The sequence below is a fragment of the Parasteatoda tepidariorum genome, chromosome 6 (genome assembly GCF_982258835.1).
Source record: "Parasteatoda tepidariorum strain Cologne lab strain chromosome 6, Ptep-v5.0, whole genome shotgun sequence".
NCBI classification, from domain to species: domain Eukaryota; kingdom Metazoa; phylum Arthropoda; class Arachnida; order Araneae; family Theridiidae; genus Parasteatoda; species Parasteatoda tepidariorum.
This window is the reverse complement of record NC_141760.1, coordinates 60,048,206-60,254,987: the sequence shown is the minus strand read 5'-3', so window position 1 is coordinate 60,254,987 and position 206,782 is coordinate 60,048,206. Positions and strand designations below refer to the sequence as shown.

Here is a 206,782-nt window from a genome sequence, read left to right as displayed (position 1 = left end):
AATGCGCTACCTGAATTTCACGCATTGGAATAATTTTGTGATTACTCGCACAGGATTTGAAATTTTGATGTCTCAATATCATTTCATTCGATTAATGAGAAAGAACAGCACTTTTTGGAACAAACGATCTTTTAAGTGTTTGCGATTTTGGAATTTATTCTTGCATTATCAATTTATTAAGGAATTATTTCTTTTGATTTTCGAAAGTTTATAAGAAGTTGCATTGCTCTAACAGGTCTACGTTATTGCCCGTGAACAAGACTTTAGGTGAGAAGAGAAAGGATGGTGTTATTGGTTAAAAAGAAATAAGCGTCTTGTTAACGAGATTTTGTGCAAGTTACAAAATGAAAGTTTAGATTACAGAGATGAGATTCTTCCGCGGATTTCCGCTTTCTTTCAGATTTTTTCCGCTGAAATTTCTTTTTTGCACAAGTTAAAATGTTTTATGAGGAATTTAATTTTCCGCGTAACGAAATTATTGAAGTTGTCATTCCTCCCTCTGAAGTTTCTCTAAAAATCAATTCCTTGGGATAAAACTGGTTGACCTTTATACAGGGATGAGATTTTTTCCCCTTTTGTCTCTCGAATTTCAGCCTTTTTATCAAAATCTCCGATTCTCTAGAAGTTTCGTTTTTTAAATAAATATCCCGCTTTTTTGTGAAAATTCAGTCGTTGAAGTAAAATAATTATATTTATTTACGATTTTCAAAGAAAAACAGAAAATTCGAACTACGTCCTAGCTGCTAACCTTTCCGCATTTTTACTTATATTAGCTATTTTCTCCGATTTTACGCACAGAAAATAAGATTTTCCGTATTTTTTATCCGTCGGCGGGATAGCTCGTATTTTCGTAATTCAGACGTTGCTGCTTCTTGTATTCTGGAGTGAAAGCAAACAAAAAAAGTAGAGGTGGATTTGCGGTGAAAATATTTATTTGCTCATTCAATTAATCTTGTTAATTTTTATTTATTAAGTCTAAGCAAAAAACAATACAAACAAGCCTTTTAGAAATCCCAAGTCCAGACTCTGCAAATATTTAGATTTTTATTCACGCGATTTTAATATCATACTTACCTGATTTAAAAGTTGAGCATTACAATTCTTATTTACGCTTTTTAAATATCGTACATTATGACTCGTATTTACGCGATTTAAAAATCCAATATCGTGTTTTGATCAAACATCGATTTTCGTATTTACCCGATTTAAAATTTGAACTTTGCGATTCGTACTCAGGCGATTTAAATATTGTACATTGCGATTCTTATTTACGAGATTTAAAAAACCAACATCGCGATTTGTATTTACGATCTTTTAAAACCCTATGTAGCTACGCGAGCTTAAAATCCAATGTCGTGATTCGTTTTTGCGGTTGCAATATCAAAAGTTACGCATCATGATTCGTATTTTAGCATTTTTTAAATTCGATGTAGAGTTTCATATTCACGTGATTTAAAAGCCTCATATCGGGATTTATAATCACATGGTTTACAAGTTTAAAAATCGCACATTATTGTCAAATTTTCGTATATATATTCTAGGATTTCCTTTATGTTTGCAAAGTGAATAAAAAATGAGAAGACACAATTAAAAATACAAATTTCTTTATTTACACAACTGTAAAAAAACATCATTAAAGTTTCTATTTGTAGTATAAACCAGTTTTGAAGTTTAACATTTGAAAGATGAAATATAATACACTGATAACTTCACTGTACTCTATTGAAACAGTTAAAGAAAACAAATTTTAAGTGTAAACACATTTTTGGCGATCATGATTAAATTTATTAAAAGCTGTAAAAATAATTAATTGCATGCTTATAAGCACAAATTAGTTGCTTAACAATATAAAAATACAAATCTTCAACATCACATTAAGTGGGAAAGATACATTAACTCTAATTGTAATAAATATAAATAAACAAATTCGTAAATTGTTGACATGCTCATTTAGTTTATGATAAAAGGAACTTTAACAATATTTCACGAGTTCAGGGCAGTTTTAATCTAATGATTCGAAAACTTCTTGCTACTTAAACCTCTAAAGTCCCATAATTTGGATGAACTACCAGAATAGGATCATTTTCATCTTGTTCTCCATCACTTGTGAGGCCTGATTTTGTGAGAGGAATGATAACTTGATCCTTCAAAAATAAAGAAGTAATTAGTAAACACTTGTGTTCTTATACTAATGGCCTGATTCAAAAGAAATTGAAGAAAATAATTTATAAAGAAAATGCAGTAGAGGAACAATTTTTTTACCTGTTTTCTTTTTTTTTTAATAGGTGTTAGTCTATCATTTATCTATCTTCAATTTTTTCTCCCCAGAAGCAGAGATTCTGATATCTACTCACTTTTTTTTAACAGCAATTTTTTTGAAGGCAAGGTATTTTTCCAATAAAATATAATAATATGAAATACTGAGAATTGTAATCTTTAATAATAATGAGAGATAATAATTAAGAAAAATTTTTCTTTTTTTTTTTTCCTTCTTGACTTAGCTATTATCTTTTAAATTTTTTTTTATCTTTTATAATTTTTTAAGGATAACTAATAGAGTTTTCCACTAATTATCATAATTTCTCAATAAGTGTGGATAGCAAGCTGAATTTTTTCCCTTTAAAAAATAAGGTTATATTGAAAATCTGGATTTTTGGAGTTAAGTATTCAGAATTTGTCACATTAGGTGCATTCCGGATAGTCAAGCTTTTACTTTAATTCTTGGTATCAGTAGTAAGATCATTCATTATTATTATTTCTTTTATTATTTTGACGATTAAATACTACACTAATATTTCATACAAAACGCTGAAAGTACCAACACAACATCTAAAATACAGTGGTACCTCGAGATAAGAGTTATTTGAGATACGAGCTGTCGAGCGAGCGAAGTTTTGTTTTGAGATACGAGTGACATTTGAGATACGAGGAACGGCCAGGCAAGTCCTTCTCATCCTCGACAATGCTCCTGCTCACCCACCGAACCTCGAACATGACATCCTCGAAGAGTTCAAGTTTATAAAGGTTCTCTATCTACCACCACTCCTATCCTGCAGCCCATGGATCAGCAGGTGATTTCTAATTTTAAAAAGCTGTACACTAAGCACCTGTTCAGGCGCTGCTTTGAGGTGACAGAAAACAGAAACCTCAAACTTCGAGAGTACTGGGAGGACAACTTTAACATCGTGATATGCCTCAGAATTATTGATCAGGCCTGGCTGAGCGTTGCAACGAGGACCTTGACCTCTGCATGGAAGAAGCTGTGGCCAGAGTGAGTCTGTAGCCGAAAATTGTGCTGTGACCTGAGTCCATAGCTTCGAAGGATTCGAACCCAAAGTGCCAGTGGAGGAGGATATTGGGTCTCTGGGAAAATCCATGGACCTGGTGATGGGTGAGAGAGACGTGAACGAGCTCATCGAGGAGTACTCTCAGGAACTGACGACAGAGGAATTACAAGAGTTACCGTCGCAGCAGCATTCGGGGGTTCTGCAAGAAATTGGTTTCGAGGAAGAGCCAGAAGTGGAGGAGGTTATCTCTACAAGTGAGATAAAAGTGTTCTTGGGAATGTGGGCAAGAATTTCACAGTTCGTGCAAGGAAACACCCCGAAAAAGTTGCATCTGGTCGTGCATCGGAACTATTTCATGACACTCGCCTAACTCATTTCTGCAGCATTCTGAGAAGGAGGAAGAAACAAACCTCCTTGGACAGTTTTTTTTAATCCAGCTAAAAAAGCAAAGACCGGTGAAGAGAAAAACAGTGACTAAAATTAAGCATACAGTAGCATTTAAGATGTGTGCAACTTGCATTTAAGTGATCAAAATACAAATATGTATGCACACTTTATAAAACCAGTTTTTTTTTTTTGCTTTACATTTTCTTTTATTATGTTTTATACAATATTTGTCATTTATAAATACATTTTTCTTATTTAAAAACACGTAGCAAAAACAATTGGGGGTAGCATTTTTGGGGCTGGAACGGATTAATGGCATTTCAATTAATTTCAATGGGGAAAATTGCTTTGAGATACGAGCAAATTGACATACGAGCAAGGTTACGGAACGAATTAAATTCGTATCTCGAGGTATCACTGTATGACTAGAAGTCTGGAATTCCTGTCCCCGTGTTTTCACGCCACCATTGGATGCTACTCTAGAGACTATTACGAGGTGTCAGATCGACAGCCATCACAAGGCACCATGGACTACTATTACTAGGTAATTCCACCATTGATGAATGTCATATTTGCATACAACTCAGTCAAAGAAAATAGGATCAGTTTTAATAATTTTTGTGAAAATAACTGTTGGTGGCATTTTTATTTACAAATTAATTAAAAAAAAAAAACTGGCTGTTTCGAACATTAACATATTAAGTTACACCAGTAACACCTACTTTTTAATTTTTAAATTTCTTTTTTTCAAACTTCAGAAATTTACTAAAAATTGAGGCAAATGTAAATTAACATTTTACAAAAATCATTTTAACAAAAATTATTAGAACTGCTTGAATTTTTTTAACTAAGTTATATTTAGTTATAAAGTAAGTTAGTTTATAGTTGCAGACTTTCAAAGTCTGCAAATATAAACTTCCTAAATGGTTGAATTGCTTCTGTATTGGTATAATAAATTTATAAATCGACTTCTTATATATTTTTTTTTAATTCTTAAATATCCGGAAAAGTTTATACATTTCTCCCCACTCAATTAAATTTTTTATATTAAAAAATTTGATGGAAAATCAATTAACTATGCAAGGAAAAAAATAAAAACATAACAACTTAAGACTAATTGAGGTTAAATATTGCTATAGTAAACACTGCTAATACGAAAATGTTAGTGAAAAAGTTGATAAATACAAATTATGGTTTAACAATTTCAAAAAACATATAGCGTAAAATTATCCAGAGGAGAAACAGAATACATAAGTTACATTAGAAACTTACATGATGAATCAATCTGTCGATTACTTTTTCAACAAGCAGTTTCTTTTGTATCAACTCATTCTCAGTTTCAATATCATTTTCAATTTCTTTTAAATACCAGTTGACCAACTGGCTTTTCCTCATTCCTTCAAAATCAGTGTCTAAAGTAAAAAGAGGCAATTAAATACTGCACACACTTTTGCACATCACACAGGAACTAAAATAATGCATTAAAATATGTAAATTTAAATTAACCTCTTGGCTATGATTTACCCAAAGGTGCGGCAGAATGACAGGTATGATGTACCCTAATACCCCATTTCCATTCGCAATTTAAGAAAACTTAAACCTGTTAGAGGAAATACGGTATAATGTATGTGGTATAATGGTTAAATCCACAACTTTTATGATATTGCAACATCTATAAAAATAACATGTCATTCAAAGTGCTAGTTTATAACAATTTAAACAAAGAAAGCATAAGAGCAATTTTCTGTATTTTAAGAAAGAACATTGTCCTGTTACATAAGAAAAGCACTTATTATATTTATTAAGGTTGGAATGAAACCAAATGTTAGGTATGGCTTTCATGCCTGTTAAACAAAATTTAAAAAAAAAATAATTTTTTTTTGTTTTGTTTAAATACTTATTTTTTGTCTTGGTATAGTTAGTTAAAATTTTTGTTGTTTTGTTTATCTTCTCTGATTTTGTAATTTTCACAGCTTCTTTTTAAGCTGGTACAATTTTATTAAAAATCATTGTACTTGCAGAAATGATTTATTTATATTACAGATTATAAATGATTTTTAATGATTTATTTCTCAACTAAAAAATAACAATTATAATAAATTTATATAATTAGATCTTAGTTTAGAGTAAGAACCAAAAAGTTAAACAGTAATTTTGATAAAGGAAATGCAGTACAGCTATGGATTTCTGTAAAACACTATAATTCAAAATAATATTAAAATGCAATATGGCACACACCTAATCGATTTTATACAGTACACATTTAGTCGTAGCAAAAAGTAAGGTTTACAGTAAAAGTACATATTTAATTATAAAGATAAAAAATATGAAATTGTACTTCAAATTTAATTATTGAACAAATAAATTTTGTATGTCTCTAAATTGAAGAAAAAAAAAAAAAAAAAAAAAAAAAAAAAAGAGAGAGAGAGAAAAAAGGGCTCAACAGAATCGATGTTTTTTTTTTTTTTTTTTTTAAATGTAATAAGTGTAGAAAAGCATTGAAAACATTTTTTTTAAGAATGCTAGGAAATTATCAACAAAAATAATAAATATATAAAATATACTTTTCCACATTTTTAGAAACTTTGCTTAATTTTCTGGCCAAATCTAAAACTAAGGATAAAATTACTAATAGGACTAATCAACTAAAAAAAAAAAAAAGATATTAGAGAGAAATTTTATGGAAAAATTAAAATTGGTGTAACTAGATGGTCATAAGGTTTTAATAAAAGAAAAGGGGCCAAAAAAAAAAAAAAAAAAAAAACAATGTTTAAAAACAAGAACACAAAAATAATTCTAGGTTAATTAATGATTTCTTTAAACGACAAAGCAAATAAAAGAGTTCAGAAAAACATAAATTTTACCTATTAGACAAGAAAATTCAAAATAAAAAACTATAGGGATAAAAACTTCAAAAACCAATGCTCGTAAGTACCTTTGCTCTAACAGCATTCAGAAAAATTATAATTTTCAAGACAAGCACAATATAGTTTATGTAGTAAATAAATTTAGAATGTAAAGCTATACATGGCAGGGCGATCTTCAAACAAAATCAGATATAATCAATGGAGATATAAATTAAAAACTTAAATAATGCAAAATAAATTAGAGAACTATAAAGGCAAAGCTATTGTATACAACATAGTGGGCACATTTTGACTCATGGCTACTGTAGATTTTGTCTACTGACATGGGTGATGTTTTTTTTCTTCATTGCTTTGTTTCTTTGAATGTAATTCAAAACAAATTATCAAAAATTAGGTTGTCATCTACTTAAAGATTAAATTCTGTAGCTGGAAGTTACCTTGCGTGCCAACAGATCCACAAATTATTATATGCAGAGTTTTCTTTATTTTTCTATTAGGCAGAATTTTTTCAAAAATTAGAAACTGTAATTTCTATAGTAATAATTATTTCTAAGCTGGAAAAAAAGTGAGTTTGAATAACAATAGAAACATGTATTGCCCAATGTCTTTTTAAAGTATTTACATAGTTTAATAACATTATCTTTTATTTATTTCCTATGAAAAACACTATGAATTAATTGAAATGCACTAAGTACTAATGATTTTAAAGTAACAACATTACATTATAGCTTTAGAGAATCATATTTTAAAATACAAACAACATTCCTCCTGTGGATTGGAGAGTTTCACCCCTTAGCATTATACAAATAAAGATGCCTAAGTTAATAATTATGGTAAAAATTTTATTAATAAATAATTTATAGTACTCACCATCACATTTACTTTCTTCTTTTTGAAGACACGTTATTAATACATTAGAGAGAGATTTATATTCTTCAAAACTCAATGTCAGTTTTTGAGGTCTCTCTCTTTCAGATGGAGGATCTTCTGAACTTGGCACTGTAAAGTGTTTTAAGATTAGAAATAGAACACTTAAAACAAGTTCTGCAAGATTTATTCTATTCAAAATAGAGTTTACTCAGGTGGGCCCAGCCTAGACAGATTTTTTTCAGATTGGGCCCACTTGACAAAACTTACCTTTATATAAAAAAAAAAAATTTATCTTCATACCAACCAATTTTTATAAAATGAAATAACAATAAAATTTATGAAATTTTAAAAGCTAGAGATAAGTAATGCCTATTATGGCTTCACAATGTTCATTCGTTAATGATTATTAATCCAATTTAATGAGTTCTACATGTTCATTAAAATCACAAATTATAAACTCGGAATGAGTAGAAAACAAATGTTTAAAATTTATTATCCTTTTTCATTATTTCCAAAAGCAAAGAGTATGATAAAGGTTAGCCTAATTTTTTAAAAATTTGCAAGACACAAAGAATTTATACACTGAAAAATACAAATGAATATGCCATGCGTTACAAAAAGGATAAATGCACTTCATTTCATGAATGTATACAGAGCTTCTGGAAATTCCATTAACTTTAAACTAAATTATATGTTTATTTATAATATAAAACTGCAAACATATTTAAGTTTTACATTTCACAAAGAGTAATTTCAGTAACTTCATCATTATGCGATTTATATTTAGAATGAAAAAAAAATAACTAAAAAAGTTATTCAAAAAGCTATTTCTTTTAATAATACTTTTAGTAATAATCAAGTAATTTTTTTTCAAAATGTATTATATCTTATGTTTATATTTAGTATATAAAGAATCTGTATGTAGACTAACTTAAACTTTACAAAATCTCTCTTATCTTCAGGAGAAATTGGGTTTTTAGAAGAAAAAACCTTAGTGGGATGGGTTTTTTTCTCAAAAACACAGGTCTTTGTAAACCCTGATTCAGAAGCACACATGCACTTTTAAATTTAAATTGATGGATTTTTAAATTATTACTATAACTTACAGTTATTTTCAGGAGTTTCACCTGTTTCTTCATCAACATCCATTGCATCTGCTTCATCTTCTTGCAAATTAATATCAGGCTGTTCCACACGTATTATAGATTTATTCAAAAGGCGGAATGCTTCTTTTACATGCTTGGCATATACCTATATAAAATAAATGAAAAATTTAAAAACAAAAAAATCAGGATTTTTTTGGGTACAGTTTATATACATATACCAGACTACTATCAAGAAAGGGAAACGAATAAAAAATTTTTGTTTTGAACAAAAAAAAAGTATTTAAATTTACAACTTTTTGAACAATTTTTAATTTAAAAAAAAGAAGCTTTTGTTAAGTTTATAAACAAAGCCTGGATTTTTTCAACATGTTAAATTTCTACCATGTAGAAAAATTCCTGTGGCCTTCAGAATGACCTGCACAATATTTTTTTAATGCAATTTTTAACAGTCAATTATTGAATGTTAATTTTTTTTTCTGTAAAATTTTCCACACACCTTTGTAATTTCAAGTTACGAAATGTTACAATTTTTGTGCAGCAAAAGAAAACGTAACTTTGAGATGAACACCCGAAATGCAGACAGATAATAGAAATCTTTTTAGAGAATAATAGAGAACTTTTTAAATCAAATCATTCTAAAACCACAGTTTTAATTATTCAGCAATAATAATGCAGTAAATATGCCACACACACCATTTTCGCACAAAAATAATTTGGTTCATGATCTCTTAGTTTACTGTTTAATTAGGTGATTACTGTATTGTTAATTGGGAATAATAATTATTTAAATCAGATGAAAAAGACAAATCAATAACTTTGAAATTACTAAACTTCACCCAACAATACTTGTTACCACATTACCTGAAGAAAAAAAATTTATCGCTTTAAAAATTTGAAATATAATCAATGTTAAAAGCTCATACCTCTTCACTGCAATGCATTTTTGCCATAGCTTCAGATAGACGAACCAAACTTTCCAACTGACGAACTGTTATACGCCAAGAAGATCTGGTTACACCAGCTGCATCTCTCAAACGTAAATTCTGATAATGCTCAACTAGACATTTTTGCGCTTCTTCCGTTATCTGTTAATTATAAAAGTTTCAAGTATAGGAACATGTGAAAAAAGAAAACAATAAAACCTTTTTGCAAAGCTTAATCAAATAAAAAATATATTTAAAAAAAAAATGGAATACGAAGTTAAGGTCGCTTTTTCATTACACCAGCAAAATGCTTTCCCCTTCACTGATACGATAGTATTTATTTTGGCTCTGACAAAGAGATATTGTTTATAGAAACGGCATGTCGGATGAGCACTAACGTACCCCATGAAGTTGTGCCGATTTTTTCCCCTTGCGCATTGGCTTTTACTCTTTTTCTTATATTTTACTAAGAAATCAGTGCCAGTTAAAATTAACATATATATTTTTTTGAATCTATAATTCCAGCCTTAAAATAAATAATTTAATTACAAATGATAAAATTATTTTATTATCCAAGAAAAATGTGCTTTAAAATTTTGACAAGTTCAAAATTGTTGCAAAAATTTGTTATTGCAAAACAAAAAATAGTATTTAAATGCTTTTCTATTTATAAAGTATGACAGAAAGAGTACCAAAGGTAAAACTTTTTTATTTACCATATTCACAATTATTCTAATTTTATAAAGATAGATGGAACCTACCAGTTATTGTTTTCATTAAAAAACTATACATTGAATAGTTTGATTTAAAAATTCATAAAGAAAATAATTTTATTTTCTTTCATTTTCTTGAATTCTCCATACAAGGTTTTAAAAATAATTCTGTTTTAAATATTAAATTTAATATATTTATTGATATAATTTATTATTTGATATATTTCTTGATTAAGATACATTTTTTGATAAGATGCTATTCTAATATAAAGAGGGACAATACAGTTTTCAGTGTGAAATTTTATTTTAAACACAGCTACATTTAAAGTTTTAAACAGTTGAATATTTTAAGAAATACACTTTTGACTGTTACAAATACATACATAAGGGTGTGTGTGTGTGGAGATTAATTATTAATTTTTAGCCAATTTCACTGATATTCAAGTTTCAGTACTTTTAAATGATCTACAATATAAGCTGCACAAAAGTTTGAAAAAATTGCAAAAATATGAAACAAGAGTAAATTAATACCAGTATTCTACTACTGTTTAATGGCATCTTTATGAGAATCTTACTAACGAAACAGGCTCTTTTAAAAAATACTTCTTTAAAAGCTAAACCTAAAAATTGTATACACTTAAAATAATTCATTTACCATGACATTTCATTCTTTTTATGGGAAGTTTATTTTTAGGCCCATAAAATCAATTTATACTTCTAATTCAAATTAATTCTCAGTTGTCTATAAAATATCTCAATGATATATGGAACTTAAAATCAAATTTTTTTGTAAAGCTTTGATGTTTTATTTAAAAATTTATAATGATTTAAAAAATTTTTCACAAAAAAGAGACATTAAGATGTTATATAGAAATTTATCAATAGTGCTTTTTTTAAGGGTGTACGTGTAAGTCCAATAAGATGCAAGTGTTAGCTTTAATTGCTCAGTGATATTGCCTACTACTTCGTGAAACATCACAGTTGTCAGAAGAAAGGAAGGTATAGAACCTAGATGGGCCTGTTTTTTCTTTTTCTTTTGAAATTTATGGCTTTATTACATGTCAGTAATGATTCAACATTTGTTTAAAACATACACAACTTTAAAGCAAAATATTAATACCTAATTAAGAGCGTAACAATGAAAGAACTATACGTAAAAATAAATAAATAAAAAAAAAAAAAAAAAAAAACTATTTTAAACTGTTTAAATAAAAAAATTTCTTATTACAACATAGATATATCTGTGACGTAATTTACACTTAACACAATAAGTTACCAAACTTAAAAACAGCAAACTGGCTATAAAAAATAAATAATAATAATTAAAATAAATACAACAGACTACTAACCTTTGGCTTAAATTTACGAGCAAATGTAATATACTTAGATATTTCATCTAATGTGTAAACTCTATCAATTGATTCTTCTGATTTCTGGTGTAATTCGACGATTCTTCTGGCAATAGCATAATCAGTTACCTTAAAAAAAATAATATCAAGACCATCCAATTAATTTAACAACTAACAAAGAAATTAAATCGATTCTTAATAGAATCAAAATACTCACACTAACAAGGGTTACAACACAATTTATTATCTTTAAAACAGCAAAGTACACCAAGATTAAACAAATTAGCCTGCTTTGCTGCAAAAAACTAAACAAACATAACATTAAATTTAGGCTGTGTTTCAGCAGGAAATGAATCTTAGCTACAAGAGCCTATTGAAGAAAAGGGGGGGGGGGGAATAAAAAAACATTCAAACCTCAGTTGTCTTTTCTAGCATAAAGCCAAATGATAAATGGAAACTAATACTGTTCTAACACACAGAAGATGATTTGATGTGATAACTGATTGCTGTTTGAAAGTGGTGTTTACTCTCGGCGTTACAAGTAATAAAATTACTTATACCTCAGATTCAACATACACATTCTCACCAAATCAAAAATAAAGTTTTTTTTTATTTAAATTATCCACAAAACTACTAGAAATTTCCTTAAGCAAAATATTTGATAATTCTATTAATAGAGCAGTTAAAATTTGCTTTAAAATTTTTTTAAAAATTCAGTCTGTTACAATTAATAAATGAATACTAACCTCACTACATTCATCAACTAAAATAAAAAACAAATCAAATCTGGACATAATAGGAGCAGTCAGCGCTATGTTTTGCTTCAAGGACTTAGCACGATCATAGCGTCCTCCAATAGGATTAGCAGCAGCCAAAATTGATGTTCGCGCATTTAATGTGGCCTGAAAAAAAAAAAAAAGACAGATAAGAAAATTTACAGGTAAATATTAAAATTGTGTTATGTATAATAATTTAATTACATACCTTAACACCAGCTTTTGTTATTGAAATAGTTTGCTGTTCCATAGCTTCATGAATAGCAACTTGATCTCTTAATTCCATTTTGTCAAATTCATCAATACAGCATACACCCTAAGAAAAATTATTTATTTATTAATTTAAATTCTATTAAATTCCTCCACAGGTTTTTTAAAGCAAGCACTGTAAAATAAAAATTCAAGAAATTAAATAAAAGGAGGCATTCTTTTGGGATTGATTTTCTTTGTGAGACTTAGTTTTGTAACATTCCAACAGGAATTATTTCATTGTTTATAAACATAGCTACATTAAAAGTGCCCGCTCTCTTTCTACATAAGTTCGTAGAAACTAAGCCCGACTTCTAACGAAATGCTGAATGACCTTTTGTCTTGTTAACATTTAAATAAAAAAACACCTTAATTGTGCGAAAATGTCATAAAATAGAAAATATTTCCTGACGATTACATATACTATTTACAAATAAAGAAGATTTAACAATTCTCCCTCAATTCAGCTCAGTTATTTTACAACTTATCTTTTCAGTTACAGATAAAATAGTTCATAAATATCGATATTAAATCAGGCTCGTGTCGCGTTCCTAACACCGCCATTAGATTTGGTGAGCTCAAGTGGTGCTAAGAGGGATGGCCAATTGCCAACTTTGTAGCTCTTTGTATATTCCACATGGTTTAAGTGTATGTTCCTTCTTCATAATAACCTTATGCAGTTGTGAGATTGTGCTCAGCAAAGAAGACTTACAAAAAAATCTTTTTAAAAAATATTATTGGTGCATTTTGTTCAAAGTTTTGCCAAACAAACATTAAATTAAGCTGTTATTTACAGTGGAATGTGGTGTCTTTACCATAAACAAGGCAACAATCTATGCTTTAACTATTTCTAAATGGCACCAAAAGAGATTTCATAGTATTTATGTACCATAAAAAATTGCCTAGAATAATGCATAAGTGTTTTAAATTATTTCTGGTACTAAAATTTTAAAATTATTTCCTCGTTAAATCTGAGAATAAAATTGCCCACTAAAAGAGTATATTCTAATAAATTTATAACACTGTACAAAACAAAATTTTGCTTCTTAAATGAGACCTCGTGATAAGTCAGTACTACTGTTTTTATATCAAAAAAGAAAGAAAAAAATTATTTTTGCACCTGTATACATAAATACATTTTAAACAAGATAAATTTTTATTTTTTCCTAGCTGATTTTTAGTATCTGAAAAAATTAGATAAATTAGTTTTTCTAATTTTTTCAGAGCATTCCAATTTTTTAAATTTTCATTAACAATTGCATCCACTGAAGGTTGTAAAAACAGCAGTTTCAATTCTTTTGCAATAATATTCAAATCATGAAAAGGAACTTTAATATTACACGTTACAGATTTAGCATAACCTAATGAAAGATATTGCTATCACACTTTAATAGAAACTTCCAAGGAAAACTAAAAAATAGTTTTAGCTAAACATAACATAACATTTAGATAAACTAACATTATCGGCTAACATCAATGCTCCTGCTTCTATCACAAATTCTCCAGATTCTTCATCTTTTGCCACAGCAGCAGTTAAACCAGCTGCACTGGATGCTTTTCCACTTGTGTAAACAGCCCGAGGGGAGAATTCTGACACTTGCCTATAATAATATGAATTTTATAAGAATTTTCTTTCATTTTAAACACTTCCTCATTCAAAATATATAAATAAGAGAAATCTTTCTTAGCTATCAAATCAATGATATTTAAGACACATTACAAGTGTCTTATGATATTTAAGACACATTACTTTCATTTTAAACACTTCCTCATTCAAAATATATAAATAAGAGAAATCTTTCTTAGCTATCAAATCAATGATATTTAAGACACATTACAAGTGAAAAATTAAATAATTTATATAAATTTTAAATCACTTAAAACAGTAAGTTCAACAAATAATTACATCAGTATCAAAAAATTACTGATATTAGTATAGTACAAATCAGTACAGTTTCATTAAAGGGGGCGGTAAATAACTCGCCAAATTGCGGCAAGCGAATTCGAGATCACAAAGGCAACCCTTCCCTTCTCTTTCTTGACGCAATACTACTGTACTAGGTGGCAATATTGCTATTGAAGTAACACTGCTCGGCAACCTGACAGGCCTGAATTTCTTTTTATTTTTTGCCTTTATGGATTCCACTATTTGAGAATTGCTGAAGAACAAAAAGTCTGTGATTTAGTAGGCCTTATAAAAAGTAAACTCTTGAACTCGAAAGACCATGAGATTAAATTGAGTTTTAAGTTTTTGAGCTGATAGCCTGACAACTGATCATTTATTCAACAAAGAATTAATTTAATCTTTTTTTAACATTATTCCAGGCAACTGCAAACAAAAGCTTGAAATACTGTGTTCTTTCTGAGATTAGGTAGAGGGAAAAATTCTTTGACAATTCCTGGTTTTGGGGAAAAAATTGGTTCTCCCAGTAATGTTTTAAACCTGTGATTACGAATCGTGCAAAATATATTTCATTTTTCTAACATTACATTTACTGAAGTTTTTTCCTACATCTTTTTTACAATACCTATAACAATATAATACCTACTTCTTGCCCGAAATTTTTTCTGTAGTTCTTTTTGCATTGCATCTCAAACCAAGCTCGCTTCTCAAGAACATTGGATACTTTTGTTAGCCTAGTTTCATATGAATGATACTTTTTTTAAAAAAAAATTAAAATTCTAAAAATATGCAACATATACATCATGTGGAACTGCTGCGTGTAAATATATGAATGATTTTTGAAAATTATAATTTGATACAAATAATTTATAGTTTTCCTATATATTCAATTAAAAATTTCAGTGCTAAAAGAAACAACTGTTTGTAGTCTATTACTCCAACATAAAATTCATTCCTGATAAAATGTATAAAACAAAAGAAAAAGGTAAACAAATGATAGAAAAGCTTAGTTAATTAATCTCTGCCAAAACCTCGTTAATAGTTAATCTCAGCTGACATTTTTTCTACATCAATTATAAAACACTATTAAAACTATATCTGATATTTTTTTCTTTCTTTATTAGAACTTTATCGTAAGTTTTCTGTTGTCCATGCGTGAAAAGAATATTCATTTGCAAATTTTTAAATATATATATTAAAGCGCTAATACTCATGACTGCATATCTGCTTGATGTATCATATTTTCATTGCCAATGCGAAAAAGAAATTTCATAGGATAAGTGGAAATAAACCTACATATGCATCAGTGTTTCATATAATATAGATATAAGTAAACGAAATATCTTAGATAAGAACAGGAAAAAATTAAATTTTTTTAATATATAGTTTATTATATGAATCACATCAGAAATGAAGAGACAATGATATATCTTATTTGGAAATTAAGAACTAATATTAATGTATAATAAAATTTTGACTTCTCTCGTTTTTTTGGGGGACAAAATGTAACTTTCTGACCCTGCTGCATATTCAGCTACTCCTGCTTTGGATAGAAAAGAGCATACTCACTTAAGAAACTGGCTTTTTGCAGTGCTAGGGTCACCAACAATGCAAATATTAACATCTCCTCGAAGTGAAGTTCCTTCCGCTGTTGTTTTTGGAACACCACCAAACATCATCAAAAGTATTCCACTTTTAACTTCATCATTACCTATCAAAATTACATAATACTGAATACTCATCTTACACAGAAAGTGAGTTGACAACTTATAATCACCATATAGTAAGAATAAACATCTAAATTTAAAACAGTGAGTTTTCAAAGGAAAAACAATTCTAGCTTTTAAATTATAAACTAAATAAATACAGCTACATTAAGCTTTAAAATAAAAATTTTTTTACATTATACTAGGGACCTCTTTTTGACAGTGGGTCGCAAACATTAAAAAAAGTCAACGTTTGGGCCAACATAAGACTTGTAAAATTGTAATTTTAAAAACGTAAGATGTATATAGATCCTAATTGAAAGTAACATGCAAAATCTTAGTCATAATCATGTGTAAAATTGGTAAGAAATCACTTTTCCCTGCAAGCACTGTATTCGTGGGCAAAAATAAAATTTGAAAAATGAAAAAGTCACAGCTTGCACTAAAATAATAGGTAAATAAAATAATTATTCAGTAAAAGAATGAAAATAACACAGTAGTATAATTCTTTTTTTTTTATCCAAAAAGACCTTAAATACTTTTTTTATAAATAATTAAAATAGTTCTAGGCCCAAGCCATTATTTTTAAGGGTCATTTTTGGTCTAATGCCATTGATTGTACATCCCTGGGATATTAGAACCCATCACTTAAAAAGAAGATGAATCAACACACCATGAATTGTAGGGAAAAGACTTTTAATTAAATTTTGATAAAGATTCTTATCAAGGCTCATATCATATATCTTTTGCCACTCTTGACCAGTCAGCTCCTTTTGCAGAAGCTCGGTAGATTTCATAGGTTCAGATGCAAGCATTTCCACAGCACTAATCTATAAAAAAAATTTAAACAAATATTAATTTGATATCTTAGAGTGTTAATAAAAATGTTTTTTTAAAGTAAAAACAATAGATTATAAATTTTTGGCTTAAATTTATGAGCAAATGCAATAAGCTTTGATGTTGCACCTTCATACTTTAGCGTTTCAGTTGATGCCCAAATGCCCTGAACTTTTCATGGAAGATAGTGATTGATATATTTGGGTATTAATGATATCGTTAAAATTTTTTTTTTATATATTAAAGATAAACACTTGCTAAAAAATTTAATAACAATTGTTTAAATAATCACGCCTTTTAATTTAGCATAAATCAAGCCTACCTTTTAATTAAGAAAGAGGAATTCAATTGTTTGTTTAATAATCATTTCGAGACAGAGAAAAACTTATCAGTTAATTTTATGGCAAATTATTCATTTCTAACCTATTTAAAAAAATGAAATCGTATAAAATTTTGGCTAACAACAGTAAGGGAAAATTGCAGATATTTCTTAAGCACTCCAAAAATCACAGCCATAGTTCAAAACAGTTATAATTAGTGTATGGACACTAGGCTCAAAATTTTCGTAACTTAAGTATTATACAGTTTGACCTAGATTAATTTATAAAAAAGTAAATATATAGCGCATGAAAAACAAAGTAAGAGAAATAAATATATAGTATCGCAAAGAGACAAAGATTGTTAATAACTCTCTCCGGAAGTTCAGTCATTATTCCACAAGATCTGAAAATGGAGTGCTAAATGATATTGCTATTTTTTTCTTTCTAGAAGATGAGTACTTTTAGGGGAAAACTAAGTTTCTTTTAAATCACAACTGCACAATTTAACACTAAAAATATTTGAAAATAAATAAATAAAAGAGTGACACTCTTTTTGCAATGCACTTATGTGTGCTACGAAAAGAAAAAATTATCTAAGAGTGTAAATACCTTTAACTCAGTTGGTATAACAGTAGCTGCCAAAAATGCAGTTTTATAAGACAATTCTCGAACACCCAATGCTTTCAAACCACGGACACCTTCAGTTTCAAACCCTTCTCTGCCTTTATGGCGTGCACTGGATTCTGTTCTTACACCTATAAAAAATATATATCTTTAGGTTAAGGATATAACATGAATTTAATGTATGTGTCATAATTTATACCTAGGCATATCTGGGAACAATTACAATAACTGTAAGAGAATATGAAAGCAAATTATTGCAGCAATGTTGCTATACGTGAAGTTCAAATGTTTAACTGAAAGCAATGTAAAATACTTCGAGAATTTAAAAATTTCCTAACTTTAAGGATTTTAACATAGATCCGGAATAGAGCAGTAAAGTAAATATATGAGTATATATAATAATCTAAATTTTTTAAAGAACTAATATATATCTATACAGACCTGGCATAGAAAGCTGGCTAACATCAGGAACTACAATTAAAGTTCCAATAAAATCAACCCTGTCACCAGGTTGGGCCATTTCAACAGCCTCTGCTCTAAGAATGATCTCCACGCTGCAAGTAAATTTTAAGTGTGAATATTGAATAAATAATAAACTTAAGAAATAAAATTTTACTCTAGGAATAAAAAGCTACCATTTCTTTATCAGATAACTGTCATTACGTTTTATATTGCTAGAACAGCGCACATGCTTTTTTTTTTTTAACAAATAGATTCTGTTAAATCATAGTTACTAATAAAGTAAAAAAATAATCCAATGTAATACACAATATAGACATTTTAAAATATGTAAATCAAATAAAAATATTTTACAAATCAAATGAAAATCAAAATGAGATATTATCTAAATTTAATTTAGACTATCAATTGTGTCATCTCAATTATGGACGTATTAATCTGTTACTAGTATAGTACATATTAATTTGTTATTAGTATAGTACAGACTGATTGATTTGTTAAAATTAGAATAAGTAACCCTTATACTATACTTGAAACAAATATGACTTAGCCTTATTTCAACAAATGAGTTACCGTAAACCGGGGCGAGTCTACCCATTTTTTAAGTTTGTCAACTTTCAAGTGCTCAAACTTTTGTAAATATTAAAGAAAAAAGGCTTTTAATAGGTGTTTCGGAATCGCTATTTATCACTCTTTAAAGCTGTGAAATCGATTTTAGAAAGTATAAACAGTTACGCTGGTACCGTATATTTTTATAGAACTGCTGACGAATCTCTCGTATGGGGCGAGTCTACCCATTCTACTAAAATGAATGTTAACATTGTAAATAATCAAATTTTACTATTAAATTGTTATTTTAGTTACTATATAGGACAGAGGTCGCCACAGTGGTCTATATAGACCCCCAGGGGTCTATTTAACAAAAGCGGGGGTCGATCTGAGACAGGGGGCGAATGGGGGTCGATCCGAATCGGAAGGGTCGAAAAAAAAAAACAGTTCTCAATACGCAAATCACACATACCTAATTAAGTATGTAAAATTTGTGATTTTTTTTTATAATTGACTCAATATCAGCTTCTTCATAAAACATAAATTATTAAACGTATATTTATTGGGGTGAAACAAGTATTTACGTACCCCCCGCGCAGTGGCACGAACTCAGCGCAGTTTATAAGTCATATGCATATGCGCTTGTCTAAATGTCACGTGTGACGAGCATTGACGTTACAAATGCAAATATATTATACGCAGTTTCAGCTATCTTTGCAAACTGTGGTGAATATTTGCAGTGTCATTATTAAAACTTTTATAGTTTTGGATAATTAGTTATTGTTTCGATAAAACCATTCGTTTAGTTTAGATATCAATTTTAATTATCACTGCACAAAAAAGTGGGTAAGCATTAATAATATGGATTATAGTCCATTCCACCTTAAGTTGGCACTGGAGAGAAAGGTAGGTAGACCGGATTACATGGAAACTGGGTTACTCTTTAAGTCAGTACGGGGATGAGGTAGCAACAAAGGGAGAGAAAGTGGCCAGTATTGGCGTTTAAGAAAGCAAAACGCCGATTTTTTTTTTAAACCAAGAATCGTACTAAAATTTTGTACAGAATACGGAAAAGAGCACGATTTTTTAAAGCATTTCTCATAATTATTGTTTTAAGATACTAGTTGTAAGCTGATTTCCTAATTAGTATTTAAAAAGCAGATTTTCTTATTATGATTTTTTAACTAAACGTAACTAATTTTAAACAGAAAAAAATATATATATTTAAAAATATTCTTTTTTGCTGAAATCTAAGTAAATAAAAAAATCAATGCATAGATGCGCAAAAATACTTTGTTTTAAATATTTATTTTTATATTCTTATTTATTGTAGATTAATGTACATTAATTTATCCCACATTGGTGATTTGTTGGGGAAGGAAAAGTCAGCATAGGCAGGAAATCATTGATCATGAAAAATATCATACCTATGTTTTTTTAATATTTACTGTTCTTTTTTTTTTATAAATTAAAAAAATTTTTTCAGAAGAGTTTTTTTTTTACAATAAAATTATTTTTTTCTTCTGAAATATATTTGCTTCTAAGAGACAAAAGAACTTACCTGAAAAAAATATTTAGTATTATCCATTTGGGGGGGTGTACTGTTTGTTCGCCCCCCCCCCCATGTTTTCAGCTGCCATATCCCACCCTCTTAGACTCAACAGGAACTCTTTGAATAACATGATAACCACCTATTCTGGTGGTTATCATGTTATTCATTTAATATTTTAACAGTTGACAGTTCCTTCTACAAACTCTTTGTGTGGTAGCCCTGAATTGAATTCAATCCACAATTTCTCATCAGGCGAAATTCTACTTGGATGGGTAGGCGCATTTCTTTAAAAGAAAATACATATTTTGAAATATCAGAACTTTCCTTTACTTTTCAGGACCTTTGCAGGTGAAAGGAGGCTTAAGAGAAAAATCCGTATAATTTGTTATTTAAGTACAGTAGAATTAGTTAGTCTCGAAATATTTTGTCAGATACTGAAATATCTTAATACTTTCTACATAAAAGAAAGGATTTCTCAGCTTTTTGAGCTTTGTATTTCAAAAATAATTATTAAAATATTGATTAGTTTAAATTAACCTTTCGATGTTTAAAAAAAATTAATGATTCAAATTTTGCGTCTTTTTTGAAATTATTTCAATTCCTATACATTTTATTAGTTTATAACTAACGGATTAACACTTCTATTACGGAAATTGTATTTCAGATAATATTTAAAAGTCCCTCTGATTGAACAAACTAAAAATCTTAAATTTTTACATTATTTAAGTTCCTATAAAAAGCGAATTGTACTTCAGAACTAAACATGGCGCAAAAGACGCAAAATTTGAATCTTTACAGAGATCGAATAAAGCGAAAACAATTTTTTCTTTTGCCGTAAAAAAATAATAATAAAATCACATGTTGAATTAGCTACACAGCAAATATGCTCAACTGTCATCAGTTTAATAATATTCACCTGTCTATTGGGGCAATTGGGGTGTTTTTTTCCCATTTATTCTGAGGGGAAAGAATTTTTCATTAAATATTGTACAGATGAGGTTAATATTTAGAAAATTAAATAATCAAATACAAAAAAAAAAAAAACGAAATAAGAACTGCACAAGAGATAGGACACTTAAGCAAAGCCAAGGCGAATGGAAAAGCTGACTGACCAGTGTAGAAACATAGCCAATTCCTTGTCCTTGAAAACTAATTCAGAGCCAAACTAAAACACCTCCTTCTTCTTTGTACATTCGCTTTACTGAGAAGGTATTTATAAGTTAAATACATTTAAACGTGAAAAACTTCTAATGAATGTTTCAAGATATACTTTTCTTACTATGCAACATTTATTTATATTTGTACGCGCATTTAAACTGCAATTAATTCCAAAATAGCGAAGAACTACTTTTCAAAGGCGGAGCATTACATTTCCTACCTTTCTCTCCAGTGCCAACTTAAGGTGGAATGGACTATAGTACAGCCCGCGACAAAACTATAGCACACTTTGTATTTTTTTACGAGAATTACAAAATTGACCAATTTTGACGAAAACTAAAATTGACCAATTTTGAACCCAATATAGCGAACCTTGCAAAAAAACCCAGGCACACCTATCTCATTGATCAAGAAGCAGTAAATCTTTAGTTACTTTACTTAGTATATCTACTTATATGCATAGTTACTTACTATTTCATAATAAGGTATTTAAATTTCAATGTTAATATATTTTTCATAAAACTATTGTTACACAATCTACTATTACTTTAATAAATGTTTAAAATCATAAAATAAATGTACAAACACAGTATCTAATAGAGTTTTATTTTAATTAACAGAAAATTACTCTTGTGGGGGTCGATGGAGATTTCGAAAAATTATATAGGGGTCGATGATCAAAAAAGTTTGGCGACCCCTGATATAGGATATTTATGAAGTAAAATTCATAACTTTATTATATATTCCATTTTTTTATTCATAAAATAACACAAATTGAGTATTTGATCGATTATCACATTTTGAACACAGTTTTGTTTTTATAATCATTAACATTATAAAATTACATTTTTTTCTGATTATTGTTGATAAAAATAAATTAAAATTAATATAAATTTACAATTAAATAATTAATAAATAATAATAATTAAAGATTATTAACAAAATCATGGCATTTTTTTTTAACATTTAAATCCATTTGTTTTGAGAATATAATTTCGAACCATCTGTAATAATAAATAATAACTTATTTAACTTGCATTAAATAAAAAAAGTTAATTTTATAATATAAAAATTAAAAAATAGGTAAAATAAACATATTTTATATTTACATTTATATTAAACCTATAAATTTTCTTATTAATGATAAATTTATCAATGCAGAATTAAAATAATATACTCAAATTCATTTAAAATGACTTAATTTTAATATAAACAAAGTTTTAATTATATTATTATGCTTTATTAAAACTAAATACGAATGGGTAGACTCGCCTCACGAATTCTGGCTTTTTGTTTACAACAGCAAAACTTACATTCTTTTTGTTTTTTTTTTCATATAAAATTAATGTGATCTTAGTCTTAGATAAGTTTATCACTTAACCAAAGTGAAAATAGTAATAATAATAATATACTTACGGAGCACCAACTAAAAGTTTGCTGATTTTCAATACAAATCTCTCAATAGACGTTTGAACAGGTCGGTTAAAAAGACACCAAATAAATAAAAACGGATCAAACTACTACAGCACCATCTTCCTTAGAATCTGAACTAAGTCCTACGTCGGTAAAATTTTTTTTTATTTGCAATTTAAAATAGTGAAAATTAAATAAAACTAAAATGGGTAGACTCGCCCCGGTTTACGGTATTCCACTAGTCTTTGAAACTCTGAGTCCTCCGTCCTTTTTTTTTATTACTAAAAGTGGGTAATAGTAATCTGGTAGTAGTAGTAGTAACCTATTTAAAAACGTGAAATTTTTTTAAATCCCCAGAACCAGCTTTGGTGTATTTAATGAGCTATAGCTTGTAAGTGAAATCGCTGCAAATTAATATTAGTCTAGTAGAAAGGCAATATTAAAAGGTGCATATTAACAATGGGCAATATTATTACCCAGAACCACTAGAAAGAACTCAGTAAGTTCAAAACTGTTGCAGTAAAAAAAAAGAGTTAAAAAATTTTAACTTTATAATATAATAATGTGTCAACATTTAAGTGAAATAAAAGTTTATTTGAAATATTGATTGGAAAAATAAGAATCTGCCTGGTGAAATTTAAGAAAACCGGACGTTTGAATTGGCACAATTAAAGCAGACAAAACTATTAATGCTTTCCCAAGTTTCTGAAAATTATTAATCAAATATTATTTCTTACAAAATTTGTTGTTGTTGTAGTTCATTTATGTCGCACTAGAGCTGCACAATGGGCTATTGGTGACGGTCTGGGAAACATCCCTGAGGATGATCCGAAGACATGCCATCACAATTTTGATCCTTTGCAGAGGGGATGACACCCCTGCTTTGGTAGCCCGACAAACTGCACGCGAAGTCGAGCACTTTACGGTAGAACAGTTTACCGAGAACCAATACCGCATACCCTCGGTCCCTACACAAGCTGATCCAAGTGGTCACCCACCCGCAGCCAGTGATGCTTGACTTCGGTGGTCTACTGGAACCGTGTCTTAACGATCAGTCCACTGCGGGACCTTACAAAATTTAAAAATACTGTTATATCTTTTTTTTTTCTTAAAGAACTACTTTATATATTTAAAAACAAAATTTAATAGATGAAGAATTTTGAACTAATATAGAAACTATTAATGGAGAATCTGGAGTTAAGCAAGTGTTTATTATCTTTACGTCGATGAAATTCAAAGCCCGCTTCACTGGCTCTGTGTTATAAGTCATATAATAATAATAAAAAATTCTTCTGCATTAAAAGAAAAATAATAAAAAACAAGTAAATAAATAAAAAAAACACATTTATCTACCTTCTAGGAATACTGCCTCTCGGAAGCTCAGCTTGAGTTTCTTGAATTCGTACTCTCTGAAAATCTACAAATCTAGATTTACTGACGTCCAATTGAAAACGTGACCTGTTATTGCAAGCAACATTTCTACAAATAGTAGGCTGTAAGAGGTATTAAATATTAATATAAAATTTAGAATAAAGAAATTAACAAAGGGCTATAAATATCATTATACATACCAACGTATATCTAAATTGCTGCTCAACATCTTTAATGACTGTCTGACAATCCAAGCAAGTAAAAGTTCCACTGACCAATTCTGGATGAACAGGATGTGTTCGAACAACTTGACCACTAATGCGTAACAATGTTCCAATTTTAGAAGCTGTGAGTTCACGAATTCTAAATAGAGAAGGAAATTTTTTAACAAGACCATATAGCATAATATGACTTAACAAATGATTTTGTTTGTATGGTCGAACTTTGATTGATCATTTCAGAATTTTTCAACAAGTATCGCCTTATTTTAACAGTCCTGTCACAAATGCTATTCTTCTATAAGGTTACAAATACCGGTTTAGATTAATATTAAAACTAGCAGACTCTTGAGCCTATCATTCTAAAATCTCATTTATTATTATTTTTTTCAAAATTATCAGATACCGGACTTTTCCCTTCATATTTTATTTTTGAAGCTACTACCAGCTACTGATGAAAAAGAAAGTGAGAATATGTTATAATTCTGTGAAAAAGCATCTAACATCACGATTGAAAGATGTTTGCTGAAAATGTTGAATGAAACTTGTTGATCGAAGTTAAGAAATTTTTTTTTTTAGAATTGCAATTAAAGACCAGTGGAAGGAGCCACAATTAGTACCAACATTTGCAGCGAGTCCTCAAAACCTCAAAAAAAAAGAAGCTTTCTTAATTTGAACAGATCTACTACAGTAGGGAATCGATTATCCAGAACGATCGGGAACATCGCTATTCTGGATAACTGATTTTTCCGGATTTCTGAATCGCTACAAAAAGCCGTTTTTTTTTTGTTAAACCCAACTAAAAAAAAATATTTGGAAATAATCTTAAAAAGAAAAAAAATTGATGAAGTAATACACTAATGATTATTTCCAAAATGATGTTAAGGTAAACATCTTTCAGAAAAGAAAGAAAAAGCCTAAAATCTTATGCGGAGAATTTTTTTTTTTTTTTTTTTAAAAAAATGGCTGGAAAATTTATTGAATTTCGTTCCGGTTTTTTGGTTTTCTGATTTCCGGATAACTGGTTCTGTACTGTACTTCATTTCTTTTCAAGCCATTATTAATTTTTGTTAAAATTTAAATTTCTCATTTTCCTGTATCTATCATTCATAATGAATGATTCCATGAGGAATGATTGATCGAGGTTCTGCTGTATTAGTAATCAAAGAAAAACATAAAAAAGTATAATTACTTGTGTCTGGTAGGGATATCACAAAATCCGATGTACAACTCTTTATCATTATCTTCAAAAGCAGTTTTTTCATGCATGAAAACTTTAGTAGCACGGCATAAATAAGGATATACGCTAACGAAGAAAAAAAAATATTAATAAATGTATAGATACAAAAGTTCCTAATGTTACAACCATCAAGAAATCACAAGGTCAAGGAAAGCAGTATTTCCTCAAAATCTGTCAGTACAATGTTTTAAATTTATGTTGCTAAAAAGAGGAGCTTGAATTATTAAAACTTGGTGAATTTACTAACTTAATTTACTTACCAGTTTTATAACATTATCTTGACTAATGTGAATTTATTGTTTAATTCAATATTTGATATTCTTTCACGACAAATAATAAAGAAAACTTTAAATTACTAAGTTTCTAATAAATAAAAAAAAGTTGAAGAGTAAAACATCACTGAATCAACAGTAGATTGAAAAGTTTTCAGATTTTGTTGGGAGTGGAAGAGCTAAAGTTTAAAATACTATAGATTACATTTTTGATAATTGTTTCAGGCCAATTATTTATTGTTTTACAAGAATTAGGTTCAGCTGCTTTTATCTTTTTTTTGCATCTAGTAAAAGCATTTCTTTTTTGAGTCTTTCTACTTTTAGTTTTTCTAACTGCACCAAAATTTTATTTGCATAAGCTCTCTGTTCGCATTGTGGTAGTCATATTTCCAACAAATCTTATACCTTTTTTTTTAAATATCTCTTTTAATTTAGTATTATTGTAGACACTGCCTGCAAATCCTTCTATTTCCTCCAATACTCGTGTTAAAGTAAAATCCAGCATTCTTTTAGTTTCATCCACTGAACTATCCACCAAATACGATTTGAAGCACTCCTCAGGCTTCTGTTACACATTTTATCACTATCGATTTTAGATCCGTGGATGATCAAGATGATGCCTAGTACAGCAAAACCATAGTTTAATATGAAACAGATTATTTCACAAGAATATTAAAAAGCTTCCTTAAAGCTGCAACTCCTGCGCGACAATAGCAATTAAATTAATTGCTGTCGCACGAATTTCCATTTGCATTTAAGTCTCCTTCACAGGTTACATATATATATAAATAGCAAAATCATGGACATGAACCCCCCTAATTCACAGTAATATGTTGGGTAAAGGCAGAAAAAGTCTATAACTAAACATTTAAAAAGTTTAATAAAAAAAGTACAGCAATTACTAAGCATCAAAAACTGAGAGTTGTTTATAGGCAGGATTTCCGGAAGTAGAAACCATAGTATAAAACTGAATTTAAATTATATATAAAAACCATTAATGTTAAAGTTCACGGCCAAATAAATATTCCTTTATCGTCGCTCTGTTGGTATGCTGCAGATATTGAGACGTTCGTCTATTAGAGTATTTTTTTTTAGGAAAATGTTTCCTTGTACAGAAACTGAATCAAATAGAAATCCACATTATTATGCTTCTTAATCATTCTGACGTGAAACCTCCTTGTTTTATAGTACAATTTATACAACGAAATTAAAATTTTTTGGATATTTTTGTCAAAACTTCAAAATTTTAACAATAGAAACCACATTCATCATGAGTGCTGAAATAAAATTTCAGTGGTAGATGGATTATGGGTTAGATTCCTTTTTCTAACCGTGAGAAGTTTTTCTCTCCATATAATATATAAATGTGGGTTACTTCCATCAAAAAGTCCTCGACAAAGACAAATCTCTGAATACATGATCCAGGAGTTCCCTTGTCTTCTGGATTGGGCTCAAAATTACAAGGATATGAAGTCGTACATTGGTAGTCGTAAGCTGAAAATTATGTTGGCTGTTCAAGGAGGATTATTAAATAAAATAATCACAACAGGTCATAATGCACAAATAATCCCACAGAAACAAAACAAAAGAAAGTAATTCTAGATTTATTAGCCTTAGTCAGATTTTAAGACAGTTTACAATACTTTTTGAAAGGATCTTGATGTGTTATGTCAAAAACCAGTTCTTGAGATCAAAACTCTAACCTTGGATAAAAATATCATAATCATATTTATAACTCATTGACATTATTGCTCTCCTGGCAAGCAAAATTGAATAAAAAGTTTTATTAAGAAAAGATTATTTTAAAACTTACCGGTGATATTCTGTTTGAATTGTGGTAGCTAGATCTTGATTATATCTGTTTACATCTTCAAAACTCACATGCAAAGTATTCCTTTCTGGCCGAGAAAGATCCTTTATATATTCCAAATATTTTGGCAAACCTTCATCATTCATATACCTGAAATTTGAAGAAAATAAAATATCTATAAGGGAAAGAAACTGATAACTTTCTATAACATAAAAATTAAATATGTAATAATTTATATATTCAGATTCAGAATACCTTCAAAAAATAGAAAAAATTTAAAAACTTTGTTACCATTTATAGGAAAAGTTTAGACCTTACACAAAAAGCACTGCATTTTAGGGAACATAATTATTAGCAGATAAAATGAATTAAAAAACTTCGCATTTATTAAGAATTTATTTTGATATAATTTCGTTTCACAATATAAATTTTTCTGTATGAAGATGCATAAAATTTTCTTTAATTTTCATAATTATCAAGGGAAAACTTGAAAGACTTATATAAAATATCATAACTAATACAAGTAGTATTATAAAAAAGGGCAAAACATACTCAGATAAAAAATCCAAGAATAATTTTTGAACTTGTTCCCCAACAGCATCTTTTTTCCGCTGAAAATTAGTTTGTGTATTCGTAACGTCCATTTTTCACAGCAAAATAGTTTGGCTAGATTTATTTTTAATTTGACAGAAAACTTATCAAAACAAAGCTACGCGATAATAATAAATACACTTCGCGCTTTCGGTTCCCGCGTTTTAAGAAAGATGACGATTAAATATCAATATTCTCTAACCACAATCTAAAACATTTTAAATAAAAATAAGTTCCAAAATTATTAATAGACTTCAGTTTAAGGACCAAACATAATATTCTTATTTTTTTCCGAAAATTATAAGTGTAAAAAGAATTTTTATCAGTTTAAGTTTTAACTACGGAAAAAATGATTCTCAAAATGGCAACGAACCCACCTTTCTTGTTGAACAAGTGAGCATCGTTTCTTTTAAAACGCTTTCGCAAGACCGTGTCTTGAAAAAGTCAAACAGGCGACATGGAAAAGAGAATTGAATTAGAAAAGCGTGGTCGTTCTCCGGCACAGGCAAGTGAAAAAAAATTTTTTGGCAAACTGTTGCACTTATTTTTTTGCAAAAAAATCTTTTTTTTATGTTCCTTGATTGCCAGTCGAAAGTTAATTTAGTTTCCGAAATAAATCCGATACATTTTTCTTATGGTAAATCAATGGCGAAGTCCTATGCTCCTTTACTCACGTATGCTAAAAAAAGTTGTTCCATACATGTTTCGGCGATTCAACTTTTCATTTGATTAAACTTGTGTCTTGTGTTATTCTTGAAATTAATAATAATATTTTTAACATACATTTATCTGAAGTTAATAAATTTTACTTTGAGTTAAATCGTATTGGTAGTTTTTCATATGTGTCGTTAACTTCATTATTTGTTTTGCACCTCAGTTGGGGTCTGACTTGTTATCTCTTAAAAGATTTTAAAATTTAAGATTAGTTAAGCTATTATGAAGTAACTTAAAGGTTCGTAAGATTTTTATTGATTAAGTCATTCTAATTAATTAATTTTTGTTTTTACTTTTTATTGGTAATAAATAATGTTTTCCTTAATTTTTTTTATTTTTATGGCGGGAGGAGCAACTTGAAAAGTTGGAATATATCTTCTATATAATATGGATTTGATTCGTTTTATATCATTTAAAAGTATCTTAATTTTGTTTTCGTGATCAATTAAATTAAAATTAAAATTAAGTTCTTATATTTTACACTTCAATTATGCGTGTATTATTTAAATTGGCTATTTTTAGGATTCCATCTTCCACATAAGTACATTTTCAACTTTTTAAAAATTTTGCTCTAAGTGACTAAATTCATGATCATAAAAATATTTAAGTATATTTATTATTATAGTGATTTAGATGTTAATAGATATTTATATTGCTCATTTAAAAAAAAAAAAAATAAATAGTGAATTCTAATCTTGGACCTTCATGCATTCAAATTTTAATTATATGACTTTTTATTACTGTGAATCAAATTTGATTTATGGGCTCATTCTTATCAAATACACAAACTTAAGAGATAAAGAGTGAAACAGTTTCAATGCTTATATAACACTTAAGTGGCAAAAATATATGTTACAAATTTATGTTTCTATTCTAAAACTATATGAAATTGTGATCATCATTGAAAGGATAAGGTAGTAATTTGAGTAATTATGCTGGTGTAAACTTGAATAGATTTTAAAAAGTCATTTTCAAACCTTTATTATTTGGGAAATATTTGACCAATGAGATAAAATTTGTAATTAGTATAAATATGAATTCACCATATGTCGTAGTAAGTGGTCACAATTTTATTTGCAGGTTGAATACCAAATTCCTTGATCGTTAAAATCATTATCATTAAATCGCCACAATTGAAATTCTTAATTTTTTTTTTGTACTGATGGAGAACAAGTTTAATAGAAAATTAATCAAAAGGGTTTGCATTGACTGATCATCGAATGAAGGAATAAAATTCGTTAATGCCTGGTGTAATAGACAATTTTGTGCTATGTGGCTTAGCCGCATGGAACTACGCAGTTGATTAATTTTTGTGTGTTTGTTTTTAATAGTACAGTAGAGCTCCGATTATCTGAACCCCCCGTGGCAGAAACACAGCGACATTGTCGCAGAAAGCGACTGAGTTCTTGCAGAAAGATTTTTTTTATTTGGGAAATAAAATTTTTCGGTTTGCTACAAACAAAAGTTCTCAAAATAAATTCTGCAGAAACAGAAGTTGTTTTACCAACAAAAAAAAAAACATTTTCTTCAGAAACAAAAAATTTCTGCAGAAGCAATAATGGTTCTGCAAAATTTTTTTCTTACAGAATTGTTTTAAATATTTTTTTTTTCTAGCGTACCGCGGAAGGAGAAAGCGCTCGTAATTCTCCGTTAATCTCCAACACAAACAGTTACTGGATAAAAAGGGGAGAATTTTTTTCCCCTTTATTAAGCTATTTTTGGAAATTTGCCAACTTCGGCCTCTATCGCTGGCGCAGTAATTTGCTTTGTGTTTTTTTTTTTTTTTGAGAACAGAGCATTTTATATTTTTTGCACTTATGTGGAAAATTTCATGCGTAAAAAGATTCTTTTTTTAAAAAAATCATGTCTAGCGAAAAGGTTATTTGTTGCAATTGTGAAGCCTCAATAGTTAAAACAAATTTGAAAACTGATTTATCAAGACGGCATTCCGAAAAAGAAATAAGATGGAAGTCGACAACATCTAAAAATGCCTATATGCTTTGAATTAAATTGTCAATAAAAAAAAAAAAAAAAAAAAAAAAAACCCCAATCTGACGATAAATGAAATAAAGCCTGAAAGATATCTCACTATCTACGATTTTTTAGCATGCGAATGAAACCCAGATTGGTGAAAAATATTTACTGGTCACTTTCAAGCAGGATTCCATACGCATGCGAAAAAAATCGCATCCAATGAATATGGCTCTAATACCGATGTTTCAGTACTGATAAAGACTATTTCGTTTCGAGATGTTGAATAGACTTGAGCATATTGAGTCGGAAACTGCTTCTGCATACTTTGTGTGGAATCAGTGCTATATATTTACACAATACAGTGCGAAATCACAAGCGCTGTGTATTTTTTTCGTTCTGAACTTAATCTGATCACGAAAAAAGTTTTATTTACCTCCTTTTTTTAAAGAGAAAAATCTTTCAATAAGTCAGTACAATATTAATCGAATCTAAATAATTAGATAAAATTAATTAGATGTAGAAAAAATTGAAGCAAACATTGCTTTAATTTTTCTGCTTTTAGAATTCGGTTATAGTCAATACTATTTTATTATTTTGATTACTCAACTTCAATATTAATTTTTTCACCTGATTTGTTTCTGTACCTGATATAACTACTATAGTGAAACATTAAATCATACTATTTTAAACTGATACTTCAAATTCAGTTATCTTGTTTTATAAATTTAATCTTTTTGTCCATTCTTAGCTATTTCTATAAGTTCTATCTTATTACAGGTTCTGGGTAATCTTTATTTATGCTCTAGTAAGCATTTTTGTCTGCAGATCTATACATTTATAACTTTTCGTTATTATCGAAGATTATGCAAATTTATACTTAAACAATTTAAACTTATTAAGAAATGTAAACTTATATTATGAAATTAAGAAAAAAACTACACAGTTTTATTCTATGCATGTAGACTTATTTTATAAACACGAATTTCATCTATTATTATAAATTCATTACACATACATTTATAACGATAAAAATATCTTGCAGAAAGATATTGGTTCTAATTAGGTTTGTCGCAGAAAGTCAGAAAAAATTCTGCCACAGGGATCTGAACTATGTCTGAATTCGTTATTTTTTTTTTTAAAGTTTAGAATACTTTTTAACCTATAGACAATTTTTCTAAATTAAGAAGAATAAATAATATCCCCTATATCTGAAGATCATATTTAATTTACAACCTTTTTAGCAGTTTTCTTATAGTAGCCATACATACATGTATTGTGATACAGTTAAACCTACATACCCCTTTAGCTCTTTACAACTGAAAATTATCTTCCAAGAATGCGAGCTTCATTTTGATAGTCTACAATGGTTGGAATGTAGAAGGAGTTTAAGAATAGATAAGTGCTGAAGTTCAATAATTGGGGAATGGGTAGTTGTTACTTATGGTTAATGATTAGTGAATACAGTACTTGGAATCTTAACAGGAAAACAAACGAAACTGAAGTTTCTGAACCAGTGGATCTTTCCGATGAAAATTTTGTATGAAAAATTGCAACTCCACAGAGGAAGAAATAGGTAATCAGTTTCAAGATAGTGGACCTTCTCATATAGAAGCATGCAATTCATTAGATTTTGCAATGAATTGGCTAGAACGTAAAAATGATGTTGATCTAGTTCAATTGATTTATTTAAAGAGAATAACGGGGGAAAACGCATTTTCTTTAAAACAAATTTCTGCTGGATTTCTTTTGCTATGGAAAATAATGAAAAATGTGGTAAATCAGTAATTGACAAAAAAAAAATTATAAAAAAGGAAAATATGATAAAAATAATTCAAAATGAAAAAAAGTTTTAGAAGAAATTATTTAAAAATTGAAGAAAAAAAACATTTAAACACGGGAGAGCTATTTTAGATGATACTGCCAGTCGTAAGCCTACAAAAGGTGCGAAGGGAAGTTGGTGCTTAAATAATAATCATTTACACTTGATTTTAAACTTTCCAATTATCCGAACTATGTTCGGTCCCGAGCAGTTCGGATAATCGGCTTGATTTAATAGTATTTGACTGCATCCAAATCCGGTTAGACAAGTTTCTTCCACAGTCCCAGAAAGAAAATGGGTTTCTCCTTGCACGAGTGAATAAAATAGAAAAAAAAATTTTTTAAAAATGAAATATCAAATGTTAGAATAGTTTCTTAAACCGTTATGCAGTTTGTAATTTATGTCTAGTATTTTCTATCGATTCCTTTTTTTTTTCTGTCTTCTCATTTACTACATCATCTTTAAGTAAGTAAGTAATGAATCTTGAAAAACTTTAAATTTTTAGTGCTAACTAACTTTAATTCTTTTTTTTTTCTTCCTCATTCTACATTTCTAACATTTAACTCTTTGCTTGTTTTGACCATTGTTAAAAACTCAAATTTTGGCATGAAAAAAGTATTATATTACTATAAAATATATGTAAAATTGCAATTTATCCAGTCCATTAATTTTTTTTAGTCATTGAAAATAAAAATGCAAAAACAATAATCTTATAAAGAAACTGTTCTACAATCATTTTATTCAATATATAAAATCAATTTTCCTTTATTTCCATAAACCGCTCTTGTACTTCACTTTTCAGTTTTGTATGAGTGGGCCCAAAATTCAGAACTATTCTTTTGACTGATTTTAAGTTGCATAGAATCGGGCAGGGAGGGCGAACCAATGGCACGCGTGCCATTTATGGCACGCGACACTATATTTTGGGCTCGCCACCGATCACAATTGTTATTGCACTATGAATTGTTATTACACGGATGTTATTACGCTATGGAGCATATGTAACAATTAAATTAAAATTCACAAAAAACAAACAAAATAATAAACAATCATTAATGAAAAAATTAACAGTTAATGCTAAAAAAACAATAACCATAAAAAACAAGCTAACTATAAATAACAAGCAAAAAAGAAATCAACAGTCCTGCTTAAACTAATATCTTACAACCCAATATAAGTTAATTGTCATCTAATCTGCAACAACGTAAGTCACACTGATGTTGCTTTAAGTTGAATTACGCCTTTAACTGAGACATTGCAAAATGTATTTTTTTTCAATGTAAATAATGAGTTTTGAGTTGATAGTATTTAGTATTACTATTTTCCCAATAATCATGAAGTCAAAATTATTTGACGGCACGTCTGTGACTTCCTTAAACAATTTTTTGGAAAAAATGGCACGTTGGTGTATTAAGATTCGCCACCCCTGGAATAGGGTGTAGACATATGAGTCAAGATTTATAGAAAATATTCATGTACAGTGTGCCAAAAGAAAAAGTGCTCTAAATAACTTTTGATCTAATGATCAGATCTTCAGATTCTAGAACTTAATTTAAATGGTTCGAGAGTGTGGCCACAAGTTAGTGCAATTAGGGGGTGCTACCTAATTAGTGCAGACATTAATTTAAATTACGAAATCAGACAAAAAAAACAACAACATACTTTTACTTAATAAATGCATCTTTTTTTAAAGGAATCAGGTTTTTAACCCGCAAAATATAGGAGGTAGCTGCAATCTGAAAGATTTGATCCCAAAAGTTTGGACAGAGTACTCCAAAGTTTGGACCCCTTAAAATTAATTTTACTTTTTGCTTATTTCACTATGTTTCGAAAACTTTTTAAGTGAATTGAAAAAGTTTTGGCCCACAATTATAAAATTTGTCTCTCCAAAGATAATACAAAAAGTAACTTTTAGAAAATGTTTAGGTATTTTGTTTAATAATGGTCTTAAGAAAATTTGAATTGTTAGGTATACAAATTTATTCATCATTTTAAAGAATATAACTTAACATGGCAAAATTCAAAATTTGAGAAAAATCAGTAAAATAGTTCCCGAGGAATCTAATTCTTAATATCTTGCATACATTTTTTAATTTCAAACTTATGTGTAGCACGTAAGCTGAATTGTAAGTTTTGCATCTATGTACTGACAGTAAAGTTGTTCATCAACTACAATTGTTTTCTTCTTTTTTTTTTTTTTTTTTTTTTTTTTTGAAGTGATTTTATAATTTTTAGATAATTAATTTTAAGCATATTTTGTTCTTTCTTTTTTTTCCATCATTTATTCATTTGATTTCAGCATTTTAATCTGTTTATTATTATTTTAGCTTCGTATCACTTATTAAATACTAATCTCGCATGATGTATCAAAACTCTATTCGTAGCCCAGAAAATGTCACTAGTAAAATCTGTTATTTTATTTACCCAATGTTGGCAGGTATGCTATTGAACCACTCAATTTTGATGGTGTGAACCCTAGTCATAAATCACTGGCTCACTAACTATTTGTGTTTTTATTTTCTATAATTAAGGAGATTAAATGATTGGATAAATTGTAATTTTACATTATAATTATTTAATATTTATAATAAATTGATCTTCTGTACCGAAATTTGGGGGATTTGATAGTAATGTCAAATGATGAAAGAATATAATTGATTGATCATTTGTAATTTTATATATATTTTTATTTATAATTGCTGCATATTTATAATAGCTAACAATTATTTTTTATTCTGAAACTATTTCAATAAGTGGGCAGTTTAAACCAGATAAAACTGTCAATTGTCAGAAATTGGCAACCTGAGCTGGCATCTTTAGTGGGACTACCAAAAGTATAGTTCTATGTGTTTAAATTATTCATGTAAAAAAGTATGAAGTTTTTTGATAACAAGTTGCCTGTTTTTGTTTCAGATTAAAGAATTGAATCTTGATAATTGTCGGAGTACTCAAATAGTTGGTTTAACAGATGAATTTGTTAATTTGGAAATTTTAAGCCTCATCAATGTTGGTCTTGTTAGTCTTAAAGGTTTTCCAAAGTTGCCAAATTTAAAAAAAGTATGTATAAGCAGCCAAAGCTTCCTTTTTTTCTATTTTTGAAAAAAAATTTTGCTGAATTTGTATAATGTTCTTTAATAAATGTTCAAAGTTTTGTTTAATGCAAATTTAAGATGTTATCCAACATTTCTCAAAGATTGCATTTCATTTCAATGTAACAGTTGATTAATTCAGGGATGAGATTTTTCCGCTTTTTAGCGGATTTCCGCTTTTTCACTTTTATCTCTTGAATTTCAGCTATTTTTTTTAATCAAAAATTCAGATTTTTGTAAAAATTTCACTTTTTTTTCATAAGTATTCCGCTTTTTCAGAAAATTCATCGATTTTCAAAGAGAAACGGAAAATTCAAACTACATAGCTACCAATCCTTTCTCATTTTTACTTATTTTACCTATTTTCTCCCCTTCTACTCTCAGCAGATAAGATTTTCCGAATTTTTTACCCGCCCTCCAGACAGATCCGATTTTTGTAGTTCAAACGAAACTGCTTCTGACAAGCCTTTTAGAGGTCCCAAGCCTGGAATCTGCTAATATCTAGATTCTTATTCACACGATTTTAATATCAAACATAGCTTTTCATATTTGCGTGTTGCGATTCTTATTCACGCGATTTGAATATTGTACGTTGCGATTCTCATTTACGAGATTTAAAAGTCCGATAGTGTGATTCGTATTTACAACGTAAGTAGCGATTCGTATTCACGCAAGTTCAAAATTCAATGTCTTGCTTTGCTCATGCGGTTTATAATATCGTGATTTTAAAATAAGGCATTGGGCATTCTAGAAACTATACATCATGATTCGTATTTACGCGATCTAAAAATTATCAATCGTGATTTGTATTTACATGTTTAAAAAATTCTATATCCCAGTTTGTATTTTCACATTTTCAAAATCGTATATCTAGTTTCATATTCATGTGATTTCAAAATCCATAATTGTTATTCATATTCACGCAATTTTAAGATCAACTATCACGATTCTTGTAAGATGTAATTTTTTAAAAATTAATTACTATAAAGGTGACTGTTCTTCTAACGACGATTATTAGTATATGTAAGTGTTACAACATCAGAGAAACTGGAAGGGAATATATTGAAAACTTACATTCTGTGCTTGCAAAGAAGAAAAAATAGAATTTGTCTTAAGATGTTTGAAGATGGACTAACGACTAAATATAGCAAACATAAAAGATATAGCAGACAAAAGCAATCACTTAAAAAGGGATTTAATTAAATTTTTTTTTGGGGGGGGGAAGAGTTAATTAACTCATCATCAAAATTTTATTTATAATTGCTGTTATTTATGCTATAAAATACAAAATTCTTCTCAAATAAAAAACAATTATCTAATCAGTTGCTGATTGTCATGTAATTTTTCAAACTAAAATAGCAATTTTAGTATGTTAAGGAGTTACTATATATTTCTACTTCACTGCTATTGATATGTTTCAAAGGGCTCTAGTTGGATTAGACTATAATATGAACATAATGATTCGGTCCATTGTTAAAGTTTTTTTTTCTAATATAGTTTAAAAAGTAATATTACTGATATATTTGCTATAAATCATATAATAGTATTTATTAAAATAAATGAAATATTAATGTATATTCTCAGTAGTTTTAATTTGCTAAACCAGGTAGTTTTTCAAGTAATAATTATCTCTTATGTGAACTGAGGAAAAATATAATTTCCAGCTTTATTTTCTCATATGGTAATTTTTATTTTCACTAAATGTTAAGTATCAATGTAATCATTTATATAATAATAGAATAGTACACAATTGTATGTCAACACATTATTTATTACCTTAAACTGTTTGGAATTTATTAAAGGGTTGCGCCTGAGTAAAATTTACTATCGTGGAAATTCAGCTTTTTTGCCTTTTGGCTAATCTCATCCCTGTTAATTAAAAAAAAAAAAAATTGCCATATTCAAATAAATGGGATATGTTTTTTTTCAAGCACTGGTTTAAAAAAAGATCTTGTGTTTGAGTTTTCTGTCAAAAGTACACTTTTTTTTTTTTTTAATAAGTAAAAAGAGCAACATTTACTAATTTTTTAAAAATAAAAACTACTGAAGATTGATTGGTGTAATATTAATAAAATTCTATGAAATTATTTTACTTAAGTGCATTGAAAGAATTTGGAAAAAGAAGTGTTAACATGTTGAATTTTTATAACAAAGAATTAATTATTTAATTACAAAATTTTACTATTAAAATGAACTGTTTTAAGTATAAAAAAAATGATTCAAAGTTGTGATTTTTTAAAATAATTTTTTCATAAATGGAGTTCAAAACGAAAGAATGCTAAGTAGGAGAACTCGTACTAATAATAATCTACAAGAAACTTAGTTAAATCCTGGTGTGTAAAACGTATAATGAAATAATGCACAGCGATCGCAAAATGGCAGAAGTTTCACTAAAATAATTTCAAGAAGCATTAAATTTTGCCAAAATAATGTACAGCGATTTGCAGAGTGATAGAACTCTTGCTGAAAATAATCTTCAAGAAAATATCCAGGGGGGGAGTGCAAAAAGAAAAATACATAGTGCGACATCTGTTTTTGTTCTCTTTTTTGCCATTTAACTCCTTTTTTTTGGTCACTTTTTTCTTTGTAGCCTGGCTTAATCGACATCTACGTAGCCAGGCTTAATCCGCGGCCTTTTCATAGCCAGGCTTAATCCGCGGCCTCTTCGTAGCCAGGCTTAATCCACGTCCTCTTCGTAGCCAGGCTTAATCCACGTCCTCTTCGTGGCCAGGCTTAATCCACGCCCTCTTCGTGGCCAGGCTTAATCCACGCCCTCTTTGTGGCCAGGCTTAATCCACGCCCTCTTTGTGGCCAGGCTTAATCCACGCCCTCTTTGTGGCCAGGCTTAATCCACGCCCTCTTTGTGGCCAGGCTTAATCCACGCCCTCTTTGTGGCCAGGCTTAATCCACGCCCTCTTTGTGGCCAGGCTTAATCCACGCCCTCTTTGTGGCCAGGCTTAATCCACGCCCTCTTTGTGGCCAGGCTTAATCCACGCCCTCTTTGTGGCCAGGCTTAATCCACGTCCTCTTTGTGGCCAGGCTTAATCCACGTCCTCTTTGCTAGACTTATCAGCCTCCTCTTCATAGCTAGACATATCGGCATCTTCTTCGTACCTAGACTTATCAGCATCCTGTGTGTTATCAGCATTAGCTTAGGCAAAGGTCCTCCTTGTTTGCTAAATCAAGAATATCTTATATCTAAGGCTTAAGTCGGAGTTTTGATGCTTCTCGAAAAGCTAAAGCTGCTATGTGACAGTATATGTGTTAAATCAATATTCATTAATATATTGCTACTCCTACTTACTGCAGTTGATCTACGTAAAAGGAGAAGATCTTCTTCAGATTGTCTTAATTATCGAAAAGAAAGTGGATCATAATATCATTATTAATTGGATTAAAGTTTTATGCTTTGTCGTGTAACTTTTATATTTCTTTATGTATACAAAGTATATATTTTTATTAATCCACTGAGTAATGAAGCTAATACAAAATTAAGAACTGTTCTCTTCGAAAATTTTAAGATTTTGTTGGAAAAGTTTTATTCAGTTCCTAAATATTCTTAATTTGTTGGTGCCCTTTCAGACTATCTTTGCAACAAGGATGCATATTTTTTATTAAAAAAATTATGCCTTTGACGTAAGGAACAACTTAAAAAAATCACTTTTCATTTGTTTGAATTTGCTTTTCAAATATTGCAGTAAATATTACTTTAGATAAATTACTAAAAAGACCCTTAGAATTGAAAAAGTTCAAAGTTGCATGCCAAACAAATGAGAAAAACAAGTTCATCTGGTCAAAGAAGAAATTTTACTTAAAATAATTCAATGATTATGAAAACAATTGTTATGATTTCTCCATCATTGCCTAGTTAATAAGATCCTAGTCATCTATAATTTAGGGCAAAATGTTTTTTATTTATTATTATTTTTTTCTCAAAGGAAGCCATGATTTACAAAAAGTAGTTCATAACTTTATTTGTATTTACTGATTAATTCTTCAAACTTTTGTAAATAGTTTTTTAAATGAACTCATCTAGCTAGTGGCAATCTTATGTAGGTAGATATTTCTGATTAGTTAGAAACTTTATTCAGGGCATTATTAAAATTATAAGCATTTATAAGGCATATAAATTTTTTAGTTTCTTTAAGTCTTAATAATTTAATGTGTTTGTTGAAAAGTTGTTATTAAATGCTATGTTTTTTATTATGTATATAGACTCTTATTAAGTAACCTTTTTTTTAGTTGGAGCTAAGTGATAACAGGATCTCTGGGTGCTTAAATTTGCTGCATGGAAGTCCGAAACTAACACATCTTAACCTCAGTGGAAATAAAATAAAAGACATTGAAACACTAAATCCATTGGTAAGTTATTGAAATACCTTAAGTCTTCTAGTGTCCCTTCGGATTAGTTGCACTTTTCTATTGTAAATAATTGTCAGAATTTGATATTTTGTCCAATTGGCTAGCTGTCAGATCAGACTACCTATTATCTGATCATGCCTTTGTAAGTTAGAAACTTTTTTTTTTTTTTCCAGTTTTTTTATGATCCCAAAAAAAGTCTGTGCATGTTGTTGAGCTTAGTGTGGGTGGTGGATGAAAAATTTAAACTTGAAGTGTTGTGGGCTGGACATGCGCCAGTAGGTATTGTTGGATCAATGCTAGTATGAATTCACCATCAGTGGCTCATTAGTGTAGCCGTAATGTAGCTTTCACTGAAAAATTAAAATTCATGAATAATTTTTAATCTTAATTTACTGTAATTTATTAATAAACTATTGTTATTTGTACTGTTTTTCAAAATTTTAGCTCTACTTCATTATGGTTTTTCAAACATAAATTATTATTTATTGACTCTTGCATTCTTATTTAAGATTTTGGATCTTATTCAAAATTTACTTAGCTAAATGTATGATTAGGTTGCCATCAAAAGAGTAGGATAGAAAACATTTTGAGATATTCAGACAATAATTGCGCAAGACTACCATCAAAAGAGAAGGGTAGAAAACATTTTGAGATATTAAGAATATAATTGCACAAGACCAGTATATAATGATTAAAGAAAAAACATTAAAAAGATTGTAGGAAATAGTTGCATAAGACAATCAAAACCAATTTACAACATTCTCTTTTTCCGAAAATTTTTTGAAATATTCATTTTTTGTGAGGCAAAAGTTAGAAAAAGTATAAAAGCGTTTTTCAAATGCAGGCAAACGAGACATTTTTGTTCTAAAACCAGTTCTATAATAGCATTTTTCAGTCTAAGGACATTTGAACATCAGATTGAGCAATGAAGGGCATGATCAAATGTTTACACAGGTTGACTATTTTGATAATTTTTATGTACTAAACATCATCAGTGTTATAGGCACTAAATACTTTTTTAAGTCAACTTAGTTATTAATTTGGATAAAATTAAATACTTTTAAATATTAGAATTATTTCAAAGTTGAACAATGCTAAACTTATTCTTTTAAAAAAAACTCATCAAAAGATTTTTTAAAAATATTTTCCCCCCATTTACATAATATAATAAAAGTTTATTTTTAAGCTTAAATTCATTGAATAAATAAAAAGAAAGAAAAATATTAAATATTTTGTTGAGTATTATAAGTGCAAATTCCTAAGAAATTTTATAGAGGTTACCTTAATTTAATGATTTTCTAAAAGAATTTAATGATTTTCTTAATTTAGTTTTTATTTAAATAAAACTAATAGTGCTTTTTAATTTCATGGTTAAACTGCATGTCTTGTAAGCATGTTTAAAATTAAAATTTTTTTAAAGGCTAATTCCGGCGCAGACAAAAGTCTTTTGAGACAACTTGATATCTAAGTGTTATAGAACTAATACATATGCGAGGCTGAAAATTGATGGCATTGTGTTTGTGACAGAGGTATTAAAAAAAAATAACGAAAATTGCAGAAGGATGGGATTGGTGTAGCCATTTTTTTAAAAAATACTTTCATAGAATGTAATTTTTTAAATGCTTTTATATTTAGCATAGTTCGCATTAAGAATAAAAAAGGGCCAGGTTTTTCCTCACAGAAAATGCTCACTCACTTATTATCATTTAAATTTATCAATGTGTAATGTAATAACAGAGTTTGATCTTCAATTTTTAAATACCTTCTAAACTATTTTTTGTATATTTCACAAAGTAATTCTCACTTATCAAAATAACTGAAGCATTTAAAAGATAAATGTAGGTAAGCTAAAAGACAATCTCTGTATATAAACTTCAAAAAATATGAACTTAAAAGAAAAAAAAGGATTAACTGATGAACAAGTTATAAGCGTTTCTTATATTTTAAACAGAAAATTATAAGAAAAGCATTCAGAAGTGCATTTTAAGTTAAAGGTATATACTTAAAAAAAAAAAATAATGGTAAAATTTAGTCATTAATATACCCCTCTCCCAAATAAAAAATGTGATATCTCTGGGGCCGAATATTATATGAATTTTAACTATATAGCTAGACAACATAAGAAAAGTCTTACTAAAATGAAGGAATGAAATTAAAAAATTAAAAAAGTTAAATGATTATCAATTGCTAAATAAATCAGAAATAAACTTTTTATTACAAGAGGTGGTTAAGAAAATCACCTTTTCCTGCAAAAAATAAAAAGGCAACATTTTTAAGGGAGGGGGGCTTATTTTTACAAAAATGTAAAAGCTGGAACATTTATAGGGATCTGCGATTTTAAAAATGCTTAGGGAGAACACTGTATTTAGTAGTATCCCATGTAATTATATATATATATTTTTTTTTCTTTTTAGCAAGAATTCAAAAACTTAAAGAATCTTGACCTATTTAATTGTGAAGTCACAAGTGTGGAAAACTACAGAGATGAAGTATTTGGTCTCATCAGCAGTTTAAAGTACCTGGATGGGTATGATCGAGAAGATAAAGAAGCTGAAGACTCTGAAAATGACGATGATGATGGTACTTTTTTGTTAATTTTATTTTATTAACCTTATCCAATTGTTTTTAATGGTTCATTATTCTCTTGTAGTAATTGTTTAAAATTAATTGTACGACGTTACCTGATCTTATGACATTAAAAAGTACCTAAAGGCCAAACAAATTAAATTTGAAATGTGTATTTGTAATTAAGAGACAAGGATTAGCTATTTATTCTAGTAGCTCTGTGACACTCGAAACTGAAATTTTGTCATGTTAACTTTCTATCCAAAAAAACTTCTCAAAAGACATTTTATTAACAACATTTGGTAAATTCAAACAAAATACCATGTTTGGGCAATGTAATTAGTTGAAAAACAGTTCACTACCAATGTATTAATTTAGAAAAAACTCAAAAGCGAGGCCTGCTTATTGCTTTTGTAATAAAACAAGAGTTAACTAAGTTAGCTTGTCAGTATTTTCTTCGGGGTTGGAGTTTTTGCCGGCAAAAAGGGGTTTTCGCCAGGACAGTGGCAAAAACCAAATCATCTAAATTGCTGATTAAATATTATTGCAAAATACTTGAAACAAATTTAAATCAATCATAAGGAATAATAATTTTGATACATTACATGAAAAAATTATTTTTAACATATTAATAATTAATATGAAGGCAATAATTTTTAAAACATTGAAAGTTTTTGTCCTCTTTTCATTTTAGAATCCTTAAATAAATGTTTTTTTACAAATAGTAAATAAATATTATTATTTGTACAATAATTAACTACACATCTTGATAGATTTTTTATGCTTTAAATTATAGTTATATTAATTTAAAATAAGTTCATTTCACTGGAAAAAAGAGAATAATCGCAAATTTTCCAATCACTAATGTTTTAAACTACTAAAATGATATATCATTACATTATGATTTAATTATGGAATAATAATTTTGTAATTATTTATATTTATAGTATATATTTCAATTTTAGGAATAATTTTGTACCAAAAATGTGTTTTTGTCCTCTCATCTTGGAAAATATAGGTTTTTGCCACTTTTTGCCGATTTGCTTGGCAAAAACCAGGACGGTTTTTACCGGTATTTACCCTGGTTTTTTCCACCTGCGGCAAAATCTTGCCAGCCCTGATTTTCTTTAACAAAATTGATATCCTATTGAGGTAATGAACATTTGTAACATAACAAGAGTTGTTCTTTTTCCGGCTAAGAGAAACTTTACTTTAAACTTGATACATCATTGTATTTAAACCAATTTTTCCCAAATACGCTCCTAGAGGCAGGGCTGAAAAAACTTTTTTAATTAATTTTTTTGGTTTAATTGTTTTCGGTGTATAACAAAGTATTATTAGTATACACATTTATTACATAGTATATAAGTTTATTGCTAAGTCCATAACAGCAAACAGTGTTAATATTGGAATTTATATCTAAATTGTTTACAAACATATTAAATTATCAAACCACTTTATTTCATTTTTGAGAAGTGAAAAATGTTTCTCTATTTTATTTAAATTCCATCCTACAGATATTTTAAAATATAGTTTAGTGATAACTAAAAGACAGATGTTTGGTCCTAACTGTGAAACTGTTTCGGTTCCAAAAAAGCTAGTTGAAGTTTATAGACATTTAATGAGTAAAACAGAACCATGAGAGACTATAACGAACTTTTAACTACAAGTGGCATTTAGTTTTGTTTTTACTTTGCTGTTATATCATTAATATGTGATATTGAGATTTAAAATATTGCTGTAATCAAAAAAATTTTTCTTCAAAATATATTTCCCTAAAATTAAAATTTCAAAAATGTATTAAAAAATTTTGCTCAACTTGTTAGCATGTAATCACGATTATTTGCTTAAAATTTATTAAATAATTTGTGAAGAATATATAAAAATGTGTGAAATTATAATAACTGTAGTAATAACAGGGAGGGGGAAAAAAAAGCTTGGAGAACAAGCTCCTTTTTTTGTCATTTGTGAAAAAACCCCACTTGAAATTGGGTTCTTTTAGGGTTTTTTTTTTTTTTTTTTTTTTTTTTTTTTTGTATGTGGATAGGTAAACAGCCTTGCATAGAGGGCTTGTATCTTGATTTTTTTTTTCCTGTTACAAAAGTATGAGGTTTCTCTGTAGGCAATGAAGATGATGATGAAGAAAATGATATTCATGAAGATGGAGACAGTGATGATGAAGATGAGGAGGATGGTGAAGGTAAGTTAATCTGTTTATGGTTAGTTTGCTCTAATTATATCAAAATCGTTTGTCATCATAAATGTTGATCGCTATTTTCAGGCAGAATTTTAAGAGGTTTCTTCCAAATAAAATCTTAATCCTGAAGTAAATTGTATCTAAATCTTATCAAAAATCTTATTTCATTTTATTTTTTATCGGAACTCATTAATTTTATTTGCATACATCATCTAATTTCTTAACAGATTTTTTTACTAATCGTTAAACTAACTTTTTATGTGTATCTTTAAATGGAGAGATTTTTATTAAATAATGGTCCAATTTTCGTAAAAAAAAAAAAGAACTCTGACACTTGAAAGTCGCGGGTTCTAAATACCTAATATTTTTCCTTGAAATTTAGTTTTCAAAATTTAAATAACAATCTGGAAATTGCGCTATTTTCTATTTTTGTGAGTCTTTCTTTATTCTATGTTCTTGCTATTGTTTAAAATGTCATAATAAATTATTAATAGATGAACAAGATGATGATGATGACGTGAATGTTGATGAAGATGAAGAGGATGAATTAGAGGATGAGGATGGAGATGAAGAAGTAATTTTATAAATTCTTTTTTTATTTGTTTAATACTGTAATCAGTCTTAACCTCCAAATGGTTGCTATCATTCTATATTTTGCAAGTTTAATTTTTATGCTTGTACTATGCAATTTTTATGATTTAGTAAATTGTTTAGCCTAAAACCATTCTGCTTTATTAATTAGGTACAAAGATGCAAACTTTGCAATTTTGAAAAATTATTTGTTATCTAAAGGGAGAGAGATAAAAGTTTATAAATATAGATAGATTAAAATACGAGGGTTGTAAATTAAATAGTAGCAACTTAACCTTGAAACTCACAGAAGGGAGGGCATGCGCAAATAGGATATGGGACCGGTGAGGTGGCGCTGTTGTCTATGTGTATAGCAGGGTTCGTTGATTTAAATCAAATGATTTTTTTAAAAAAATCCTTGATTTAAATCAACAAATTTTTTTTATCTATATATATTGATTTCAAAAGTTAAAAAGCAGTGTTTTAAATTTTTGATACTTTTATTATTTTCTTCTCTTAGTATTAAAATTTAATTTAAATAAATTGCTGCATTAATTAATTTTAGTTAACAAAATTACTTTCTTGGTGTGTGTTAAATTCCAACACATTTGAAATTACAATTTTAAAAATCGTTTGATTCTTGAGATTGAAAGTATAGATTAAAGTAAACATTTAATGCTGTCTTAATATAGATTTGCATAGCTGTAGAAAGTAATTAATAAACATGAATTTTTTTCAAAAAATAATACAGATAATGTTAATTAAAATTCTACCTTTTGAATGAAAAAGCATGAATTAAAATCTACATCATATTTTATTGGTGGAAAATGTATATTTCTTAAGCTTGAGGTTGTATTAAAAAGATATTACCCTAATATGCCAAAAACAGAGGGGGGGGAAAAAGGGCTGATGAATTCAGATGTTTTTTTCCTTCCTAATATAGTGTCATTCTTCTCTTTCAAACTCTTTCGATATCTATTTGATGCAGTAGGGTTATTAACTGGTATTTTTTTTTTCATAATATGTTTGCAGTATCTTTGACATTATCTGATGTTCTATAAAGAAATTTTGTGAAAAAAAATTCCAATGAGTACATAGATTTTCTAATTTTTTTTTTTAGCTCAACTCATCTATTTTCATATAGAATTAAAAATGAATATTTTAATATAAAAATATATAGATTAAATGCTTATTTATTTTTTGATGAATGGCTACATTTATAAACACAGTCTGCTACATTTATTTTGTAATTTTAAAAATCAAGAGAAAAAAAATGAAATCACAATTTTAAATTAAAGTTATGGTTTGCTAACTGAAACTTTGCTTTAATAGTTAAAGCACAGGAGTCTGTCCAAGCCGGTACCTTTACAAATTCAACTTTAGGAAAAATTATAGAATAGTCACACAAAATACTTTTTCTTAAAATTTTATTTTTTTGTCTCGTAAGAAACAATAAATCCATATTTTTACTATATTTGTATTGATCTTTTAATATATATTTTAATTTTCACAAAATAGGTACCTCTCAGAAAAACCAAAACAGACCCCTGAAATATTCTTTAAATTCTCTATTTCATCTAGTCTTTTAAATTTTAATCATGCATTTTTTTCAAAATGGTTGCTATGCATTCAAAGCCATGTATTATAATGCAAAATTATTTTAGTTAGAGCTTCTAAAGTCAGGGTTCCCACGGTCCTTGAGAGTCCTTGAAAGTCCTTGAATTTTTTTTTGCTAAATTTAGGTCCTTGAAAGTGCTTGAAAAACGTCTTAGGTCCTTGAAAAACTTGATAGGTCCTTGAATTTGTCCAATACTGCCAGCGGCCCTTTTTATAAAACACCCGCGGATCTATCTCGTTCTTTCTGTTTTGTTCCCGAGCTCTCTCACGTGGTTTTTAACGCCACCGTTTCTAACCGGGCCTAGCGTCTTGGTGTCTGCCAAGCGCGCGCACCACAGTAGACAATCAATGCGTTCGGGGCGAGACTCCACTTCATCTTCTGTCGCATATGCTTAGATCTTCTTTTTTCTTATCGAAACTGGAATACTCTCGAATTTTGTAACAATATGTACCTTGTAGTTTTCAATAAATTTGCCGTTTTACCATCCGCACTTGTCCTTACGTTTGCGTCATTTCAAAACTTTATTGTAAAGCGTATTCGCAAAGGCACGGCTTCGTATTTGTGTTATGTAGTTTAGACTAGTTATGCCTGGGAAGTGCTATTTTAATCCCCAATGGATGGATAATCAAGCTTATAAAGAATGGATTTTATCGATGCCCGAAAAGAAGTTCAGAGCAAGTGCCGATTATGCATGAAGGAGATCGATATCGCAAAAATGGAAGAATCTGCTCTGAAATCACACATGAAAGAAAGGTAAAACAAAAAAGCAGTCTCATGCCCTGAGTTCTCTTTTTCCAAAGACATCAACATCTAATTCATCTGGTGTAAATACTCCTTCAACATCGTGTGCCCCATGTGAAACAGAAACTTTAGTGCCCGAGGTAACATTGTCTTCTTATCTAGTCAAAAGGAATGTACTTGATGCTGAAATTCTCTGGAATCTGAAGTGCATCACTAGTAATTATTCATGTAACTCCTGTGAAAGGATTAGTAAATTGTTCTCCAAAATGTTTGCTGATAGCTGTATAGCGAGACAATTTTTTTGTAGTGCCACAAGGTGAGCCTATTTGGGCTCCTTTGGATCGGCACTATACTTCAAAGGGATTCTTATAAATGAGCTGAAGAATGTTGATTGCTACACTGTACTCTTTGATGAGACGTTAAATCAGTCTCTACAATCTAAGCAGATGGACATTATGGTAAGGAATTGATAATAAAGTTTGCACTAAGTATCTTACCTCCCAATTTATGGATCATGGAACTGCAGAAAATATTTTGTCCTCTTTTTACAAATGCATGGATGATGGTTAAAAGCTCTCTAAAATACTTCAATTATCCATGGATGGACCCTATGTCAATTGGAAATTCTATTAGAAGCTTCAGTGTGAATTAAAAGAGAAATATTCCCACCAGGTCATATTCATTGGCAGTTGTGGATTACACATAATGAATAATGCTTTTAAACATGGTGAAAATGGGATATATTCCTTCTAATTTTTATTTTCAGAGAGAATTGTTGCTGCATAACATTTAGAGAAGGTTGTGTAAATTATGGATAAATAATTTCAGAAACGATGTTTAATAGAGGAGAGGAGGGGGTTATGGAATAGTCATGGAGTATGGAATACCTAAGATTTAGCTCTGTCTTTCATGCAGCCTTCACATGGAAATACACAGGATTAAAGGATTTCACCATTAACATCTCATTACCATTAGTTATAGATTGTGCTGAAAATGATTTTGTGAATTAATATGTAAAACCAGTAGGGTTGTTTTTAAAAAAATAAATTTTAGTCCATAATACATATACTCTCTTCTCTCTATATAGGCAAAGCATTTAGGCATTATATTTGAAATTAATTATTGCCACAACAGGCATTGTTGCTTCTAGTAAAATAGAAGAGAATAATTTTTAAAATTGGTCTTAGATTAAGGTCCTTGAAAATTTTGTTGATCCTTGAAAAGTCCTGGAAAGTCCTTGAATTTCAATCTCATCATAGAGTGGGAACCCTGAAAGTATTGTTACAATATAGTTTTAATATTAAGTTAATTTGATTAAACATTTTTAATTTTTTTTAATCATAAATTAAAGTCCATACAGTGTATTTGAATTAAAATCAAAAAAATCTGATTCTTTTGATTTTTTTTCCAAAAAAATCATGAACCCTGGTGTATAGTGCACAACAGTCAATCTGACGAGAAGGGTAGTTGTTGTGTGGCGTTAAAGTGAAGAGTTTCGTTTCCATCACTCTAAAGCATGTTTTCAAAAGGTGATCAGCGGTCGCGGCTTAAAATTAAGGTTGTCCGTGGCAAAAATACAATAGAATGCTCTCAAGGATTACTGGAAGCCTGTGGAGCAAATCCTTTACCGTATATGACAGTAGCACGATGGGTTCAAGCATCTCGTCTTTTTTTGTCATGAAGCATTTTGAAAACATGCTTTAGACCTCACTTTAACTTCACATAACAACTACCCTTCTAAGCAGATCGACTGTTTTTTGCACTCTCCATACCGTCAACAGCGCCACCTCACTGCTCCCATATCCTATTTGAGCATGCCCGTCCTTCTCTGAGTTTCAAGGTTAAGTTGCCACTATTACAACCCTCGTAGTATGGTCTGCTTGAGCCGAAGTCACCCATCCGGTGGTGCCAATTAGTTAGTTGAGGGCAGTTTGTTTGTGCTTGAAAGTTAAAAGGTTAAATTTATCTCTCCTGTTTTTCTATGAAGAAATTTTGCTTGACTGTATAGTTTTTGTACAATATGCTCAACTAGCTTAACTGTTAAAGTGTAGGTATTTTTCCCCTTTTGTCTCTTTGTGTGAAGGGATTTTTTGCACCTTTCTTTCAATTCTATAAATATTTTCATAAACAAATAATTTTATATATATTATAATTGTTGAAAATATTTGTTTATATATTGTAATATTTTTAACAAGAAATAATCTATTACAATTGTAATGTTCTGGATTTTAAACAGACAGACATAATTTTATTAAGAAAATTGTTCTGAAATTAATATATTTGAAATTAGCATTGAATGTCACATAAACAATCTATTGAGTTTTCGATTTCGTAGTATTAATGTTACGCTAAGCTTTGTAGGTAGGGTGTTATATATTTATAGTCAAATGAGAATGGCCATTGATTTAAAGAAAGGGCTGATTTTGATTATGGGTGATACCTCCCCTCCTTCATTGTGACTTATCATTTAATATTATTTAAAATATTTTTATTTTATTTTAGGAGGATAGTGAAGGTAATGAATTTAATGCAGAAGATGAAGAAGAGGATATGAGTAAGTTAAATTTCTAATCAATGTGTCGAATTTTTTGCATGGTTGTAAAAAAATGGTTAGTTTTCATGGTTGTTCCTTATTATTTTTTTTTAAAAAAAATATTAATAATTTTGCAAGTCATTTATAAATTTTACATTCAAGTACCGTATGCAAAATATACTGGAATTTACAGTTAGTAAAAGTTGTACTCTCAATTTAGAAACAGATATCTGTGTTAAAAATTGAAATGGCTATTTCTTGAAATTTAAAATTACTAAATCTTTTAACACAGTGTCCCCCCCCCCCAATTGAACCATAGCTTTTATTTTCATGAAGTTCACCTCAAACAATGTGCTTGAAAAGAATATGCAATTCATTCTCAATTCTCTCTCATTAGGAAGGCATCCTCTAATGATACTTTTATTTCTTAAATAGTAAATGTTTCTCAAGTTAAACATTGGGCTATCATATTTTAGAACAATTATTACAAATTGAGAAATTTGACAAATTGAATAAACAGACATAGTATTTAATCTTCTTGTAGATAAGTAAATTATTTATTAAAATTAATTTTGAAACATATATTATCTTTTGGAGCTGTTTTGTGAAATTCTGGGTGTACCCCCAGAATTCAATGTTTTCTGTACCATCCTTCTTGGTCTATAAAGTAGGAGCAGATCATGTGATTTTTTTCCTAGGACTTCCGCAAATTAATTATTTTAAGAAAAGCTGATAATCTGGTAAAATTTTCAGAGTTTACATTTTGAAACTTTCGCCACATCACGTTAACGAGACTTTTTCATACCTGTGATTCTTCCACTAATCAATCGAAATCCTCTCATTTAAATATATTGATTTGTGGATTTTGCCATTATTACCATTTGAAATTGTGCCGGAATCCGCTATTATCTTGAGCTATCGGGGATGAGATTTTTCTGCTTTTTAGCAGATTTCCGCTTTTTTTCACCTTTGTCTCTCGAATTTCAGCCAGTAATATTAAATTTTCCCTGATTGTAACAAATTTTCTGCAAGTAACCTTTGCGTATATTATACATATTTAGTTTTGATAATGTAGGTCCTTGATTTCAAACAAATTGAAAGTTATTTATTTGAATAAAAATATTTCTAAATGCTCTTATAATTTTTTAGATGCCGGTAAAGGTCAGAAACGGAAAAGAGATGGTGATGATGGAGATGAAGATTGAAAAAAAAAAAAGAACTTTCCAACATTGCTTCATCTGTTCATCCTAACATATAGAGTGATAAAATGTACAGCATACTTTATATCATTCATCTTTTATGTTTTACCATTTTCAAAATATGTATCTAAAGGGTAAAACATAAAAGCAAATGCCTGAGACCAAATGAAAGAAATGGGTTTCATTCATTGTTACTCATTTTGGAGTTGTGCCTCTTAGTCTAAACCCACAAGCCTTGTCAGGATCCTTTTTGCTATCAATTCAGAGACATTCTTAAAGTTGAACTATAATTTTATAAGCATATTTCTTTTTCTTTACTACTGCATTTGTAATATATCATATTGTTTTTGTGTGATCCATTTGAAATTATAAAATAGTATAATCATGTCTAACAAGTGCTATTTATTTACCTATCTCTCAAATTTAGTAATGTAACCCTTAAACTTTATTTATTCTGAGAGCAAACTATGCATTTTTATGCTATGTATGATTGTTCTTTTCATTTTAAATAAACATTATTTTTGAAAAAAAAATTTAATTGTAAAAATTAAAGAAGCATTATAGACGGTTCCTGGTTTGGTTTATGGTTTATTAAAGAACAGTTGTCATCGCTTTTAAATTCATTGCTTACTTATATCACTTGTCATTTCATCTCAGAATAACAGGCACTCTCAGAGAAGCTTGTATATCACTATTGTTAATAAAAGATTTTTTTATATAAGAACTGTTTGTTAATGACTACTATTGATTTGTTTCACATTATCATTCTTTGTTTAAATCATACTTATTTTTATTGTATAGTTAGCCGTACACATAAATGTATTCTGCATGATAAAAAATATATACAAATTAAGATTTGTTCAACTGCTTGGTTGAACAGTATCACCATCCTTAACTGATTTGTACTAAGTATGACTTTTCAAAGACTTTTAGGGCAAAAATAATTGCATTAAAACTTAGATATGTTGGGTTTGTAATTGTCCTGATGGCAATATTCTGTGTTTTTAACAGTTTATCTCGCTCATAATTTTAACTTTTGTTGTGAGTGCATTTCTACAAAATGTATAAAAGCAAGTAATAATTCGAATCATATCAAACTGGGACCTCTATTCCAAGAATTAATTATTCCTTGAATAAGTAATGTGAAGTAATCGGTTCAGTTTTGGAAAAGAGTTGCATTGTCCCCTTTCACAAATTAACCTAAGGGATTAATGTTAAGAAATTATAATGCAAATATTTGATCTCAAGCTGAATTTGCTATCTCTCTCATGTTCGTTTTATTAAATATTTTAACTATCCTAAGTTCTGTTTATATTTATCTGGTTGCACTGCTTTTGGTTAAATTGCTATCTGTCACAAATTATAGATCAAAGGTAAAGTGAAATTCTCTAGTGAAATATTTCTAGAGAGGATAACCCAATAGAGATAAAAGAAGGTCTTACATGTATAAGACCTGTATTATGTGCTGCCATGTGGATTTTCGATTATTTCGATTTTGTGTGTCTCTCAAATCATACTTAAAATGGTTATATAGCAAGTTGTATCTGATCTTCAACCTGTGATGTCTTGTGACTTTAAAATACTGTTTATCTCAGTGTAAAATTTGCCCCTTTTATTTCTTATTATGAGATAGCAAATTTCTGTATGTCGTGTGCGTAAGTCTACTGCTGAAAAAACCTAATTTGGAAATTCCTTAAGTTAAAAAAATAAAATTAGACTAATAAATTTTCTTGTGGGACTCTGCAAATAAGAATGAAATAGAATTCATTGCAGAGTGGGAAAACTTAAGACTACTCTGATGACTTTTTTTATTTTATTTTTTTACACTAAATCAAATGAAATGAATAGTACCAATTGTTTATTAATAAAAAGTACATTTCTGTCAATATCTCAATGGTATCTGATGCTGCTATATGATATAGGTAAGTGAGCTTTATGTGTTTTTTGTGCAGAATCTAACGCAATCAATAGACTAAATAGTTTTAAGTTAAAAAAACTTTTATGTGTGAAAAAAAGTTTAGTTTTGTGTTTGCACCTATTTCCCTCACATTGCTATTTAGAGCAATTAATTGATAGAATGAATGATTTTAAAGTTGTACTGTTTCTAAGAGTTAATTGTATAGGTCAGGGATGGCGAACCAATGGCACGCGACAATATTTTGGGCACTGCACTGATCATAATTGTTAACACTATGAATCGTTATTCCACAAATGTTATTACGCTATGAGGCATATGTAACAATTAAATTTAAATTCACAAAAAACAAACAAAATAATAAACAATTATTAATAAAAAAATTAATACTGAAAAACAATTAATACCCGTAAAAAACAAGCTAACAATAAATAACTAGCGAAAAAAATCAACAGTCCTGCTTAAACTAACATCTTACAACTTAATATAAGTTATTGGTCATCTAATCTGCAACAACAGAAGTCACACTGATATTACTTTAAGTTGAATCACGGGTATAACTGAGACATTGCAAAATGTATTTTTTTTTTCAATGTAAATAAAGAGTTTTGAGTTGATAGTATTTAGTATTATTATTTTCCCAATAATCACAAAATCAAAATTATTTGACCGCACGTCTATGACCTCATTAAGCAATTTTTTAGAGAAACTGGCACGTTGGCGTATAAAGGTTCGCCACCCCTGGTATAGGTCAACAAAATTTTCATTCACTTTTTTTAAACTAGTAGTACTAGACTTGATTTTTTTATTAAATATAAGAAATAAGAGTGAAAAAAAATCCCTCATATGTCTACAAAACAATGACATGCATAAGTAGGTAAGTAAAAAAATGTATTTTTTAAACAAACTTTTTTTTGAAAAATTTAACTATTTATTCCATTTATTTTGTTTTGTTCTTATTTGATTCAGCGTAAAAAAATCGTTAGGAAACAACAATACCTCACTTGCTTAAATAGCTATGTTAGATTTGCAAATATGTGCTGGTGCAAACTGAACTTTTTAAATGTGAAAACTTTTTAACGAGTCCTATCAACTTTAATTTTGTTTCATTTGATTCTGGTTTTAAAAAAATCATGAACTCGAAAACTTTAAAAATTGAAAATCTTTTTATTTTTAAATCTGCCCTCGGAGCGTGATAAGAATTCAAGTCTTAAACTGAAATTTTTTTTAAAAAAGGCTAAAATCATTTTAAATTTGATGTCCCATATTTTGTATTTGTGTTTATCCTTGTTTTTTACTTTAACTTTTTTCTTCCATATCACAGCAATCTGAGTTGATCTGTTACACTATGGTAAAATTGTAAAATCTTTATGTAGAGTTCCCAGAAAATAAGCATTTTTCAATAGCAGGGTGTTTCCTGGAGAAAATTTTTTTAATTTAAAGGTTACGTAAAAAAGAAAGTATTTAATTTAGGAAATTTATCTGAAGATTTAAATAAATCATGTAAACAAATGATACAGTTACAGGTCTTTATTTGAAAAAATTACAGTTTAATTTTGCAAAACTGCATTAAATGTAGTTATGTAAAAATTTATTTAAAATAATCTTCAATGAGTTTTGTTGCAAATCGTAGATAGCAAACAATTCACACACGCACACAGAATTAAACTTGCATATCAATGTAACTGGAAAATAATAGAATATTTCATTACAGTGGAATGTTCTTGTACATTTGCAATTCCTCATTATCACTGGGTGGTCCAGTCATCGGATCTTTTCTTTCATGTGGATCATTTTTAACCCCACAATACCATTAGGGCAATTCCAGCTTAGTGAAGCAGCTACTCCACTTTTTTCTGATCTCTACCACAAAAAAATTCTTTTTTCTGTTATAGTAGGAATCATCAAAATATAGGTTCTTTCCAAATGTTTGGAAATAATTATTCTTTAAACTTGCAATACCTATGATTCTCACTGTTTCCTATCTCCTTTTATTTTTCAACCCTTTTTTATCTTTGTGAACTTTTTAATTTTCCTCAGTTTCAACATGTATAAAAGTTTTTCGTCATGAGGCTAAGGCTATACTATGTCTATGTGATTTACGCTCTTTTCATCTGTCTAGCTTTGTTCATAAATCGAAATTTTTTTTCACTTTAATAACAAGCATTGAATGTTTTTATTTCAATATTTATTTCTTGTTTCTTTGCCTTACATTTAAAAAAAATTTTTATTACGTCCCTTATTAACAGTCGAGATTCCTTTTCAAAGAGATAGGGGCCAACAGAATTGTCTCTTAAATAGAGGATGGCTCTTATTTAGAAAACATCCCTTACAGGAGTACTACTATGCTAAAATTCATAAATTGCATTTGATAGGTTAACAAGTTTTAAAAACTTGTTATGTCCAATATTACAATGCATGTTGAATAAAGAAGTGCAAATATTTTTCTAAGTAACAAAAAAAAAAAAAAAAAAACTTTATTTGGTTTTAGTTAGCTGCTATGACGAAATTAATCTGTTAAACCAACAGGAATAACTTTTTGCTATCATTTTTATGCACTAGAAAATTGCCCATTTTAGGTTACTCATAAATTTTTGTTGTTGTCTTTTTTAGCTAATTAGATGCGCTGTAGCAGGGATTCACTGAATTCAAATGCTTCATAGGTTTTTCATAATTATATTTTTGTTGTCTTTACCTCAAATTTACAGAGTTAATTTTGTTATAATTTAAAAACATTGAAAAAATTATTTATGTTTCGGATTCTACAATTTTTTAAACTAAAAGGAAAAATGCTTATCCTAATAAATACTTTACATTTGGATTCAAACTGGTAGAAAATGTTTGAACAATTATAAATATAGTAAAAGCTTTTAAATGACAACGTTTATAGCCCATCACCAAATAAAATCCATCATATTCCATTAGTTTATTTAATTTCTTTTCTTAGGAAAACAACCTATTGGCACACATTAAACTATAATCTTCTTTGTTATGTTTGGACACTGAGGTAGGTTCTTGTTTATAGAAACGAAACTATAATAACTATTTCTGTACTTAATTCACATTGGTCTTTGCTTCACTCTTTGTTATAAATTAAGCTCTTGTTAATTTTTTCTTCATAAAAATGAATGTAATATTTAAGAAAGTTAAATTTAAAAAGAGTGATTATCCCTAGAGAAACGCTAACCGCAATTCTTATAGAGTTCTTGAACTGCAGACTAAAATTTAAAAAATAATTGAAATTAGACGAAATTTAACTGAAAAGACATATAAATTTGACTTTGTGAATTACGGAATTAATAAAATTTTATTTTTTAGGATCTGGTTTTCTTTTACCTTCCTATAAACTTACAGAAATTCGAGCTCTTTTATAATCTAGTCTAATGGGGAAAAAATTCCCTAAATGTTATTTCATTTTTTTAAATATTTTTTCCCCAATTTTTATTCTACAAATGAAAGGTTGAAAGCACTCGAGCTAGATCAAGTGGACTAATTTATAAGGGGCTTATCTACTCAAAACTTTAAAAGAAACAGCCAATCATATTCATTCATGTCGATATATTGAAGACTGTTGCCAACATACTACCAAAAACTTTAAGATGAGTGAAAAGTATGTGCTATATGATAAGCCAAAAAATTTTTGGTTGAAATTGATGTTTTAAGATTTTTAAAATTTTAAGAATTTTTCGTTACGTGCTATTTTATTTATTTATTTGCCAAAATTAAGTTTTATTATTTTCTTATGAGAAAATTTTGCTAGAAAGCAAATAATAACAAAAAACAAATAGTCCGCCATATTATTTGTTGTGATTGATCTCTGGCAGTATGTGATGGACTAAAAATTTGTTTGTTTATATATAGTTGATGTGTCATATAGGATATTTTTGTGGAATATTTTATGTTAATTTTGCATGATCCATCAAGGCAAAAAACTTAATTGAGCTGTGTAAGTGTGATGAACCTAATTATCTAATATTTTTGATAATTAAAAGATTTCTTCAGGACGTAGGCTTAACACTGGTGTATATCTTTTCATGTCTTTTTAAATAAGTTTTTATTAAATAAATATACTCAACGTATTGTATTTGAAGCAGAATATCTTTAAAGTAAAATAGTTTATCACAATTATTGATTGATTAGACAAAGGTTCGATGGATCTTTTAGGAATGTATATTTTGAATTTTATGTAAACAATAACGTTGTTGAATGAGTGTTCTGATGTTTACATTTTGAGACTTTAAATAATGGCTTAAATCTTGAATATGTACTTTTTTTAAAATAGCATAATTTGGCAGAACATTTACTGATATGTGACGTAATCAGAGGATTTTTTCCCTTTTAATATGGTTTTGATTTGTTTGAACATTTCGGGACTAGGCGGACAATTATTAAGACGTTTTATAAAACTAACCACTAAAGCTGTATTATTTTAATGGATGAACGTTTATTTTGAATTTTATTTATATATGTTTGTTTTCGATTTTTTTATGGACTTTCGGTTACATATAATTTTTTCCTCTATTATGATTATAAGAATAAGTGATCAATGAGTTGACAATTAAACATTATAAAAGCAGATTCAAATAGATCAATCGTAGAATTTGTTTTAATCCTGAAATCTTAATGTTTTTACACATATTTATAAAGTAGAAGAAGGTAATCCTATAAGATATGTTATTATTTTTGGTTGTTAAAGCCATCTTAAAAATTAAGAACAGGGCCCTGAGAGTGTGAGCTCAGGAAAAAAAAAATCCAATAAGGCCCATACTTAAGTAGGTTTTTTTTAAAAATATAACTTAAGAATGATAAAAAAGGAGTTATGAATACTGAAAATTATTGATATAAAAGGAATGAGTACTAATAAAAATCATACTTTTTAACTGCCCAATAAAAATCATATGAAGCTGTATAATGATTTTATTTGCGTGTTAGCTTTTTAAAACAAATTTTATGTTTACATATTTTCTATCATACTGTGTGTGGAGAAAAAAAATTATTTCAATATCTTTAAGCTATAATATGTACAGACTTAGGTAAAGTGAAAAGTTTTCTGTGAACACAAAATCTCAATTTAAAATCTTCCTGCTCACATGAATTTATTCTTGTAAATAGTTTTTACCCTTTCATTGCCATCTAATAAAATTAGTTTGGTAATCAGAGATTTTTTAAAAATTTTAATAGAACTCAATAGTGCTTCATATAACAGTAATGAATAAGGTAAACCAAAAAAGCTAAAAATAGAAATCCAAAAACACTCTTTAAATAATTGAAGGAAATACCTACTTGAAATCTGAGAATGAAAAAGGCGTTTGTAGGAAGCAATTATCCACAGAATGTTATGAAAGTTTTTATGAAAATATCGATGCAAGAAGTGCTTTATTTATTTATTTTAATTGTATGAATATGAATCTTTATGTGTGATTTTTAAATCCCGTGAATATGAATCTCCATATTTAATATTAAAAGTGCTTGAATACGAAACTCAATATTTGATTTTAAAATCTATTGAATGCGAATCTCAATGTTTGATTTTAAAGTCGTGTTAATACGAATCTCGATGTTAATTTTAAAATCGCATGAATATGAATATCTATATTTGACTTTAATATAACATTTATACGAATCTCTGTGTTTGATTTTAAAATCATGTGAATGCTAAGTCAGATGTATCATTTTTAAGTCGCTTGAACACAAATCTTAATAGCAACTTTTAAATCTAGTGAATACGATATTTGATATATTGCATAAATAGAGATCACAATGTCTGATTTAACATCATGCTAATTTAATTTTAAATCTTGTTCGCATTGGTAAGAAAAAGTGTTAAAATTGGTCTCTTTTTTTTTGTGTGTGTATTAAAAAAAGACAAACTTTCTTTAAATAGGCAGATTTTTTTTTCTTTTTTAGTTAATAGTGAAACATTTCCGCAAATATTTTTCTAGTATATTATAGAGGTATGACTGTGTATTTGCCCAGGTTCTCTCCTCCCAAGAAAAATAAGAAATTTATCTCTCTTCACAAGGAATGTTTTAGCCATGCTGGCAGCCAAAAGGCTCCTTTGCAACGAAAAAAGTTACAACTTCATTAATATTTAAAAAAATCTAAAACTTTTTTTTAATTTCTATTGCTAGGAACATTAAAAATATTATTCCAAAATACAAAGTTAATAATTTTTTTTATTTAATTGGTGAACATTATTGTACAGTAGGGAACCGATTATCCGGAACGGTCGGGACCATCTCTATTCCGGATAACTGATTTTTCTGGTTTTCTGAATCGCTACAAAAAGCCGTTTTTTTATTGTTAAACCCAACTAAAAAAATTAATAAAAAATTTGGAAATAATCTCAAAAATAAGAAAAAACGATGAAGTAATACACTAATTATTATTTCCAAAATGATGGTAAGGTAAACATCTTTAAAAAAAGAAAGAAAAATCGTAAAATCTTATGAGGAAAAAAAAACTTTTTAAAAAAAGTGGCGAGAAAATTTATCGAATTTCGTTCTGGTGTTTTGGTTTTCTGATTTCCGGATAACGGGTTCTGTACTGTATATTAACAAAACTGATTGTAAATTTTGAGATTATTATTCCATACTACTAATAACTTAATGCCTAACTGGTAGAGTATAAGTTATATACCTTGTTCAGGCATATAGTTTTAACCAGATGATTAATTGTTTTTACCTTTTTGAGAATTCGGTCATTCTATTAAAAGAAAACTCTATTAATAATTTTACATTATTAAATATTTATGATTATGAATTCAGGGGACATGTTTATTTCTTATTCTCAACAAATGCAATCGCAAATCTTTTCAGATGGAGTTTTGTAGTTTTACAATTACTGATTCACATCATGTGATTTTACAAAAGATTGTTTCCAGTCATACAGTAATCATATCATAGAATTTTTAAATTATGTATTAAAGAATTGCCCACTAAAATTATTATTTTTTTGCAAAAATGTTAATTGGCACATTCATTGTGTTTTCGTTTCAAGAGAATTGAAACTCTACTTTAAAATTAATTGATTATGAATATTTTAAACTCTTTTAAAAATTTTAATAAATATTAATGTGAAGGAATTTGATTCTGGTTATTTTTTTGAATACATTAGTAATGTAAAATTTTTCTATGTATTGATTTGAAGCTTGTAAGCTGTTCAGTGTTGATAAAAACTTTTATTGGAAACTCTTAAAACCTTAATTAATTTGTTAAAAAAGCATAAAAGAAACTATATTAAAAACATAAATTAAGCTTTAGGTACATTTAATTTTACTTTTTAAATTTTTTAATTTTAAATTTTATTATTTATTTTTTTCCAATGAATTTTAAAATTATTATATAAGTAATAAATAAGTGAGGAAGTCTTAAAATTGAAGTAATAATGTCATTGAATTATAATTTATATTTCTAATAAAATTAATATTTAAATTTTTCATTCACTTTAAATGTGCTTTTAAAACTTAATAAAAATTTACTTGTAGCTTACTTTGCTTTATGTTATTCTCTTCTTTCACTGTTATCATAGGTTTTTAACAATATAAATCTATTTTTAACAGTGATAAGTCAACCTTTATTGTATAATAACTGAAATTTCATTTGATAGAATATTAATGTTCATCAATTAATATTTTTATATTGATTTGATTTACTAATTATATCTATTTGCCATTGTAGAAAAATAATTAATTCTTTTTATATAGATATGAAAATGGTATTAATTTTCAATGTTTTTTTCTACTTTTAGAAATCTACAATTTCTTCACGTTTCTTTTTTGTTTAAGTCTGTAGAGAATGAAATCCAAGTAAAATGCTGTGAAAATTTATGAAATGGAGGTAATATGTTGTTAAAATATAGTTAACTAAATGTCTAATCTATTTTGTTAGTGCTTGTTTCTAATGTAGTTTGAATTTAAATATTGTACTATTTGTCTAAATCTAAAAGGAAACTATCCAAAGCCTTTCTTTCAACTGTCTAAAGCTAATATATACTATAGATTTAATGCTGTGAGCTTGAAAAATTAGCATTATTAAGTTAATAATATTCATTAAACCATTTTTAAAATGGGGATCATGTTATTAAGAATATATTTTATAGAAAACAATTAATGGAATTCAAATTAGTTTCAAGTTAGTCTTTAGTTGGTTTCATAGGCTATTTTCAAAATTGTAGGTTTCAAGCACTTGAATACATTTTTGGACTGCAAATTGCTCTTGTCATACCCACAATTCAGATGGCGAATATTTGTTAACTGTTGTGTTGTAGTTTTGGACTTTATGTTTAGGGGAAACATATATATATTATATAAAACACTAATGTTTGAATTTGTTGGTAGATATATTGTTCTCAAATTGATGAGATTTCTTTTTTCACATTTGTGAAAAACTGGCAAATGACTGAAATGTTAAGTAAGTAAGCAGTCATAAGCATGAAATGGAAAGAAATCTAATAAGCCTTTCAAATGTAATGTATTTGTGCTTGATATTTCTTGTTATGCAAGTTGATCTATGAGAGGCTTTATCATTAAACAACGCGACTGTAGTCAAATCAACTAACGACTTGATGGAGCGATTACGTCAATGTCGGATAGTTCAGTAGATAGCTCAGTTTATTTCCCTGATATGGTTTGCTTGAGCCAGAAAAAAAAAATTATTGCTGATCTTTGTGAATAGTGATTTTTTAAAACAAAATCATTATTAAAAGCTTGCTTGATAATTTTGTGGATGTAGTAGAAATTATAATGATTTTCTTAAAGATTTTTCAAAACAAACTATAATAGTGATCCCACCAATGTTTATAAATTTCAAATAAATGTTAATGTTGTAAATAAAGAGGTTTGCTTGTGATGATATCCATTGTAGTTTATAAGTGGAAAAACTTATAAACAATAGATTTTTTGTAACATGTTATGTATTATTACAATAATTTTAGATTTATCAAAAATTTAGGACAAATGTTTATCTATTGTGGATAATACAATATTAAGTGTAATTGTATAATTTATTTTTTTTTGAAGACCATATTAGCAGAAAGTTTAGGGGAAAAAAAACAAATGTATAAAACAAGTTAAGAATGAAAAACGTCCATGTATTAATTTTAACAGGCACCAGTTTCCTTAGTGAAATACGGACAAAGAGTAAAAGCATATGCAAAAGGGGAAAAATACTTGTATTATTTCATGGGATGCAGAGATGATCATCTGGCATGTCGTTTCCATAATTGATGTTGCTATATCGAAGCTGACATAAATGCTATTGTGTTGTTGAGTGGAAACGCTGGCTTTTTTCTGCAAAGTATCTTTCTAGTCCCGGTATCTCAGATTACAATCGGGTGCATTTTGTCGCATTGTGTCGTATAATTTAAAATCTGCCATGTGTCCAATAAGCGAATCAAACAAGCTCAAAATGTAAATCAATCCTAAAAGTAGGGATCCCTAGTAGGTAAATATTATATTGACAATGCATATTGGGTTTTTTTCATGCATGTTTAATAAATGTTTCAATACTTCATGCGTGCTGTTTTTACATAAAATCTGAATGCTGGTTTTAAACATATTTTTCATAGTACCTAAATGTTAATGTTTTTCTCACTTTGCTTTAATATTCAGAAACTGCAGTCTTTAATTGAATTATATTTGCTTATTTTATGTAGATAATGCTAATGTTCTTAAAGTAAGGCAGGAAACTTCAATTCTAAAGGTACTAGCCAGACTAAACTTTAGGAGAGACTATTTTCTCAAAAAATATGAATTATTTTTAAAATGTAAACAGATGTAGTATAAGGAACTTAATGGTTCCTTATACTACATCTGTTACATTCAAAATTATAAAATGGGAATCATAACCTTAAATCATAGATTGAAAAATGGAAACATTTTTTTCGTAGTAATTATAGTATTAACTTAAAATAAGGTTGCCATTGAGTCTAAATGGTTTTAATATAATTGAAAGTCATAAAAATAAAAAAATCGATCAGAATACAGTTCCCATACTTAAAACATTTTATGTTTGCATACAACTGTCATTGGGCACATAAAATACCACCTATCAATTGCAGCCCTCCTGTTAAAAGTCCCTAAATTCTGTTACTCTATTGTAGTGGTTACCAACTGGCAGACCGCGGGCCACATCCGGCCGCGAACTAAAATATATTTCTTGTCATTTTTGCCGACATTTTTCGTAAAAAAATCTATATGAGTTTAAAATACTTTTCTTCGTTAAAAAAACCCCTAATTTCTTCATTTCTGTGGTATTTAACAAACCAATAGTGCAAAAAATTTTTTTTTTCTCAAGTAAAAATCTACTTATTTTAATTTGTAATTCAATACTTTTGTTTTATACAACTTTATAAAAATCTGACATTAATATTTAATGTTTCTGCCAAACATAAAAGAGTCCTATATAAAATTTTGATAAAGTTGCGGCCCGCCATATGACTGGTGTTTTAATTGCATCCCCCAGCCTCATATAAGTTGGAAACCCCTGCTCTATAGTAATTCTCTGTTTTTCTACAGTCTTAACTCTGTTGCCCTTTCATAAAGCCTTATTGCATTCATATTTCTTATTTCTCTTGTACATATTTTTGAATGTCTTTAACATATTTTCTGATCCCAAATTTAATTGATTATCTAAATGAGAAACTTACTTTTCATTATTCATAATATACATTTAAATTTAATTAATGTTTTAATTTTTTTTTTTAATAATTTGAGCTTTTTATCTTCTGAAATATTAAATTATTTAAAAATTTTTTAGTTCTCAACTGAAAGTTTTTAACTGACATTTTTTCTATTAATTAGATAGTGAAATTTCACAAATTGATTAATGTTTGTGGTCATGAATTTTTATTTTCTCTGAATTCAATGACATTCTGCTGTCATTTTAAATGATGTGCCAACATTCCAATTTGTATTAAGGCAGTTTACTAGTCACACAGAGTAATATCATTATAAACAAAGCACAGTGTGTCGTTTGTGGATAATATGTCCTGGGGTGAAATGATATAATCCAGCATGGTAATTACAAATCTAACAACACAATTGATATTACTTTGTTTATATATTTATGTTATAATATTTGCTTGTTATTATATTTATGTTTATATATTTAGTTTGTTTATATATTTATATTTATATATCATGTTATTACAATTCTTGCATCCTGATCTGTATTGTAAAAACTTAAAAATCACATATTATAATTTCTTATTAATTTGTTCATCAGAATTCATATTTTTGCTGCTTACAAATCATATATTTCAATTACAAAAATGAGGCATATCGCCCATTAAAATAAAACTATAATTGGAATAAAATGTCTATGAACTTTTTATGTGATTGAACAATCACACATATAGTATTGAATGTTTTTATTTAAATTTTGTAGCAATGTGCTTATCAAAATAGTTTAAATGTATTGTTTCTAATTGTTATTTACTCATAATATATTTATTGTGTTTCCTTCTTTTACTAGCTTTCTTTAACAGCAGGCAAATCGTGAGCCTGTCTTAAGATTTGACTCATGATGTTTGAAGGGAAACATATCCATTTCTCGCCTGTGAATAAAAAGCCTCTGTGTTCTTATAGTGCCAAGCTTTGCAAACAAAAGCGTATCAATGGCTATGCGTTTTGCATACGTCATATTTTGGAGGATAAATCTGCTCCTTTCAAACAGTGTGCCCATGTTGCCCGCTACAATAAACAAAAATGTACCAATCCTATTCCTTCCAATGAGAATAGAGAGTAAGTAATCTGTTTACAAATTTCAGTAATTTGTTTGATTAAATTTAGTGTCATTGTTTAACTTTATTCATTGGCGTTGCTTGCATAAAAGTGAAAAATGAAATTAAGCAAAAAAGTTAAAGTTTTTAATTTTTATATTTAGTCTAGTGTTTAAAAGAGTTAATTTTCAATTTTAAGAAAAGTTCTAATTGCATGTAATGTAAGTACATGGTTTTAGTTATAAATTTTTTAATGATAAACCTTCTTAAATTGAACAACTTGTTTGTAAAATTATTTCATTTCATTTTTATTGTACACCACATAAATGTAATTTGGACATTCTCATATTTTTATGAGATAATAATATGAATACAATATCTCATATTTTTAAGAATACAATTTTGTTACAAAATATCACATGAGATGGAGTGATTTTTCTAAGACACATTATTAATAGTTTCCTGAGTACTCATTTTAAAGAAAGGATCAAACATTAGCATTTTATTAAATCACCTTTTTATTGACATATTTCAACTGACTAATGTGTGGTAAATTTAACATATTTTAAGAGGATTTATTAAGATTAAAAATTAAAAAATGAATATATATATATATATGTCAGGGATGAGATTTTTCCGCTTTTTAGCGGATTTCCGCTTTTTTCACTTTTATCTCTTGAATTTCAGCTTTTTTATCAGAAATTCAGATTTTCTAAAAATTTCACTTTTTTTTATAGGTATTCTGCTTTTTCAGAAAATTCACCGATTTTCAAAGAGAAACAGAAAATTCGAACTACATACCTACCAATCCTTTCTCATTTTTACTTATTTTAGCTATTTTCTCCCCTTTTACACGCAGCAGATAAGATTTACCGAATTTTTTACCCGCCCTCCAGATAAATCCGATTTTCGTAGTTCAAACGACGCTGCTTCTTACAAACCTTTTAAATGTCCCAAGCCTGGAATCTGCTAATATCTCGATTCTTATTCATACGATTTTAATATCAAACATAGCTTTTCATATTTGCGTGTTGCGATTCTTATTCACGCGATTTGAATATTGTACATTGCGATTCTTATTTACGAGATTTAAGAATCCGATATTGTGATTCATATTTACGCCTTTTTAAAAACCTATGTAGCGATTCGTATTCACTCAAGTTTAAAATTCAATGTCTTGATTTGCTCATGCGGTTTATAATATCAACCATTGATTTTCGTATCTATACGTGATTTTAAAATAAGGCATTGGGATTCGCATTCACGCACTCTAAAAATTATGAATCATAATTCTTATTTATGCAATCTAAAAATTACGCATCATGATTCGTATTTAGGCTATCTAAAAATTATGAATCGTGATTTGTATTTACGCGTTTTAAAAATTCTATATCCCAGTTTTTATTTTCTCATTTTTAAAATCGTATATCTTGTTTCATATTCATGTGATTTCAAAATCCATAATTGTTATTCATATTCACGCAATTTTAAGATCAACTATCACGATTCTTGTAAGATGTAATTTTTTAAAAATTAATTACTATAAAGGTGACTGTTCTTCTAACGACGATTATTAGTATATGTAAGTGTTACAACATCAGAGAAACTGGAAGGGAATATATTCAAAACTTACATTCTGTGCTTGCAAAGAAGAAAAAATAGGATTTGTCACAAGATGTTTGAAGATGGACTAACGACTGATTATAACAAACATAAAAGATATAGCAAACAAAAGCAATCACTTAAAAAGGGATTTAATTTATTTATTATATTTTTTTTTTTAAAAGAGTAATTAACTCATCATCAAAATTTTATTTATAATTGCTGTTATTTATGCTGTAAAATGCAAAATTCTTATCAAATGAAAAACAATTATCTAATCAGTTGTTGATTGTCATGTAATTTTTCAAACTGAAATAGCAATTTTTGTATGTTAAGGAGTTACAATATATTTCTACTTCACTGTTATTGATATGTTTCAGAGGGCTCTACTTAGATTAGACTATGATATGAACATAATGATTCGGTCCATTGTTAAAGTTTTTGTTTTCAATATAATTTAAAAAGTAATATTACTGATATATTTACTATAAATCACATAACAGTATTTATTAAAAGAAATGAAATATTAATGTATATTCTCAGTAGTTTTAATTTGCTAAACCAGGTAGTTTTTCAAGTAATAATTGTCTCTTATGTGAACTGAGGGAAAATATAATTTCCAGCTTTATTTTTTCAATTGGTGATTTTTATTTTCACTAAATGTTAAGTATCAATGGAATCATTTATATAATAATAGATTAGTACACAATTGTATGTCAACACATTATTTATTATCTTAAACTGCCTGGAATTTATTATTAAAGGGTTGCACTTGCGTAAAATTTACTATCGTGGAAATTCAGCCTTTTTGCCTTTTGGCTAATCTCATCCCTGATATATATATATATATATATATATATATATATATATATATATATATATATATATATATATATATATATATATATATATATAAATTTTTCTAATTTAATTTAAATAAAAATTTCAAATATTCTGTTTTATAAAAAAGAATTTCAGACCAAAATTAAAATTAATTAATGATTTTTTAAAAAAAAATGTATTCCAAATCAAAAGATAAAATCTAAATTTTTCAGTTTAAAAAATTGAAGATTTACCACTAAAGTATATAAATAGGTTTTTGGTGTATAATATTAAATAAACAAAGAAAAGTAAGAAGGAAATTTAATTTGAGAATTCTCATAAGCAAGTCTAATGAGACTTTAAAAATTCTCATGAGGAGTCTTCACCATTTGACAATGAAGGCAAATCCCCTTTGGTTTTATTATTATTTTATATTGAATAAACTGAAACTTTGAAGGATCATATCTTCACCAATAGACCGCTATTACTATAGATTTGAACTCCATTCTTTGTTTTTGACCATGCGCTTTAATTTAAACTTGGTTTTATTTCAGTCAAAATTTTTCAGATATTTATTTCCCTTGTTAGACAAAAATATGCAGTATTTGTTTTTAATTATCTTTTTAGTTTAATGAACAAAATTTATTATTATTCATTAAACTAATTTAGTTTTATAATCATTGTGCTTCAAAATAATATGCTTTTTTTTATTTAGAGTGGTAGAAAATAGCTTCATTAACCATTTTCAAAGTCTATATTCCTACTATGTAAAAAGAAGTGTTGTTGAATATATTGAGTTGTTGTTGAAGTGTTGAAATATATTGAGAAAGTGATCTTTTCTTCTGCAGGTTTTGCAACAGTCATATGCAAGTTGCTGGGATGCTGCCAAAAAAAGAACGTAAAATTAAAAAAGAAAAAGAAGTACAACCTGAAGGAAAGTTGAAATTTTCTGAACGTTTAAAAATTTTACTAACTAAAGAAAATGGTGAGACATGTAATGATGATACTTTTAATTCTGATGATCCATATGCCTTTCCTGATACATTTTCTGAAAGCGAAAATTGTGTTATTGGATATTCAGCTACACCCATTCTCAGAAATGCTTGGAATTCATCACAAAAAATTTCCTCTGATGTGTCACCATTAGAGTCGAAATTAAAGACTGAGCAAACATTAATTAAAATCCCTCCTTCCATAGACAATGCAATAAAGAGCACTTCACCTACTTTATCCAAAACAATGAATAGGTTGCAAGCAAAAATTGCCCAAAATAAGCTATTAGATAAACAGAAAAAAACTCAAGATGCTAGTCAGTGTTTAATGTCTTTAATTAATCCACAATTAACGTCTATGGGAAACAATAAAAGTAGTCCCTCATCCCCAATAGATATAGGCAGTATTAATTCTGAATCTAGTGAATCAGATCCTAAAATGATTCCTGTTCTTCCAAAGAATAATTTAATAATTAAAATAGAACACTCAGAAGATCAAGCAAGATCTGAAGACTCTTTAATATCTAATTATATCCCTTCTCCGAATCCACCTTCAAATATTCAAGTTGATTCGAGATTATCTTCTGGTGTCACATCTTGTGAATCTTCTGAAAAATACTTTTGTGACCCTGAGAAGTCATCTACAACACATAGTGATACAAGTTCTAGAGGGGTTTCAGAGATTCATCAGGCTAAATTGCAAAAGACCAATGTAAAGATTCCAGTTGCACTTCGAAAATTGCAAAGGTTACTTAAAGATAGAAAGAAGAACAATAAATATGTATTTCCTAGAAGTAAGTAAAATATAATTTATTAATTTAATAATAAAATTATTATTGATCCATATTCCAGTTGCACTTCGAAAGTTGCAAAGGTTACTTAAAGATAGAAAGAAGAACAATAAATATGTATTTCTGAGAAGTAAGTAAAAGATCAATGCTTTTTTTAATTTATTGTTGCGTTTTTGTCTACTTCGTTAAGTCATGAAAAATTCTTGGAATTAGTCGTGGAAAATCATGAAAAGTCATGAATTTAAAAATCTAAAATGAAGCAGATACCTTGTCTTCAATTCTTTGTCAGCAATGTTATTTCTTACAGCGGCTATGATTGATTGGCATGTTATTTGCAAATTTTGTTCATAAATTCCTTGAAACTAGTTATGCTTGTCACTCATACAAAAAGAGGTGGCTCAATACAAAAGTAATGGACCAATTCAATGCACCATAATTATTGTGATGTTTTGAATATGTTCACAAAATATTTTTGCGTATATCTTCACTAATATTTTTAAATTAATTACTATGAAACACTGATATTTTCAATCCGAAACATCTGAATTGTGTATAAATTCTTTTTAACAAATGTAGCTAAAATTACTATTTTTTCTCCATTTTTCTTGTAGAGAAGTGGAAAAAAAAAAGAAATTAGAATTACTATTTTTAAAAACAGATTAAAAAGGTAATCAGCAATAGAGAATCTCAAAAGTTTGTAATAAATAATATTGCACTCATATTTTTCCATGGTACAATATTTTCACTTCTTAAAATATCTCATGTAAATTATAGTGCTCAAAATTTTTAAAGTAAAATAAAAAGCTAGATTTCAGGAATTGCACTTTTAATTCTGTATTAATTTTGTAATTAGGAAAATATTTGCCATCTCTGCCATATGATATATTTTTCCTAGATAGTGGCTACTCTTAATATCCAGGCAGAATTTTTTTTTTGTGCCACCGTTTGAAAATGGATTAATTGTTTTGATTAAATATCATGATAATTTTATTTGATTTTGCATTTTTATATTTATAAACATTAGTAAATAAGTATTACCTTTATGCTACCTACATTTTGTGTGCGCATTATATTTTGTATGCTACCTATATTCTTACATGTACATAAAAATTATGTTTCCAACTTTTCAGTTAATATTCTGAATATTCTTAATATTTTTTACATTAGACTGTTTTGTATGTATCATTTATTGTTTTTTTCGTTCTAATGTTTGTTTTCAAAAAATATCTGTATTTTAGGTTTTGATTCTTCAGGAAGTGAAAGCAGTGATAGTGAAGATGATATAAATTTTTATAGTCAATTATCAAAGTTTTATCTCTCTGATGGGCGAAATTTAGGGTATTTATTAATTTATTTATATTTTTTCATTGTAGTAATTTTGCATGATATTATTATCTGAAAGTGATTTTTTGACAAATGTAAAGACAGTATGCTTATTCACCATATTTTTTAAATTGATTGTGTACCAACAAACAATTCAATCAGTTGTTAGGTATCCATGATGGTTCAAAAAGAAAATTTTAAAAATAAAAAATTAACCATTAAACTGATATCCTAATAAAATATAAGCTTAAAATATATAAAGAAACTGATTGAGTTAGGGGAAAAGAGAGCTATATTTTTTGTGTAAATATATGATTACTTGTTTAAGTTTAAAAGGCTTTTCTATCATGGTATGTAACGTTTTTAAAAAGTGCTTAAAGGTGCTTATTTTCATTTTTTAAAAGCCTTTAAAGGTGTTTTTTTATTGGTTTATTGAAAAGTGCTTAAATTTCCCTTTTCCAAAATGAAATAATTTTTCTTAACCATATCGATTTTCACTTAGAATTATTCAAAAAGTGTGACTTCCACATTGTTCTATTCAATGTATTCACAATTCATTCAACCACAATCCATTCAGACGTACCGTGGGTCTGTAATATTTTAAAGTGCCAATAATTTTACATGTTTAAAGAAATACTATCGGGTTTGTGTTTGTGTATTTTGAGCTGGATTCGGTGGGAAGGATTCTTCCACTTTCATGCATTTGTTGCATTTTTCAAGATATTCTCAATTTCAGGCTTCATTTTCCACTCTTTGTAATCAAACCGAAAAATCACTTTGAATTTTCACTGATCTCAGGGAACAACTAAACATTGCCAATTTTTTTTCTCCCTAAGAGCAAAAGAAATTTTTATTTCTCTTGTTAATTTCATCGTTGGTGAATCGCTATCCTCTTCGTCACTAGTAACTTAATTGCCTTCTCGCGCTTTTTCACTTTAGATCTATGAAAAATCATGGAATTACTGAGCCACATTCTTGTGCGACTATAAAATAACATAATAAACATTCTTGCACAATTCATGTTCAAAACATTTTATATTTGAGTCTCATCTGAAAAATCTCGTCCCAAATGGTCATGGTAAGTTTTTTCATTAGAAAAAGAGGTAATATTGGTTAGCTGGGCACAAGAGAAAATTGCCAAAAAAAAAAAAAAAAAAAAAAAATTAGATCTCTGCTAACTTTTATTAATTTTTTAAAATGCATAAAAATTAAGTAGAATGAAGAGAAATTTTGAATTTCATTGCTCCCAGCTTATTAAAAAGTACCGAAAAAAGTTCCTACCAGTCTTGCTGATAACCAAATATATTAGCTCATACTGTAAAAACTCTATTTCTACAAAACTTATTTGTCAAACTCATTCATCAATGTATTTTGAATGTAAAGTAAGGGATATAATAGATTCTACCTTCCAAAAAAAGAGAAAAAAAAGGCCAATATAATTTTTAAACATCTTCTATTAAATTATTCAAAGTTTAACTAACCCTTGCCACCCAGGAGATGAGGTAGGGTTAAATCAGCAGCAACCCTCGCATGATACATTATTTAACTTTTATTTACATCATTTAACTTAGCATTTTTTGCATAACTAATTTGATTTACATCTGTTACTGTCTTGTAATTTTATTTACATTCAGAATATCTGTTGGATTTTTAATGTACTAATAAAAGTTTTCGTGTCTTTTTAGTTTTCCTAATGGTGCAGTACCTCGTTCAATTCAGCAAGCACATTTGAAATCAGAACTTTCTAGAAGCTATCATCAACTTTGTCAGTTACGTACTTTGCACAAGCAACAGGAGAAGCGGCAACGGGAAATTATTCACCCTTTAGTCGAGGCTGCCCGAGCTTATCCAAATCAAGCAACTGAAATTTTATTCAATCATTCAACGTTTCCTCAAGTGACAACTCAAGCTAAAATGTAAGTTTTCTGTTTAAACTGTTCAATTACATGGAAATGCATATTTATTTAATCTATTGTTTAAGGGTTTATCACATGCATGCTATACATTAACCCTGTGGCAAAATTTTTTCAGCTTTCTGCTACAAACGTCTCTAGCACTAATATCTTTCTGCAAGATACTTTTAATAATAACAAATATGTATGTTACTAGCTTAAAGTGACAAAAGCGTTGTGTTTACAAAAAAAAGTTCTCTTTGGATAAATTTATATATATTTTTTTAATAGAATAAGTAATATTTTTTTATACTAATATTATGGGTGATATTCTTTGAAGGGGAAGAACACTAATTTTTCGCATTTTGTAAATCATCATCACATTTTGAAAAAAACAAAAATTGCGAAATTCGTTGCAACAACTACTGAAAAGAAAAGATTGACAAGGAAATCACTCTCTTTAAAAAGGGGTTACTCAAATGCGTGTTTTGTTTCGAGATCCAGTTGTTGTAATAAACATCGTATTAAAAAAATTAGATTTTAAAATCCTTGTGAAAATCAAAATCAATAATTGTAGAAAGTACAATCAAAACACTATGATATTATTTGCGTAAATTTTGATTTGCTTCCGAAAGTGATTATTTAAATGTGCAATTCAAATTTTATATGCAGAAATAATATCATCTGAGAAATAACCAGAATTCTAAAAACCCTGTGGAAATCAGTAGCGCTAGCAATAACTGGCCTAAAAAATTTTAAATTGTAATTAAATTTAAATTTTTTAATTTGTATAAATGTATCTGTCCATACTGATAATCAATATAAGTCAAATCGAATACCTCTATCATTTTATTTATTTGTGACTACCCATATTCTTAAATGGGAGGTGAAAAAACTGATTGAAATTCTAGAATGAGTTAGGATAAAAAAAAATTTCCAGGAACTCTTGAATGAAGCTCATTCTTTATTTTGTCTTCGTCCTGCATTAATCATTTATTTTTGTACTTTAAAATATCACCATTTTGATGTTACCCAAGTGTGAAACTTTATGATAAGTTAATTTTGCCATTTTTGGAGACAATAGCAGATGTGAATAGATAATTAATTGGAAAAAAAATGTAGAATGATGCTGTGAATTTATATGGAAATTGGGAGAATGACAAATATATTTATCTGCATTATTTAATGAGTACTACTTTTTATATGTTTTAATTAATTTGATCGAGCCACAACGAGAAGATGTCACATTCGGGCATACATTTATACCAAAAGAAATTTCCATATTTTTATGGAGAAAGAAAACTCTCTGCTTGTGTCTCTTATTATAAATATGTTTTTTTGGCTAATAGCTTCTCAAAGTTCGAATAACGTATAATTTTTGCTTGAGTAAGATTACCCAGTTAAATCGCAATTTTGTATTATAATTAATTTTTGTTAAAAAAAAATATTTTTGAATTGAAGTTATGTTTAATTAAATTAATAACAGTAATTGGCTAAAGAAAAAAAAAGTATAAAAAAATTTGCATAATGAAAGAAAAACCATATTTTTGTTGATTTTATATAAATTGGTTATTTATAATCAAATATAATATCAAACTATAATTAATTTAATAATATTTTTTTAAAATAAATTAGTTTAGAAAAATAATCATAAAAATTTCATAAGACTTAGTTTTGAATGTGTTTTGAAGCCAGAAAATGTGTTTAATGTGAAGAGGAAAATTTAAACTGAATTCTGAAAACAGTGATTTTTTTTCTAGCTAACTGCTATTCTGCTTTTTTTTCTTCCCCTTTTTTTGACCTTTTGATAGATAATTGAATCTTTCATTGCTTTCTTTAATGATAATATGCTTTTTCATTAAGTTTTTAAAAGTTAAATTATATTGATAGGGAAGTTCTTAGTAATTTGGTGTATCCCTGTTTCCCTTCCCTAAATCTGGACATAAATACAGTTATTAATTAATAAATAATTTTTGTTACTCTCAAATTTGATGTGTTTTTTATATTTTAAATCATATTTCTCTAATTTTTCTGTTTTTATTTTTTATTGTAGGAATAAGTCATCTATTGTTGAGAAGAAAACTTGTTGTTACAAGAAGGATGATATTTCATGCACAAATGATGCTCTTCCTTATACGTGGCACTGTAAAAGGCGTATCCTTTTTTCATTATTTTGTTTAGTGTTGGTTTTTATTAAAGGTAATCCTTTCACCACTTCTTTTGCTTATTTTGAGTACAAGTATAACTATGATATTGTTGTAGAGGCAAATTTTTATCTATTATTAATAATTAATTTTGAAAAAAAAAAAACATGCTTTATTTATCTTTCAATAATATTTGCTTGGTTAACAGTTTGCAAGGTATTGAAGAACTAGTTATACCATTCTTGACTTTTATAATTTTATTAATCAAATTAAATATGATAGTTTTTTTATCCTTTTCTTTTGTCAGATTACACCAAGCTGCAAAACCTTGCATGATTAAATCTGTGCAAAAATAAGATAGAATTTTAAAAAAGTTTTCAGTTGCATTCGTAACATTGTTAAATTTATTTTTCATACATTGTGATTAGTACTGTAGTAACAATATCAGACATATCTCTCTATTATTGATAATTTAAAGCAACCCATTTACTATTCTTTTTCAATAACACTTGTTAGTTTTCAACTTCACTGAGAAGCAAAGATAATTCTTACAACTGATGACCTAACTGTTTTAAATATCTAAAGTTAAAAGTCTTCTGTCTTTAAATTATAAATCAAAAATGTCTTTTTTTCGGGGTTACAAATAAAGAATGTCTGTTCATTCTCTTTTAAATGCTATAAATCTGCATATTTTTTTTAAAATCAATTCTTGTTATAAATAATTTTAATTTAAATGGTTTATTTTCTTAATCAAATGAAGATATTATGTATAATGTTGATCAACTCTTATTTGAACATTGTACAGCCAAGTTTTCAGATAATACTCAATGTTGTGTACCGGTGTTTGATATATGCCATGAACTTCCTTTGTGTTTTGAGCATGCGAAAAAGAGAGTGAGTACAAATTGTTCTTGAATGCTTTAAAATGCAAAATTAGTATTGTTACTTTATTTAACAATTTTATCAACTCTCTTTACTATAAAGATTTGATATCAGTTAGACAAATTAGATTGTTACTCAGTTACTACTTTAAACTCAGTTACTTTTGTTACTTTTTAGTTAGTTACTTTGACCTCTCTTTTAAAAAAAGGAATTAGTTTCTATAAATATAAATGTTACTATCTTAAAAGAAATGTATAAAATCTATCATTTATAGGCATTTAGAATTATGCATTGCAGTGCAGAATATGGAATTATGCAAGGAAAAAAAATCCTTTATAACAACTGAAGTTATTATTTTTGATGGCACAATTACAATTAAACTGAGTAGTAAAAAATGATTATTTTAAAAAAGCGCTTACAATTACATTAAAGTAACTCTTAAAAATGTTTCCTATAAGAAACTAAAAGAATATATCTTCGATGAAAATATGCTGCCCTGAAATGTAAGATGAATGAATTGAATTTAAATAATGAATAGGACTAGATTGAGAAAATAGGTCTTATTCATTAAGCAGTTTTTGTTCATTATTCATAAATAAATAAAATTTTTGGCAGAAGTTAGTTTTAAAACAAGATTGAGAATTTTTCAATTGGTTTTAAGTAACTTCAAGAATTTTCAACATGACTCTATAGTCTGCCTTAATGGTTTATATCATTAGCAATTAGTTTTTATCAACTCATATTCGAAAATATGAGAATTGTTATTATTGTATGACATCTTATTTCAAATTTATTGTACTAAATTGTTTTATCTAATTGTTTTAAAAATACTTACCTTATAAAAAAATTTTATAATTATTTTTGAAATAATTATCTGGATTTTGCTGGGAATTAAGTGTGAAATCTGATAAGTCTGAAATTTCAATTCTTTCATAGAGGAACTGTTTTTTACTGTTTTAAATTTCTTTTTATAGATGTCCATTTTGAATAAGTACTGTATTTTTTTTTAGGATAACTATAATAAAATGGCGTTAGAACCAAAAGCTAAGAAAGCTCGCAAGAAACCAAAGCCATCAGCATTAACTAGGCCTCCTAAAAGAGGAAAAAAGAAGAAAAAACCTGTTCTTGTCCGTCCTGCTTCACCATCTTTACCCCCTCCTCCACCATTGCCTCCACCTCCTCCATCTTTACCTCCATTATCTCCAGTACCTGTTAAAACTGAAAATGGTAATAATTTCATTGATTATTGTTTTTCATAGAATTTTACACCTCATTAATTATTTAAACAACATGGATACTTCTAAAATATTATTGAAAAAGATAATCAATTAAACCAAATAACAATATTTTAAAATATGTTTACTTGATAAAATATGTTACTGCAACAATGAATTTTTTCCAACTTTCATTATTTTAGTTATTAACTAGGCTTTTTAAAATCATAATTTTTTTTAGTTGAATAAGAAATCAATTCTTTAGATGCATTTGCGAGGCAGTTTCTTGTGACTGCCAACTTATGTTTGATATTCCAACAAGGTTTCCTTAGGTTTTTACCCTGAATAGTACAATTCTTTATACTACAGTGATATTCCATTATTTGTTTTAATATTACAGTACAGAACCCGTCTTCCAGAAATCGGAAAACCAAAAAACCGGAATGAAATTCGATACATTTTTCTGCCATTTTTTAAAAAAAGATTCTTTTTCCTCATAAGATTTTAGGATTTTTCTTTCTTTTTTGAAAGATGTTTACCTTACCATCATTTTGGAAATAATCATTAGTGTATTGCTTCATCGTTTTTTCTTTTTAAGATTATTTCCAAATATTTTTTTTTTAAAGTTGGGTTTAACAATGAAGAAAACGGCTTTTTGTAGTGATTCAGAAAACTGGAAAAATCAGGTATCTGGAATAGCGATGGTCCCGATCATTCTGGATAATCGGTTCCTTACTGTACTAGCAAAATTCTCCGTCACTATAAAAAAAATTTCTATTTTGGGAAACATCAGCCATAATTTCTGATAAGACGTCTGATAATTAGAGAGCTGTAAGTCATTAATATTCAAAACCTAACTTCATATTTTTGGAATAAGTTTCCTGTTTTTTGTCCAATTTTAGAACCTCTGACCTTTTTCCTACTAAGGGCATGAATTAGCAAACCTGCGCGAACTTTACATTCGTCTTACAACACTTAATTTTCCAAATTAAAGATTTTTTAATTTCTTCTTTAATAACTTTTAAAAAATTTTTGCTGGAAATGTTAATTTTGTTTTATAATATGTTTTTTTTTCCTTCCAGGTTTGCCGAACTTAAATACATTTGATAATAAAACGAATAAACCTATTGAAACAACCATCACTGTTTCTAATTCAAATAAAGAGTTGAATACAGATTTAAGTCCTGAATTGGAAAGCGACTTGGAAGACTTTTCTCCTGGTAATTAAATTTATTTTTGTTCACATTTTATTTGCTGTGTTTATTAATTTCTTGCTTTTTGACCAATGCTGTAAAAAAAATATTTTTTCTTCTTTTTTTGCTTCAGGTGCTATTGAAAAGACTTTGGAATTACCATTAGACACTGCTGAATTGGCTAATCAAGCAACTAAATTATTAGAAGAACATGATTTTACTGAAGTTCTAAATAAAATTCCTGATGACGCTTTCAATGATCTTTTTGTTGGTAATGTATAATTAGAATTTACATTTAGTTTAAATTTTTTATAATAATCAGATGCAACAGTGTACATACATTGTAGAGAGAGTAAAATATGGAATTCAAATTTTGTTACCTCTGTCTAAGAAGGGATATGTCTGAAATATGGAGTCCATCTAAAACAGAAAAATTTTACAGTCCCTTAAAGCACATATTATTTAACTTGATACTAAATTGCTTAGACTAAAATCTGTTTAATATAGAAATAGAAAGATACTTGAGATAACAACTTGATACTTGAGATACAGCGTAATGATATGATTGGCTGAGAGTGAAAGCTTGTTGAAAAGAAATTAAACTAATTTTTTCCTGTGGACAATAGAAAGTACCTACAAGTTACATTTCACTAAGCGAATCTATTCAATTATCATATTCCAAAATGAACGTTTTATTATTTATTTTGTTTCATAAAGCATTAGTTTTTTTTTATTGAAAAGTTGCCTCCAATAGGAAAATTTTGTAACCAAACAAAAAATAAAATAAAATTATCAATTAAGTATCAAATAAATTGAATTGATCAATAAAATAATAATACAGTACAGAACCCGTTATCCGGAAAACCAAAAAACCGGAACAAAATTCGATAAATTTTCCCGCCATTTAAAAAAAAAAATTTTTTTTTTCCTCATAAGATTTTAGGATTTTACTTTCTTTTTTGAAAGATGTTTACCTTACCATCATTTTGGAAATAATCATTAGTGTGTTACTTCTTCGTTTTTTCTTATTTTTGAGATTATTTCCAAATAATAATTTTTTTAGTTGGGTTTAACAATAAAAAAACGGCTTTTTGAAGCGATTCAGAAAACCGGAAAAATCAGTTATCTGGAATAGCGATGGTCCCGATCATTCCGGATAATCGGTTCCCTACTGTATAATATAAATTATAAGATACTGATCAATAAAATTATGAAACAAATGTTTCATTATGAAAACATCTTGACCCTGTGACTGAGCAAGATTTAAAACATTATATATGTATGTTATATATGGTGTAAAATTATGTTTCTTTAAGTCACTTTAAAGAGGTAATTGTGCTTCACATCGTTTGTTTGATCCTACGATAAGAGAGAAGTGCCTTCGCTTCTTTGCGATAGCTCTTGCATTTTCTTCATTGTGCTGCCTTTCGAGGAGAATTATTAAAGCAGAAAGATTCTAAGCAATGAATATGGTGTGTGTTATTGTGTACAGATAAAGAATGCCAATAGTTTCTACTTACAAAGATTAGTCTTTCCATTTATTTAAAATATTTTTTATTAAAGAAGCATTTCGTTTTATGAAATAAATTTCCAACTGTTTTAATCAGTAAAAAATATGTTTCCACTATCTCTATTCCATAAAAAACCCTTTTCTACCCACCTTAAGTTAATTTAACACATCACGATTTGTATTTACACGATTTAAAGATCACACATTGTGATCCATATTCTTGAACAAAATGGACACATCAAATTTTTTAGCATATAAAAGGATTATTCACAAACCCTATAAACAGACCCAATATTATAATATTCTTCTTTTGAAAAGCAAAAATTATGGTATTATTAGCTTATATTTTAAAACTTCTTGAAAGACATGATTGTTATATTTTTTCACTAAATCAGAACCTTATTTTCACACATTATTTTCAACTATTCTCAACAGGCAAAAAACTCTATTTTATGCTAATTTTGGATTCAGAAAAATATGAGTAAATTTTTATTAAAATTCGGTTTTACTTTCACAAAATTGGGATTAATTATGATAATTATTACTGGATTATTCACAGTTTCTCAAAAACAGGCCTTTTACAAAAAGTTAGGATCTGTCACTGAAATCGCAACATTAGTTTAAGTTACAGGATTATTTTAAATTTCTAAGCCTTACTACCTATAAGTCTTATAATTGAAATTAGCAATATAGGTTTATTATCATTTTACAGTCTTGTATAAGTTGGATAATGTGAAAAGTATTACGTTTGCTTTAGATTTGGTAGTCGATAAGTCATTAGATGATACTGAAAACATGATATGATACTTTGCAAAACAGGCTTCTCTATACTAGTTGTGTAAAAAAAATTTTTTTTTTACTCTTAGATACTAGAAATGGAGAGTATATCCCTAGTCGTGAAGAAACTGAAGAATTAGAAAGAGCACTTGCGGCTGTTTCCAAAGACGTCCATTTAGCTAGAGAATCATTAGCAAAATTGTCTTCATCTAATGGGCCAGACCTTGAAGAACTTGAACGTGCCATTGAAATTCACGGTGGTTTATTGGGTGCTGAAAATTTGACAAGTGCAATTGATGAAAATTCTTTCGTTGATTTAACTAATAACCATATTGATAATTTGAATGTTATTTCTAGTAGCTTCTCCACAAGTGATTTAAATTCTCTAACACAAGCTTTATCTGTTATTAATGCTGAAAGTCTGGATCATAATAATATTCCTATGGCATCAGAAGCATCTATTCTCTCTAACTCCATTAATGTTCCATTAATAAATTCAGATTTGTCCCAACCACACATGCTCAATGGCCAAACCGATTTACTGTCCGGATTGCAATCGATTCAGCTGGATCCATCATTTACATCCAATCTCTCTTCTTCTAGCCTGAACTTTGCTAATGCAAATTCTCACCAAGGAACAGCTGAGGGAAAACTATTTTCTAATGGATCTTTACTCTCTACGTTGTATTATAACCTTGCATCTTCCAACACCCCTTCTTCTACAGCCCAAACCTATGCTGTGCCCCCCGTTGCTGGAAATAATAATACCGAAGAAGCCAATTTTATACCTAGTACGGGTGGTGTAAATAACCATAACCAGTGGTTGCTCAATTCACCAGATGTTCTTGCTCTTTCCCAATTAACATACCCCAATAGTTTCCTTTTGACATCTCAAGGAGGAGGTACATCTTATGCCAATACTTTTGTTGGAAAGTATCCCCTCCAAGACTTGAACACTGATATAAATCTTGGGTCCACTGATTCTTCAATGTTGCCTACTACAATTTGCAATCCTGAAAATGTGATATGTGGCACAAACGAGCAGCCAGTACACAACTTAAGTATTTCTAATAGACCTGCATCATCCTTGCAGCAACCTAGATCTGTAAAAGTGATAGTTCAGGAAGGAGCTTCCTAGCAGTTACTCATGCTTAATGTTCAGAAATTCGACCGTACCATTATAGACATGCATTTAGAAATGTATTGGCACATTTTGCTGCCCCTGACGCCTAAAAGCAGGATGGCTTTTGAGCTAATTGTTGGCAGTTTATTTTGGACGGGTATGTGTACCTTAATAATAGTATCATGCTCAACTCAGAATGTGTTTTTTAATGTGTAAGTAAAAGCTCTCATGTAATTGTGTGTGATTGTATTTAGAGTGTATAATAGCTTTTAAATTACAATTTTTCAAAACTATGCATACTCTTTAATCCACATTTTATTAAGATAAGTGTATTTCAGAATTGATCATCAAATACTTTATTTTGAATTAAATTATCTTTATTTTAAAATAAATTAAATCTTCATCATCAAAAATCTACTGTCAAACTATTTTCATATATTTATTTTTAATGTTAACACGGTTGGCTAAATGCATGATATATAAATTTTATTATTATTAGTTTAATCTTTATATGCACTTTAAAATCCTAAAAAAAAAGTTTTTTTCTATAGAAAATGTTTGATGTAAGAAAGGCACTTAATATATCCTAGCATAATAAACCAAATCTATCTGATTTAGGTGCTCCTTTACAGTATTCTGTTTAAAAAACAAATTTTATTAATGATCTGAAATTGGTGTTCAGATAGTTTGTATAGTTACAATAACGTAATAAATTATTGTATAAAAATTTATCAGATTCATTTATATAATTCAAATTAATTATAGTTTTTATATTTGGTATTTATGTTTGTGACATTGTTTTTCCTGTCTAGTATGTTATTAAATTTTGTTAACTTTATTTTATGTTATTAATTTATTGAATTTGTAAATATTTGTTTAATGTTCACTTATTGTTTTGTGATCTTTTTTTAAAGCTAGTGATAATGTTTGAACAAACAAATGTTACTTTTGATTTCTTCAAATCATGAAATTAAGTAATGGATGTGCTGTGATATAATTGTAGGTGTGAAATTTTTTTTTTCCTTTTTTGTCTCATCAATTTGTATTTGTTTATACTTTAAAGCGTATTTTTCTTAAAGTGTTTTGATTTTTTAAACAATTATTTTGAAATAATATTTGTATCCTCATAAGTTTGTTTTCTAATTAATAATAACTACTTGCAAAATTGCAATATCTTAGTTTTTTAATCTTATATTTCTTATACCTTTACACTTCTGTGCTTCCCTTATAACCAAACAATATCTTAATGATCTTATTTCTAGTGCAATGTTCTAGCCATCTGTACCAAGTTAGTTGTGTACAAAATTTCTTTTGTAATACATAATTTGTTTTAATTAGTTTAATTACTTTTACTGATGAGTAATTTTTTTTATATAAAATTAATAAATGCTATTTGTACTCTTTTTAAGAACTGTTTTTCATATCAAACTTAAAATAATTTGCTTTAGCCCTATATCAAAATTTATCAATAAACACAATGGAAGAATTCATTACTTTGATTGCATTACAATGTTCCCTTTTTTTTTGTACAAAATAAATAAATATTGTTAACATAAATTTATTTAGATTTCATACTGTACCCATATTCAAACAAATCTGTTTTGCTGTACAAGAAAATATACTCTAAATTTCAAAACTTAGTATCTGGAAAGTAATATGTTTCATATTTGTCTAAGGAATAAAAATAAAAATTTGCGTTTACTAAAATTTCAATAAAATTTTTCTGAGATATTTCAAACTTTTCTTTTTATAAAAATTCATAAAAACTTAATTTAAAAGAGGGCAAAGTGACAGGAAGGAATTTAGGAAAGGATATTCAATTGATGCATTTTAATTAAGTCAAGAGAAGGATTTATTCTATCACTAATTTACTTCATTTTATAAAGAGCATTCTGAAAAAATATAATTTACTTAAAAATACATTGATATGAAGAAAAAAATCCTGAAAATAGCCATTCACGCTTAGCAGTCAACAAAAAAAGTTAAAAAATTACGACCTAAATTTAATTAGCAATTGGTCATTTTCCCCATCTTTTTTTCCTTTCTTTTCTCCCCTTTCTTTTCTTTTGAAGATTGTTTAAGAATAAAAATACATGAATGAAGATCTCTGATTCTATAAAGTCTGTATGTACTAATAAAGTTCTTTAAAGTCAGCAACTTTCACTAAATTTTGTCACATATTTATATTATTTTAATTGTTTGATTATTTTTTTATAGGCGTGTAATATTTTGATTATGAATTTTTTTTTTAAAAAAAAAACGTTATTTATTCCAAACAAAAAAGAAGTTTGTAAAAAGTGACTATTAAATGTACAGGACCTGTGCACAGGATATTGGCCACAGACTCACTCAATTTGAGAAAAAAACTGGCTTCTATCTACTATTAACTAAAAATTTAAATTTTCAGGTATATCTTTTATTAGCTATATTTTGTCTATAGAGTAGTATTTTTTTTTCCTCGTTAGAAGTAGTTTTAAACAAAAGTTTGTATTATTTCGCTATTAGTTTAATTTTCACAAATATTAAAATTCTATATTATTTCCCCCTTCTGTTTGAAATGATTAAAGATATGAAGGTAGTACTGTAAGAATAATATACTGCATTTTAACATATATATTCAATGCTAAGAACTGTTCTGGATGACCTATTTTTTTACTTTTAATACCAATATTAAATCTATTTCAGTCATTTTATGTTAATTATTAAAAATGCCGAATTTGTCTTTTCAATTGAAAATATTTAAAATGGAGTATGATGTTAATGAACTTTAAATATGAAAGTTATTTTTCCACACACGATAGAATTCTACAATAATTACATATTGTATCTTAATAGATTACAAAGAGAAATATCATAAAAAAAATTAATTCATGCAATTTTTCAAACTTAAATATTACATATTGTATTTTAAAATTCTATCTCCATTTTTCAGAAACTTACTTGAAAAAAAAAAAAAAGAGTTTCTCAGATCATTTTTTGCATTATAAGGAGAATCTTTTTTATAAGTAATATCTTTTTAATCTGATAGGAAAACAAAGTTAATAAAATTTACTAATTGTCAAGATTTTGAAAATTGAGTATCGATTGCAGTTTTATTTAAAAAAAAATTTATGAAATTTTTTTTAATCGAATCAATAATTTTTTTTAACTAAAAACTAAATAGATACATTGAAATATATTCCAAAATAATAGAAAAAATGCATTTTATGGTGAGAAATTCTACAGCAATGTGTTGAGTGTGCACTTTAAATACCTTTTACTATAAGACCTTTTTCTAGAGCTGTGGAGTCAGTAAGTAAAATGTTCAACACTGAAGAAGGATACCGTTCCAAGACTCTAATTTATGCTCAGTAAAAAATATTCACTGAGTTTTGGGTAAATATTATTATTATTACAAAGTAAATAATAATTTCAAAATATATTTAGTCAAAGCTTGTTACATCAACCGAATTTCGTCATTCAAATAAAAATGGGTAATATTATATGAGGTTGTCATATTGGGATCATTGTAATAATACATGAATCTTTTCTTATAGCTAATAACTGTTGTTTAAAGTTTCGTAAAACTGTGCTATATTTTAAAAATTATTTTAAAAAAACTAAACTAATTAATTATTGCGCTTCAATTTAAATCAAACATGTTTTGAGCAGCAATTTTTGTTAAATAACGTACGACAAGAGAACCTGCTAAGTCTAAACAAAACCAAAATATTAACAAATCACTTAAGGAAACAAGCATTTCTCATACATCGAAAATCAAATTTTTAGACTTGAAAAATATGATTCATAAATTTATTTTCTCTTTCGGTATAAAGCAAAATTAATAGTCTTCACAGGGCCGCTTAATATAATGAATAGATATTAAAAAATTGTTCGTCATCTTCACTTATTTGTCATAAACGCTCTCCATGTTCATTTTATTTTATTTTTTTAAATATGTATGGATTTATTATGCATATTTTGTAATATTCTGGAAATTACTTCATTTCTTTTTTGTTTCTTAAAATTTTTATTTTAGAAATGTAGTATGCTTCAAAAGAAATGCCTTATATTATTAATAATATCAACAGTTTTTTTTTTTTTTGATTGCTTAAAGTATGCAATTTTAAAAAAGTGGCTACTATTACCTATTAATGTTATGACTAGCAAGTAACAAAATTTCCTAATATTGCCCCACACCTTTCAGAATGAAATTTATAAAGATTGGAAGTGCTTCCTCTTAGACTAAGGAATGTATGCTGAAAAATTTTCACTCATCCTTTATTCAAAATATTTCCTGTTTGATGTCCAGTAACATAACAGTAAAAAAAAAAAAAAAAAAAAAAGAGAGTAGTTTAAATTATTTTTGAGAAACTTTCGCTATCAAGTGATTAATTTTTAATGATACTATCTTTTGAAGCACAAAAGTGCTTAACACGTGTTTTTGAAATTATATTCTCAAAAATAAAAACTTTCCATTACTATATTGGATTGAACTGCTTAGTTCGGATGTTCTAATGAGCTTTAAAGTAACATTTTATCTATGGAATATTTAATAGGATTTTATCTTTTAGTTATTATAATGAAAAGGTAATTTTTATCGGGATTATTACAAAAGAGCATATACGTTTTTTTTTTTAAATATACAATTAGAATTAAAAGTAATTTATTTAAAATTACATTTTATATTACAACGTAATTTATTTTGTGGCAAATTATAATTGCAATAATATTTTTTTTCTTCACAAAATTATAAATATTTGTCCTAATAATTATCTCCAGTTCAAAGACTTTTTTTATTTATACTTGTAACTAACCGGAGTCAAGCTCATTCTTTTGTCTCCATAACCCTACTTTTAATGTGTAGTGCAACTATTCTTGCCCTATGCAGTTTTAAAAATATTCAAGCTACTTGTATTCCTTACTCTTCCTTGTGATAAAGAAAGTAATTTATCAAATACCTATATTTGTATTGTAAAATAAATTCTTATATGTCATGAATGTTGTTTTAGTTATTCCTTTTTCATTTAAAGAAAATAAAACATATCATGTGCACATTAAATTGTTTTATGTAATGTAAAATTTTTAAAACTAGGAACTGCTTTCTATTTAATGGTAATACAAACTATTACTAGAAGGCTTTTATGTGTAGTTTTCTAAATATAGCTTTCTATCGTAATGTTACTTCTTTTGAAGTAATTTTAGGAAATTCTTAGTATGAAGAATGAATTACAATTTCAAAGTTAGAGGAATGAAATTTATTTAATAAAATGTTTTGTATCTATAAAAACAGAGTTGATGGTTTTAACCCAATTAATTAAAAATATTTTAAATTACGAATAAAAATTAGAAATTGATTTAAACGAATTTTGTCTTGATATATTTCTTTCAGTTATAGATTTCTTTCCTGAATTCAAAAAAGGGTATGAAAAAGTATGTTTTTTTTCCTTTCATTGTAGTTTTTAAGTTGTAAATATATTTGATTAAATTCATTTTGTTTTAATGTCTAAGACAAAGAAATATTTAAAAAAAAGTGTTATTGTATTGACAGTTGAAAATAAATACAAATCTTTTTTTAATAAAAATTATTCTTTTTATTTATTTATTTTTTGCACCTCAAAATTATTAATTAAAATATAATTTAAGTCATTGATAGTTTCAAGATTACTTTAATTATCTCAAGATGTAGAGTTTCCTAATTATGGCCTTCTATTATAATATCACTTGCTTAAAGTAATTTCATAAAAATTTTAGATCAAAGAATAAATTGCTCTCATTTTCTAAGCTTAAGGAGTGAAGTTTATTTAATGATGTTTAGTATCTATAAAAACAGATTTGATGATTTTATTCAAATTATTAAAAACAATTTAAATTGTGAATGAAAATTAGAAATTGAAAAGAAAAAAAAAGTTTTTGTCTTAATATTTCTTTAACCAATATGTTTTTTTTTCTTCCAAATTTTAAAAAGGGGTACAGAAAATGAAGTTTTTTTTCATTTTAATTTTCAAATTGTAAGCACATTTAATTAAAATTGGGCTGTTGAATGTATAAAACAGGATTTATTTGGAAAAAATTACATATGTATAGACAGAAGTGATTACAATTTTTTAAAAAATTTTTTTTAATTAAAAATATGCTTTGAAATTATCATGTCATATTTGTTATTATTGACACAAATATAATTTAAATTATTGATTGTCTTAAGCTTTCTTTAATTTGCTCAAGACAAAACCTTGAATAGTACTTTTTTTTAATTTTAAATTATAATTACAGTTTTCTTTACATTCAATAATTAAAAAAAAAATAGGTGAAATGTATAGTTTAATTATTGTTGCACTAAATAAAATAAGTTGTACAAAATTAAAAGCTAAAATACAGAAAATGTTCCCTATAATGGTAATTTTTTTAAATTAAGATTTTTTTTGTTGTTCCAATGAATTTTTAATTTTATAATATATAAATCATAATTGTTCATAAGATTTTTTTTCTTCGTTTTTAAAATGTATCATTTATAAAATCAGTTAATCTATAACATCATTAAAGAAATATTTCTTGTGCGTTCCAAAAATTTATCAGCTAGTGACTTTCCTATATCAAAAAATTAGTTTTTGCTGTGTTATAGAAAGCAGTGAGTTTAATGTGAGTTCACAGTTAATAAAATATTTCTAAAAACTAGCAACCTATAATATTTATATACATTTTTTTCAAGAAATGTTCAGAAAGAAGCAAAAACTTTCAATGTTTTAAATGATAATTATTTATTGTAACATTAAAAGAAAATATAAACACTGAAAACTTCCATGTTTCACCAAATCTTGTGCCAGCTCTTTAAACAACAATTATTGCTGTGAATGTATATTTGTATGCAATACAGGGGATTTTTCACAATTCAGAGGAGAAAAAGTTTTTTTTTTTTTTTTTTGAAGCACATTTGTAAAAATAGCATAACTTCATTCCTCATAATTTTTAAAATTTTCTTTATTCTTTTTTCTCTTTCAATCACTGTGTAATAGAATAGTGACAATTTTTTTGATAAATAGTAGCGTCTATTACTATTGTGAAATTGTATGGCTGGACTTGCTTTTATGATTTATTTGAGATTTCAATTTAACTTATTCACTCATACCTTTGTTTGGTCTTAAAATAATTAATTTTCCCTACAAAGCTGACATGTATGTGCTCTTTTTTAACCTTATATGCTACATTGCCCATAATTAGTTGTCTTACCTCTTATAGTGTATTTTTAACAAAATTTCTCTATTACTAGATCAATAATTGATTAAAAAATTGAAAGAATTTTATTTTCTAATTAAAATTGTATAATCATATTTTTATTGCTTCCATTTTTTTTTCTGAGTGTTTTGTAAACTTTTTAAAACTCTTATTATTAACAACTTTGTAGTGTAACCAAATTTAATGTTTAGTAAGCAATACTTTTATTCTTATTTAGATTTTGAAATTAAAGGTTTAAAGTAATTTTTTGTAGGAGTTAAAAAGTACATTTTGGGATGAAAATAAATTTTGTAATGTAATTTTGTCTACTGAAATTCTTTGGCATTTATATTCAACTGTATATCTTTATATATGTGTAAATGTTACATCAAGTGAGCTTTTAATACCATCACATTTTCAGTACATAATACATGGTGCTTCAGTATTTAGAAAAAGCAATATCATAGGTACGATGTTGATAAATATACGTGTTTCTCAATAATATAGAATTTTTGATTTGGCGTCCATTTTTTTTGCTTTTTTTTTCACTAAATAAAAATTTAATTTGTGTTTTATCTTACTTGGATATATTGATAGTAATGAAAGTAATTATTCTTTTAGTAGTTAATATGGATATAATTTGTTTACAAAATATGTGAAGTTTATTATTTAGTAATTTAGAAGTAATAACGTAAAGTTGAAATATAAAATCGCTGTTCTGTATAGTGACAAGTCATATTGCTAATAAGAAGTTCAGTGTGTGCAATTTTAATAAAAACAAAAAATACAAAAAAATATTTTAATAAATTTTTTTATTTAAATTTTTTTTATTACTTGCATTAATAAATGTTTTATAGTAGTTTCAATAATATATTTAATAAATTTCTTTTGTAAACATTGTGACTTTAAATATTTCAATTCAGACTTGTTATGATTTTCAGTGAATTGTTTAAAGAAATTTGTTTTACTTTTGTGAAATTAATAAAATACAATTTTCCAAAAACCATTGCTTTATTTTTTGAAAACTTTTAGTTGCTGTTCAAACTTTAGTGAGAAAATATTGTACATTATAAAAGTTATTTAAGGAAAATGTGTATTATATCAATAAATAACTTTTCATAATAAAATATGTTTATATGTGTTTAAGTAATGATTTCAATTGTGTAATTTATTTTTTACAAATATGCCTTTATACACAGTATGATCTTTTCAAGGAAAAAATTGTGATTCAATGATTGCTAAAACATTGTATTTAAAACGGCTTCTGATCATAAAAGATTTATTATTAAAATAAGGAGATAATAAGAATAAAATAAGATAGTTAAATAAAATTGGTAGGGTGTGAGACTCATGTTCGTAAGAATGGGAGTTCGAATCTAGCAGGCTGACGAATCACCATGTATTAAATGATGACTGGTGCACGTTAAATCTGTCAGGCTCACCAAGTTCCCATAACAAATCAAAACCTCTGGGGGTACTGAATTGGAAATTGTTTGTTCTCTGGTTCAGGTCAAAATTACGATACATGGATTAATGAATGAATCCTCCTTTTAAAATGGGCTGTGACGTGTGTATTGTTGAAGTTGTATTCTTGGCCTTAGATGGCACTACTGGAAAATAAGAAATGCACCTCTACCGCTATTCGCTTGGTTTCCCAAGCAGGGTTGCTGGCATGGCAAGTAGGCAATGGAAACAACAACAGATATAGTAGTTTTGTTAAAATATTTCAGCCATGTTACAGTATAATTGCTTAAAGCATAAGTGGCAAAAATGTATAAAAATAGGATATTTTGACTAATGGCTCTAAGTTGTGTTTTAACTTATAATGTAATTAAGAAAATTCAAATTCTTAACCCTTTGATGTAGAATTTTTATTAAACATATTTTTCATACTTTTTCAATATTTAGCTTTAATTTAGGTCAAAAAGAATAAAAAATATTATTCTCTTTACTTATAATTAAAGCGTCAGAAAAAAATAAATAAAAGAGACACCGGTGCCCCACCTGCGTCTAAGGGTTGAACCTTATGTCGAACAAAGAATTAGCTACAGCTGTTACATAATATTATGATTTTACAGTCTATAGTTTACACAACAAAACAACAATTATGATACTTAGATCCATAGGTACATAAAATTTGGATAAACGTGTCAGGCTTGTGCATACTACCTATTTTACAACAATTTCGTGCTTTATGTTTAGTTTCATTTCTGTGCTAATTTAGTGGTTTCCTAATTCTTCCTCTAAGTCAAAATATCTAGCCATTAGAAGTGTTATTTATAGGAGGGAAAGAGGTCACCTCCCCTCAGCTTCAGAAATTTAAAAAAGATTACTCACTTCCTCCTTTTTTTTAAAAAAAAACTATTTTACACATTCTTACAGTACATCCTCTTTTCTAACTTATTTATCTGTTTTGTGGGAAATTTTAAACGGTCCCTCTGCTAGATTTCTCATTATTGAAGTCATCCAGGGAACAAAATATTAATGGTGTAAGGGTACACTTATTGAAAGTTTTAAGGTTAATTTTCATTTCAATAATTACAATTAAAATATATATTTGTTTTGTGTATTTTAAAAATATTATGTATTTAAAATATCCATAGATGCCTCTAAGATTTTTCTCAATTTCTCCTAATTTAGTTAATTTATTTTCTTCCTATTTTTTGTATGTTTTTCTAAATTATACAAAATTAGCTAAGTTTTTGAAATAAAAAATCCTTAATATTACTTTTTTGCTAAATTTATTGTTCTCTTGTGGAATTAGATAAGTATCTTTGCTAAATAAATCTCATTTTAATCGCTTAGAAGCTTTCCTTTTTAAATATTCTAAAACGTTCAGTTTTGTTTTATTTAAAACTCTCTATATTTAAACCATCTAAAATAAATTAAAAATATATTATAAAAATATGAATTCGTAAATAAAAATTATTTTATTTTCAAATTCATTTAATGTCCATTATAAATGAATAAAAAAATAAAATATTTCAATCAATGTTAGGGTAATTAAATTTTTATTGAAAATAAAAACACCTCAATTTCATAGTTTCAAAAATACCGTTAAAAATTATTGTAATTAACATAAAATTTATAACATTTTGTGAATTCCTTTGGATTTTTTTTATTTTGAAAGCTATGATAATCATAATGAACTGTGATGGTCCATACACTGAGCATGGCAGGCCTATAACCACAGACCAGATTGGTGATGAGACCTCTGTGTTAAGTACTGAGAAATTAAAATTCCATGTGAAAGCACAAAATTTTATTCGACGACCACAAAACTTTTATGAAATTTCTACCAAAAATGCTATCACTGATCTGTGTAGTGTCATGACGATGCTATTAAATTAGACTCAAAATAAAATATAGCTGTGTAATATACTTTTCTTATGTATAGTTCTGTTTTACCATAGCTCAGTTTATTTTAACGGAGGATTTGCAATTAAAATTTTAAGCATTGAAAAAAAAATTTTCTTCAAATTTTTGATTAGCCATTTTAAAAAGTTTATTTTGAGTGAAAAACTAGAAAAATTTAAGTTTTTAACACATAATATGGGTGTGATTTTTAAATTTTTTGAATTTTCTTATATTTTTCTCAAGATCTCTCAACTGCAAATTCTGACAATTTTATTTGATTAAATAGTATTATAACTGAAAATGAGAAGGAAACCATTGCAATATAAGAGAAAGATCTTAAGAAGCATTTTTGGAAGAATAAAATGTGGTGTAACTCAAATTGATAAAAAGGTCAAATGCGGAACTTAATAGATTATTTAAAGATTTCAACATAATAAAGTATAATGCTTTTCAAAGGACATTTGACGAGAATGAATGATACTCAAAGCAAACCCCAAAATAAAAGATCCCTTTGACTAAACTAATTGAAAAAGAGGAAAACCAAGACTTAGGTTTTCTGGCTGCTTAAAAAATGACTTTAAAAGTAATGAATCAAAAATCCTTGCCTAGGACAGTTTGGAATAAAACTTTGTGAAAGGCCAGGACCCATCACGCCAGTGAGGAAGAAATTAAATAGTAACAACACTGAAAAGTTAGCTTACATTTTCTTCCCTTCAGATTAACTGTTTCAAAAACATCTAGTACAGTAGGGAACCGATTATTCGGGACCATCGCTATTCCGGATAACTGATTTTTCCGGTTTTCTGAATCGCTACAAAAAGCCGTTCTTTTACTGTTAAGCCCAACTATAAAAAGATAAATATTTGGAAATAATCTTAAAAAGAAGAAAAAATTATGAAGTAATACACTAATAATTATTTCTATAATGATGGTAGGGTAAACATCTTTCAAAAAAGAAAGAAAAATCCTAAATCTTAAGAGGAAAAAAAAAAAATTTAAAAATTGCGGGAAAATTTATCCAATTTCGTTCCGGTTTTTTGGTTTCCGGATAATGGGTTCTGTACTGTACTACAAAATGCATTGCAATTTATCCAATTGTGTCAAGGATTTCCATGAGTGCAGAGGCATCTGTGGAAATAATAAATTTTAGAGAACTAATATAAAAAGATAATATTCTGGAAATGTTCTTGAGTATTGGGATTGACATTCTTCTTTAACAGAATAATTTCTATTGAAATTCTAATAAAATATATTGCAGTTATATATACTTCATGCAAGAGAGATTTTCCAAACTTTAAAATTGCAGTTTAGAACAATTAATAAGGGTTGATCAGACTATTTTGCACAAGAGTCGTCTGAAAACAAAGAATGTTGTTTTTACTAATGTCTGAATGAAAAGTTGATTAACATTTCTTCGCACATAACTATTTAACTAATTGAATTTTTACAAAAATAAAAAAAATAACATTTGCTTAAATTGCTTTGCTGATAACTATACTACCTGAGGTTATTGATAATTTAGATTTGTTGAAATGATATTTTAATAAATATAAAACGGGTATAAACATATCCATTAGACAAGAAGATGTAGACTATTGATAGTAAATAAAGGTTTATTCATACATAAATTATTAATAAAAATTATACATCACAAAAATATCACCAGGTAATGAGTCAGAAAAATCGTCATTAGAAGAGGTTAGAATCTAAAACATATTTATAAATCAAAGAAATAAAAGTTAATAATTAATTAAGTAGAATTAAATTGAAAACCAAGTCATGAGTATAAAAACAAAATTATTTATATTAAAAGAGAAAATAGAATAAAAATGCATTTATTTTTTATAACATCAAATTTTATGCACTTATTTAAAATTCAAATTTTTAATTAATAATATTTAATAAATATTGATCATATTTCATATCACATAAATATTATTTTATTCAGACAAAATAATGAAATCATATAGCAGTATGAATGGTTAAGTCTTAAGCTAAAGACAATTAGTGATAACCAGGTTAACCAGTACCTAATGTTTTTATACACAGTAAATGCAGAATTCTTATTCCTAAATTTTTTGGCATGCCACATAATTGCCAATTTTACAATATTTTTCAGTTGCATTTATAACTATTTTTTACATATTTTGTTTCTTTTAAATTATTTAGACTGATCTGGAGTAAAAAAGAATTCAAAACTGCCATACAGAATTAATTAAATAGTCTGAATAGATAACATTCAAAAGATAGCAACTGATTCATTTTTTTTTATTGATTGATTAAAATTTTTCTTTCAGAAATCAAGATCAAAATTTTCAGTTTTGGAAACATTTTATAATATTGAATAAAAATTAGAATGATATGTAATTAATAAAACTTTCTAGAACAATGGTGCTGTTCACACATTGCTTCGCTAATATAATAATGGCTAAGACACATCGGATGTTTGCTCTAATTTAAGGCATTATGTTATCATTTACTATGAGTTAACCATTCATTCTCAAGATTCTCTCAGTAATTTAGAGGCAGATACAAGAGTATTATTGAGGATTTTTTATAATATATATATGAATAGGTTATGAAAATTAGTTTTAATAAAAAAAAATTTTTTTGCATTGTTTGCATCAATCACAAATTAAATAATATATTGGAAAAATTTGAAGCAAAAATAATAAGAACTTAAAAATAGTTGTTTTATAAAACTTGCCCACATACAAAGAAAATATTAGAGATTCATCACAAACAAACATTACATTTAAATGCATAACAGTTACAAATTCAAAACCATAATGAAATTAATTTCATTTACTTCTTTAATAATGATGTGTTCAATAACCACTATAAATGGATTTTTCTTGCATTATGTTTATGTCAATAAATTTATGTTGGTTTTTAACATTTATTAACAGTTAAAGGTTATAGAAGTACAACGAGCACTTCCTACCTGCAAGACGAGAGTGTGTGTAAACATGGTTTTGTTAAAGGAAATATAAATTTCTTATAACAAAGTACAATACATTAAAAATGAAGCATATGACACAAAATTAATAAACAAAAGTATGTAGTTCACAGTCTCTTTAAACCACACACCTCAGCAGATTATAAAGTATACTTATTTACTTACAGTTTCATTTTTTATGATTGTTTTGTGGTATATCTATATACATAAAAATATCAGACTAAAACAAAAAAGTAAATTACACATTAATATAGTGTTATTTTAAAAAAACTGTCTATTTATTTTTTAAATGCAAATATAAGGGGCCATTCATAAATGATGTCGCACTTTTTTCAATATTTTTGACCCTCTCCTGCATTTTGAAGTAATATAAAAATATTCGATCTCCTGGTTTCAAATGTTCTTATTTTTATTGTTCAATGGTTTCAAATGTTCTTATTATTATATATACTGTCATACTTCTTTTTACAGTCTCCTTCCCCTTTGTCACAATTTCACAAAGCCCTCTCCTCCAAGTGTAACATCATTTTTGGATGTTCCCTCAATGCAATTGATAGTTCTGTTGCAACATTATTTTTATAACGCAGGTTATTTTTCTATTATTTGGGAGGAAATTGACTACTTCAGAGCTAAAAAGTAATAACCCATACCTTAAAAAATAGGTCACTTCAAAAATATGGGCTATCGCTTTTTACTCAAAAGTGGGGGGGGGGGAATTAAGCTTGAAAATAAGTAAAGAAACCTTGCAATACATTTTCTACCATAAAACTTCAATGAAACACAAATTTTATATTTTAGAATGATTCTTACATACTTAACTGGATGAACCAGTTTTTATACAATAGATTATAATCAGTTGCGAATTAGATCATGAATTCGAGAGATTCAAACTGTAAGCAGTACATAATTAAGTAGCATCAGTGGCACATAAATTCTTTATATTGTCTTGCTAAAAACAAAATTGGATAAACGGAACTGAAATAGAAAAAAAAAAAATCACACAGAGACAATTATAGACTATCACAAGAATGAGCAACTTATATTAAACATTATCAACCTCAAACAAATATATAAACAGCAATGAAAGAATACACTAAATCAAAATAACAGAGTTTTTACAATTTGTTCCTTAAAATTAAAACAGAATCTTTGTACTGCATATTAGAAAATCTATACATAACATATTTATCTTACTAACAGAATAAATAAACAACTATTCCAGTGGAATGTGCATACGATTAGACTAAATAAAAATATTTCGTTTTTGAATATCTTGAAGAAATTTTAAAATAAAATTACATTTTTGTGTTAAAGCACACAAGATTAGAAAACACCACCATAAAACAGTAAAAGACAAACATAAAAGGTATAAGAAGCAAATAAGTAATAAATTTTTTTTTGACATATCACATAACCATTTTCTTGATTATTTTCTTAATATTGAAAGTAAACTTTAATGAATAAAATAAACTATGCATTCTTAAAGTTTAATGTTATTATTTATTATTTTTTGTCGTTGCTGAAATATATCATTTAAATGGGTTTAACACTATCAGTTAAGTTCTGGTTTATCTTTTTTAACTGTAAGTTAGCTGAAACTAAAATTTAATTCTGTGCTGAATGACACAAGAACCAGTTTCTGTGCTCAAAATAATGAAATCAACAAAAAGTGTTTTCAGTTAAAGGAAGATCAATTAATATCAATGATTTAAGCATTTATTTAATTCACGAAAATAAAGTTCCAAAGGGAACAAAAAAGTGAATTAACACACAGTTAATAAGAGAAAAAATTAATTTTAGTGATGTATAGCATGGGAAATTTTGCCTAAATTTACACTTAAACGAAGGCTGAAGCTTTTGCTTTAAAAATGAAATTAACTGACATTTTGAAAACTAATCAACATTATGGTATTTAACGAAATTATAATTATTTTTCTTGTAACAAAATAATAAACAAGTATTTTAAAATAATACAAAAAATGAATACAGAGCAAAACATGCTATGTCAAACACGTACCTTATATTTGATTAAGAAAATTTCTATTATTTTATAAAAATTTAAAAAAAATCACAATTATTTTTGTTATTTGCTCCTTAAAAATATAGTAAATTTTTATTCTTTTAGTAAAAAATTGCTTTAGATTTATAAATATACTTTATTTATTTTATCAGTCAATTAAAAATACACAGTATAAAGAGTAATTTGTTTCAATAAGATAAAGAAAGTAATCTAAATAAAAAATTATAATGTTTGAAAATGCATACCAATAGTAATTAGTCATAATTATATTTTTGTAATCACATGAGTTTAAAAAATTATTAAAACAAATTTATTAATAAATAATAATTATTTACGATAAAGAAAGCAATTATCTTTGTTCTTCCTTTAGTAGAAATTACAATTACAAATGATTCTTTTTTACATCATTGCACATCTATATATTTTAATGCTCATTTGTAGTTCAATAAAAATGCCAATAAATTATAAGAAAGCATAGTTATTTTATAAAAGAACAGAAAAATTACATTTATTTACTAAAACTTCATCTTTCCACAAAGAATAACCATTTGTGAAAATTTATTCTTTCAACAAAAACTTACATTCCTGAAGTAAATGCATGCATGTCTATAAATAAATATTTCTCAACTACATAATTAAAAAAAAAAAAATCCTGACAAGCCTTTTCAGCTATTAAACTTTTAAATCAACTGAATTTTTTACTTTTAAAAAAAAGAGGCAATATTATAAGCACAGTAATTAGGATGAATTTTGCTCTTCATATTCTTCCATTTGGCAATGAATTGCAGTATCTACAACCTCTAAGCTAGCCCAATCTAATTCTTTAATCAAACATAGAACAGCTGACAAAATGTTTGCTGCCTAAAGTAAACAAGAAAATACATATAATCATAAATAAGAGAAATGCTTAAAAATTAGATTATTTTTAAGTAAAAAAAATGTTTACAAAAAGAAATGTCCATAATCATTTGAAAATTTCAATAAGTATTTATGCATCAGGATTGCTGCAAAAAGCAGTCACTTTAAAATCAATTAAATTAAATTTATTAATAAAGTCTATTACCATTATTTGTTATAATTTTTCAATTTATTTATTTTTAATAAAGTTATATTAAAAATTGTTTGTCCAAGGTTTTTTGTTGCATCCTGTAGTATTTAGCTGCTACTGCAATACAATAGGCTGTATTAATTTGAAACAAGATAACTAGTAAAGGGAAAAAAAGGTAATAAATTGAATGAAATACTTATTTCAGTGTCATGAAAGCTCAAAAAATATTGTTTTGAGAAAACATATTGAAAGCTTTAATTTAATGCACAAATCAGGTTTTAGACAAATTTTTACAATTATATTATCTTAATTATCACAAATTATCTCACAATTATTTAAAAATAATCTCAAATTATTTTTTAATTTAATACATGAAACAGCAATTAATATCTAGGACTGCACTGATTACTCCAAGATTTATTGCATAAATTACATACTGCTACAAAGTAACCTTTATAATCCAAATGCATTTTGTATCAGCTGCATGTGTTTTAAAAACAACTAAGTAAGTTTTTGGAATATTCTCGAATTATGACATCGATGATTTCTTAATGTTATCTAATATTTTCAAACCATGTCCTTAAAGTAAATTTCCCAGTTTTGTGACAAAGAAAAAGCCTGTCAGTGCTAAGTCTGGTCAGTGTATTAGTGCAAAGTTTCAAAGAATAACCATAAGAATTGCAAAATTTTAGTACATTTTATTTAAATTAACACATAGAACAGATATACAAATTTATGTTTTGAACTGTATTCGGTTTTAAATTGGCTATGACTATAACTACTTTAAAGTAGGGTAAACTAAATTCATAACATAATTTAATTTTAAATAAAAATAGTTAATACAAAGAAATTATAACAAATAAATGTATTCATTTTTTTTCCAGTTAGAGCATCACCTTCAATGGCTCATTAAATTGTTCTTCGGAATTTACCCCATAGTATGAGACAAAAAAGGATGTTTGAAGATGTGGTTTTTTGGTAAGGGAATTTGGAATTTCTTGTCAAATGTGGCTGAAGTAACAAGAAATGATACTGGACACAAAACTTTAATTTTTTAACCAACTTCAGAAAAAATAGTTTTTATAGCTTATAAAAAATAGCAGAAATAAACAAATTTTACAATAATAATAACATTTTACAATTTATAAACACTGTAAAATTGATTAAAAGGGGGGATTTTTATTGAAAAACAAGTGTGGGCTCGCTATGTTTTCTTGCATATCCCCTTCACTATATTTCCGAATGTGATGGATAATTCATACCCACCTCAAAAACTGAAAAATTTGCTAAAGAAAAAGAAGCAAAATTTGAGATTGTTGAAGACATCAAGAAAACCACACTATCCAAATACAAGATTAATCCGAATAAAAACTTAAAAAGTTGCATCAATAACTTTCATAATGGAGTATAGAAGTGCATTAAGGCAGTTGGAGGTTATTTTGAAAAATATTAAATGGATATGAAATTTACACACTATTTTACAGAGTTATTTGAACCATTCTGAAAATTAATAGCCTTACGTTTATTTAAATACAGTAAATGAAAAACAATTGAGTGAAATCACATTTTCTTACAAAATAGATAGAAATAACAAAGAAGGATCCCAAACCAAAATTAAAAGATAAAGAAAAGTAACCTTTACCAATACTACAACAAAAACAAATATATTTTATTCATCTTAAATATACAACACTTTAAAAGAAAAGTATTATTTTAAAGACAAACTAATAAATAAAATATGTTCCATAAACCCCATAAAACAATTTGTATATCAGGTTAAATTAATTTTTATACCATAAGTCTAAATAGATAAATGTAAGTAAAAATACAATTAAAATATTATCAGAACAGTCAAAATAAGATAATCAGATTTGGAAAAGATTAAAATATTGTATGGAAAAAAAATTTAAAGTCTATTTTTTTAAAATCAAAAGCACGTGAATCATGTATCCCTAAATTTTAGTTTTGGGCTTTAAGAAGATACGTTAAAAATAATAAACTAAAACAGGCAACTTTAAATGCGAAATTTAAAATAAAATTAAGGTCTGAGCAAAACATTTTTTGTGATGAGATCTGCTCAGGTAAAAACAATAAAACAAAATTATTTTATTAATATATTTTATATTTTTCTTCCTATTAAGACAAAACAATTCCCATATTATCAAGTTCTATATACAATGAAGACTTGATATAATAGTTAAAAGAAGTTAAGTGAAGAGGATAACTTAGTGATAAAAGAAATAAAATATTTTTATTTTAATTAAAATTTGAAGTAGTTTTAAATCAAATACTTTTTTTGAGATTTAAGTATCAACCATTAAGTTAAAATAAAAACAACAATATAAAAGTTATAACAACCATAACAGACAGTTTTGATACTAACAAAAAAAGAAAAGCAATTAATTTCCTTTTTGTGTCTAGAGAGAGTATTGTTATGAGAGGCAATTTGTAATGGTGAACACCATAAAAAATTAAGAATGTTTTCTTTAAAATTTGGACTTTTGTGTGGGTAATATTTATTTAGGCAAATGAGAACAACATATTTCAATAAATCAAATTTTTAAACAGCCTGTTTACATTTTAGATATAAAATATTGTGAACTTAAGCTGGTGCAAATTGTAAAATTTTAGATCTTAAAAATGCTTAGGCAATATCAGAAAATACTCACTCTGCTTTTTCCACCTTTAGGCAACATGCGGATTTGTGTTGGTCTCTCACATCGCTGCATAGGCAAACGCTGGACATAAGGAGGTGGGAATCCACATTTAGGAGAAAAATGTTCTCTTGAAGATGATCCTGATGGTGTATCTGGAGTCGGATCCATATCATTGTAATCTCTGTCAAAACTTTCTTGGAAATGGCCACTAGGTTGTGCATTAGAATTAACTGGGCTATTTTCGGCAGAATATGAGTTGTTTTGCATCAGTCTTTCATCTCTCTCCTGGTAAGAAAATTCTTGAGGATATTTTTCTTGATATGATGCTTGAGAAGAATGGTTAACAAATTCAGACTGCTTGACATTATTCCTCACAATTTGAAAGGACTCCGTTCCACTATAAAAATTGAAGAACATTTTATTTTGTTAACAAGTACTTACTTAACAACAGCTTTACTTACTTATTTACTTAACAACACACAGCTTTTAAATGCATGTAAATAGGCAAATCTTTAAAAAAAAAATTTAAGTTGTCATATTGTGTGATTATCAGTTATTCAACTACACTTGACTCAGAAACAAACAGATCTTTAGGATCTTGGACATCAAAATTTCCGAGTCCTTATTTACTAATGCAATATCCTATTTAGTATGATACAAATTTCTCAGTATTGTTTCAAATAGAAACCACTTTTTAAATAGGCACTGAAAAGTGAATATTTTATGATTAAGAAAAAAAAGTAATTAATAACTGATTTAGAAATAATTCAACAAAAAGTTAAAACAGAAATGTCTACCTTAATTGTCCCTAAAATATTAATATCAGATTCTTCATAGATATGACACGATATTTTCTTCGATATTTATTAATTCTTTATCCTGTTTAGATTACTTAGAATAATTATTTTTTTTCCACAAAAGGTATCATAAAAAAGTAACACTGTAAATTTAACAATATATGATTTACTCACTTGCAAAAGAATTTCAAAATGAGGAAATAACGATATGAAATAGTTCTAAATATTTAAAAATTATAAAATTTTAAGTTATTTAAAATGAAGTTGCCCTGCAAATGAGTATTTAAATATTACAACAGGACACAGAGAAAAAAAGAGAAAGGAAGTTTCAGAGACATATGCATAGTATGGGCACCCACATGCTTAGCTATGCTCCAAGCTGAAGAAAAATTAAAGGATAAAAAATCATTTGTAATATTAAACAAAGGATAAATTTTCTACCTCTTTATCCATCTATTAATATGCGTGTTTAAAATGTTCCATCTATTGATAGACAAAATGATGAATTTCAAAACATGAAAAGAGTTGTATAACTCTTTTCATGTTTAGAAAGTTCTCTCATTGTTATAGAACTCTTTTCATTGTTATAGAAGTTAAAAATTTTAATTAGAAATGAGTGATACATGGAATTATTTTAATTCTCTCGTTCCGCGATTAATAATTTTGATAACTGCAACTAATCTGTTGTCAAATTATTTTTTTTGTTTCAAGATGGAGAATAACTTATCCCAAAGGACATGATTTAAATATTTTTTTTCTCATCCCTTCTACAATTTCTTGCATATTTTATATGCAATTTCTTGTATATTTTCTGTGCTATAGCGTGTAAGCAGAACTGCTGATTGTAATATTTTCATAATTATTATAGAAATCACAAACATTTTTATTAAGACTGTAAGCTGTTATTGTACTATAACAATTAAAACAATACATGCAGAACCTGAACATATTATTTTAGCTACAACTGTCATTTTTCTCAATGAATAAATATCTATTTGCTTGGGCAGAAGACACGTGAAAAAATGATTTTGATAAAAAAAATTATATATAATAGTAATAAAAACTATTTTAATTAGTTTTTTAGGATCTCTTCTATTTTTAACTTATTATAAATACATTCCTACACCATACTTATAAACTATAACTTCCAATAGTTAATTCAAAACTAATATATTAAAGCAACTTTAATGATATTTTGGCAGCATTATTGGTTTATAAGTATTACAATATACAATTGGTGTGTTTGTAAATAAAACTAAATGCACCTTGTGTTTCTTTTCTGGAATAAAGCCATACCTATCAACCAGTTTGTTAAGTTTTGATGAACTTTACGTTAGGCCTATTTTAATGAAAAATTTAATTTGCCAATAAATGATTGTTCAATGACACGTAAATACATTCTTCTTAATATGGTAATACAAAGCAAATTTTTTAACTTTTATATACTAACCACCCTAATTGGGAAAACGAATTACCTTGAAAAGTACATAACTGAACAATCACAAACAAGCCATAAATAATTTTAAACAAATTAATAGATTTGTTGTGTTATTATAGGCATTAGATATTTCTTAAAATTTAAATTTTTTTAATAAGAATGATCAAATATGAACATAAATTTCATTAAATATAAATTCAATGAAAGTCATATTCATAATTCATCAATCATAATTCCGTTTTAAATAAATAAATAAATTTTTATTCAGTTTTATAAAGAGCAAATGCAAATATTCTTCCCCCCCTCAAATGTAACAACTAACTTTTTATTTCGGTGCAAGTGTAATCGGAATCTATTTCTAACCTTTCTTTCTTCAACCATATTAAACATTAGCATATACATTATTAGGTTTATTTTTAACAAACTTTTTGACCATAAATCTTCAGTCATATGATTTAAATATTAACATTACATATCATGTTGTTGGATGAACTTTCAGTTCTTTTCTGATAATGTGCCCATAATGGATCACAAAGTGTAGATTGAATATAAGGGGGATTCAGAGAGGACAAAGGGGGATTTATCTCCAATGGCCTGTCCTTATAAATATCATCCATCTCAATTTATTATTAGTTTAAAATGTTATTTGGATAAAATTTTCTTTTTATTTTACAATCAAGCTCTACTATGGAATAAAACTTTTATTATGGTCCTGTTTTCCTCGTCTACAATTTATTCTATTCTCAATATATATAGCATACAACTTTTATGTTAAGTATTATCCTCCTGTTCTATATGAAACTGTGTAATCTAAGAGTATCATCTTCCATTAATTTAATTTCTGCCATAATCAATCAAATCCATCTACTTGAATTATTCACTCACTCAAACTAAAAAATTATACTTATAAGATCCTGTAATGTTGACAATAGTGTTTTTTAAAATATTTCAACCTAAGCAGAATTTTTTTAAAAATATAAAATTTAAAAAAAAATTAATAACTGTGTGCTAAAATATAAATTTATAGCCTATAAGAAATAGCAAATGCATCTTTTATTTGATTTAATTAAATAACTTTGATAATTATGAACAAAACGAAAATATATACAAAAATAAAAAGTTAAAATCTATATAACTCTAGAAATTAATAATCCGAACCTACATCAACATTAAACAACGATACATTGCAAGATAAAATTATTTTATTATTCATGTATTTTTTTGAGTTATTTCCTTAATGGAAAAAAAAAGCTGTTATATCTGAAGCGCAAGAAATTAAGATCAAATTTGTAGTTAAAAATTTTTAATTTTGATTGCTATCAAATACCAAAATATAACTTTAAGGTGGAAAGAAATAATAGAAATCACACATAGTTGATTGGTTTAAAATATATTTGCTCAGATAAATAATAATAAATTCTAATAATTTAAATATAAATAGTATAAGTATTCTAAAAAATACAAGTATACAAAATGAACGTACTTATTGGAAACAGGAGAAAAAGCAGTATTTTCAACAGAGAAGCTTTCCGTGTGAGTTACTTGTGAAATTTCTTCAAAGCTGGAAGAATTTTGAATAGGAATTTGTTGCTGAATAACAGGACTTGTCACATATTGTTCATCTTCACTTTCATCCCTAGGAAGAAACATCTCAAGAGGGGAACCATGTTTCTCAGCTGATTCTTTTTCATCAGGACGAATTGCTGCAAATAAATAGAATGCTCCATTAAATACTTAATGTGAAATGCAGAAAAACACTTTTTAGTTTATAAAGTTTATCACTTACGCATATTGTCAAGTTTCTGTAGTTGTGGCAAGGCTCGAATTACAGTTAGTCTATAGTCAGAACATTCCGCACATGGATTATCAGCAAGCCATAAATTTCTTAATTTTGGTAAATCTCTCAGATGTCGAATCTCACTTAATTCAGCTATGTTATTCTTTCGTATATACAGTTCTTGCAAATTATCGCAGTGTGAAAAATCTTCCAAACTTGATATAGAGTTAACACTGAAAAACATGTTAATCAAATAACTTAATAGAAATTACCATATTTTCAGGATTGTTAGCCAGCTCTGGTAAATATCATTTTTCATCACTTACAGGGTTGCAAAATTGTTTTGCTCTGTGGAAATCGTTTTTTTAGTGGTAGAAAAATTTAAATAGATTCTTGGGTTAGCAAATTTCCTTTAAGTTTTGTTGTACACCAGTACACTTAAATAATTCATATGTTTATCTAACATGAAACTTTATTTAAATTAATTTTTAGTCAGCCTTTTAAAGTATTGGTGAAATTAAAAACAACTAAGAATGTTTTAGTTTTTAATTTGCTACCACCTAATAAAAACCTTTATCGAAAGCAGAACAGTTGGCAACCCTGCACTTAAACTAACAAATTTCCTGTATCAACAAGCACTGAATATAAGTGTAGAATAGAAGTACATATAAGAATATTTTTCACCAGCAAATATCGCCATGTCAGTAAAGGGATTCAAATCATTTAAGAACCTGTATTTTTAAAATACTTTTGGTATTTTTTAGAAGAAAGAGGTAATTAATTATAGAGTATAATAGGAACATAAAATAGGAGACATAAAAAAGCATTTGTAAAAATTTTAAATGAATTATTTTTTAAATATTTCCAAATGGCATTTTAGTTTTCACTTGCTTCTTTCAGTTACGTGTTTTTTAACTAAGTATTATCGGCAGTGTGGTTCCATCATGGCCATTTTATAACCACTGCTTTGAGTTCCAGTCTTTCAGAGAAATCCTCCATTAAAGAGTTATCATTACATTTGAAATGTTTTCTAGAGTTAATCTGTTTCTTCTGTTCATCTAATAAGTGTTCTTCTGTGTTGCTGACAAATAGAATTCTTTAGGATAAAGTCTCTCAGAACTTATGGTGAGAGTTCTCAAAATATTCTTTGCTTTCTGAATAGTCTTAAGAATATGATTTTTAATGCTTCCAAAAACATTTTCCATATTTAATTCCTACAGCAATTGATGTCTGTCCAATATTTGAAAATGTCAAAAAACTGCAGAGGCAATCGATCTTCCGCTTCTCTTCAGGAAACAAAAAACATATTTTATTTTCCAGTATTTTGGTTCCAAACATTTTATGAAAAAGTAATCAATTATGATCAGACTTGTTACCTTCCATTTTAATAAAAATCACTAAAACTGGTTTACTAGAGAAAGTTGAAGCTTCATCAAATTTTTAAATCCTTCTATGTAACTTTACCAAATATTTCATTTCATTCGTAGAATACAGACCAATCTCCATATTCAGATCGTTTTTTATTTGAAGCTTAATTTCATCTTCAATGTCTGAGAATGGACAACATTTTGTAAAAACTGTTCATTGACAGCTTTGAAAAGCAGATTAGTTTTTGACTGTTTAAAGTTATTTCGAGATAAGTTGTGATATCTCGAAAGAAAGTGTTCATTAATTTTTTTCCTTAAAGAAGCTTGCTAGTTCTTTTTTACTAATGGTTCTTCTTAGCAATTTTTCCATTCTTTAGAAACATGAAGAATACCTTTGGTTTAAGTAATATCAAATTTATGTCAGTAATCACATGCCAATTTATCTTAATGACTATTTATCCCTCCTATATTTCAGAAAAATATTGTAACTATTCTTGCATCTACCATTCATGAAGATTAACTTCATTTTGCTGGTTAACACTTAATGTCTCTTATGTATTATTGTGGCTATCTGTTTTAGAATTTTTAATAAAATAGTTTACTAAACTTAGTTGTCATTTCATTTTTAATTAAATCAAAAATGATTACAAGAGTTAATGTTGAAATATGTAGAATGCTCCAAAATAGTAAAAATCCACAATACACTGAAACTTGTTTCTGCAAACTTGATATCAAATAATATAATAAATAAAGCTAATAACATAAGTCGGCCTGTGAATAAACTTGATCTTCAAAATAGATAATTTAAACATACTCTTCAGCTACATGCTTTCAATTAAAGAGATATACTCCCAACTGAAAGTGAGAAGTTAACTACACCTTCCCCATGGTAAAACGACTAACCCCTCGACCTCTTCATCCCTAATAAAATTATTTATTAACTCTAATTAACTACATTAACCACTATGACCAATAGAATGACTGTAAAGAGTCATTCCTTTTTACTAATCCCTACGACTTTGATTTGTATTTTTCTTCTCTGCTTTCTTTGACTGCCATCAGCAAAGTAAGATGGGAAGGAGGAAACTGAGAGTCTTCATTGGAAGTTTTCTGATTCAGGAAAAGAATGAAGGGAAGAGCTTTCATTGCACTATCTTTCTCTTATATTACTAGGCAAATGTGTTTTTCTTCTGTGTTGCTGACTTTCAAGTGCCATGGAAGAGCTAAACATAAAATGCTTAACTTCCAAGGGAGAAAAAGCACTATCATATGAGCTGGTAGATATGATCTCCCACAGAAACTGAATGTTTTAGATCATTGAATTTTAAAAACCTGTAGCGGTACTTTAGAAATTTTAAAAACCAGTATGCGCATTCTGGCTGAATCTCATCGCTGGTGGATGTTGATTAAAGACATTTTTATTACTTTTATCTTCACCAGCAAATGCATCAGCATAAGGTTGGGAAGATATAAACAAAAAGTGACTTTGATCGTTTAAGAGAAATATGTAATTTTTTAAAAACTTAGAAATAATGCTCAGAAAAAAACTGTTACACCTAAAAGTAATAGTTTTTGATCTCTAAAGTAAAAGTAAATAATTGAATAGTTGGGCGATTTTGTAGAAAGTTGAACATAAAGGGTAATATTTTTTCTTTCAAATAAAATTGACATATTCAATATTATTACTGAGTTAAAGCTACAGAGAAAGCTAAAATGGAAGAATTTTAATATTTCTATAAAATTTATTTGGAATTTGATCACCAAAATAGACAATATACGGATAACGCCTTCAACACGGGGCTGATTGGTGGGCGAATACCTAAAATCAACGGTATTCATCAACTGGAGTGGTCTGCAGTGTCCCCTGACCTTGATCCCATGAAAAATGTATGGAACACACTCCGACGCTCAAAGACCAGATCTAACGACTATCAATAAGCTCAAGGAAGCCTTGTTGCAAGAATGGGTGTGGTTGCAGCATGGATTGATAAGAACTCTCGTAATCAGTATAAAAAGTAGATAAACGAATTTTATAGCTGTTAGAGGAAATAATACACCCTATTAGACATGTTTCCACTTAACTGAGAAGATGTCGGTCAGCTGCTGTGCTGGACAAGTGACCTGTTACCTTATTTAAGGTACAGGTTGTGCTCTTTTTAGCTTTCCCGTATATTTGTCTTATATCAGATAATATTTTGGCAAGGTTTGGTTTTATTGATTTTGTAAGTTTTTTTTATTGCAAAAAAAATTTTTTTTAAGTAAGTAACACCAGTGTAGATTAATCTATATCTATGAATACTACTAAATGATACTTATGATGCATAGAACTACTGCAAGGATATTTAAAAATAAAACATAGATAAATTTAAATATTTTTCTATTTATATAAGATAATTTATTTACCTTAAAGACAAAACTTCTACATTTGGAAGTTTTTTCACAATGCTGACATCAGTCAGCTCACTGCCCCTGTAATGGAAATAAAATGTTTCAGCGAATAAAATATATTTTATCTCTAAAGGACTTCTTTTAATGAGAGACTTCTAATACAACAAATGCATTAAGATGGGAATATGCCCTTTTTTATAAACAAAAACAAACAAAAAAATACACAAACCATGCATTTAATTTTCTAACACTCCTAAGATCCTGAGCCCTAGTTCTTGCAAGCACCGTGTGTTCAGTAAGCTTAGTCATTGTCTTCAAAGTAACTCTCAGTTGAGAACACTGATTTTAATCACTGAATGAAAAATCTGAAATTAAGAATTAAAGATTGAACATTTCAAATAATTTTAGAAATCAAAACACACAATTTTAAAATATAATTGACCATCTTTAGTCAAATTGAAAATCGATATAAAAATATTTGAATTATCCAAAATTCATTAAATCATAACGTTTAGTCGATTTTAAAGTTTTACATTTTCATGCATCAAGGACATAATAAAATTGTTATAAAGATTGAATTGTGACAAATTAAACAGTGGTACTTTTAAAAATAATAAAGTGGATGTATTTCCCCTAATTTGAGAACAAAGATTTTTTAAAATCCATAGTTGACTAAGTAGATGCTCATCATTACAACTCAGTTAAAATCACTATAAAAATATACATTAAATAACTATCATAGTTATTTCAAGTGGAATTAAAAAAATATTCTTGTATCTTTTCAAAACTATTTTAAATTAGTAAAATCATCATTAATAACAGTAATCAATCATTTACCACTTTAATTATACATGAAACAAAACAGACAATTTACTAAATTTAAGCATCATAAAAAGTTTGTTATGTAAGACTTTTGCACTGAATTCGAGCAGCACAGATTAGTTTTTTAACAAGATTAATTTAGAATATTTATAGCTCTAAAATTACGAAGAAAACAAGACTTTTTCATGAATAATGCGTTGCACCATATGACAATCTAGAAAAATTAATAACTCAATTGTTTCATTTTTATGCTTATTAACTAGTAAAATCACCTTTAATAAAGCATAAATAATTTGATTTCATGCAAAAATCATTTCAATTAAATCAAGTTCTATCATAATATTTCGTTGCAGAAATCTAGCTATATATTTGTATTGCCTATTTGTTTGGTTTTTGTTTTGTTACAGACGTGGTTACAAACAAACTCTATCATGTAAGGAATTTTTGAAAAAAAAAAAACATTGAATATTATTTTTTCTTTCTGATGGTTGTCATGTCTAGGTTTGAAATAAATTTAACTGGAAAATAATTTTCAAAAAGATTAAATTTTTATATATTGTATTAATTTTTATAGGCTAATCTGGCAACAGTTTTTATTTTTTCTTTGAATCGAGAATCTAATCTAAATAAACTCATACAATCGGTTTATAATTCTAATATACCACTGAAATAAATATTAAGAACGAAAACTGATTGACTACGTTGTTTAAGGTTGTATAACAGAACCTTAGATTTTCATTATTTTCGTTGCTATAGTAACAAGATATAAATAAATTTGTTGTGGTATTCACAAATTCTAGTCTAAAGCGACTTTAGATAAATTTACTTTTGAATTATTGGTTTGGAGAAGTATTGTTTTCCAAATTTGCTTCTTTCATGTAAATTTTCAAATTATCATTTTATTGAATGCTTGCCTTTGTAAAATGTTACTAATTAACATTAACTTTTAACACAATTAGATATCAACAGTTATTTGTATGATATTTTTTATTCTGAGAATTCTTTCGTTACATAATGGTAAGTTACTGTGAATTAATTTTATACATTGAATTTGAGACTCATCATATTTTTATTTTAAAATTTACTTATTACTTTAAAGTTTTGTTTTTACAATTTCTTGTTCATCTGCTAAAATATTATGTGTTTTTATGTAATTTTTATTTCCCGTATTTAAACTAATCTTGTAATATTTAGGAGGCATACAGCTGTAATTACTAATATTTTTGGATAGGAAATTTATCAGTATTGAGAAAATTAGTAATTTGTTTCAAGGGGCCTTAAGATTGCTAAACTGATATTGACGCTGGTGTTCCTTAATTAATCCTTGTAATAGGTACTTTTAATATTAGGGTAATATGTCCTTAATATTCTACTATAGGCACTGGGAGAATAGTTTATTAGGCCTCACCTCCGAAAACAGATTAGTATTTTAAGAAATCACATATTTTTCTTCACCTAATGTATTAATTATTTTATAAATTTCCAATAAACTTTTGATGTTGAAGTTTTTCATTTTACACTCCATGAAGTTTTTCTATATATTGTTCATTTTTTATCAATCAAGCCACTATATTTTCTCATAGAAACAACTGGTAAATTATCCAATAAAGAATAGTTTTTCAAGTAACTTTGAAAATATGAAAGTTACAGTTTTTGTATTTCAAGTAAAATGAATTTTGATTCAGGGTCTGTAAAACCTGTGTTTGGCCTTAAATCTGACTTATAAATCATGCACCTGAAAACTTTCTCTTTTTGATTATTTTACAATAAATGTTGAAGTTGCTATTTAGTATCATGTCCAATAATTTAAGCTACATTTAGATAACTTAAAACCATTTTCTTTCACTTTTCAAGATACGGAAACCAACAAGTTCTATTGTGAGAAAATTTTCTGAATAAATTTAGTGCTGAGATAAAAAAAAGATAAATTCTATGTTCTGATTTCGTGTATCGCCAGAAGTAGATTAGATACCAATAAAATTTTTATTTATGCTGTTTTTAGGTGGAAAAAAAACCCTAATATAATGGGAAATATTTGTGAATTATGCTTAACATTATCTTTTTTATATTAAATAGATGTGTATAATTTCTTTCCATCCTTTCTTTGCAGAATCGGAACAAAACTGACCAAAAAACCCAAAACTTAAGAAGAGAATCTCGTTCAGATAAAACTAAAGCTGTTTCTAAAATTGAAAAGGAAAAATCACAAACTATTTCCAAAAAGAATATTGCTGATGAAAAGTATCGTAGTGGAAGCTTAAGCAGACCACTGGCTGGTCCTTCAAGGGAATCTCCTAGAAAATCTCAGAGTGTTGACAGAAAACCACTGAATAAGACTAACATTACTACCACAAATTCAAAAACAAATAATGCATCAAAAGTAAATGTGACACCGATAAAAAAGACTTTATTGGTAAAATCTACGAGTTCATCCTCTAAGAAATCCAGTAATGCTGACAAGAAAGAAAGCCAAAAGACACATATTAGTAGCAAGAACGTTTCTACTAGTGGACAAAAGTCGAAAACTGCAGAGCGTCGTACAAATGCTCAAATAGCTAAAAGTTTTGTTCAAAGTTCTTCTGTCAAGTCAAAAAAGAACTTAGATTCTCAAAAACAAGCTTCTAAAACACCCAAAAGTGAAAATTCTGTAAATAATGAAAAAAATATTATTTTAGAGAGACCAAGAACAAGTACCATTAAAAAACACTCTGCAATGCCGTCTGAGGACTTAAATGAAGAAAAAAAGAGTAAGTTAGATAAAAGTTTTTTCTTATTTTTCGAGAATAGAATGGAAACATGTCAGTCGAAATACTTAATTAATAATTAAAAAAAAGTTTATGCAGTAAAAATGATATTATATGCATTGAAAAAAAAATTTTGAGACCTAATATATTTGTTTAAGGATAATTCCTTATTGATTGCACCAACTATAATTTTTAGTTTTAGTTTCTCGCAAAACACTGCCTAGAAGTCGCCAAAACTTGGCAATTATTTTTCTGTTCATACGAATATAGAAATCTCTTCATTTGTTTTCGTAACTTAAATTATGCCTTTAAAAATGTTTTTGTTACTGATTTAAATAAATTTGAATATGTGTACTATAATATTCTCCTATACAAAATACGAGTAATTTTCAATTTGCCTATACTAGTACTAAAATTTAGGTAATTCCATTTGTAATACGGATGTAACGAATAATGATTTGACCGAATACTGAATATTCGGCCGAAAAACCAGCCAAATACCGAATATTTGGCCTCTGAATAGCAATATTTTTAAAAAAAAGGAATCATTAATAAATATTATTCTTTTATATATAAATAAGTTAAGTCATTATTGAAAAATAATCGAAACTTGGCTGTATGATGGGTAAGGGAAATTTTCTTTTATAAAAATGTTTAACAAAAAAATAAATAAGTAAAATAACTTATAGCTTAGGCATATCAGTTATAATAATGCAATTATTTACTTTGAAATTGTTTTTAAAAGAAAAAAGAGAACAAATTTTTATTCATTGTTGACTACTATCAATACTAGTATAGTTGAAGTGTGTAAGTGGAGTCCCGTGTGTATCTTAAGTTTAATTGAAGCTATTAGTTTTTAGCAGTTTTAAAAGTGATGAATATTCAATGCAATGTAGTAAACAATGTTTTTACATTTTGTAAAATCTTTAAAACCATTATAAATATTATTTTAAATCTAATATGTATTATTTTACATTTTCTAAATTTGATTTTTTTTACTTTATAGTGGACAAACTAAGAAAGAATTCATTATCAAGGAGTAAAGTAAGCAATATTTATATTGTAATAAGCACTGATAATTCTGTCTTATTATATCAGAAATTTTCTAAAAAAACATTTTTGTCGAAAAGACAAAATAAACTTTTAAAAACCTAATCTAAACCTTCAAATAAAACATTTTTTATTAGTTTTTCTAAGTGTATGGAGAATATTATTGGATAAATTTTTATCGTATTATTTGAATTTCTTGTGCTGTCAACAGAATTTTAAAATAATTAATTAACAAAAATGTTATCTTAAATAGTTATAGCTATACAAGCACATTATTAAGAACTTCTAACATCACTTATCACATCTTTCTAACATCACTTATTGAAAAAGCATTTATTTTTAAAAATTGTTAGTAAATTAATCAAATCTTTTTATCAAAATATATAAGAATTGAAAAATTAAAATAAATATAAACTTATTAAGTACCAATTGAACAATTAAAAATTATATAAAAAATTATTATTAAAAATTAATAATTAAAAACAATATCAAAAATAACTAAAGAAATATGAAAATGAACAGTTTGTTTGTAATGTTTTATTTCATTTATTTATTATTTTTTTATTAAGGTGATTGAAATATAGTTTAGCATTCCATATCGCCATCATTTATGTTTTCATATTCCACTTTTCAATCACAAATTTTAAATCAGTGGCTCTTTTAATGTATGAATTAAGTAATTTTTTATTAATTATCTTGATTTGTGTGTATTAATTGTATTTTTATTAATTATCTTGATTTGTAAATCAATGTTAGAATTTTTTTGTCACTTCTTATAATTTTTTAGGTATGGTATTTTTTTTTATATGAAAATAATATAATTTGTTTATAATTATTACTTGATTGCTTGTTATTCTATGTTATATACAAATGTGTAACTGTATTTTGTTTCATTTTTGCTTTTCATTTTAATTATTTAACTAAATCATGCTTCTTTTTCACTGTAATCTTCATCTCTATTGTTTCTGTATATTCTTAAACTTTGTACAAGATAGTAAATTCAACTCCTATTTATTGTCCTTGTCATTAATTTATTAATGGTTGGATAAATTTAAAGTCAACTAAACAATAAGATTATTTAAAACTAAATGATGACCTGTTTCTGTGGGGAGTATATAATAATTTAGGACCCGTCATAGAACCACATCAGCTTCTTAGGTGTCTATTACTTTTAAAATTGGACAAACCTATATTACAGCATTGGGTCATGTGACTTGGAAATTTTTTTTCTTTGAAACTTTTTGTCTCAATAATTTTTAACACTTGTCATATTTTGAAATTTAATTAACTTAATTTTTAGACTAGTCTTGATACTGAGTCTGGTGATGAAAGGGGATCTTATGAAGATGACTTTGAAGTAAGTACTGCTTCTCCATATTTCAAGTGATTCAATAATTAAAATATATGTCCTCTTATTTGTTATGTAATGTAAACATGGACATTTTCATGTCGGAACCTATTTGCACCAGCAACAAATGTCAAGACGCTGAAAAGATTTCGAAGTTTAAAAAAATTTTTTTTAAAAAAATTGCGAGAGCTTTTTTGAGGGTGACTACAAATAATACCTTTTGAATTGGTCCCTTTTTGTGATGTTCACTGCCTAGAAGTCGCTAAAACTTGGAGATTATTTCGAAGTAGGTACCAATATAAAACCGGTCTCATGTAAGCAAAGTTTGATGTTGCCAAAATTTTATTTCTTATGCTGTTTAAAGTAAAGTAAGTTGTAAGTAAGTAAGTTAAACTTAAGTAGTCTAAAGAACAATTAAACTGAAAATAATGCTATTGCAAAATGGAAACTACTAGATCCTCAAGGATGAATTTTTTGGGGAGAGGGAGAATATTTCAGTATCATGATCAACTAAATTGCCAAGCTCCGTGGCCACTTGGATCAGTCTGTGTAGGGACCGAGGGTGTGCGGTATTGGTCCTCGTTAAACTGTGGTACCGTAAAGTGCTCGACTTCGCGTGCAGGTCGTCGGGCTACCGAAGCGGGGGTGCCATCCCCTTCGCAGAGGATCAAAATTGTGATGGCATGTCTTCGGATCATCCTCCGGGATGTTTCCCAGACCGTCGCCAATAGCCCATTGTGCAGCTCTAGTGCGACGTAAATTAACAACCAACCAAGGTGCCAAATAGATTTGAAGCTTGCAATTTTTTTAAAAAAAAAAAGCGTGTAGATGTTATTATACCTTCCAAGTTGGTCCCTTTCTGTGATTTCTTTTTTGGTTTCTTGTGTCCCGCTGCCCGTAAGTTGCTAAGACATGGTGATTATTTTGCCACATATCACGATACAGAAATCTTCCCTTTTTGTTTTGAGTGTACAGTAAAAAAAATAATAAAAAATTAAATATAGTTTCATGCATGTGTTTATATTTTCTGAGCAAAAGTGTATTTAGAATTTTAATAGTGTTGTAGAAATTTATGTAATGAAGTCCTTCATTTTAGCTATTTTTTAAAGTTGGTGTTTTTTTCTATAATACTACTATATATACAGCAATATTAAGTTAATTCAATCTCTTTTTAAATTTCATTGCCTCAAGAAGTTTAAGTACTTTAAATATTTATTACTTTCTGCATTGGTGTGTGACAATTTACCTTGATGTTTTTACCATGTTTAATTGAACTTTTGTTTCTTTTTTACCAACTTACCAACATAGTTTCTTTTCTTGACAAATGTACTTTGAAACATATGAACGTATACATTACTGCAAATCACATTTTCAATTCACAATTGCAGCCTGTATACTAATTTTTGTAATCAAATAGTATGAATACTCAATCTGATTCTGAAATAATATAATCTATATATTTTGAAATTCTACTACAAGTACTATAAACTAAAATAAATAATACTGTAAAACTGAAATAAATAATTTAAAAATAGTTTTTATTTTTAAAAAGTAAAACGGAAAACTTGTAACTTTCTGGTACTATATTAAATTTATTTTTTAACAATTAAGCTATGCATTCAATCATTATTTTTAAACAATTGTATTAGTTATCGATCATTAGTTTCTTTCATGTCCATTTTCTTCTCTTTTGTACAGTTTCTTCCAGTATTCTAGTAGAAATGGATTTCTTTCAGACAACAATACAAGTGTTCTGGAAGAAATAGATTTCTTTCAGATAACAATACAAGTGTTCTGGAAGAAATAGATTTCTTTCTGACAACAATACAAAGATTTTTTGATACAAAGTTATAAGCTGTCATCAAAGAGAAAAATGTAATATTTCCAAAAGTGTGCCAATACTGCCAGTAGAAGCTATTATTTGAATTGTGAGTGAGCTGATGATGCTTTTACCCAGCAGATAACTCTGAAATATAAAGATTACTTTTATATTGAATTATAATAATTTCCATCTAATTTTGTGCTTTATTGAAATAAGCATAGAAAAATTAAGTGTACTCTTTAAGTTGTAAGAAAGTTTTTGAAAGTTCCTATCCCCTTTTATTTTTCTCATAATGCAGGATATTACTGGTAACCTATAAACTAGAACTCCACCATACAATAATTGCTATTGTGTTAAAATGGCTATAAGAAAATTTATTATCTATAAAGTACTTTATTCTAAATGACTTAATTTTTCATAATTCCAAAATTAAAGGTTTTGCATTTTAATTTTAATTTAGTGATCAACAATTTTTTCTTGCCATGTAACTCAATAATCGGAGGGCTATAAATGAAAAGAGAAATATAATTAAATGCCTTTTCTCTTTATTCATTTTTCAAAATAAATTAATAAAATAATATAGAAAATGAAAAAAAAATAAAAACCATCACACCATCTGTTAAATCCTAGCCCTATGTTCAGTACTCAATGGCCCTGTAAAGAATGCTACATGATCATTGTTGTTCTTCTGAGCAATATTTTTTGAATAATACTTTTACTCCACTAGACAATATCTTTCAAAATTTAAAATACTAGGTTGTTACATCTGATTAGAATGATAGGAATGGTGCGCTATATTTTAGATTTTTCTTACTATGTTAAGGATGTACAATTATGAAACCAGAATTTTCTGACTAGTGATTTAATGTTACCAGTCTTTCAGGTTTTTATAAAGGAATAGAAATAATTTGAATAATAAATTCTAAGAGAAATTTTAAGCTATGAAATAAGCACCTGAAACAGTATGACAGCAGATTTATGGTATATATTTGGTTTCTGCTTAAAAAGGTAAAATAATTCAATCTGTAATAATTGCATTAGTTAAAAATTTTTTGTCAAAATCTGTAAAAATTCTAAAACATTGTTATTAAGAGCTTCTATTGTGTATTATTTCTTTCTGAAAAACAGTCAAGTCTTTTCACTATCTGTTTTTTAAATATTTTGGATTATAGAATGTTTCCTTATCAATATGTGTCTGTATATATTTTTACTTTAGGATTATAATTCTGATTTTGAAGAAGATAGTAGTGCAGAATCTGTTGGTGCTGAATCTGTATCCGATACAGAGAGTAGTTATGATAGTGAGGAGGAACAGGAAGAGAACATTGAAGATAATGGAGTTCATAATATTCAGTTGCTGACAAACTTAGAGGAACCCAAAGTTCTTTTGCAGAATAATTCTATCAAGGAATCTGTTGGCAAAACAAAAAATGTAAGTATAATTTATTCTTTTTATAAATTAAATTTGTTTTTTCGTTTCTTTTAAAGAAGTGTAGTATTTGTAAATTAATTTAGCTGTTAATATTTTTTCAGCAAGATTCTATTTTTATTTTTTACCTACTAGAAAACTCTTAAGTTATATATGACTTGTGAAACAGTATATTTTCCATTTTCCGATTAGTCTAGATAATTTAGCTAATTTAAACTACTTTTCAAAACTGAAAACATAAAACAAAAAATTATATAAAATGAATTCTTTGGGATTTTTTATAATAAATCTTCCTTTTATCAGTTTAGAGATTTATATTACATAAATTACAGTATTTTTTTATATGTTAAATGGGAACTTTGATAAAGTGCTATTTTAAATAAAATTTTTAAAAAAAAATGGAATATTCTATTATTTCTTAAAAGGACTTTTTAATTTAAGTTCCATAATTAGTTCTTTTTAATAAATCGAGTAGTTATTCTATAAAAACTTACAATATTTATTGTCATAGTCATTCTATTTATAAATATAAAGTTTTTTATTTATAAGTTTTTTTAAAATATTATTTTGGTTGTAGAAATCACAAAATCAAATTATCTGCTATATAACAGTTTTGCCTATGTTATCACATACATTTTTTTTACTTATCACCCCCAGAGTGTTGTTTACTACTCAGTTTCTTAACATTAAGTATTATAAAAGAATTAATAAAAGTTTGTTTACTTAGTGTGTTTGAATTTTTTTCAGGTGGAAAAATCATACCTGAGGATGAGTGATCGCACTTCACTGTACCCTGACAAAGAATCCAATAAGCCCATTGATCGAAAAAGTGTAAAATCATCTCGCTCATTCATCAATTTTGCTTCGGCTTTAGAAAAAGAAAATACCAACTTAAATGATCAGCATAAGTAAAAGAAATGTTCATTTTGTAATCTTTTGTTTTACTTAGTCTTTAATTTTTTGGTTTTCAGCCCTTTTGAGATTTAGTAGTTATGATTACTGACAAATATTGTGTTAGTAGTATTAAATTTTTTCTCTTTAAGTAAGAATTTTGAATGTGGTGCATTTAAAAACTATTTTATAAATCTGGGAAACTTTTGTTCGTTATACATTCCAGAAATTAATCAAGCACTTCTTATGAAAACCAGCATTTTATAGTGCCTCTTATTATTTATATATGTATATATGTAAATGCCTTGGTTACCATTAATAAAGTCAATCAAGACATTTAATGATTATGCTTATTCTTTAATAATAATATGAGTCACACAGACTCTTAAACAATTAAGGTCGAACCACACAGGTTCCAGTTTCACACAGAAACGTATTTCAATTAACTAGTATTATAGTCACTTAGAGTCTTAACCACTAAGGTTACCAGTTTCACTTAGAAACAATATCAACTAACTCTCTTCATTTACATCAAGAAAGTTCTATGCCTTTCGTTCAGACGAGCGACATCTGGTGGGATAACATAGAGGTTGTTGTCTCTCTTATTACATTTATGTATTACAAAAACTCATCTTTTCAATAAGGCTTTTTTTTATACTTCATTTAGGCTTTTAAATTCAATTGAACAAATTAATTATTTTTATATTGATCAATTATTCAGAAATATTTATAACCATTGCAACTTCTGTTTCAACTATAGTCCTAAAAAATGATTTCCAGTCCAATAAAGTTTGTAGTAAAAAAATTTGAAAAAGTAATAAATAATCTATATTTTCTCACATTAGTCAAGCAATGTGTCACACTTGTTTTTTTTTATATTTTTTCTTTTATTATTTTTTTTCTTTATGTGTGATCTGAAATATGTAAAAACCTTTGACTCATTTCAAAGTCTGTAAAATATAATAATAAACAAGATATGTATTTAATTTTTATGTTATGTGTACAGCTTTTAATATTCTATTGAAAGACAGTTTTTTCATATGTTGCTTTGTTTATATGTTTCATGTATTTATGTTTATATGTTGCCTCATATTTCTTGTGTTGGCATTTCTTAATTTTCTATTTTCATGTATGCTTTATCGTTTTTTTTTTTTGGCTGCAATTAACAATTAAACTTTGTTTCTGAAATATTTTAAGTAACATATCTTAACTAGCTTATATTTTTAGAAATTTCTGTGTCAAGCTTGTTCAAATAATTATTAATCACCTTGTATTTCATTTATCAACAAAATGTACCATAAAATATTTTTTAGTTTGTTGAGCTTTAAAAAATAAACTAAATAAACAAAAATTTCTAAATTATTTGCCTTCATAGTCTTTTGTTTTCACTGTTATACATTTGTGTTAATGTTTGCCGACGTAGAGTTTTTATATTGATAGAAATAACCTACCTAACACAAGTTTATATTAAGAAAACAGATGTTTAGAACTTGAATTTCACTAGAATAAATTGTTATAGTGTAATACTTTAAAATAGTTTAGATAACAATTTCTATATTTATAATTTTTTAATATTTTGAATTGTGAATTTGTATTCCTGTTTCAGTGATAGAGAAGAAATGGAGAATGCTGCTCTGGCTCCTTCATCTTACAATGTTCCATTCACTATTAATACTCTACATTTTAACAGGAACAGTAATGCAAAGCAGGTAAATTCTAACACTTTATGATTTCTCATTTTAGTGTGGCACAGATGAAATTTGGAATATTAAAAATATTTTATTATTAAATTAATATTATGTAATGCTTTTAAATAATGTTAATGAAGTTCAATGTTATTTGTGTATAGCTCTTCTGTTTAGAGGAGAAGTCATGTTTTATGAAAACGTTGAATTTGGTACTCAATTATTTCATAATTGCCATTTTGCATTTAAACTAAATGTATAAGTTGTTGAAGTTATTATCATTCATATAAGATTCTGCTGTTGCCTGTTGATATTAATAGTGAACACCTCACTTTAAAAATTAACTTTCAATTTTTTTTATTGTGTCAACATGAACATTATTACTTAAATAATTTTAACAAGTGAATTTAAATTGTCAAAAAAATTATTTTTTATTAAATACAAGTTATATTCCTAAAAAATAAATTTGATTTAAATTTCAGTAATTTATTTAATGGCATTGTCTTTTTTAATGATTTACTAATGCAAATATTAAATTCTTATCCATTTATTGGTTTATTAGGTGTATGTTCAAACTGACCCTGGAGAAACAGATGAAACACAAACTGATGAAGTAGAAACACTTAATAAATGGACTCAAAATCCTTTAAATGGAACTAGAGGACATGGTGGTAAGTTGTAACTAATTTCTCATTATATCAGTAGTTTTAATTTTTGATGTATCGATAATAACTCCATAAATGTACTAATGTTTGACAGTATCCCATATACATGTTAGTTATTGATGCCTGATATTCTTTAGGTGATAGAATCTTACCCATGGAAGATAAAAGTATGAATTGGAAATTGCTTTTTAATCCTCATTCAGTTAAGCTGAATAGTTTCTTACAGAGAAGTAGCCATGTAAAATCTTTAATTAATTTTCTTTTATATATACATTTTTAAAGATATTGTATTTTGAGACTTATAATTAAGATTTTTTGCTTTTAATTATTTTGAGTCATTAATAATTATAAATATCTGCAACAGTTTACTGTACTAGCCTAGAATTTTGTTAAATATGGTGCAAAATGTAATACAAAATATCATGATATATTTGAAATAGTTTCTCATTTTTAGACGAGTGGTTTGAAAGTATAATTTGTGTCAAATGCATAACTTAATTAATAAACTTAAAACTTTTATGCCACTTGACCTATATACTTATTTATATTATTGTATTCTAAAGCAGTTTTTCCTTTAATAAATCAATAAAATTTTAACTCTGTGGGATTTAAGAATTTAGAATAGGCATCATAGACAATATTTGTTAAAGATAACACTTACTTAATACATTACTGCTGTTATTTCATTTTTATGTTCTGTATTTTTGGCCTTTCCTTCTAAATGCAACTTTTTTTATAATTGAAATGTTTATAAATGCAAAATAATGCTTTTTACTTTCAAACCTTTATGACCTAAAAACAATTCTTTGAAAATACAATTGTAAGAAATTGAAATCCTAAAACAAATTTAGAGCAGAATGACACACAAAGTATATGGGGCATGTGAAATTGATGAATAAGATGACTTTTTATTATAAAACATTTTTGTTCTGAATTCATTAATATGATGACTGTAATATATGAAATATTAACAATGTGCTGTTACACTAATTGTAGATTATATTAACTTTGCTCGATGAAGAATTTTCTAACAACCAGAAATCTATGACAAAGAAAAGACAGAATTTTTTCCAAAGTGAAGGATACTACTTGTTATCACCTTTGGATTTTTTAAAAGGTACTATTTCTTATATTTCATTATTTTTCTTTTAATTTCATAAAAGCTTTTACTGTTTAAGTTAATAATTTCTTATGTTATCTATCAAAAATACTAAAATTCTAGAATATTCGTTTTGTTTTCAAATTATTGGCTTTTTCTGAAGCACATAGATTATTATATTTTATCCATTGCTATACATCTTTATTTTCAAATTTTCTTTATAAATACCAATTATTATTATTACATTTGTTTTTTTTTTATCTTCCAAATTGTATTAAAAAATACATAAAAATTTTCTAGTTTTACTTTATAAGTTTTTTTTTTTGTCACATAGATATGATACAAGTAGAACCTGTAGTTTCAGGTTTTAATTTTAAACATTTATTATTATTATTACATTTGCTGTTTTTTTTTGGATTGTTATTAATAGACTTTTTTTCGTTCTTTAAATTTGTTTAATAAAAAATAAGAGGACAAATGTTTTATAAGTCCTAAAACTGAACGTGTGTTAATTGCTGCAGAAAAATTGTAATGTGTTATAAATACAAACATAAAGACTCATTACAATATTTTTTATTTAAATGCAGTAACTTTTTTTTATAATTCTATACTTGTCTATTGTAAAATATCTACTTTTTCAAAATTAAGTTATTCATTTGTAGTGTTCTCAAATACATTCCATTTCACTAGAGATTATTCTTTATTTCTTATGACACACAAAATATCTTCTTTCTCACCACCAGTGACTAGATGCCACTACAATGTCAGGCAAACTACCATTTCATTTTGCTTTTCAATGCTCCAAAATTGCAAAAACAAAACATTATCTAGAGCAAGTTTTCCGAATTTAATCCATTACTAAGCTAGCAACTATATTTTATGAACTGTCATAAAATTGAGTGAAACACTACTGAACATAATGCTGCTCAAACATTTTGTTTTAAACTATTCACGCACAATTCATAATTTTTCAGTAGTATTTTGTATGTTAATTTTCATGGAATTGAATAGAAAACTACTAAAAAAATGCTGCTTTGTTTTCCATTTGAATATTAAAAATTTTGAACGTTATGATAATTATCAAATTTTTAAATATATATATATATTCTTTCCAATGTATTTACTAGAATATTTGCTGAGTTTATATTATTAATTTATTAATAAAATTTTTTAGAAAATTAACACTTCTCTTCTGAACATACCTAAAAACTTTTTTATGTTCAATAAGTAGAAAAAAGTCTTTATCATGTAGATTTTTTTTTTGCTATTCATTCATATACTAATCAAATCATTTCATATATCAACCAAATGTTTGATAGGCACTGCCATTGATAAAATTTAAATAAAAATTGTACTTAAAAGTAAGATATAAAGAAAAAATATTCTTCCACAAAGAGGCTATGCTTTTTTATAACAGTGTGTAAAAAGGTATTTCATGCCCAGAAAATTCTTTTTATGCATCTGAACAATTGTTAATCCTTAAGAAGAAAATAATTGCATATTAATTGACTTACAAGATTTTATCACTTGTCAGAAATTGTCAATTATAGTTTGAATTTAATTTTATTGAACTTTTAAAAAATTACTTTCATTCATCATTCATAGGTGAATAATATTTTTAAGAATTTAAATAAATTATATTGGCTTACAACATTTTTCTTTTGCTCTTCAGTTTAATTCCAAAAAGGTTTTGTCTTAATTCTTCTATGCCATCCTAAGATTTAGAAATTTTATACTTTTTAAATGATACATTTGCCTCTATGACCAATATTATTTTGTAAATGACATCAACCCAGGCTATATAAATTTCCGATTTTGGTGAATAGAAGAAATAGTTTTTTTTTAAATTATGTCACAAAATTAATATTTATATTCAGAAACACTATTGTGTGTTATTTTTACTTACTAACTTAAACTCTTCACATTGTTTGGCAAAAAGGCATCCAGCTTACCCCTCTTCTGTCTCTAAAAATTGTATCTTCTGATCCCGTCACTGTTAGTCTTTAAATATTTAGTAACCTATTTCTACAAAATCATCTTCGCTTCCCCATTCTCATTCTGCTATCATGAGCCCAGGAAAGAGAAAGAGCTGTTATATTTTTTCTCAATATTTTTAAGACGTGATTAGTTGTCACTTAAGCTCTCTTTAGTGGATCTTCCTTACTGATTTTATTAGACAAAAATATCTTAAACATGGTTTTAAAACACTCGTTTTAAGACAGTTCTAGCTTATCATCAGTATTTGATCTGCTTAATTCTGTTTTTGAAGGCTCCATTGCCATATGAAATGATGCTTTTTGCTAATAATGCATTATTTTTATAGCTGTTGCGAGTTTTCAATAGTTACTCATGATTGTTAGGTCAAGTTTAGCCTATCTGTAGCCATCGCTCTCTATGCTTATTTTGAAATAAGCGCAAAATGTAAATGTGCTGAAAAGCCGCACTTTTGTGAAAATGAACGGCTTTTGTGGTCTAATTTTTTAATATTTTAAAACTTACTCCAATGCTGTATTATCTGGACTCATGAAAATTTGCACAAATTAAGAATAAGGCAGAGATTTTGATAATTCTCATCTAAGTGGAAAAATGTCACCAAATTGATAATTTTTAAAATCGGGTGACTAATATCTAGAATTGGCTAAAATAATTACGTATGAAAGTTTTAATATCAGAGAACAAAAAACCTCATACAAAAGGGATCAACATTAACATATTTCTATTTTAAGTGCATTATTTTTAGTGATATCTAAAAATTACTGTTTCGTAAATTTGAAGTATTAGGATTAAAATTTATTTGCTTTATAGATACATCAATAGTTAACATGCATGCTTCTTCCTCATCTTTTCCTTATGTATTCACCATACATGGGAATATGATTAAGGTATGTACTATGCATTCTTTTTCTTTATTATAAACAGAGATATTAAATTTGAGTTTCAGTTTTAATTTTTCTTTTAGTTACCATTATCAACCAATACTGAGGAAGAAAAGGGTATAATTTGCATTTGGAATGTCTTCAACAGTAAGAAACCTGAACAGAAAGTATCTATGCTCATAACTGAATGTTATTGTTAACAAATTATATCAATTTTTTGTTTTAGCCTTTACTGATTTAATTTTATTATTTTCTATTTTATAGTATTTTGATGGCAAACAGTCAGCCAATTTGTGGTACTTTTGGACCTGGTACAAGTGATATTGTTATTGCAGGAATGGTAATTTTTTTGTAGTATTATAGAAATCAGCAAAAGTTATGAAAATTGTTCATAATTTTCAAACATAATTCTTTTGCTAAAAATTCTATTGTATTAAAATTAGCAATTGTGAGGGTGAAAATTTATTTTTTAAATAAATCATAAAATGATGTTTTATAAGTTTTGAAGTATAGTAATGTGTTAATCAAGTATAAGTTTTATAAGTTAATGTGTTAATCAAGTATAAGTTTTATAAGTTAATGTGTTAATCAAGTTAATGTGTGATTTATATTTTGTGAATCTTTTTTCCCCACCTATTAAAATATTGAATTTGATTAATATTATTGAATTTTAAAGCTTGAATATTAACAAAATAATCATTACAGCATATAACACGTAAATATTACAAATAAAATATATCTCTTAAAAAAAAGACGCATTTTTAGTTTTACCTAATGTAATGCCATATCGTTCAATGCACAGTTAATAATTCAATTTCATCATCCAGTGTTCAACTCTCTGAGCATTAACACTGGCTTATTCGAACTTTCAGATCTGGGCTTTCTTGCATCTTACACCGAGTATTCTCTGTATCATTCAATGAGAACAGTGCGTTAATCAGAAATTTGAGTACACTTTTGTCCCAAGGTGTGGAGTGTTTAGAAAATAAAGTAAATTATGGATTAGAAATTGTTTAATAAAATATTGAATTATTTAAAATAAGTCATGATTGTGTGTATTACATTTTATCTGTAAAAAAATATTCATTTCCAGATACAAGTTCGCTGTATCTCAAAGCTAAATGTTGCCAATTACTCATTTTTTTTAAATCTCTTACTTTTTTCTTAAAAATAAGATTACTTTACCTTTTTTGAACCTAAAAAATGTCAGAGAGGAATTTAACCTTACCCAAAGAGAAACAATTTATTGCCCAGATTCTTCAAAACTTTGCACAATCTACTCAAACAGTCAGAGTAAGTTGAGTCTGTGTGAAAGAAAAGGATAATACATGTGTGGGATGCATGATTTTGTCTTGTCCATAGTATTTGCATTATCAGTGAGCTATTGCATTCCAATTAGGAAATGAATGCATACAATGCTGATGTGTACATGCAAAATAATCTAATTTATTTCAAACTCATTAAGTTTTGGATTAACCCTTAAAATGTAAAAAGGAGCAATTTACTTCTATATTATAGGAGAAATTAAGAAATTTAATGCCAAAAATAAAATTATCATTAATGACAGGGCTAGAAATCAAACCATGAGGAAGTTGTGATGAAGTAAAGTATTTCTACCCCACCCCCCACACTTGCAATTACGTTTTTGACAATAAGAAAAAAAAATTATCAATAGATAAAATCCTCTGTCCTAATCCTATATTAATAAAATCCTATTTTATAATTTCAAATAAATTTTTGATTTTCCTTTTCTCAATGTTTTTTTTCCTTCTTGTTCATAAACTTTTGTTTACAGACTATCATTCATGAACATTAAAAGCTTTTATTGAAAACTAGTTTGAAAAATCTTTTCTTTGGATACATAATTTAATTTTATTCATTTCATCAGTTTTAAGACAGCAAAATACTTAATATAGTTTTATTGAAGGTAGATGGTGCTGTTATGCTTTGGGATTTAACTAACTTCAGCTTAAATGAATCTGTCGAAGAGTCTGGCGAAATATTTCCCCTACTGTCTCCTACTTATAATACAGGTTTGATTTTTAATATAATTTTATAAAAACGTAGCTGAGGTATTATGTTATCCTTATTGTTTTTTTTAAGTATTATTAAAATCGGTAATGAATAGGACTTTCAAATAATTTTGATTTTCACATATCCTTTTTTTTTTTCAGTTATGATTTCATCTAAAACATAAATAATTTATGTGAAGTCCATAAAACTACTTCATCTTCAAGATTTATAGTATATATATGTGTGTGTGTGTGTGCATGAACATTTTTTTTTAATTTCTTTATTTTTTTCAAAGTGTCTATACGTTTAAATAAGCATTTCATTATCTTATGGAATTTTTTTATGAAATAATTCTTTACTTTATGCCATTTTCAAGAAATGACTTGTTTACTTCATTTGAAAATGACTTGATTTCAAAAAATGCTGCCTCTAAAAAAGACATATGATTATGGATGGGGGCAATCGAGATTTAAAAAAAATACTTATTTAAAAGAAATATATTTTTAAACTAACTGGTACAGATAAAGCATAAATTTGAGAAGCTTTAGCCTGCAATATAAATTTAAGTGGCACAGTATTGTGCCAATTAAAAGCTTAGTAGCTTATTCTAGTCTGCAGTCCCTGTAATCAGTGCCGTAACTTCACCCCTCGGGGCCCTGGGGCAAAAATTTTTGGCGGAGGCCCTTTCAAAAACTTTCAGTACTCTAATCTAATCGTCATTTTCGCTATTTATGTATTATGTTCGCGAATATGTTTATGAAAACAAGTTATTTGTTCGTATATAAATTGGATAACAAAACATTGTAAGTTTTCCACATGGCAAAATAAAAAATTTCAGCGAAATTGATTAATCCTGAGAAATTAAATTTTAAAGAAGTCGTACTTATAAAACTCAATTTCTCAAGAACTAATCAACCAATTTCGCTCAAATTTTGTATTTTCCATGTGGAATTAGATACTTTAAAATGATACAAAAAAAAAATGCCTTACGATTCAAAAGTTTTCAGACTATTATTGTCCCGTAGTGGACTGATCGTTAAGACTCGGCTCCCAGCAGATCACCGAAGTCAAGCATCACTGGCTGCTGTCAGTGTGCGGGTGTGTGACCACTTGGATCAGTCTGCGTAGGGACCGAGGGTGTGCGGTATTGGTCCTCGTTAAACTGTTCTACCATAAAGTGCTCGACTTCGCGTGCAGGTCGCCGGGCTACCGAACCGGGGGTGCCATCCTCTCTGCAGAGGATCAAACCTCAAGGGATGTTTCCCAGACCGTCGTCAATAGTCTATTGTGTAGCACTAGTGCGACGTAAATGATCAACAACATCAGACTATTATTAAATAATAAATATTTACAAAAAGTTATTGTTTGTATGGAATTATCTTCAGATAAAAGAATTTTATAATAGTGTGCAAAAATTTTTCAATTCCCTTAACATTTGGGGGTCCAAACTTTGGATAGCCCACCCGACCCAACTATTGGGACCATATTTCCCAGATTACAGCTACCTCCTATATTACGGGGGTTAGAAAATCGAATCTGTTGAACAAAAGTTATATTTATTTAGGGAAAGTATGTTTTTGTGTCTGATTGCGTAACTTAAAAAAAAATATCGTGCACGAATTATTTTGCATATTTGAAGTCACACCCTCGAATTATTAAGATGGAGGCCTAGAACGTGAAGATCCGATCATTAAATCAAAAGTTATTCAGGGTGGTACGTTTTTTGTTCACTGCACATAAATGTTACCAATTTACGGCATCTCACCGAGAAAATATGACAAGGGGGGGGGGGAAAGCTATTCATGTTGTCTCCTCTTGTCTCGCATGTCCACAGTAGCTTCCTTTTCCTCTAAATATAATGCTAATCATAAAATACCAATTTTATAAACCTGTTGAATCCGGTTACTATACCGTTAGAAAGGTCTTTTCAAGACAAAACCATTATAATAATAAAAATTATTTTTTAGTTTCAAATCTAAAAGTTTTGATCGCGTTATGGAAACTGAAGGAATTATAGACTTTTTTTTCTATCGGCACATATATCCACATTTTAAAAATTCCTAATTGAAAAAATATACAGAAATTCTTTCTCTATATACATCGATTAACAAAAAACAAAGTTGCTTTACTCCAATATGGACAGGTCCCTAGAAAATATAGCTATATTTTGAAAAGAATTCGTTCTTGAATATTTGGCCTATGTATTCATGACGTCTTGTAATCATATCGATGGTTCAAAACTAAAGCGACACTTCTGCACTCACTTCTCATTCAAATAACATGAGAAGATAGTGCAGAAGTGTCGTTTTAGTTTTGAACCAACGATATGTGGCAAAATTGTGACGAAGGGCAATATATATATTTTTTTTAATGAAAGAAAAATGAGAAAAAGTCAAAGCATATTTGCTAATTAAAAAAAAAATTCTTTTTAATGGTTTCTCATGGCAATGAATCTTAATTGCTACGGATTTCTAAGCTGATGTTCATAGCTTTTTTATTAAATTAAATGCGTTTTTTTTATTAAATTAAATATGATTTTTTTTAGATAAAATAAAGATTGCATTTCATTTTTTAATGAAAACAAAGTTGTTGAAAACCCTAAAAATTCGAAGTTCCAATTTAAAAAATTTTAAGGTCTTAATAATTTAAAAAATATAAAATAAGAACAAAATTCATGCACACAATAAACAGTAAAATTATCAATTAAAGTACTATGCAAATTAAATTTTATATACGAACATAAAGAAAAGCAATTTTTATGTTACCATTCTTATAAAAGAATTCTAACAGTATATAAATATAAAATTTAAATGTATTAAATGAGTTAATGCAAACATTTACTTACCTCCTTATAAATAAATTTACATTTGGTTTTCTTGTTTTCCAAAGAAATTTTTTATTAAGAATGGGAATTATTGATATCACGATTTATGTTTGAAAAAATGAAGTTGCAAATAATTTTAAAAACTCTTAATTAAAGTTAAATTTCAATTTCAAAAATTGAACAAAACAAAAGGTAACAGAATTTATAGCTGAATTAAAAATGGTTAATTTAAATGACGCAATTAAATGAGTTCAAAACTGGAATTTAACTGCAACGTTTTACGTTTGTCTCAGAAAAAATCTCTTGACAAAATGACCTAAGTAAATGTTAACAAGAGTCATCCCCTTGGATCCCTTAAAAGCTTACATCTGCTTTCCTAGAACATCTAGATAATTGCTAGTTTCAGACAACTTAAGGGACATATAGATGGTACTGTAAATATATGACATTTTATAAAAGCACAAAAGAGCCCAGGGTCATAAAAATGATTTAGGCAATTTAAAGAAGGAAAAGGTCATTTTCCCATGGGGTAAAAGGAGATGGCTATTTTTTGAGGAGTCAGATTACTGTGGGTCAACTCTGTGGGGGATATGAAGGTTTTAACACCTTCATACCACCCACAGTCAAAAGATGCTTTCAAATATATCTATTAGTCTCAGTGTAGAATGCATTTTTCAGGATGCAAAACAGTGGTGCTTAATTTAGTTTTCTAAACACTTGTTATGTTTTTTTATGATGTGCTCTTCTTCTCTTTTCGTGTTTTTGTTTTAAATTTTTTTAACAAATTAAAAGTTGTAATATGTAGTAAAAAATTGAAACAAAACCGAAGCATTTTTCTTGGGGGGGGGGATTTCTATTTCAATTTGAAAAATAGCTATTAAATTGGGAAAAAAGTAGTTTCTTTTTCTGAAATTCTCAATTCTGTTTTACTTTATTGTTGCGAATTTCAAATTTTCAGAAGGGGAGGCTAAAGTTTTCGATTTGGAAAATAGCTTTAAAGTCGAAAATAAGAGTTAAATATAAATTTTACTCGACTTTATTCTTGCGAAAGTCTGATATTCAGAAGGGGTGAAGTATATTCTTCACCCCCTCACTTTAAGAAGAAAATAAAATTTTCTTTTTTAAAAATAGCTTCAAAGTTTTTTATTTTTTTTATTTTTAAAAAACAATTTTACTGGACTTTATTATTTCAAATGTCTAAATTTCTGAAGATACTAAAAACATTTTTGCCCCCCTTACTTTATATCAGAAGAAATTAAAGTTTTCTATCCCCTTACTATAATTTAAGAGGAAAATGAAGTTTTCTATTTGGAAAATATCGTCGAAGTTATGAAGCAAAACAATTTTTTTCCTCTAAAATTTTCAACTTTACTTGATTTTATTCTATTAATGTCTAAATTTCAGAAGATGAGAAGCAAATTTTTCACCCCCTCACTTTTATTTCAGAAGAAAATATAGCTTTCTATTTGGAAAATAGATTCAAAGATGACATTTTTTTTTAGTTATCAATTCTTATTACTTTTGAGCACTTTGAAATTTCAGAAGGGGCGAAACACTATCTTCGCCCCCTCATTACTATTTCGGAAGTAAATAGAGTAAAAATTGGAAATAAAATACTTTTTCTACTTTTACTTTACTTTTCCAAAAGTCAAAAAACATATTAATCGCCCATAACAGAATAACTTGATGTATATCTTCAAAGCTGAAAAAGAATAGCTTTTTTCCCCCTCTAAAATTACCTACTTTACTAGACTTCGTCTTGGCGAATAACTAAATATCAAAAGAGGCAAGGCACATAAATGTTAGAGGAATATAAAGTTTTCTATTTCAAAAATAGCTTCAAAATTGAAATTTTTCTTTCTTTTTAAATTACTGATTTTACTTGACTTTATTTTTGTGAGTGTCTAAATTTCAGGAGGGGCGAAACGCATCGTTTGCCCCGTCATCTAAATTTTAGAGGGGCCCTCTGCCTCCCCCTGGTTGGCACGCTACTGGGTCTGACGCAATCAACTACATGCAGCTGTGGCCTTTCCCCTTCTCTGCAAAGCCTGTTTGTTCTTTTAAGAAAGGGAAATATTTTGTGAAAAGGTGTTTTACCGTTTTTTACCCTTCCCTTTATGTTATAGTGGGTACGCAATTACAAAAAAGACAATTTTCATCAACTCTATCTTAACACAATTTCTTTCCTACACATATATAATTAGAGTGCTTTATTTTGAAAAAAAAAAAGTCTCTTCATATGGGGCCCCCTTGACCGTCGGGGCCCCGGGGCGGTGCCCCGGCTGCCCCGGCGTAGTTGCGGCCCTGCCTGTAATGTATTTTAATAAAAAATTTAATACTAAATTGCTTTTTATATCCATCTAATTTAACAGTAAAAAGCAGTGAAAACACTGTCCTGCTGCACTTTCAAATAATAATTGTTATGGCAGTTTCACTTTATTATCTTTTTGAATTATCACTGTATGTTTCTTAAAGATTTCAAAATGTTTTTGAGAAATCCTATTCAATAGATTTTTAGATACATTTTTATAATGATTACTTACCCTCTCAATAATTAGAATGACCTTATAAAATTTAAGTCAAGCTAAAAGAATGAAAAAGCATTGTCACAGTGTGGCCACTCAAATCAGGTTTCAAATTTCCCTGATTTTTCAGGTTTTCCAGGTGAAAATCTTAAAATTTCCAGGTTAACATGTTTTTTTTCCTCATAAAGTATAGGATGGGTACAAGAAAAATGTCAATATTACAAATTATTTTATTTAAAATGTAATTTTTTTATTGTTATCTAATCATCTTTGGATCAGGAAATAGAGTGCTAGCCAATGAGTGCCTCCCAATGAGGTGACCTGGTTTGAATCCCAGCGATGGCTGGTTGAAACGAATTCCACACACGGCTCGCAATGATGACATTGCTGATGTAAAATATCCTCAGTGGCAGACGGATCATTGATTGGAGTCCTCTTGCCTCCAGGCTGACCGTGGGAAGTTTTCATTGCAGGGCTGCCATTGGCGACTAAAAAGGCCACTAAAGCGACTATTTTCAAGCAATAGCAACTAGGGCGACTATTTTAGTAGAAATATGAGTAAAAACAACTAATTTGCAATGAGTTGCGTAAAATTGGCGACTTTTTTAAGCCAATTAGCAACTAAAATTAAGAATAACTTATTGAATTTCCCTCTTCTCCCACTTTTTTCCCCCCTCGCATTTTCATTTTATCCAAACTTTATTCTTCCTTACTGATATCAAAAGCAAGACAGATATGTTTAACCAATCAGACTAATGGATTTGGAATTCACACTGCGTGAATGCTCCTCCTGCTCATGTAATATCTCTGAGGATTACGTTTTTTTCCCCTCTTTTAATTTGAACGAAGTAGCAAAATAAAAAAAAAATTGTCTTTAATTATACAAAATGGGTAGTTAATTTTTTTAGAGCTATTTACAATAGAAAAAAGGTAATGGTGATATTCGTTTTGTCGAATTGTGATCGTAAATTTTTTGATAAACTTTAAATTTGGAAATGCTTCAGTTAGGAGAAATAAACAAAATAAAAACTTGATAGATGAATTAAATTGCAATATTTTTTTCTTGTTCAAATGTCTAAACTAAGCAGCTGCAAATTAGAGCAGAGAAAGGAAATTCGAGTTTCAAATTCACCTGTTCTGTATCAGATAAAAATAAAACTCCCTGTTTTTATGCGTAGTGTGACAGAATAAGGGTCCACAAGTAATTACAATTTTGGATCGGTTTGTTTTGATGTTCGGTTCGATTTGGAATGTTGAAGTTTGCAGGGACCGCAGACGTCATATTTTCCTTACTTTTTCCATTATTTCTGCACTCTTCCTTTCCCCCCCCCTGTTATATCCTTTTTTTTAAAAATCCTCTCATTTCTGCTATTCCTCTTTTAAAATGCATAGTGACAGCCAACAAAACGAAATAATGACTCAAGGTCAAGTATTGCAACTGCACTTGTTTTTCAATTCATTCATTTTGAATGGGGATGTGAGGAGCAGAACACGGTAGAACATGAATTCTTATTAGTACGTCAGCTTCTGTGTCTGCTTGCCAATTCATGTTTAACTCATGAAGCCAATTCATGAAGCTGCTGAAAAATTATGAGTAACAGAGAGAGAACATGAAATTGAATCGGTTAGAATTGATAAACTTGTTCATAAAAGGAAAACAATCTTAATTGATATCTATACTAAAACTAAACTCAGTGGCGCGACTGCCATAGAGGGCCAAGGCCTACTGTGCCCATCTCAGTTTTCTTGACCTTGGGCTCTGGGGTGCAGAAGCAGATGTTCCGGTTAGGTGGTCAGCCGAACGCAAAACTCCCAGTGTTTAGTTCCCAAGCATGCTTGGTACTCATTTATGGACCCTCATCTATACTAAAAGCCCCAAGAAAATGTTTAAAAAATAATAAATTTCACATTTTATACAACATTGTGTGTGTTTTTTCCCACTTTATTTTCAATCATAAAACTCTTAATTTTAATTTATTTGTACCTATATAATAATTTTCCTTTCATATTATTGTTGAAAATTATTTAAGTACTTTTAGAATGCTGATTTTGTTTATTACATACTAAATTTTTATTTTATAGTAAGGTTAAAAAAATTCATATATGAAAGTAAAGGTCATTTCTACTTCATTTTTTATAATGCCTAAACTTTTAGTCTCTAGCTTTTTTTTCAATATTTTTTTTAATTACAACTATTGTTTCTTATATGATATCTGAAGCCTTATGCCTCATAAAGAATAAAACTAAAAATAGATATTTTTAAAATGTTCAAAAGGTTTTCTACAGCAATTCCTTCAGCATTCCTCTATCTATATATTGTTGGTAAATTCACAAATAAATGTACATTTTTTATGAAATATGAGTATCTAACTGCATATTATTTGAATTTTATACTTTTATAGCACAAATAATTAAAGTTATGTTAGAGGAGGATATGATGTTGGCACCTATTTTATATATCTTAGAGACTATTTAGGAGACTTTTTTTCATATATGATGCAACTAAAGCTACTATTTTTCTTGTTTTCATCCAATGGCAGCCCCGTCATTGTTTTCCTCTCCATGTAACACAAATGCGAGTTAGTTCTATCGAACAAATCCTCCATAAAGGAAATTTTCTCCTAATACTGGATCTAGGAGTTCCCTCTTCTTCTGGATTAGGTTTAAAACCACAAGGCCACTGAGTTGAACATTAGTAGTCATAAAATCAAAAATTGGGACAGCTGTTCAAGGACGGTGAAATATATCATCGTGAAAAAATAAGTAGACTAAATTTATTTTAATAACTTTAGCAAGATTTTGTTTTTTATTTTTTGAATTTTTAATGTTTTAGTGCAACATTAAATTTTAAAAAATTAAGATAGATGTGGTGAAAATAATATGTTTAGCTTATGGAATGTATTTTTTTATTGAATAAAAATAGTACAGTGTGTTTCTTAAGTGATTTTTGCACATAGTGTACCAAATAGAAAATACAGGAAGACCAAAAAAGCTTTGGATAAGTATTAATATATTTTCATTGAGAAGGAAATAATTCCAGGCCATTATACATCAATAATCTTTGTATTTATTTACATTTCAATATAAAGCCATTTTATACTGTATTTTATCTAAACAATGTTCTTTATAAAATTCATTGATCACATTTTCTTAAAACCAATATCTAAATTCAAATGTTTTAATAATGTTGTTTGTTTTGAATTAGCATTATTATTTTGAGAGACATTCAGTATTCAAAAATAAATGTTGTAAAAGAAAAATTGTCAAATTTCTTGTTGCATTCTCTAACGAGAAAAACAAATCAATATTTAAGCGTTATATATTGTGATGTTAATAGGTAAGCCTAATGATATGTCAAATTATCTATGTGTGAAATGATATAATGCAAAACCTTACATATTAATGTTTGTATTATAAAAATCTACAGTAATGCACAATTCCAAGTTGTCTATTACTTTAATTAGAATGTTAAAAAAATATTAAGATTTTCCTTATCACATTTTCATAAAATTTTAGATATTGAGGTTTGATTCTATTTTATCTGCACTCGCAACTAAAAAATGGATGCTTTTCATCGTTATGTAATTTCTTTCAATTTTAAAAAGACTTTTTAACAGTTGAAAAAATTTAAAATTTAATCATTGCTTTCAAATTGTTATATATTGTATTATGATATTAAGCTTTTTTTTCTTTGTATAGCTTTAATATTAGGTCCCGAAAATCACAAAAGCTGTATTGTTGGAATTCAAGCAGTATTCAAGTAATTTGCTTTAATATATATTATATAAATACAGTCCATTAATTAAATTACTTAAGTAATACATAACTTAAACATTTGAAATATTTATTAGAGTTTCTTTTTAGTCAAACAGAAGTGAATTGGAAATCCTCTAGTTCTGTAAAAACAAGTAAGTTTATAACACTATTGCTCTTTTATTTTTCATGAATTCAACAATTTACTAAAATGAACTTTATTATTTTTGATCATATGCCTAAAATTTAGTTCCATTTTCCTATAATGGAAGTGTTGATTAGGCATTTTTTTAAAAAATAAAATTGTTCTTAAACTTTTTAATGTTAAATTAATCTTCCTGTGTAAAATTAATTATAATTTCTTTTATATTTTTTCTGTCCTTTACTTTCACTAAAGAGTAGACAATTTTTTCAAAAGTTTTCTTCACTACCTATCATTTGTTACAATACTAGATGCAATTATGAGTGTATAGGTTTGTTAATTACTTAAATTTTATTGGGCAGCATTGCTCAGGGCAAGTTTTTTTTTGTGAAGAATAGTACCTGCAATTAGAAAACTCAACACTTATTTACTATAGAATGCGACGTTTAGAATTTATTAATATTTCAATGCACCATTGAGAAAATGATTAAATTCACATTTTCATGGTTTTCTTTTCTTTTCTTCATTATTGCTTACGCTGAAAGAGGTACAATAATTTACAAACTTTTTTCAAATGTTTTTAAGTGCAAATGAACTGAATTAAGTGCACTGAAAAATCAAAAGTTTTTTCAGTGCAAATGCTTTTTAATTTAGAGGCAATGCTACTTTTTTATGACATATTAATTCAGAAAATTTTTTCTACAATATTCTCAGAAAGCGTTTGCATTTTCTCAATCAATTTTGTTTTAATATCTTTTATGAATTCAATTATTAATTAACAGAAAACTATATTTATGTTCATGAATTACAGGTTATGCTAAAAATTTTCATGTGCTTACTCTAGAAGATATGGGTATCATTAATGTTTGGGTAGTAATCGAAGTTCTTAAACCTGATATATCTGGGACTGAAACTGATCTTGGATTGGCACCTGGAGGTAAATACAGGCTTGTTAGAAGCTCTAGTATAGATCTACACGATCTTCCATCCTTGTAAGTATATGTTTTAGTATCCTTTCATATTATTCAATGATTAGGTTGTGTTTATAAAAAAATAAAAGTCTATAGATGGAAAATAAAAGTATCTTAGACTTTGCTCAAAGATTTTACACCTCAACGGTTATTGTAAGCAGGTTTATACAGTAATTTTCTAAGAGAAAACATTTTTTGTCTGATCTATAATTATAGTCTGTATTAGAAGGTATTCATTTTAATTTAACATAAAGTGTACTAAGTTTTATATTTAAATTCCTTTATGGAAATGTGTGTCCTTTTTAAAACGGAAAACAAAATACAGGGTGACAAGAAATGACTTGGACAGAAATTAAAACCAAAGATTTATATAGCAAAACTTGCCTATGCTTTCTTTTATAAATAGGTAGATTATCTAAATAACATCTTCTGATATGAATCTGCTCCAACCCACAGAGCTGAAGACACTAAAAATGGAAGAATGTGTATTTTCTTGTTTGTTTGTTTTTTTTACAGCAGAAGAAAATTCATTTACCTGACAGAATTTTTTCGTATGGTTCATTTTGGAGACTAGGTTTCTTAATCAACTTCTTAAGTCTTTGGCATCCGTAAAAATAATCTTTGTCAAGTAATGAGATGAGATATCAATAGATGCGTTGCAACCCATATTGGAAAACTTTTAGAGACATTTTTAATTCTATATTAGGTCCAAAGTTGATAATTTTGAAAATTTACAATAATGTCACAAAAAGTAATCTTTGCGTGTTCATTTGAAAATTTGGTGGTGATATTTTAATAAAGCATTAAAATTATAGCTGTAATTTTAATACTTTTTAAAACATTACTATTAAAATTATTAAACATCCCTTGTTATCTTGAAAGACGCCCGGTGGCTGAGTGGTAGTGCTTTGCTCTCCCATGCCACAGGTCCTGGGTTTGATCCTCAGACCGGGCACGGTTGACTCAGCCTTTCATCCCTTCAGAGGGTCCATAAATGAGTACCAAGCATGCTTGGAAACTAAACACTGGGGGTTCCGCGTTTGGCTGATCACCTGACCGGAACATATTTTCCTGCACCCCAGTGCCCCCAAGGTCAAGAAAACTGAGATGGGCACAGTATGCCTTGGCCCCTTCTATGGGCTGTCGCGCCACTACCTTGAAATAAATTTAAAAAATTCTAGTAATTTTTTAGTTGCTGGAAATTTTTCAAAAATTATTCTAATTAAATAATGAATATTCTGCCAATAAAATATTCAAAAAATTATTGATTTTTAAGATATGTTTGTTTTGTTATTGCTGATATGTTTTATAGTTTTAATAATAAAAATACGTTATGCATCTTTTAAAAAATTTAATTAATGTATTAATTTTTAAGTTGAAGTTTTATTATCTTTAAATTATTATTATCAAATGCTCCATATCTATGCTGAAATTTACTGAGTACCGTGTGATTTCTTTGAAAAAACATGTTTATTACCAATGCAGTTCACACAACTTCATATTTTGCCAACTTCTAATCAATCGTTTCTTTTTATTTTCAATCACTTATTAGTAAAAAATGTTTGCTTGTATTAAATTTTTTTATCCATAAAGTTGAAATTTGAAAAAACATTTTTATCTATGATATATCTAAGAACAATGATTTATTTAATGTGAAATTGTCAACATTTTAGCTTGTACACTTCGCACAAGAGTTACATACACTTTTCTTTTATAATTGATTTGACAATATTTTCTTTCAAATAAAATATATGCTGAATATTAAATCTGCAAATGAGATTTTTTAGTTTTTGTAAACTCAAAGCAATTGCAATATTATATTCTCTCTACATGCTGATTGAATTATTTTAAGTTTACTTCTAATTATCTTCAATCTGTCATATATATACTATTTATATTATACTTTGTTAATTTTTTTTTATTAACATTTCTGGATTTTTAGACAAATGGAACACAAAATAAGTATGAGGACTTTTGATTTCCGACTCATACCTCAAGATTCAAGTCGAATGCTTGTCATAACTGATGTGGTAAATATTAAAGTTTTCCTTTGTTGCTTTAACAGCAGGGCTAAAGAGAATAGAAGGGCTAGTTCACTCCGCTCTTAGAGCTGAAGCTACGATTTCCCTCCTCATGACGTCACTGTGTCCACAGATCTCGGAGATCGCAAGCAAAGATATTATGATAACTTTGCATCTTTCTCTTTGTAAAAATAAGTTAAACTTTTTCTGGTTATTAGCCTTCAAACTTTACGTAATTAACACATTATTTCCGTTCATAAACATAGTTCAAAAAAAACTTTCTTGGTTATTATATTAAAAAAAAATACCATTTTAAACTTATAAAAATGTTTTGCTAGTTGGTGAAAATGACACGATAAATACTTTATTTTAAAAAGTTCAGTTTTAACTTTAACTATTAAGAAAAATGAAGGCATATATCGACACTTTTTTAATCTACATATTCTTTTATAACGATAAGTTACGTAAAATTTAGAATCCCTGATTTTAAAATATGTCGTTAATAGCAATTTGTTCATACTTTATCATTAGGAAACATCAACCTTAAACGCCAATTACTGAAGCAAAATAATAATTTAGGTTCATAATGACATTAGAAATTTTACAATTGTTTATAGACATTTAAATTTACGATGATATAATTTATAGATATTTAAATTGAAGAGAATATAATTTAAAAAAAAAAATCATAAATATTTAGAATAACTACATTAAAAAATATGTTATGAAATTAGGAGAATTTCAACTATATACTATATATTTTATTTATACTTTTTATTTACATTTTAATTTTCTTTGACTTTATCCATCTTTTAATTCTTTTCACCTGTTATGAAGTAACGAGGCGGTTTCTATTTAGATAATGAATTTTTATAAAAGTTCTTTACGACAGAATAAGCGTATTGCAGTTTTATATTAACTGTGTCATTTCGGAATCCATTCTTTACATAGTTGTTCACTTACTTTAGGGAACACGCGAAAAATTATACTTTTTCCTTTTGTTTTTGTATCAGAATTTTTGCAAGTTGCAATCGCGCAAACTGGCATTTCGATAATAGTTTTAAATTCTTGTAAATTCACTGCAAAAACTGAGGAAAGTCATTATAGAAAATAACAAATGTCTTAGAATATCTCGCAAAAAGAAATGATCCAATATTAGTTACAGCTAGTAAGGCCAAACGCTCCGTTTCTGAAGTAAAAGTGCGAGCTTTGCGCCAAAGTGACGTCACTAGAGTAACGTCGGAGGATCGGCGCGGCGAGAGATACTTCAAAGGAGTGAACCAGCCCTTCTATTCTCTTTAGCCCTGTTTAACAGAGTCTTTTTTTGTTCTTCTAGTACTTCATTTTCTAGAATTTAGTCCTCTTTTTATTAAAAGTTTAATTATGAGAAATATTAAAGAAAACACAAAAGAAATTTGTCTAAATATTTATATATTTTTATGTTATATTTATATATAAATATTTGGTCAATTCTTTAATACTTCTTATTTTTATGAAAAAAATAATAACAAAATAATTCAGTCATCAAACGTTTTCCACATTTCCTTTAAGTTTTAACATTTCTATTATTGTATATCAGGAAGAGTAAAGATTTTATTTATGATTTAAAACTTATTTTTTATAAAACCACTGTTACACATTATAAAGAAGAATTTTTAATTTACTATTTCTTAAAACTTTTAAATTTATAAATACAGCCTTATAACTTATAATTTTTAATAACTTTTTCTGTTTATTTAACTAATAACAGTTTCAAAACAATTATTAATTGTTATTAAAGAGTTTGCTTTATTTCAGGGATTAGTATTGCATGTAACTCGCCATAGTGGAACTGTTGAGCCTCGATTTTATTCAAATGAGTTAGGTAAACATGTACATTTCCTGAAAAAATTATTCAATAGAATTTTAAAGTATTAACTTCTCTGCTAAATGTGTGCTTTTTTTGTTTCTTGATTTGTAGATTTCACATATGAAGTTCGCTGCATTGATTGTTCACCACATAACAAAGATTTATTTCTTGTAAGTAATATGTTAAAATTTATTACAATCTTTTTTTATTTTATTATTAATAATTATTTATTATTGCAGAAACAAAAAATTAAGAAGTATTAAACCCAACAAGAAATGCTAGATGAAATGATTTAAAAAAATTTAACTGCTATACTTGACTGTTTCATTGAGGTTTCTAAGACCAGTTATTTTTTAATAAAAATGTGGTGAGGAAGAATAAATACAAAATATACAAACAAAGTTATAAAAAAATTTCCTATTTATTAAAAAAAAGCTAAATCTTAAAATTTACTTTTTTTCACTTTATGGTTAAAGGATAAACATTAAAAAAGTTTTGAAGAACACTCAATGCATCTTGTGCTATTATCTAATTCAGTTTATATATATATATTATAATATTATATTATATATATATTATTAATATAATATAAATATATATATATATATTAGCAATTGGGTAGACAGTTAAAGTAAAATTTTAATATTTGAAGGTAATTTTTTATGTTTATTAATGATCTTACTTTTCATTATAATGAATGAAAAACAAATATGGTTTTTACATTGTAAGAAAATTTTTTCTGCATGTTAACATTTAATTGTGAATAAAAATAAATGTATGATTTTTTTCCCTAAGAAATATTTATAGCTTAATCTGTGTGTAATGGCAAATTATCTATTAATATAGGTTGGGTGCAATGATGGCAGCATCAAGTTATATAACTTGAAAATAGGTTTGTAAGATTTCATTTTAACTTCATTATCATTTTTAACAATACCTTTAAAATTTTATTTTTAATAATTTCTGTTTTGTGCTTCCACTTCTTTAAAGAATTTTGTGATATTTTTTTAAAAATTTCTTGATCAAAGTTTGCAATAATTTATAGATAATTAATATTCAAAACTAGAAGAAAGAAACTTGCATGAATAACATGAATGGATCCAAAAAAAATGATAAATAAGTAGAATAATCACAAGGGTAATAAAAAAAATTATTTATAGTTTACAAAAAATAGAATACAGGAAAAATAGAATACTTGCTGAATACTTTTGGACGCCAGGCATTTATTGGAGTTAAGGACCAATTTGTTCAACCTACCTCAATCGAAATCATATCCTAGCCTGTTGAGTCAATTTTTACAGAACTACCTGTGGAAAAACTTGTTCCAAATAAACTTTCATTTGATACTCTAAACAGGAAAAAGTCACTGAATGCCAAATATGGGCGGTATGAGAGGCTGAAGACTCACCACTTGAGGTTTAGCAGCATTGCTCGAACTTCACACGCATGGAACCTGGCATACAAGAGGGTAACATTCACACTCATTGTGTCAGGGTGCTTCTCTTTTACCAGCTCCGACGTATGTTTTGAGTAACACTCCCTATTCTCACAACTCTTACTAGATAACTAGAACCATTTGTCTTCACTCTGGGGAAATATAGCTTTCACCATTAATTATTTTTAAATGCTATTGCTTGTAGGTTTTTTTTTTATTTTTTGAATTCATCCTCATATTGAATAAATATTTTCAATTTCGTATTTAGATTTGTCATAGAAAGTTGTGTATCGAAGTTCATAGCTTACGATGTGGATTTTTTGTTGCAAAATCTTTTAGATGCCAAAATATAACACCTATTTAAATTAGAAAATTTCGTATATGCATAGGTATATTATTTTTTTAACCTCAGAAAAAAAAATTAGTAACTTCTACTTTTTCAATTTGTTTCTTAAAATTAAATATTTCACTCATGTTCAAAGAACTATGCTAAAGGGGAGGGTATAAATTTAATCATCACTCAATATCTCTAAATTTTACTAGTATAAATTTACTATATAATTATTTTTTTTTTAGTTATTACTAATTTTTTTCAAATATGTTCATTGGCAACATAGTAAAAATCATATATCAAACGTCTATGATCACTTTTAAAATCTTACATGTTAAATTCCGTCTATTTCCTTCTAAAAATATGCCTGTTATGAAAATATATAACAATTAGGAAAATATTTTAAATGTTAAATCTGTTTTAAATAATTGTTTGATGCTTTTTTTTTCTTTAATTAATAGTTCGACCCTTAATGGAATTCCTATGCAGTGAAAAAGGAGAATCTGTCAATCTCCTACAATGGTCCACCGTACAGCCTACAGTATTTTATATTCTTAGTTCTTTTTCCTTTATACATTTTTGGGATTTGATGCAAGATTCTTTACACCCAGTTCAAAGTTATCACTTTCAGGATAGCAAGTAAATAATATATATTTTTTTCTAGCTTTTTATAATGAGCTATAACTTTTATTTAAAAGCATGGCACCATTTGGGGGAAATGGTGGGTATATGTCCCCCTAAATAATTAGAAATCTTTAAAAGCCCCCCCCCCCGTCCAATATTTCAGACAAAAATAAAATTTTTGTGAATGATCATCAATTTATATTCCTTAAAGTTAAAAACAAGAAAAAGATAAAATAATTAATGTTTTTACAGGTATTTAGCACATTTAAGAACTTTTTTTTTCTTATGTGTGAAATTTAGAAACTATTACGACTCTGTAGTTTAATTTCGTCTCCTGAAAAATTGGCCCTCTGTGTAATGCTCATGTTCAAAAGTAAAGAAATTTTTAAATATTTTTCATAAAGGATTTGCTCGCCTTTAGAATGTATTAACTCAGAAGGGGTAAATTAAACAGAAAAAAGAACCATCTCTACATATTTGGAAAAAGTATTTATGAAAGAGAATATGAATATATATTTTTAAAAGAAAGTGTAAACCCTTCCTTCTCGCTCTCCGCAAAGTAATGAGATGCAGTTGCACCCTCTATTTCTTGTGCCACCATGATATTTCCTGGCTGGAGTGTTCAAAACTAATGAGCCAACAAGATTAAAACAATCTATTTCTTATGCCCAAAATCATGTTAATTTCTCTACCTTTACACTAAATAGCAGTACCAGATTATTTGTAATATGTTAGTTTACTTTAAACAAAATGTCAGTACTCGTCAAGCATTTATATTTGTGATATATTTTTAATAATCTTAACTCAGTTACTTAGTTAGGCTCTTTGTGAATATATGTGGTTTGCATTCTGTGCATTTTTTGATATTTGATAGCATTATGGAGTTAGAGTCAAAAGGTGAATTCATTAAAATTTAATTTTTATTTCAAGCTAAAAATTTACTCAAAAATAAAAAAATGAATACATAGATTTTACATGCACTTAGTTCAGCATAGTTTTCTTGAATAAAAAAATAGGCACTTCTATAACCGTTTTCTTCAAAATTCTACAATCATTAAGATTAAGTGTTTAAGTTTATGTATGAATCCCCCCCCCCCCCCTCAAAATGCAATCTTTTTCTCAAAATTAATTGCCACGCTTTTAAAATCTTTTGCGTGTATTTTTGTTTCAACATGAAACATTTTCCAGTGCTGTCATAGAGATAATAGGGCTATTTGTTTGTTTTTTTTAATAATAGCTTCCAGTTTTTGTAATGCTGTAATTTATATCACAATTAGAAATTACCTATTCTTACTTGCCTAATATAATTTTAAAATGGTACTATATTTATATAATTATTTCTGTGTCTACAGTAAAGAAAATTGCTTAAACATTTTTTGAATATTATAATTTATTTTTAGAGTTACTTGGTTTGTTTTACAAGCAGTAGAGAAAAAATCTACAGATTCTGCGACTGAAAAAATTTCAAACTTAGTAAGTTTAATTTAAGTATTTACTTTTCAGTCTTAGTTGTATTAGTGATTGTTAGATTTTTTTTTTGTGAAAAAGCAACCTTGAGTTTGTTTAAAACCTAATCTATAAAGGATTTATAAAGTGTAAAAACAATAGTGGTGAAAAAAAAGAGGGATTAACTAAAAACTACAGAGCTTGGCAGCAAAGCACTTTGAGATGGCTAGTAATAGAAAAAAAAATTCCAATATTATTATTATTTTAACTAAATTTTGATTAAAACGCTGACGAAATGTAAATTTAAACAGAAAATTAATATTTGGCCATCCAAACTATAATCATTTCAAGTGCGTAGAGTAGGATGGAACATGAGAAATTTTATTGACATGAGGGAAATATTTTTTTTACTGAATCTTTCATGGCTTCCTCTAAAAAGGTACCAAAAAAAGGTAAAAGATTGTATAAAACTAATATTTAGAAAGATTCAGCTCAATAAAATAATATTTAGACCCCATCTAAGCTTAAAAAAAAGTTGAGAAAGAAAACTTAATTTTCCTCAAAAAATTTAAATGCAGGTGCCATTTAGTAGTGGTTGTAGAAACACAAATTTGGACTCACTTTATTGATAATGTATCTGACTTTAAATTTATAACTTCTTAGTAAAATGAATGAAGCAAAAAATACAATGGTTTTTCTATAATCCTCATTGTGAAATCAAGTTTTTAGAGAGTGGCGAAAAAAAAATATTTTGTTAACTACTCTATAATGGCAAACAAGATAGGTACTAATGATTTTGATACTTTACTGGTAAAAAATATATGAGATTGACGAATATAGAAATGAATAAATATTTTAAATAAAGAAAGAAATACATTCATAAATAAAGAAATGAATAATGAATTTTAAAGTTGAACATTGATTGTTTTAAAATATTAAAAAAAATAATAATACAGTGAAACCTCCAAGAAAGACCACCTCATTGTAGCGACATCCTCTTTTTACGACCACTTTTGGAAAGCACACAGATTTCGACCATAGACTTATTGTTTTTGACCATCAAAACCCCTTCCAGCGATCGGACAAACCTCCAAACCAAATACAGAAAATATCAAATAAGGTAATAATAATCTTGTCTCAGTCAGAATGCACTAAAGATAATGCTATTAAAATACATATTTTAGAACTGGAAGTTAAATTAGAAAAAAAGTTATTTTAGAAAAAACTGAGCATCTCAAACAAACAAACCTCTTCTCATTTTTTAAAGTTAACTAATTTTTATGATATAAAATTAAATGCAAACTTAAACAAAAAACATAATTTTTTATTTTAAATTTGCAGTTCTATCATGCATAATTGGTAAATTTATTTTCACACATAATTATATCAGTAAAGGTTATTTTTATTGACGCTTAATTTTTTTCATCAATTCGGTTTTTATGATGTGAACACAGGGGACATTTCGCATCAGAAAAATGAGAAGGAGTAAAATTAAAATTGCTAGCAAAAAATCATGTACCTTCAATATTTTAAAGTCAATGAAGATAACCCTTAAGAACGACCAACCTCGACCCTTAAGAACGACTATTTTACTGTGGAACTGAAGGAGTTCGCTCCCGAGAGGTTTCACTGTACTATGATCCAATATCTATTTTAATTTATTACACATTTACATTAGCCTAATTTAGATGAGTGAAAGAAATTTTATTATTTATTTATTTTTTATTATTTAAATTGTTTATTTATTTTTCATAATTGATAAATTCCTTGCTTTATACAAAAAATTTCTCACTTTAAATGAAAAAAATAAAGTATGCATATTTAAAAAAAAAATAATAATAAAAAAATTAAATTGTTTCAGTTACAAGTGTAATTTAAAACCAGAAAGTATACACTATTTTGTTTGTGACCCATCAAATAATGGTTAGCAATCAATCATCAGCAAATTGCCATTTGAGGAAAAAGTTTGCATAGTTCATTCTAAATTAAGTGCCCATATAAATTGGAAACAAAGGGGTGCAGGAAGGCTCACAATTCAAAAAATTTTAATTTGAGGGGAAAGAGAAAACAAAGATACTTACTATGGAGTATAGATGTGAAGTAAAGTGAGAGTGAAACTTACTGAAAGTTATACATTACATAATTAAACAACAACACCCAATCACAAAAATAACACTCTTCAAATACACATATTTTGAGACATTTTCTTCTCTATGTAATAAGCCAGTTATTTACATTCAATGGGAAATAACTGTATATGGGAGAAATTCAACTTTCTCATATGCTAGAAGGGTTAAAATTTTTGCTTACTAATTATGCTAATTAATTTTTCCTGTTTGACATAAGTTTTAATTTTACTGATGTATATGCAGTTTTAACATTACGTTTTATTGTAAATTTTCCATCTGACACAGAGTGCTTATTTATTTATGTGTATTTTTTTAATTAAAATTTTGAATAAACACTATGTTTCAGTTTAAAAGCTTTACTTATTTAATACACCTATGAATACATTTCTTTATCAAATGTCTTCAAAACAAATGTATTACTTTTTTTTATAAACATTTCTTATAAATATTTTCTGATTACTGATATATGGACTTTATTTTAGCTTATAGCGAAAGAAAATGGAGAAGTTGAAGTGCATCCTCTTCAACATCAAATATCTGAAGACAACTATAAGAAACAGCTTTATTTTATGCAAAATTTGTAGCCTATATATTTATACCAGATTATATTTTTAATAACCACATTGAATAAAATTGTCTAAATCACTATGAGACATTTTTATTTGCCTAAAAGTGCAACCCTCTAAAAATCATAAGATTGGAAATTTTTATGAAACTGTTTAATAACCTTAAGCAGCAAAAAGTAAAACATAGATTAATAATTACAAAAACTTTTATTGAATTGAATTGGTATAGGTATGAATTGAGGCACAAATAAGGAAAAAAACTTATTACAAATAAAAATTAGTCACTGAACCTATAAGCAATTTGTACCATATCAAATATATGTCTAAATCAGAGCTTGAAATTTCAGTTTTAAAGGTACAAAGTTTTGCTAACCACTATTTTCACTAAAAATATGAACAATTTTTAAAATGTTACAAATGTAGTATGAAGTATGTAGTTTATCGTATATACAAATATAAATGTAGTATGTAGTTTAATGACCAAAACCATAAAAGGGTGTAAAAAAGTAATAATTATTTAAATTAAGGTATCCGTAATGTTTCAATGATTCCAATATCATCCACATTATTAAAATAAGATAAATATTAGAAATGTTCTCATACTTATAACATTTTATGTTTGCATACCATTTACCGGGGTCAAAATGTGTTAGATGGATTCATTTATAGAAAGTCTGAATAATCCTTCTAACAGTTAGTAGCTTCATTTGATACCAAAACTCAACTTTATACATGAAAAAATTTACTCTCCAGCCCTAAATATTAGGTTGAAATTTCGCACCCTGGATTAAGTGGTGTTTTTATTTTTAATGTAGTGATTTCTTACATTGTTAATTTCCTTTTTACAATTTTATCCACAAGATGATCATATAAACAATTACATAAAAATATTAAATATTCAGGAATGTCTAATTTATTTTTCCATATTGCTTAGCCATTTAGTCTTTATTTACCTATTTTAGTTATTATCATTAAGTTCAATTATATGTGAACAAATTTTGGATCAAATAAGGAAGATGTGCACCCTAAAATCCCTTTTTTGAGGATTGAAACATATTAATGCCTTGAACTGCCACAACCCTTAGTTCGTGGTTTCAAATTTTCATTATTTATTGAATTATTAACTGGACTTAAAAATGACAAAATTTGTAAAGGTATTAAAAATGTTGATTATTTAGTTTCAATAATTTCTAAACAAAAATACAGTGAGTTTGCAGTAAGTATTTACATACAAAAAAAAGAATAATAATAATCCTGTATGATTAAATTGCTATTTGAATTTAAATGAGAGAGATAATTCTAAAGTTTTGAAACAAATGAGATTTGCTGAAAGTGATTAAAGATAGGATGACCTACATATAAATGACTAAAGTTCCCAGAACTCTAAGACAATGAATGCTGCAGGTAAGATGATCAGATGAAAATCAAATCTGTGTAAAAATATCATTAATTTTAACCATTATGATTCAAATATGAAAAATTGGAGACAAACCCTATAACAGAGAAAGAGTTGAATGTGGAGAGATAGTCCTTTAGTCTCTAGAAAAAATCACTGGACTAAATTTCATCAATTAAAATCTTTTTCCAATGTCTTTCTGTTTTTAAATTAATTTTTTCCTTAAAAATGTAGCAAATATTTAATATTTTAAGTTAAAAATAAAAAACAGATGACATCTTAATGAGTACATTGTTATTTTTCATAATTGTAAGAAAAAATTCAAGCCATGAAAAAATGGAATTGATTGAACTTCAAAATTTGCATTTTGAAACGAAATCTGATCCAAAAAATATTTAACACTTTTAAATACACTTATAGTTTTCTCTCCTTAAATTTTTTTTTTAAATTGGTTTTACTTTTCCCTTTTAACTTTGTTTTAAATAGGTACTTGTCTAATGACTTTCATTTTTTTACAAACTTGTTCTTAATTTGTGTAATTTACCATTAACATGTTAAACTTTTGCATACATTATTTTCATTTTTGAAAAATATCAGTTTGGTATTTTTCTGTTTTAAATGAATTTTAACATTTAAAACAATTTAATTTTATACAAATATATTGCTAAGTAGATTGATGAAAAGGAATTAATTAAAAGAATTAAGATAATAAAAAATTACAATTATTTAAAAGAATTTAATTTTATAAAAATGTTTTGCTAAGTTGACAAATAAAAAGATTGGGTCTGAAACATTGATAATTTATGCTAAAATTAAGATGAAATTGCTGTCAACATGTGTAGGTACTTGGGTATGCGGCCCTTTATTGAAAAAAGGGCTGTGCATACCTGCTATATGAATTACAATAAAAATAATTTTTTACTTTTATAAAATATTTTAATTCACTTTTCAAATAATAACCTTTAATTAAACTTTGAATGTATTATTGTAATAAAGTGAATAATTTTCTCGTATTATAAAGATGAATTTCATTTAAATATGGTAGGTTGTTGAGTGCATACAATGTTTAGTACTTTTCTAAATTACGCCTTTCCATCGTAATTATTAATTAAAATAATTATAAATATTTCATATTTAAATTTTTTAAAAATTAAGTTAAGTCTAGATAGTGTGCATTTATAAATCTTGGAGGGAAGCACACCTAAGTTTAGGTACGCTACTGGTCCCACCACAGATCCAGCTGAGTAATCACTAGAAGCTGGACCATGAGCCTAGCAGAAATGACAGTTGTCGTGGAGCCTTAGATGTTATTTATCTTTAAAAAAAATTTGTTGTTACTAACTATTTAATATTGTAACATGTTTGATTGTAATGTCTTTTAATGAAGTTAATCTTCTACCTAACCAAATAAGACCTTAACAATAAACCTTAATTTAGCAAAGATTGCGCCCTTGGGAACAGAAATCGAGAAATGTCAGGGACCTAAAATACATTCTTTTAATTTTTCAGTGAGCTCCTCTTAATCTTCAACTATGAGTTGGAAGGGTTAACCGACAAAAGTTGGGCCTTCCAGAAGGAGGTGGGCCAGTAGAGGGAAGGGGATGTGTTAGACAAGAGGCAGCACAATGGGGTTCAGCCAATTGAGTCGAAGACTGAGCCGAATGGGTGCATTCAATTTGCTATTTAGAGAAAAAATTGGTTCTTCATCTGAAATGGATGAAGTGACAGGCATAACATTTCGTGAGCGAAAAGAGAGTCACCAAATGTGAACAGTGGGTAGCCTGTCTATTTCGTTCACTCCAGGATTTGCTTCTTAATTTATAAAATCCATATTACTTATTTTTTTTTAAATTTGAATTCAAATTGTTTTTGAAGTCCTCTTGAGTCAAAATAAAAACACAAATCAAAGTGTTGAAAACTTCGCTAATCTTTGAAATCGCATCCGCGATATTTTTTTACATGCAGTGAGAATGACCCTTAAAATAACCTAGCATCACAGATGGGCAGAAATGAACTAGTTAACAAATCAAAACAAACAGCTAACGGATAAATGTAACATTATTTTCAATTTTGTTACTCTAATTCAGTTTAATATTTTAATGTCAGGCATCTTTTTTTTACTTAAAAATTTATTTTCTAGTGGACTTCTCTGGTGCACGTAATGTTTTTAGTCACTTCTTGTTTTGTTATACTATTAAAAAAAAATAATAAACAAATACAAAAAACTATTTGCTAAGCTATTTGACCTAAGTATTTTGAATATACTGTAGTTAGAAATTAAGTAACAGATTTATTGTGCGTTTTTTCTACTTTAGAAAGCATAAAATCATAGAAAGCTTTAAAATTTCATTTTTGATAGGTAGAAACTTTTGTCTAATAAGTATAGTCTAAAACTTAATTAGATGTTTTTTCGAAAAACCGAAGATCAGAAAATCAATCGAGCATTATGGACAAGTTAAATGTTACACATTCTCTTTTATTATTTCTGAATTAGCGCTCGCTTTTTCTCATGTAATGCAAAACTTAAAACATTTAAGCATCTGCGGATAGAATTTTCCTTTTCTAAACTATCATTTTCTTTATTTAAATTAAAATTTGATAAAAGCATATTTAGTAGGATATTTAGGAAACTGGGATATTTCCTTGGCATTAGGTATTTGTTGCTGTTGAACTACTTTGTTTCAGTTATAAAGCTTTTCCGTTAATCATGATTTAGGGTTTGGGTACGCAATAGAATGTACCCTGCTCTTCGGAACCGCCTAACCTCTAAGTCTATAAAGAAGAATTCTTGCAACGTAGCATTGAAATTGAGGAGAATAGAAAAAAAAAACTAAATGTGTATAAAAGGAAAAGAAAAAATTTCAGAATCGACTTTTATTTACAGTGGTGCTTAGATTAAAGTAAATAGGTTTAGAAGAATGAGATTCTAGTTCATTAATTTATAATATCTAGTAACACTATGTGCTATCTCACTTCGCAGCAGCTTACCATATTACAGCTAATCCACCCTACCAGATTTTGTTTTACTTCTACTTGTCTTCTCCATTTTAGCATAGGTCTGTCTCTTTTTTATTTGCATTCTGATGTCTATGTTAACGCTACTGTTGGTATTCTTGTGGGAAGCATTCTCAAAATGTGATCTATCTATTTTAATCTTCTTTTTTTTGTAAATTAAGGATGATTGGTTACTCTTTGATTTTACTCTAGAGGTCTAAATTAGATGTGATTTGGGTATAGGATATATTTCAAACTATTCTTAAACATCTGTTTTGCCAATTATTCAGTATTTTATTCTGTATTTTTGTTAATTTCCATGTTACTAATCTATGTAATAGTACACTCTTTGCCTTTGAATTAAAAATAATAATTTTAGTCTTTAGCATTAAATTATTTGATCACCAAATCTTCATCAACTTTTTGAAGCAATAATGAATATTTTGGTTGCTCTGAATGTATAATAATAACTTATAACTTGTATATTTACATTACCTGATATTAAATTTACTCTAAATTTTATTTACAGGCTCCATAATTATTTAAAATAATGCCATATTTTAAAGATATAGATCCTCTTCGTGAAGAACAAGAAGGCAGAGTAAGGGAAGTAGGGCCTCAAGCTGTGTGGTCTTTGTCTTCTTGCAAACCAGGTATATGTGACTCTTACTTATTTTTTTTTCTGTTATTTTTTTAATGTTTAAAGACATGTTTTTTTTTAAATCTTTTAATCATATTTCAAGTTTTTTCAGAAATTAGAGAAGGATACTTTAAAGGAAAAGATTTCTTTCAAAAAATCAGACATACCTATTAATATTTATGAAATGAAAGTGTTTAGAATAAATATATAGTACTAAATTAATTGAAAAAAAGATGCTTAAAGGCAACTCCATGGTAAAGTCTACCAAATGACGAAAAATCCAAAATAAATATTTTTTTGGTGATATTTTAAAGGTATAAAATTGAAAATTTAGTTAACTAAAAAAATTCAAGGAATTAAATTTTTTGAAGGGCAATATCGTATAAAATTTTTTACGACATTAAGTGACTTTCAAAGGAATACAATTTTTTTTATGAATTCATTTTAATTGAAAAGCAAGTAAATAATCATTGAAATACACTATATAAAGATTGGCCATCTTACAAAAGTATGTAGAAATACTGCAAATTTTTATTTTCACAAAAATCTTCATGAGGCACTTCAGATACTTCATGTCCAACACCAAAGGGCCCAAATTATTTGCATTCTGAATGAATAAAATTAGAGCTGAAAAATTAAGTATAAAAGTGTTTACAATTGCAGTGGTCCATTGTTATAAAAATGTCTAGGCATACTTATAGTTACAAGTTTAACGAAGGTATTGTCCTTACTGGGAAACATGTTTTGCTCAGTATTTGTTCAAACGCGATTTATTTTTCAAATCTGATTAATTTAAATTTTGTCTATCAGCAAAACCAATGAGAATGTCTCCGTGGCCAAGCATTTTAGATTTATTAAGCTATTAAGAATAGCTAATTTATCTATTCACTCATTACACGTCTATGCCTTCAAATGAAAATGTACACTCATGATCAAAGTTAAAAGAATACATGCACATGATTTCAATGAGGGAAAACATGTTTTGCTTGCAATGTAACTTAATACACATATTTGATAATTTATGTAAATAAATTATCAAATGTTAAATATTTTTCTGTTAAGCAGTAAAATAAAAGATTAAAAGAAATAAAATTGTAGACAAATTTTTTAGACTATAATAAATTTACTAATGTTTATAGAAACAGATTTTTTTTAAATATTACTTCAGATATTTAAATAAGCTAATTGATTATTCGAAACTAATTTTTTACACATTTTTTCCATCAATCTTAATTTTTTTATTTTATGTATTAAAAATTTTGAATCCTCCCACAAAATTCTTCTCCAAATGACTACTATAAAAAAAAAAACTGTTGTAGCTGACTACATTTGTAACAAAGTAGCTGTATTCTGACCACTGCTTTTATTTAACCAAACTAAAACGATTCCTTTACCTAAGTAAATTACCCCAGATTATTGACAAGGACTAGGCCCAATGTAAACAATTTTGAATAAAACATTATTTTTTGAGGAAAACATGACAACAATAAATTTAAGGATTATTATACTCTGTATTTAAATTAGGTATAAATGAGGATGCAAAATTTCTACTCACTAGCCAACAATCAAATATTTAAAACTAGGGAGCGGGGCTCGAAAAAATTCAAAAAATTTACCCGTCCCTGAGGACGGCTTGTCCAACAATGTACTCGTCCTCCTTTGAAACTAACCCGTCGCTTCTAAATAAATAAAAATATACTTTTCTCTTATTTATTACAAACATTTATATAAATTGCACAATGAATTAGTAGTTACTAGGATTACAAATTCTAGGATTGCATATTACATTACAAATACTAGGATTGTAATAAAAGGAATACTAGGTTACTAATAGGAACCTAGTATTTCTTTTATAAAATAATTTATTTCTTTTATGAAATAATATATTTCTTTCATGAAATAATTTATTTCTTTTATGAAATAATTTAAATGACAAATTTCAAGTTATCTGGAATGTCAATTTATCCGAGGGTACTGCGTTTTTTAAATGAATCAAATATGACGTTTGGCAGTTCCACAATCAAGCTAATGATTTACAGAGGTTTCTGCACAAAGATCTGAAAGGGGTTTTCCATTTACGGTAGATGTTCATAATTGCGTTTAACGCTTCTTGTTTAAGACTAGTACGTAATGTTTTTTTTTTTTGTAAGTTCATTGCTGAAAAGTCTCTTTCAACCGCTGCAGTACGGGAGACAGAGAAACCATCAATTCCACCATGCGCAGTATGTTGCTGTATTTCTAGATTAGAGGGTTATTTTTAGAAGTGAGGCGCTAGACTCTTGTAAGATACAGGGTATCCGCGCACCTGGAAAGTCATGGAAAATCATGGAAAGTCATGAATTTCAGTATTGAACAAAATTTGTCATGAAAAGTCATGATTTTTGCTGTTTTTTTGAAAAAAATCATGGAAAGTCATGGATTTTGGTATTCTAGTGTTGCAAGTACTGCGCCAATTGTGGAAACCTGGGCCTATATGCTCCAAATTGAAGTAGTAGGCTTAAATTGCCCCGATCTGAGCCAAAAGGGATATTTTCCCCTGGGTATCGCCAAGTCACAATTTTGCGGCAACCAAGCTACTGCTATGTGATGGGTTGCTCTGGATTCAGTGGGAAGGATTCTTGCACTCTCATGTGCAACTCTGCTTCATTTTACAAGATATTCTAAATTTCAGGTTTCATTTTCCACTCCCTGAAATGGAACCGAAACTTCCCAGGAATTTTCGGGGACCGACTAAACATTGCCAAAGTTTAATAACAAATGAAAATTTTATTTCTCTTGTTTAATTTCATTGTTATTGAAGTGCCATCGTCTTCGTCAATGGCAAGCTTATGGCCTTCTTGCTCTATTCTATTTATAGAATAGTACTCATGATCTTGGAATTAACTTGGGGACCATTCACTAAGTACAAATTTTCATGTTGATCCTCAGAGCAGTCAAGAATCAAAAAGCTTCATAACCTCAAAATTTCCATCTCCCTTTTATTCATTTAATTTAATAAAGATAAAAATTAATTAAGTTTCTTAAGTGTAAATTTTTTTCTGAGGGACCATCCACTAATTGCATATTGTTTTTAAACATGTATTACTTTTTTTTACTAATATTTTTTTTTTACACTTATTGCATTTTATTATAGCTTCAATACTCACTGAATTTGCACTTAAAAATTATTTTTTTTATCATTTCATTAATGAAATACTGTACTGGGTAACCAATTTTAATTTTAAAAAAATTAGGGGTCATTCACTAATTTACATTTGTAATATAAATTTATTAAAGTTTGCTTAATTCTTTACATATTTTTTATAAATTCCGTATGATCAATATTAATCTTGTTAATGTTTTATTGAATATACTATTACAAATAACATTTTTTTAAATTTTAAGAAAAATATACTCAATAACGTTAAATAATAGTTAAATTAATTAGAGTTTTAAATTACCTTTTACAGAATTAAATAAAGTAATTATTAATTTAAAAAATAGTATGAGCCACTCAATATTGAATTTATTTAAATTGCTTTTGCCAAAAGCTCTTTTTTAAGTAATATTTCACCTATATTAAATAAATGTTTAGGTTTTTTCCAAACTGAGACACCATTGATTCACTTGCTGTATTATAAAATGGTGTCTCTAGTTTAAGCATTGTTAGGGCGTTTTTTAAAAGAGTTCTGCTTTTCTTAGTTTGACAGGAAATGACTTAAAATCTTTGGATGTAAAAAACGCAGAAATTTGGCAAAATTCAAATTTAATAGATGTTGGACTAGATACCACAAATACGATGACATCATTATCTTCTTCAGTAAAAAATTCTATGTATTTAGGTGCCAGGTCTATGGCACGTGCAAAAAAGTTATTAAAAGCATTGCCTCTTGAAAATAGGTTACTATACCATCTTAAATTGTTGCATCCTGTGATGAGAATGGAATTCTATTAAGGTAATAAGATATCTGGCAACAGTAACCCCATTCATTATAAAACCTGAAGAGGCATGTTTGTTACTGGTACGTATAGAACCAGAAGGTTATTCTTGTGACTCAAATGAATATGCACCAATTGATGTGTTTTGGAAAAACTATTTTGTGAAGAAATATAATTTGGGAAATATCAAATATTCTCTTATAACAAAGCTTTTTAAAGCTCTTTTGTGCATACCACATGGGAATGCCGATGTTGAGAGAGGTTTTAGTACTAGAGAGGTTTTAGGTTTGTTCATATGTGTGAATAAAAAGCTACTTGACAATAGGGCAAGTTTAAATTTGCATAGTGTTAATGATTTGAGACAAGTTGTGTCACTGGGGATTTAAATAACTTTAAAGTTGACAAAGATATGATTAAAGGAACTCGTGCAGCATTTAAAAATTATTCTGCTTGATTAGAGGTTGTGAAAAAAGAATGTGAACACTGAAACTGAGGAAAGCAGATTAAAAGTTGCTGAAATTGATTTGCTAAAAAAATTGAAGGCTTCTCAAGATCTCTTAGCCACTGATAAAAAAAATATTAAAGATGGGTTAAATAATAAAGACATGTTTATAGAAAGCGGACAGATCCTCTTATCTGAGGCTAAGTCGAGCATAGCAGAATATTTAACAGAATTGGAAGCTACCAAAAAGAAACTTAATTTGTTTATGCAGGGACCTTTAAAAAGTGAAAAAAATAAGATATGCCATTAATGAACAAAATTGAAAACTCTTGTTTTAATTCTTTTTATTAAATATGCTCCAAATCTTTGTTTCCCTGCTCCAAAATTGCTTCTGTGTTGCTCGAAAGATGCTCCAAAACCATGTTTTGCCACTTGCACCACTGGTCTCCGAAAAATCTAATTTTTAAAATGGAATCCCCCCCCCCAATTTCATCCTGTTCCAAACATCTGAATTCCTAACAAAATCACCACTCAGGCATATTTTATTAGAATATAAAATGATTTTATCATGTTCTTTAAAAATTATGGTGTTCTTTCAAAAAATGAAAGAAAAAACATAATTTCTACATAACAACCATTTCTACATAACAACCATAACAACATTTCTACATAATAAACATTCTGTCATTTAAAAATTCTTATTATTTATTTTATTTAATTTTATCAATTTAAAATTCTAGTTGAAGCAAACCAGTCATTGCAAATTTTTTTTTAATTCCTAAATCAGAACAGAAAAATTAGGAGTATTTCTTTCCTTTCAGATGAACAAGAAAAGTATCTTTAGAATATAATTCTACAGAAAAAAAATTATTTGCTTTTGCATTTTTTTCTAGCTATTTTATTGTTTCAATTCTTTCTTTACTCTGTTTTTTAAATTTAAAATCTATAAATATGAAGATGCGGAGTATAGTTTTGGTTATGCCTTTTATTATGTTATTATAATGCTTTTTTAAATGCATTGTTGCATTTTTGTCGGAGAAAATAGTAACTTCATTAAGTCATGAAAAATTCTTGGAATTAGTCATGGAAAATCATGAAAAGTCATGAATTTGAAAATCTAAAATGTAGCAGATACCCTGAAGATAACAAAAATTGAAAATGTATCACCAACATTAACGGGAAAATGGCCGTCCGCACAGACGTCGGATTCGAGAAATTCGTTGCCCGCGGGAAATTTTTTAACGCTGAGGACGGGTGGTTTTTCGAGCCGTGCTAGGGAGTATGTTTAATCTTTTTCTATTTTCTTTGAATAGAAAAAGATTAGGGGGCTTTAAGATTGAGATTTAAAATAGAGAGCTTTGAATTGTTGGGTTTTAAATAAAATTTGTTTATGCTTATCTATCATTGCTACTTAGTTAAACTGATTAGATTACTGTGTCTCTATGCAGCAGCACCTGGAAGTGTTTTGAAATCAAGCAACAATTTTTTTTTTCCTATTTAGCCTTGTTGCTGAATTTTTTCAGTCTTTCTGCAACAAACCTCTGTAACACTAATATCTTTCTGGGATATATTTTTAATAGTAACCTATATTAATAGGTTCTTCATCTATACCTCTACAGCCCTCTGTGTGCCCTGTCTTGTTCCACAACTCTATTCTATCCATACAACCCTCGGTTTTGATTTCTCCCTCCACTTACGGATCTTCATTATTTTCAAGTCATAAATAGCATCGTCCTTCCACCTTTTCTTTGGGCCTGGTTCCCATAGGTGTTTAGTTGTAGTTGATGGTCTTTTTGAAACTGTAATTATTGTCTCTCCTCTCCTTGTGTCTAAGTCATGTATATATTAGCCAATATGTTACTTATTTAGAGCCAATATGTTACTCATATAAAACCAATATATTACTTGTTTAAAATAACAGAAGCGCTTTGTGTTTGAAAAAAAAAAATGCCTGTGCATATAGAATAAACACTGTATTTACCTTTTTTTCCAATTACATAGAAAAAATACATATGCTGATATTATAGTATAGGTAATATATAAGTAATATTCTGTTATTTTGAAGGGTACAAAACACACTTATTATTTCCTTTTTGGCGTTTTGTAAATCATTAAATTAAGAAAAATTGAAAATTATGAAATCCGTGTCAGTAGCTGCTGAAAAAGTAAGATAGGGGACAAAATGGCGAGAGTTGGACTCTTCCAACTCTCATCTTCCAAAGGGGGTTGCTCTGATGTAAATTTTGTGATAACAAGCTAGTTTAAATAAAAAATATGATATTAAAAACATTGGATTTTAAAAGTTATGTATAAATTAATAGCAATAACTGGCAAAAACCGATAGAATCTTTATGATGAAAAGTAAATACTGTAATCTACGATTTGAATTTTCCGATATTGTTTGAAATATATCAAGAATTTTCGAAACCATGTAAAAATTAGTAGCAATAACTACCAAAAAGTCAACAAAAAACTGTGAGATTGTGTTATTAAAAGTAAGTGATTAATTGTGCAAATTGAATTTCACATGTAATAAAACTGTATTCAACACCACAGTTTTTTTTTTTTTTAAAAAGTTTGTGTTGTATCTATAACTATAAAAAAAATGATTTAAGCACTGCATGGATTTATAATGACGTCGGTGTAAACCGAGCGTGTTAAAAAGTGATTACTTGAATGAATGTGCGATTCAAACTTCACATCTTAAAAAGAATCATGAAAATATTAATAGTAATTACTGTACAATGGAAGACATTGGCATTTTTTAAATAAAAACTAAACTCAGTGGTGCTACAGCCCATAGATGGTCAAGATCTACTGTGCCCCTCTCAGTTTTCTTGGCCTTAGGCTCTGTAGTGTAGGAGCAGATGCTCCGGTTGGGTGGTCAGCCGAACACAGAACCCCCAGTGTTTAGTCTCCAAGCATACTCGGTACTCATTTTATCAACCCACTAATGGGATGAAAGGCAGAGTTTTCTGGCCCAAGATTCAAACCCAGTACCTGTGGCACGAGAGTACTACTTTCAATAAAATCAGCGCGAAAGAGAAAAAGGGAGATTGACTGTACCTGCAATTCTTGCAATAATGAATTAACTGTTTTGCTACAAATCTGAATTTGTCACAAATTTTCCATCCCCACTCACAGTCAAATTTTATTAAAATGCAAAATATGGTGTTCTTTTTTTTATTTTTAAAAATTGATAAAGAAAAAATTTCATTTCTAGAGAAATTAATCCTTTAAATTTTCATAACTTCAGAATTACTTTTTATATTATCAATTTGTAATTCTAGCTCAAGCCAGGCATTATGGAATTCTTTTAATTTTGAAAGAGAATAGAAAAATCACAAGAGTTTCTTCTCCTTCTGTTATGCAAAAAAGGCATCTTCAGAAAATAATTCTGCAGGAGAGAAAAGTTCTTTTGAAAAATTCTTCAGAAAATAAAACCAAATTTTTTTGCTTCCCAAATACAAAATCTTTCTAAAAGAACTCTGTAACAATGTTGGCTTGATTCTGCCGTAGGCTATTTAGAACAAAAAATGCTGAGTTGCCCACTTTTCACTCATATACAGTTGTTTTTGAAACCCTCTGACAACCTTATTTTGATTTATTATTGTTATTGCAATAAAAAAATTTCCCAGGTAGTTCTTTATACTACATCCATTAACAATTTAAAAGTCATTCATATTTTTCATGAATTTGAAATAATGATGAGCAAAAATTTTGGTCTTGCTCAGTGGCGTAGCTACCTAGGGGCTAGACGGGGCAGTGCCCCGGGGCCCTCAAGCTCAGGGGGCCCTCGAATCCTTACCAGAAATCTCGATCGAACTGAACTTTTGGAAATTTCTCCCATTTTCAAAATAAATATGACAGGTTGCAACCCCACTTTAATCATGACAACTCAGTTGAGAGAAATTCTAAAGTTATGCCTAGGGAATTCCCCTAAATTCTTTCTGTAGGTTGGCAGTGTTGTCAATTTGACGGATAGTGATATGTGCGTTTTATTATTCATCGATGTACGTTTTATTGTGAATTCGAATTAAGATTTTTTTTTCGAGAACGGTTAAAAAATTAATGCTGTATCAGGAGTAATTTAGCTAATGCCAATAAACTTTTCTGTACTGGTCAATATAGTGGTTCGATTTTACCACTCATATTGATGTCCGTTAAGTCAATAACTCGTGTCAAATCTATAGATTTCGGCTACAGCTCATTGTATAACGCGAAATATCATGAAAAAATGCCAGTCACCTGCAGTTAGGTACATTAATTCAGGTCCGCGGGCAGGAGATTGTTCATGGTCTCTGTAATGCCTTTCTTTCCAATAAATAAGAAAGACCAGATTTTTAAAACAATAAAACTTAACTTTATTTAAAAACAAATGAAATAGGCATTGTTTTGCAGTAAGAGCTTCCAGCTCTTGGAATACCAAGGGAGACCCTCTTTCGATTATATCAAACATACATCTACCTTTTTCTCTCTCGCATCCCTCCGGCGGGATGACAAAATGCGCCAAGTGCGCCTTAAAAGGTCGCAAAACAGTTGCCAACCATTACAGTTTCCACCATTAAATGTGGTAACACTAACGGTGATAATTTTTTTCCCGGGGATTCCCCAACGACACTTGTAGGGTATCATTGTGTTTCTCCTTCCTTTTATTTTACTTTTAACGTCGTCAGTGAACAGTGAGTACCTACCTACTCGAGCACAATCTAATATTGTATTGTTTAAATAAATTGGAAAACTAAAATTATGGATAAAAAGAAGAAACCCAGTGGTGCATTTAAACGCAAACAATGCCAAGAAAGAGAAGATAGTAAACAAACATTGTCCAAAATTGACAAGTTTTTTAGTCAGCCTTCTGCAAGTACATCTGGCCAAAATATTTCTATTGATAGTGACTCAAATAATGTGGTAACTGCAGTGTTGGTTGAGAAGCCTACTGAAGAAGATTCGACAATTATTGCAGTTGGAGATACCTCCGCCGCCGATCATGTGAACGTGGATGATGTTTGCATGACACACATAAGAGCGGAGGGTTTGGAGGAACCACAGACCTCTACATTTTTCGAAAATGTGTACGACAAATCTTCTTATGACTTGGGAAACTTCTCGAACAAGATATTAAGTGATAACGAAAAACGTCAAATTCTTGATATGGGGCCTTTACAGATTTCAGGACCTTTTCCAACAGACATCAACCAGAACAATAGGTGTTTTTCAAAATCGTACTACGTTTCGTGTTCTAAATATGGGCCAGCTAATCGTTTTTGGTTGTGTTATTCCAAAATACTAGACGCTGCCTATTGTCAACCCTGCTGGTTATTTGCTTCACAAAGGAATAATGTTTGGTGTACGGGAATTTGAGATTGGAAGCATTTATCGGAAAGAATTAAACAACACAGTTGTTCGAGTGGCCATTCGGAAGCATGTGCTGTGTATAAATTTTGAAAAAAAAACCGATAATAATACTATCGACAAGGAACTTGAAAATAAAATTTGCAAAGAAGCATCATTTTGGAAAATGGTTCTTCAAAGGTTATTCGATAGCATACTTACCGTAGCAAAGAGTTCTTTGGCTTTGAGAGGACATCAAGAAGACTTAAGTCAGAAAGGATACCACGGAAATTTTCTGTCCTTTGTAGAGCTTGTCGCCCGATATGCTCACATTTTGCGGCAAGTTTTGGATATGCCCAAAGGTAATAATAATTATTTCTAAGTTTTTTTTATCGTTTTATTTTGTTTATAATTATTAACTGTTTAATATCAGGACTTTTTTGAAATTGTGTTTTTTTATGTTTTTAGGATCTACAAGATATCTGAGTGCAACAATTCAAAATGAAATGATTGAGAGCTTGGGGACCAAACTCGAAACCCATCTACTAGAACAAATTAGAGCGTCACCGTTTTTTGCCATCATAATGGATACGACACAGGACATATCGAGGGTAGATCAGCTAAGCATTGTTGTGAGGTATGCAGTAATAACCAGATCGGAAAACGGACAGCCAATTGATATAGAAGTAAAAGAAGTGCTTCTAGGCTTTTATGCAGCCATCAAACATAGCGCAGTAGATTTAGTCAACCAAGTGACAACATTATTTATCGACAAAAATATTGATTTAAAAAAATGTGTCGGTCAAGGCTATGATGGAGTCAGTGTGATCAGTGGTGTGTATAATGGTGTACAAAAACATATTAAGGATATCCAGCCTAACGCAGAGTACGTACATTGTGCCACTCATAATTTAAATTTGGTGATAAATGATGCCGTTAGCAGTTGTGTGGAAATATAGATTTTTTTCGCAACGTTGCAAGATTTGTATAACTTTTTCGGAAACAGCATCAAACGTTGGGATCTACAGTCAAAATTCACTGGCGAATCGGACACCACTCTAAAAAAACTAAATCCGACAAGATGGTCCAGTAGGGTCAATACGATGTCTGTATAAAACTTCGTCATTTTGATATTATCAAAGCATTATCAGAAATAGTTCTAAAGAGTCCTAATAAAGATGAGCGTAGTGAAGCAGAGAGTATTAAAACAAAAATGCTAAATTTCGAGATCGTGTTGCTTTGCGAATTCATGCACAGTGTATTGAACGACATCAATTATGCATCCAAAACTTTACCAAAATGCGACATCAATTTGGGCGAGGAGAGTAAAGTTTTAGCAGAGACCAAAGCAAAGTTGCAAATTTATAGAAATGATTTCGAATTATTCAAGTGCAAAGCCAGTGAAACTACAAGAAAATATGGTATTGATACCCATTTTCAAGAAAAAAGGCAAAGAAAAGTTAAAAAACATTTTGATGAATTAGCTGCTGATCACCGATTTCCAAACCGAGAATGAAATATTCAAAATTGAGATTTTCAATAATGTACTAGACACAGTAATATCTCAATTAGATACACGTTTTATTGGTATGAGTGCAGTCTGTCATACATTCGATTTTCTAACACCAACATTTTTATTACATGCTGGTGAAGTAACTTTATTACAAAAGTGTGACGAATTCCAAAGAAAATATTCAGATATAATAGACCCTAGTTTTTCACTTCAATTTATTAATATTTACCACCTAGTTTTACCACAACTAACTCAAGCATGGACTGTTTACCAATTATGTAAGGAAATAATGATCAAATATGGAGTGCTAGAATGCGACCTAACGGAAGTATTTACAGCAATGTTATTATTCTTTACAATTCCTGTCACTTCTGCAACAGCTGAAAGGTCATTTAGAAAATTAAAAATAATAAAAAATTATTTAAGAAATAATATGGGCCAAACTCCACTCCGACATTTATCGCTAATAGCAATTGAAAACAAAACCGCATCACGCCTGGATTTAAACGAAGTCTTTGATACTTTCGTGAAAACTAAAGCTAGGAAATTTTTTTAAAAATAATTGTTATTTAGTCAGTTGGTAGGCCCGACCTTTATATAATAAACCCTTGAATCTTCTCTATTTCGTTTTATTAGCCAAACCTACACCAAGTATTAATTGTAATTTATGCTGTTACTGTTTAATATTTTTATTACCTGCCCTGCAGTGCACAAAAAAGAGCTTAAGTAGCTTAGCATTTTTAAAGTATTTGTATATTTCATATTTTTAATTGATAAAACCTAATCAGTTTACATAGCAGTGGGGCCCCATTTTTTAATTTGAACCAGGGCCCTTGGTTACCTAGCTACGCCACTGGTCTTGCTATTATCTTTAGAATTAAAATTTCATGCCCTGCTATGAATGTTACTAGGAAAAAAAAATCCTACGAATTCAATACAAAAAGGAAATACATTATTGTGAATCTAGTATGTTTTATGTAAAGGTTTTAATGATATTCACCCTGCAGCATAGCAAAATCAATATTTTAAAATAATTTTTAAATTTATACAAGTATGTATACAATAAATGGAAGTGTATTTATTACATGAAATTTCAATTTTTTAATTAGATTCATAGGTTTTATGGTCTATTAAAAGGATTTGAAATTTACCTAACATTTTTGTTGATATTATCTGGTCATATCACTCGTTTTAGATCCGCCCTCCCCAAACTGCATGAAAGCACATTTTTTGTTCGTTTCTAAATTTCGACTATTGTACATCACTTCAAGTGATTTATTAGTAGGTAGGCAAAAACTTGTTTTCCAAATATTATTTGATACAGATTTTTTTTTTATTATATTCTAACTTGGATAAGCTTAATTTATATAAGTTTTAAGTTTGTGGTGTTTCAGTCTATAACAATTTTGTGATAGCGAATTTAGGTCTTTTGTCTGAAAATTTGCTAAAATTTCTTTTTTTACTCTAATTTTTGTTGTTTAATAATGTTGTGTTATATTTATTGGTGTTTTAAATTGATGTTTGCATTTTTAAAGGATTTGGAGTCGATCAGTTAAGAGATAAATGGCTAGAAACATATTGGCAATCTGATGGTCCCCAGCCTCACCTAATTAACATTCAGTTTAGAAAAAAGACAACTATACAAGATATTTATTTATATGCTGATTACAAACTGGATGAAAGCTATACCCCCAATAGGTAAATTTATGTTTCTGATTAAAAATTTAGTGTTATATTATACTTTTTTTTAATAATAATTTTTTTTTAACAGTAATTGATTTCAATTTCTAATCTGTTTTTTTTCCTATAGTTATTTTTGCTTAAAATCAATTAGTATGTAATATAATCTAAAACTTTTTTTTAGTTGGTTTATTTCTTTTTTAAAGTTAATTTTCATACATTTTTGAAATTTTACTCATATTTCTTTAAAATTGGCTGTTAGTTATAAGTTTATGTCATTATTTGTTAACAAAAGTTACTCCAAGCTTGTTTCTAACATAAAGAGTCAATCTTAGAACATTTCGCAGTATTGTTGCTTAGGTGTATTTATTTGCTGTCTAGATATATAAAATTATAACAATAAGTTTTTTCTTGATTGTTCACAAATTCTGAAAGACAGAATTTTACTGAATGTGTATGGAATCCTGTAAAAGATTTGTATATAAAAAATACAGTTATGTACTTTTTTGAACTTATCCACTTAAAACTTTTATAATTTTTAAACTGTTAGTGAACTGAAGTGTTCCTAACAGTTGCTTTGTTTGCAGAATTTTTGTTAGATTTTAAATGCATTTTCAAAACTTGGAAAAAATGCAACAGTTAAATTAATTATATAATTATTTATAGTAGTTTGCTATTAATAATAGTTTAAAAAATTATCACTTTTTTACGGGGAAATTAACTGCATGTTTTTAAACTACACAATGAAAACATCTAAATATTTTTTTCAGTCTCTATTTAAGTTAAAATGCATTTCCATTATTCGCAAGAAATTTAAGATAAAAATTAGTTATAATAAACATAATCTAAAAATATTTCAGTTTTCTGCAAAGATTTTTACTGTATGTTCTGTATTACTATTACTGCAAGTTAGTATATTACTATATATTATAATATTAATTTAATTTATGAACTAAATATTGTTTGCCAGAGTCTCTGTTCGAGCTGGAACACATTTCCATGATTTACAAGAAATTGAAGTTGTAGAATTAAATGAACCAAGTGGATGGGTTAAAATTCCATTAAAAGACTCTTATGGGCAACCTATACGGACTTATCTTGTGCAGATAGCAGTGTTGTCTAACCATCAAAATGGGCGTGATACACACCTTCGGCAAATACGGGTGCATTCTCCTGTCGAAAGACATTGTTTCGCTGCTATAAAATTTCCCATGCTGACTAGTACTGAGTGCTCTCAATACAGTTGTATCAGGTAGAAGTGAAAATTTTGTGCATTGTATATTATTTTATGGCTGTCTTTTATTATTTTGTATGTGCTGATATTATAAAATAATAAATGGAAACTTTTTGTTATTTGTATATTTTATTAATAAGCCGCAATGGTGCAGTGTTTAAAGTAGTGGCTTTTCATTGCGAAAGACTGAGGTTCCATACCTGATGGAAAATTAAAGCCTACCAGGCTTCAGATTGATAGATACTAGCTAGCCTGAAAAGAAAGGGGGGCCAGTGAGCAATTCTGACCTCATTTCTGCCACAGGTCACTGAATTGTGGAGCCATAATTTCCATGACCCAGGGTCCACAATAGGCTGTTACTGGAGCATTTTTACTTTCTATTATAGCTATATCTTTATTGTTTTTACTTTCTAAATTGCTATATCTCTTGTTTAGTTTAAAAATGAACTTTTTTTTACATCTATATCACAATTTGAACTTAAAAGAGTCAACTTTTCTCAAAACCTAAATTATTTTTTTCAATCTTCATCTTTTGGATGATATTGGGTAAAGCCTCTGAAAGGGGTAGAACCTTTGTCCATTGGTGACCTTGAAAAAAACCTCACGGTCTTTCCCCCAGTTTTAAGGTGAGTGTGGGTGGCAAGTAATTTCTAATATAAGAACAATTTTCGTTGAAATTTTTTAAAAAACTAAGGTTTTTAAATACCTTATTCGTTATATGCTATAATAGGCATTACTGCAATTGCCAATCTTAAGCCTGGAAAAAGTGTGAAGGGAAGTTACTTAAAAGCATTCTCAAAACCATTTTTTAAAATTACCCAGTTATCTGGATCGGGTTTGGTCAGGATAATTAGAACTATACTGTATGTCGTAGAAAAATGAAAAAGAAAGTTAAAGGCAGTTTCTGAAATCATTAGAAATTCTTTTGCGACTTCTAGCCAAATAAATATCCTCATGTGCAAATCAAGCACGTTTCTATCAGTATAAAAAAGAAAGAAAAATGCATTTAAACGTTTCTTTAATTGTCTTATTGTAGACCCATAGTGTAGAAAATAATTGATAATTACAATAAAGTTTAAGGAACATCAAAATTGTTTACATTTTTGGCGATCCCTTCTGCGCGTCCTGAATTGCTAATTTGAGTCGTGCTCCACTGTTTAAGAAATCCTGATTTTAAATATTTAAAAAGATGTGATATAATTTTTAAAAAAAATCATACTATTATTTTGATGAGTAAAAGTTTTATTTGTAGTATTAACACAACTGTGGTATAACATGGTATTAACACAACTTTTAAGTAAAACGATAGAAGTTTTTTTATTTTTTATTTCCAATGGCAAAGCAAAAGTTCTCTTGCTTCCCAATATCTTGAGGACTCAGTGTGTCCACATAGAAGCAGGTGGTCCCTGCCCAATTTCTCTCCAGATTTACAAAGTGGACAAAAAGGCGTGGTACGAAGGCCTATGCGGTATAAGTTAGCAGAAAGACAATCGTGGCCTGTATATAAGCGGAAGGCCGGAACTGCATCACGTCTTGGTTTGTCGGGAATTAAAGAAGAACTTACATTTCTCCAACTTTTCAAAGCTGTGCTAGTCTGAAGATCTTGCAATGAGTTGGTTTTACATAAATTTTTAAGGAACAGTTTGATTTTCCAAAAGGAAGTTGCCGTATTTGGTTGTTGTAGCAAATTGGCACCTTTTCGGCAAGTAAATCTGCCTGCTCATTGCCCCAAACACCACAATGGGCTGGCACCCACTGGAGGACTATTCGTTTTCCCCTTAAAAATAAAGACCTCAAGAAGTTTTGACATCAGGAAATCTCAGGTATAAAGGGACGTTCATGTGAGCTTATTGATTGTATGGCCGCTTGTGAGTCCGAGAAGAGAACTGCATTTTCAAATTTGTATTGGAGGGCCAGTAACTGCTGTAAGGCCGTACTCAAGACCACTACTTCTCCATCAAAGGCGGTGCCAATGTATCCTGCTGGTACATAGAAAAAGAAAAGTGTAGAAAAGAATATGATAGAAGTATAACTTATCTAAAATAACACAATTTAAACGTCTTCAAAAGTCGTATAATTTATTTCATGCATAGAAATTCTACAGCTATTTCATCAATGGAGATTGAAATAAATTAAAAATGAACACTTTGGTACCACTGGATTAGATGATAACCATCATGTAGTTGGAGGTTATCTGGACCTGTAACAAAAATTTTAATTGAAAAAAAAATCCATAAAATCTTAGGCAAAAAATATTTCTAACATTAAGTACATTTAAACTTCCACATAAGACTAGTCAGTGAATTTACTCTTTTCAAAGGCTTTTCTTATCATGATGGGCACTTAGTACATTTTCAAGTACATAGTTTACAGTAACCAACTGCCTATTATATATTTTTACAATCTTCAACAGGAATGAAGTAAAAAAAATTTTATCCAAAAAGAGTTTCAAATTAATAGTTTATCTAAGTAAAAAGGAAAAACTGAAATCAAAAGTTGTTGAATTACCAACGAGAAAGGTGAGATTAAGAGGAAACTGAGATACATGAAATATAATACGAAACACAAAGTTTCATCTGAGCAATCAAATAGGTTTTGATGCTTTAACCCCACTATTCGCAATAGTGATTCATATGATTTTTATTAAATTTTAATTTTTCTTATTTAAATACTATCTTACGACCAAGGCACATGCCTTTTTGACAATGATTCTTATAAAGGGCGGTGATTATGCAACTTAATGTGTATAGTTCGATGTGTATGTCTCTCACTAGCTAGTATTGAAAATTTATTTGATTTGCAAATTATACAAAAGTATAGTGTGGCTTTTAGGAGAACTCTGGACACCCGTCTCGCGTCGTTGCGGGTACTATGGTTACGAGGAAAGGTCACTTCGAATAGGGATGTGGTCTGAATAGTTTTGTCTTAATCTTAGCGTAGGTCGTCGTGAGTCGACACCTTCTTTCCTCCATTTCACCCCCATTAGAAATGTGCTCTCGCTTGTTACCATAGCAGCAGACAGCCCCAGACTTTCTGTCTGGAGTTCTCCTCAAAGCCGAACTATAATTCTTATTTATTAGAGAATGCGGGTATATATTATTTAGTATTGTTTTTTTCTTTTGAATTTATCCCTCCAAAAATGTTTCGTTAAATTGGGTTAAAAATTTGAGTGGTGAATTTTTCCCCAATAGGGAATTTTTAGCTCATTTCTTATGTAAGATAGAGTTGTTTCCTACAGCTCTTTAAAATGTTATTTATTACAATACATGACTTAGTGATATTTCCTTCATTGTAGCACTGTAAATAACTCGCAAAACTGAAGACGTTAGTTTATGTTTTGTTATAGTTCAATGTATGACAAAAGATAAATGCATGGTTAAAATCTTTATTTTCTACATTAATTCATCTATATTAAATTATATTCTTTTAACAGACTTGATAAAACGTCTTTAAATTTTCTTAGCAAAACCTTTAAAAAATAGGATTAATGTAAATGTTTCTTGTTAAATTTTTTACTTGAGATTAAAACCACTATTTTTAAAGGTATATCATACTACATAATAATCCAAATTTCGAAAATAAATGAAATCAAACGTGCTACATTTGTCATGGATTCATATTTTTTTCAATGAGACTTAAATGAAACCACTGTGGACATTTTCGAACTACCTCCACTATCACGTGTCTACACGAATTCTACTATGCTTAGGCCTTATGCAGGTTAGTTGAAACTGTATAGGTCAAAACTCAATACGAAAAAAGATTAAACACTATATTATAACATACTTACACCTTTTGTTGAAATTTCAAAAGTAAAATATGACAGTAAAAAAAGTAAAGAAAAATTTGAAAGTTACTTTTGCACCCTTGAAACCTTATATAAATTTCTACTAAAATACTACACATGGAAGAGTATATCGTTGTTGTTAATTTATGATATTTCACACGGGAGATTTGACAAATAAATAAAAAATATTCAGGATGTCCTTATCTTCTCTTAGTAATGGTTGGTTGGTTCTAATGCCATTTGCCACACGGGCAAGCCTGCTTGGTGAAAACGAACAAATTTAAGGCAGAGTGTGTGATTCTTGTCTTTCAATGGCGCCATCTATGGCCAAGAATTCGACTTCTGCCACATCGTACGTCACACCTGTTTACAAGGCGGACCCATTCATACATCCACAGATCGTAATTTTGACCTGAATCAGAGAACGATCAGTCTCCAATCCAGTACCCCCAGAGATATTGATTTGTTATGGGAACATGGAGGACTTTGCGACTCGACGGAATTTTAACGTGCATCAGTCACCAACTACCCGGGGAATCTTCGGTTGGCGAGGTTCGAACTCTCGGACATGAACCCAGCGCCCTACAGACCAAGCTATCCCGACCTTCTCTTAGTAGTTAAGTAATTGATTAGATTTAAATAGCGTTTTTGTTTTTACTTGCTTAGATATTAATTTGAGGTACCTTCTTTTTTATACTTTTTTTGACAAATTATTTATTTAAGGGTGATAATTGATTACATCTGTATATTTAATATGCATTTTTATATACTCCACTTTTAGTGAAATCGTCTTTGAGTACTCTAACAAAAAGATAAAATTGTTTCACCAACCTTCTGGGACAAGAATTAAAGCTGTACTTGTGTTGTTCTTGTAATATGTTAACCAGAAACGTCCTTCTTCAGGATCTACTGGAATGCCGGCTATCTCATACACATACATCTTTCCAGATATTCTCTTCCATTCGAATCTAAAACAAACATTTATATAAATGTTACTGTAAAAGCCTAAAGTTTGGTACATTCAAGGTTTTACCGGTAAAACCGATTATTAACTTAAATGGCTACCAGGTCTTGCCTCAAAAACTTAATAAAAGGCCAAAATGAAATCATATTAAAGCATACTTTGAACTTTTGTCAAGCCACTCTGGTAAGAGCTAGATTTTATCCGTTAAACCTAAGATTTAACAGGCTTCAGGTTTTTACTTCAGGTTCCAGGTTGTCATTTAAATCATGTCGAAAGTTCCGAGGTTTCGTCGCTAGGCCTATATAAATATATTTATAGTAGCCTATAGGAGTGTGCCTCGCTGAGCAGTGTCTGGTTGTGATTGCAATAGTGTTCTGATTTGCGAGTCTCCTGTGAACCGTTTGAGGTTTCGAAGACTGTGATATGTTGTGTACTAGTCGGTTATTCGTGCTCTAATTGAGGGTTGAAAATTGCTTAATTTTTTGGAAGATTCTACTAATAAAATTTTGGAATCTTAAAGACTGTTTCATTCATCTCCAATCAACACGAACCCCTGTGTTCGGTACAGTATTCAATAAGTATAATCATTTGTGAATTTTTATAAAAGTTATTTTGATTTAAAATAGATATTTGTGATAAAATGACTTGTTATAATAAAAAAACGTAAAAATTTGAAATTTTTTTTTTAACCTCATATAAACCACATTATTTTTCGAAAGACGTTAGATACTGATTATCACTGGTGATAAACTGTATTACGAAAGTAATGTGCTTCCCGGATCTTGCCTTGGGTCTATTTTTTTAAAAAGTGATTTAAAGTTTTGATTAGCGATAAATTTTGTTAGCATCATTTACAGAATGATTAAATTATTATTATGCAGAACATCAGTTGAAATTTGAGCACTCAAGCTAATCGGACAGTGATCAAAATAATGATAGCAATAAATTTTATTTGATTATATACAAATTATGCCTGAAGAAGTCGAGAGATAATCGATACTAGCTTTACCATCCTACACAGATCACTTAAACTAGTCGAAAAGTAATCTAATTTTAGATTGTCAAAAAATTCTTTTTGATAATAATAAGGCCATAAAATCAGCATGTAAATGGCCAGAAAATAATTTAAACTTGAGATGTCAGCCAACAAAAAGTTCCGTTTATAATGTAAACATTTTAACTATAAATTTCTTGTAATAATAATATGGTGATAAATTCTTTAAAATGCTAGTAAGTCAGAAAGTGGTCGGAAATTTGATCATTGTTAAATACATTTGACAAATGTTTCGCGATAAATTTTACTTGCAATAGTCGTAAAATGAAAGCAATTTTAAAATTTTTGTGCTATGGTTACTTTTAATTGGGCCAGAAAATTTTAATTATCGATACATTTTCTTTGACGATTAATTTCTGATAAATTCTTCTGGTAGCGGCCGGGAAATGAATGATTCTTGCACTGAAATCGGGTACGAAGTTTCGATACCGTTTTGAATACTCTAGCTAGTCGGAAAGTTATCTTAATTTTGACTGAGCGTTTTCATCGACACAAGCATTCATCTGTTGAAATTCCATCGAGTTAACAAAAATTTTATGTAATAAAAATGGAATTTTTTTTAAGTTCAAAATATTTATTTAGGTGATAAAAATAAATTAATACGTAAGCTAAAAGTTCTCAACACATGGGAAGAAATTAAGATTGAAAAAAAGGCGTCGTCGAGTAAAGATAACCATTAGATATCGCTCTCTTTCACAGCCCCAATGTTTCGGACAATTTTGAAGCTATCGTCGTGGTCACTAAAACGCAAAATTTTCCCTTGCTTTAATAATAAGTTTGTCTCGACTATCTATTTTTATTAACACAAAAACAATCTGTCATTGCAAATCACATCTTACTTGTATTTGGATTCGATGTTTTGAGCTTTCTGCATAATTTCATATGCTGTTATATTTTCTGGGACTCTGAGAGAGAGTGTGTTCTTGATATCTTCCTTGTCTCCTATGATCAATGAATACTGCACTTTGATCATTGCTTCTACGATGTCCGAAATACCGCTACCTGAAATACGGTTTTTTATAAATTAAAATTCATTAATGTTGATTTAAAAGAAGGAAAAAACATATTTGATAAATTAGACTTATTGACATTTAACATGGGCAAATCACATATCATATCACAGAGCTAGTCAGAATCGGAGTATGTACCGATTTTGATTAATGTTCCATTCGAAATAATTTCGATTTTATAAGCGTCCAGTTACTTAACATATTGTCTTAGTAAATTTAAGCATATTTATCTTCAACATATCGTTGTAATCCAAATGAGAGATTGCATTTGCTCTCCTCATTTTTACCCCATTTCATTGAGAAAATTACTACACTGAATTTTTAATATTTCAATTTACTTAATATTTTTCCATTACAATTTTTCAGTTACTAACTTAAGCTAAACTTGGAAAAGGTGTCTTTCCATTCATACAGTATTGCGTAATCACCACTCTTAATGAAGTAATAAAATGTGTATTGCTGCAAAGTAGAGTGACTTTAGGACCCTTTTTGAAGTTCCATTAAGATATCTCGTTTAATTTTATGATGCAAATCTCTGGATATTTTACAAAAGATCTGTACGACTTTACTAAAGTGGGTAAGTGGTAATCAAAAAGTTATTCTAAATGGTAAGGATTATTAGATCTTGGTAAAGAAGGTTAGTTAGTCCTTGTTCCATCATCAGCGCGCTATTTCATTTATCTTAACCCTTTTCCACTGGTTTAAGTTTTAGCCAGCTCTCTCTTTATTGAAGGACAATTTGTGTCTTCATTACAAAATAAAAATAATAAAATAAAGTTGCTACTATTATTATATTTTTTAATGTACTAAACTGGTCAATCCAAAAGTTAACTAGTAAATAAACCCCATTATTCAATTTTTCTTAAAGTTTGATTATTAAGAACTTACCATCCCTATCTTTTCTAGGGTTTCTTGAACAGTCTGTGTAGCGTATATCTAGTAAGGTTTTTCCATTAAGAATCGGTAAAATGTAGTAAGCAGCCATCGATCCGAAATCAGAGGTGTTTAAATGATTTATCAAAAATCTTGCAGCTGGAAACACAGAATCAGAAACATTCGACTGATTTGCAGAATTGCTTGACATCAAAGCCTATATAAAACAAATTGAATGATAAAAATACAAGTATTTTTTTTTATATTATAGAATAGTACTCTAATTTCAAAATCATCATTTCATTTTTAATTGTTTACCTCATCTTCAAGGATTTTCTTAAACCATCGACTTTTTACACCATTCAAATGCTTCAAGCAATCTTGGTTTGTATTTTGTTAACGTGTAATTCTAATTATCACTCACTATTCTTCTGTTATGCTAACTTTCCACTTGATAAGCGTTTTATTTATTAATTTTTCAATAATTATTGTTTAACTTTTGTTATCAGAACAAAATTTACCATAATTTTTTTTGTTCGTGTCGTAGTCGTGGCATAGATTAATAATCGAAAGTAAGGGCCCAAAAGTTTTGATTTTGGTCCAATTCTAAAGTTTTCTCTTTCTCCAACTTAAGCTTGACTGCCACCTTGATTCTACTGAAGTGGTGGGGTTAAATGGTGAGAAAGCTAAACTTTAGCTCTGTAGACAAGTTATGTATCGTGTTTTCTATGTATACCTAACCCAAGTCGATTGATCTAAAAGTTTGGAAAGTACGAAAACTTAATGTATAAATTAGAGTATAATTTATTTTGACTTGCATCATTTAAACACATAAAACTCTTATCATTTTGAAACTTATAAGTGTATCAACTTCATTTTGATTTTATTAGATTTAGCGTTATAAAACGCATAACAAACAATGTTCTGTTTGCCAAAATTAAAAAGAAAGACGGCTTAATGGTTATATGTGAAAAAATTGTACTTAATTTTTATTCGCTTTAATATACCTTCAGTAAAATAAAAGGAAAAAATATTTATTCTATTGAAAGTTATAGAATTTTTTTATGTATACCTAAGCTTTTATGTCACGAAGTATCAAACGATATTTCATGTTAGAACATTTTTATAACCTAAGAAACTAGATAGTTTTTTTTCTACGATAAAATCTTGCATTTATAATGTTCTGGCTAATATTTTTGAAGTTATAGAGACATTTATATAACTATAATAGGGATGTTACGCTCGCCAAACTACTACTTTCACTATTCCTTTCCGATCGCTTCACAATCTGGGCTTTTTACTTATGGTAGTGCAACACATAATTCGAAACTCTAACAATTGTTACCAAAACGTAATTATGTCAGATACAAGGTGTTCTATAAGAAACGACTTACAATTGCTATTTATTAATCTTTTTTTCGTAGTATATCAGAATGGTCATTCAAATTAAACCGGTTATTTGAAGTGTTTGATGAAGATCAAATGTAGGATGTCCCCATGGTTTTTATATTTTATATCCGTCGTTGAACAGCCGACTCAATTTTGGGATTACGACTACTAATATTCAACTCCGTAGCCTTGTAATTTTGAACCAATCCAGAAGACAATGAAACTCCTGGATCAGTACCCCCAGAGATTTTGATTTGTTATGGGAACATGGAGGACATTGCGATTCGATAGATTTAACGTGCATCAGTCACCATTTACTACTCGGGGAGTCTTCGGCCGACTGCGATCGAACCCACGAACTCTTGGACATGGGTCCAGTGCCCTACCAACCAGGCTATCTCGGATTATTCCCATGGTTTGCTAAATTGAAGAGAACAAAAATATTTTGGATAAAATTTAGCCCGCTTAGATAGCTCCAAGGCGACCATGTTTTTTAGTACTTACGCTCTTTTCGTGATAAAATTTGATTTTTGGCACTAGAAAATACTCCTCAACGAGGCAAACGGAACGAATGGAGATATTGAAAATTTTAATACAGACGAAAAATGTTTGACTGTGTATTTTGCCCACCCGATAAAGACTGTTTCTGAACAAGTGTTGGTAAAATACCTTGTCAAATATCTGTCGCTTTCTTTGTTTTATGAATATTTCCTTCATTTGCTACTAGGAAAACTATATTTTTAAACCAAACATGGGTTTATTATCATTATTACTTTTATAAGAGAGCCTAAAATAATGGTCAGTTGAGGAGCAATTTATTCTGGTTAAATGTTTTACCCTACATTTTTTTTTGTACTTCCATAAAACTGAAGATAGCCATGTGAATAGTCTTTCATTTACCACCTGGAAAACTTACCGTAACAAAGACTGAAATGCGCATAAGTGGAAAAAAATTTTTTCATTGATAATTTATTGAAACGAGGTGAAGGCTCAAGTGTTTGAATTTTCGACTGCGCGAATGTATATTTCACTACGTAAATATAATAAATAATAAACTTTTCAAAAAATAAAAAAATCCAGACTCCGTTTTTAATCGAGCTGGACCTGTCATAAAAAACGGTGAAATTTTATAGTAAAAAAAAAAGAGTGAAAATGTTTAGTAATTTTTATTTTTTATTTATATAGTTAAATGCAGGCAGAGATTTAAAAAAGGCTGTTTTTTCATGACCAAATTACCTTATTATAATTATGTAATCTCGAATTGTGTCGGTAAGAGATAAAACTTCCAACAATGAGGAAACTCCCAAATAAATTTTAAAAAAATACCTGAGTGAAAATAGCAGTAGAATAGATGTTTCCAAAGCTTCCATCCGTCTGTTGTTGCATCTTTAAATGTTCGAGTGTTTCATTGTAAAGAAAGTCAAAATCCTCCTTGAATGCTCCTTTTATTTTAAAGCTTTGATTTCTTACGCATGAAAGAGCCATTAAGCCTAAGGCACTGATGTCTGCAATTGCAATAATTCATGTTAATCTCGGACCATTCAAAACTCTCAAAGAAAAAACTACAAAAACAAATTTTGCTCAATTTTTTATAAAATCGCAACTATTAGCGTTGTTAGAAATAGTGCTTTACTTGCCGCCACGAGTTGGAGCAATACTTCACTTGATCATGTAAAAATAATTTTTAAAAATGATGATATTCCAAAAAGGTAAAGAATAAATTAAATATGTGTATACGCAAAAAGATTACGAATTTTGTCATAGGTGTAAAATAACTACAAAAAATACGTTTTTATTCAGCATGCATGGATGGAAAAACTACTTCAGTACCGAGAGGAATTACTTCAAGCTAGAATTTTTTACAAAGAAAAATAAAAAGTTTTCTTTCTTATTTGATAAAATTGATGTTATTGGAGATTGTTTTCTGCAATTTATCAGTTATATTATTAATTGGGTACATAATAGACTACGTCACAGGTCTTGTTATTCTAAGTAAATTTGCCCTCAGAAAACGGTAGTATCTGCCAACCTGTTTTGTTGCTATATCAACATGTATACGTTAAAAAGAGTATTTTATAAGGAAGGAAATGTTATTCGAAATACTCTACCCTCCATGCCCCATTAAAAAAAAAAAAAAAAATCAAAGTGTTAGTAGTAGTGTTTTTCCCATCTTGTATCCAATTTTGATTTTAAGGATTTACAATAACTCATAAATATGTTTTTGTTTAAAACTTGCTTATATGGACCGAAGTTGTTCTTCTGTTGTTCCCACAGTGGACTGACCGTAAGACACGGTTCCCAGTAATAATCCCCGAAAATTGCAGTACTGGCTGCGTGCGGTCAGTATGCCGACAGATTACCACTTTGGTCTGTTTGCGAAGGGACCGAAGGCGTGCGTATCGGCCCTCATTTGTCATATGGTGATCGACTTCACGCGCTGGTCGTCGGGCTACCAAACCGGGGGAGCCACCTCCTCCGCAGAGGATTAAAATTTGGATGGCATTCTTCGATTCATCCTCAGTTATGTTAATAATATAGCCTCCAATAGCCAATTTTTCAGCTTTAGTGTGACGTAAATAAAGTACTACTTCTTCCTCTGAAACCTTAAATTGTATTTTTTTACATACTATCATTCCGATCATTATATTCTCATTGTTTTTAAAACAAAAATATAGTTTTATAAGAATTCTATTTTAAACCACGCTTACCCGAGCTGAAAGGATATTCCTCATTAACTTGATGCTCACGCACAGACCACAAAAGCTTATCAACTTCTAGGTAACTTAAGGTTTCATTTGCATTGCACAATGCAATATATGCCAGTGGACTTCGTATCATTAAAGGCTCATCAAGTTTTTCTTTTGCCATCTTTATGAGATCATAGCCATAAAATTTTCTAGGGTTGTGACAAGTCACAAGCAAACTGTTTATTATTTTAGCTAGTTTGTTAAGAGTTACTGCCTCTGATTTGTTCCTGTTAAAAAAAATTGATGGTTAAAGGGAATAATTTAAAGAAAGGTAATGATTTTACAAATGAAAGACATGCTTACCTTTTTTGAAGTGTCTCCTCAACTTATTGCTATTAAGTTGAGAAGATTAATGAAATTTTTATGTTTATGAAATTATCAATGATATTATTGATAGTTGTAGTAAAAGTAAATATTAAAAGTAAAAAGTAAATATCTAAAGGTAAATATTATATCTGTAGTAAAATAAAAGAAAAGTCATCTACACCGATTTTAAAAACAGAGTTAAGGGAATATAATTTTTTTTCGCTAGGGTTTTTCTGATTATTGTTCGCGACCTTACGCTAATGCTCACCTATAAGCAATGAGTGGTTGCTTCTAGGTGCCCCGAGGCTCAGCTGATTCATGGCGATTTGATTTTTATATGAGGTGAGTTCTCAAAGCTGTCATCTATCATGAGCCTGTGAAGCTGCCACGTATCTAATGACAAACCTCGGCTATGTTGATACTACAGTGAACTGTAGCAACAACATAGACTAGTTGTGACCGCGTACAGTGCTGCATTTGGTGTCGAAAATGTATAGTGCTTAATGGTGCAAACTTAGATGAGCTGTTGTTTGTTGTAACACAGTATCAACTGTATTTATCTAGTACGCAATTTGTACACACGATGTTCAATAAAAGTTCCCAATTAATTACTTTTGTGCCCTTTCAGATCTTCTGTCTCTGTTCTGCTAATCACTTTTCCTTGACGTTTACATAGTCATTGCTTCGTATGCAGTCCAAGGACAAGCACCATTTCTCGAACAGCATTTAGGTGTCACCAATTGTGATTTGTAAACACATATCCGTTGCTTGTAGAGAAATCGGTTCTCGATTTTTGAATGGTTTAACCCTTTGACGCAGATGATTCCTTTTATATATCTTTTTCTTAGGCTCTATTTACAAGCAAAAATACATTTTGGTATTTTTTAATTATTACAAACAGTTTAACAGTTACTGAAGAAATCTGTTAGATTATCTGAATTATATTTGTACTAAAATGTAAAATCCAAAAACAGTTTCTTTCATTCAAAAATTTATTTGACTTATTATTAGTTATTGAAAAATTTAAAAAATTTATTCAAAAATTTATCAATAATTGATTTTTTAAAATAAAGAAATTTCAATGATGAATAACTGTTTTTCTTTAAGGAAGGATTAGGAGGACCTCTTAGGAGTAACTGCAAATAAGTGTAAATTTGAAAAATTATTGTTTGGAAGGTAACTTTAACAAAATAAATAAGTAAAAAGACACCGATGTTTCATGCTGTATTTATAACCATAAACTTTTAAAAGTCTAAATATAATATTTTTTACTTATTTTGACCTAAATTAATACAAAATAATGAAAAAAAGTTTGAAAAATATGTTTCATAAAAATTCTGATGCTATAGAAAATTGGCGGAAAATACCACGTCAAGGGTGAAAAAAGCATTTAGATAACCTTCAATTGATTTATGGGAATTTACTATTGAATGTATTTCATTTGGAAGTTACATTATTCGGCTCCAGTCATTGAGATTCTTCTCTTGCCTGTTCTCGGGATCTTATGGTATATCACATAGCTCCTCTAAAAAGTTATCACAACAATTTGGAGACCCCTGTATATTAAGGACAGTGTTTCCAGAACTCACATGAAAATGCATGTTAAGGACAAAAGATAATACCTGAGTAGTGCTACAGACGACTTGAGGTCGACTTGCTTAATGAGCAGCTCTTCGAATACACGTGATTTGGAAAAATTCAAGACACCACCTAAATGTAGAGCTATAACCGCTTTATCTATGTCGTCATGCCATTTTAAAGGAGGCAAAAGTTGCTTTAACATCCTATTGAAGACCTTTATTCTCGCTTCTTTTATTCCTTCAACAGTCTCAATTCCAGTCACTAGAAATCAGTTTCAGTTTTTTGCAGTTATTGTTTTTTAAGTCAAAACAGTTATTTTAAGTCATAACAGCAAAGCATAATCTCTTGTAGTAAATGTGCAATAAATGTTTTAACATAGAAAAAAAGTATTCTTAAAAATCTGAGCTATTACCTTATTGCATTTAATATTATCATCCTCATTGGAAGGCCAATCCATACAGGATTTGCGGCTTTATCAATGTTCAACTATCTATAATCCGTATCCTTGAAATTTTAAACCCAGGCCTAAAACACCTGCATTAAGGAATGGGATAAATTCTCTTTCGTGAAAAAGACTTTTTGAGTGAAACTAACACACGTTTGCGTTATTTGGAGTGGACATGCAATTTTTATCCGACGATTTCATTTACATCAGGCATGGGATTAATAGCCATTCTCACTGCATTATTAGGATCCATATAAGTTGCATTCGAACATTTAATTGCCCAAAAAAAATAATAAAATGCTATTTTATTGATTTTAATTATTATGATTAAATTTTTATGATTATTATTTAGTAGGGAGGGGTTCAGGAGGAAAAGGTAACGACATATTTAAGAAATATTTTTCATCATTAGAATCTAGACAAGTTATATTTCGACATTTAAGTGTAAAATAAAAAATAGCTAATTATTATTTAGAAGGTACCTAAAACTTATGCTTTTAAGTGGTGAAAGGTAAAAATTCTACTCAGAGGAAATATGAATAATTTTTTTATTGCTAGAATTTGTAGGAGTTATTTTTCTGCATTTAATTGTTTGTTACCACTCAAAAATTATGCATTAGAATTTTATTTATTAAGTACCTAAAATTGAAAGTTTTAGGAGAGAAAGAGAGAAAAGCGCTCCCAAGTAGGAACTTTTTTTCTTTCCATTGCTGGATCCCATAAGAGTATTTTTCTAAAGTATCAATACTTTATAAATTTTTTCATTAACCATACTTTCTTTTAATAACACATACGTTTATAAATTTATTGTTATCATTATAACCATATAGAATTGGAGAGGGAATTATAATTGACTATATATTATCAAACAATATGTACATTTTCATAAATAAATTCAAATTTGTACCTTTCGAAAATTCCAATCTAAAAGCTACTTCGTGGGCTATGCACCAGTTGTATTGGTTATTTACTTCCAAAGTAATTCTTGCGTCTCCTCTTATTGTTATTGTTTGATCCCAATTGAATTTTGATGGGTAAAATGTGTAGTTGAAGTTATTAAATTCATCCTCAATTGTCAAGATGGCCCTTCTGTTGTCCTGTAAAAAATACATTCCCGAAATTAAACTTCATTTACTATAGAGCGGAACATAACTGCAAGTTGTACGGAATAACGTGTAGAGGTTTTATGAAAACCCAAATAATTTGTATAATAATTTATAAGTTAACATAAATTCATTAAAAAAATGAAAGAATTGTACTGAATTTTGACATTTACTATCACCGAATTTAGTTAAACGTATACTTTTACTGAGCTCAAAAAATGAGAACTTAAGAAAGAAAATAAATAAATAAAATGATATTATTATTGCATTTCTTTCAAGGATGTGGAGTAATTTCTCTCAACCGTAGTTGTATAAGTTCGTACTTGGTTTAGAATCAAATTAAATTCACCATATTTTCAATGAGATATTATTAATTAACTAAATATTTCTCCTTAGATTAAATAAAACTAATTAGATTTGGAATTTTCAGTTATCCTTAAGGATAAGTTCCTATCCTTAAGGATAAGAACACTTATCCTTAAGGATAAGTGTTCTCTATTTACTCGCAATAAGCTACCGGGATGTTGTTGTTTCAATGACAATAATCCACCAATAGTGCATTAAAAAGTGTTGGGTAATCTCTTTCTCAGTGTTTGTCAGTCCTCAACTGCTGGCCAGCAAACGGCCTCTGACGTTTTGACAGTAGGCCAACCATTATGTTTCATACAGGTAAAGGTGACGGCAAGCGTACACTGACCTAGCGTTTCAGCTGCGTGCTATTAGGAAATTTTCAGCTCTGGGCCTAGAGATTTATTTTAGCTGTGTAGTAACCAAAAATTTATAATACGGGTTTTCCTATAACTGTCTTGCATTGTTTGATATGTTTTTTATTTTCTTCTTCAGAAATTTTTTAACTTCATCGATAGGAACAATTATTTTTATTGTTCAATTTATTGTGTAACTTCTGGAGCATATAAAATACAGATACTGAAGGTTTAACCAGGGTCGGACTGGTCATAGACCTGAAAAAGCGATCGCTTCTTGGCCCTCAAAAAAAAGTGGTGGACCTTCCTTAAAAGTGAGGCCCTCTAAATCCATGTCCTTTTGGAAAAAAAAATCTATATAATTTTAAAACATATTTTATCTCAATTTGTTTTGTTATTGGCATTATGACTGAAATAGAATATTTATTTAGAACATTATTTAATGAATAAGTCTTATACTAGGGAAGGGGGGGAAATAGAAGAAGGAAAAACACTTATACCCAAAATGATACTTCCCCTTTGCAATAATGAATTATGAAACAAAAACAATAACGCTTTATTATCATTTACAAAGGATATTTTATTCCTTCAAGGGCCCCCTAATTTAAGTGCCCCCCTGGGCGCCTAACTTCCAGTCCGACTTTGGGTTCAATTCTTTATTTAAGTTTCTGCAGTGACTGTCGAATTTATATTATCCTGACAGAAGATATTTTTTCGATTTCTCAGGTACAGGTCTCAACATTAACTTGTGAGTTACACATAATCACAATACTTCTCTGTTTTATTTTGTCTGCAGAAGAAGCTCGTAAGAGAAAACTCTATAATTCCACCAGTTGAACGTTTGCAATCACTCTTGAATAAAGTTTTACTTTATTCGGATTAGAAATCTTAAAACTGAAATTAAAATATTCACTTAGCCTAAAGTTTGTTACCACTTCTTATCATTTTCATCATCCTTTGGCTTAAAATTTAATACAGGAAAAAATAAAAATAATAATTAGGGATTGAAAATTTGTATTGAAAATCTTCAGATAGGAAAGCCCTCGCACGCGCGCATCGATTTAAATTCCTGAGGAAAAAAAATGAAACTAATTTTGTAAGATGCTGAGCAGAAATAAGTGAGTAATTTTGCTTCGTGTTCTCAAAATAATTTATCAGTATCAATAATGAATTGCGTAGATTAATGATAGATATAAATCTAATTTAATGGCTTTTAAAAATATAACTCTAATAGTTTAATATAGTTAAGTAATGAATGGGAGTAAAATATCCGTGACTTACAAAATAAGGCTGTCCAGTTGTTCTATAATAATGCTCATAACTTATTGTTGTCTGACAAATGTCTTCAGTTCTTAAATCAAACTGAGCTACTTTCATGTACAACACGTAATCTTCACCAACAGTTAACTCCCAGCATTTACGAAACCGTGTGTCTCTAAGGACATCTGTACGTTCTTCAATAATGTCTGAATCTTTCGATACGGAATAGCAGTTATAACATTGTACAGTGCCTGAAAAGTTGTTTTAACTCATATGAATAAAATGCAATCAATTATATTTCAACAATAAAACAATATTTTACTTATAATTTCAGTTGATAAATAATTTTAATTGAATTAAACGGAACTATTAAAGAAATAAAGTCAAAGAGTGCAAATCTCTCTCTCTCTCTCCTTATATATATATATATATATATATATATATATATATATATATATATATATATATATACCTAACTATTAAAAATTTTATGGAAGAATATTTTGTTACGTTAATCGTAACGAAATGAACGGTTAAATAAATTTGAAAAATAATCAAACTGCATTTGAAGAGAAAATTAAACTTAACTAATTAAAGTTAAATTAAATGTGTGACACAATAAAATGAAATAAATGCAAAGTAATTTTACACGTTATCGATATATATATATATATATATATATATATATATATATATATATATATATATATATATATATATATATATATATATATATATATATATATATATATATATATATATATATATATATATATATATATATATATATATATATATATATATATATATATATATATAACGATTAACCTAATATTAATATAACAGCTCAAATTAGAAACAGTAGTTTTCTCTCTTGACTTAAAAAAATTTCGAAATGAATGATAAGATCCTGGTAACATCTAATTCCTTTTTCTTATTTTATTTTATTTTATTATTTTCCGCATCAATTCAAGAGCGATCTTAGGAAATAAACAAAACGAGAAAGATAGTGAAATTTCCTATTACATTCGGCATATAGTTAAAAAGTAAGAAAAAATTCACTAAAAAAGCACTTTAAATTGCAATAAATTTCAAACAAATTCGATCCATTCGGTATTTTTTATTACAAGTTTAGCAGTTTTCTCAAACTAAGTATCGAATGTTAAATTTTTTTTATCCCACACATTTTTTACACAACGTCGTAATTTCAAGTTTCTAAGTCTTTTAGTGTTTGCGTAGCAAAACAACATGCAAGGTAAAGTTACATACCTAAAACAGCGGCTGCAGTGCCACTTGAAGCATTTTTAATATATAGATAGAACAGGAAAAATAATTTGTTTTACTTCATTTCCCGCATTGTAACAGAGATCATAGCGGATGCATGATTTTTAATGTTCGAAAATAATTTAAAACTACTTGCAGTTTTGAACTTAACCCAGGAGACAAAGAGAACTCCTGAATCAACTATTAAAAGATGGAGATTTCTTTGTTTTTTTTTTTTTTTTTTTTAAGACACGAATCCATGCTTGCGTTTCACTGAGAGAAAAGCTAGAATAAGCATTCATTGTGTAAACGATTTAAACCCAATTTACCTATTATTTGCATACACTGGTTCTATTTTAAAGCACAATTTGAATATAAAAACTTTTGATCAAGTTTGCTCGACATAATGATAAATATTTGATGTTTTGTATTCTGAAAAGCTGTTAGTCTATCTATCGAAAAAGCTGTTAATTTTATTAATTTGTCATTATAAGCAGTTTTTGAAGTTTAAAAAAAATCACTTTAAAATTTATCTTTAAATGACCAAAACAAATATAGCAAAAACAAGATTAGTATCCTCACGGGTGCACACAGATGAATTGACTTACTTATTGTTAATAAGATTTCTTAAAATTCGAGTAATTTTGTTAATTAGATTGTAGATAATGATTTAAAATTACTCAAGATATTTCATTTTTCTGAGACTTTTAGATCATCATGTAGATTGCTTTTTTTTAAAAAAAAATCATCGAAATTATCGAATGAAATTTTTTTTTTTTATAAAGTGGCTTTACTTACAGAAAGTAAAAGTTAGTCCAAATAAAACTAAAAACAAAATAGGTAATATCTCCATTAATAGCATAATATAATTTCTTTAAATGCAATATATTTTTGAGACAAAAAGTCTAACGTCTTCTATTTTGAAAGCGAATATCACAAATATCCGAAAAGCCTCTCAAAATATTATCTTATAAGTAGTTTTATCACATTCTTTAAAATATCTTATTTACCTCCACAATTGAGTTGTTTATATTAAAAGTGGTGTAAGTACCTTTCTTTTAGAATGAAGTTAGTCGATAAATCATAACCCTTCCTCCTGGTACAAAATACTTTCAGTGAAGAAAAAAAATAAAAAATAAAGGAACATCTTTTACTTAAACAGCCTCCACATGCTCATGTGTCATTGAATTAAATAATGAAAAGTTCTTTACTAAAATGTAATCAACTATAACATACACCACTTTTAGAATATCTGAATTCACTTTGAAATAGAATGTCACTACAACTTGAAATGGATTCATTCTATTGACATTGATAAGCGATTTACCATCAATACTTTTATATCAGAGTCCTTCCTTTGAGATCTCATCCTCCTTAAATACTGAATTACTGATAAGAATTAGGCAGGATAGTGTTTATTTTTCCTAACGTTTGTGACTTTTTTTTTTTAAACTTCTTGAATTGCTTATTTTGAATACGTAGTTGTTTGTTAATTTAATTTTAAGCGAAGTAAAATTCATTTATTTTAATCAGCCCAGTTGTCCAAAATTGTGTATTGCTCATAACTTTCTCGCGGGAGTACAGTGTAACATTGCCAATAAAGAATTTTCTCTATTTATAGTGGCTATTTTACAACTTGCCTTATTAGTTGACTTCTAAGACATCAATCGTAAAGACTGGCCAGCACATTTCTCTGACAATTTGAATTTCATTGAAAATGTATGAAATGCTGTGAAAAAACGCATTCCTAATCACTAATTTTTGTTTTAATTTAATAACGAACAATAAATTAATATAAGGGTGTTATAAATATTAATAATTTGTATTAAAAACAGTTTTAGCAATTTTTGAATTCTTATTATTGCTAAATGTTACGCCAAGAACTGAGTGAATGTGAAATTATTATTAATTACAAAATTTTTTCAATATTACAACAAATAATCATTATCTGTATATTACATCTTTACCAATATTATATATAACCGTCATTTAACAGCCGACCCAAATTTAGGTTTACGGCTACTAGTGTTCAACTCCGTAGCATTGTAATTTTGAACCGAATCCAGAGGACAAGGAAACTCCTGGATCAAGTATTGGGAGAAATTTGCCTTCGTGGAAGAATTTTTGATGGAACTAACCCGCATTTGCGTTACATGAAAAGGAAGACTATTAGCCTGAAATTAAGGGGACTCTAACCCATGATCCATCTACCACTTAGGATATTTACCGTCAGCACTGTGGTCAGTGCAAGCCGAGTGCGGAATTCGTATCGACCAGCCATCGCTGGGATTCGAACCCGTTTCACCTCATTGGAAAGCGAACGCTCTATCCTTTGAGCCATTGGGGCTCATATTTACCTATAATCATCATTATCTCCACATTAGTGCTAACTTTTTTTTTTATCGCCGCTGGCCGCTCAATGTTTTATAAAATTTAACCGCAACCCGCTGAGGAAGGGGGGTTGATTGTCTATATTTTAGACTGTTTTGATTTAATAATTTTAATTTAATTGTAGTTGATAAAATAAAATTTCAAGATAAAATAAAATTGCATGCATGGTATTGGTGCGTCTTTAGGTGAAGTCTCTCAATTCCCGGTTAAATGACCGTTCTTGGAAAATCATACAAACCCGAGAGAAATAGTCACATCACTGTGGAAATAATTTAATGTTCTCTGGGCAGCCCAGCAGGAGATTGGAGACTACTGCTCTACACATTAAAATAAAATACATAGTAAATAATTATGCCAAATCGTGTAGCACTAACTGTAGCAAAATTAAACATAATATTATTAGTTGATGTCTATCTATATAATATATATATTACGTCGTTGCCGAGTGGAAGGATTAAAACAGGTCTTAGGCCGGGAAGGAGGGTACAAAATTTATTTATTAATTATTAAACAGTGCAGTCATGAGAAAAGTGTGAAAGTGCACACGAAAAGTTGCGCTCCTTGGTTATATGTTAGAGAAAATCTTGCAAAGTAAAATCCGTAAATGTCTCTATTTAGGGAAAGAGGGAAATCTTAGAAATTACTATTGGATTATCAAATAGGCCGAGCGTTTCCCACAGCGAGCAAAAGGGAAAAATGTCCTACTTTTAATGAAATGCATACTTGAGCCAAAAATATATTTAAGAACAGGATGTGGCTTTTAAAAGTGTGAGAAAGTATTTCGATTAGAATAATTAATTAGGATAACATAAAAAGATTAATTGAAGCTTTTTATGTTATATATATATATATATATATATATATATATATATATATATATATATATATATATATATATATATATATATATATATATATATATATATATATATATATATATATATATATATATATATATATATATATATATGCACAGCTCTGCACTGCACAAATAACCAGTTTCCTTATTTAGGGTACAGGTTGTACCTTTTTTGTTTTCTCATACATTGGTCTTATATTGGATGATATTTTGGGTTTTTAGTTTTTACTTATTTTTTTGTTAGTTTTTATTGCAAAAAAAAAATCATTTGTCCCTTCAATTGTTTTCACCAGTGTAATAATCTCCGATTGAAAGGTAAAATAGAGTGAAAGAATTATATTAGTTATCGGAACGAAAATTTTATTTTGAAATATTTCATAATTTTGAAAGAAAACTTAAGTCTTCTTTTGACCTATACAGGATCTAATTGTTCAGTAGCCACGGTCCGATCTGGAAAAAAAATTCTTTCTATCTTCGACTCCAGTAATGTGGCTTCTGATTCATATACCACTGTCCGGAAGACTTGACACACCGTAAGCAATTATAAAAGGTTTGTGAGGGAGATTTACAACAATACTCTAGCTTTATAATCTTACATCAATACTCTAGTTATATAATATTTTAACAATAAATTGTTTCAAACTATTGTTTTCTTATATGTAACAATGAAAAAAACAACACCTACAATAATCCGGAATTAATTATAATTCCTCATTCTAATTTGTGAGCTTGCTAGTTATAGAACGCATAACGCTTGAGCTTATAATTTGGTGAATTATATTTCAAAACGTGACAAAATGTTTCGTTTTGTGAGAAGTTTGTGGAAGAAGGTGGGATTTCGTAAATGTAAGCATTAAAGCAATTGTTACATCAGTTATATTTAATATTTTGTTTTGGTATTTCACTTGTTTTCTGCTTGAGCATAACAAGAAATGATTAATATACAGTGTTATTCATAATTTCCTCCGCCTGTAAACGCCTTTTTTCTTTACTACAACTGGCTTCAGTGGTACATGCTACTGCCATCTACCGGCAACTGCTTTAATTAAAACTTGAATACTTTCGGAATAATTGCATTTGTTCTTTTTTTGCCATATTCGTCTTCGTTTTCTTAATATAACGCTTCGAAACCCCGGAGGGAATTATGAATAACCCTGTATAAACTCTCTAATGAAGTCTGAAAAAGAATTTATGTGAAAAATATAACACTTTATTGTTAATCAACTTTCACTTTCAAAGTATGTTCTTTTTTTTGTTAATATTTGATGCATTGAGTTACAAATATTGTCATTAGTAATATTTGTTTTCATATAAATTGGCGAAAATTAAACGATATGCTTTTACATTTACACAGTGAATGTTTAAATTTATACTAGCAATCGAACTACTTAAACATAAATTGCGCTGGAATTAATGTGTAAAAATGTGCTTAAAAATGTTTTACGTCACTGTAGTTATATACTAGATACGCTGTCTATTCATGCATTATTTTGTTTATTCATTCGCATTTTTTTTTTTTTAAAATTCAAAAAGCTATTTTCAGAGGTCTTGCAATACCGTGTGTTCAATTATACTGTTAGAAATTTTTCGGTTAAAATGGTTAAATAGCAATTTATTTTATTGTGATTTTACCATATTCAACCAAAACTGTCAAATAATTACAAAAAAGATGATATTCAAACAGTTAAGTGAGAGAAAAAACGTTTATTGATTGTTTTTTTTTCTAATACGGTTAAACAACCAGAATTCTATCTGCACCAACAAGACCCATCTTATAAAGCCATCTTGTTCCATACAGAAGGGTATATATTGCAGATGAGAGGGCTAATCAGTCACTCTCATGGCCGGCTGAGCAGCGGTTCGAATCCCAGCGTTGATACTACAATATTTCTTCCATTCTTTCAATTAAGAGTTTCTAGTCTCCTGCACTCTTCAATCGGTGACCCTAGATTACTAGAATAGTAAACTATCATTCACTCATAGATGGCGCCACAGAGCTCCAATGCTCGTTTAAGTTTAATTTTAGAATCCGTGATCGTTGTAAATGGTTACAAAACAGTATAGTTTCGTATTCACGGCTTTCTAACCGTAATAGTTGTAAACGGTTTCAAAATCGTAAAGGTAAGAAAATGTTCCTAACCAGAAACTTTATGGTTAATGTACAGACTGTTGCAGGTTATTTTACCATAATTTCAGAAAAATTCTAATAGAGCGTAATAAAAATTGTAGCTGGAGTCTAATATTATTTTTTTCAATGTTGATTTTTTCATCAACTCTTATAATCTAACTGCAGCTTTTTTCTTCAAGCACAACATCCGAGCTGAACGGGATGATATCTTAAATGTATTTTTAATTTGAAATTTATGAGTTAGAAAAACCTTTTCAGCTTTGGTATTTGTCTTCAAATACTGAAAGACTAATATTTCACGCAGTTATATAACGTGATTTTAGCTTGATATAAAATTTTGTTCGTAACTTGTTAGAGGATTAAAATTTTATGCATATAACTTCTTTATCTTGTTTTGATAATGTTAAGATAATTGTAATGCGTTTCTTTAAATAACATTAAGGCAAGGAGTTATTAGGCTACTTTCCATTCCATAATACACTGCTGCTCAAAAAAATTAGGGGAGTAAGCAAAAAAATTGTGAAAACTTTGCATGACAGTGACAGCAACGAATTGACTTATAATGGAGAATACATGTTTAGCAAAACGCTAATAAATAAAAAAAGAAGTAAAAACAATTGCATGAGAACTTTAATTATTTGGAATGGTATAAAGAACATGAAATGATCTTTCAAAGCTACAATTTGATAACATGTAAATGACAAAAAAACTGATTGCACGAAAATGATACAGGATGTTTATTTTGGTGTGTGGTTCCCCCAAACTACGAAACTTGCCCCCTTATTTTGCATGAATGAGATGAGGTTATCGATGAGATAAGTAAAAGAATACAAAATATTTAAGTGTATAATAACAGAACTTCTTTGAAAGAAACGCGCAAGCAGCAACAATTTTCAAAAGAAAGAATAATTATTGAAGCAATAAAGAAAAAAGAAAACAGTAGAAATAAAAATATGGTCACCGAAGCCGACGTCTTCAGGGGGTACCAGCTCCGGAAGCCATAGAACAAAACCTTTTCTATTGAGAGAGTCAAACAAATGTCGAAATTTGCTTCCTCAGTACCCCGAAGGTTTTGCAAAAGTCCAGGAAAAATACAAGAAATACATTAAATCAAATCAGAAGAGAAACTTCAAACAAAAACTTGAGAATATAATACAAAAATGAAAATACAAAAACTCACGGTAAACTGGTTAAACAGCAATTTCATGAAACTAACTCAATGTAAAAGAAATATTTGAAATAAAAGAAAAGAACGCCTTCTATTAAGATGCGCAGTAGAAGAAAAAAAGGATAGGGAAGATATAGATTGCGTAACTGATTAATATAATGCTTGACTGGGGCTGCTCAGTCAAGACTTTATTTCGCCCTGTTAAAAGAAATAATAAACTAATATTCCTCAATCATTTTCCTTATCAAAAATTTAACATTACAATAATTATAAGGAAAATCATTTTCTCAAAAAATTATTCGCAGCCTCCTCAAAACATTCAACGTTATTGCAAACTTTTTTAACTCTAAACAATTGAGAAAAAACTAAATTTTGAAAATTTTATTGCACAAATTAGTATTGAAGTTACAGAAAAAAAATAACTTTAAATTTAACCAATCCAGAAGATAAGTGAATCCCTGGATCAAGTATTGGGTAAAATTTGCCTACGTGGAGGACTTTTTGAAGGAACTAACTCACATTTGTTTTACGTGGAGAGGAAAAACACGAAAACCTCCCACTGTTAGCCTGACGGCAAGGGGACTCTAACCCATCATCCATCTACCACTGAGGGTATTTTACGTTAACTCGGTGGTTGGTGCGAGCCGGGTGCGAAATTCGTATCACAAGCCATCGCTGGGATTCGAACCCGGCTTACCTCATTGGGAGGCGAGTGCTCTATCCCCTGAGCTACCACGGCTCAGAACAACTTATTAAAAATGTTGATATTTAATCAAAATTATTATAATTATTGTGTTTTACAGCCAAGAATAAATCTATGAAGGAGAAAAGTAACATCGCGAATGTTGCATTGGATAAAAGTGATGCAGATGTTTTTGTGAAGGAAAACAGTGCATTGGCTGATCAACTCTATAATGAGTGGGTTGATCGTGAATTCGATCGAATTTACAAGCTATTAAATAAAGAGGCCTCGACCAAAGCTTCAGGAGATAACGAAGCTGACATGGTTGAGCAACAGCAGGAAAAAGTCTCTCTTGACTATATAACAGCAGAGCTTAATGTTCCATTAAATAAAGAGAGCATAGAGTGTGAATGCAATGCTTGGTCTAAATCTGCCCAGGAATCAGAAAACTATACCTCTGATCCCTATGTTAGAACCGAGCAATTCTCACCAGATGAGATTGATTTTGAGTCAAATAAACTGGCTTTGGAAAAAGAAATAGAAGACATGATAAATCAGCCTGAGATTTTTGCATTTGAATGTATGTTAGATCCTGATATGGAAAGAGCTAACACCAATGTTGAAATTTCAGACGAGGAGCTATTTAAACTAACAAATACTGATTACATTTATCAGGAATACAAGAGAATAAAGTGTCTTTATTGAGGGCCCTCTTATGAATCTTTGGTAGAAGAACAGATAAATGAAACTTTAAATATTGAGAAAATTCATAGTGAACAGGAATTAAGAGAAGTTGGAAAAGATGAACACCACTTTTCATCTATTTCTTCCCATGGAAACAGCAATTGCTTAGTAGATAAAAAGGAAAGGTACTAATTTGATACTTTATATTAATTCCACCATAAATAATGAGTTATGAGCTTCTAATAACCAATGAAAACTATTTTTTTAAACAAGTGTTTTTGAGATTCAATTTAAATATGTGAAGCCTACTTTCCAATATTAATTTGTAATCAATGCGTGTGAAAGAATACATTCGAAAAATTTTAAATTTATTATAATTTCTCCCATTATCCAATTTTATGTTATCAGAAAAAATGTTTGAAGAGCTGAAATATTTTATCAAGTTCAATTTAAATATGCGAAGCCTACTTTCCAATCTTAATTTGTAATTATTATGCGAAAGAATAAATTCGAAAATTTTTAGGTTTCTCCCATTTTCCAATTTCATCCTATTAGAGGAAAATTTTAAAAGCAGAGACATTTTATCAAGTTTATATGACAGATGCTTTTTATTAAAAATATTAATCGATAAATAACGGATTGCATCTATGTAAATATTATTAAAAATAAATCTATTAAGAGTAACGTAATTCATTGCGAAAATGTAATAATCGTATAATTCTACTGGCGTACGATTCATAGCTTTTAGACTGATTAATAATTGACAATGAATAGTTTGAAATAATATGTAAGTTCAGTGTTCCTAAATGTGACACGATTTCATATAAGTTTATCACATTAAGTTCAAACTTGACCTTTTATTAGATATATTCACCGAAAATGACTGAAGTATTATGACTTCAGTTCTAAAGAAAATTTTTTTTACTCAGATTGAATTATCTCTAACCTAGGCAAAGATATATCACAATCATTTTTAGGACATTTTTGTCACATTTAAGGTAACTTATACAGAGCTTAATATTATATTCTCTAAGAGATAAGCCTGTGCTATATGAAGCAATTTTTTCAATCATTAGATAATTATAGATTATGCAAAAATATTTAATAATTATTTTAACAGCTGTATCTTTGAATACACACACAAAATGATTTTAACTTTTTAGATGGTCATTGTTGAAAAACTTTAACAACACTCTATTATAAACATTTCGTAGATTAAAATGTTTAAATTAGACCCATGGTTCACATATTTTTTTAACCATATACACTTTTGCTAGGTAGTTAACTAGCATAAAAAGGATAATAGGCAAGAAATAAATATATGAGCCTGAATAAGTCTGATATAGTTGATGCATAAAATATTTCTTTTACTTTTAGAGATTTAAGCGATGAAATGAATTGCATATTGGCAGATCATTTTACTCAACAATACGATGGATTGAATAAGTTACTCGAAGACCTTGAGTGTATCTTTGAAACAAAGAGAGAAGCATCTGATGAAAATGGAATTACAAGGTATTTAATTTAATCTTGAAAAAATAATTCACCACACCTATGATGTAGCCTTAAGGCTAAAGGGACACATCGTTCGATTTCCAATGAATAGACCCTATAGGGTCTATTCATTGGAAATACACTAACTATAGTTAGTGTATCTCAGCACAAAAAATGGTGGCAACTACTTTACACTAAAGTAGTGTTCCACTACACTAATAGCTCCTACATCGATAGTCATGATAGTTCCTGGTATAGTGAAGCAACAAAACGCTCTTTTACAGTACTTGGTGTAAAGTAGCAGCCACCATTTTTGTTATACAGTTACAGTAAATTTTTTAATTACTATGATACTCTTAAGAGTCAGTAATGTTATTTTTATAGTACAATATAAAGTAATCATTTATTTAGGATGTATATGTACACTTATTCTTAAAATAAAATAAATTTGTTAATTAATCAAACTCACAAAGCAGAGAGAATGTTAATGTGAATTCAAGCTTGGATTAACAAAACCTAAGTGAATGGAAGTTAAATATCATAAAATTATTTAATATAATTGACAGATTTAAGTAGATCTTTTGAGAGCATAAGCATCTCTATTATACAACTAAATACATGAGTGCCTCATTTAATAGTTTGCATGATCAATTAATCCGACATAAAGATTGAATTTACTTGCCTAATAATCGACCAAAACCAATATTCTTGATTATCAATAAAGAAGATTGAAACTTGGTTTTAAATAAGTTATAAACAATTTGTCAACTCAATCAGACAAGAAGATTGGAATTATTCGGCAAATTATTGACTATAATATTGGAACTTGCTGCCCCGTAGATACAGGTGTAGATAGCTAAGCCTATTTTTAGGCTTTGATGTCATAGATCGAAAATTAAAAGAGTTCATATCTTCAGAAATAATGTCGGTGGTAATTAAGTAAACTCACTCACTATGTGTAGCTCAAGTACTCGGTCATCGATTATACCACTTCAAACTGAAACAAAATCTCAATTTACCTTTTTTTCTCTCCAAATTTTACGATCACTTAAAAACGACAAGAACAATATAAAATCCCCGCCCCTGTTACCAACCATGAAAAGGAGTTAAGAGCTTCTTAGCTTGGTGTAAATTTCATTAATTATTGGTGTTAGGATTTAACTACACCCTTTAAAATGTGTATAAACGCTCGATTTGGTATTAATTTGTTTTAAAGTAATCATCTGCTCAATTTTTAGCGTTTTTGAGCACCAAATTCGAATAGGTATTACTCCACAGTTTTTACAATGTATATTAAAATCCTTTGGAAGGAAAAAATTTTAATGCAATGCATTTAATTATTTTTGCAGTAGTATTTGTGATGAAGTGGAGGGAGGTGAATATGAAAAACAGCAAGATAAACCAAACATAAAAAAGAAGTCAAAAAAATTACGCCTCAGATGTTTCTCTAGAAATATGTTTAGAGGCATTAAATTATCCACGAAAAAGCAATAAGAGTTTTTGATGTTAAACACGCCAACTGTTCAACAAAAATAACGTTTTTTTTCGCAATATAAACTCACGTTTTCCGAAATCGTACAAATAGAAGTCCACCGTGAGACGTTGAAAATAGGCTATGGTTATTTGCTTGTGCTAAATGTTAAATACGGCGTGACAAAATCTCTTTCAATGCAAAACGTTTAAATTTCAAAAACCTACAGAGCTTAGTGTATCATCGGCTTTCGCGAAGGAAAATTTTCCAATTGTGCAGAAGTTCATATGCAGCATAACAGCGATGAAAGTTTTGGATAATAAGTTGACTGACAGAAAACGTTAGAGTACACCGAAAGTTGAAGTCTGCATGTGATGATAGATACCTGGTCCACATGCCTCTGACGGACCGTCCAGCTTCACCTAAACAGTACGCAGCACTTAAGGTCCACTGCTACAGCTATATTTTTGTCTGCTTCGTCAATCAGTTGACATCTGCTATACCTTGAATAACTTGCAAAGATAAAAGAAATTATAAATATGCTGTGATTCAATTTAATTGTAACGCTTAGACCACATGTTTTATTTAAAGTAAAAGTTGTCAACGCTTACCTTTAGAGTATTCTTTAACACCATAATGTCAATTATTTTTATTGTCGTTTTCGATTAAAGTAGCATTTTGAAGGCCACACACAAAGGGAAAAAGTGCCTAGTTTCCCAGTACCCAGTATACTAAGCACTGGGAAACTTCTGTTTTGCATTTTACAATGGTTTTACAGACATATATTTAATATATAATTTTTTTCGATAGTATTTCAAATATTATCGACCTTGCCTTCTTCAGTACCTTATATAGTACCTTTTTTAGAAGTAATCAAACATAGACTCTACCAATAATCAATAATTTAAATAATTATCAAAGTTATTATTCAAGCAATTTTCTGTTCTTATGATTATGAATTTTGAATATATATATATATATATATATATATATATATATATATATATATATATATATATATATATATATATATATATATATATATATATATATATATATATATATATATATATATATATATATGTGGTGCCAGCTCCTGTACACCAAGCCGATCTCAGTTCTCTGTGGTGCCAGTTCCTGTGCTGTAACCCGATATCAGTTCTCAGATCCGTCAGTTAGAAGTCGCCTTAAGCTAGAAGTCCCGCAAGTCAATGCAAGCTAAAAACTCATCCCTGTGCACGACGAGGAAGCAGTGGGGATTTCCCAGAGGAAGAGCGGGATGGAGAACGAACCAAAAAAGACGTGTGGATATGCTCTCCAAAGAGGAGCTTTGATTATTCAAAACTTTTAAAGACGAACTCTCATTTATTATTTTTTTGTTATTTAATCGTTAATTGTTAATCGTCCGTCCCAATGTAAATTTAATCTTCAATATATATGTTTTTGTTTAAGAACGTGTCTTTTATTTAAGACGTCCACTCATGCCGTCCCCACAATTTTCAGAAGCGGGATGAAGAAAAAATTGATAGTGAATGAATGGATTATGAAAAAGTGAGATTCTAGAAGAAATTGATGAATGAAAAAACTGGATTGTGAATAAATTGATAGTGAAAAAAATTGAACTGTGAAGAAATTTCAATTTGAATTGAAAACAATTTTCATTTTTCTCGAAACAAATACTTTTCATTCTCGTGAACAATAAGCAACCGAATGACGTTGTGATGAAACTTTCGTTTCTTGTTTAAGCTCATATCTGCAACAACAATTGGGGTATGTACATTTTTTTCATTGATTTAAAATGATTCTTAACGATATTAAGCAAGTAAGCAAAGCATTGAAGAATTTTAAGACTGACAAAATAAAACTTCTACATAAGTTTATTTTCGATGTAGAAGGCGATCGGTCAAACAGAAAACGATTAAGAAATTTTAATGGTTTCAGTTTTATTTTGGATAGCGAAGAATTTAAAAATAAATTGAAAAATATCGAAAAAGAATTCACTCTTAATCAGTTAATAACTGTTTCCAATATTCTAAATATTTCATACTAAGGCAATAAAACAGAAATTGCAACAAACATTTTGACCTTGTTAATTGATTTGAATGAACTCTCTCAGCTTCTTAATGACGCCGCCTACGCGTCTAGCTCTGAGTCAGAAGAATGCTCCACGGAAGACATAAACAATCAAAACGAAACTGAAACTTTAACTAAAGAGAATGATTTTTCAATGCTGTGCAATGATGAAAATAAAAACATTGATTCTTGCTTAAGAGATAAAAATAATGCCAGTAGAAATTTTGAATTTCAAAATGTTGCTATTAATTATTTTGATATCGAAAGTACTATTTCTAAGTATAATGCAGAATCGCATGAAAATATTGTTCATTGGATCGAACATTTCGAAAACATTTCAAAATTGTTTAATTTATCTGATTTACAAAAATTTATTTTTGCGAAACGATCTCTTGGTGGGAACACCTCTTTATTTGTCAGAACTGTCCCGGAAATAAATTCATGGCAAAAATTAAAAGAAGCTTTGATTGATGAATTTTCTTTTGAAATTAATTCTGCTAATTTGCATGATCTTTTGAATCGACGTAGAATGAAGGATTCTGAATCCGCTCAAGAATATTATTTAAAGATGAAAGAGATCTGTAATTTCGGAAAAATAGATGCTGCTGCTTTTATGCATTATGTAATTAAAGGGATCAATGATAAACATGAAAACAAAATTGTTTTGTACGGCTGCAAAAATTTGTCCGAATTTAAAGAGAAACTTAAAGTCTATGAAATAATAAAAAGTGATTCTGCAAAGAGTAAAAGTGCTTTCGATAAAATCAAAACAAAACATGACTATTTTAGTAAATATAATTCTTATGATAGAACAAGAGCAAAATATGATGATAGGTATAATGTAAGAAAAGATGTTTCAAATAGGAATAAAAATAAATATGAAAATAATAATGAAAAGATAAGGTATAATACTGATGTTGAAACTTTTAATAATAAATTGTGTTACAATTGTGGTTCAAGAAATCATATTTCAAAATATTGCATACATAAAGATAAGGGTTTAAAGTGTTTTAAATGTGAAGCGTTTGGACACAAAGCTTCGCAATGTCCAAAATCAAATGCAAAAACGGAAGTTGCTACTTTAAATGTTAGTGTAGAGCCAAAGTTGTTTAAAATGGTAATAATTGATAACTTAAATGTGAAATCTTTGATTGATACAGGAAGTCAAGCCACTTTAATCAAAAGATCAATTTTCAATAAATTAAACTCTAAAGAACTATTTCCATTTAATTCTACTCTAAACGGATTTGGTAAATCAATAGTGACTCCATTAGGTTATTTTAAAGAAAGTATTAAAATTGATGATTTCAATTGTTTTTCTGAAATATGTGTTGTAGAAAATGATATGATGCCTTATGACGCTATTATAGGCCTTAATGTTTTAATGCAGGGTGAAACAATTATCAATGAAAAGGGTATCACAATTAAAAATAAAATTCAGTGTTTTGATGAAGAAAACTATTTGTCCATTTTACCAATTGATCTTACTATATCTGATGAGGTTGAAATTAACATAGATCCTTGTGTTCCTAATGTTTTAAAAAATAAATTACAACAATTAGTTTTAGATTATGCGCCAGATAAACTTAAGACAACTAATGTGGAAATGAACATTTTGGTTAAAAATCAGGAACCGATATTTCACCAGCCACGTAGATTGCCGTTTTCTGAAAAAAAGACTGTCGAAGCTCAAGTCGCTGAATGGTTGAAACAAGGAATAGTAGAGCCTAGTTCTTCCGAATATTGTAGCCCTGTTGTAATTGTTAAGAAAAAAGACGGATCTCCTCGTGTTTGTATAGATTATAGAAAATTGAATAAGATAATTGTCAAAGATAGATTTCCCCTCCCATTGATTGAAGACATATTAGATAGACTACAAGGTTCGAAAATTTTCAGTACGATTGATCTTAAGAACGGATTCCTACATGTCGATGTGAATAAAGATAGTAGAAAATACACTTCTTTTGTGACACATGAAGGACAATATCAATTTCTTAAAGTTCCCTTTGGACTATGCAACTCTCCTGCCGTATTTCAAAGATTTATAAACACCATTTTCCGAACTTTGATTAATGAGGGTATAGTTTTACCATATTTGGATGACATTATAATTCTGTCTTTCTCCCTTGAAGAAGGTATTGAACGGCTTAATCGGGTGTTGAATATTGCTAGTGAATATGGACTTGATATTAATTTTAAGAAGTCCCATTTCTTAAAGAAGCGCATTGAATTTTTAGGTCATGTGATAGAGGATGGAAAAATATTCCCATCTACCTTAAAAACCAAAGCAGTTCTCAACTTTCCAGAGCCAACAAATTTGAAAAAAATTCATAGTTTTTTGGGATTGACCGGATACTTCAGAAAATTCATTCCGAACTATTCTATAATAGCTAGACCGTTGAGTGACCTGCTAAAAAAAGATCGTAAGTTTAAGTTTAGCATTGAAGAAAAGAAAGCCTTTAATCAATTAAAATCTTTGCTACCCCAAAATCCTGTCCTTTCAATATATAACCCTAAATATGAAACTGAATTACACACTGACGCCAGTTTAGAAGGATATGCTGCCATTTTAATGCAAAAACCCCCTGATGAAAAACATTTTCACCCCACTTACTATATGAGTAGAAAAACGACTGATGCTGAAAAAAAGTATTCCAGCTACGAACTTGAAGTTCTTGCTATCGTAGAAGCCCTTAAGAAATTTCGCATCTATCTGTTAGGTATTCCATTCAAAATAATTACTGACTGTGCTGCTTTTGAAAAGACTATGTCAAAACGAGATTTGTCGACTCGTGTAGCTCGTTGGGCACTTTTGCTGCAAGAATTCAACTATTTAATTGAGCATCGTTCTGGAAATAAGATGGCTCACGTAGACGCCCTTAGTCGATCTCCAATTAATGTATTTTGTGTTACAATCGATAATATTCTACCAAGACTCAGATCAGCCCAAGATAAAGATACTGGAATTAAGACTATAAAAGAACTACTTAAAATTTCGAATTATGAAGATTATTGCAATAGAAATGGAATTTTGTATAAATTTGTTGATGACAAAGAATTGGTGGTTGTGCCAGAAAATATGCAAATCGAAATTATAAGAACAGCTCATGAGAAAGGACATTCAGGAATTAAATATACGGAAAAAGAAATCGAAGAATATTATTTCATTCCCAAACTTAGACAGAAAATAGAAAACATCATAGCAAATTGTGTTCACTGCATACTGGTGAATCATAAAAGAGGAAAGAAAGAAGGGCTATTGCATCCATTGCATAAAGAAGATGTGCCTTTGAAAACTTTTCATATTGATCATCTCGGACCTTTGGAGAGCACCCATAAAAATTATAAATATGTGTTAGCGATAATAGATGCTTTTACCAAGTTTGTATGGATTTATCCCACGAAGACTACTACGTCAGCTGAAACTTTAGCTAAACTAGAAATCCAAAAAACTGTATTTGGAAGTCCTTCCCAGATAATTTCAGATAGGGGTACAACATTTACCTCCAGTGAATTTGCTGATTATTGCTCGAAAGAAAATATTAAACATCATTTAATAACAACAGGTTTACCAAGAGCTAACGGACAAGTAGAGCGTATTAATCAAACCATCATATCGATTCTTTCAAAATTATCCCTAGAAAATCCAGCTGAATGGTACAAGCATACAAATAAAGTTCAACAAGCGATAAATTCAACCTATCAAAGAAGCATAGACACTACTCCATTTGAATTGCTTTTTGGGACAAAAATGAACACTAATGGACTGGGAAAACTAAAGGAAATGATCGAAAGTGAATTTCAGTCTCATTTTGATGCCCAAAGAGAGGAACTAAGAAAAAACGCAAAGCAACAAATTTTTAAAATTCAACAAGAAAATAAAAAGACCTATAATTTAAGAAGAAAGGAGCCAAAATTGTACGAAATTGGAAATTTGGTCGCCATCAAAAGAACCCAATTTGGACCTCATTTGAAGGTAAAGGAAGTACCTTGGCCCCTACAAAATAACAAGAGTAAAAGGAGGAAATACCTATGATGTAGTAAAAGAAGGGAATCACGAAGGATCAAACTGCTCGACAACGTGTGCGGAGTATCTTAAACCATGGAACAGTTGCCAAGAAGAATTTTAGAGCTTGCGAAGAAGAAAGAATTTAAAGACGGAAGACGAAAGAATTTAAAGACGAAAGACGTGAAAGAAGACAAAAGAATTTAAAGACGGAAGACGAGAAAGAAGACGAAAGAATTTAAAGACGGAGAAGAAGTTCAAGACGAAAGACGTTAAAGAAAAAAGACGAAAGACGTTGAAAAGAAAAGAAGACGAAGCCGTTGAAGAAGAGACAAAAGACGTGCAAAGATGGAAGAGTGAACGTGCCTGAACTGATACATTCTTACCTAACGTTCCTGAACTGATACTTACTTACCTAACGTTATTAACCGAAAACATTTAATTTTCAGATATCAATTATATTTTTCAGTCTGCTCTGCTTTTTCTTTTTTTTTCTTTATAGAGTCGCTGGAGGACCAGGCGAGATACAGGAGGGCCGAGTTTGTGGTGCCAGCTCCTGTACACCAAGCCGATCTCAGTTCTCTGTGGTGCCAGTTCCTATCTGAGGTGCCAGTTCCTGTGCTGTAACCCGATATCAGTTCTCAGATCCGTCAGTTAGAAGTCGCCTTAAGCTAGAAGTCCCGCAAGTCAATGCAAGCTAAAAACTCATCCCTGTGCACGACGAGGAAGCAGTGGGGATTTCCCAGAGGAAGAGCGGGATGGAGAACGAACCAAAAAAGACGTGTGGATATGCTCTCCAAAGAGGAGCTTTGATTATTCAAAACTTTTAAAGACGAACTCTCATTTATTATTTTTTTGTTATTTAATCGTTAATTGTTAATCGTCCGTCCCAATGTAAATTTAATCTTCAATATATATGTTTTTGTTTAAGAACGTGTCTTTTATTTAAGACGTCCACTCATGCCGTCCCCACACACACATATATATATATATATATATATATATATATATATATGTACAGTGGTGGCCAAAAGTGTGAACACTTTTTGAAAGTATCATGTTTTTCAACTTTGTGTGCTTGTAGAATATATTAGTTTTCAACGTTTATATATCAAATTGAGGGTAATTTAATGTATAATTTAATAATAAATACAGTATTACAATATCTATATTACAAAAAAAGTTATGCAACTAATAATAAGATCTATCTTAGATTTGCATTTTTTTAAAGTGATACTTACACAATCAATACTTAGTAGGATAACCCTTATTTTTTAAGACAGCTTCACAGCGTCTTTTCATCGAGAGAACGAGTGTTTGGAGTTTATCTTTTGTAACCACATGGTGCCAAGAATCAATTATAGCTTCAATAAGTTGTCTTTTATTGGATGGACGTTTTTTTCGTACAAGAATTTTCAAACGTCGCCACAAATTTTCAATTGGATTGAGATCAGGGCTGTTTCTTGGCCATGGTAATATATCTATGCCTTTATTTTGAAACCATGCTTTGCATACTTTTGCTGTGTGGCATGGAGCTGAATCCTGCTGAAAAATAAATGGTGCGTTGTTTGGGAAGACATCTGATGGAAGGTATCAATTTTGGTTTCAGGACAGGTTCGATGTATTTTTTGGCATTCGGGATGCCATCAATCACTTGAATTCGGCCCACACCATCTGCCGACATACATGCCCAAATCATGACATTTGTTGAGTTTTTTGTAGTTGCTTCAATGCAATCAGGATGAAGTGCTTCACCTACTCTACGTCTCACGTATTTTCTACCATCACTACCAAAGAGAGATATTTTGCTCTCATCGCTCCAGATTACTTGCTTCCATTGATTTTCTGACCATTTAATGTGTTCTTTTGCCCACTTAACTCATTTTTGCGTTGCTTTTGATTTAAATATGATTTTTTCCTTGGAATTCTAGCTTGTAGTCCAAATCCTGATAACCTTCTTCCTATTGTTCTTGAACTTACTGTAATACCCGCTGCATTCATTTCACATCTAATGGCATCTGATGAAATTTTTCTATCTTGTAAGCATAGCCGTATAATTTTTCTATCGGCAGTAGCACTTGTGCATTTTTTTCGACCTGATTTGGCTTTATTTTCCACTGATTTCGTTTTTTCATAACGTAAACAGAACTTTTGTACACCAGAACTTCCCCAGCAACGCACCATTTATTTTTCAGCAGGATTCAGCTCCACACACAGCAAAAGTATGCAAAGCATAGTTTCAAAATAAAGGCATAGATATATTACCATGGCCAGGAAACAGCCCTGATCTCAATCCAATTGAAAATTTGTGGCGACGTTTGAAAATTCTTGTACGAAAAAAACGTCCATCCAATAAAAGACAACTTATTGAAGCTATAAATGATTCTTGGCACCATGTGGTTACGAAAGATAAACTCCCAACACTCGTTCTCTCGATGAAAAGACGCTGTGAAGCTGTCTTAAAAAATAAGGGTTATCCTACTAAGTATTGATTGTGTAAGTATCACTTTAAAAAAATGCAAATCTAAGATAGATCTTACTATTAGTTGCGTAACTTTCTTTGTAATATAGATATTGTAATACTGTATTTATTATTAAATTCTACATTAAATTACCTTCAATTTGATATATAAACGTTTGTATTTAAGTGAAAATTAATATATTCTACAAGCACACAAAGTTGAAAAATATGAAACTTTCAAGAAGTGTCCACACTTGTACATATATATATATATATATATATATATATATTAGGGCGTATCGAAAAAATCGAAATTTCTTAGATCTTTTCGCGGTAGTGCGGAAAAGATGTGAACACCCATCATTAAAAATTGCGCGGAATATCAAAACTTTGGGTCAATATCTTCTGTCGCCTCAGTGGGCCGAAAGTTCCGGAAATTGGACTAAAAATCATTAAAATAAAAAAAAATAATAAACTAACCCATATTTCGTTTATCGGTTTGGGGTAGTGTTTACAAGCTGCTATTCTATAACAAATACAACCATAAAAAATTTTAGAATTATATTTCAATATCTTCTGCCGCCTCATCGCCACAAAATTTTGGAAAATGAAGGCAAAAAAATTAGGTAAATAAACTTCACACTAACCTCAAATTAATGGGAAGAGAGACTTTATTTTACCTCTTAAACATACAAATGACAAAAGCATTACTGTTTGTAATAATTTTTTGTCTCGAATTTTGACATATGTTTTCTGGATTCTAGTGTCGCTCTAATAAATCTATCCCTGTTCAGCGGCCCAACTGTTTTTCCCGAAGCTGCAGAAACTAGTTTCCCAATCCGCTCCCCTACTTGTGCATGTGAAGGAAATTTAATAAAGGCCCAGCAGTCCATTGGCATACCGTCCCTTATCATCTTCAGAAGTTCCTGAGAACTGATCTCTCTGAGAACGAAGGCGATGTCACATAACAAGCTTGCCTGTCAATGAGATCTACATAGTCAACTGCTTCAAAGTTAAGAGCAGAAATAACGAATCTGCGATCACAATTTATTTCTGGGCTAACTTCCCTTGCCTTAATAATCCGCCGAGCTGCAAGGGTCCTAATATGGCACCCCTCATCCATTAACATGGCCAAAAGCATGTTTTCTGGAGCTGCAAAGTAAGCGTTGCGAGAAATAATTGGTTCGATTACGTCACGATACTTTTTAGGCAAGTAGCGAGAGGAATTGATGAAATGCCACAGGTGTCTAGTACTGTCTTTTATGGAATGATGAATCTTTATTCGGAACCATGAGGGTGCGCAGACTCTTAGAATGAATACAACTAAAGTTAGCAACTCATTTGATGGGATTTGATGTAGATATATATAACCTCAGTATTCGATTAGCAGTTGTTAGCCAGTGAGCCAAATTAAATGTTCCTGGTTCCCAGTTAGATAGATCTGAACATCAAACGCCAGAACTAATGGCGGTGCAAATGTTTAATAAGTATTTCTGATCTGAACTGAGAGTGGTGGAATCAATATCTGGCATCACGCATTCAATGCTATTAAAAGCAACAATTGAAAACTTTTCGCATCCTTTGAGGTTCCGTTCTGTGTGTCCGGTGTAAGATGTGAGGCCAGATGACTTGCCGCCAATGGACTCAAATAGGTGTCGTAATGGCAACTCATTGAAATGAAGTAAGCAGATAATCCAATCCTCTGAAGTTTCAATTCAAGCCTGCGAATTACACCATTAAACACTTCTGTGTTCACTACAGTGCCGTCACACCCGAGAACAAAAAGGTTACTAAGATCAACCAATAAATCACCTGTTACATATCTGATTCCGATATT

General features: G+C 28.5%; 7 protein-coding genes across 13 annotated transcripts; 4 read left to right on the top strand and 3 right to left on the bottom strand.

Annotated features, from left to right (window-relative positions):
• Positions 1-1,587: 1,587 nt before the first annotated feature.
• On the bottom strand, positions 1,588-28,857 carry Mcm6 (minichromosome maintenance 6). The gene is made up of 18 exons (XM_016053522.3): positions 28,512-28,857; positions 27,963-28,109; positions 25,830-25,943; positions 24,620-24,782; positions 24,402-24,541; positions 18,359-18,471; positions 17,903-18,048; positions 16,810-16,966; positions 16,000-16,141; positions 13,987-14,128; positions 12,487-12,594; positions 12,249-12,404; positions 11,503-11,631; positions 9,441-9,602; positions 8,518-8,662; positions 7,412-7,540; positions 4,947-5,086; positions 1,588-2,144 (listed from the first exon to the last, which is right to left on the bottom strand). Exons 1-18 carry the CDS (start codon positions 28,601-28,603, stop codon positions 2,034-2,036), a joined length of 2,436 nt encoding a protein of 811 aa, XP_015909008.1. The 5' UTR covers positions 28,604-28,857; the 3' UTR covers positions 1,588-2,033.
• A 59-nt stretch (positions 28,858-28,916) lies between these two features.
• Positions 28,917-52,655, top strand: LOC107440561 (acidic leucine-rich nuclear phosphoprotein 32 family member A). Its single transcript, XM_016053524.4, has 8 exons — positions 28,917-29,055; positions 35,971-36,114; positions 40,389-40,508; positions 42,923-43,088; positions 45,196-45,273; positions 45,765-45,844; positions 50,702-50,753; positions 51,882-52,655. Exons 1-8 carry the CDS (start codon positions 29,008-29,010, stop codon positions 51,935-51,937), a joined length of 744 nt encoding a protein of 247 aa, XP_015909010.1. The 5' UTR covers positions 28,917-29,007; the 3' UTR covers positions 51,938-52,655.
• A 4,969-nt stretch (positions 52,656-57,624) lies between these two features.
• Positions 57,625-83,750, top strand: LOC107440559 (INO80 complex subunit D). Of its 2 annotated transcripts, none has more exons than XM_016053520.5 (12): positions 57,625-57,792; positions 61,596-61,684; positions 65,321-65,589; positions 68,840-69,777; positions 71,013-71,112; positions 72,783-73,013; positions 75,043-75,143; positions 75,894-76,027; positions 77,026-77,242; positions 78,312-78,449; positions 78,556-78,693; positions 80,799-83,750. In XM_016053520.5, exons 3-12 carry the CDS (start codon positions 65,369-65,371, stop codon positions 81,845-81,847), a joined length of 3,267 nt encoding a protein of 1,088 aa, XP_015909006.1. In that variant the 5' UTR covers positions 57,625-57,792; positions 61,596-61,684; positions 65,321-65,368; the 3' UTR covers positions 81,848-83,750. The 2 variants fall into 2 exon arrangements, with proteins under 2 accessions (XP_015909006.1, XP_087022057.1); XM_087165931.1 differs by having other exon boundaries at positions 57,697-57,866.
• Positions 83,751-94,525: 10,775 nt separating this feature from the next.
• Positions 94,526-110,062, bottom strand: LOC107440557 (uncharacterized). Its single transcript, XM_016053519.5, has 8 exons — positions 109,926-110,062; positions 109,061-109,196; positions 108,847-108,912; positions 105,086-105,309; positions 104,783-105,002; positions 101,077-101,461; positions 98,062-98,220; positions 94,526-96,314 (listed from the first exon to the last, which is right to left on the bottom strand). Exons 2-7 carry the CDS (start codon positions 109,138-109,140, stop codon positions 98,098-98,100), a joined length of 1,098 nt encoding a protein of 365 aa, XP_015909005.1. The 5' UTR covers positions 109,141-109,196; positions 109,926-110,062; the 3' UTR covers positions 94,526-96,314; positions 98,062-98,097.
• A 340-nt stretch (positions 110,063-110,402) lies between these two features.
• On the top strand, positions 110,403-147,971 carry LOC107440556 (cytoplasmic dynein 2 intermediate chain 1). 2 transcript variants are annotated; one of them, XM_087165932.1, is made up of 24 exons: positions 110,403-110,670; positions 111,764-112,400; positions 113,404-113,441; positions 114,748-114,804; positions 117,834-118,049; positions 118,794-118,954; positions 120,544-120,646; positions 121,185-121,293; positions 121,425-121,525; positions 122,284-122,404; positions 125,192-125,268; positions 125,346-125,425; positions 125,527-125,602; positions 127,190-127,295; positions 136,324-136,384; positions 136,489-136,532; positions 137,331-137,511; positions 139,433-139,520; positions 141,309-141,375; positions 141,472-141,530; positions 142,207-142,252; positions 143,588-143,765; positions 145,151-145,223; positions 147,808-147,971. In XM_087165932.1, exons 1-24 carry the CDS (start codon positions 110,668-110,670, stop codon positions 147,907-147,909), a joined length of 2,784 nt encoding a protein of 927 aa, XP_087022058.1. In that variant the 5' UTR covers positions 110,403-110,667; the 3' UTR covers positions 147,910-147,971. The 2 variants fall into 2 exon arrangements, with proteins under 2 accessions (XP_087022058.1, XP_087022059.1); XM_087165933.1 differs by lacking the exon at positions 143,588-143,765.
• Positions 147,972-151,279: 3,308 nt separating this feature from the next.
• APC10 (anaphase-promoting complex subunit 10) lies at positions 151,280-167,155 on the top strand. 5 transcript variants are annotated; one of them, XM_071178600.2, is made up of 4 exons: positions 151,280-151,646; positions 152,811-152,934; positions 165,664-165,826; positions 166,779-167,155. In XM_071178600.2, the coding sequence occupies exons 2-4, from the start codon at positions 152,832-152,834 to the stop codon at positions 167,062-167,064; spliced, it is 552 nt and encodes a 183-aa protein (XP_071034701.1). In that variant the 5' UTR covers positions 151,280-151,646; positions 152,811-152,831; the 3' UTR covers positions 167,065-167,155. The 5 variants fall into 5 exon arrangements, with proteins under 5 accessions (XP_071034701.1, XP_015908997.1, XP_071034699.1 ...); XM_016053511.5 differs by having other exon boundaries at positions 151,296-151,445; XM_071178598.2 differs by having other exon boundaries at positions 151,313-151,441.
• A 1,945-nt stretch (positions 167,156-169,100) lies between these two features.
• On the bottom strand, positions 169,101-186,485 carry LOC107440553 (uncharacterized protein CG3556). Its single transcript, XM_016053509.3, has 10 exons — positions 186,327-186,485; positions 184,287-184,516; positions 182,106-182,295; positions 180,795-181,014; positions 178,828-179,093; positions 177,446-177,624; positions 174,746-174,947; positions 173,687-173,849; positions 171,661-171,797; positions 169,101-169,242 (listed from the first exon to the last, which is right to left on the bottom strand). The coding sequence occupies exons 1-10, from the start codon at positions 186,388-186,390 to the stop codon at positions 169,175-169,177; spliced, it is 1,719 nt and encodes a 572-aa protein (XP_015908995.1). The 5' UTR covers positions 186,391-186,485; the 3' UTR covers positions 169,101-169,174.
• Positions 186,486-206,782: the final 20,297 nt, after the last annotated feature.

Coding starts and splice junctions, on each gene's coding strand:
- Mcm6 (XM_016053522.3), bottom strand. CDS start 28,603: ATGGACGTTACGAATACACAAACTAATTTTCAGCGGAAAAAAGATGCT. Junction 16,142..16,809: donor TCTTTTCCCTACAATTCATG/GTGTGTTGATTC, acceptor TAATTTTGATAG/GTAATGATGAAGTTAAAAGT. Junction 14,129..15,999: donor GCAAAAAGCCAGTTTCTTAA/GTGAGTATGCTC, acceptor ATATTATTATAG/GCAAGTGTCAGAATTCTCCC.
- LOC107440561 (XM_016053524.4), top strand. CDS start 29,008: ATGGAAAAGAGAATTGAATTAGAAAAGCGTGGTCGTTCTCCGGCACAG. Junction 36,115..40,388: donor AGTTGCCAAATTTAAAAAAA/GTATGTATAAGC, acceptor CCTTTTTTTTAG/TTGGAGCTAAGTGATAACAG. Junction 50,754..51,881: donor AGATGAAGAAGAGGATATGA/GTAAGTTAAATT, acceptor ATAATTTTTTAG/ATGCCGGTAAAGGTCAGAAA.
- LOC107440559 (XM_016053520.5), top strand. CDS start 65,369: ATGATGTTTGAAGGGAAACATATCCATTTCTCGCCTGTGAATAAAAAG. Junction 65,590..68,839: donor CCTTCCAATGAGAATAGAGA/GTAAGTAATCTG, acceptor TTTCTTCTGCAG/GTTTTGCAACAGTCATATGC. Junction 76,028..77,025: donor TTGAGCATGCGAAAAAGAGA/GTGAGTACAAAT, acceptor ATTTTTTTTTAG/GATAACTATAATAAAATGGC.
- LOC107440557 (XM_016053519.5), bottom strand. CDS start 109,140: ATGACTAAGCTTACTGAACACACGGTGCTTGCAAGAACTAGGGCTCAG. Junction 108,913..109,060: donor GTTAGAAAATTAAATGCATG/GTTTGTGTATTT, acceptor TTTCCATTACAG/GGGCAGTGAGCTGACTGATG. Junction 101,462..104,782: donor TTTTCTCCTGTTTCCAATAA/GTACGTTCATTT, acceptor CAATTTTTATAG/TGGAACGGAGTCCTTTCAAA.
- LOC107440556 (XM_087165932.1), top strand. Junction 125,426..125,526: donor AACAGTAAGAAACCTGAACA/GAAAGTATCTAT, acceptor TCTATTTTATAG/TATTTTGATGGCAAACAGTC. Junction 137,512..139,432: donor CTACACGATCTTCCATCCTT/GTAAGTATATGT, acceptor CTGGATTTTTAG/ACAAATGGAACACAAAATAA.
- APC10 (XM_071178600.2), top strand. CDS start 152,832: ATGCCATATTTTAAAGATATAGATCCTCTTCGTGAAGAACAAGAAGGC. Junction 152,935..165,663: donor TTTGTCTTCTTGCAAACCAG/GTATATGTGACT, acceptor GCATTTTTAAAG/GATTTGGAGTCGATCAGTTA. Junction 165,827..166,778: donor GAAAGCTATACCCCCAATAG/GTAAATTTATGT, acceptor ATTGTTTGCCAG/AGTCTCTGTTCGAGCTGGAA.
- LOC107440553 (XM_016053509.3), bottom strand. CDS start 186,390: ATGCTATTAATGGAGATATTACCTATTTTGTTTTTAGTTTTATTTGGA. Junction 182,296..184,286: donor CAACTGGACAGCCTTATTTT/GTAAGTCACGGA, acceptor TATTTTTTACAG/GACAACAGAAGGGCCATCTT. Junction 169,243..171,660: donor TTTAATTCTTGTCCCAGAAG/GTTGGTGAAACA, acceptor TTTTTGTTACAG/GTCCAGATAACCTCCAACTA.